At 44.0% G+C, this 259,349-nt stretch overlaps 2 protein-coding genes and 4 long non-coding RNA genes across 13 annotated transcripts; all 6 read left to right on the top strand.

The window, feature by feature from the left end:
• The first annotated feature begins 37,412 nt into the window (after positions 1-37,412).
• On the top strand, positions 37,413-49,334 carry LBH (LBH regulator of WNT signaling pathway). Its single transcript, XM_061350524.1, has 3 exons — positions 37,413-37,538; positions 38,258-38,360; positions 46,843-49,334. The coding sequence occupies exons 1-3, from the start codon at positions 37,513-37,515 to the stop codon at positions 47,044-47,046; spliced, it is 333 nt and encodes a 110-aa protein (XP_061206508.1). The 5' UTR covers positions 37,413-37,512; the 3' UTR covers positions 47,047-49,334.
• A 9,830-nt stretch (positions 49,335-59,164) lies between these two features.
• LOC133210809 (uncharacterized) lies at positions 59,165-69,516 on the top strand. 2 transcript variants are annotated; one of them, XR_009725029.1, is made up of 4 exons: positions 59,165-59,268; positions 60,380-60,568; positions 67,247-67,342; positions 68,788-69,516. It is a non-coding gene; the product is annotated as an uncharacterized LOC133210809 (long non-coding RNA). The 2 variants fall into 2 exon arrangements; XR_009725030.1 differs by lacking the exons at positions 59,165-59,268; positions 60,380-60,568 and adding an exon at positions 65,509-65,634.
• Positions 69,517-70,892: 1,376 nt separating this feature from the next.
• On the top strand, positions 70,893-85,670 carry LOC133210810 (uncharacterized). The gene is made up of 2 exons (XR_009725031.1): positions 70,893-71,175; positions 84,845-85,670. It is a non-coding gene; the product is annotated as an uncharacterized LOC133210810 (long non-coding RNA).
• A 1,852-nt stretch (positions 85,671-87,522) lies between these two features.
• LOC133210759 (uncharacterized) lies at positions 87,523-88,933 on the top strand. Its single transcript, XR_009725001.1, has 2 exons — positions 87,523-88,482; positions 88,838-88,933. It is a non-coding gene; the product is annotated as an uncharacterized LOC133210759 (long non-coding RNA).
• A 31,994-nt stretch (positions 88,934-120,927) lies between these two features.
• Positions 120,928-125,809, top strand: LOC133210758 (uncharacterized). Its single transcript, XR_009725000.1, has 3 exons — positions 120,928-121,346; positions 125,000-125,255; positions 125,700-125,809. It is a non-coding gene; the product is annotated as an uncharacterized LOC133210758 (long non-coding RNA).
• A 7,372-nt stretch (positions 125,810-133,181) lies between these two features.
• On the top strand, positions 133,182-251,448 carry LCLAT1 (lysocardiolipin acyltransferase 1). 7 transcript variants are annotated; one of them, XM_061350538.1, is made up of 8 exons: positions 133,183-133,338; positions 133,469-133,580; positions 143,075-143,183; positions 174,323-174,491; positions 177,390-177,588; positions 188,958-189,104; positions 197,766-197,882; positions 247,348-251,448. In XM_061350538.1, the coding sequence occupies exons 3-8, from the start codon at positions 143,155-143,157 to the stop codon at positions 247,854-247,856; spliced, it is 1,170 nt and encodes a 389-aa protein (XP_061206522.1). In that variant the 5' UTR covers positions 133,183-133,338; positions 133,469-133,580; positions 143,075-143,154; the 3' UTR covers positions 247,857-251,448. The 7 variants fall into 7 exon arrangements, with proteins under 7 accessions (XP_061206526.1, XP_061206522.1, XP_061206523.1 ...); XM_061350542.1 differs by lacking the exon at positions 188,958-189,104 and having other exon boundaries at positions 133,182-133,338; XM_061350539.1 differs by lacking the exon at positions 143,075-143,183 and having other exon boundaries at positions 133,184-133,338.
• The last annotated feature ends 7,901 nt before the right edge of the window (positions 251,449-259,349 follow it).

Genomic DNA, 259,349 nt, shown 5'->3' with positions numbered 1-259,349 from the left:
AAGTTTTTGCTTAAAGATCAATTGGAAATTGAGGAATTGAGTATTTGTATATCTGGAATTCTGTGATCTTTTTTCTTTGTGTACAGATGTTCAGGAGACGCCTTCTGGTACCAGCTGGTCAACTTCATAAGCTGTAGCTGAAGAACTGGGGTGAGAGTATCATATTGGTGTAATGGAGCCTGAGGGGCTTTTTCTAACTTGCTATGAAGACCTCTTTGTTTTGATAGAGTGGTAGCATGATGTTAAAGATTACTTTCCCAAAAGCCTATGATTTGAAAAACACTATTGAGGTGAGTTCATTAAAAGTCTATGAGACTTAAGCAAGTGCACTGCAGCTTTAAACCAGTAGACTTTGTATTGCACTTTAGCCCACATGCTGTTCCGTATCGCCTTGCTGGCTCCATGGGAGAGTTTAGCCTCATAAGTTTTGACTGCTCCTCCTTGAGATGCTTTGTGTGTGAATGCAGATAACTTATCTGTGGGGAGCAAGACGACTGGTTACGGTACAGCTAGCAGCAGAGAAGACATTGCTATTTGACATTAAATGTTATTTTGTGTTACTGCAGTAGCCTTGCATTCCTAAACAAGGCATAGCTGGCACAACAAAAAGTGCTGCTGCAGTGAACTTGTGCCTGGCGTGTGATGGTGAGCCTATGCTGTCAGAGGCAGAGAAGGTAGAAAGGAAATTTCAGTGCACGACAGACTCCCCTGTGTGTTTATGGAGACCTCAGAACTTGTGCTTTAGGCTGCAGCTTGGGCTAGCAGGGATGCTATAACTTTGGCCTGATGTTACCTGAATTAGAGTTTATATTTCCTGTGCTATGATCTCATCCTGTAGTTGCAGTGTAGGTGTGCTTTGGTTTTGAAGTAACTGAAGTATTTCAGGTTTGGACTGAGATACTTCATTAAAGCTGCTGACAGCCATTTCGGCAAAACACAGCTTTGAGAAGATGAAAAGATAGGATGGTGTGTTTATGGATTGAAAAAGTGTTTTACTTACTCTTTCTATGGATGTTCATAAGAACGTGTGAAATGGCATACGTATCTCGTGGCTCTGTTAGAAACAGTAGCCTTACACTTTGCTCGGGGGTGGCTATGGTTAACTGAGAGAGGCTTATTTGTATAGGGCAAGTTTGTCTCACCAGATTTCTGCCTGAGCTGTACGAAATAATGTCAGCAGATCATCAGTGGGTTAACAGGAAAGGAATCACAGAATCCCAAGGGTTGGAAGGGACCTCAAGCTGCAGTTCAGGACACAACCTTACACCTTGCCAGGTACAAGGAAGAGGTGGCTGGGGAAAAGCCTAGCTGTTGAATCAGCCTTATTTTAGAAGAGAAACCTGACCTATAGCATTGCAGTACCATTGTGCCAAAGCCTAAAGTAGTCTGTGGTGTTTCCTCCTTGGGCCTCTCTTCAGTTCTTTAGCAAAGCAATAGTAAATTAAAAGTCTGGTGGAGCTTGGTTTCCTGTGGATCTTGAGGGCTTTATGGAGTCCCTCGTGCCTCTGACAGGGATGAAATGTTTCAGACTTGCTAGTTTGTTTGGGGCATTGATAAGGGTCACTTTCCAATCTGGCCCTGTTTTAGCAGGATGTTAAAGAGCTAGGCAGTTTTGAGGCTCCTTACTTCATAAGCTGGAGTTAAAATTGCCCAATAGCTAGAAGGGTGGTAAGGAGGAGTATGACCTGATAGACAGTGTCACTGTGTAAGCCTTTGCCTCTTTCAGGAAATCTGAAATATTAATGGCCAAAGAAAATGAGCTTCTGCCTGATTCATCAACTACTATGTGGCAAAAACATTCAACACCTTCTGATGAGCCTAATTTAGATATCATGGAGACGTTCCTGGTCTCATAGTTACTTCCCTTACCACCTCTCTCTGGTGTAAGGATTTCTGGTACATGTAGGTAATTATAAGGGGAGAAATGTCATGGTTGCCTTCCAGCCTTTTGCTTGTTCACTAATAGGGTTGTTCTTACTTGAATGGATTTCTGTGATGCTAGTAATAACTGCTGCAGCCTAATGGCAGCCTGTCACTAGGTAAAGGACCTTCTAGCATGTTATTAGTGACATTATCACCTCTCTCATCTTCAAGTCTAGGCAGAAGTTGTTTGAGAATGATACTGAACTGAACATCCTGCTCTGGGTAGTGGCAATGTGAAGAAAGACCTCATTCACCCTGTTCACAGGACACTTGCATTCCATTGTCTCTTTCCATCTGGTGTTATTGTAGCTGTGACCTGCTTAAGTTTGCATTGCAGCTCCTCCTTTTAAAAAGGAGGTGACTGTGAAATAGCAGTCTGTGCCTCTTAAACGTGACATTTCTCTCTCAAGGACCTGAAATAGAGTTTGGTACAGGCTGCTCTGTGTACTGCTCAGTTGGAAAGGTTGTTATGTTCCTGTCTGATTTGTTACTGCAAAAATAAACCCAGGCACTTGTCTAAGAAATGGCCAGAATTGCTCTGTACTGGGAGGCTGGTTATGGAAGAAAAACCCAGATAAAAGAGGAAGACATTTGTGTGCTTTGGGAGGGATGGTTCAAGTCTTAACTAAACGAGACAAATTCACTCAGAAGCAGCAGAGGGGGGAGAAATTCAGTAAGCTTGCACCTTTTCTTTCTGACTTGTGTGGGTCCAGGGAAAGCGGGAATCCCTCGAGCATTGTAGGGGATCTAAGGTTCCCTGATGAACAGAGGAAGAGACTGAATGTAAGCACTTCTGTTTTCTTGACAAATCTCATCGCATGTCCTCACTATAGCACACAGATAATGGGAAATGCAGAACCAGAGCTAAGTGCCTGGTGTTTGGGTGAAGGCAGCTGGAAAGCAGTTGTCCTTCAAAGTAGGCTGGTTTTGGTTCTCATTATCTGAAGCATTTTACACTATCAGAAACTTGTATTTCTTACAGAAGTAAAACCAGAAGAACAATAGGCGGAGGAACAAAAAGCCATGGCATTAATATGCATTTCCTAAGTGTCTGAAGGGGTATGTAGGAGGGAGAAGGGGGTTCAGACCTCATGTTTATAGTCTTTGCCCATGAGAGATGTATCCTTGTCTAACATCAGGACCCAATGCCGTTTCCTTCTAAGGGCTGGGGATGTTTAGATAGGGGACTTTGCTTTGTGCTTCTGAAAGCATTCGATTTGACTGTTGTAAACATTTACAAGTATTTGAAGCAGTAGGTTTACTGAGTTACAACAGACTGTGTGCCATGGATTGAAAAAGTGGTGTTTGCAAGGCTTGTTTGCAGACTAACGGCAGAAGTTCCAAGAGATGCAGTCGTCAGTGAAATAGGGAGACCTCGTTCCTATCAGGGGAGCACAAAGCAGAATGGCTAGTTCATACAAGGGTGCTTAGCCAAAAAGTTGCCTTTGTCTGTCCTTATTGATGGAATATAGTAAACCCCTATGCTTGAAGGGTTTGAAGACTTATTCTAAGCATGACTACATGGTGAGTAAAGAGGGAAGAAGAGGGCGTTTGTTGCTTTTCAGGGGTAGATCTTTGCTCATGTGCACCATCAAAGTGGGATGCTGGCAGAGAGATGGTGAGAACTCCGGGGCATCCCACGGACGGGTGCAGAAACAGCCTCTGTTGCTATGCTGCTGCTGGGATTTGGCCAGCAGATCTTTCTCCCCATCCTGACCGTTTTTATTAGGTTGGTCTGGTCTGTTATATTTTAGTCCACGCAGTGCTCTCAATTAGAACAAGTTGCTTAGGTTTCCTTAGGGCAATCTTTGCTTTAGGGATTAAGGGAAAGTAAAACCTACCTTAGCTCCGTCAGCTCCCACAGATGTATGTGGTTAAAATGCAGGCATGCAAACAAAAATCCATAACTGCTATGGTGATTGCTGCACCTTCCTTACAGAATCAGCACAGTTCAGGGACTGGAGGAATTGCCTGCTTTTGGCAATAGTAGAGGGTGACTTCTAGTATCAGCATGATCCGTCATTGCAGCTCAGAAGGGACTGGTTGATTGTCTGTTCGTGTCTTCCTGCTGAAGAAGAATTAGCTTAGTGATGTACTCAATAAGCCCCTATTCTGAGGATGAAGTTTCTCAGCATGATTTCTTATTGTAGCTGAAAGGACATCAGTGAGAGACGATTTAGGTCACAAAAATAGAACACTTCAAAAATGCCAGATTTCTGATGGATTGGGCAGCACATGGTTATCGTGTCCCTGCATACGTGTAGCCTGGGGGTGAAAGTGGTATGTGATCACAAAAGTAGGGGGAGCACCATCATCACCCTTGCCTAAGGTATGCATTGTTATGCATTGAGCTTGTAGATACAACTTCTACCACTCCTCACTCTAGTTTGACATTCTATTATGTTTCCAAAGTTAATTTGGATATAAACTTTCTCTTGTGCATTTAGTGGCAAAAATTAAACATTAAGCATTTGTAGTTAGCTGTTTCATGACTGGAATTTGAACTGGGGATCCCATTGGGTGCAGTAACTGTTACTACTTAAGCTCCAAGGCCGACTGCTACTTAACCAGCAGTTGGAGGAAGCTTTTCATCAGAGAAGGCTGAGCAGATGTCAGACCCAGGCTTTAGGGGGTTTCACTTGATGTAAGGTCTTGGTGTTGGATAGGGAATGCTTTTTCAGCTTGTATGCTGGTTCTGATTAGGTTGGGAGGGTTTGAAGTTTTGGTTTGGTTTTGTTTATGGTGGTTTTTTCCCCTCCTGATGCCTGGAGTTGGCGGATTTCTTGCTTTATGCAGGACTTTGGAGGAAGAGATGGAAAGATGAAAATTACTCTGTATTTCCTATCCAGAAAACTGACTCTCACTTCCAGCTTCCTGAGTTGAGAAGTTTCCTGCTCCATGCATAATCCCTATAAAAGAGAGAAATGCCCTGTGATTTGTGTGCTACACTTCTGGGAAAGGGAGGAGGAGTTGGAGGTAGTTTACTGTCTTATCTTACCCTGCTTTGTGTGCTCTACCAAGCTACAGGTGAGCTCCAGGAAACTTTGGCTGCCTGTCAAAACAACCTGAGACAAGGAAAAACAACAGCATTAAACAGTCCAGTGCAGACTGAGGACAAAAAACTCCTGTGTTTGTATGAAACCAAAAACCAAACACAAAAGCGATCTCCCCCCATAAAGCTCCCTTAGCAATACTGGTATTTTTGCATCAAAAGGCTGAAGGAGAGGCTGGTTTGAAGTCTGCCACAGGGAGAGAAGGGAAGGCAAAGGCAGAGACAGACCCTTTGTGCCAGAGGTTTTGCAGTTACTTGCTGGTAGTGTTGATGCTTAGATATGGCTCCAGGTGCCTTGCGGAAGACGATATATAATCACTGGCTCCTTTACCTGCCTTCTCCTTTTCTGCCGCTTCCCTCCCTGTTCTCTGCAGCCCTTCTGTGCTTTGTTCCTCCTTCTGCAGTCTGTAGTTTTCCCTGTTGTCATCTCCCCACACTGCCATTTGTTTCTTTGTCTCTTTCCCACCCTGCTCCTTGCATTCCTGCTGAGCTTTTAGCCTGTGACCTTGTTCCTCCCAGCAGGGCATCAGAGGCTGCAGTTCTCTGGTGCCTCCTCACCCCTGCACTGTGACAGCAATGTTGGTGGCATGGCTATATGGTGAACCCGTGTAGGGAGACAAAAAGGCTGTTGCTGGTCTGATTCAGTGGGCTGTCATGCAAACAGCACATGCAGCCTTGCTTGCAGGCTGCTGGAGATGATGCAAAGAACAGTCAAGTCTTGCTTGCACTGCCACTACCTCTGAAATCAGTGTTTTTACCCCTGTCCTTTCTATGCTGCCAGGGGGGCATAAGGACCACAGACACAAGTGAGGTGACCTTACTGTTCCCAGCTCTTGTTCTGGTGCATAGATACTCAAGAGAGACAGGTATGGAGAAGGCTCTGCTCACCTCTTCTGCATGGGGTTGGTGCCCAGTGTGGATGAGGAGCACTAGCACATCCGCCTGCAGGCATGCAGGCAACCAGCATGCACTGCTGTGACATCCCCACCAAGTTTCAAGGCCCAGCTCCAAAGCATTGTGTCATAACATCTTTTAACAAGTAATTGGACGCTTTGTTTTCAAAGGGCAAAATTATATCCCCTTAAAATTATATCCCCTGAGCCTTGTTCTCAGAAATGCCTAACTGTTTCTAGATGAGCTGTTTAAAACCGTTATATCCTATCCTGAAGCAGACCTCCAGCATGGAAAACTTCAGCCCAACTGTTTAATGCTTGGTAAGTAAAATTATAACCAGCTGAGAAGAGTTGTATATGGGAAGTGCCAAGCAGCCTTAATGTAGGAGTCATGTTTTGCACAGACCAGAAAAGAAAGGAGAGCCCAGCTGCCAACAAGTGCATCAGTTTGGAGGGAGGAATGGAAAACTACATTTTTGCCTTTCCTTTATTGTGCTTGGATATCTCTTTTCAGGATGCGAACACACATCTGTTTGTTTTCTCGTCTTAAATGAGTAGTTGTATAAAATCTAGCAGAGGCATATGTTTTTGTCCATCTTCTAACACGGGAAAATTAGGTGTTTACAGTATTCTCTTAGAAATAGCTTAGTTCAGTGACCTTTTCCAGCACTGACTAGCTGCCAAGTAATCTGTTTGAAAGACTCTGGACCTGATTCTTCTCTTCTTTATGCTGTTTTTACTCTTGTCATTAAATGAGTTCCTTGGAGGAGGTAGTCATTCTCTACAGGCTTGGTCTGATTAGAAATAATATATATACTTATATATTTCTGTATGTATACAGAAATATGTATACATACATAGAAAGAAACTATATAGAATAGTAATGAAATCATAGTAACTGGTGGATTTTGATTTTACTTGACATTGTGCACATGTGCTGACACTGCTGGTCTCCTGAAGCATACTTGTAGGCACCTTTTCCCCAAAGAATACCTCTGCAGATGTCCTTTAGAGTTTCATGTGTCTTTCGTTGCTGTTAGCTGTATATCTTCCCATCTGTATCAGTTAGAGGACCAGACCAAAATCTTAGTTAGAAGAACACTAAACCATCTATTTTCTTTGTCTTTTTGTAGGCAGTACAAAACATGATCCTGATTTGAGGTGCGAGAGCTGGCAACTCTAACCACTCACAGCTTAGGCTTTATGCTATAGCACTAAGCACAAGCAGTGTCCTTCCCTACTATCAGTCTGGCTGCAGCTGGTGGGGTGCGATGGAGGTGATAAATTAATCTATAGAGGGGAAGCAAGCAGTGACAGGGATCCCTGCATAGAGATACTATTCTTTTCCTCCCTCTGCCTAAGAAACAATAGAAGAAGGGAATGCTGCAGCTGGGCACTGCAGTATGTATCCAGAGATGGTGGATTGCCTTGCATCCTCCCTTTGAGGCTTTTTTTATAAAAGGGTATTTTTGGGTTCCTCTTGTATCTGCTGTGGCCAGATCCCAGGGAGGAGTGAAGCCACTCTTATTTCTACTACACTCGTTGCTTCATTTGCATGTCTATGTGGGATAAATCCAGCTTCTCTAAGCACCAGTGTTCCACGTGTTAGCTCTATTTTAAAGACTTCCGTGGTTAAGAAAATGCTGTTGCAATCCCTTCCAACATCATCTGTGAGCTGACCCTTAAGGGGTGATCTAAATCCAGCTCAGTGTCTGGGGGTGTCTGCATCCCACTTCCCCTTCTTTAGCTTTACAGTGAGATGTATCATAAAATCACAGAATAGTTTGGGTTGGAAGGGACTGTCTAGGGTCATCCAGTCCAGCCCCCTGCAATAAGCAGGGACATCTTCCATTGCAATAATCAATATTTGTGTTGGAATAATGTAATGGCTGGGTATATACCACATACCGTCCGTTATCAGCCCTGTATTTTAATGAAGAGCTGTTTTCCGCCAGCACAAGGGACTGTGTGGACGTTTCAATATCTACAAATGCTGGCAAGTAAAACCTGAAGCAAAATTTGGCACCCTGTGAATTATTGATTACCTGTGAGCAAAAGAAGAATGGGGTGGGTTCTCATTAAATCACTGCAGCCCGGAGATGGGATCCCTTCCTTTGCCAGGTGTCCTCTGCCTAACTTTTAGCTAAGAGGGATGGGCACCCTGCGTTCCTGGGGAGAACCTTTCTCCAATGAGTATACTTGATCCTCAAGAGGAACGTATGTTCTGAAAAGCTTTTTCCCCAGAAATCCGCATTTTATTTTCCTGGTTGTCAAAGTTTCATAATGAAGATGAGTTGATTTGTCCTTGCAGAGTAATTCCAGAGAGCCTTCCCGTGGAGGGTGAAGTTGCAATTTGTAATTGAAGTATTATTCCAGCTCATCCTCATGTGGCTGAACTAGAGGTCTGTGGAGTTGTGGGTGGACGAGTGTTTGTGACTGATTTGAAGGATATGTAATATCTGACTATAATCTTTGAGGTGAAATTGGGGTAAAAATCAAGTTGCCCAAGGAAGTTGTGAATGCTCCATCCCTGGAGGTGTTCATGGCCAGGTTGGACTTGGAGCAGCCTGGTCTAGTGGAAGGTGTCCCTGCATGGGGTTGGAACTGGGTGATCTTTAAGGACCCTTTCAACCCAGTTCGATAAAAATACATTTGCATCAGTTCAAGTTCTCAGGCCAGATCCCAAGTTTGTATTTATTTCCTTCCAGGCTATAACTTATGTCAGGTTCTTCCCAAAGCTGTGCTTCAGCACTATTTATTGCAACATCAAACTTCGGGACAGACGTTGTTAATCTCATGTTGGTTAAAGAAGTATTTATAGGAAATCTAAACCAACTCTACTTCCCCAGGGTTCCACACTGAGGATGTCAGATTTGGGGCTTACCAAGGCAGCTGCCACCCTAAAATAGACCAGACGATTTCCTATTGTTCAGGTGACATAATAAGGCTGAGATGCAAATGCAGAAGGAAGCAGTAGCTGGAATGTTTTGACTCATTCTTTTTCTGCTGATGTCTTTTTTTTTGTTTAATAATATGTTTTATGGGGGAGAATAGGGGAAGATCAGGGCCCAGCTTCTGGTTGGGATGTACAGCCTGCAGAGAGGGTGAGCATTACTAAACGCCTACATCTGACAGGAACCGATTTAGACATTCCTCTCCCTCTCTGCAGAGGGCTGCACTGCAGTATTAAACATTGATGCTTGATAGATCCCCCTTCCCCCTTCCTCAAAGGAGGAGGAGGAACAAGCAGAAGTTAATAGCTGGTGGCCAAGACATTGGCTGTAGATTCAGAAGTACTGAACTGAAGTTCTCACCCCCAGATGCGTGGCTAGGTTCTGATATCTTTGGAGAGGGGAAGCAGCTATAAATATCATCCCAGACAGGAATTCTGCTGAGGACCACAGGAAAATGTCTCTGTCAAGCTTCACTGAAGCCAGCATGTCCTCACAGACTCAGTGAATCAGCGTTCACCAGAATCAGCTAATTTTTGTTGTTGAAAATCCTACTTTCATCAAGTGGAGGAGATGCAGAGGCCTGAGGTCTATGCTCAGTTTGGCCACCAGCCATGGTCTTCAACCCCCTTTTTCCTACAAGGTCATTTCCCTTTTTGTCCTTCAAGCCTCCCCAGCCCTGTGTGAGATAAGAGGGCTATGAAAGACCTAGAAGTTGTCAAATATTTTGTCAACTGAAGAAGCCATGGCAACATAAAGCTACAAAGCAGTTTCCATCACAAGACCAACTTGAGTCAGTTACTGCCTTTGAAACATCTGTGGTGTGGGCTAAAAGTAGCTTTTTCTAACCAGAATTGAAGTACATTGAAGGAGTCACAAAACATATCCCAAAATAGGAGGAGGAAAAAGGGAGTATCAAATGAGATGGGGAACAAGAGAGTGTAACAAGTTATGAAATGCCTCAACAGTTTCCCTGCTTCTGTTATTGTTCTTTTTCCAGCCAGATTGATGAGTTCACTGGATGAGTTCAATTCTGATGTAGTGATGAAGATTCTTAATACTATATACATTCCTGCAAGGAGTTACCTGCAGCTGGGGGGTTAATGCCACCACTTGCTTCTGTAGGAACTGGGAAGTTGTAGGAGTCTTACCTGGGGGCTTTATCCAGATGTGTACCAATTGCTATTTGCCTTTACCCTATGTTATGCCAACTTCTATCCTTCTTGTTCTAGAAATGCCTCTATCTAGAGACTGGAAACATGGGAATAACATCACCAGGTGATATTTCACATGAAAAGTGAATATATGTCCTGTAAGAGGAAAAAGATGCTTCTCTATGAGAGATTTGAGACATCTGAAATAGCTGAGATGTAGTGGGAGACACTTTGGACATGACTGTGATGTGACTATCAAAACAGGTGAGTTTAGGGGCTGCCTGAAGGCAGCATGCCCTTGGACACATTATAGCTTGGATCTAAACTGCACAAAGGGGTTTTATTAAAGAAACATGTTTCTGCAATGGTTTTCACCATTGCACACACTTTCATTGGCTCACTGTAATTAGGCAGAAGGTACTGAAGTGATTTATATGTCAGACCTAACAGACAATATTGTGATAGTACCACTATTTCAATGGATACTTTGATTCCTGAAAGCTTTGAATCAAAACCTTTATTTCAAGTGCAGGTGTACTTCATCACATTTCAGAAGGAATAGCTGGGTTTCATGGCTTGCTCCTGATGTTATGTTAAGTTAAAGCCAGGATTTGAAAGCCTGGAAAAGTACAGCTCAATACTCTTTTAATCAAGGGCCATCTAAGATAATGAGCAAGAAGAAAGGGAGAGTGTTAATGTCTCATGGGTGAGATGTGCAGGGGTGTCTGATATACTTGGTGCTTTTAAGGTATGCCAAAAAGTCTAATCCCAAGGCCAGGAAAGCAACCCAGCAAGCAGAGGAATTTGGATGATAAGAGAAAGTGTCACCACAAATTGATGGCTGCTGTAGCTGGGGTGTGCAGTAAGGGGAGTATAAAGCTCCCTTAAAGAGAAATAAAGGCTCTGCAGTGTTGTTAGATCATTGTCTGAGGGATGGACCAATGGGCAAAGCATGCTGGAGAAGGGGGACAGGTTTATGTGCAGCCTTGAAGGAGGATGGGGAATTGCTGTGGCTCCTGTAGACATGTGCAGTGCTGTGGCTGTGCCGGGCTCAGCCTGGCTGGCACCCCTGCAGCCACACTGCTGTTTCAGTGCTCAACATGGGGATTTGCATGGGTGCAGCCAGCACCTTCTGCTCACTGCACAGAGGCAAGTGAGAGGTGTGGGTACTCAGTGGCTCTGAGAATCGGGTTTTGCTGTTCTCAGACTTGGTGTTTGTAAAACCTTGCCAGTTTTGGTGCATTGTGCTGGTACAGGAGTATTTAGAGATGTTCCTGTGAAAAAGGTAATTTCTTCTTGGTTTTGTGGTATTTTATACTGAAGTCTCCTCCACGCCTTCCCTCCTCCACTTCCCCTGAAGTGTCATCATCTGTCTCCACAAGGAGTGTACCTGGCTGTGTGTCACCTCTCCATTCACTCCTGGGATGTTAACCTCTGCAGCCACGGATGAAAAGAGCTGATGAAAGGTCGAGGGGGGCCCCTGAATGAGAAGGTGTGTGAAAGTCAGTCACTAAGGTAAAGCAAACCTTGTCAAATCCCTTTCTTGCCAGGCAAAATAGGAACAGTCTCTGAGCATGGCTGGTAGGGGGTGCTTCATAGTGCTGTGCTGGCTGCACCATGGGGTGACTCCCCTCAGGGCTGGTGGCTCCAGCAGCAGGGATGAGTTTGCCCACAGTGGGAAGTCAGGGGTTTTGTTAGAAGGTATTTCTGCATGTGAGTATTGGATATGTGGTGCAGCAGCTGTGTCTCACAGCGTGAAGGCTGTACCACCCATCTCCTGATGGGCAAGTCTGAGGTGGAGGGACCGCTCCCCGGACCATCAGAGCTGATAGCTCTCTCTTCCTGTGTAATGGGCAGTTTCTCTGTGCAAAATGAACAACTTTTGCAGGACTGTGGAAGCAGGAATGCTAGGGTGAAGTAGGCCTCTTGATTCAACCTTTACCCTGCCTCCTGAAACAGTAATCACTGTGTAACCCTCATGATAAACTGGCTTCGGTGCTAAAGAAAGCAGAATCCAGGCTGGCCTTAGTAGTCCTGTAGACTTGTGTGTGTAACAGATGTGCACAGCTCGTGCCTTGTTATCTGGCTTTTGCACAGCATCTCCAAGAGAACACAAACCCTCTATCCACTGTGCAAGCAGAGTGTTCACATCAGTGGAGCCTGTTTATCTGCTGCTCACTCTTCTCTCCTGGAGCTAACACAAATAAATGGCTGCTCTTCTGACCTGACCTACATCTGTACTCCAGTTATTCTGTGAAGGGATGGAGGAGCCAGCAGCTTCCACTGTGTTTGAACAGTGTTACCTACTTCTCGAAACACCTGAGATATGATGCTCTGTAGCAGGGCTGCTGGTGTTTGAGACAAGGCTTGTGCCCACTGTTTTCAAGTACCTCTGAGGCTGTGCTCTGGAAATTGGGCATTTCACTGAGTTACATGTCTTGTGAGGGGATGGCTCATTTAACCATATGTTGAAGGAGCAGCAGCACTGCAGGGAAAGGCTGGGAAGACCTGAGCCGGGTGTTGTAGCCTAGAAGGTCAATGAAGGGTGGCACTAGACCAGACTGTTTTCTGAGGTTCCTGTTGGATGCTCATCTTGCTCTCCATCAGTATGCCAGCCTAGAAAATAATGCCCTCATGGAAGTCAGGGTTGTTTTACCACTACTTGTACCATTTATGTTGGCTAGAGAAACACAGTTATTATGAGAAGACAGACAATTTATTGTTGGTCTACTTAAAAGCTTTACCAGTGTGTTCAAAGAGTCCTTGTCAACGCACTTACAATGATGCTAACAATGATAAATGATATTATTTAGAATATTAGAGATAAAGGGAATAAAAGAGAAAAACCTTTAACATACAGTGTCAAATCTAATACATACAGAGCAGTTTATCTGCTGCAGCTCTCCCCAGGCTGTGCTCACCCCTCTGCTGCCTGGGCACCGGATTCAGAGGTGAGGCCATGGACCCACCAAGTCCTTCACACCTGAGCAGCACGATGCCAATGATGGAGCTTCTCTGTCTGCCTTGCCAGGATGGTGGTGCTGTGGTTTCTGCCTCCTCCTCCTCCGTTGGAGTCCACTGGGGCTGTTTCCGCTCCATCTTTAGGGCTCTCCTCACCGTGCTCCTCAGTCCTCGGTGCCCAGAGCCGGTACCCCCGCACTGACCCTCCAGGCAGAGCTGTGCACACCTCGCAGAGCTGCTCCTCACCCTCCTTGCTGCCCGTGAGCCCTGTTTGCCAGCCCCAAGGTCGTGCTCCTCCGTGTGCTCTCCATGGGGGAGTAGTTCACAGCACTGGAGCTGCTGCTATCGCCTGTGCTGGAGGTTTCAAGGCCCTGCTGCCCTCCCCTGCCTGTGCTTCTCCTCCCAGCTCAGGGGTCGGTTGCTGGCCCGCACAGCAGAAATACCCCCAAGCTGTGCTGCTGGGGCCTTTGGGCACCCCTTGGGTCAGGGAAAGCAAAGAGAGTGGATGGGTTACGGGACACTGGGGTCCTTAGGTTGTTGCTGTTACAGCCACAAAGCTCACGTGAAACTCCCCATGTGGCAAGTCCCAACCAAAGCAAGGTTCACAAACTTCTATATTAGGTTTTGCAGTATCAGTACACAGCCTGTGGCCTGTTTCTGGCAGTGGCCAGTACCTGTTTCTTGGGCTGTAGCCATACAGACCCCTTTCTGACAGTCCATGGACGTGAGCTGTCACACACGAGTCCAGCAAGGATGATGCAAACCCTCCTGTAGCTCAAGGCTCCTCACCAGGACCGAGCAATAGATCTTCTTGGAGGCGTTTGCTCTTTCCTATCTGGTCTTGCCTCGTGTGGGCTTGAGGTTGGCCTGTAGATGTTGGCTTTGGTGCATGGCTGCTACTTGGTTTAATTCACACTTTATAGCCAGGGTAATATGCACAATGAGCCAAACTCTTACAATACCCAGGATTACACTTCTAGACTGCAAAGCCTAGTTAATAATTTCAATAGGTGATTTGAGGCCTGCCGGGGAGAGATTTACACCAAGAATGATGGTTGGCATCTTTTACAGTGGTTGTAGTAAGAGCAACCTGCTCGCTCTAGTCACGTACTGCAAACCTTGCTTTGGTAGCTTGTTTTCCTGCCCAGGGGATCACAAACATTGGAAGGGTTACCTGCAACAACTGCTTGAAACTTAAACCCAAATGTTACAAGGGTTCGTTGAGTGCACAGTTAAAACGTTTCTAGTCATTTCAGTGTCACTTCTAAAAGAACAGTGTAATTAAAATCATACCTTTAAATTTGAAGTTATGTTACATGCACTTGCATTATCAGACAACTTAGTCACGCAGAGGTGATTTCTGGATGCTGGGTGTACACACAAACACAGCTGGACTGCACATAAGTGATTACAGACCCACTGGAAACCAAAGGGTACATTTCATATTCACATCTGGTTAAATTCTGTTCTGAACTGATTGGAAACTGAGCTCTCTTCGTATTCAATTTGCATGTGTAAGTGCTTCCTGCTTGCTGGTGTCCTTCCAGAGAGGCTGCTGAGAGCATCCACCTTGCTGAGCTGCCTGTTAATGCGGGCGTACACCTCTCATCTCAGAAATCCCCCTGCTGTAAGTTACTCAAATCACCTCATCTCGTCCTTTAAAAGATGATGCTGTTCATCAGACCAATGCATGATTACATATCACCTGTGTATGCAGTGTTTCAGTATCCCAGCACTAGGGACCTTTAGTTTTCTCTCTATCTCAGCATTATCAGTTTATACATAGACACTCTAAATTCTACTCAAACCCATGCTATGCAGATGTCCTAATAACTAACAGTATATATAGTGTCCTAATACACTAACAGTATGTATTTTTAAAATGTAACTTACCCTACTAGAAATTTTCACTCTTAATTTGTTGATCTTTGCTTCTCATAGTACCCAAAATACTATGTTTTGTAGATCCACAAAGCACAGTTTTCTGTGTTACATATACAGGCATTGCCCTGTACGCTGGTGATCTATTAATCAGGATCACTATTGATAAGAGGAGCTACGGCCAACCTCCTCAAGGGAAACAGGGTTTCTCTTGTTTGGAGATGGCCAGCCCTTTAAATTGGATCCATTTTTAACTTGTCACCAGTTTGTTTATACTTTCTCTCATTTGAACTTCAGCAACAGTGATTGAGCTAAAAGATGATTTTTTCCCCTGTTCAACTATGTGTATATGCTAATAAAGAAAAACAAAAGCAGGAAAGAAAATACTGAGCAACACGCAATTAATAATATCCATTATTTGCATTCACTACTTATTCTTCTGTGCTACCTATGGAAGACAAAAATAGCAGAGATTGTTGTTAATAGTTATCTTAGTTAACAAGGTAGATCATTTACACCCACAGCACTTTGTGATGATATTAAGGATCTTCTTTGCATATTTGTATATGATTTATTAGCTTATGTTCTTAAACAGCTGCTCACCGATCCTCCACCCTGTTTGTTTTCTGCTGGTTCCGTCTCTTCTCTGTAACAAAACTTCATATTTTATTGTAAAATCTATGACATTAGTGCATACTCTTTACCATTATAGGTATTTTTAATGCTTTTTTTATTTTAACTTCTGTTCACTCCAAGAAAAACCACTGGTGTTAACACATTAACTAGAATCATGTATTACAGGCTTGACTTTTTGCTTATAGAGTGAACTCTGTCCCAAGTCAATTAGAGTATTTGATCATTCATTATCCCCCCCAAACCTTTATACATACAGGCATTATCTTCTATTTTGCCAGCTTCTAACTTTCTTTCCTGCACATACTTCCACACACTTATGTGAAATGAAAACACACTGAATTTAATAATACTAATGCTAAGTGCAAACTGTTTCATTTCTGTTGGTATCTTTTGAATTTGTCCTGCTTGTACCTCTTGATTTAGCTGCTTTACCTTCGATAACAGGCAGGTATTATCTTTTAAATGGTGCTTTTTCTATATTTAAAGTCCAAGCCTTTATAGAAGACACAGAAAGAAGATGCTGCTCTTTTCTTCTTGTTCCACACTCAGGGTTTATACCGTGCTTGGCACTTCTATAAACCTCCCTTGCACAGTCCTTCGCATCTATAGCCCATTCCCAGCCCCGCTGCTGCACATCACTGCTCGCAAACGCTGCAGCCCAGTTGGTGTCGGAGCTTGGACTCACTCCAGTGTCTTATCAGTCCATAAGCCTTCTTCTTTATTCCTGAAACTGCCTCTGCTAAGTTGCCCTGGGCAGTGTCTCAACTCCTTGCAGCGAAGCAAGCACCAGGGTGGCTGCGGCAGAGCTAAAGCATCCTCTGCTCCCTGCAGCCCTGGCTGTTCCTGCTGGGAAAGTTGACTTCTCCCTCTTTGTTTCTCTTGTAAAAGTAAGCAAATAACACCCCCCCCTTAATACTTCCCTCCTCCTGCATCTTCCTCATGGCAGGAGGCATCTTAATTTGCACAGGCTGCAGCCTGTACCTGGTGCCCCAGCTTTATATGTACATTGGGTGATGCCTTGTGGGCTCTGCTCCCATTTCCCCAGTGCTCCCAGCATGAGAGCCTTCCCCAGTGGTCTGATCCTGGTCTGACCATGAGCTTGGGGAAGAGGGGATCCAACTGCCTCAGGCTGTGACGGGGAGAGCGGGGGCCCTGGGCCCGCTTCCCTCCCTTCTCCCCTTGATCTCCGCCAGGCGTTCCAGCAAAACCTTGGTAGGAGCGTTATCCCAGCGGGTCATATCCTCCCCGTGCTTCCGAAGCTGCCTCCATACATCCACCCGCACCGTGCTTAACTCCCTCCTGCCCATGGTATTTTGCACCCCATCTCGGGGCGCTGCGCTGTGGTACCACTGCCTCTTGCCCGGCCACCTTCCTTTCCTCCCTTTCTCCAGGTAGGGGATCTGGGGGCCCGCACCATTGGAGGCAGCAGCCTGCAGCACCTCCGAGTTCCTCTTCTCCCTGGCGTTCTCCCTTGCTCTGGTGCCCCTTCCTTCCCCAGAGCCCCTTTTGTCCTCCCTTGCCCAGGCACTCCCTGCCGACTGCTTGCTTCTTCCCTGTGCGCTCCCCGATTTGAAACAGTGCGGAGCCGGCTCAGCTGGGGTTGTTTCCCCCCTGATACCTCGGTCTGCCTGTGCCTGCACATTCCCTCTGCTTCTCCCCTCTGCTCCTTCACCTTCCCTTTTCACAGGTACGTGAGCACCAGTGAGTGAAAAAGGGTTTACTTTAAACCTTTGCGGCATCCCGAACTCTAGTGAATGTGTGCGCGCAGGCTTACACTCCTCTGTGGGGTGGATGCCGTCTGCATTAAACCATCTTTTTCCATCCCAGTGCTCAACAGCTCCTTCATAGGAAGACTTTGTCAGGGCTGTGCTTGTGCCTTGCCTCCCCTCTAACGCTGCCTTTAACGTCTCGATCTTCGCCTCACAGGCTCGGTGGTCTGTGCCCTTCTCTTTTAGGATCTGCATTTTCCTCACTAACAGACGGATTGCTACTTGCACTTCTGCGGCAGCTTTGGTGCTGGCAGCTAGTTTGTCCTTCAGTGCCTGATTTTCCTTCAAAACGGCCTTTTTTTGTTCACACACCTCTTGGTACTGGAGAATGCTTTGCACTTGTTCCGCAGCCACAACCCCTTCACGGGTTTTACTCTCCTCCAGTTTAAGTCGCTGAGCCTTTATTTCTGCTTTCAGTTTGTTATTCTCCTCCCTTAGGTTCTGAATCTCTGCCTGGGCTGCCTGGTTTTCCTCACCCAAACTCCTGGCCACTAACCACACAGCCCACGCTCCTGCACATTTTAAGGCTCTTCGGGAGAAGAGCTTAGACTTGGCCGTCTCTTTCAACTTGGCAAACTCAAGGTCTGCCTGCTGCATGCTTCTGAAAGAGTTCGCACCCCAGGGGTTTGGTCCCCACTGAAGAATCCAATTCGCCAGCTCTGACATGGTTTTGCTCCCCTAAAGGTATTACAGACTTTACAGAAAGGGCTGCTTCCAAGCTATAGCTCGAGCAGGCTGAGGGAAGATAGCAGAGGCTCACCCCAATTTGGGCTGCTCCTCAGTCATCCCCATACTGTAATTCTTCCCTCCAGAAGGTTTTCTCAAGCAGGAAATCCCCCAAGCACCAGGGATTTCTAACAGACAAAGCAGAGGGCTTTCATTCCCATGCGCAGGAATGCTTAGAGGGATCCCTTGAGCATTTCTCTCCCTAAGTAGGAAGCTGGATTTCTCTCTCCAAGATCTTCAACAAGTCTTTAAAGGGGTGCCTGCATTTCCTACCCCTACCCCCAGCCCCCCCGAAGTGAGTGCTATGCTTTAAGCAAGACTGGGGCTGTGGGAACACAGGGTATTCTTGTTGCTGATTGTCCCTAGCTGCCACAGGACGGCACCCAAAAAAGGCTCTTCTAGAAAGGCTGCTCACAACAATGCTGTAAGGGCTCCCAGGAGGGCTGCTGCTTTCTCCAGCAGTTGGACCCCCTCACAGCTTGTGCCTTACATGGGCTGGAGAAACACAGTGTGCCCAGGAGAAACTGTGGTTTGACTATGTGAGAGGTTTAATGATCTGATCCAAGGGTGCTAATCAATCCACTTACAAAGCTAGATGATATTAGTGAGAATATTAGAGAGAAAGGGGATAAAAGCAGTAATACAAATCCCTTACCAATATCAAACCACCCCTTCCCTTAGCCACTATGGCTTCCCCTGGGCTATGCTCACCCCTCCACTGCCTGGGAAGCGCTGCGGCCGCTGAGTCCTTCACCTCCGAACAGCACGATGCCAATGGTGGGCCCCTTCCATCTGCCTCGCCAGGATGGTGGTGAAGGGATTTCTGCCTCCTCCTCCTCCTCCTCCTCTGCTGAAGTGCGCTGGGGCTGTTTCCACTGCGTCTCCAATGTTCTCCTCACCGTGCTCCTCAGTCCTCGGTGCCCAGAGCTGATACCTCCACACCGACCCTCCAGGCAGAGCTGTGCACACCTCACAGAGCTGCTCCTCGCCCTCCTTGCTGCCCGTGAGCCCTGTTTGCCAGCCCCAAGGTCATGCTCCTCCGTGTGCTCTCCATGGGGGAGTAGTTCACAGCACTGGAGCTGCTGCTATCGCCTGTGCTGGAGGTTTCAAGGCCCTGCTGCCCTCCCCTGCCTGTGCTTCTCCTCCCAGCTCAGGGGTCGGTTGCTGTGCCCGCACAGCAGAAATACCCCCAAGCTGTGCTGCTGGGGCCTTTGGGCACCCCTTGGGCCAGGGAAAGCAAAGAGAGTGGATGGGTGCGGGACACTGGGGTCCTTAGCTGCTGTTACAGCCACAAAGCTCACGTGAAGCCCCCCATGTGGCAAGTCCCAACCAAAATGAGGCTGGTGAACCTCCACAGGCAGCCTCTGGCAGGGCCATGACTGTGTTTCTTGGGTTATAGGCATGCATTGTGTCACCATCATCATCCTCTTTTCCCTAAGAGCCCTGTGCTTTGCTACAAGAGAATAGAGGAGCAAAGGCCTTGTGCTTTGCCCCGACTAAAAAAGACCATGATTGATGCTCCTCAGCACCTTCACCAGGAGCTGCAAGCAGGAGAGCAGTGGGTCTCTGGGGTCCCAGTGGGATCGCAGGTGATGGCCCAACCTGCCCTAAGCCAAACAAATCCATCAGGCAGCACTGGCAGCAAGCACAATAGTCCTACAAAGAAAATACCCCAAATAACTGAAACAAGGAGAGGGACTTGCAGCTCTTCAATCATTAAAACACATGAACCCCTGCCCATAAACCCCACCGTTCCCACAGACCAATACTTTGAGAGACATCTGAAGCTTTGTAAACAAGCAGATGTAATAGGATTAAAGCAGCAGTGTGACAAGACAGCTGTTTTTTAGTTATTCCGGACTCCTTTCTAATTCCTGCTTCCTTGTGAATATTTGAAAGCCCTTCCAAATGTATTTCACAGGTTTCAATAACAACCCAGTGACTGGATTTGGCATTGTAGCAATTTGTAACTACCTCCTAAAATGGGGATCTGAATTAATCTTTCTACATCTCATTACTTTGGCTATCAGAGATCTTTTACAAGATAATCAGCTTTCAGTGGCTTTAATTTAATTTATTAATATCTTGCATTTATATTTCATAGATGCTGTTTTAATTATTGAACTGATACATCTCGGAAACATAATTCTTTTATAGAGCATCAAACTTTTGCTTTTAGGGCTCTAGAGCCCTTTTAAGATGTTTTAATGATAAATAATAAGTCTTTGTTTGTGTTTGCCTTTACAGTAAATATCAATTTATTTTTGCCTTAGGCTCTTGCAAGAGAAAATTAGATCTTATTTTGGAACATCCTATTCTGCAGATGAGGCTGCCTTTGTTCTTAAACCAAAACTTGTTTCAACTGCATAATGTGATAAAAGTACAAACAAAGGGAGGCAGAAGTAGTACGAGAAAGAATATGGAATAAACAGCAAATTTATACTTGACAGGTATATATGTCATAGGGTCACAGAGTGGTTTGGGTTGGAAGGGACCTTAGAGCTCATTCAGTCCCAACGCCCTGTCATGTGCAGGGACACCTTCCACTAGACCAGGTTGCTCCAAGCCCCTGTGTCCAACCTGGCCTTGAACACTGCCAGGGATGGGGCAGCCACAGCTCCTCTGGGCACCCTGTGCCAGTGCCTCAGCACCCTCACAGGGAAGAATTTCTTCCTAATGTCTAATCTAAACCTACCTTCTGTTAGTTCAAAGCCATTCCCCTTTTCCTGTCCCTACAGGCCCTTGTCAAAAGCCCCCCTTCAGATTTATTCTTGGCCCCTTTAGGCACTGGAAGCTGCTCTAAGGTCTCCTTGGAGCCTTCTCTTCTCTAGGCTGAACCAGCCCAGCTCTCTCAGTCTGTCTCCATACCAGAGGTGCTCCAGCCCTCAAAGCATCCCTGTGGCCTCCTCTGGATTCGCTCCAGCAGCTCAAAGTCCCTCTTGTGTTGTTGCCTGCAGAGCTGGATGCAGGGCTGCAGGGGGGGTCTCATCAGAGCAGAGCAGAGGGGGAGAATCCCCTCCCTTGACCTGCTGGTCTTGCTGCTGGGGATGCAGCCAGGACACGGTTGGTTTCTGGGCTGCAGGTGCACGCTGCCAGGTTATGGTGAGCTTCTCATTAACCAACACCCCCAATTGTGAATGATTTCAGTGGGCAGCATAGGTAGAGAAGCCCAGTGTCCTGTTGTGTTGTGTCCCATGGCTGAGCTCTCAAGTGATGCCACTCTGCTTGAAGCTTCCCTTGCAGCTGTGGCCACCCCACCAGGTACCTGCTCTTCCTGCACCCACACTGTTAGCTGGGCCTGGGGGGGTCTGGGGGTCCCCCCCATCCCCTTTGCTAGTTAACCTGCAGAAACACAGTATCTTGCAGACTTCCAGCCTTCTGTAAGCTTTGGGCAAAATGACCCAGGAGGTTCCCAAGTTGATGAGGACAGACCAAGCAGCAGACTGTGTGACTGACCCCAGAGCTTCCATCCTTCCTTCCTTCAGAAACCAGCCTAAAAATATGTTCCTCCCTAGAGCAGAATAGCAGCATCGAAACATCTGACAGTAAATGTGATGGTGGTAATTGATGCTTAATGAATAATCCAGGGTAGTTTTAATATTTTAGCTGCATCAAATACCTTCCATCCCCAGGAGCTAAAGCAATTTATGAAAGGTGTACTGCTGCCCTGCATGGTCTCTTTTTGCCATTAAATCCACCATGTCTTAGGGACCACTTACATGACCAGGCTGGCACTGAGCAGGTTGTGTAGCATGGAGCAGCTGTGTCCTGCTGCCCTGCTCTGGTACCCACTCAGAGTGTCATCTGTTTACTGCATTTACCTCTGGTTGGTGATGGGCCAGCACAGTTTTGGCTGCAGCCTGAGGTCACATAGAGCAAAGAACTTCCAGTTCTGTGGTGGGAATGAATCTCCACCACTATTAGGGGGCATCTTCCAGGTAAGAGGTGGGGTTTTGCTCTGACACAGAGTGAAAGCAGCTTAGGGTCTACAGAGGGGCTTGTGGTGCAACTCCCTGAGTGGCGAAACTCCCCTCTCCCACCTAAAACCTTGGAGATGAGGAGCCCCTGCACACCTCCCTCCCAGGCACAAAGCTCCTGCACCAGCACCTCGGTTTCACCTACACACTCGTGCATCCCTTATCCCTTTTAATACACTATGATGTGGATGCCCCATCCCTAGCAGCGTCCAAGGCCAGGTTGGATGGGGCTTGGAGCAGCCTGCTCTAGTGGAAGGTGTCCCTGCCTGTGGAAAGGGGTTGAAACTGGATGAGCTTTAAGGTCCCTTCCAACCCAAACCATTCTGCGATTCTATGCCTATGAGCAAACCCACCCAGCCGGTGCCCTCTGGATGAGGGACACCAGATTTTGGTGGAACAAACCCCATCAGCAGCCGCCGTGCCCGTGGGCTGGCTCCGCTCCCTCCCTGCTGTGGGTACAGAACGCAGCAGGAGGGCAAAGCCCGCAGGGGCTCCGAGGGTGCGAGAACACCGGGAACGATGTGAGCCGGGGCGGGTTGAACCCCTCCGGCCGGGGCAGAGAACGGCCGCGCTCCGCACGGCAGGCGGAGGAAAAGCAGCTCAATGACGCCCTCTGCTGTCAGGAAGCACCATGGCAGGGCTCTCAGCGCAGCCATCGGCGCGCACGGAACCGTAACTCCGTTGGAAAAACCTTTAAGCATAAAATAACTCCAGCAGTGCCCTGGGCAGCCTGTCCCAATGCCTGACTGCCCTTTCGGGGAAGAAATTGTTCCTAATATCCAGTTTAAACCTCCCCTGGTGCAGCTTGGGGTCGTTTCCTCTGGTCCTGTCACTTGTTACTGGGAGCAGAGACCAGCCCCTCCTGGTTCCATCCTCCTGTCAGGCAGTTGTAGAGAGCGGTAAGGTCCCCCCTGATCCTTTTCTTCTCCAGTCTAAACCCTCCCAGGTCCCTCAGCCGTTACCCATCACAGTTGTGCTCCAGGCCCTGCACCAGCTCCATTGCCCTTCTCTGGATCCGCTCTGCACCTCAATGTCTCTATCGCAGTGTGGGGTTCTTCCTCTACCTTAAGGGGGAAATCCAAAAAGACCCCCCTGGCAGGTCATTCCCTGCCTGCAAAGTGCAGCCAGATGGGGTGATTTTTCCAGTTAAAGCACAAAGAAGTCAATATCAGGGGAGAGGAGGAACAACTGCGAGCAACATCTGCTCATTTCACACATCACCTGAAGCCTCTGGCCCTTGGGTAAAGCCAGTTTGGGGTTTAGACACATGGTGCTGCTGCCCAGGCTGTGGGTGTAGTTTGAGGGCTCTTTTGTGCTGCCTGGGTGGGCGATGGCAGGTAAAAACTTGCTGGTAGGCCAGGGGCTGAGGGTGAGAAGAGTGAAATGGGGATTAAAGTCATAAAGGTAATTACTTAACCACGTACCTTCTTCCCCATTGCCAAAAGAAACAAGCTGCTGCTGTACAGAGTTGTGCTGCAACCACAGCTTCTGCCAAATCCCTTTGCTCTTGCAAATTGTGACTTCTTTGGACACGAGGCTTAGTTGCAAGACGCTGGGCTATGTCTGCTGAGGGTGGAGGGCAGGAGGGCATAAGGATGGGTTCCGGTTATATCATCATGTTGGTTTTGGCCAGCTCTACAGGGTGGCCTTTTGTATTTTAGGAACATTTCAACACTTTGAAATTACTTTAATAGTAAAAGAATGCTGCAAACTTTCCTCCTTTCCATCCCCACTGCAAATGCTCCAGGCTGGCTTTGCTCTTTCTTGTAAAGCCTACTGCCAACAAGGGCTCTTTTGGTAATGTGGATGCTCTTGGCAGTGCCCCTAAGCCATGATGAGAGTGCCATCCAACCACAACACAGAGAGCTTGGGCTTGGGCATGGGCATGAGTGAGCACCTCAGGGAGCCTGCGGGAGCCCCACTGAGCTTCTGGTGCTGCAGCCACTGCAGGTGAGGCTGGGATGCTTTTCCCTTCCCTGGGATGCTCCCGCCACATCTAACCCACAGTGCAAGGTTTTTCCTTGGTGGCTTCTCATTAAAACTGTACAAATAACGGATTCTTCCTCCTATTAATCACATCAGAAGGAAGGTCAGCTGGGTTCACTGCAGATCAATCTCAAGTGAACATCTCTGGTGCTTTCATTTTCGCAGCAGCATGAGCACTCTTCCCCAGTCTGAAGCCAGCCAGGAAGGTTTTGCTGGGCTCTGGTATAACCCTGATGACACTGTCTGCTGACCTAAGGTGGCATTTGCCAACATTCTTCTTTAATCCAATCTAACGTTTCTTTTTTAGTGGGTAAATCATTGGTCCCTCCATGCCCCCTAGCTCTCTTCCTACACTAGCCAGGGATGCTCGAGTGTCACCCAGGGTCAGCTCGTGACTTTGGCTTCATGTGCTCCTGCCCCAGACAGACAGAAAGGTAAATGGATGGTTTCTAGACAGCGAGGAGAGTTCTCTTCCAAAAATACACTAGGAAATACTCAGCTGCCATCCAGGGCTGGCTGTTATGGGAGAGAAGGAGCAAAGGGTCCAGAACATGAGCTGAGGTCTGGATCTGGCCTTGTATGCTTCTGCCACTGCAATGTGAGCCTTGCCATCCGGCCTGCCAAGAGACAGGGCAGTTAGTGTGCCTTGTGGATTAAGAAAGGAAAATAAAGGTCCCATTTGGTGCACTTCATTTAGGGATGGGGCGAGGGATCTCATTGCCTTTTGAAAGTCAGATGCATTGGAAATGGAAACATCTTCCTAACAGCCCGCTCTGCTCCTCTCCAATAACAGTATCACCTGCAGCCAGACAAGAGCTCTTCATCCCGGGACTCCTTCTTAAGGGATCTTAACATTCCTATTGATCTCCATGGAATTGCGTTTGAGTCACTTAACCTGCCGGAGCAAGGAGCTGGTCTTTGAGTTGCCACCTACCACTTGCGTGCTTGAGTGGGACTCATCAGGCCCCAGGACAGCACATTCTCAGCTGTACCAAAGGAGAGTACATCCTGTTTTGTCCTTGTAAGAGGTTGTTGTAAATGGTTTCATTTCAAGAGCGCTCAATTACATCTGGGAACTCTTGCAACAGGTTCGCTCCTAATTATGGCTTAGAGACTTTGCAGCAGTCAAAAGACAAATGGATGCCAAAGAAAGAAACAAACATCAGCAGGCATTTCCACGTTGTCCTCTTTGCTGCTTGTTAGCTGTGCCCTGTGCTGTACCAAGCACTTGTCACTTCCAGCACTGTCAGATTTCTTTTCCTAAGTTTCCATGTCTTCCAGTGAAGCAGCCGGGCACACTACCTGCCAAAGGCACCGTCCCCTTGCCTTTGGAGGTGAAACTGCCCTATGCCATTGCTGCCATGCAGCAGCTTTTGATCTTCTTCCAAGGCCTGCAGGAGACCAGTCCTCACTGATGACTTCTAGCTAAGCAAGATAATGAAACCCTGGGGACACCAGACTGGCAAATGCTTTTTAATGGGACCTGCTTGTCCTGAGTCCTGAGAGTGGCCTGGTTTCTTGGGGATTATAGTTGCCCTTATTTCAACTTTCCTCTCAGCTGATGTGGCCGCCGAGGTCAGGTCAGTCCTTGGGATGGATGGACTCTATACGTGCCCATCTGGATAGCAAAAACCACCTGGGTGCTCTCTGTGGGTGCTCCTTCCTCCCACAGCCTGGAGCTGCCTTTCTGCAATCCAAATAAAGACATTTGCTTTCCTTTTCTCATTTCCCTAGCTATAAAAATACACCTATGGATAGGATTACCATTAACAATGTCACTAAATCATGCCTTGGTCTTTGCTGCTTGGTTTGCACTGTAATATGTGCAAGTATAGGTCAAACAGGAGCCAGCACTCAGCAAACACAATCCTGGCCCTCTCCATCCTAAATGCTGACCCTCAAGGCAGTGTGGACGACTCTCCTGTTGAGGGGTCCCTGAGCCAACTCCTCTTTCCAGTTAAAGCAACAACAAACCGGCTGCTGGTTCCCTGCAAGCTGTAAGCGGTGGGGTTTGACCTTTGGGACCAGTCCCATGTCATGTCCTATCTCTGCAGCCTTGGTGCAGGTGCAAGGTTGGACTCAATAAGGGTTTGGTCTGGTTGCCCCCCTCCTTGTCTTCCAAGCCCCTGTGCCACCGCTCTCACGTGTCATGGCAGGAGCGGTGACAGCTCACATAATGCCGACCGGCAGGTGAGCACGGGAAATGCAGCGTGGGTCACGTCTCTGCAAGCCAGGCTCAGCCTAAGTCCCCCAAGATGCGTCACTTAAGGCTCTTAGGGCTAAATCTCTCCCTGCGTAAGTGCAGCCAGCAGCAGGGATGTGCTCAGCCCCCCATCGTGCCATGATGCACCCCTCTGGGCTGCCGCTGCTCTCTGCGTTTCTAACTCAGCTTGTCACATTGCTTGTTATGAGCTCGCCTTAAACACCACTTCACCTTCCAGGAGCACAGAGCAACTGGAAAGGTTTTCTCTTCCTGTACCTGCAAGCAAGGTGTGCAGGTGGGAAGTGAGGGCCTGTGACCATCCAGCAGCTCCCATATGGCTGTGATCTGGGGAGCTCTGCTTGTTAAAACCGGCTTTTGCGCAGCAGCAGGGTTTCACACTGCTCCCTATGCAGTTAGGCACCGCTGCCTTCCTCTTACAGGCACGGAAAGGGAGAAGGGGTGGGAACCTGGCTGCCTCCTTGGCAGATTGGGGTGCAGATTGTTCCCTGCCTTTGCTGAAGGGGGTCGGGTTGGCCCTTGGGTGGCGATCCCCACGGCACCTCTTTTGCACAAAGGACAGCATTACGCCGGCATCTCTCCCAGAGCTGTCCCCATGTGAACCCAGCCCCGTCCTAACTCCAGGGCTCTCATTTCTTGCCAGTCAGGTCTGAGCCACCCAGCCAGCCTGAGTTCACCTCTCCCTGTCTTTCCTTCTGCCTTCCTATCCCAGGATCCTGTCTCTGCTAAACTGGTCTCACCAGTCCCCATCTGGATTTCCTGCCTGTCTGAGGCAGATCATTGCACGTGTCCCAGGCAGGCTTATTTCTGCCTGAAGAGGCTACATGGCCAGTGCCTGGCCACTTCATTTCGGGGTGCACACAGTGAAGAGCTGGAGCACAAGAGGCCATTCACCTCTATGAAAAGGTTTCATCAAGATGTTCATTAATTCTCTGAGGAATTAAGTGATTAAAGGCGGCTTACAGAAGTTACAGCTGCAGGACACTGCAGAAATGCCCATGCCTGAGAGCAGCTGGGTGGATGTTATTGCAATCAGGACATTGTTTTAAGTTACTTGGAATGGGCTGGTCCCATGTGGACAGGAAGAAGCAAAGTGGGGATCTAACTCATGTCATTCACCACCTACAGGGGGGAGTGAGAACATGGAGCCCGACTCTACTTGGAGGCACATAGCAACAGGCACAAGTTGCAGCAAGGGGAGCTCTGGTTAGAGGAAAAGTGTTCACCATGGGGATGGTGATGCCCTGGAGCTGGTGTCTGGGGAGGTGGTGGGGTCTCTCCCCTGGGAAGCACTCATGGCAACCTGCTCCAGCTTTGCAGGTCAGCCCAGCTACAAGCAGGGGCCGGATGGGCCACCCTGGACCAATTCCCTTCTGCCCAAAGCTCCTGACTGTGACCATGTCAACCACCTCCACGAGATGTGTCTGAGGTTAACCTGAGGGTTTACTGCTGCACCACACCACTGAGGTTGGTACAGCACTTGTGCCAATGGGTCAGTGGTGGGGTTAACCCCTGGGACTCCATCCAAGAGCTCCCTAAGCCAGCCTCAGCACTGCAGGACCTCAGCCTCCACCACCTCCAGGGCAGACCTGGATTTATTCACCAGGGAAATCAGAGCAGTTTCAGGTGAGAAGCTGTGGTCCATCTCACAGGTAGGTTTGCCAGCCTGTGTCTGGCACGAACCTTGCGCTGCGGTAGAGGTTCATCTCCTCCTTGCCAGGGATGGGGAGATGGCAGCAGAGAATCTCTGTGCCTCAGGGACGCTGCAGTTTTGTTTCTGCTACACAGATGAATATGAGAGACTGCAAGGCAGGTGCTGGACCCAGCTGGTATAAAAATATACTCATCCATCCATCTCCACATAATAAACACATTAAAAAGGAACGAGGTGTGTCTCCAATGTCTCCAAGGCTTTACACGGGCCAAGCTGCACTCTCAGTTTTTTCCCTTTTTACAACAAATGGAATCGAAGCAGCGGGCTGCTTTCAGGGGAGAGAAAGGAGTGGGAGGCAGAATATCACATCCTATTTCCTCTTTTAAACACTTGGCAAGGGAGCGAACTTTCCATTCCCATCTGGCACAAGCAGACTAAACACAGGTTCCTTTCTGATAGCCATCTGCACTCTTCTGCTACCTTTTCCCATCAGTCTTCTGCAGGCAGAACGCAAACCCACACACTATTTAAAGATACTCGAATTTAGGGAGTGTAACCAAATGATCCCTTCTAGTTACCTTCTTTCCAAGTCTCTTGAGCGGCAAGCACCAAGCCAAACAATAACCCTGGTTAATCAACAGGCTTGGGACATGAAAGCAACTCCATTTCCTATTTGTGAATGCACAGATGTTGTTTATCTTGGATCTCCCCTTGTTAGTCCCCCGGGACTAAATCACAGGCCTTTAGGTGGAGCATGTGTGATTGCTTTTCTATTGAAGCTGCCCACAGCAGGGCTTGGCTAGCCTTCCCATCTCCCTAGTGATGGTCCAAGGGCTTCCTGCAAGACATGGGGTGAACCGTAGCACTCAGGAGCATCATCTCCAGACACACTCGCTGCTGCAGAGCTGGGTTATCTCCGCAAGGACCAGGCACACCCTCGGATGGTGAGGCTGATAGCTCTCAAGACATAGGCACCAGTGAGGCCGGGTCAACCCAAGCACTGATAAGGGAGAGCAGCTTTCTTTCAGGCATGGACATGGGTGCTTGCCTCCTCTGCAGCTCTGTGTTCATCCAGCCAGTCCCACCTTGCAAGCCCAGCACGATTTTGGCCAGGTCAGGGAAAACCTGCGAGGCGCTGGTTTTGGTGCAGTATCTGGTACTGCCATGAGAGCAAACATGCATGGTGAGGCTCCTGTCTCATCTCTTACTTCCAAGCACCGCAGCTGAGCCACAGGTTTTGGCCATGTCCATCATACCCCAGTGAATCTGTTGGATCCCTCTGTCAGCATGCTCAGTTCCTACATGTCCTGAAGGTGAGACCCTGTGGTCCATGCCAGGTGAGTAGAATGATTCCTCCTCCGTACACAAGATGAAGGTCCAGGGACATTTGCCACCTGATGCTGGCTCCAACCCCCTTGCTCAGCTCTGGCAGGGGTGGCTGCTAGCTCTCCTGCCTGCTTATATAGCCTTTCATTTAAAATGGAGAAGGCCATCCTCATCCTTCCCTATGCCTATCAAAATGCTATGGAGCCTGTCTAGCAGGGCCTGACCAGCAAACCCTCCCTCAGGGATGCTGTTCATCACGAGGGGTGTTGGCGATGCTCATGTGTGGGGTTCACAGAGCATTTTGAGAGGCTGCTTGTGGGATGAGTGCCACTGCTCATAGCATCGCTGTGACTGCGACTGCAACCTGCTTCCTCAGCTGTCGGGTGCTCTTTTTCTCTGGGAGGTGAAGGGAAGCTATGGTGATAGTTTTCGGTACTGTAGAAACACCCCGAGTGCAAGACAAAGCTGGTGGTGGCTGAGGCTGTGTTTGGAAAGACACCTTCCCACCCACACACCCTCTGTGCTGTCTGCCTTCTAAATGGGAGTCCCCTCCACGAAACTGGCACACAGGCTTCCTCTGTCACTGCAGATCACGGAGCAGCTCTGCCTGCAGCATGACTTGTCTCTGCTGCACACGGGGATGAATGAATAGCTGCGTGCATCCACCCAGGGCCGCATCAGAGATGCTGCAGGGCCGCGTGTTCCCGGCAGAGAGCGTGTCCTGCACACTCCGGTGAGTGCAGATGGCCTGGCACACCAGGAGGGGAAGAAGGAGGAGAAAGAGGCTGTGGAGCAAGAGCTGGGCAGCAGCCGCTTTCTCCACTCACCAGGGCTGCAGATGCAGCTTTAGTGTGCCTGACTGCAGTCCAGAATGACTCAAAGACTGGGCAGCATCAGCGTGTGCTGCTGCAGCTCTGGAGGCATTTCTTTTCCCCTTATATGCTTTTACAGGAGTTTCAGTGCCCAGGTCTCAGTGGCAGGTAGAGGGGCTGCCCCCAGCTACGGGCATAGGGTGTTCTGGTACCCTCAGCAGCTGGGAGCGGAACCCACAGATGGGCAAAGAGGGAGGGTTTTCCCCTGGTGCAATTGAAGTAGGGTTGGTAGAGGTAGAGATAGGGGTAGGTAACAGCGTGACTGAGCTGGCTGATGGCAATTATTCTGCAGTAGTGACTTAAGATAAAGGCTGTCTCTTCCCCTGCAGGCTGAGCACATGATGGAACTGCCAGAGGACAGCAGCACTGGGCTGCTTCCTGATGGGTAAAACTGCTGGGCTGGAAGAAAGTGAGGACTGTGTCCCACAAACACACCCGTAACTGAGCAGGATGTGATGAGCTGAGGCCAGGGTCCTCTCGCTGCTGCTTTGGGAATAGGAGGAGTAGTCATGAGGGAGGAACCATCCTGCTACATCGTTATTCTGGGCTGTGGGTCACAAAGCAGGGAGTGAGATGCCTCACCAGGAGCAGGAACTCTATTCCTGGTTTGGGACAGGTTGCGGGTTGGAAAAGGAGGGAAGAGCTGAGCTACTTTAGCTATTCATTCCTCGAGTCCCCAAAGAAGCAATTAATGCATCAATCCCTGTCTTAGCAAGCTCTCGGAGCAGAAGGAAAAAGGATAACTAGCCTCTGCTCTTAAGTAGGAAGCTGAGGATTTTATGGGATTACTTCTTGCTCCTTGACAGATGTAGGTCTTTTTAGATCAGAGTTAAGGTCGGTGCTGAGCATCATGGTTTGATTTAATAGGTACCAGCAAGAACCTTTCATCAAGACTGGGATGTGACAAGCTTATGACCATATGAGACCATGCTGGCTCTTGCACACACCTGCACCTTCCCCTTGATGGGGAAACTCCTGGGGGCTGCCCTGCACCAATCCATTCAGGCTGTCCCATGCCTTGTGGTGTGGATACTATGGTTTACTTGCACTCCCAGCAGCCAGAGCTAGAGCACTGCCTCAGCTATGCTGGGACAGATGTGCCTGACATTGATAACATTAGTCCTCTTCCCATATAAAAATAGTATTACTGGTGTAAAAGCTGCTTTGTGCTATTATAGCTGCAGCCACAGTGGAGAGCCGCATTGCATTGCGCCAGCAAAGCCAGACAAGTACAACAGCAGAGATGAGGTCCTACAGAGGCAATAAATTCCCTTGTGAGCTCCTGTGCTTTGGTGCCTTCCTGATGCTTGGATTTACACATTGCCACTCTCCCCCTTAGGCAGGGGACTGCGTTTCTCAGGCCCCCGCTGTCTCGCTGGTGCTAGCAAGTGAGCTGCCAGACAGTGGGGAGGGCTGGTCTTGCCTGCAGGGTCAGCTCTTCTCAGGGAACCACTCATCTGACCAACAGATTGAGAAAGGGAAATAAATACCAGCAGGACACCCTGTTAAAAACCAAAATAAGCCCATTAATAAATAAAACCACAGTGAAATGAAAAGGGGAAGTGCAGCGATTCAGTAAAGGGTCCTAATTTTTAAATGAAAATATCTTCCATACACTGATTCCAGCCACAATGCATTTCACTTCCCCTGACGGAATATAAATACTAACCCAGACACTCTTTATTCTCAGTGTGTCTTTTTGTATTGGCATGATCTGGAGCCATGCTGAGATGTCACACTTTCCTCTGCCTTCCTTGCAGGCGCTGGTCCTCAGTGCACCTCCAGAGCACACCGATGAAGATGCCTTCTCCTCCTCTGAACATGGGGCTCTGCTCCTCATGCACACAGTTTTGGGTTCCGCAGAGGGATGGAGATGACACCTCCTTCTGCAGGCACCTGAAGGAGGTGCTAGTGGGACACCTAAACCACGCGAGGCCCCATCAAACCATCATGGTTTGATGGTTTTGAGCCCAATTCTCTGCTGCTCAGTGGATTTTATTGCAAAATGGTTCTGAAACTAACAGCACAGAAAGCAAGGGTATGGACTGATTTATACCCCCTTCCTCAGCCCCGCTCCCTATCCTCTGTGATTTCTGTGCTGTGTCTGCACAGAAAGTCAGGGAAGAGCTTTGCAGGCATCGCCTTCCCCTTGTCCCCATGGTGGAGACCAGCCTCAAGTGACAGATGTGTCCAGGAGGTCTGTAGGTTATATGGGGGCATGTCCAGGACCTTGAAATACTGAGTAAAACACTGGCCGGGGTGGACATGGGGCTCAGGAGCTGTGCTGTCTTTAACAATGGAGAAGAAATGTAGGGAAAACCATCCTATTTTGGGTTTCTTGAGCTGGAGATTCAGCTGTGTCCTCCATCCTTTCCTCCCCTCCATCACCACCTCCTCAGCTCTCCCCTGGTTATCGACAGCAGCTGTCACTGCACCACTAAAGACCCCAGTTCTGCAAAGCCCTTAAGCACAAACTTAATTATGAGGACAAGCTTAAGGGCTTTGCTGGATGGAAACTTGCTGATCCACCCCAGGCCAGCCTAGGAGGGCTGCAGGCTCGGCCCCAACATCCCTTCTCCTTCCTGGGGGTCAGCGTAAAATAAAACCAGAGGTGACCTTGCAAAAAGCAGATTCAATTCCCCAGCCCACCTCCCAGCCATGTGTGTGGGGCAGGATGGCCGTGCATTGAGTCGGTTTTGATTCTCAAGCACCATCTGGAAGTCACAGAGAAATGCAATGCTGTGCGGAAAGTGGCTGGAAAGAATGACACCGTGAGAGCCTATTTTTTTTCCCTAGGAAATAAATAGACCATGGGCCACAAATGTGGAGAGGAGAGGGTTCATGCCAGGTCAGGTGCAGGTAGGGCCATGCAGGGACAGTCTGGAGTTTGTCTGGGCAGTAGACACTGCCTCTTAAGGAAGGTTTTGCTGGGCAGAGGCATATGGGACAGTCTCTGGTGATGCTACCTAGGTGGCAGGCTGTGGGTGGCAGTGGTTTCAACCTGTCTGGAGCATCCCTGGGCATGCAACCTATTTATAAGGGGGGGAGAAAAGCAAACTACTGCATATGCAGGTAGCAGGGATCAGGGAGAAGCGGAGCACCCCTGCCCTGTTGGCTGACATGGGGTCTTTAATGCCCTGGGTGTCAGCAAGCTGGATCTCGATGCCTGGCTCCGATATGGCTGTGGTGATGGCCTGGATTCAACTATTTCAAAGGGCACCGGCCGGTCAAGCCAAGCCCCAGATTTAAATTTGCTAAAATAGCTTTTTGCGAAACATGAGGATGGAGAGAAATGTTTCCATGGTTTTGTTTTTAAATTCCGAGTGGGAAGAGTTTATTTTTTCACTAGGAAACTTTCCCTGTAGGATTCGCGATGCTGGCCAGGAGACAAGAGCCAGCGAGCTCCGGTCCCGAATGGAGGGGACCTCAGGGGGTGACCCTGTGCCTGTCACGTCGCCTCATGCAGCCTCACTTACCCCCTTGGCGAAAGGGAGGTTGCAATGTGCACGGCTGTGGCGGTTTGGGATGCCAGTGCTGCTGGAGGGATGCTCAGGCCCATGGCTATCACCGTTAGCCCCTGTGCTACGACTGGGCAAGTAGTATGGCAATAGCTGCATGGTTGGAGGTAAATGCAATGAAAACTCTTACACTGCAAGCAGATTAGGGGAAAACCTGGGGAAATTACCCCCCAGTAGTTTTATTTCTCCTTGGCTCTGGTTATGCACAAGTGCCTTGTGTGGGGATAGCGGTGGTCTGCTCCTCACCAGCATGCTGCTCCTCCTAGATTGCTGCCAATCCGTAATGTACAAGTGAAAGGCTGTTATCACTGATTTGTTCCCTCTTGGTTTATGCTGTCCTAAAAGGAAAACTATTATAGAGATTTAGAAAATAAAAGCAAAATATGACAGAGATTTATAAGAATAACTGAAGAAAAAACCCTTCATAACGACTCATCTGGTTTCAATCATTTCAGTGCCCTGGAAATGAGTTTAACCCAGGTGAGATTTCAAGTGCTAAGGTTTCTGCCTGCAGGTTACCGTGTAGTCCCAAGTGTTCAATGCAAAAACAGGCAGCAGTGAAACAGGGCGCTGGTGAGCACTTGAGACAAGGAAAGAAGTGGAAATCAGGGCAGGCTGGGCTACATTTACTAGAACTGGCTGACAATAAAAGGGTAAAAAATGGCAATTTGCAGCGCTTGCATCTTGCTTCTGTCCCTGGAGCAGAGGAAGGGCACAGTGGTTCATTCTCATTTGCAATTAAATACATTGATCTGATCCCATTTTATTCTCTCCTCCTGTGCACTGTTTTATGGCTGTGGTACTACGGGTGGCAGGAAACTTCTCTTGCTTTGCATCCCGAGAAGAGTGAGAAACTGGCCTTTAGCATCTGGGATTTAATGAAAACTGACTGCAGTGGCTCAGCAGCTCAAGGGTTAATGGGGCTCCCCCACTTTCAGCCCAGACATTGCTATAAAGGCTTATCTATAATGGAAAGCTGGTTATTATTAAGGTAGGAACTGCAGATGGGGGTACAAAACTCCTCCTGCTCCACCTCTGTAGCCCCAGCTTTTCACGCCTGCCTGGGGCAAGCAAAGAAGGAGGCACAGCTACTACAGGACACCTCCCCTTCACGGAAAACATCTTCCCAGGCTTATAAAACACCCCCATTCGCTGGGATACCTGAATATCAGTGCTGGGATACCTGAATATCCCCACAAAGACTTCCCCCAAGGGAAGGGCCAAAGATGCAGCATTCCTGGTACACACCTCACCCAAGAAACATTACAGTTCAGGGAGGGGACGAGGCCACCCCTGCTCCAGCAAAGCACCTGAGCTGATGGAAATCACGGGAGGTGTGCCTTTGCTTTCAAAAGGACTATTAACACACTTATGGTTAATCACACACATAAACCTCACTGTGGCTTAAAGCCAAAGTGAGCAATAAAAGCTCACCGATCGCCAGGCCTCCCGATGGGAATTGTCCAGGGCTGGGGTTGATGTTCACACCAAGTCACCGGGAAGTAACCTGCACCCTCAACACATACATGAGCAGGGATTTCTGTTAGTTTCCCCCCTCCAAAAGCCTGTTACTGGGTAGAACCTCGGAACTACCCAGCAAGATGGCAAAGCAGGTGTGCAGAGGACATGGGTGAAGGGTTCATCTGAGCTGCTTTTTCTCACTGGTGGCTGTGGGAGGGTGAGCCCCGGTCCTATCCCTTTTGGGGTTCAGGTGTATCAAGAATTAGATGTTTAAAGGGATGTGCTTTCCAAGGAGGACAAAACCTTAAGCCTCAAGCACTGCCACGTGTAGAAGGGAATTTAGGGAGAACTCTGTGTGCAAGAAGAACTTAGGGGCACGTGGGTTTTTTGTTGGCTTTTATTTTGTATGGACAAGACCAGGAAATGTGTCTGTCTGAGGGAGATAGGCCTGTTTCTGATGAAACATCCCGGGGAATTAAGCTATGGCCCCATCTCACATCCCACGTTTCAGCTGGACACAGTGGGAGATGAGGGCACTTGGGGGCTGGGTATACATTTGAGACCTCATATTATAGATCAACATTATCTGAAACAGCACCCTTTCTCATAGCCCCAGAATGCTCTCCCAGATCTTGCACGTACCACCAGGCACCGACTTAGGCTGCTCAGCTTCAGAAGGAGACCTGAAAGTCAAGTCTTTGTGTTCTCTTAGGGCACAAGTTAGCAAAGCCAGTAAGCATGATGTGTGTGTCCCGGGGTACAAAGCAGCAGCCAGGCCAGATAAAGGCAGGGGAGCCATTTGGAGACTTGGTTGTCTTCTTACCCCTTTCCCCAGCTCCAAACCTCATTATCAGGATGCTCAATGAGACAAGGGGACGCACAGAGCCTACCCTGCTGCCTCCCTCCCATTAAGCTCATGGAAGGTTACTGGTGGCCCTTTACAGCGAGCTTGCCCGCACCCACCTGCATTTCCACACATCTACAGGGGCTAGGTCAGCTCTTTGTGATTCGTTTTAATCTGGCACAAAGCAGCAGCTTGATGTAAAACACCCACAAGCGCTCTCGTTATATAATATGAATCTGAGAAGATTAAATTATCTGGTCTGAGGAAACACATGCACGCATGTATGTACACAGCTATACACAGGCTGAGCGGAGCTGAGGGCAAAGCTTCCCTTCAGGAACATTGAACTTGCACTTGTAAGCACTTGAAGGGACAAATGATGTGTGTGTACACATGTGCATAGACACGTGTCTGAAGTGCTGCAGCAGCTCTATGCCCTGCCTTCACTGTGAGGCACTGGCACAGGGTGCCCGGAGAAGCTGTGGCTGCCCCATCCCTGGCAGTGTTCAAGGCCAGGTTGGACACAGGGGCTTGGAGCAACCTGGTCTGGTGGAAGGGGGTTTGGAACTGGATGAGTTTTAAGGTTCGTTCCAACACAAACCAGTCTGGGATTCTATGATCTGAAGATGATGCAAAAAGCATTTGTAGCTGTGTGCTTTGTTATCCGCTTCCCCGGCAAAGTCTGAGCAGCAGTGTGGAGCCACAGGTGGAGCAAAACCAGACACGACCTTAAACTTTACCCACCAGCACAGGGCAAGATGCTGCTCACTGGGAGGGGCAAACGGGGTTGAGCAGTCCCCCAAACCACCCAGCATCTCTCTCTCAGCAGACTTGGGGGGCCTGGTTCATCCTGTGGTCGAAGGCCCTGTCCTGCATAGCACAAGCTCCGTCAGTGACGGATGTGCACAGCCTGTGCTTCAGCTGGGTTTGGGGGTGCCCAGACCTTTTGCCCAAGGGGGCATATTTTACCTTCCAGCAGTTTAATGTCGGGAAGGGAAGGCAGGAAATGTGCTTCACCTACAGCTGCCCGTGGCACTTGTGCTTCTGTCTCCTTTTCCTGCACCTTCCAGTCATTGATTCACATTGTTTTGCAAAATACAGCTCTGTCTCGTGAAGCTTCCTGCTCTGCTTGTACTCAGGCTCGAGGGGCTGGCACAGGGGGTGTCCAGAGAGGAGCAGGGCTGCTGCTTCCCTGGGCCGGGAGCCTGTGCCGGAGCCGCTCGGCTTTGCCCCATGCCATCCCCTGCAGACAAAACCAGGCACGGGCGATGCTCGGGGCGATACTGGGGGCATCCCTCCCGGCACCCCACTGTGGTACCCTCCTCTCGGCACCGAGAGAGGCCGAGCCGAGCCGAGCCGAGCCGAGCCGAGCCGAGCCGAGCCGAGCCGAGCGCGCCACCGCCTCCCGCTCGCGAGGCACGTGCCCCTCACCCAACCCCCCTGTAGGCGGCGGGGCGCGCCGAAGTCATTCATGAAAATGTTGACGTCAGCGAGGGGGGCGGAGACTCAGGCCAGGCCCCGCCCCCCGGAGCCATTTAAGGCTGCGCGGCAGCAGTGCTAGGGCTCAGAGCGGCGGCGCGATCTGGTAGTAACGGGCACCGTTCGCAGCGATCGTCCCGCAGCGTCCGCCGGCACCGCGCTGATTGCGGGGTCGTCCTCCCGCACCCCCCACCCCTGAGGGCGCGGGGCAGCCTCCGCCGGGACTTCATGTCTGTGCTGTGTCCCCTGCCCTGGTGAGTGCAACACTTGGTTAACCGGTACCAAGCGCTTCCCGCACAGGGGGCTCGGGGGGGGGGGTCGCGGGCCGCTGCTGTGGGGCGAGGGGGCTAGAAGCGGAGCCCCTCCTTCCGGGGATGAGGTCCTGGAAAGTGTTTTGCTGGGAGAGGGGAAAAAGAGGTGTCAGAGCGGGATGAGCCGCACCGGAGGACCCGCGATCTGTGGGAATTCGCTTCACTTTCTCGAGCTGGGAGTGCCATTAAGGCTGGAAAAGCAGCGCTGGAATTGGCGCCCTGCGAGCCGCTGGTGTGGGAAGTCCCGGAGGTTGTAAAATAAGTCAGCGGGAGCTAAAACACAGGAGCTTGGAAAGAAAGGGGAGAAAGAGACCAACCTCCGCAGCGCTCGCACTTTATGGAGTGTTTTCTTACTTCCCCCCCTTAGGGGGCAGAGCTGGAGGAAGTGGAGAAGTGAAGCCCTGCTCTGGAAGCCTCCCGAGGGGTTCTCGGGGGTTTGTGCTTGGGGAGCAAGCCCGGGAGATGCTCCCGGGGCGGGGGGTAGCGCTGGTTTGCGAGGTGCTGAGATTTTGCACCCCTTTTTAAAGGGGACAGGAAAGAGGAGTCCAGAAAGAGGCTGCCGGCAGCCTCTGGTGCTTGCTTTTCTATCGCGATGCTGCTTAAATCTTGTGCGGTCCTCCTGGAGCCCTTCAGAGCATTTGAATGCTGCCTTTTGTTTCTAGCCCTGATTATCTGAGATCAGCTGAAATGACTGAAGTGATGATGAACACCCCAGCTATGGATGAGATTGGGCTAAGCCCCCGCAAGGACGGCCTGTCGTATCAGGTAAGTGCTTTGCCAGCTTCTTAGGCAGTAATCCCCTATGGAATTGCTTGGGCTGGACTGCAGACTTGGTCTAATGTACCTTTCCATAGCCTGACCTAATCGCAGGTCTTGCTGTAGTGAGAACTAGTCAACAGACTGGAATGCTTGCTTGGCAGGAGATGGTTGTCTAAAGTATCACTTGGTATCAGACCAGATTGGCAAAGGACTTGGTTGGTTCCAAAGGGGTTGAGCCCCCTCACGTTCGGTGTTTATGGGGGCTCGGTGGGAGACAGGGGGAATGGTTAAGGAAGGGTTTGCACCGCTCACTGGACCGAGAGGGCTCTTGAGGTATCTGCAGCATGGCATACAGATGACCTGCCTAGAGCAAGGGAGAGTTTTTATATGGCACTTAGAACTTTTTGTATCTGTTTCTTGGTTATCCAGACTCACGGTCCTATTTGAGACGGTAACACTCTTCTGTAAGACATGGTGAAGCCCAGAGACAGCCTAAACAAGCCTTGAAATGTCACTGGGGATAGCAGTGCCTGAAGGCATGAGCTGCATTCATTCTGAAAGTTCTGAACAATGTAATCAGCTATTAACCTCTAGATCAATGAGTGGGGTTAAGATGTGGTCTTAGAAACTAGCTTGAGCCTTAATCCTTTAGTTTCAATATCCTTTTCACTTCTTAGCTTGTAGTTAATCAAGGGGCAAGTTGTGCATCTTAGCCTACTAGGTCCATGTTTTCCTGTTCTTCCAGGAGACTTCTTGATGGGATTTAACACAGGCGATGTGTGCGTGCAGTTGGCTCGCATCTGGTCTGTGTGTTGGGTGACTCTTAACTGGCAGATCCCGATGCAGGGCTCTTCATTTGCAGATGTTACACAACCTGCACAGAGGCAGTTGCTCTAAGTGTGCATTCAAATGAGGCATGCTGTTGTAGCTCATTTTCCAGACGTAAATATGCAAGTATACAAGGCAGCAGCAATGCACCGAAGCATGAAATCAACTGAACTTAGGGGCCTCCGGCCAAAGCCATGGGGAGGAAGAGGGGCTGCGTTGTTTTTTTTGGTCAGAATTCTGGATCTGGGTAGTGGAAGTTGTTTGGTTTATACCTGTGCTGTGCCTCAGTGCTTGAGTTAGTGGAAAGCATATAGCCTTTCTTTCCTATAGAGGGACTGTACAGCAGTGAGAGTGTTTGTTAAACCTGAAGCAATCAAACTGGCCTGTATGGGATGCTCAGTTGTCTTTTACGGTCACCTTATGAAGAGGCTTAACTCATTCAGGTCAATGCTTCTATTTACCTATACAAATTTTCCAGTGAGAAGCAGGATGTAGGTGCCCTGCTTGTTCTAATGATTACTTCAGCTAGGTTTTTTCCCTGATGCTAATGACCTTGATAAGTCTACTTGGAACAATTGGGAAACAGGCTTGTTCAGTGTTGAGTAGATCATCTGAACATGAAGGTATGTGAGTCATAAATGCTGGCAACTCATACCTATGCAGGACTTTTGCATCCTGGATCTCTTCTCTACAGTGGTCGAGTCATAGATGGCTTCTTTCAAATGCCTGCAATAGCTGGGGACTGCCTGTCGGTGCTTCACCTTGATGTAAGCCAAACTGATGGCAGGAATGGGTGAGGTGTTGGAATGGATGATCCTGATGGAGTACTAGCAGCGTGTGGGCTGTGTACAAGGTCTGCTTCTAAATCAGATTAGTGTAAAGAGGATTGAGGAGCAGGCTCCTGCCTTCCTTCTCTGGCTGAGGATGTCACGGTGTAAATCAAGGTAAGTTGAAAGCATCCTCAAAGGGCTGAAAACTCAAAACAGCAAGGACAAATCTGATGTAAAGCACATCATGAGCTCTTTGTTCTATCTCAGGCTTCGGCACTTTGTGCTTCATCTCTCTCATGGAGAGAGTTTGGTACATGGAAAACTGTATGCTAGTCTGAGGGCTGTAGTGCAATAACTTAAAACCAGACAGGGCTGCTGCTGCTCCTACACTGGAGCTTGTTGTTCTAAGCTGCAACATCTTCCCCTGCTCATCTGCAGCTGGGCACTTGTGGTGTGAGTGTAGCAGCCTTTGGCTGACTATGAGAGGCAAACTTCCAGTTCTGAAGGTTTCTCATGTTCAAGTAGTAGAACTGGGATTTACTTTGCTGCAGAGATGACCTCAAGCCAAGGTTCAGAATACCCCTCTTCAGGCTGTGCAGAGCATGGACTGCCTGGGAGGTGGTCCATAAGATGCTAGCTGTGAGCTTGGGGGCTGCTTCTGCCACCGTGTGCAGACATGAAACTGTCTGGAGCAGAGGAAGTGGGCAGCAGCTTTGTGGGAACTGTAAAGCACATTAGTATCTGCTACAGACAGACTTGTCCTACCAGCAGTGTGGTTTTGCCTTTACTTGGAAGCAAACTGAGGAAACTAACTCATACCCTGAGTATAAACTTCAGCAATCTGATTCCTCTGTCTTGTGGAGTTCACTGAACTTCAGGGCTCCTGTCTGTCTCACTGATCATGGAGGGAACTTGGCTTGTCAGCTTCTTCCTTCTGCCTTCTCTACCTCCTTGCCTTTGCTCATGGTCTGGAGTGTCTGCCTAGAGATCAGCTGAAGCTGTGCACCTTGCCCCAGTGAAGCTTCCTGGCCTTCGCTGGGCTGTCCATCATTGCTTTTTAAGCACTGATGTGAAAAAGCTCAGACTGCAGGAGTCATGTGTGTAGGCTTAGTAATTTGTATGTTTCCACTTGCAAAACGCACTTTCTCAGCATAGAAATATCTTTTCCCAGTTAATATGCAAAGTGCTTGTAAGCTAATGTGCTAATTTGAAAATCTTTCTATGTAAAGCAGCTTTTATTACTGTATTTGTGCTGTAAAGCTGCTCCCTGAGCCCCCTGAAGATGGTTTAGCCTGAGCAGAAGTGAATGGTGAAATCAGGGCATTAATCTCGGAACAAGGTGGCATAGACAAAACAGAAGATGCAGCTTTAGAGATGATGTCATGCTGGGTCTTGTGCCTGCAGTGAAGAGCTATTTCTGGATCTTTAATAGATGTCCCATAATTCCCATGGGACTTGCTAAACAAAAAACTCCTTGAAATGCAACTGATGGTTCAAGATGCCCCTGCTACAAACAGATGTGCTTCACTGGCTTCCTGCCTGGCAGTCTCACCGAGCTGGGTCCTTTTCACTGCCAGTCGGAGCTAATCTGCTGTTTCCTATTTCCTAGCCCTTAGATATATACCTGTTCTCTGAAAAGCCTTCTCAGCACTCTGGCAGCTTGTCCTCTGCTGCCATAGCACAGCAGCACAAATGATGCTACAGAAACCAAGGCTGAATTAATCATTTCGTGGAGCTGTTAAGAGGTTGCCTTGCTTCTTGGAAGTGGAGCTCGGTCTGAGCACAACTGAAATCACTTTAATGCCCAAAGTGTTTTATTTTGAGCTAATGCTGTGTCCCGAGTTGAGTGTGCTACTTTGCTGCAGGCTGGCTTGCTGGTCCTGTGGGACCTTAGGTTCCCTTTTAGGACATCGGCCTGTGGAGGCTCAACTTGCCTCATGCCATCAGCTGGGGTTTGGTTGTCACGGGGAGCTTGAGCTCTTTAGGTCATGATCACATCATGCTGGTATCTGTCTAGGTTAATCACATCTACAGTTAGCTGTGAATCATGCCAGACTGAAACTAGGTAAATAGGCTTAATACTCTATCCGGTGTCTATGGTGAAAGCTCGGATTGTCTCTGGTGGGGAAGTAATAATTGGGGGTATGCAACACCTTCACCAGCACCTGTGAAGCACTGACTTTCCCAAGGAGCTGTGGTGCTTGATGCTGAGGGGTTCAAGCTGTATCTGCTATATCCCCCCCAACCTAAACTGTGGGACTGACACATTACAGATATAGGGGCTGATGGCAAAGGGTGGAAATTGAGCTTCCTCTAATAGCCTTGCTTGCTTGTAGGTGCTTCATGTCTGTGCAGCCTTGATTTGTGCAGGGGAAGTCCTGTCATAGAGCTGATGCTCACTGCTATGGAAGCTCTTGAGACTGGGCTGCAGAAAGATGGGGTTAGCAAGCGAGTTGAGGATAACTTGCTCATACAGCACATCCGGTGCATGTTACTAGACAAGATCAGTAGACTGAGTCAATGTGTGTTCCAGGGTCTGGGATGTTAAATGATGGCAGAAGCAGGATATGGGGTAAACAGAGCCAAAACTCATCATGTTTGCAGCCATGCTATGCAAAAAAAGTGTTCCACTGAAATGCAAACTGAAGACAGCAGCTCGTTACATCTCTGTGCATGTGTTTTCCTCCCTGCTTGATGCCTTGTTCCTCTGATGGAAAATTGCCGTGATGTATGAAGTTTCCCTGCCACTGTGTTCCAAGATAGGACAATCTGTGACTGGGGAGTTGTCATATTTCATAAACCTGAGTCTCAGGCTGCTGTGTGCATACTAGATGGAGCTCTCTTTCGAGTCATGGCTGCTGTGTGAGTAAATATAGGCATTAGCACTGTTAGAGCTGGAAAATTCCTCCAAAGAGGGCACTGAGAGATGATTTAAGTATTTCCTGAAGTGAGCTTGCCATGCTTCTCAATGGCAGTAAAGTTTTATTTTGAGAGCTGAAATGATGACCTGGGATTTGGAATATTGGCTTGATACTGCTGACGAGGCACAAAACTTAGCTTCTTTTTTACTGGGAGGGTGAGTGATATGTGTATATCAGGGCACATTCTGCACCTGAAGTGGTATGCCTCTCAGTATAGACTTCTCAGTCTTGGATAGTATTACCATAGTTGAAGCAAAGCTTTTTTTCCCCCCAAGACAGTAACTTAATTTGGAAAGATCTCTTTGCTTTAGTCTCCCTGCAATAGAATTGAAATAGTTTTCATCCCCATGGGAGGGGAGACAAGCATTTTAACTATGGGTGTTGGTATGGAGGACACATGTGGAAGTTGTTTTGAATTTACAAGTGTCAGCTGGATTATCATAGTGCTGAGCTAATCCTCTTAACTGTCTGACATCTCTCCTGCTTTTGGTGTTTCTCCATTCCCGTGAATGCTGAGAAGAGGGTATGAGCCTCCCCATGGGCAATGAAAACTTTCCATTCTTGTTGCCAAGGCTTCATTCAAGGATAGAGCTGGATCATCTGAAACAGAGGCAAACATGATCTAAAATCATTTCAAGCGTCTGTTTCAAGTTCTGCTTTTCACTGCGCTTTCCAGCTGCGAGGCAGGAGTTTGGTTGATTTGTAGGTGATCTGGATCAGTCCATGAGGAGAGTGGCTCCCAAGACACTATATGGAGTGGCCTTCGTTTGTGTTGAGTAGTGCAAGAAGGAACATATATGTCCTCTTTGGGCTCAAAAGGTGTTGAATGTATCTCTCCATGGGCTACAGAAGGGGGGCTCTGCAGAAGCAGTTACAGCCTCTCATGCTGCATCAGCATGGATGTGTAAGAGGTCTTTGAACTGCTGCTAAGTTTGGTTTTTGGTAGCCTTCACAACCAGTTGGGGGCTGTCACTTGTCTTCTACATCAAGTGACCAGGTCAGCTAGAGGTGGGCATCTGCTTCACTTGTGTGCAAGGTGTCTCCCTCTGATGAACAAGGTGAAGCTACCCCTTGCTGTTAGGCTCTTTGGGTTGTGGGGAGATGCAAAGTCTTCCTCCCACATGCGTGAGCTGGGTACTGTGAGCAGAAAGGCTCACAGTCAGGCTTTGCTAGGCAAGCTGTCCTGGCTGCTGTGCAGAAGGGTGCAGAGCTCACAGGTCAGAGCTGAGCTGCAGCATTCCCAGTGAGGACCTTGCTGCAAGCTTGAAAGCTGCTGTTTTTCCTTCCCATTGTGTAAATCTGGAGTGAGACCAGATTAGGCATATGGGGTCAGCAAATGCAGCATGCCACTGCTGGTGCGGAGCAGCAGAAAACTGATGCTTGCTTGTTTTAATAGTCTGTCAGTGCAGCTTATTTTGGGGTGAGTGGGGAAGCCGGTTTGGATTGACTCTTCCATGTGGCTTCCCCAGATGTGCAGCTCAGTCTTAATCTGAAACCCTGTTTTCTTTGGTCCCGATGCTTGGCCTGCCATGACACCCTGCTTGTCACATGTGAGGAAATCTGCCTTTGTTGTAGTTTTTCCATTGACCGTCCACACCCCTTGGAAGTGCGGTTGCAACATCTCCCTTCATGCTGCCTCGACGATTAAAAAGCATGACTTAGTGGAAAAAATCCTGACCTCCTTGGGTTCGGCCTGTCCTGCAGCTGTTTGAGATAAGATTGTGCTGGGGTTTTTTAGCGTTAAAAGAGCTGCACACCACGTTTTGTGGGCATTTGTTTGTAAGGAAGTGACTGCTACTTAGTTTCTGGAAAAAAAAAACCTGGCAGGCTATTTCCAAAGAAATTGCTCCAATTTGACCTAATGTGCTTAAAATGATAGCAGCCAAAGGTTAGCTTAATTATTATACTCCTATTTTTCTTGCACAGGAGGCTATTTTCATGACATTATCAGCTTATGTAACCTCCTGAACCACACTTCTTTTTTCCATTGCAACCTTCTAAACCGTGTAATGTCAAGGGTATTTTTTTTTCCTATCCTGAGTTTAGATAATGAGTTGATGCTTAAAAGCCACGAACTGAACTTCCAGTAATGCACCACATATCTGAAACTGCCTTTGTTTGGCCAAGCAGAAGCCACAAAGCTCGCAAGAAACAGTTGTGCTGGGGGGGGACTACTAGCAAGTAGCTTATCCTGCAATGCTCACGTTCATATGGCCACTCTCAAAGACCTCCCTTGCTCTTGTGCACCTGAAAAGCATATGGAAGGTGGATGATACAGTGAGAGCTGGGCTCCTGCACCACCCTGCCCAGGACCAAATGGATGTGTGTGAACAGCCCTAGTTGTGCAATTCCTTCAGTTAACCTTGTCTGACTGCATTAAGTAGTAACCCAATGGCTTTGTCATGTTGGTAACCTGGTTGTGCCAAAGCTTTGGATGCTAGGAAGAAGCTGGACAGTAGAACACTGAATATATTGACAAGGAGGTAATGGTGTTGTTAGCTGCTAGACTGGAGAGCAAGTTGGTGCAATGCTCCACTTTGGGGTTTGGGCCAGGGCTTACCAAGGTGGCGGGCACCTGCACGGTTGGTATGAGGAGAATGATGCTTCATGGTTAATGCTTAGGGTTCCTTGATGGGGAGCTTTTGTAACTGGAACCACAAAGATCAAAGCACATCAGGTCTTGCTGTCAAACTGAGGTACTTGCAAGCAGCATGCCTGAGGCTCGTAGTGCTGTTCCCTGCAAAGATGCTCTTACAGCTCACTTGAATTCAAGTACAGTGCTTGACTCCTCACCCCATCTGCAACCATGAGGGGAAAACACATTTTGTCATTATCTTGGGTGTTTAAAGACACCTATCATGCGAAATGGGCACTCTGATAAAATTGTTTAAAATAAAGAGGTGGTAATTGTTTAATATTCTGGTTACCAGCCACAGGGGTTCTGATGTGGCAATTGGTCCTTGTCATCTAAGAGTGCTCTTCTGGATGAGCTGGGGTTTGAAGCTGTTCCCCTAGTAGGGCATCCTTAAAGTACCAGCAACCTCTTCGGTTCACATTGTGATCTGAGTCATGCAAAGCGCCTGCTAACGCTGCAGTTGGCAGTTCTTCCCGTTCCCATGTCTTTGCCTCAGTTCAGAATCAAAGTGTGCATACTGTTGGCACTGCCAGCAAGTATGGGCTCTGGTGCTGCTGTACTGTATGAGCTTGTGCATCCATGTGGAATGGAATGGGTAAGGTACTGCTCTGTGCATCTTGGGGTGCTGGATATTCCTCATTCCTTGCACAAACAGTATAGTGCATAATTGCTGACTAGGCTGCAGGTACCTCCTGACTGAGGAAATATGGTTCAGTCTCCAACCCATACATAAAATGAGTGGCTTTCTGCTGAGTTTGCTGAAGTGTGGTAGCTGTAGCATGCAGAACACTACTAAAATTGCCTCTAAAATGTAGCTGAACTTCTTTCAGTCTGGTGCTGTGGCTCTGGAGAGGTACCAGATGCAGGCCCTTGCTGCAAGGGTATGGATTGCCGTAGGTGCTGGGATGCCATGTGCATCCCCTCTAGCAGCAGAACCTGGAGCACAAGCCTGTTCTGTGCAGCTTGACCAGCAGCAGGAAATGAGATCTCAGATTGTCTGATCGAGATAGCTCTGTGTGCAAACTCATGAGCATTAATGCAGAAGCAGTGGGTGAGGGTGAGGTGTGTTTGGATAAATATCCAAAAGGGCAGATGCCTATTTGCTGAGCGCTATCCAAGCAAGCATGTGCTTTGGAAGCCTCTTGGGTAGCGCTCGTTTCCAGTACTCAGAGATTAGAGAAGCTTATTTCCAAGTTCAAGAGTCTTTCCGTCACCCAGTGGTTTACTTTGTGCCCAGACCAGTCTGCCCTGGGGACCCCAGTGTCTTGAGTTGGGTTTTGGCTAAGACTGCTTGAAGGCAGCCCCTCTCACAGGCTGTTTCTTGGCTCTTTCAGATCTTCCCCGATCCCTCCGACTTTGACCGCTACTGTAAGCTGAAGGACCGCCTGCCCTCCATCGTGGTGGAGCCGACGGAGGGCGACGTGGAGAGCGGTGAGCTGAGATGGCCACCCGAAGAGTTCCTCGTGCAGGAGGAGGAGGAGGAAGAGGAGGAAGAAGAGAACTGTGAAGATGCAAAGAAGGACAACAAGGAGCAATAAATGGCACCAGAGGAAAGGCAAGGGACTGCACCCTTCTGAAGGAAGAGCCACGCTTCTTTTGAAAGTCTTTTTAAAGGAAAAGACAAGTTCAACTTTGCACCTGCGAGATCTTAGTTATTTTGTAATTCTCTGTATTGAGAACTGAAGCCCTCGGTGTCACCAGACCTCCTGAGGAAGGAAGGAAGTAACGCAGAGAAATGTTTGCTGTTCTCGAGATCATTATCTGTATTTTTCCGAGGTGGAGGCAGCAGTGAAATTCCAAGCACATGGCAGAGGGTGACCATGCGAGGGACCGCTGGAGGGGGGAGCTCGGGGAGGGGGAGGAAAGCCAGAGGCGGCGGCAGCGCTCGGTACGGAGCTGCCTCCAGCTACAAGCATGAGAACAGAGCTGTAATCCCTCAGATTTGCCTTTCTTACAGCTTCCATTTGTGTGTCAGGGGGTGGAAGGGTGTCCGTAGTGAGGAATGGCTGAAGGCTCTACTGTTGAGGGGCCTGTAGCTCTCCCCAGTTTGGCACCTCCCTAGGGTAACGTGAGCGTCCGTAGGAATAATTGGGTTTCTTGCTCTTGCTGTTGAGCCTATTTTCCAGCCACTTTTCCCAAAGCTGTTTTCTTCCCCTCTGCCTTTAGACTCTTCGTTGCTGATCAGCTGTATTTGCAGGGTAATATTAGGCTGCTGCTTGTCATCTCTACTGCGAGGCCCTAGTTTATCTTGCCGGTGGTTAGTGTGAGGTAATGCGCACTGGATGGAAAGATGCTTTTGTCTGCAGCAAGAGCTCACATAGGTTTGAACACCTCAGATTTTCCTCTCCTATTTGCTGAGGCTGCTTTGATCTCCTCTTGTACAGCTCCCAGAGCCAGAGAGTGGAGGTTAAGCCTCCTTACCTTGGTGTCCGCGAGGCTGTAGGGTTTTATGTCTCCAGCTTGCTGGTCAATGGCCTTGAGAGAGCTGGGGTGAGGGATCTCTTCCAGCTTTGCACTGCAGGACAAGCTGGTAGGGGTGTGCATAGTAGGGAGCGCTGCCAGACCTGAGGTAATCCAAAGATGAAACACTTCGATCTAGTGTGGATCACCAGTGGGAAAGGGGGGTTTGCAGAAGGGGTCTGTTGGGAGAGGATTAGCTTGGGTGTCCTGAGACAAGGTGTGGTTTTGCTTCATAGCAAGGGGAAAACATTCATGAGCTGCAGAGTGGCTTGCAGAGTCTGTGGTTGTGTCCTCTTCACCATATCCTGCTTCAAGGAAAAGTCATCTGTCTCTGTTTGGGGAGGAGGCCAGTCTGCTGCCAGACACAGTAACCTGCTGCTTGGCTGGAAAGAGATCTTGCAGCTTTGGGGACCAGCTTGGGAGCCAATTGGTCTTGGGCTAGGATGAGAACAGGTACCACCTAAACCAAATCTGGGGTCATGGAAGAGAAAAAGAAATGTCAAGGCCTTAACCAAACTTTCATAATAATCCCAGTGCCACCCTCCCCCTTTGCTTATAACTGGTTCCATTTTTAAAACCTATTTGGACATGTGTGTATTTGTATTTTTAATACCTCATGAGTAGTAAAACGCTGGTGGGGTTGGGAACTGCTTTTAACATATTGGCAGGATTGTTTTAGTCTTGTCTTGCTCGTGTTTAAACATAATGGCAATAATTTATCAGCTCTGCATAACTGTTTCGGACAGATAGGAGTTTGGAGAGGAGTTAGCACAAAGCAGGAGAAATTCAGTGTTCCTACACTGCGGCTGGTCTCCAGTCCAGCAACGCAGACCCGGTTATACATGCTCCCTGCCTGTCTTGGTGTACAGTTGATCACCAAACGGTCATGATGTGGTGATACCATTTTCTCTAGTGATGGATTCAGCTGTTGTACCTGTAACACTTGTTCTAGTCTTGCTGTCTTACTGGAATGAGCTTGTACACCTGCATACCAGCCAGTCATCTTACTTCTAAGTGTTACTCTCTATTGGTCTCTACTGTCTGTACCACCAAGTCAAAGCTGTATATCAAAGATATTACCGTATGGGCAGCAGTGAGATGGCAATCCTTGGACTTTAGACCTGCTGTCTGCCCTAAAGACCTGCGTATTTCTGTCTGCATCCTTTTTTTGGAAGTATTGTGTATATTTCTATTTGTCGTTGAACGTATCTAAAGAACAAAGCACTCCAGTAAATCTCCTGTTGTATGATATACATTCTATATTTCTGTAATTCTTTTTGAGCCTCAGGGAGAAGCTAGCATTTTTTTCAAACTACATTTTTGTCACTGTGACAGTTGTAAATAAAGTTTGAAAATGCTTTCCAAATATTCTGGCTCTGTTCTTGCTGCCAAAGCGGGTTTGGGATGGTCGACCTTCCAGGTGGTAGTGGCCAGTCCTTGTTTGAGGTCTGGGTGTACTGACTTGCAAGGCTAATGCAGATATCAGAATAGACTCATGTCTATCAGATGAGTCTGTTCTGTGAACTTGGAGATGTTTCATGGATGTGGCTGACCTCAGAGAATGCCTCATGGGATTATAAGCCTAAATCAACTTAGGGTGAGGTGCGGCATTTTTGCCTCTGTCTTCCTACATTGGCTTACTTATTGCTGGGTGAAAGGCTGCAGGAAAGTGGTACTCCATCCTGGATCTGGAAAATCTGTATTTATATCTATAACTATATCTGTAATCCATGTCTACCCCTTTACGTAACCTTTCAGAGCAGGAAGTTATGGAGAGCAGAGGTTATTCATACCTGCTCTTAGTACTAATGCAGTACTGTGCATGTTCCCTCTTTGTGCTGAGTAACAAGCATGGAGAGAAGCATTGCCACGCTGAGTGCTGTAAGGGTCTCAGCTGAGCTACCTGGGCTTGTTTGTTTTGGCCGGTTTGGGTCTACAGGTCAACTCTGCTTGAGTAGTTGGTTGCATCTTGCTACGCACAGATGGCTGTGTGCTTTGGCTCATAGTGCTGCCAGAGGAAGACCTGGAGGAAATGGCATTTTGGACTATGATTCTGAACTTGTTTGGTACCAAGGCAGTGTGCTGGATGTGGAAATCTGACCCTGTCAGGATTCAGTAACTCACATTGTGCACTTAATGGGATTAAATTTTCCACTGAAACCAGGCATTAAGAAGCAGATGCCCTGGAATGCCCCTATCTTTCAGATATGTGGAGAGAAGTTTCTGTGATTTAGCAAGTAACAGACTCTAATCTTACATATGCAGACAAGCTGGATTGAGGTTAGGGTGTTATATTTACATGAGACTGGTTTAAATGCACTAATGACCCTTGGATTTAATGCTTGATTTGAGAGAATGCTTAACATGAGCCTCACAGTTCAAAGACTGATAGTATAATGCTCAACTGTCATGGATGTTTTAGACTGTATTATAAATGCAATATTAAAGCTTGCCTCTCCTTCAACCTTTAGCTAAGATGCCTTGATTCTTCTCCTCCTTAGGTGTGTATTTACTTGTAGAAGCTGTTGCACCATTTCCCAGATGAAGCACCGGTCTGAAATGAGTGAAGATGTTCAGTCCTGCCCCAGGGAGTTTCTGATTAAAATACAGCACTGGTTATGGAAACTGCAAATGAATTGAACTTGTCTGCAATGTGCTTCGCAGGAACAGGTTTTACAGGCTCGTGTCAGAATGAAGCCACTTGCTGTTTCCTGATGCATCATGCTATTTTGGGGTTGGAGCAGAAAGGATGGCTTTGAGTAGGCTCACTGTGCCTGAGGGTCTTTGTTGGATGATCCTGGAGCAGTGCTGGCAGGAGAGTGATGGGGAAAGGGGCTCTTTCCTGGTCCCCTGCTCTAGCTGTTATGGCCAATGGACTGGCATCAGCAGATGAAAATGGGCTTGTCGCTGAATGGGTGTCCCTGAGTCATCCCAAGAACTTGCTGGGTGGCATAAGGACCTTTCTTTGTACATGGAACAATGATTCTTTTCCTGGCTCTTACTTAAACTTGAGGCGTTTGTCCTCCTCAAAGCTTTGCCCTCTATTTGCAACTGATGACACAGCAAGCTGTGCAGTGCTGCCCTGCTTAGTTCAGCCTGTGTTCAGTCTCTCAAATACTTCATTTATTGTTATTGGTGTGTATCCACTTGTGGTTGGCTTTGTCAATGTATAGTCACTTTAAGCATGCTGCAGATGAGCTGTTGGCATCTGGCTTTGCATGTGTTTGGGCACAGCTAGGCAGAAAGAGCCTTTGTCCATGAGCACAAAGATAATTCACCACCAGTGCTGTACATGGGGAGCAGCCACCCCCTGGGTACGTGTCCCCTTAGTGTAGGTCTGAGTCCTGGTCTGGTGAAACCACACTCCTCCTCATTGCAAGCAACAAAAGAACCAATGCTGCCTTCCAGGTGAGCTGTCTCCTTCCCATTTTAGCACCTGTAGGAAGCTCCCAGGAGCTGAGGACATGGAGTTTCATCCCTGTGATGTTGATCTGCTTTGAGATGCCCTTAAGCACAATCAAAATCAGAACACAATCCCCCAAATGCTAGCCTAGTCACCTGTAACAAACCAAGGGAGAGAGGAGCAACGGCCTGTAATACATTTGCTCTGAGCTCTCAAAGAGCAATCATGGGCCCAAACATGTCTGTGTACATAGCAATTGTTATCCCTAAATCCTTGCTTGAGAAGAAAAGCTCGGGGTGTTTCATGGTTCAAATGATGCCTTTCTGTGTATGTTTGGACAGAAAAGGAGCTGTTTTAGGAGAGCAGATGCCTGGACCTGAGAGCAACAATGCAGCATTTAGTTATGCACGTGTCCAAATTCCCCCCCCCCTCCAGTCAGTGGCATCCATGTAAATGTGTTTGTGCTTTCAGGACCACATTGCAAATTCATGCCTACCCATCTTGCTGCAAGGTCATCACTGCTGTGCTTCAGGGTCACCTGGTGAGAAGCTGGGATAGAGGGTGGATCAGGTTGGTACCTGCACAGGAGGGCTGCATACAAAAGCATGGGGTCTCCCTTGAACTGCAGCTCTGCCCAGGTCCTCCCAGATGCCATCAGCGCCGATAGAACAGCAGCTTTGGCTTTTCATTGCTCTGGTTAAAAAGGTGTCTCCTTCCTACAGCTACAGCTATCATTCACCTTTGAAAGGCAGTGCAAGCCCAGCTGGAGAGCAGCTCTGCTGGAGTTAAGCTCCAGCTGGCCTTAACAAAAATGAAACCTTGTGAGCATTGCTGCTAGGACAGGGAGGGAAGAGGTTTCAGGCCCAACACCTAGAAAGGAACCGGGTACAGAGAAACCTGCTTTACCAAGGGGATGCCCAGGACCATGTGTGCAGGTGGTGATGGGCAGAGCTGGAGAAAAGGAGAGCTATCGCCAAATGAGAAAGGGCCTAGGGGCAGAAGGGGGAGGAGGATGGGATGGGGTTGTAAGGTGTGATAGTGGGGGGCTGCCCTGCTGAAGGTCCATGGTTTCATGCCCAAAGGACAGCCAGGATGCACCCAGTCACCTCCACAGCTCCAAATGTTCACTTGGTGGAAGCTCACCCGGAGGAAGGGGGTGAGTGGGGCTCTGCTCTGTCATGCTGTGCCAATGGTCACAGCAGGAGCTGAAATCCTGGGGTAGGTGCTTGTCGTACCTTGTGCAGTTTGGGTGCCAGAACTGGAGACAGACCAGCTGGGGAAGGACTACAGAGCCTGAAAGTGTCTTCAAGTACAATGAGCTAGTGAAACACCATCAACAGAGATGTCTTGGGTAGGGCTGGAGCACATATAAATCCACTGATGAGGCTCTGGTACCATCCAGATATGGTCATCACTACCTGGGGATGGTGGGAAGCCCTTGAGTAGGCTCAAGGCAAAAGAAGTAAGTTTTTGTTGCTTTTTCCAATCAGACTTTATCCTGTTGATGAAGAGCTTTTCCCCCAACCCACATTATCAGCTCCAGGAGAGTTATTTTGTGCTTTTTCCACATCAAAACAAAAAACCCCAGCCCCGTACTTGGGTCAGAGACCTGTACCTCACCCACCAAAGACAGCAAAGGTAGGTCAATGAGAGGGGAAAGACAGCAGTGGCTGGTGGGCCAAGTGAGCGGAGCCCAGAGAGGTGAACCCCTGCCCATCACAACAGGCAGTGTTCACAACTGACACATAACAGAGTCAAACACTATTTTGAGAGCCTTGAGGGGTGGGAAGACTGAGCGGGGTGGGGAGCCGCAAAGGAAACATGCATTTGAGCACTGCCAGCGCCGTAACCACACAGGGTTACCGTAGCAGCGACCATCAGCTTCATCTGATAAAAATAAGCAAGGAAGTCAAGTGTATGTGAGGGAGAGGATGTCAGAAGCCAAGCATGAAAATGTCACAGCAGCTTGGCTTTTCTTTTCAGTGCTTCCTTCTTTATTGTGCCCTCAGCCAGCTCAGGAGACCAGGTATTTCCTGCTTTGTGACTCCTAGAGTGTGTCCTGCCACTAACTACCTCTCTCCCAATCTGTTCTGCCTTCATGGGCACACACACTGGCGTGCATGATGCCCTGCCGTACCTGCTGGGAGCCAACAGCTTTGCTGTGAGCTGCAGAGATGGAGCTCCCCTGGGGTTGCATCGGCTGATGCCTTTGGTTATGGCCTGCGATGGTGGGGATCAATGCAAGGGAAAACATGGGAATAAAATCCCAGCATGGTCACTGCCATGTAATAGCCCGCTCCCACTGTGCTCCATGAGGAGACAGCCCAGGACTGCAGCTGTCTCCAGGCGTGCTGGGGGAGGGAAGAAGGGTGGCTGTATTAGAGGGGTTTAAACTCTTCCTTACAGGTTCTCTGCATTCAGAAGCATGAGCCAGGCGGGTTGCAATCAGCTCCACAAATATTTGTCAAGCACAAGCCTTCCTGAGCAGTGTCTGACGACTCTTTTCCACTGTGGTTGCTGCCAGCACCGGGGCTGTCAAGGCTGCTTTGGATGCTGCTTGCAGGGGCGATGACCAGCCCCTGCTTCAGAGAGAGCTGCGGTGGGATTTCCCCAGGGTAAAACAGTGCCTGTTTGGTGGCTGGCATGGCAACACCTCTGGGTCCCACAGGGTGGAGGTTAGCTGGATGGAGTTGGGTGGCTTGCTTTACCCTCCACAGCCTTTTGACACTGAATGGGTGTGTTTCACCTGGTAATGATCCAGCTAATGGGATCTGGGATACCCTTGCAAAAGGGGGATGTAGAGGGAGCATTAGAGCAGGGTCTCATGCATGAACTTGCTCTGAGGATGGGACTGAGGGCTCATCAGTCCCCATGAGGCTCAGCTGATCCATACTGTCGTTATTATCCCCTGCACTGGAGAACAAAGGAAGTCTGTAACGCTCAGTCTCAAGAGTTGCCTATCCATGGGATGCAGAGCTGAGCTGAAATGGGATTTGCTGAAACCCACAGTGCTCAGGTGCCAGCTCCTGGCTGGATTTTCTGTGGGTGCCTGTGTGCAGCACACGGGAGATCCTGCAAGTGTTCATATAGGCAGGCAAGAGCCATGCTGTGTGCCACTGTGCACCCTGCCCATGCTCCCAGATGGAAATCTGTGCTGTTCTGGCCTATTCCAGAGCCTTTCTGAGCTGCTTGCTGCAGTGTGCTTCACAGACCCTATCCTGCCCATCTGCTCCTCTCCACGCAGCATCCTTCCTAGTTTTTCCCAGTGGGAGCCCTAGACACGTGGACAGTTAAATCTGTGTAACTATAATGTGATTGGCCACAGTTTGCATGAAGTATAATATTTAACCTCAGTGGATATTCAGTGCTTTATAGGGGCTTGCCATCAGTGACTTCTTGTACCTTTCTCTTCCAATAAGCCTAAGACATTTGTCTCCAGGGGAAGTTCCTGGTGTGATGAAGCAGCAGTCAGTTTAGAGGAAACCTGATCAGAAGGAATCTCCAGGGCCACTGCCATCAGGAAAGAGTTGATTTGGCTGAGTTTCACCCAGGGAGCCAGCAAAAAGTACCCAGTTGCAGACCCTGTGATCCCACCTCTCACTCTAGCACTGGGCTAGTCATACTAACCCTTATTGAGGCCTTTCGGTTCTTAAAAGGGGCTTATAAGAAAGATGAGGAGAGACGTTTTAGAAGTGTCTGTTGTGATAGAATGAGGGGTGATGGTTTTAAACTAAAAGAGGGGAGATTCAGGCTGGATGTGAGCAAGAAATATTTTACAGTGAATGTAGTAAAACACAGGCACAGGTTGCCCAGAGAGGTGGTGGATGCCCCATCCCTGGAGATATTCCAGGCCAGGCTGGATGTGATTGTGAGCAACCTGAACTGGTTGAAGATGTCTCTGCTCATTGCATGGGGGTTGGACTGGATGAGCTTTGAAGGACCCTTCCAACCCAAACTGTTCTGTGATTTGATGATTCTATGCAGAACTGCTTCCATTGTAATTAAAACTTGGGTGTCTACTCTGAGATAATTGTTAGGTCTCCTCCTGTACTCCACAGAAGGTAAACACCTCCAGATACTGATTCATTTTAACAGCCTATCTGGAAAGAATTACTTCTTGGAGATCCTCTGGCCCTCACTAACAAAGAGGTGTAGATAACCTTGTAGTTTGCATGCCCGACTCTCAGGCAGCTGAAGCTGGATGAGCTGAACCTCACCCCTAGTTTCTTCTGTGCTTTTGCCTTGTTAGGTTTCCCCCTTCATATGTCAATGGTTCTGTTTCTATAGCGTAAAAAGGTCTATACATCTATGACCAGCCATTCTGCATCCACCCCTTGGACTGAATTCACTGTAAACTTCTTGTTCCCCAATCACCACAAAAAGGCCTCCAAATCTGTTGGTTGCTGACATGAAGTGACACAACAGGGTGAAAAAATACCCAATGGGAAACGGGAAGAGTGAAGAAAACAAGGTAAGAATGTGCAGTGAAGACGATGAAGGTGGAAGGAGAGGTTGCAGGGGCAAAGCACATGCAGCTTGTGCTACCTGCATGTTGATTGTGCTGGCTTAACTTGAGGGAAGAGGGAAGGGAGGAAGGCAGAACTTCACAGCAAGGTCCAGTTCAGGGCCATGTTCAATCCCACTCGCAATTGCCCACCCCATGGACATCCCATGGACTTTGATCATGCTGAAGGTCACGCATGTGCTGGAGATGCTACCTGACATAGGCAAGAGCTCTCCTGAAGCGTGGCCACGTAGCACAGACCGCCCTATAGCCTGGAAAATGTGATTTAAATAACACTGTGTCTCTGTTGGCGGAAATCACTTTTAAGTGTAAGAAAAACAGTTTGTGAGCTCATTTTCTGACCTGTCTGAACTCAAAATCAGCTAGAGAGGTTCACAAGCCCTTGAACTTCATGAGGCTCATCCCACCTGACAGAGGAAAGCAGTTAGACCAAGAAGTCTGACTTAAATACACTGCCTGTCTTTTGTCTCCAGCTGTAGAGCCTGATCCTGTTTGCTCCCTCACTCCCATGTGTGTGCTTTCCCTCCCAGTGAAACCTCTGGCTGCAGGTGGGTCTTTCAGAGTAGCACTATCTCGCTGCATGCAGCAGATTTTCACTGCAACAAGTGGTAGACAAAGACAATCCAATAACCAGGAATCACCTGAATTATTCAGGAAAAATTGTCCTTTCCTCTCTAATTTTTAATATGTAGAGTTAAGTGTTTCTCTTGAGTATTTTTCTGTTCTCACACACGCCAGTCCAAGTACTATCAGTTATGGTTTACCCATGCAGGTTGGCTGGACTAGGGTCTTCCCAGGGATGTCAAAGGGACACTGATCTTTTAACCTCCTCTGCTGGGGTCTTACAACCAGTCTGTCCCACCAGGGAAGAAAACATGGAGACCACCAGTGTGCTACAGGAAACAGCAGCTTCCCCTCTCCCCTCAAGAAACACAGGCTCTCTAACACCCTTTGAAACGCTTCTTAGGCTGAATACCCATGAGCGGTGGTGAGTAGCAGATTGCCATTCGCCCTTCATCTGGCTGCAGATGCAGCAGTGTGTGGTGATGTACAGGTAGTAAAATGCTTTGTGAGCAGAGCAGATGAAAGCCACTGTGAAAACACAGTAGGAGAAGCACTGTTAGTGAGGCAAGGCCCTTAGTGACATGATTTAGTGGTGGACTTGGCAGTCCTGGTGTAATGGCTGGACTTGATCTTAAAAGACCTTTTCTAACCTCATTGATTCTGTGATCCGATGGTATTTTCACTTTGCATCTGTTGATCCTTCCTAGGTGTAACTAGAAAGAGAAATGAGAAAATGATACCTCTGAAGTTTTATTTCTTGTCTTGTCTGCTATTTACCATGCTATATAAAGACCCGGTCTGGAGCTATTTCAGTGTTCAAGTGCTTTAAACAAAGATGTGTGGAAGAGCTTGCAGGCTTAGGACCTATTTTCCTCACTTGTCTGCCTTAATTCCCCAGACAAAAGCAAGCCTTGGGAAATGAGTGCCAAAGCATTGCCTGTGACCAGAACGCGGTGAATGACAGGCGGGAGGACAGGTTAAGGACAGGAGCTGATAACAAGCTGACTTTGCTAATTACTGGTTTTAAAGTCCAAAGTCATTGGAAAAAATGACTAAAGTTACATTTTGCACATGGAGGACAAGAAGACAGGCACGCTGGAATGTCTGAGTCACTGCTCTGAGCGCTCCTCATTATACACAGATAGAGATTTCATTCGCTGCGTTAAATATTACAGATGTGCGGAGACGCTTGGTGGCTGTCATTATGCATGTTGTTTAGCAAAAGATTTGGGCTGGGTGAGATGACCCAGTGGGCTGCAGTTAGAGGGCTTTATTTATGTGTTTATTGTTATTATTACTATTATTTGCAGGTGATTTTATTTGTTGTACTAGAATTGGAGCAAAGTCTGAAACAAGCAAACTGAAATAGTACGTGATGGTTTTCTTCCAGCCCTGATGCATGCACAGCACATGCCACAGCATGGCTCACCCACGTTTCATTCATGCACGCTTCATGCGCTTCACTTGATGTGCCCTCTACCCTGTGTCTAGACAGTGCCTGGCTCGAAACCTTGTCACAGGCTTGGTCCCTTAGGAGATACTCTAACACAGATAGCAGTGCTGCTCTGTGTGTGTGTGCCACCCCACTGCTGGCAGCCTAAGTGGCACATAGACACCAACTGTTCGTCCAAGATTCCCAGACTTGCACAAGTCAGGGTATGGATGGACCCCAGTGATGCTGAGCCCTCAGTGAGGGGAAGCAAAACCAGGGAGGTCTGTCCAGTGTCCTGGTGTGTCTGAGTGGTGTGTTAGAGGCATGGCCACCTCTGCAAGAGGATGCTGCTCTGGTAGGTCCTGGACTGTACCTGGGTAGGTGCCTCAAGTGCTCAAAGGAGCCTCAGAAGCAGTAGATACCTATGCACAGGCTCCCATGTAGATACCTATGTAGATACCTATGTAGATATCTATGCACAGGCTCCCATGTAGATACCTATGCACAGGCTACCCATGCACAGCCTCCCATGGACACATGTGGGCTTCCTGTGCAGTTCCAGGGCAAAAAGCATGTATGTTTTTGCTATGAGCCAAGTTTCCCACAGGGCACGTGGACCAGGAGCTGGAGACCCAGCACTAGTCTGCACTGAGAGGTGTAAAGATGCCCTTTTGCCAAGTGACCTCCTGGGATGCTGGTCCCGAGGCTGTGGGCAGAGTTCAATACCAAAGGCAGTGCCAGCCCCCGTAATTGGGCGCACTGATAGTGCTTTTCCTGGATTACCTTTGCACCCATGTGACTAAGCTTTCCCAACAAAGCATACGAGCAATTAAGGAGCTGAAGCCTCATTAAACAAACAAGCCCACAAAAAGGCTTGTGACAGGTAGTGCTGGTGTCTCCAGCACAATTACCCGATAAATATAAGGCTTCGGAAAAATCCAGCTTGGAAAGGTAGGAGCTCAGTTGCATAATTCCTTTAATAAGCTGTTTTGTCATAAACCATATCATAAACAGGACTGGGGGCAGGAGGACAGGAAGGAGGAGGAGGAGGAGGATGGAAGACTCCTCATACCCTCCGCAGGCTGAGGAGGCTGTAGGTTGTTTGATGGGTGGTGACTAACATCGTTATCTATTTTTTCCTCTTTGAAGTGGTGATGTTTCATCTGTGGTTTGGCCTCTTTATCCTTTTGTTCAAAACATGCCTGTTTGCTTTCCCTTTGCACCCCAGGCCCCCAGGAAACAGCGGTGGAGACCGATGCCTCCTCAGCTCCTGGACAGAAGGCAACTGCTGACCAGAGCACCTAACTGTTGCAGAAAGTGGAAAAGACAGGCAATCAATCACTTGTGGGGTGCCCAAGCCCCATCAAATATTTTAGGTGAGCTGGTGTCCCAAGGTGCTGGGTTCATCCCCCTGGTTCTGGCTTTCCACTGCATCAGGGTTTTTGTTTCAGAGCATTCATATTTTCCATCCTATGGTGGGGATGGTGCCTGCTTATTAGTATGACTGTCACCCCAAGAGGGAGAGATGCACCAGTAGTACCAACCAGACACCAGGCATCAGTAGGGCACAAGCAAGAGGGATGGAGGTGCTTTGGCTGAGCTAGTGCTTTCCAACAAAGTCCTAGGGGAGGAGGGCACTGCCTGACAGTGATTGCGTGTGCACGGACATGCCTGTACGTGTAGGAGCATCTCAGCCTCTTGTGTTTGCACACACGTGTCTCCACACGTGTATGTGTGGATGCTCAGCTAGCTCCTTGTGAGACAAGGTTTTGCCCATGGTACACAGTGCTGGGAGGGTGTGTGGGCAAGTGTGGGGTCGCTGGGTCCTCCTGCTGCTCCCCAGGGTGTACCAGAGCAAGGCAGGCCTGGATTTTCTTGGGGGAAAAACCTCTTAACAGCTTGAATGACATAAGAAATGACCTGAAACAGAGATTAGCATGAAACAAAGTAATAGAAGCTTTCTGGTAATGGCGCCCTGGAGCCTGGGTTGTTTTATGGTGACAGGTCAGTGCCATGAGATGGGCAACAAGGGAAGGAAGGGGGCCCCCTCTTCCAGCTCCTGCCTCTTTTTTCCCCTTGGGAAGGTGTTGATTTTATATTTTCCATCTGAACACTTTTTTCGCAGCTGCCACCCCAAGCTCTAAGTGGGGGTCAAGGAGGGAGTTGGACTACGAGCCCAGATGCAAAGGTACAAATTCAGCCTCAGCAATACAGACAACACCGAAGGAACCGCAGCTCCTCCTGCTTCTGGAGGAATAATTAATCCCCAGAGGTGGCTGCTGGCTGCTGTTTTGGGGAACCAGTTCACAAGTGAGAGACTAGAGCATTAAGGAGCAGCTATTAGAGGCAGCTGGGAGAGCAGAAAGGGAGGAAGGCTTGAATTTAAATGAGCATTTGAAACTTGGGGCTGGAGCTGTGAGAGGGGAATGGAGGGGGGGGATCTAATCTTTAGGTAATAAGCACTGTCCCACCTCTGCCTTATGCCAGATGCCCGGCACCCCGCAGTAACAGTCTCCTTACCAGATGCAGAAGGGAAAAAAAACCCCAAAGAATAAAAAGAGAACAGGGAAATTCTTGAGATTCTTTCCAATGGAAAAAATGCCTCCACTTATCACTCAGTGTCAACAGCAGCAGACACCTGTGTTTAAACACCCAGCCACAGCGGCAAGCCAAAAGGTAACATAGAGCCTCAGCTTCCACCTCCCTGTGTGCCTGCAAGTGGGACAATGGACTCGGGCACTTCTCCATCAGCCTGCTGGGTCTGTGGCCAGCGTCTCAAAGCCATGTGAAGGCAAGCTCAGAGGTGGTAAAGCTGGCAGCATCCCGCGGTCAGGAAATGCCTGCAGCCTGGCTCTGCGCTCGGGCGTTATCATGTGTTCCTCAGTCAGACTGTCACCTACTTACCCTCCCCTTCTCCCTGTCCTCCCTCAAACTCTTGCTTCATCCTGTGCAGTGGTAGATGCTGGTGCTCGCTGTTTTCATAGCCTGTGAGGGGGGCTCTGAAAGGGGGATGAAGAACAACGTGGGGCGTAAGCATTGGGAAACTTATCACGCACTTCCCCCCATTCGGGGATGCAAGGAATCATGGGGATGTATGGAATCTACACTCTGGGGTGAAGCTATGCGCTGTTAGCGGCAGGGTTATTTGCTCTTGTTGGTGCTAATGCATGGCCCCTCGTGTCTGCACACCTGAGCCACGTGCTGCCCATCTTCACCTCCCAAGAACGCCAGCCATCTCACATACTTGCTGCATGGGGATTTCTTGGGCAACCCAACAAAGCTCCTGCTCTTCCCACTACCCCATCCATCAGTCTCATTGCCACCCTGCACCCATGAAGGTGAGGGCGTTAATAGACTTTCCCCCAATTCCTTTCCCGCTTCTTTCAAGTTCTTGTCTGTGAAAAATACAGAAGTTTTGGGGAAGAGGACCTCCAAGCGTTACAGCAGACTTGTGTTTCCCAGTCCTATGCAATGCTAAGGTGTTGGTAGGAAGGCACTACCATGTGACAGTCCAGTCAGGGGAACACCTACTTCCCATCCCTCAGTCCTCACCCATTTCCTGTGTGAGCTTGAGCAAGCTGCTTATCTTCTACATTAATTTCTTAATTAATGCTTAATTTCAGCTTGATTCCTCTATGTGAAGAACGTAAATAGTAGTTTAATGGGCAAAGCAAAATCTCTGTGCACAAGCAAAGCAAAACAGACAATTTATTTATCACTTCCCAGGATATGTTCAGCCATCTCCTGGACAGCAGGGCTCCGTCATGTCTAATGGTTACTTGGGAAGACACAGTGTCACTCCAAATGTCCCCCCCTTTTCCCTCTTCTTCCCCCAGCTGATAATGACACGATATGGTCTGGAATATCCCTTTGGTCAGTTGGGGTGAGCTGTATGCCTGTGTCCCCTCCCAAATCCTCATGCACCCCTTCTGCTCATGTGGGGTGGGGTGAGGAGCAGAAAAAGGCCTTGACTCTGTGCAAGCACTGCTCAGTAACTAAAGCATCCCTATGTTATCAGCACTGTTTTCAGCACAAATCCAAAACACAGCCTCCTTCCAGCTACTATGAAGAAAATGAACTCTATCCCAGACAAAACCAGCACACTTGATTAAGGTCTCTGCATCCCACAGCATCTGAGTCAGCAGGATGGAAACGTTGGCTCACGCCTGCCTCCAAAACCTGGTTCATCCTGAAAGGTGCTTGCTACCTGTTACAGCAATGCAGACGTTCCAGAGGGGAATGTATAAATGTGGTGGGTTGAAACATAATCTAGAAGGAGATGTCCTTTCCCAGCGCATGTTTTACTGTTTAAAGTGGGACTCCTGTGGTCCAGCCCCACCACGTAGACAGAGGAGTCTCTTTTGTTTCTTTTTGCTAATAGAGTTGCTAACAGCATTGCTGTACCATTTGGAGAAGTGATTTTTTTCTCACGTTAGACAATGTTTTTCCCTGTGATCAACCCACTAAGCAGCGTCCGCTAAGCGCTGCATAATTCAGCATCATTTGGTGCCTGTAATGCTACAATTACTCTTCAAGGCTCATTTGCTTCAAGGTCTTCAGGCTGTAAAGTTATGGGAGTGTGGTTAGTGGATTTTCAGGAATGTCTGCTCTCTGGCAGGGGCTGGAGAAGGAAGGAACCGAAAAGAAATGCATGCAAATTCAATGACATAGCAGGAACTTCAGAGGCATTTCAACACAGTGATACCCACAGGCAAAGAAATCATAATTGTTCAGGGGAAATAAGGCCTTGCCAATCCTATGATTTTATCAGGAGTCTCATAATTTCCAAAGTGTCCTTAAAAGCCCAGCTGCTGGAGTCATCCCATTGTCAGAGAGCCTCAGCTTCCTTTTAAATGAGAAGGAACATTTTCAGCCCTTTTCCCCTCCCTTTTTTTCCCCAGAGAAAACCTTGAGAAAGTAAAATACAGAATCATAGAATATGCTGAAGGTTCAGGAATGGAAAGGAAAGAGAACCCAGGTCGTATTAAAAAAGCAGCAGAAACCAACAAAAAAATGCATAATCAAATCCCTGCTCACTCAGGGGTTTGGTTTTCAAAAGAACTCAATACCAAACCCAAACCCATTGCCCTTTATATCTGGACATCTGATTTGCAGATGCTTGCACTTGGCTGTTCTAATATTGTGTGCTTGCCTTGCAAAGGCTCCAGCAGCCTTTGGTGACTCCGGGATGGGGCAGGAGGAGATGCTGAGGCTCAACCCTTACTCTTTCCATGTCCTTTCTCCCCATTTGCACCTGTGACTTGGAGTTCTGCAGCTCCTGGGGGCATTTTCAGCCCTAAAAGCTGACACAAATGCTTGCTGCTTTGTTACCGGTGTAGGTGTCTGGCACATGGGACGAGGGTGCATGGGATGGCTGATGGAGGCCATCAGCTTCACCAGTGCCAGTGAATCTGGCGAGGCTTGAGAAGAGCTGACCTCCATGGGGAGGCTTGGAGGTGCTTTTTGGAAGGTTGGCCATGCCTTGCCCTCTGTCATAGCTGTGTAGTTAAAACCATGATAAGCACAGGCGAAGGCTGAGGGATTGTATCTCCCTGGTGTTGTGTGAACGAGGTCAGGTGAGGGGATTGAAAGCCACTTGCAAAGGCATGGTTATACTTGCAGGGTATAGCTGGGCCCTTCATTATGTGAGTAATCTTCCTGAGCGGGCTCGTGCAGATACAAGCGATGAGTAAGTGCTGCAGGGTCATGTCTGCAAGAGGAGCGTAGGCTTGAGAGCCAGCCAAAGCCTGCACATGGACGTGGGGGAGAGGCACGGGAAGGAGAAAGGCAGGTGAGAGCAGGGCGAAAGGAGTCTGCCTTGACCAGAGTACATTGCCTGCCTTTCCTAGCAGGGCCCTTATAAAGATCAGGGGTGGGATGCCTGAACTGAGAGTGAAGAGACTGCCTTTTCTTAAGCAATGCACTTCTCCATTCAGAAAACAGCACTGGGCTTTTTAGTTAGAGGCTGTGAGCCTTTACAGCACCTTGCAGCAGTACTGTACGTGCCCTCATTCCTCAGAGAGGTCACCCGAGCAAGTCTGCAAGTAAATATAGCCAGGGATGGGAAAACTTCACGTCTATAGAAGTTTCACCCGGTACTGGATCAGCACACAACGTTTTCAGCTGTTATTTTGAGCATGTTCGGGCTGAACTGGGCCTCCTAACTCCTGCAGGCAAAAGCCAAGCTTTGTCACAGGGTTTGTTCTGCTTCCAGCAGGCTCGTGGCAGCACAAGCACAAGGCTCCTTTCCTCCAGCCTTCTGAAGTAGCCCTGTGGCTAACCAAGAAGCCTCCCCATGCATGGGAGCTGGTGACTCCTGGCGAGCTGTCAGGTGTCACAGAGGAGGTACATTTGTGGGGCTCTCTCCACAGCCTTCCTGTTGGCCCAAAATACAAATCCCAGACTTCCAGAATGGATGTCCCTCTTTTTGGAAACATGAAGAGTGTCCGTTCTGCAGGCCACTGATGGAGCTGGAGCTGTTGCGATGTGAGGAGCTGTTCAACATGCAAACAAGGTACTGCAGTCTGAGCCCTTTCCTGCAGTACCTCTGAGCCAGCAGCTCTGCAAACACCCAGCGCTGTGCGGGGAGGACGCCTGCGCCCTTCATGCAGCACTGAGCTGTGATCCCCTTTGCTCTTCATATTTCAGTGGAGCCTCTGTCTCACTGCCTGCATGGCTCTGCCAAAGGTTTGGGTTCATAACGCTGCCAAAAAGTCTTGCTGAAAGGGAAGAGTGCAAATATTTCTGTTTCTGAAAGGATGCATGTTACTGCTGACAAGGAGTGAACTCTTTCTTTCCATAGACAAAACCCCAAAGGCCTGTTCTGGCTCTAAACTTCAGCCTAAGGAAAACAGCAACAAATCAGGAAAGCAGAGTTTCCTGCAGAAATCCCAGTGTTTGTCTGTCCGGTAACTGAGTGCTAATTCCAGGAATAAACCAGCTGCTATCCTTGCACACAGGCCGCAGTCTTGGAATGTAAAGAGGAAATGAAATAGGGAAAGGCAAGCTTTGCAACAACAACAACAAAACTAAATGAAAACATCATGTATAAAACCATGCCGAAGGTAGAGAGCAACAGGGGTTCTCACTCAGTGAAGCATTACATGATTGCTCTATAGGTCAGCAAATACTGCGGGTGAAACTATGGATCCTCTGAAGTTGATTGCCAAAGTTTGGAGGCTGGATCTTTCTTACAGCGTGAGCTGTACACGTGTACCTTGTTTTGTCTAAAATGCTTAGCCTGTGTTCATGCTGTCTGTGGCAGAGATGGAGTCCCTGTCCGTGGAAAAGCAGAGCCTGAGGTGCAACCAGCACTAAGTCAAGGTGTTCCTGCAACTACAGAGAGACTTCAAAGCGTAGGAAAAAGTGATCATCAAGACAGTTTCAGTTACTGATTGTGTTAAAACAGAGAGACCTGCTTACGTGGGAACTTGCACAACCCCCATTACTTTGTCATCTTGATGCTTCATCATCTTTATTGAGTTCTTTCTTGGGCAGCCCTAGGAGATGCAGCTCTCTCCTGGCACAGGTGGAGAATATAATGAGAGCGATTTACTGACACCCCTTAGCCTGGCTGCTCTTGCCTATAAAAACCCTTTGTCTTCAGCTGTGGCTTAGAACTGATGGGAGACCTCCTTCTGGTTTGTCTATCTTCTATCTCTGCTTCTTCCTCCCATCAAGAGCAAAATGGCTTCCTCTGTTTAGTAGTGATGATGTGCAACCCTGAAGAGCAACATCTTGAGGTAACCCCAAATGGCTTTTAGTCATGCTGGGCTGCTTCTTGCTGCAGGCACCTGTGTACACAAGAGTTGCTTCTTAGCTTCTCTTTGCAATGTCTGCTTTACCCTCCCTTCCTGTACTCCACAGTTTTCTTCTGTGAGGCTCATCTTTTATTCTCTCTCCTCTGCCCTGCTGTTCATCCCTACTGATGTGCATGATGCCCATGGGTAGGGCAGGTGGAAGGTGTCTGTTGTCTCCACCTGGGGCACCTTTGGGCCCTGCTGGTATGCCCTCATTTTGCAGGAGGCTCCTCTCCTTACCCATGCGGAAGGCACCAGGCCTCTTTGTGGCATGACACTGACCTGTGTGCATCAGAAAGCAGAATGGCTCTGGAGAAGAGGCTACTTTGGACCAGCTGAGAAGCTGCCATCCCTCAAAAGGCTTAAAAGCTCCTGTTGTTGGATCTACAAGGGCTTTAGAGTGCACTTGCATCTTTTAGGTTGCTAGAGAAAAACAATCTTCCCCTGTCCTTTTTGCCTTTACTGCAGTTGGAAGATGCCTGTGGAGGGAGAAGCTGCTCTCCTAGCTGTGTGTGATGCTCCCATAGCAGGAGGTGGGAGATCACTGACTTCACAGTGTTTTTCGCTTTACCTCCCTGCAAAGTGCCACCGCTGGTGGGGAGCAGGGCTGGGGCAGCCTGCTGGGATGCTTTGCTCTCTCTTCCTCTCTCCTGGAAGCCTCCTGACTGTATGGGAACAATGGGATGACGTGACTAGAGCCCAGTAAATACTAATTCCCCTTTGAGGCTGTCGCACTGAACAGGAAGTGCAGACAGCCCCAGAATAGAAATTCAGTCCTTGCCCTGCTCCTCAGCAGAGATTGCTCCCAAATAATGCCTCCTGCCAGACCCCTTATCTCATGGCTGAGCCACTCTGCCCCTATGTTGTTCTCCAGGCCAAGTGCTTTGGTTGGACCATGCCCATAGGAAGGCCATATCCTACCTGGGGCAGGCAGAGAGGCGGTTTCTGGGGCATGCCTTGCCCTGGCAGAGCTGGGGCTGGCAAGTGATGTTTCCTACGAGGATGCAGATACATTGGGAGGGTGGCAGGAGCCTTGGGAAGCTGAATCAGGAGGTGACACTGGTTTTGAGGACAGGTCACAGAGGGGAGGCTGTGCTGCTCATGTTATCTCTGCTCTGCGGTGGGATGCTTGTTGCCAGAACTACAAGTGTCACATTGACCTGCCAGCAACCTACCCTCTCAAAACTCATTTTCCCTTTTGCATCGAACAGCAGGGTGCTAGCACATGAACTTGCAATTGCTGATGGGCTGCTGATCCTTCTGCAACATGTTTACTGGGACATCTCTTGAAATCAATAGACCATTAGGAAGTACCCTGTACGGAGTGAAGTGTTGATCCAAGTGAGGATGTACCCCGGGTGGAAGGTTTGGATGCGTCGGCTGAGTTGCTGCTAAAGCAAAGCATTCATGCCTGCTCCATTTAAACCACTCTGAGTACTCGGAGTAATCCCCTTGCTCCCTTTGCTTGTCCTTCATATTTAGTGTATTTGCAGTTCCTGTAAGTGTGCATGCTGCATTTCAACGAGGCTTCAGCCATCATGACCTTATCGTGCAGGCCAGCTCTGACGTGACAGCGCTGGATTTTGGATGTCAGAAGATTAACTGATGCTGAGCATGTGCTGGTCAGTGTTGCAGAGACAGCACTGTGCAGGTCGGTGATGCTGGGTGGGTGCAGAAGCGTGGTGGTGCAGCATGGCATTGCATGTGGTCTTGAGGACAGCCAAGCCTTTGCAGGGAAATCCTTTTGTCCCCCAAGCTTTGACTGTCTTCCTGTAAAATGAGGGTAATGGGTCTCTATCTGTTAGGCTGAGCGGTTTGGAGCAGGTACCATCACCTTGTCTTTGTGCAGTAACAAAGCCCCTTACACTGGGAGTGAAGTGTTACCTGCAGCACTGGCCTCTGGTGCAAAGGCACGAGCCACGCTGGAGCCAGAGCCAAATCTTTGGTGTTGAATTCAGTAGAAAGTGCTTATGCTGGGCTCACAAGAGACAGTTACAAGAACAGTGTCCCAGTGTCTGCAGATAAGTTCCTCCTCTGGGTGAAGAGGGATGTGATGATGCTTTCCTGGGGCACAGGTTGGCTTTCTAGCTCAGTGACCCATCAAACCACAAAGTTTCCTTGAAGACTGATGCATAGCTGGGCTCCAGGCATGCAGATGGACTATGGAGTCGTAGGCACATCCTCCTCTGCCACCCTGGCTACCTGATTGCACAGGAGATCTTGCCTCTACCCATCTTGAGTCTCTCCATCAGTGTCTGTATTGCTTTAGGGTTTGCCAGGTTAAAAGAGTTCAGAGGGCTGGGGGCAGGCAAACATCTTCCCTTTGTGCCACTGGTATGTTTTAGCACAGTTTTGGCTGGTATTTCCTAGAGTTAGCTCTGAGCAGCTAAATGGAAGCAAAAATGTGTAAGACCACATGGAGGAAGAATATTTGCTTTGGTAAGCCCCAGTCTGGCTTTTTGGATGGCTCCAGACAGCTCTTTAAAGACCTGTTTCTAGGGGCTTTATCTAAAAATGGGGACACCCTGATCTCAGCTGCAGAGGACATAGCTTTGCTACACTTCCCCAGCTATCTTCTGTCTCTTCTATTGCTGTTCTTTAACTTCGGCCTTGCCACCTCCTGACTGCTCTCCAAGAAGTGCAGTAGGTAACATGCTGCTTTCTTCTGCAAATCATGCTGGTACCTGCTGATGAAAACACTCGTACTACTGTACTGCTGGTAGGGGAAGTATTTTCTGCCTTGGCACTCAGGATCTACCAGGCTTCCTTTGCATATGTAGGTAGCCAGGAGGGTCACCAAGCTTGTGAAGTTTCAAAATGGGAGCAAGGTTTCCTAATGTTTCTGATACCCATCTCTAGTCATTATTTTAACCAAAGGAGAAGGGATTGAGCCTGTTACTTGTGTGAGACCTGAAGGTGCATCTAGTTTTCAGCAAGCAGTTTGTAGGAGAGTGGCCCCCTGGCAGTTAGGCTGGCGTAAAGGAACATGTTGCTGCATCCTCTCATGGCTGTGTCTGAAGTTTGCCAGTTACAACACAACTTACTCTCAGCTGTAATTGTATCCTCAATCACCCATATTTCAGTGCATATTTCCAGCTTCCACCATGTGGGAGGTTAAGTGTGAAATGCTGAGTGTCTTCTCCCGTTCACCCTCAAGGTGATGAGCAAGGAGCAGATCAGCTGAGGAGGAACAAAGGAACACGTAGAGACAAGGAGATGTGTTTTCACACTGTTTCTCAGCTGAGATTGGAGGAGAAAGAGCAGAGCCCGAGCTTTTGTGTAACGTGGTGATCTGTCAAGAGCAGTGGCAGCTGGGAACTGCATGGCTCAGGAGTCTGGGTAATGGGCTGTGCAAGTCCTTCACCTCTGGGTTCAGTGTTCATCCAGGCACTGGCCAGCAGTGAGGAAATAATGTTGCTGTGGAAATAAAGGGCTTGCTGCTGCTCCAACAAGCCCTGTTCCTGCTGTGGCTCCTAGCAAGTGCTATGGGAACCAAGAACTTGTTCTGGCAAGACTGTTGTTGCTCTGTTGAAAATTACCAGGACAAATGGCCCCAGTTAAAGCAGCTGACACTGGTGTGCACTTGTGACCTGGGCACACAGATGTCTTCTCATCTGTTTGGTGCCAGATGAGGAAATGTGTGTGCTCAAAAGAACTGATGGGCTGGATATCAAAAAGCAGTAACCAGATGAGTTGGCGAGGCAAGGAGTGAATGGAAGAGTGTTCACATGGGCAGATCAAACCTTGTTGGTTGTAGCTGGGAGTCTGGAGAATAATCCAAGATTCCAGCCAAGTCCTTGATGGTCCTTTGGTGGGGAAAAAAATCACTTTCATCATCAAACGTTGGTGGAAACCACACTCTTGTTACTGGTACCTTATCAAAATGTTGTGCGGGATCCTGGAGGAATTTGCCCCTAAGATGGACAACCTCCTAGCTGAAGGACCAGCTGGCTTGAAGTTCAGAAAAGGGGCGGTATAAAGACCATTTGCTATTCAGGAGAGCACCACGGAGTGCTGAGAAGGTGGCATATGCCTTTGGTGACTTTGCAAGCATCAATGGTGACAAGGCATAAACTTCCCTGAGCAAGGCTGCAGTTGGCTGGAGGTGATGAAAGTGCCAAAAGATTGGTCAAAGTGTGACTGCCTTAGTGGCTGTGGGTGAGGATTGGAATAATGGGCTTGACTTCAGAAGTGTGAGACAGACTCCTGCCTGAACGCTGGTTTGTATCAAGAGACACTGGAAAACAAATGTTCAAACAACCACTGATGGAAGAATCTACAGAAGGATGCTTTGTAGCCCTCACATGGGAGAGTAGTTAAGTGACTGCTTCACTGATGAGGCTGGCCTAAACAGATGCTTGCAGGAAAACTGAGGAAAAACTTTAGGAAAGAGGTTCAGGAAGAACACGTGATTGAAGATGAGCATAGATCCGAGTGTTTCTTTCACCTTAATCCATATTGGTGCAGTAGCCAGCCTGTGAGCAGTCTTTCTTTTCACTGGACTTTGAGCAACCTGGTCTAGTGGAAAGTGTCCATACCCATGGCAGAGGATTGGCACTGGATGATCTCTAAGATGCACTCCAACCCAAACTGTTCTACAATTCTGTGTTAGATATAGAGAGCTAATATGTGAAGGCAGAGGTAATATCCAGATTGGCAAATAAATTCCTATGCAGATCTTGAGAGACTGCAGCACTTTACCCTTCCTATGTGTTTTGGACACCTTGGCAAGGCAGTGACAAGGAACTTTAAGCATCGCCTGAATCTGGCATCAAGCTGAGTGTGTGACCCTACTCTAGCTGAACTTGCCTGCTTTTAGAATAGGTTGCCATGCTACAATGTGATGTGAAATTAAACTGGTGGTGCCTGGTTTGGGATCTGTGTGCTGTGTGTGAGACGGGCATGGATAAAACTTGGCATTCAGAAGCTCTCTGAAGTGGAAAGACAAGAGACGGCAAAGCACTAAACCCGTGCAAAGCATGGCTGCACCCTAGGTGGTGGTGGATGTTGGAGTGTGTGGATTGAGGGAGTGAAGGGCTGCAGCCTGAATGAGTTGATGGGGATGGTGGCTGCTGAGCAGGGCACACTGAAAGAGCTGTGATCTGTCTGAAAAGCCTTAAACACACAGGGAGTGAAGGATGAAGGGGGCTGACTGACCATTGGCTTCCATGTGCTGTTTTGTGGACTGAAATCCACAGGGGTCAGGAAAGGGGCTGGGGATGTTTGGTTTACCTTAACACCCTGTGCCAGCTCCTTCGAGCTTTCTGAGCCTATGCATCATGTTATTGCAGTGATCTTTCTCAGACTACTTTGAGCTCAGTATCGGCACAGTCTATTCATGCCTATACTGAAAATAGGATTACTTTCTACTTTCCACCTCAAGAGGCAAATTGGCATCCACAGAGCAGGATTTAAGCTGTTAAAGCATTCCTATTAATTAGTCTCCTTTCCAGCAAACTCCCTGGAAGTAGGAAAGGCAGAGAGGTAAGATGGCAAAGACTCTTATCTCTGGGGTGGGCTCTATCAGAGATATTGGGGTTTATTCTGCCTCTGAGATAAGTATGCTCACTGATGGCCTGGGGGGAGCAGGGAGTGGGGTTTAGCAAACAAAGCCCTGTGAAAAGGGAGAGCTAGAAATAGAAAGGCTGTGAATACAGAAGCCCCAGGCAGTGTCTTCCTTTGCCTGGAAGAAGCTTTCCTTATTACAAAAGCCACTGTCTGACTGGCTGCCTGATGGCCCCAAGCAGTCAGGGGAAAGCAAGGCTATCAGAGAGGCTTACTTTTTTTCCTGAGACACAGTAAAGGCCTATTCATAGAAGAAGCAGCAGGAGGGAAGGTGGGGAAGGGAGGAGGAGGGAAACAAAGGGAAGTCATACCCATAGCTTCTTTCACTTTGTGAAAACAGTCTTGGTGTTAACCCTTTAACAGTGCTTTGAGCATCATCAAGCCCTGAAGATCTGCTAATTAATCCACAGGCTTGTACAAGGGTGATAAGAAGATAGGAACTGAGTTCTGAAGGTTTTGGTGGGTTATCCATCACCACTCTACCCTTCCTTGCCCATCCTGGCAGAGAACAGTGTGGTTCTCAGCAGGAGCATCCCTGCAAAGGACAGGTCTGCTCGTATAGAATACTTCAAAGCTGTTCCAGGGAGACTGCAAGCTCTCCTACCTTTGCGTTTTACTTCAGTTGGGAAACTTACCTGCTGGTTTGAGCTTTCTGGTCTGGCCCAGGAATCTGAATGAAACTGGCTTTTAATTCAGTGAGAAACCATTCAAAACTTTGCACAGGGCCCAATCTGAGCTATGATTTGCTGAAGAAATGTTCTGCTTGTGATTGATCCTTCTGCTTAGAAGTGCTGGGATCAAGGAGAAAGTTCCTGGGACGTAACTTTGAATGGCTGAAAGGAGGTAAACCAGTTGGAAAGGAAAGCTGGGAAAGTTCAGCAATACGAGGCTACGAAGTCTCACATGCCTGTGTTGAGGGTGTTAACGTTACGTCCTGTCTGGAAAGAGTATAGCAAGTATTAAAGTGTTAAAGATCACAAGGCAGAGCCCCCTCTGGGCTCTTTAAGATGATGCTCAGTGTAGTTAAGTGTTGCTCACAGAAGATAATTTTCTGCTATCTTCCTGTGTCACTTCACGTCTCGTTTTGGGTTGTTTTTATGGAATATTTGGTATTTGTTTGGGAAAAAGCAATGGAAATTCATAGGAAATGTAAAAAAGCTGCTCTCAAACTAACTTCCAGGAATTCTCTTAAGAAAAGGTTCTGATTTTTTTTGCAGGTAGCAAAAAGTCAGTCTCACAGTCATAGCATGCTTGTGCTTATCTGTCAGTACCTTTCAGGTGAATTATGTCAAGACTTGAGATAAGGGACATCTGAAAGGCATAAGAACATGTACCATGCCTGTTGAAGTGCCATAGAGGTTGCTAACCTGGATTATTAGTACCTAAAGCATATTAGAAATGTGTATGGCTGCTAAATACAGTTAGAGCTTCTCAGGGTTCTGGGGTTGTTGAGGAAGGGTTAAGCAGAAACAATGGGATAAACTGGGAAAGGGGAAACATAAGCTGAATACCAGGAAGACATTTCTTCACGCTAAGGTCACTTGGGCTGCAAGAAGGGGAAGTGGCAGCTCACCCAGGCTGCCTTCTCCAGGCGTGCGGGGTATCTGTGGGGTTGGGGATGCAGAGGGAAGAGGGTTGGGGTTCTAAGGAGATGCAGGCTGCCTGGCTTGTGTTTTCTGCCTCTGGGTGCTTGGGAGCAGCTGAAAAGGGAAATGTCCTAATGCTTGTTCCCCCTGAGGGCTTTTACTGCAACCCAGCAGTAGGGTTGGGATCTGATATAAGAAAGAAGGAAAACCAGGGAGTGAGTAAGGAAAAGGAGTGGCCTTAAAGGAATCCATAGGAATTTTTCCTGAATAGATGACAGCCCTTGCCCAGAAGTATCTGCAAAGAGAGGTGTGAAAGGAACAGCTCTGGCCATGAATCAGGCTGATCTGGGATCCCTGTGGGGCAGAGCAGGATGGTAGGCTGAGCTTTATGCTCGGACTTGGCACTATCATGCCACTACTGCCTATGGCAGTTTCTCTGTAACATTTTCCTACAACCCCTGCCCTGGACAGGTCAGTCCATCTGATGAAATTGTGCCCCTCTGCAGCCTGATTTTGTGCTGTGGTGGAAGCAGTATGTGTTGGTGTATATTATAACTAGAGAGCCATAGGCTACAATGTGAGTATGCAGGCATAAGCTGTAGTGTGCAAATATGACTGAGTTGGAGCAACCCAACTGAAGTGGATCTAGTTATAAGGTACATAGAATGAGTGTAGTATTTTGGAAGAATTATTTTCTTCATTCCGTTTCTGCAGGTATTTAGCCCTTTGTGCTGAAGACAGTTGATGACATGTGAGAAAAAGACAACAAAGTTTCAATGAGACACTGGGATAGGCCTTAGCTTTTCTATATTGCACCTTGACACAAACAGTAACTTTGGGAAACTGATTTCACTCTTGCTATTAAAGTTGCTGCACACACCTAGCTTCCTTGCTGGAAATCTTCCTCCTCCTTGGAGGTATTCTGTCTCCTTTGGATTTCCTCTCCATGTTGTACTAATTCTGCTTGGGTGAGACAGAACTTGTTTTGCTTTTAACAGCAGAGGAAATACACCAAGCACTGTTAAAACTGGGATGCTATGGGCTTGCTCTGTAGCAGTGAGCTGGGTAGCTACATGATGCTTTGTGGGCTGCCTGGAGATGCTCAAGAAGAGTAAACATGGATAGGAAATACCTACCCAAACAGAACTAAGAGCAGAGACCTAAAGTGTAATTGTCAGGTGAGCAAGGGTGGAAAGGCCTCTGCGATGTTGCAGAACGTTTAAAGCTTTGGCTTACATTGCTGTGGAAGCCCTCAGTGGCATTTGTAGGGAGAGGGAGCCCTAGGAAAGGGGGTTGAATGTCTTCAGTGAGACTGGCCATCAGGGTGGAGAACTGTCATGGAACACAAAGGCCAGCTCCTAAACCTGATGGAAATGATCTCTGGGGCCCTGTGAGAGGGTTTTATTTTGCTTATCTCCCCTTTTTAAATTGGAGCAAAGTTGTTTCCTTCTCCTCAAACCACCAGACTGAAGCTCCAGTCTAGCTTGCACCCACAAAACTACACTGACTTCAGTGTGTGAGCTGAATTTAGCCTTTGGCCCTAAACTCCATCGTAATGGAGACACCCCACTTTAGGGTTTGGCAAGGCTGTGTGAATGCACACTCACAATACAGCCGTGGAAAGTGGGGAGGAGAAGCTGCTGCAACCTTGTGTTTTGGCTTTTCAAGTTCTGCTGATTCAAACACAGCTCAGTTTGGCTTTATTCTAGCAAAAGCATCTGTGCACCAGCATGGTAAATGATGGTGTGGGTTTTGGCCAGGCTCCATTATGCAATAGGAAACAAGACACTGTAGCTGAAAGCAAGAGTTCAGGTCTTCAGACACCCTGCTATAGACTCTTGCTCTGGGTGGAAGCAGCTCTGAGTTTCCTGCATGGTGTGGTGAAAGAGCCCAGCCAGAAGCAGTGCACTGGAAACTGTGGGGCAGAGGCAGTGCTCAGTGTTCTCTATGCTGGCATAAGACCTTCAACAGTTGTTGATCTTTGAGTAACTGGTTGAAGGAAATGGACTTCTTGCACTGCAAGAAGGATGAGCTTACATGTTTTCATGGAGAGCTAAGTCTGATTGGGAGGCTGGATTGGGCTGAAGTCTCCCTCTGCCACAGACTTTCAGTATGGCCACTTAATTTCTGGCCCTGCTGAATTCAGTGACAGAACTGGGACTTCAACAGGATGGGAATTCAGCTAAATAGGAAAGAAGAAACCCCCAGCCAAACAAAAAACCAAAAACCCAACCCACACCACCAAAACTGTGTATTTGATTCCTCGTAGGAAATGACTTCTGTTGCTGGACCCAATGTCTATACAAGCCGATGTCTCTGGCGCCAGACAGCAGTGGGAGATTGGTGATAAGGACATAAAGAACAAGGCACAGGTGGGACAATGGTTGCTAAATTTCTTTTTCATGTGATTGTCTTAGCAAATCCAGCATTTGACTCATTTAGTTCTCTCTGTCTCTTCTTGGTTATCTCTTCGCTCCTGCTGAAAACCATTTGACAAGCAGCAAGGCCAACATGGTGCTTCAAGCCTCCTCATGACCTCTGCCTGCCTTCCAGCGTGGTGAGCAGCGTTATCACAAGCTCCCTGGGCTTTGAATAGGATGCTTTTAGAACAAACCCTGGGAATATTTAAAGAGGCACACAGGAGGGTTCTTTTCCTCTGCATTGACATTCCTGTGTTATCAACCTCCAGAGCTTGTTGCTTGCGTAAAGAGAGCTGTGAACAGTCCAGGCATGTGATGTTCCTCTCCCTTAACTCTGTCTCTTATCAGCACACATGAGGCTGCTGTGTCTTGTGGAGAGCTTTTCCATTGCCATTAGCAGCTTGTTTCTGTTCCTAAAGCTGCTTTTTGTTTTACATAAATCCTGCCTGTTCCCTTCCCCAAGGTACTCATCCATCTCTAACTGCTGTTACCTCATTTTCTTCCAAATCCCTTTTGCCCTGCCTGCTGCAGCAAGCCCAGGGCAAGGCTATTCCCGCTTGTTCCAGGGACACTTGGGCAGTGTCCTTCTCCACCTAATAGTTTTGGAAAGTCTTCTCTGAGGCAGTGACATCAGTAAGTACATGCTTCGGAGGGTGGTGGTGCAGGGAGCAGTTCCCTGCAGACAAAAGCCAACCCCATGAATACAGCAACAGCATGGTGGTGGGTGAAACTAAAGCATACGCAATAAGCAGGTATAAAAACACAAGTAGATAGTTCTAGGGAATTATGTCTTTAACAGGACACAGGATCAAGCAATGAGTTCAAGGGTCGGACTGTGCCTTGCACATCAGTCGGAGCTCGCTTACCACCATGGGGACCACTGGGATATGTGGTACCGCTTGGAGAGCCTGACCCCTGAAGGAGTCCTTTGGAGAGGCTGATGGAGACAACCAGGCCATGAAACCTCAATAAAAACCTTTGGTATTTGTTTGAGAGACTAGAAAAGCTGAGAGAAAAGCAGAAGACAATTGTTTACACACACACACACAGACACAGACACACCAGGAAGAAAATGCTTTTCCAGAAATAGCTGCTTACTTTTTATTTATAGCCTTTTTCCCTTTCCTTTCTTCTGAGATGAAGCAGAACATTTGCAAAAGGGGCAAGGAGATCTGATGATGAATAACCATTTCTTGAGCAGACCAAAGCCGTCATTAGACCTGCCAGCAGGGATAGATGTCTGGGTCTAGTGGAGCACCAGAATTAGCAAGTATCATTTAACTGTCTGAAGTCTTTATCTAAGAGAGGACAATCTCCTGGAAGTTCAGTGTTTTGGGGTTTTTCCAAAGCATGTCAATGATAATGGGCTTGATTTATTCAGTCTAAAAAGTTTCACAGGACGTAACCAAAGGCTTAGATTGTGCCTGAGCTACAACCTACTCATTTTGGCTGCTGTTCCCAGCCCCTTGATCACCTCCCAGCCAACAAAGAATGTATAATGCTGACACTGGGGGAGGTAGGGTTATGAGGCCATCTGAATTTTACAGAGGGAGGAAGCGAGATATGCTGAGTTTTGCTGTTTGGCCATCTCACAAAGGGTTTTCCTTAGGCCTCTGTGGGTCTGTGCCGAAGGTGCTGACCCAAGATCACTCAGAAAATTTTGGACAGAGCAGAGAAGTGGCCATGCTGCATTGCCAGGTCATGCCTATGTGCTGCTCTGAGACCAGAGTATGGACCTGTGGAAGACTTGCTTCCTGGCAGGATGTCTTCCTTCCTCCCTCTTCATCTGGGGTCACAAGGCTATTGCTTTGCATAAGGGACTCTGTAGCAGGCAGGTAAGGGCTGCCCCAGATGCTAAATGTTGTCTGGTTTAGTGCTGCAGCACTTGTCTGTGGTTGCCTTAAGGTAATCCTGTATTCTGCTCCAGTGTTGCTATCACATCTCTTTGTGGTGGCAGTGCTTGTGGTGTCCTGAGTGCTGGACTGTGGTCTCAGAGGATGATGAAGGCAGAGGAGGAGGCTGGGTACGAAGGAGAAGCCTTGCTCTGTGCAGGGCATATAAAACCTTTGGCAGATGCCACCACCAGGAAGAGTATCATGGGGGGAAGGGCATGGCTGTTCTAATGAATCTTATATATGTGTTCTTTAGCTTTGTGTGCATTCATTTTTTAGCCTCATAGAGCGCAGAACTAAACTTTGAACAAAAATAGCTATCTACTTACATAACATTCTTGCTTGCAAAGCTCCACTGCTGAAGCTCTCTGGAGGCTCCTGGAGCAGAGAACTGTCAATCACATCAAAGCCATGACTCGGGTGCATACGCACATCTTGGTAACGTAAAGTCAAGATCTGCAGTGTTTACATAGGATGCTCTGTACAAGGCGTGTGATGGCAAACACAAAGCAGCATCTGAGCTCTGCTGCCACAAAGATGAGGTAGGGTGTTGGCAACAGTGGAGCGATGCACATGGGGCCAGGCTTCCCCTTTCTTCCCCCTCTCCATGGCTGTGCAGGGGGAAGGAAGGATGAAGGAAGGGTTTTCATTCTGTGGGTTGCTGGTTTTCATTTTGTTTAGGTCTGCCTGAACAGGAGACAGTCCAAATGCAGAGCCCTTGCTCTCTGTTGCCTTATGCTGGGAGCTGCTGGTCATCTGATACAGCCCAGTTTTAGTGTCCACTGCTGTGATTAATTGTCCTAGCCAAGCAGCTCCAGAGCTGAAGAGGTTTGGAGTCGCAGCTCTCTCCTTGACCCTCTGCTTAGGACAGAGGCATGCTCATGCTATGGGGAAAGTTGCCCGGTCAAGCCAGGGCTTCAATTATTCCAGTGATAAACACAGGAGTCTAGTGTCAAGGGTGTTCATTCTTTCCATTTGCACTTTAAACATGCGTGGTTAGAGATTACGAATGTGTCATCCTTTCTTCATCCTGTTTTCCCTTGGCAGCCATGCTGTACGTGGATGAGCCTGGGCAAGTAGTTGATACCAGTTTGCTTGCCAAAAGTAACATTACGTGGTGATAGCACATGTTGACTCCAAAGGACCGATTCTGCTGAACATGCTTGTTTTCCTCAGGCACCAAGGTGGAATGGGTTTCGGTTAAAAATAACCGACCTCCCCATGTTGAGCAGAAGAGTTTCTTCCTGGGAAGCCATTTTTAACCACAGATGGTCACCAGATGCGGTGGTTATCAAGGAGATGAAAGCTGGAAGCCCACCGTAGGGATGAGCTGAATTCTTTCCTCTTGCTATCAGACCTTCTCAAGTGGAACAATTTCTTGGTCATCCTCTGGTGTGAGGGGAAATGTCTGCTTCAGGGGGATTATGTGGGAACCATTGGGTCAGTAAGAGACGTGCGGTGGTGGGTGCACGTGTGCGTGCTTAGGAACAAACATTTACTGCGACGCTGATGGATTCTGAGAAAGCCAGGGCTGTCCGCTGTGTCTTGAAATAGCTCATGAAAACAGGCAGCCTTACACTGCTTCCGTGCTCCGTGATGGAGATGTGCAGCCCTGAAGCATAATTTGTTATGCAATTTATCAAAATAGCTGTCCTCTGGGGGCTTTAGTGCCTTAGTGAGAAGAGATGAGATAAAACTAGGGACTTGCTTTCTTTAGTGAGATAAATAGTAAATTGTTTTCTGAATGCCTTGGAGTGATTTTATTGGGAGTCTTGTTTGACCTCAGAATACAGTGGTGCATTTATAGAAAAGCTATTTTTATCTCAGCTATGTGGAGGGTGGTGCTAAAACATCCATATTGTTAGTGACCATGAAAAGAGTGTCTTCCAGTTCCCTGTCTTTCCAGCAACATTAGTTTTGGATGCTGTCGTCAATTAGGTCTCTCCTGTTTCTCAGGGGCATGCATACATGTCACACAAAAGGATGAACATATATGGTTTATGGTCATATGTGTCAGGGAGAAAGCCTAGTCTAGCAGATTGGGCAGTAGATAGATTTGCTTCCTACACTAGTTTTCTTCAGTCTGTCTGATGAGGTGAACTGCTTACCTGCAGACTCTGTGCTCTGAGACCAACACGTGGGGAGCCCTTCCTTGTGTCCCAGGTGTGCTGTGATGACAGGATCCAGAGATGCTAGCAGGCAGTTCTTATCCCTTATACAGCAAGGCTGAGCTACATTGCATGCAGGTACCAATAACTTGCTTCCCGCTTGCTTTGGACTTGGCCACCACCCTGTCATATCTCATGCTGGCAGTTTCTACCTCTGGCTACTCATTTACCTTTTAGTTTAGAGAAGTTCATGCAATTCTGAACATACAGTGAAAATTCGGTGTTTTCCCCCAGTGAAAATCCTGGCAAGCTTCTGCAGGAGCTCTAATACTCACAGAGCTGGGAAATATGAAATGTGTTGAGCCTGGTCTGTTTGCCAGGTTATGCTATGTCAAACCTCGGGGGGGTGGGAAGTGTTTTGCATATGCTCATGTGGGTTTTACAGAGAAATTCCCAGAAGATTTTATATGCTTTAAGCAAGCCCAAGCCAGGGTCTGAGTAAGACTTTGGCAGCTGGCGGGTCTGTGTCCAAATACTTGAGTTGGAGGCAAGAAGGCTTTCTTCCGGTGCTGTTAAGTGTTCGCCCTGTTAATGCACAAAGATCAAACAAAACATTCCTGAGCATATTAATAGACCCGTCCTGAGAGCAGAGCCGGAGTGTGGTACAGCAAAAAGGCAAGTGGAGGGGCGTCAGATGAAATCCTGAGCGCTCTTTCAGTGAGTGATCGTGATCCAGAACGGGAACTAAATGTGGGAGGGGGAAATAGTCTGCAGTCATGGAGTTGATGATTATGGGGTACTACCTACACAGGGAATTGAGGAGCACACTTCCGAGCGCTCCACTTCATAGCCTAGGCTAAAGAACTTGTCTGTCAGTGTGGGCTGCTACGAACAACAAGGCATGTGCATCCCCCTGAGATGTGTATGATCCATCCTCTTTAGGGTGGCTTTTGTATTTTAGCGGATATGGCAACTTGTCTGCATAGACAAGCACAGGTGCATGCATTTGTAAAATCTGGCCCTACCTCTGTGTGTGCAAGATTAGGGTGTCTGAGTAGGTTTGTACCTCCGCTGAGCTCAGTATATGTGTGCTGTACCCTCCTCCACTCTGTGTTGAATCTTCATGAAGACCTCTGTTTTGTCCAAGGCCTGCTGAAGTTGCTTAAATCCATTCTATAAGCTCCCTTGATACCTCATTGCCAGAGCAAACAAACCCCAGAGGCCTTTGGAAGCTCTTAGTGAGCACTGACTCCTGTACTTTTTTCTCTAATGATGCACAATTTGCTATTTCCAGGATCCAAGGAGGATTTGCTGTTGACTTTTACAGGACCAAGGTGTTGCTGCTGGTGTTTAACATCGCTGCTGTAGCTGTGCAACCTGCCATCTCTGCATAGACAGGCTGTAGGAATAAAGTGAAGCCATTTACCCCCAAGGCTTTTCCCCACCCTTTCAGCACTCTCTGTCCATACACAATAGTCTTTCCTAAGATGTGCAAAGTATTAAAAGAGGACAGATTTTCATGCAAAGGCAAGTCACGGCCTAATCTCATCCCTAGCACTTCACTGCAAACAGGAGAACAGAGCTAGCATGGAAATAGAATCCCCTTACCCTTGCCTTCCCTTCCTTACCCTCCCCTCAGTGCTTGCAGGAGGGGGGCTAGCCAAGGGCCAGGTACCATCACAAGTGGCACGTGATGCACAACCAGCAGCATCTTTATTTAAAAGCTCTGCATAGCCAAATGCTCTTTTCTCAGCAGTGGAAAGGCAGATACGTGCTGAGTCTTGTTTATATCCACAATGCCATGCACATGTTCCTAACTTTTTATAGAAACACTCTTGATTCTCTGGGTGTGGGTTCATTTTGCTGTTGGTTTTTTTATCTGTGGGGACTTATCCCACCAGTTGGTCTAATCAGCTCCCAAAATTGAGTGATCATGGGAAGCTGTGCAGTGAAAATAACTCGTGAGAACCAGGAGGAAAAATGCGCAGGACATCCAGGCTATTAATAAAAGTGAGTGTTGCAGAGCCCTGTACAAGACTGCTGCATCCAGAAGGCAGGAGCAGCCACCCAAACCGTTTTGCCTCTTCCAGGTCATGATGAAGTTGTGATGTTTTGGCATTCATTTTGCGCAACAGGAGATGGTACAAACCTGCTCCGGGGGCATGGCTACAGCACAGCCTCCCTGAAACACCACGGAACATCCCGTGGCACCTTTCCTATGGAAGCAAGCAGGCTCACGGGTGATTGTGGCCTGGCTACACCTGCAGTTGGCTTTGGACAATCTCAGCCTACCACATGTCTGGGTTTCTTCCATTCTTACCCATGACTCTATCCATGCTCCTTTAATCCAGTGCCAAGCTTCCTACTTCTTCATAAAGCACTTGCAGCATCTATTTCCAGTCTTTGCACTATGGGAGCAATAGCTAACCCCTCTGTAATGTTTTCCATTGCATATTTAACTTTGCATGCATGGTTTGTCATTGCCAGAGCTTTTATTTTCCATTCTGCAGCCTGAGAAATGCGTGCACGAGGCACATCTTTAGTGAAGGAGCCCTTTCAGAGTGATGCCTTCTCCACCAGCACATGAACAAACTGCTGTGCTTCCGACAGAGTGCTGCTATAAATACAGGAAGAGCTTGTTTTACTGTTATCCACATCTTCCAGTCAGATCCCAACCCCCTCAGTATTGTGCTGATGCCAAATCAGCAAATGCTCAGGGAAAAAGGATAGGCCACAGCTGTAAACCAGTGATGGCATCTTGTGTGTTGGCTTGTTTGGGGTTTTTTTTTAGTGTAAAAGACCGGAGTGGTGCAACACTGAAATTGCATTGTCTAAGATGATAAATGGAGCAGACAAATATAGCTGGGCATATGCTGAGTGTGGGTATAGGTTTTTAATTTCCCTTCTTCAAACCAAGATCTATAATAAGATGTTTCCTGACTTGCGTGTGAGTGTTTTTAATAGCTTTGTCTTTTTCTTGCTGGATACTTCTGGATGTGGCTGTACTGGCCAAGCCCTGCACAGTAGATGCAATGAATATTGTTTTCCAGCTCTGAGCTGAGAGTACAGTAGGTGCTGTAAGCTGTCCTTCGTGTCCACTCTGTCAATGGGTGAGCACATTAGCAGTCTTTCTTTGCAAACTGAAGCAGCATCAGCGATGGCAAAGGAAAGAGGTTTTGTTTGCAAGAGAACGCATGTTTCTCCTCAGCTGGATGGCAGCATCAGAGCAAGGGAAGGTGTGCTTTGATTCTGTTTGCCTCTGCCGTCATAACAGGCAGTGGGTTTGGTCCTTGATCTTCTCCCTCACTGAGCTAAACTTCTGGCTCCTGTATGGGCACCAGCAGATCCCATGGCCATGCAGCAAACAGGAGCTGATGGAGGATGAAGTGGCAGGAGGAGCTGGTAAACAGGTAACTTCACCCAGTGTCATGCACACGTACACCAGCAGCAGTTACTCCATGAACTTGCCTGAAACTGCTCTTCATGTTAGCTTTGCTGAGTCTGTACTGTGTCCTTCATCTCTTGAGATGAACTAATTCAGATCTATGTTCACCACCCCTGTCCCATGATACAAAGGCAGGATGCCCAGAGTCACGCTGTGCAGCAGCACAGAGCCCTGGCTGCTGCCGGCCAGGTTTCTTCACTGTTGTAAGAACCAGTAAGCTACCTATGGATAAGTAGGGCCTCAGGGCTAGAGTCAGTCTTGAGTGGTGACTGCTTCTTGCATTGGTCTTTAAAGTACCTGCCAGTGGAGGCAGATTATTAGAAGCCCTATGAAATGCGTGTACTCACTTAAAACCGCATCTTCAGACATCATTTGAATGATGAATCTCAGGTTTCACTTAAACAAAAGCCTTAGCATCTTTGTCCTAGGTGGTGCAGAAACCTGAAGGTGTATCCGAGGTACGTTCTTGGTTTAACCCACAAGATTTATTTGTAAAGCCAGTGTCATGGCTGGGAGAGGCCTGAATTGCAGCCGCCTTCAGACTGGAGCCAGTTCATATGTCTCAGGTAGGACATTTTGAAGCCTCTTGCATAATACTTGTACTTCGATTTTATATGAGTCAGCATTGTACTGGTATAAGAAAGGCAAACATCATACTAGGAATGTGGTCTACAAGAAAAGATCAAACTATGCATACATACTGACACTGAAAGAAGAGGAAACTGAGGGAAGGGCACGTCTCTAGGGCACGACAGGCCATCTGAGAGAGTGACACGTTTCTGCTGTCATGCTAAGACACTTGCATCCCACCTCTGTGGGATCAAGTACAGGCACATCCCTGACTGAAAAGGGACAGCGAAGCAGCAGTGGAGCATTCGCCCCTGCTCTGACAGACTTTAGTGGGGAAATGTTTTACTACTTCCATATCTCTGCTCCTCATTTCAGGAATGGGAACATCACCATCGTTCTGCCTTGTGCATGTTAGCAGACCAAGTAATCAGATGTTATAACTTCAGAGTCATGTCAGTCCTGATATGCAAGTTGATAGCTCCAAGTGGATGCAGAGTCAGGAGTCAGCAGTGGCTTTAGGAAAATCTGAGCATGAGTCTGGGTGAGGGACATCATCCTGATCAGCATCTTCTGCAGGCAGTAACGCATGTTCCCCCTAGACCTCTGAAACTGTTAACAGGGGGCAGGGGAGGAAAACAGCTCTGATGAGCTCTGATCCCAGCTCTGATGAGTTGAACCCTAACGGGCCCTCTTGGCAGGGGCTGTGTGCAGGGCGGTATGTCTGGAATCAGCTTTACAGAGGGGTTTTGTCTCCCTCTTCCCTCTGTATCCAGCTGGGCCGTGCTCAGCTGCTGGGACAGGGAAGAGCTGGGAACAACTGCAGGGGCAGCTGTGCTGATGAGGAGCACACCCCTTCTGCTTAGCTTTGGCTGGGGTTGCCCTGCTCCCCGTCCCATGGCTGTGCTGCCATCCAGGAGGCTCTCAGCTTTGCTGCTTGTTCTTTAGGACTGGCTGCAAACATGCCCGTAAGTGACTACACTGCTGCTAGAGAGGTGGCTCAGCAGTGGGCACTGGACAGGTTTTGCCCTCAGAGAAAGGACTTGCATAGAATCCCAGACTGGTTTGAGTTCGAAGGGACCTTAAATCCCATCCAGCTCCAACCCCTTGCCATGGGCAAGAACACCTTCCACTAGACCAGGTTGCTCCAAGCCCTGTCCAACCTGGCCTTGAACACTGCCAGGGATGGGGCAGCCACAGCTTCTCACCATAGTCATGGTTGTTGTGTTCCCTTTGTCCAACAGCAATTGCTTCCCAGGCTTTACCACACATCCATGCGTCCTTTTGCAGCAGCAAACCAGGGCTCAGGGGGTCGTGCATGTCTCCCAGGTCATGTAGTAACTCACAGGTGTCTCTGTCCACACAGTCTGCATTGGGCCCCTCTCTTTTCCTATGGATGCGGTGCAAACAAGAGCTGAGATTGCGTGACACTTGCTAAGTAATGCAGGGATACCTCTGTTTTGGGAGGGTGCTTAGGAAATTCTTCCCATTCAAACCAACCCGCAGCTGGCTGCTTTTCTCCTGTGCTGGCTTGTGCCGAGCAATCACTTCCCACTCTTCTTGATTCCAGCTTTGCAGATGTGCACAGACACTTCACACTGGCCTGAGATCAATCTGATGCAATGAGACCATTGGGCTGGTGAAAGTCTACACACAAGGCATCTTGCTTAAACCATAATTACCTTTGTGGTTACTTCCATTGCTGCCACAGCATTGTCCCTTTCAGGATGTCAATCACCACCTTCCCCCAGGGGACATTTATGTTTTCCAGGAGGTTGCAAAGCTTTGCTCACAGGCCATGGAAGCGCGACATAGCACGTAAACATCCATAAACCCTTCTGATGCTGACACCAAGCAAGATCAAAGCTTGCTGGTGACAGTTCAGCGTGGCACAAGGCAGGGTACTCTGCACAGTGCCTCACATGCCCAAAGGGAGATATGTTTTCCCTGTCCTTGGAGTAAGTGGTATTGATAGCAACATCCTTCTTCTCAAGCCATGATAAGGGAAGGTGTTAATTCACCACTGACACCAAGTGCTGAAGTGTTTTATCTGGAGTACCAGGCAGTAATACACTTTAGACAGAGAGATACTATATAAAATGGAGTGGTGACCCATGGAGGTCTGGATAGGTGTAATTAGCTCTGCTGTCACATAGGAATGAGCATGTTTGTACAGAATATGTCCAATTTCTAGCAACACCTGCTCATTTGCTTTAACCAGACTTCTCAAAGAGGGACTAATTAACACTTCCTTGGAAGCCCAGCAATGGCTTTACCTCTCAATCGGAATTCCTTCTGCTGGAAGGCAAATCAGTTACTATATCAGGAAAAGCTGATGGAAGCAGGAAACCATCTTCATGCCTAAAATCAATTAAAGGAGAAGGCAGAGCTCACTAGACCTGGGCTTCCTCTCTCATGCAAGGGGTGAGCGCTGTGTGGTGAGTTTCCTTCTCTGCATCCTTGAATGAAAATGGTGTTTTGGATCTGTATGATTTCTGAGGATGAGAGGCATGTGGTGCTTCTTCTCCAGGGTTTGAGCCCAGCAGCTCAGGGCAGTGCTTGTGTCACCCCAACAGTGGCACATGGTGGCTTGGGAATGAAGGGACTCCCCTTAGCATCGATGCTGGAGTCTTCTTCCGAGTGACCCTGTGCCAGTGGGGTGGACAAGGCTCCCTTTTTTCTTCAGCAGTTATAACCATGAGCAAGGCTTTATCTGACCATATTAGCACTAACTACAGTTCGGGAGCTGTATTAACGGATGCTACTGTTTGTAGAGCACCAGACTAGCCAACCCTTTCCTAAAGCAGAGGATTATGATGAAGTTCGTGAAGGCTCCCAGTATCCTGGGAGGCAGGTGAATGGTATTCAGATGCTGCAGGTGAGCATGTCAAGGCACGGGGCACATGTAACTAACCAGGACACTTCACCCAGCCCTTCATCCTGCTACTAACCACCAGCACTGCTGAAGCTTTATAGCTAAAGCAACCCCTTAGAAAACCTGCTTTCCTCTCCTGCGTGAAGGAGGGGAAACCTGGCTGTCCCACACCCTTGCCACATTGTGGGAGGTGTGGATGACCCTTCTTGTTCCATGACGCATTCTTGGGGGTGTTTCTGTTTTCTTTCAACACCCTTATCCATGAAATCAGTCTTCTCTTGACAGCTGCTGTAGGTGGCTTCTACAGCACTGCAGGCTTTACAAACAGATAGATGCATTTTGGGGCAGTGATTTGTGCTAAACCAACTCCCTTGAGTCTTCCTTGCCACACACAGAGCACAAGGTGAGGAGACATGGACAGTCCTACCTTCCCCTTGTTTGTGGCCCTGCAACCACACACTAAGTCTGTTAGCTTGGTTTTTGGCTATAAATGTATCTTCCAGGCCTCTATCCAAACTGGCTTTGACCATCTCAAAAGATGGAGACTGCTGTTTCCTTTGGTGTTTGACTCTCAAGTTTGCACTGTTCATGTCTTTCTTTCTTAGTTTGTCCAGCTTCAGCCTACACATTTTACTTTATGTTCTCCCTTTTTCTGATGATGGAGCCTTTTAGTGCCTGGACTTATGTGCTCATGCACTGTAACTGAATCCACTGTCTCAACAAGATAGATGGCTCTTCGGGTGCCTCCCTAGCAGTGATTTCTCTAGCTCTCAATCTGCTTTTGTGGCCTGGTTCTGTCCTCTTCTCAATTTTACTGTGCCTTTTGGCAACCATATGCACCAGGACACAGATGATATGTTCTAGTTCCAGGGTAAAAACTCTTCTGAATGCAGATGTAAGGATCTTCCCTAGAACTTCTTCCCTGACTTCCTCTCCTACTTGTACCACACTGAACTCTAAAACACTAAAAGAGGCAGAAAAGTGCATAATGCCAAAACTTGTTTAAAGAAACTATTTGGGTGGAGGGGATGTGCAGTGAAACATCTGGCAGTGCTGATTGCAGGCCAAGATGGAGAAGGAAAAGGACCGACAGCCTGGCAGCTCCTACATATCTGTGCTTGGTACATCCCTTGAGGGGAGAGGTGTGTGACCTTCCAGAGAACAGAGATCCCAATTCCCCAACTGACCTAGTTTATTTTCAAGCATCACTTAACATGCCTTGTAATATTTTATAGACTCCCTTCTGTAACTCAGCATCGAGCTAGTATTTAATGAAATGATCCCCAGTAGGGACCTTAGGAGAGCTAATTGTACATAATTGTACGTGCTCGTGGGGTGGGGTGGGGGGGAGCATCCACAAATGCTTTAAATAATGAATTTTTCTTCTCAGTATTTATCTCTTTTTAGCTTTGGTTGTGGTTGCAATTCTGCAGATAGTCATCAGTAGTGACACTGATGAAATCTATGGGGCTGATGCAAGCCACTGTCAGAATCAGGCCCATAGAAGTAATGTTTTAGTTTTCCTATGATCATTTTGCCAGCTGGGACCTTATTTTAATGGTATCTATGCAAAACAGTTCCTGAAGGAGACTTCTAAGGGAGGGGTTGGGGGAAATTCAAGGGTGTCCATTCATCAGTGGGTCTGGGAGTCTGGATATATTTACAGGCTTGAGGTCTCCCTATGGATCTCTGTCCACATCCACAGCAGCAGGAGGCTGGGCCTAAGGGTCAAGCAGCACTGGAAGGCCCCCCTTGAGAGGGGTTCCTTATTTGTTGTATTTTCCTTCTTTTCTTCTCAGCACAAAACTTGCAAAGTAAATATGACCCACAGAGTTTTGGTGACCACTTGAATGCTTTGTAAAAATGTGATGAAGCATCAGTGTATTTTTATATTGTTATATTATTATTTATATTCTTTATTATGTTATATGTCTGCTATCTCAGCAGACCTGTGTTAGAGCAGACCCCAGGAAGACTCACAAAAAATCACATGAAATTGCCTGTCATGACTTTGTACTGGGGACCTGAGAAGGAAATGGAGCAAATTTTACCCTCCAGGACCCAGAGGACAAAGAAACTTAAGGAACCCTGAGTACTGTTGATGGTATGGAGTGCAGGAGGACGTAGGAGCTCTGCTTCTTGCCCCACGGAGGCTTTTTAGCATGCCAATCACCATGGAATGAGGGCAACTTCCAGTAGAGGCTGATGAGTAGCCACTTTTCCTGCTACTGCTGAAGCCACTGGAAAAATCTGATTGATCCAGGATGTCACGTCAGAGCCTAATTCCCCTTTATGCAAGCACCCATATGCTTGTGTCCAGTGCTTAATAAAAGGTAAGCTCCAGTCAATGGGAAAATGTGCTTAAGAGCTTTATTCACTTTCTTAAGTGCTTTGCTGAGTCTGGCCCCATGCAATGTGTCAAGCACCTATTAGTCTCATCTTTTATTGCTGTAATATAGATAGCTCCTTGGAAATAACCCTTTCAACACAAAGGTGGGGTGTTTTTCTTTGAGGGGAAGCCACCCTGTGCATATGCAGTTACTAATAATGACAAGTGTTTGGGTATGTTTTGGCTTTCTGCTCTGAGGAAATCAAGGGAGGGAAACATGATGGTTTTGGAGCAGGTACAAAGCTTTCAGTCGCCTGGCTCGGGTGAAGCTGCAGAAAGCATTTCTCTTTGTGTTGCAGGGCCTGGCAGCCCAGCAAGATAATAAAAGATAAAGCAAACTGTAGGACAATGGAAAATGCTGAGCTCCCTGAGTAATTACAGTTGTGTAAGACGGTCGCATGTCTTGCAAGGCTTATTAATACAGTCACGTTTGCGTTATATAAGGGGTAATTACAATGCAGCCTGCTTACCATTGATTACACCCTTTGCCTGGTGTTCATAGCAGCGGGTACACAGCCAGGCTGCAAAGGTGGCTCAGGAGGCAGTGAATGCCAGTGAAAGGAGAGGCAGGATGGCCAAGGCTGTGGGACCACCACCATGATGTGGCTTTGGACAAACCCCAGACAAATCACCCTGGAGAATGTGTTGGCATGAGCAGGGGGGTGCCTTATCCTCCTGCTGTGCCACAGCCACCAAACTTTGCCTTTTGGGGTCTGGTGAATGTGGAGTTATCAGCAGCTCTCAGTCGAAAGTTAAATGGCCATAGATTACAGATTGGTGCTCCTGAAGAAGCTTTGCCAGGGTATCCCAAGGAAGCTGGGAGTTGAGGGATGTCTAACATAGAGGGAGGTCACTGCCTAAAGCCACTTAGCTCTAAGCAGACTGCACTGGCTTTGCCAGCCCTGCTCCATGTGGGAAAGAGTCTGAGCCTCGTGGGTACCACATGATGCTCTCAGGAGCATGGGGTCAGTGAAGAGCAGCTTCCTGAGGTGCAGAGCAGACCCATTGCGATTCCCAAAGTCTGGTTTTGTTAACAATGAGGTGCAAAAGATGGGAGTGGGCCTGGCTGTGGGTTTCTGGAAGCCCCACCTTGAAGATGAAGGGCAGTTTCACTTGTTTGATGCTGCGCATGAAAGTGCACACAGTGGGTCTGAAGTGATACGTTAAGTGTGTGGAGGTTGCAGCATGCATTTTCCACTAATTCCAACAGCAGGGAGAGTCAAAGTGCCTGGACCAAGGAGAAAGGAGTGTAAACTCCCTGATGTCAGCTCCCGTGAACCCCTGCTTTGCATTTTCTACTGCGTAAGGTACTTTTGGTGCTGAAGAGGGGCTCAAGTGGAACCACAGAAGCTTGGTCTCCACAGGATGCTCCACTTTTTGGAACACTGCGTTGTCTGCTCCTGGCAGGGCTTGCGAAGGAAACGCCTCAAACCCATGTATAAGGCTGTGATGGATGCTGTGAGCACACCATGTCCCCGTGTTCCTGATTATTTCTCTGTATTCCTGATTATTTCTCTGCATTCCTGACTATTTCCCTGGACTCCTGTCCTTTTTGAGAGGGTACTTCTCAGGCAGCGGCAAAGGCAGTGCTTCTGAGGGATCTGGAGATAAGAGTACACATGAGAATGAGCTGGACCTACTGTTTTCTCCATGGAAACACAATTGGCACTCGGCTCTTAGGCCCAGCAAATCCAATTACAGCTGTAGACAGAAATGTGTTTAAAAAAAACCCAAACAAGCCAAGCTGATGTAAATGAAATATTATGGTGTGCTTTAGAATTGTTGGGTTATTTCTTTGTTTTTTACAGTCCCAGCTACGTACCGTACCCCTGGAGGGGTGTGTGTGTCGAGTGATGCTTCCCCATGGTGCTGCTGCCCTCTGAAGCCATGGTACACTGCCCCTGCGGTGGCAAATGCTGGCTGGTCCTGGTGTTGATCTTTCCTAGGGCAGACAAATTACAGGGCTGGACAGGCAGCCAATGCTGAGCATCCAAAGAGTGATGTGTTTCTAGAAAGTCACTTTCCATGGGCCTGAATAACCAAAACCTGAGCTCCTGGAGGCTTGTAGCCTTCCTCCCTGCCACTCCTGCCCCAATAGCCCTCCAGTAGCTTGAGAAATCTCTTCCAAATACACACTGGTGTTTCTTGCAATGCAGGGCACCCCTTTTAAGGATGCTTTGAAGACTTAGTCTAGACTTTGCCTAGAAATGCGGGACCAGATGATCCTTGAAGTCCCTTCCAACCTATGATTCTATGAGTCTATACGTGGAGAAATGCTGTGAGGTGGGGAAGCCATAACCTGAGTTACAGACAGATGTCTGTCTCTAATAGCCACCATGAGTTTTCTGCCTGTGCTTGCATAATTCCCCATCCCCACAGGTAATGTGTTTGTTCTCCATTGGGCTGGGGATGAAAATCACTTCCTGCAGATAAAGTGCTTCAACTGGGTTCTGAACACAGCACTTTAACAAAGAACAGAACAAGCAAACTAAGATCCCTCAATCTCAGCCCTACCCTTGACGCAGCATCTTAGCCCACCCAGCCTCCTCCACGCAGGCCTGGGTAACACTGACAGCACCTCCTGCTCCCCAGGTAGGGGAGCCCTTCATGCTGCCTTTTATCATGTGCAGGTCATGGGGAGGAATCTGCCAGCAAAACCACTATTCATTTCTGCCATTTGATTGCTTTAACTGCATGTTCTGGTGGGTACAATTTAGCACCTTTTTAATTGGCATCTCATTTTCACTTTCTGCATTCCCTCCTGACTGGTTTGAGGTCTGTTTTCCTCGGTGAATCCCAGGGTGGCAAACCTGTGGAAGTCAGGAGATGTAGATGGCTTTTCCAATGCTGCTATTGACATTGCTTGAGTGGCTTTCAGATGCTTATCCAAAGTATGATTTGGTTCCCCTCCCTGTAAAGTGGAGGTTGTTGCTTAATCCCCTTTAAATCTGCTGTGAGAGCTTGGGGTAGAAGCCACTGGGCTCCAAGATGAGCAAGTTTCTATTCTTCAACTTTGTGACAGTTTTCTCTTAATTCTGTGCTTTGAAATACAGAGATGTATGGAAATGTTCAGGGTTTTTTTTTGGGGGGGAAGGTGGTTTTTAAAAGCTCTATAATTGTGGTATGGTGGAGAATGTAAAAATAAATCCTTCCCACAACATTTTAGCCTTGGACTGGGCTAAATCTTGGAGGAAGCGGTATTGCTGTTGGTTCTAATTGTCAGGCTTCAGCATTTCTCTGTTGTGGAAACCATGTATCAGGGTTAGATGCTGGGTCTCATCCCAGCTGTACTGTGTCCATCTTCCAGCAGCAAGCAAGTCTGGGTATCATTCCATGGCTACAGGGAGAGGCGCATCACCCTCTGCATCACCAATGCCCTCTGCAGACCCTGGCCAGATGGGCTCCATTTGGCTTCACCAGCACCAGCACCAGCACCCCCATTCTGGAGCAGCAAGATGTTCATTGCCATCCTGCCTGGTGGTGGATCCAGGCTGGAAGCAGACACCCTGGTGTGTGGCCACAGGAAGTTCTCCCCTTACACAGATGGCTCCATGCAGGTAGCTCTGCTTAATGGTATTAAACAGAGGGTGATAATGTTACCTTGGGGATCAGGTGGTGAGCTTTGTGTGGCATGACCTGCAGCAGCAGCCTCTCACGCCGCAGGGTGACATGGGGACCAAACAGGTAGGGGATGGATTTACTGGGGAAAGTGGCTAATGCCCCGGAATGGGTGGGCTGCTTGGATTAAAACCCACCTATTCCCAGCTGCAGCTCCTCTGCTTCGGGCCAAGGGCTCAATTTCATTTTGCGGCATTTTAACTATGGTTTTGTGTCCAGGTCTGAACACGCCAAAGCCTTTCATACCCCAGACCCCTCCATCTCCTCTTGCCCAGACCCATCATCAGCCCAACCTGCAAACTTGCCAATGCTATTCACTCCCCTCCATTCAGCTAGAGAAAGAAGATGCTATAAGGGGGAAGCTATATGTGCAAGTACATCCTATATATAAAAGCACATATATGAAGTGCTGCTGATCTCCATTGTGAGTGCAGCAAGTGTCTCAGTTGCATTAAAACAAGCTGCTCCCTTAACTTCTGGGAAGGCAACGTGGATTTTGGGCGGGTTTCTGTCGGAAGGGAGGGCTGCTGAACTCTTGATGACCTGGGGCTGGAAGCAGCCAGTCGCTGCTATTGAATCAGCATCGTGTAAGGATGGGCTGATTAATGAATGTCAAAGAGCCCGTCTGAATCGGAGGTTTCAGGCCTCTGCTTTTTCTCTTTTAATTGCATTTTCCAGAGTTCACAGGCCAGAGCGAGCGGGGAAATCTGTGATGGGTCAGAAACGGCTGTGGTTTGGAAAGAATTTCAAGCATCCTTCATGTGACCTCCTCCTCCTTGCGCACAATTGTTGCTTTTAAAAGAAGCAGCGATAATGGGAGACCAGGGCATCTGCCTTGCAGAACTCTTGTCCTCAGCCCTGCCATTTTCAGGTCCCTCCGTTGATGTGTGGTCAGTGCTGTGGGGAGATGTCCAAGGCAGTCAGGAACCCCTCACGCCCTTCCTTGCTAGAGCCAGAGCCTACAGCAGCATTTTACAGTAGCAGCTTCAGATTAGTCAGCCACAGCTCCTGTGCCATCGGCTGGATCCAAGTCAAAGCTTGCAAGGCCCTGGGAATGGATACAGCTTGTTTGAAGAGGATGGGGGAAAGCCCCCTGTGTTCCCTTGCTGACTCAGCGGGTCTTGTTAATCTTAAATAAGCCCATTAAGGCTGCAGAATAGGAATGCTTCTCAGCTGAGGGTTTGCTTGAGTAAAGGCTGTAAGATTTAGCTAAAGTGCCCCAAATCCCAACAGGCTGTTCCTTATCTAGAGGGGCAGCCATGCCCTCTCAGCAATTCCTGTAGGCAGGATGTGATTAAATTGAATCAAACCCAGCAGGCAACAAGCAGCAGCCTCAACTTGCCCAAAAGCCAGAGGATGGGGAGCAGCTCAGCTCTTCTTGTCACTAGGTAGGTTGTGACGCAGCTCCTGTGCCTCAGTTTTTCCAGCTTCCAAACCAGTGGTTGTCCTGAAGGGTGTGGGACAATGACTGCGTGGTAGCTATAGCACTGGGTTAAGTCAAGTGTGTGTATTGGGAGGGGACCACATGTTACCACCATGCATGGGGAGGCAAAGAGTTTGGCTTTTGAGCATCCCCGACATCCTGGTGGTGATCTCTCCATGTAGTGTTTTTAGGCTTCCTGATAAAAAGGTGAAGCAAGGCATCCTCACCTCCAGCTGACTGCCCTGTGCTTCCTGACACGAGCGCCATAGGAAGCTTGACCCAGCAGTTGTTATCCCTGCAAAACTCCAAAGCAAATTGCTTTCCTTGGACCTGAGATCCAGCACAGGGCTGGCTGAAGCTCATCTCTACCTGCAGTGCTCTAATTAATCCTAAGATGATATGTAGGGACCTATATCCTTACCTAGACATGATGCTCCAAAACAGGAGGGTGCTTGCAAGAGAGAGAGGGGTGGGGATTTTTCCCCCTCTCTCCTTTCTTTCAATTAATTTAATTATAAGAAGAAAAGCTCCCTTCAAAGAGCACCTCCTTGGGAATTTATAATCCTCCAACCACGTATTTTATGATCTCAACAAGAAGCTCATAAAACCAAATGTTTGGAGAGGGGGAGAAAAAGGGGGAGTAAAAAGCAGGGGGTATAAAAGAGGCACCAGCAAGTCTCAACTGAAAACATGGAGTGAGGTTTCCTAAGGCAAGGGACACTGTAGGAACAGCTTGGGAGGGAGGATGCTTTTATGGGATACCTTGTTCTCAGGCTCTTCTCCACACTGGTGGGTTGGGAATGGAAGGGCAGTGCACACTAAAAAACATGGAAATACTTAAAAGCTGTTATCCTACAGTCTCCAATTCCTTGTGGGGGTGTGTGTGAATTTTATAATTGTTTTTATTTTTATCATTATTTTTATTTTTATTGTTATTTTTATCGTTATTTATATCTTTATTCTATTTTTATTATTTTTATTTCTTATTTTTTCCTTTTGCCCTTGCCCTCCCCAAAGACTACACTGTACTTAAGGAGAGGTTTTTACATGATCTGGTTTAGCAGTCTCTGAGCAAAGTCCCCTCCTGTGCTGATGGAATGGAGCAGGCTTTGCTTTGCAGAGGACCTCTCAATGGCTCTGGTCTCCTGAGGGTACCCTGCTGCCTGTGTTCCAGGGAGCTTGAGTACCAAAGCTGTGTTTCTACTGTGAAATCAGGGCTCCTTTCAGACAGTCAAAGGCAGGGAGGAGCATCCATCCAATACTCTGCCATTTAGCCTAACCTGGCCAGTTTTCATGTGTTTGCCATATTTCTGTACTGGAGAAGAGTCCTGTTTGTGTCTCCATGAAAACAAATAAGCCGTGACCAAACCACCTCACAGATTCACCCTTTGGGGTTCTTCTTCTCTTTACAGCTTCTGAGTTGTTCCTACCTTTTCAGTGTCCTTTCCGAATCGCAAGCCTCAGCACCCAGTGCAATGGGTATGGGCTGGGTAAATCCAAGCCCAGCTTTCTCTCCTTAAGTCACATCGCCAGCATATTAGGAGCTCTTTTACCCCTTTTGCTACAGGGTTGTAAGGGGAGTTTGGAGTTGCTTGTCTGCTCTGATCAACCAAGGGAGGTCTAATGTGTGCCTAGGACCCTGGGTGCACAGGCAACTGCCTGCCTCAGGGCCAGCAGCAGGGAGAGCTGGCCTGCAAGCCATGGCAGTGGTACCCACTGCTCAGAGCTGCTCTTTTAAGGTCATGCTCAGATATTGCTCCTAAAGGGGCATTAAGGGCTCTCTGCTGACATAATAGCATGTCCTGCCTTTGCTTTTTCTTTCTTGCATTTTTAGTGTTCTCAAACTCCTCATGGGTTTAAGGATGTGTAAGAACAGCTCTTTCATGATTCGTGCTTTGGAAGTGTAACACTTCCCCTACGCTTGCTGAAATTTGCTCAGTGTTTTCCAAAACAAGAAGTTTACTCCCTGGCCAGGGTCCAGAAGGGAAGATTTAAGAAAAGTAAACACTTCTGAGTGTGTGTGTGGGGTTGGTTTTCATTTTGTGTTTGGTTTTGTGTCTTGAAGCTGTGAGGGTGGCTGCCCTTTTCCTCTGACTCCTTGTGATGCTGCAATGGGATGTCCTCATTTTCACTATGAGGGTGGTGAGGCGCTGGCACAGGGTGCCCAGAGAAGCTGTGGCTGCCCCATCCCTGGTAGTGTTCAAGGCCAGGTTGGACACAGGGGCTTGGAGCAACCTGGTCCAGTGGAAGGGGGTTGGAACTGGATGAGCTTTAAGGTGTTTTCCAACTCAAACCACTCTGGGATTTTGGTAGGCACAAGCTGATGTGGTTCTCTTTGGTTTTCTCCCTCCTGACTCAGAGGGGCTGTGACAGAACCCTGGGGGATGATAGCTTGTGCATGCTGAGATAGGTGAGCTCGAGAGCAGCGCGGAGGCTGGGCAGGACTATAGCAGATACTATCTGTGCTTTTGCATGCATGTATGCAGAGGTGCACAGGTACGGAGCCATGAAGATGCTCTTCCCTGCACTGCACTTTTATACGTACAGGAAGAAAGAAGCATACTTTTATAGGCTTTATCTGCTCCCTTGTCCATGTATGTTCTCAGAACTGTTAATTGCTGAGTGTAAGGTGATGCGAAACAGCTGTGTGAAACCATCCCTTTGCTGCTAGGCTCATTTCCCCCGCATCCTTCCACCCCTGCATTTTAGAAAGGAAAGGGATTTATTACAAAGCAGCACTGTGGAAAAAGCTTCCTTAGAGAAACACACTAGATGATCTGGGAAAGGCTTGAGTAATGGAGTGTTTTGTGGGCTAATAGAATAAAACTGCTTCACAAAAATATTATCACTGGGAACATGAGCTGAAAAGGGAATGATTCATGTGAAATACGGGATGTGCCTTTGTTGCGTATGAATCAGTGCTATATGCAAAGTGGGAGAGGGCTAGGGCAAGATGAGCACCCGAGACCTGCCCCTGAGCATGGAAAAGATAAAACACCTTTATTAAAGACCTCGGTATAAGGCAGTAAGGAGGGTGAGATAGACCTGGGAAAACCACAGGATGGAGATTCCCCAGAGCTAACACAAAAGCCGTGTTAGAAACCTGGGTGATAGAATTATGATTAAGAACAAGCAGGCAGGATTTCTTGTGATGCTCCATGCAAGCCAAAACCAATCTCTTCCTCCGTCTGCACCTAAGCTACCTCACCTAGGAGCATAAGAAAAGAAACTGCTGCTGAAAAGGAGCTTTGTGGCCTGAATTTGCAGTTTATTGAGAGTTACAGCTCCAGAGAGCACTCAGTGGAAGAGATTGGGAAGGAGGGAGTCTGGGGACCTAGTCATCTTTTCTTAAGGAGCAATTATTCCCATCCACTACTCAGTGTTTCACAGGCAGCAGGACTTGTGCTTCTAACTTACTATAAGGGCTTTTGAAATCCCCCCCTAATCTCTTCCCTGATGTTGCCACTGGCTGAAGTGATGAAGGAGAAGTAGGAGACTTGGCTTTTGTGATGTTTTTGCTTTCTTTGTCTCCTGCTGAAGACCTCATGGTAGCACCAAGGTTACTCAGTGGTGCATGCAAGCTGTGGGCCCCGGGGACTGACAGGGCCAAAAAGCTGCTCTCGCCATGGCTTTGAACACATGCCTGTATATTGTAGCTGGGCTGTTCCTGCCTCTGACAGTCCCCTGAGGTACCAGATTGCTGTGTTTGGAGCGGGACTTTCTGTCGTGTTATATTTAGGCTGTGGATTTGCATTGTTAACTTGCAGGTCTTCATGGGCAAGCAGCTTGCTTGTCACACCAAGCACTCACCTCCTGGGCTGTGGCAGCCTTTGAGAGTCTTTGTTGTGCGGTCAAGGATGCTGCCATAGGGGTAAAAACCTGTCTGAAACCTTCTGTATCACAAGCAGGGCTTGGACAGCCACATATCCAGCAGGTTACAGGTAACTCCTGTGGCTATGTACCCACAGCCATATATAACCCACTTGGAGGTCCCTGTGGTGCCTTGCCTCTTGGAGGTAGCACAAACACAATGGCATGAGGGATGAGGATGTTGGGCTCTCAGGGGGGGATCCCTGACTGCCAGGGCTACCCCTTCCCTGCACACTTGGACTGCTTTGCAGGGTCGCTTGCTAAAATAGAATGGTCTGGGTGACAAAATGGAAAAACTGGTCACCAGTGATTCACAGATAGATCCTAAAAATATATGGCTATTGTTCCTTTCCTGATGGCCCAGCTGGGATGAGTTGGTTTATAGAGGAAGCAAGAAGATAAACAAACAATTCCAGCATGCAATGGTGAAGGCTGCGGTCCAATTTTTTTCAGCTGCCTGAATTCAACTCCTAGATCCTCCTTTGCCATCAGGCTTCCCTCTGCATCTCCTTCTCTGAGCAAGGAAGCCAGAAAAGGCGGCTGAGGGTGTCCTTGTTGAGTGCTGTGCTGGGATACTGCATGTAGGTGCATGCTGGGGTGCTCGGGCCGTGATGCTTCTCCTCATCAGGTCACTGATTCAGCCATGGGTCATCAGGGCTGGGGAAATGATGCATTGCAACACTGGCACAGCCTCAGGAGCAGGAAGAAGTCCCACTGGTGGGTGTCATTGGTAGGGATGTGGTCCTTTTGCAACACCTGGAAGTCCACCAGTGCCTCTGGCAATGTCTGATGAGACATTGTGTGAAATGATCTTGATGACCCCAGCCTGGGTCTATGGCTCCCACCTTTTGTGCCAGTGGGAATACTCCCACCTGGCTGGAGCTGAGCCTCCCCTTTGCTCCCAGCTCTCAGTGTGGCTGTCACCTTGCTTAGCAGTTTAACCCTAGCTTGGTCTCTTTGAGCACAGGGAGGAAGCACAGCACTCATTAAGCTAAAAAACCAACTCAAAGCAGAGCATACTGCATGTGGCATGAACTTGTGGGTACCAGGATTCAAATAATTGCTTGTGAAGAAGGACCTTTTACTCCTTTTAGCAGCAGGTTGATCTGTAACAGCTCATTTCAGATTTGGTGGTAGGGGTTTTGGTGCTATCTTTGACCTACTGGCTCTGTTCTGTATGCTGGTCCCTCATATAATCACACATGCCTGCAGTGCTTCATGTTTCCTAAATCACAGCGAATGATGTAGTGCAGACCCTCACATGGCCTTGATTTGCTCCCCTGACATTATGCAAAACAAGAACAATATGGAGTGAGGCAGCACTGCTGCATTAATTGGTTCTGCAGCTGGTGTGAATCAAACTGGGTTTTGGGTGTCTGGAGTTACACCCTTATGCACCAGAGATGGCGTGAGCCCTCACGTGCAAGGGGTTCCTCTAAAACCTGTGTTGGTGTCAGACCTTGCACAAGGACCTGACCAGCAATAGGCTATTTTGCAAGCCTGGCTGATTTTAACAGAGCAGGAATGGGATGAACAGGAACAGCTCATCTGTGTCCAGGCTGCCCAAGTGCCACTTTGCTCTATTTCGGCTGCGTGACGGCTGAGAGACACTGGAGGGAATTAGGCAGCCTCAGCATCTCCATTCTTCGTGTTTTCTCTCTGATAGTCACTTGCCAGATGGGGAGATGAAACCCATGTTATAACCTTTTGATTTTGAGATGGGGAGAGAAATCTGTGCAACAACCTCAGACCCAAGCACGCACTTCTGCTCTGGGCACGCTTGAGCCCAAAGCTGGTTTCCTCTCAGTCTGAGCACCCCAAGCGCTGTGGGTTTGCCAGCCCAGAGCCCAGCTTTGCTGCTAAAGAAGCTGATTTTGAGCTTGGTGTAAACCAGTGAATTTAGGATGCAGGCTGCCTGGGGGGTTACCCATATGCCCCACTGTGTATCCCACTGGACAGGAGCACCGAGGATATGGCAGATTTGCCCTTAGCACTCAACAGCCTAAGGAAACCCCAAGCATATCCTTGCAAAGTATGGATGTTTGTGAGTCTGTAACACTGCTTTCATTTTGGCATGTGAAAAAGAGCCTGTTATTCTGAATTACTTTCAATAACAAGGTTTCCTGCTTCAGCAGGTTGGCAGTTTACATACCAGGGTGGGCTGGGCAGGAGGTGTCCAACCCTTTCAGCACAGAATGGGACTTCATCACACAGAGCACTGCTCTCCAGTGCATTTCAGCTCTTCCTAAAGACTGATGTGAGACCTTTCTAAGGGCATCTTGGGCACTACCACCTTCCCTGAAGCTTTGGACATCTAAAGGGGTTTATGCTGTCACCCAACTGCTGGTTGGATTGGTGTGATGTGCCCTGGGCATGCTGCTAGCTTGAGGCTAGCCTAGGGACGGAAACATCCCTCATGGTCCCTATCTGAGGTACTCAACTACCCCTCAGGACCTCCTGTGCTGGTCCACCCCTGCCAGGGTGGCACAAGATGGGCTCGAGGAGAGGCTCACGGGATGAGGGAAAGTAGGAGGGAAGCCAGCCTCCTGACATGGTGCCTGGATGTCTTGGATGGTGTTTGCACCTCAGGGAAGGATGCTGATGGGTCCAGGTCCCTCCAGCTCGTAGGGTACAAAGGTCCCTTTTCATTAAGCTCCCTTATAGTGGATTTGAGGTGAAACTGAGAGACATTTCTTCACCAAAATGCATGAGAAGCAGCTGCCCTCAGTCACTGTTTGATCCCAGCCTTTCTCATGTCTCTGATTTGTCTGCTTCTTTCACTGAGCACCTGGAAGTGGCTGACTAATGAAGATGTGCAGATGGGCATCAACTTCTGCATTATGCATCACAGGGCTAAAAATAGCCAAGGTTGCAGGTCCAGGCCTGGCTCTGCTGGAGAGATCTGCAGGGGAGAGACAAGCAGTGATTTGTCCCCTGGTGCCATGGCAACACGTCTCAAAACGTGAGCAGCAGGACCATGGTGGTGTGGCAATGCTCCACTGGTGGGTGGGATGACCTTGGAGAAGCGGGCAGCAGCAAGGTGGATCATCATTCCCATGGGATGCTCGCAGGATCCCCCTTCGCCAGCCTGCAGCCATCAGCTCCCCACTGGGAGTAAGGAAGAGGTTTGTGAAGGCTGGAATAAGATATCGACAATGTGCCTTATTGTGTTTGCATTTAGGTGGTAAAGATAATGATAATGAAGGAACTATCAGTGAAAGTGAGAGGGGAAAGAATACAGCAGAGAATGAGCCACTTCTGCTTTGTAGCTGCATCTTCAGAAGTGCCTGTACTTCTCCTTTTTGGGAGCATTTTCTGTTCTGCTCATTTTCAGGTTAGTGTTCTGCTGCTTGCTAGGCATGGTGCTCCAGGTGCTTGCTGGAGAACAGTTTAAGTAAGCTGCAGTTGCACTAGGAGATGGAGCTCACTGAAAGTGTTATAAAATGTTGCCCAAACCCAAGAGAGCAAAGGTCCATCCTTAGCACATCATGGCTCTGCTGTTTGTTGTGTTGTCATGTTGTCCCTGTGGACTGGTGGATAAAACTTCACTGTTTAATGGGAGGGAAAAGGTGATGGGAACTGAACTGAGATGAGCAATTCAGGTACATCTGTAAATATGTTTTCCTGCACAGGCCAAGGTGCAGGCAGTTAATATTGCTCACTCTTCCAAGTGAATTTAGATAATTAACTTTTGCTTGTAAGAAGTTGTTGTGTACATCTTGTTTTCCACTCTGTTCTCACCTGAAGGGAGAGGCTGAACATCCTGGGCCACATTTTCAGTGTGACATGACCTAACTCAGTTTTCCAGAGAACATGTGTGATTCTTTTCCACAAGCTTGAGGTTTTCCATATATCCAAATATATTAGATGAGCCTGATTTGAACTGAGCCCAGCATCAGGGCATCTTAGTCCTTTTTCAGACCTCACTGTGGGTACCTAAAACTAGACAACCCAAATTGTCAGCTCTGCCAAAGCACCTTCATATTTGCTCTAGGGTGATTAATGCACACGGGCTCTCACTGAGGTGGCTGTGGGTATTTGCTGTGCTTGTGTGAGTTAGAGAAGTGGTGGAGGAAGGTTGAAATGGAAAGGGGTACAGGAGAGGAACTGAAGCGTAGCCACGTTTTGCAGAAGTCTCTATCTCCGCTTGTGCTGTGCTCAGTGCTGTGACTCCTTGCTCTGCTCCATGGTGCTGGGTCCAAGTTGTAGGTAGGAAACTGACTTTCGAGGCTGGTGGGCTTCGTTCAGTTGGGTGAAAAGGCAGAAACTGTTCAGGAGAAATAGAATCCAGATTTGGGTTTAAATTTTATGTGTAGATTTTCAGATTTTATGAGTTTTGGGTAGGCTGCATTTTCTTTTAGGCAGCCCCATTTGTCTCTAAGGCTGAAGGAAAGTCCCTGCTTTGTTCTGTCAACCTCTTTCATGGGAGGGTTAAACACATGTGCTGCAGAGAGACAGCCCTGTCTCCAAGGGAGGGACATCCCCTTTGTCAGAGTGCACTCCGGGTGGGTGTCCTGCTTCCCTGTTGGGGACCGAGCAGGTAGGATGGAAGGGGAAGTGAAGTAAAAGCAATCCAATCAAATAGAGTAATGAAGTATAGTCACCAGCATTGCCCCTGGGACTAGGCATCCCCAAACTCCCATTCTGATGCTAGAGCAGGTTTAACAAGGTGTGTTAAACGCTGAGTTGCTCAAAATGAAAAGCCTGTGTCTCGGGTGTAATAAGTACTGCAAGAAAAAACATGCTGCAAGGATCAGACACGCAGGTTTCAGATGGGTCTTCAGCACATCTGTCTCTTGAGCTGCTGCTCGTGTTTCTGGATACAACCCTGGAGGAAAAACACTCATGGAGGTGCAGTTCCCCTCGGCTAGAGTAGATCATACTTGTTTTGTCCTGGGAAATGCTGGTATCCTTCATTCCATGACCAGAGGCAGCAGCCTGGTCCAGCTTTGCGTCTTTGACTGCGTATTTGAGTGACTGAAGCACGGCTCAGTGCTGGTGTTACCCTGGGGCAGCAATACAGCACCTCCTTGCCCTTTCTTATTCATGTTTTCCACTGCTGGATGGCCTCTTACAAAGCACAGCTCGATTCCCACAAAATCCAGGGTTCTTTCCCCATGATACCAGCCTCTTCCTTTTGATAACAAGGGCCCATTGAGATAGGAACTGTGTGTGAAATCATGCTCAGGGCCGCAGGCAGGGGAAGTGAGGAGCTGTGTTGCCCTAACAGAAACCTGCAGGAATAGTGATGGAGCTAATGGAGCACCTGTGGAAGTGTCCATTCACCAGCAGCTTCACAGGGATCATCCTTCACAGCAGCCTCAATGTGCAAGTATTTACCAGACATGGCTTTGGCTGCTTATTGAGCTAGTGGTGGCTGCAAATTGGGTCATGGCCTTGGGGTGTTTCCTCTGCAGAGACTCTGTGACCAGCCGTGCTTCACCCACGGGTGCTCCTCAACCATGGCAGAGCATTGGAGGACGACCTGAATGCTTTCCAAGCCCCAGGCATGGAGAGCCATGGGGCTGAATTCCAGCTCCAAGGCCAGCAGAAGAGCTGGGGTGCTCGTCACCCATCCTATGGAGACATGCCCTGCAGGAGGTGCTGCTCTAAAAACTGCTGTTCTTTGTAAAGCATTAATGTAGGCTTTCCTCCACCACTCTGGCAATACTAGGCCATTACTATAGTGAAATGTCCACCATCCAGTTCTCAGTATCAGGTGTTATTTCCAGTTGGGTTTCGAGAGATGGCCACCCTGCAGAAGGAGCAGGCAGGGCCCTATCACCAGTGGCTTGGTGCTGTGCTCAGCGATGGCAGGAGAAGGGCAGCTGCAGCAGCTATTAGAAGCAATCATCAGTCTTCAGCCAGCGTGGCTGTGAGACAAGGAAGTGATTAGGAAATGGGAACATGAGTGGTAAGTCATCTATCAAATGGACTTCTTAACCTAAATGTGCCAAAGAAGTTTCCACTGAAAGGAGAAAATGCATATATATTTATTTTAATTTGGGCTGATTTAAAAGTGGAGAAACAGACTAATTTGTAGTTTTTCAATGTAATGAATATTGCTTATCAAAGCTTCAGATACCATGTGCTCATTCATTCACCTGCGTCCAGCTTGAAAACAGGTAGCAGTAAAGAAGGGCAGATTGAGATGCTGGGATCACAAGGTGCTTTCTAAGACACTAACACTGCACCACTGTCTGCCTGCCTCTTGCTTTCTCTGCCTACACAGTCTCTTGCAGGCAGATGCAATTGCACTCCTGCACCCCAGACTGGGAGGACATGAGCCAGCTCAGACTGAAAGCCACAGAGCCATGGTTAGCTTGGTTCCCCTTCAGCTGCCTTGGGGTACTAAAAGAGCACACATGTGTCTGCCTGCAAGGACTGCAGATAAATCCTTGTGTTTCGGTGGCACAGATATGATACGGGACCTATAGTTCTGCTAGGGAAATGCACCCATCCCTGGGAGTATCTCTGATAGACAGGCACTGGTTAATCTTGCAGTCTTGCTAAGGTAAGATGTTGCTGCTTGAGATGGCCAGATCCACAGCAGATGACGCAGCTGAGCGCAGCGTGCATGTACGATGCTGTTGCAGCAGTGACTCAGTCCACTGATGTTAACTTAAAGCAGGAGGAGGTTGCCCTGTGAGGAGGATGTGATGGAGAGCAGTGGCTCAGGGTACCAGGTCTGTGTGCACATGTGTTTTTCCAGCAGCAGCTCTGCTTGGTGAAGAAATTACTGGCATCTGATTGCCCATCACTGACCTCCCCTAAATACCTTGATTCCTTTAGGCCTGCTCATGGTGTGGCTGTCTGCAAAGAATCCCAATAAATTTGAACCATGTTTGTGTGAATAGCCAAATTCATGGGGTTTTTTTGTGAGCAAGGATGTCTTTTGAGAGAAGTGGTTTAGGCAGCATTTCCACGATTAGCTCAGTGAGCAGACCTGAGCTGAGATGGTAAGAACCGCCAGTGGTGAGGTTGTGCTGAGCAGTCAGAGTTGGACTAGCTGCTGTTTGACTGCATGTACATTGCCCACAGCTTGGACCAGCATGACCCCCATCATCTCAATATGCAGTACAGATGGTACCTCTCTCCCCAGGATCTTATAGAAAGACTTTGGAGAGCAGTAGGTCGTTTTCCTCCTGTGGCCACACTGCCAGTGTCTCATTGTGATCTGATGAGTGGGGTTGGCCTTGTGCTCCCAGTTACAGCTGCCTGTGTGATCCCTTATGAAAGGGCTGTTGGTCCATTTATCAAGGCCAATCGATCTTTTTCCTAAAGAAAATGATAGGACATTTAAAACAACAGAATGAGCAGAAGAGAAAGCAGTGAACCACCTACTTCCAGGAGGCACAACCAGAGGTGTGATGAAGTTAATGACAGAGGTGTGCTGCTTTTCACACACACAGTGTCTGCTGTGTAAAACCAATCAAGACGACAGCCTCATGTTTGATTATATTTCCTCTCACTTTTAAATGTGAGAGTCTTTGTATATAGTGAGGTCTCTCAGTGCTGCATGTGATATTGAAGAGAAACTGAGTTTTGAGGTCTGGTGTGCTAGATCAGTAATTTCCCCCAGCCAAAAAGTGATAAATTAAGATCTTCATCTGGATCTGATGTTCTCAAATTCATTTCTGCTTGGAATCTAGGACTTTAGTTTGGCCATTATAGTCTCTTGTCCTGTCCAGAGAGGTCCGAAACAAACAGGCTGTTCTGAAATGAAGACCTCAGGTGTGAACATCCCTGAAGTTCAGGAGAGGATCACCTCTCAAGATGGGCCATCTTAAAAACCTTTCTATAATCAATCATTCCAGCCCAGTGCAACAGTTTATTATGAAACCAAGAAAGAGAATGAACCTTGAAGCTGGAAAGGCTGGAGCCGGTTCCTGTTGTACCCTTTGCAGATTCCTTCCCCAAGCAGCAAAAAATAACCCAGCTCTTCCACTCCCTCTGACAAACTCCAATCATTTTTATAAGCAAATACCAAAAGCAAATCAAAATATTTTGGATGTTAATTCACTTTGTGTTCCAGCCGTAAAGGAAATAAAGGGCTGGAGATCGACGTTGTTTTCATGGTCTCTTCTAAAATGGGAAAAGAAATCATGGCAACTTAGATGTGTTTAGATAAACTTTGCTTCTAGTTTTAGGTTTATGCGTGGCTACCACGTTACTTTATGGGTGTTCATTTCTGCCAGCATTAGAAGCCCTGTTACTGTTGGTCTTCTGCTGGATAAGGCCTTGACAAGACCAGAAAGACCTGACCTGTTTGCAAACCAAGGAAGCCTCTCAGGCTTTTCAGAGCCGAGGTCTACAGGGTGCTGCCATGGATTTGGGTGCTTCTTGGAGCTGGGTTTGGCATTTGAACTCCCTCATTGGCTGTATCTGTTCTTGAAGGCAGCCACCCCTCAGGGTGTCCCCAGACCACAGGGGTATGTTGTAGTGGCTGGTGTCCATACTGCTAAAGGCTCAGTCTCTCTGGAGCAGCCTGGCTGCACTCACACTGCATAGCTCTTGGCTTAGGTCTTTTCTGGGCTACAAGTTATGGTCTTGACACATCGTTAGTGTATTTCAGTGGGTTTCTTCTTTCTTTCTCCTCCCCCAACTCCCAAAATAAAAGCTTGAAGAACTTGTGTGTAGGCTGTTGTAACCAGACAGGATGGTGCTTTCATAACGTGATGCTAATGGTATGTGCTGCATGCTCTGGGTTATCGTGTGCAAGTACTCAGAAGAGGCTAGTGCGGAGGGTCCCAGAGGAGCACTGATGTACCATCCCAGGAGAATGGACCAAAACTGGTGATGCACCATCGCTGGGAACACTCAGTGTTAGGTTGGAGAGGGCTCTGGGCAACCTGATCTAGTTGAAGATGTCCCTGGTCATTGCAGGGGGGTTGGACTAGGTGAGCTTTAGAGCTTTAAAGTTCCCTTCCAACTCGAGCTATTCTACAATCCTATGAATATGTGGTATGGATGATCACAGACATAGGAAATGAGGATATCTGTCAGTGTAGACACACTTATTTACATTTTAAACCATAATTGTATTGGTAGGTTTCCAACAATGGGAAGGGGAAAATTGGATCTGTCTTTTAGATTCAGTGGCTGCCCTTGAAGAATTCAGCATGAGGAAAGGAGGAGGAAGTGACTTACTCCTCCTGAAGAGGCAGTGTGGTAAAATACAGTGTGAAGTTCAGCAGTGGTAAATATAGTTAAATCAATTGAGTTTAGTTCATATCCTGAGAGCCATAAACGTACACAGGTGAAATTTTATAAGCTTTTAAAAAGAACTTTATGAGCTTAGAGGGAGAAGCAGTATAATTTGAAACTAGCAATGGAAAAATAATGTAATATGGGTTGTGGCATACCTAGAAAAACCTGTTAACTTAACCTACAGAAGGACCATAAAGCATAAGCAACGAGAAGAGACCTAGGGATGTCTTTTATTCTTCTCCAGGACCTTGATCCAATCCCCTTTCAAAGCTGCAGTATCCACTGAAATTACTTGCTGGGCAGTCACAGAGTCTAAAGCACTCATGTGCCAGTGTCTCAAAAGGAGAAAGTGGGAAAGGTGCAAGTCTTTGGTAGGCTCCGCTAGGTCTCCATCAGGCATCCTCTGGCTTTTCTCCTGGGGACTAGAGGTTGCCCCTCTGCACACTTGATAAGAAGCAATGTTCCAAGACATTTAAAGATGCCTCATCTTGTCTAAGAAGTGTATGAGAAGGGTAGCCAGTAGCCTCACCTGAGACATTTGAATACTAAAAGATGTGGTCCCCAGAATCTCTCCTTGTATGAGTAAATTAAGTACCCTTAAAAGCAGAGGACTGATAGCAGCAGGGGAAGGCTGGGTTGTGTAGGCTCTCTCATGTAACTCTGGCATTTAAGAGACTAGGACAGATGTTCTCTTAACCACTGACCCCTCCGGGGTTCCTCCTGAGCTCTGCTAATACCTGGAGCTGTCAGTGATCCCTCCTGTTCTGTGCTCTGTTTTAGCAGAGGTTATTGGTTCCTCTGGGTCATGAGTCAGGCTGAGGAAGTTTTCTGGGAGGGGAGGTAACCTGTGACAGGCTGGTGGGCTGTGCCACCAGTTTCCCTTCGGCCAGACACCACGGTGAGATAGGGGCTGAGAGCCATTCCTGATAGTTGTCAACCTGCCTGATCGGTTTTAAGTAGCTGCATTTCCACAAGTTTAAATAACCCAGCATCATGGGTGAATGGGGTGCTATGTGAGTGAGTTACTTTGATTTGGTGAGGCTCTGCTTGCTCCTGACAGTGCATCCTGAGACCTCTTTTGAGTATGATAAGGCAGGCTGTACCCTAAAGACTTGCACATCAAAGGAGAAGTTTTGTGACTAACCAGCTAGGTCTGGTTCAGATTCAGACAGTCAGGAATGAATTTTCAGCAGCCAACTAGATCTAGAGCAGCAGGGCAAAAGCCCTTTGCTGATCTTCTCTCACAGGCAAGAATTTATGCTAGAATACAAATAGCCACTCAGCACTGCGTTTGAGACATGGTTTTCTGAAGCAAGGGCTTTATTCCAAACAAAACATTTCCCCCCCTGTTGCTAATCAGATCTGGCTTTGATAGAAAACTCATCACCAGAGTCCTCGTATGGTGCTAATAGCTAAGCTTTGCCTTCCTCAGTTGTGTTTGATATTATATATATATATATTTAAAGCTTTTCTTGTTAATGCACCAAGTATATGTAAGCAATTAACAGAAGATTGTGTTTGATTAAAGCTTACAAGAAGGTCTCCAGAGAAGTGAGTGTTCATTACTCAGTGAGTAGCCTTTTCAGCCCTGAATGGTGACCTTGGCAGAAGGTCTTGGAGACCACGGAATTAATTGAGGAAGTTTTAATAAAGGCTAGTGCATGGAAAAATATCCATCTGACTAGTGCATTGTTTGCTGGTGAGGGTAGATTTGGCAGATACCTATCCCGTTACAAATTTGGATACTGAGTTCATTGCCGAGCTGTTCTTTCAGGGTAGATTTGATGACACACTAGAAAAAGGCAGCTTTGGAAAATGTTCTTTGATATATTCTGAAGGATGTTTTGCAGTTTGACAGAAGCATAGGATTGCTTAAAGGGAGTCTGTTGTATTTAGCCAGATGCTTTCTTGGAACAGCATTTTTTCCATGGCATCATAGTTAAGGAAGTGGTTGTGAGGACATTCACTAACTCATGCAACCCGAGCAACTTTTCTTAATGGAAAAATAGCCTTATGTGTTGATTCTCTTTGTTATTGTTTCCTTCAAGTCATAGTTTGCTGTTTGTGAATGCTCTGATAACTCTATGCCCTTGAATTCATTAAGCCTGAAAAAGAGGGCCAAAGGGGAGATGTTCATGTGGTTGTAACTTCCTACACAGGCATGGCTGAGCTTCAGGAAGGACTTGGAGCTCCTTAGAACACTATGGAAGTAGTGTGGTATGTAGTATGTGGAAGTAGTATGATACACTATGGAAGTACAAAGGGCTGGCATACACAAAGAGTGTTTGTGTAGCGTCTTTCTGCAGTGATCACATCATGCACCAGCAGATGAAGTGATGTGCATTATCAGGTGTTAATTTTCCCCCAGTGACAATATGATCACTGCAAATAAAGACTGAAAGAACCCTTCACGCCCTAACTCCTCCTTTCTATACCAAGAGTATATTGAAAGGACTGCTGTATTATCTCTCCTTGTGAAGCCTTAATTAGGCTGTTACATCAGTATCTGTTCAGAGATCTTGGCCTCTGTAATTATAGGACTATGTTGTCTTGAAACATGTGGACCATGACTGTGGGGAACCCTGAGCAGTCCGAGAGAGGTTTTAATCCAGGCCTATTGAAGTCTTTGGGCTTCTTTGTACTGATGTGGATGGGTTTTAGACTGAGATCTCAAAACACAGCAGGTTTAGGTAAATTGGCATGAGTAACAAGTTGTTTCTCAAAAGCTCATTTTGTCGTCAACAGGGAAAATGCACTGCAGATGCTCAAGACACACAATTCAAACAATTCAAGAAGTTGGTTTTTTTCCTTTTGAACAGAGAAATACTTTTTCTCAAAATACTGAAGCTGTGAGGGTTCTTACCAACTTCAGGCAAAACTGTCTCCACTTCCCCATCTTTCTTCTGACTCAAGGCTACTTTTTACTTACTATTTAAAGTAAAAGGAGATGTGCTGCTAGCACAGCTCAGGAAGATTTGCTCCGAAGGGGGTAAAAGCCTGTAAATATGAGCTAGACTGCGGGTCAGCATGTAACTGGCAAGTAATCAGCCTGTTCTTTAGCTTAGGTTCAAAGTTATACTCTAGTTGGGCTCTTATGCTTGTTTTTGTTAACATTCTCATCAAGCAACCCTGATGGGCTAGAGAGGAGCCAAAATATCCTGGCTGAACACCTGCAGACCTTGGACCTGGAAGCAAAGAGGGCTTTGGCACCGGCTCTGTGTTGGTGTGATGGGTGAGATCACAGTCAGGTCTGTGTGGTTTTCAAGGGGGTTGGGTCTCAGCCTGGCACTGAACTTTGTCTTTTGGGAAAGGCCAGCTCTTCCCTGCTGTCCCATCACGTGCCGGGTGGTGGGATGAGCCAGGCGACGGGGACAAAGCATCACACAGCACAATGAGGAGTGTTAATATGAGTAATAGTTGCAGTATGTCATTGTGCTATTTTAAGGCTGCTTGCTGCATGCCAAAGAGTGCTCTGGGCAGGGTTTTCATTACAAAATCCTGCCAAAGCACTTCCTGAGGGGATCATGATAAATATAGATAGCAGAGAGCCAGTCTGAATCCATTGCAGCGAATAGCAGTGGTGCACATGCCTTAGGGTCCTCAAGGCCCATAAAGCAGAAGATACTTGAGTTGGCTGGTGTCCCTGAATAATTTGGCTGACTCCAGTGGGGGATTTTCAGGTAGCGTTTTGATATGGTATATAAGAAACACTGGGGAATCATCTCCCAGCTCTCCCTACCAGTGCTGTGGGGATCACTTTTATTTCTGGCCCTTGATTAGTCGTGGTGGAGCCTTGTCAGATGTTTTAGGCCAACCGCTTTTCTCTTTTGTTACACAGCTTCATTGCTGACCATCTGTATGACATTGCTCTTTGCATCATGTCATGGCAGAAAAATAAAGAACAAAGGGAAAATGTCTGGCTGTTTTTAAACTCTCCCTTTATAGCAGGATGATTCCCAGTTGCACATGTACATGAGCAGCACTGCCCCTTATTTTGCAAGCAGCTTTTTGTTCTCCTCGCTGTCCCTGAGGCTGCCAAAGGTGCCTAACCCAGCTGTTGCATCTGCAGTGTTGTCTAGGGATTACTGTTCATCTCCCAAAGCTGCCAGACCTTAATGTTCTATTCAAGTAATGCAAAGTAATGACTGTGTTGAAGCATCTGTATGTGGGGGTCTGAGCAGGTTCATCTCACCTGGACCAATTGGTCTAGTAGCCCTGATGCTGCTGCAGTGAGACTGCTGTAAACCAGTGACCCCATGTGTGCAGCAAAGGCTGTGATGGCTTTGGCCTCTCTGAGAACACTTCTGTAGCACAATGGCATGCCTCATGGGATCGACATGCGTTTCATGAAGGCTGAGTTTCACCACCAGTCCTGCAACACTCAGATGTGCCAAGAGGTGTTTTGTGTCTCAGTGGGGTAGTGGAGTTGAGGGGCAGAAGCATCCCCATGGTGTTGTGGGAGTGGAGATGTGACTATGCTAATTTTTGCTTGGAAACCTGTAGTCCCTTCTTCATGCTCTGTCTCTAGGGGCTGGTGTAACTTGTTTCCCCATGTTGTAGGTTGTGGGCTGTTGCCAGTGTGTGAGATTGACATTCTGTGAGCTTGTCCTGGGTTTCTGGTCCTGTTTGGCACCAGTGTACCCTTTGCTGAGCTCTCTCCTGAGGTCTTACACATTTGTTAGATTGAATGTTGATTTAGTTGAAACTTTCTCTTCTCTGTGTCTGTTGGAGTCTCCCATGGAATGCTCCTCCAAGAGATTCTTTTGAGTCCTCCTCCCATCCCGGCCTCATAAGTGACTTCATCTCCTCTCCCAACAGAAACCGAGAAGCTTACTCAACACATGAAGTCATGAGGAGCGGTAGGGAAAGCTAACAAAGAGGGCCCATTCCTCCTGCAAGCCAAAAGCCATTCCATTCAGGGACAGCAAAACAACCCTTCTGTAATAATTCCTTGCTGTATCTTCCCTTCTCACCTAATTTCCCTTAATGTCCTGGCTCTGAAGCCATCTGAGAGAGCTCCAGCACAGCCCCTGTGGGCTCCTTTCTGCCTTCTCCATTCCCCCATCCTGACCAGGCATGTTTCATCACCTCTGCACTGTGAGTGTGCACATGGAATGGAAACATAGCAGCAGGTTAAAACTTCCCATAGCTTCCAATGCGTGTGTTGTGTGTGCCATATGCTTCTCCAGAAAATACCTGTGTGCTTTGAAAATAATGCTGCCATTATGGCTCTGAATGCTTGAGGAGAAGTAAAATACTGGTCAGCTCACTGAGAGGACTGATAGCGCCTCAGCAGCAAATGAACCTTGGTGTCTGCATCTAATAGATCTCACAGCTCTGTGGGCTGTGGGAGGGAAGATATGAACTTCATAGTTATTTTCAGTTCTTTTTCTTTAAAGGGTAAAGTTCTAATCAATTCAAACCTCCCCACACTGGATAAGGGAGGGTTTGTACATGTGTGTATGTGGTTATTGATGTTTATTATTTATTTTCTTGCTCATGACAAGAATCTGTGATGAAAATCAAAGCCTATTCTCTTATCTCCTGTATAATTACTTCGGTAAACCAAACCTCAACTGTCTTGTTAAAGCGATGCTAATTTGCTCTTAAGTTTGTTATAGAGCAAGGCAGACAAGGTACCTACTAATCAGTCTGAACAAAAATGCAGAAAAGGGTGTTCTAGTCCTCTTTGCAGCATCTGCATTGCTTTCCTTGTAAAAGAATAACAAGTGACTTTGTAATAGGGAAAATGTCTACTCCAGCAGTTTTGTTCCTCTGCAGAAAACTCCCTGTACCTGCTGGGAGAGCTGGATCAGTTAACTGCTACCCACTCTATTTAATCACCTGTTTTTGTGAGTCCTGGGAGCTGGAAAACAGGAATAACAACATGTTTAGAGGTCTGATCCTTTCTCATGACCCACAAGGACTGTTTCCACCATTCATTCCAAAGGGAGAGTTGCAGGTAGCGGAAGTGGAAAAAGTTATGAGGTAAGATAGCTGTGAAGGTTTGATTTGGACATGTTCATCCAAGCTAAAAACAACGATTATTTCCACTTCCCACCCTCATTGTCCCAAACAGCAATCTAACGTACAGTTGCATGTGAAGACATGCTTTTGACATACTTCTCTGTAATACACAGAAGACGAGTCAGGTGTGAAGGGAAGATTTGGGTTTCCCACCTCTTTTCCACTCTAACCCCCTCCTGTTCCCTCAGCATCCTCTTCTCCAGTGTGTGCCTTGACTTCTCTGCATGGTGCTTAAAAGGAGCAATGAGGTATTCCAAGCCCCAGAGGTTGCCACCTCTTAGCCATAAATAAGACCAACCATGGCAGGGAGCATGCACCAGGTAGAACACTACCAGAATGACTCCGGGGACCTGTTATACTACTGTCATTCCTATTTCCCTTTCATTTTATCCCTTGGTTTCACCCAACCAGGCTGATGCAGGGGTGGACCAGGTCTCAGGCATAGAGAACTGGTTTTGGTGAGAAACCCTGACTGTCTCCACAGGACGCTGCTGACCTTCAGACTTGCGTAGTTGCTCAGCCTACGGCTGTCTGTGACTGAGAAAAAAAGGCTTCTTCAATAGAAAATACCAATTCTTGACCTCATCAGGACAAAATTCATATTTGGGAGGGGGGCAGGGAGAGGGGGTAGAATATAGCAGTAAGGAGCTGTAATTGGAAGCACAATCTTGAGCTGTGACCAAATGGGAATTGGAAAAACCTGGAAGTTCTGAATGAAAGTCATATTTTTCCCCTTATACAAAATTTAGTATTGCCCCTAGAGATGAGTGATCTGTTTTTACTTCATAAAGCTTACAGCAGCAGACCTCAGAGCTGCATTTTGGCTTGTAGAGCCTACATATTTCCTAGCATCACAGTTCTCACAGTGAATCCAAGCCTCCTGGCAGCATACGCACTTCTTAAGTGTCCTATGCTGGGCCCCCTGTAGCTCCCTCAAGACCCTTAGGGACCTGCAAGCAGTAGGTTGAACACCTCTGTCCTCCAGCTCTGAAGCAGCATCCCAATTGGAGGTTTCTTTTGTAACCTGTATAGACCACATGGAGCTTTGGGTTGTATTGGAGAAGGTGGTGCTTTGCCTCCGCCTTCACCTGTCTGGGATAGCATTATATTGCTTAAGAGCAGCGCGTAGAGAAGCACCAGCTGCTGTCATGGCTCAGCAACCTGAAAACTCCCTGGAGGCAGAGAGCTCCTCCCCAAATCATGTAAAAACTATGTTTGAAATGCCTTTTTTTTTTTTTTTTTAATTAAAAAATACCATTCTGATCTGCCTTTGCTGTGGCACAGATTCCCTGCAGGCTGAGCAGTTCCCATCCAACTGCAACACGTATTCAACAACAAGAACATCCCAGCAAAGCGCCTAGTAAATCTGTGGGTGTTGGAGTTGACTTGGTGCAGGCGAGCCTGGAGCTTGTCTGAGGGATCAGGGTCTATTTGCCAAATCGCTGTGACCTCCAGACAGTGACATTGGCTTGGTCACAGCCACTTGTTTCATTCCATCATACTGACACAGAGCCAAGCGCAGTTTTCTCCAAAGTCATGTAGCTACTGCGGACATCTAGTTTGGAATCCCATGTATGTCCAGTTTAACCAAGACCCTTCTGGTCTGAGAGTGCTGGTGACCAAAAGCAAGGCTGAGCTCCCATGGAAATCCCAGTGGTGACTTGCTATGGGTCCTTGGCTGAGTGATGTAGCTTCCGAGTGCTTTGGTTTTCCCAATTGTATAACTAAAGTGAAAACTTTGAGGTGTTGTCTGACAAAAAGCTGTAATAGTCTGGGGAACTTTGACTCCTTCTGCTCCACCAACACAGAATAACTCACTTCAATTAACTATGCTGCATCTCAAAGGTTAGTCAATATTTGTGTACCTACAGGATCATATTAAACACTGTATACATGCTATGGAGTGCTACCACTGTTCTTTTCTCACTTGGAATTCTTCTCTTTTTTTTCTCTTTCTCTCCATTTTTGTCTAGTATATAGAGAACATACAGGAAGGGCAGAAAAGTAGCAGCAGAGTGTGTGAATAATTCTAGGTCTTCATGTGTGGGGGTGATCCATGGGAAGTTCACATCAAGCACTGGTTCCCTAAACCTTGGAGAAATTCAGAGTTCAGGTCATGGCTTGACTCTTAGGACTGCAGAATCACCTAATAAGGAGACTAATTCAGGAACCACTGCTCTTCGAAACATTCTCTTTGCAAATTAACTTTCAGACCAAAGCCTGAAAGCGGCAGGTAACTTCTATGCCTTCCTCATCTCACTTCAGAAAATAGTTGTCAAAAGTCATACCATCAGCTAAACCCCAGAGGAATCTACAGCTCCTGCCCTGTTTGAAGGCTTCACATCTTTTGGACTCTCTAGGGCAACAGCCTGGCGACAGTCCATGTGCCTCACTACAGCAGTAGAAAGCGGTGAGTGCTTTGTTCAGCACAGTGGTGGTAAAGGTCGAAGTCAAAGCAGATCTGGCTTTGCCATTGTGGAAGCACCAGCCAGGGGTGAGTTTCCTCACAGGAGTGGGAGGGAATGGCTGCACAAATCAGTGTTAGATCCTGGATGGTGCTGGCAGTGCGGCTGGTGCAGTGTTCAGTTCCATGGGTACCATTGCTGTCTGCAGACTCCAAAGGATGGGCTTCCAGACAGATGGGTATCTTCCCAGTAAACAAACTTGCTAGCCCCCTTTAGGGACTAGGAGAAGGAAATGGCCCCAGACACATATCACAGTGTACACAATATTCAACAGAGGAGAGATTCTGCCAGAAGATTGCTCAGTTATACCAACTTGCACGCCTGAAGTGCCTGCACCTGTATCGAAGGACTCTGTAGTCAACCAGCAGCCTGTTTATCAGAAGCCCTGAGTACCCACTGTTGTTCTTGTCTTCAGTAAGATCTAAATGTTTCTAAAACAAAGTGAAGGAAGTCAGACTATGGGAATGATGAGCCGTGGTCAGCATGTAGGGATGCCACACACCCTGCTCATGCTACCAGCCAGAGCACAAGCCTCGAGTGACTGCAGCTCGCTGCCTGCAGAAGCAGACCTTTGGGATCTTGGTTCAGCATGCTCTCACTGTGTCCTGGCTGCATGCTTCAGCTGCAGACATGCATTGATTGTGGTGGCCAAAGGCTTCTGTCTTTCCTTAAGGGGTTTTGGTAGAGAAGTCTGTGATGTTTTTCCCAGTCACCATAGGTTTTCCTGGCACAGTCAACCTGCTTTGTCACCTTCTTGTATAGTCACGTGCATTGGCATTAAGTGCATTTTCAGAGTGTTTTTTCTACAAGCTGTGCTTTTCTCTTCCAGTGGTAGGGTGTCATAGTCCTTCACCCCTTTGCCATGAGCTCTGCCTTCTGCAGTCTGGTCCTTGCCTAATCAAGGGAGACAGCTTTCCTGTTGTTACTGTTGAAGCTGCAATAAATAGCATATCCATTTCTCCATTTATCTGCTTTTTGAAACCCAGCCTGTAATGCCAGCAATAATTACTCTATTTCTATATTTAGAGATCATCAGCACCTCATGAATATCAAATTGTACTGTTATTATCTCTGTACAATATGGGCCAGTCTCCTATCAGTGTAAACATTTATAACAGTGATTATCGGTAGGACTGCAAGAGATCCTAAAATAGACAAGGCTGAACAGAAGTCTGCCATTATTTGTTTACTGGGAAGGCAGGGCCAGAGCAGAAGAGTTGGCTGAAGGTCTGATAGCACAGAGCCCATCTACCACTGGTGTGGGAAGGCTGGTGCACAGGGATCTCTACCTGGTGGGACCACTGGGGCAAGTGTGGAGAGCCCTCTGAGCCCAAGCAGAGTCTTACATCCTTGGCATAGACATCCTGCCCCACAAGCACATTCCTTTGTATGCTTCCTTAGGGTTTGTTTTTAGTCTCTTCCCTTGTCTGTGAGAAGCTGATATTTAAAGCTCTAGTCTGACTGGTTTGGCAAATCATAGAAACTTAATTTCCAAATTATGGATTCAACTAATTTTACTGTCAGCATTAGCTGGCAAAGGGGAAATGGTTGATGTCCCTTCTGTGCCAGAGAACAGTGGCATCTGAAGGCGTTTGGCCATCCCTCACGGCAGTGCCTGCTGTTGGCTTGAAATGAAACTGTGCTCTGCTCTCAGGCAAATGGCAGGATGCACAGACAGGATGGCAGTGGAAGACTGCTGAGCACGGGAGAATGCCAATGGGTTTCTGCACTCATTTGAGGGTTTTTTTGCTTTGATGGATGTGCCGCATTGCACTGAAAAGGGCTAATCTAAACCTCTGTCAAACAGCTGAAGCTCAGTGAATCTGGCTGCCTCCTAAGGGACCTTCTCTACCTTCTGGATCTTCATCTGAGGAGGCTCCCAAGGGAAGGTCACTCCCCATCACCATCTTTCAGAGCTGTCAGGATGCTTCAGCAGCTCAGCCCTTGGCATGGCTTTCCAACCTGTCCCAATGTGGCCCCGGTCACATATACTGTTTTCCATCCAGATTGATACCTCCCCCCCACAAAGGGTTATTGTCATTAATAATGACAATGCTTAATCAAGTTACCTGTTTCTTTCCCTTACTTTTCCCTGGAACTACCGCTCTGGAGTGTTTACTTGGTAGCTCTGTTCCCACCTGGGCATGGCTAGGCAGAGCCACCTCCTGGCAGGATGCTAAGCACCCAGTACTTACCTTTGCACAGATATTTGCCCGCTATCAGCAGTCTGTCCCGGTCTGCAGGCTGGAAGGACAGGGTTACATCTTGGTACCTAACTTTTTCCACCCAAAAGGGTATATCTATGCTTCATAATAACTGTTTTGTGTATAAAGTGGGGGTGCCAAAGTACAGGTAGATGAAAATAGTGTCTGGTTCATTACTAGACCATACAACTCGGGGGTGGGCAGGTGAGCTGCTTGGAGACAGGGCTGATGGTTTTGAGGGACACCAGGAAAATCGTAAAGCCTCGTGAGCACAGTTGATGCTGTGAAATTGCAGGTCCTGTGTTCTACTCCAAGACACTGGCACATGAACACCCAAACCCACCCTTTAGTTTCCAGCTCAAAACATTTTAGTAACACCAAAATCAAGCCCCGGCATCATATTTTCTGCTTCAGATAGAAAAAAGCTAGTAAACAAAGCTGGCTTCTTATCAGCTCCTCATCCATGAAAGTACTGTAATACACCCACCCAACAGTTTCTGTCCAAGCTAATTTCTAGAATCAGCTCTCTTTTTCAGCGAAACCTCTGCCAGAAGAGGACATGACTAAGCAAGAGGAAGCTCAACTACAGAAAAATGTGAGTGAAACAGAAAATAATCACTGAGTAACCTAGTGCTTGTCTGTTCAGTGGGAAACAGATTCTAGATCATTCCCTGCAGCTTTGAGACTGCTGGCACAGCTGGACTGGAGAGGCAAACAATGCACAAACCAGGAGTTAAGGGCTCCAGGGCCTGTGCATGGCACCTAGCTCTCATCTCTTGCACAAGGGGATGTGTCTTTCCGACAACAGAGCTCTTGTACGCGTGTTTATGCTGTGAGAAAGCTGTCTATGTTTGGTTTGGAAAAGCTACGCTTGCTTAACAAAACCTGAATTTATCCCTGTAATCCTTCCCTGCATCTCCGTGGCCAGATTGGAGCAGCCTGTGGAAAAAATTCCTGTCTATTTTCAGAAATAGATAAAAGCATTCAGATTACAGAGTGCAAATCTCAGCTCAAAATGGCTGGAAAAATCCATTCAGCGCCACTGTCCCTGACCCCAGCGACCTCTCCAAGTAATGAATTTCAGTCGCCTCTGCCTCCTTCTCCTCCTGCTGCCGCTGCCGGAACTGGCCGCATCTGCAGAATGTCAGCCTGTGTCCCGCTGTTTATCCCATGGGGAGCTGGGAGGGAGGCGTTATGTAAAAGAGTGGAGTTTGTGGAAATCATTATTGATCTCGCTGCTCAAGACCATTGTGGGATGTTTTTAGGCTGGTGCTTATTCTGGCAGAGCACCGGTGCACCAAGGATGAAGGGCTTTTTGCCACAGGAAAGAAATGCCAGGAATTTGCCTCATTGCCCGCAGCCACCTCGGGGCTCTGCTCACTGCTATGCCAGGAGATGGGTACAGTGTCGTGCTCTCCACCGCTGGGAGATCCCAAAGCAAATGAGCCTTTAGCATCATTTATTAGCTCATGAAAGTGAAGATTCAATGGAGGAGATTACTGCTTATTTAGAGGGATTGTGTGTTTTAGGTAGCCCCTGAGGCTTGATGAATCCCTGCTCAAGGTGGATTAGATGCCCTGTTAGCAAGCAAAATATTAAACACAACTGCAGCAAGTTTACATATCACTCATATTTCACTTATGGATTACAGGGCTAGTCTTTGTAATTAATCCCAAGGAAGAAGGCATCCAGATGGACTGCAGCTTTTGAAAGATTAATGTTAAAGGGTTTTCTTTTTTTTCATTTAAAACTCTGTTTTTCTCTCTGTGATGTTCAGAGAAGACCTGAGATGCTGATAACTTTGTGCCCATCTCATCAAAGTATCTTAACAGCAATCCTGTGGTCCTCCCTTGGGGTTCACCCATCTGATGATCACTGCGCTTGTGTCTCCTTTGACAAAACTGGGCTGAATCCTGGGAGGTTCTGAGCAACCTCATTTAGACCTGAGGTGGTTCAGATGTCTTTCCTTCTGTTTCAGGATGATGAGCAGGATATGAAAATCTAAAGGAGTTCTGTGTGACAAAATGAGATGTTGGAGAGATTACGCGCTCTGATGATGAGTACATAGTTCAGGAAGATAACGCTTCTGGGTGTTGCTCTCAGCCCTGCTAACCAGCAAGGAATGAGCTCACTTCACTAGGAAACTTATAAATATACCTACTTTGCAACAGTGATGAGAGGCTTAATTTTCATGTATCTAGTGTGGATAGAGAGAAACACAGAACTGAGCACACTGCTAGTGAAATAAGTGAACAGGGACAGAGTACATGCCTAAACCATCTGAACATGAAAGTGAAGGAAAGGGGGATCTGTGTGTGTGTGTATATATATATATATATATATACACACATACACACATATATATATCTTGTATAATGAGTGTAAGTGCCAAAATACACTGGAAAACACAACACATGTATTATACTCTGCCTACTAGTCTAATGTTAAGATCAGAATTCGTTTCATCCCACTGCCTCATTTTTAAGGCCTAGAGAAATACTCATAGTAGCCAAAATAATCTGACTCTTGAGCTCATTTCAGTATTTTCCATGTTTTTCAACCAGCTGTCAGATGAAACCTTCAGCATTTGTAAATGATTGTTGAAACTTTAAAAAATGCTAGAATCTCACCATTTAAAACCATGCAAAAGTGCTCTATTATAAGCATTTTTCATCATCTTTAACAAAGCTTATATTGTTATTGAAAATAGTATACTTGAAGCAAAGGGTATAACTTCAGTACTTCAGATAATGGTGCACCAACAGGAATACCACAGGAAAGACCACTATTGCCTATAAAGGTTAATTAATTTAAATCCCCTTAAAGTAGTCATGAAGGGATACGTATTGATTCAAGGTTCCCAGATCTGCATATATGGAATACAGTCTGAATACATAAACCTAAACTGTATCTATATATGAAAATGAAGTTGTTCATTAGTAAATGGAACCAAATTGCAGGTTGCAACAAATTTACTTTAAACATCAGAAGATTTGGAGGTGTTCCCATTGTGATTGTGAGCCTGAGAACTGTAACAATGCATTCCTCAAGTAAAAACCTGACCTGTTCAGAGAAAATATGGAAACCCAGAAAAAGATTCAACTCTGATCTATTTGGAAGATAAAATAAGCCTGTGATATCCTGTTTGCTCGCCAGGGAGTCATACTTATCATTGAATTGCTACAGCTAGCCAGAATACAGGTAGTTATATATTCTGTATGATCCAAGTCTGTAAAATTGTTCTCATCTGTTGACTTCAGCAGAGATGAATGAAAGAAATTAATAGGACTGCTGTGATCCAGGTTCTTCCTGCAATGTGTAATGAGCCCAGGAATATCTGTGTACATCATTCCTGTCCATTCCAGGAGTTCCCAGGGCATTGTGCAAACCCTACGGCAGAGACATCACCATAACTACAGCTGCCAAGTCACCCCACCGTCTGGGGCCAACTGACGGTTGCTCAGCAGGGAACAGCTACATGGTACAGGTAACTTGTATCCATTTGGTTGGGGACCCTCTGGTAAAAGGGAGGGGGGGGAAACAGGAAAGAAGAAAAAAGAACAGAACTAAGATGGAACATTTCAGGATGGATGGGGAAGATGAGTCCTGTTCCTCACTGAAACTGTCCAGAGTCTCTTACCTCTGTCCACGTCACACGATGTGTTTGGACAGCTAGGTGAATGGCTGGATGTGTTATCCAAACACTGAGTAATGCTTGTCACCGCTCTGCTGTGACACTGACCAGTCAACACGGCTTCCCCTGGGCATCAGCCACATGTGATGGAGGCAGAGAAGAACGAATCTGCCTGAATAATGCCCACGGACAATTCATGTTGCTTCTTTGCTGCTGTCTGGACTGTCTTTTCCATGTAGTCTCCTTCTTCAGTCCTTACTCCTGCCTGTTGCTTCTTGCTCTGGAGTCAAGGCCATGAGTTGTTTTAATGGGCGATTTCACAACAGGAGAAAGCAGCTCCCTTTTCTTCTGGAAAAGGTAGGTTTAAAGGGCCTCCTCAAAAGGATTCTCTTAGGTTTTCTAATTACATTTCTAGGTTCAGGATGGGCAAAAAGTATAAATTAGGCAAAAGGCTGTAATATGCAAAACCTGGAAAACATCCAAACCTCCCACACTTAGCATTTTCCACATACACCTTCCCCCAAAACTCCACAGCTTCATCGCTAAGATTAATGCTTAGTTTCGAACTTAGTTGTATGTGGCAAAGAATCCAGCCTAAAGCTAACTGAATGAGTACCCAGCCCTTGGGTAATTCAGTAATCTCCAAACATGCCCAGTAAGGCGGAATGGAGGGGGAGAGCAATAGATTTTGTAATTGAAATGCTGTCTGTCTCCTAAGGTTGACTAAATGAGTTAAATTATCTAGGCCTTTCAAATTGAAGATTAGCATTTACATCTTCAGCCCCAAATTATTTATAAGCAGTTGCAGATGATGGCGCGCATGTAGAAATACCTCTCATGGTAAATACTGCCTTGGGCACAGACTAGTCAGCATGGAGCAGCAGCTTCCATATAGTTTGGAGTTACAGTACTGCAAAGAGCAGGTTGCAACAACCCAACAGACAGGAGAGGTGAGCTTCTTGCCTCTGAACTGGAAGGATGCAACCTCCCAGTCAAGTACAACTGATCAGATAGAACAGTTCTGGAAACCATATTTATTCCTTTTCATAGGAAAGCTAAGGACCCCTGTGCTCAGGACATACTGATGTGGACACCTGACTTGTATGACAGTGTCTTGAAGAACGCAGCATCACAGTTGCACAGGAAAGTGGTCTGTCCCTTGCATATCTGGGCTGCTTTAACAACATGCCATAAAGGTGTCTGGAGTAGTGCTTCTTTCTCAACCTCTGCCTGTAGGCTGTACCAGGAGGCAAGAGTGCGATAAGAGTAAGTGCAGTGCAAGAGGGTAGACCACACTCCAACACCAGTTTGTTGATAACTGGACATGGGTTGATGGCATTCTGTTGCTTAAAGTCCTGCCTTGCAGCTCCATACTACATGGCTGATTTATTCAAAGGGTAGTATGGAGCATCACTGGGTCTTTGGGTGATTGTGCAGGAAAGCTGAGGGCTCTTCTATCCATAGTACCAGTAGCAAAGTTGGGGTCCTCCATTGCTGCCTTGGCTAGGACTGGTCACTGATCATGACCCCAGGTGGGGTGCTGGAGGCACAGGGCTCTCCCTGTGGGACTCTTTTCACTAGAGGGAGGTGGACCCCTGCCAGCAGGTCTGAAAAGAGGGGTCTTTTGCTCATTATCTGCATGTATATTGCCATTGCTGGTTTTGCTTGTCTTTATGACTGTGCTCCCCCTTGCCTAATAAAGATCCAGGAATGCAAGTGAGTGGTGGAAATCCATCTCTTTAAGAGCTCTCGGGGAGGATATTTTAGTTTTCTCAGGTTTCTAAGTGGAGATTGGAATTTAGTCCTTTATCAAGAGGGGCCATGGGTACATTAAATCCAGACGTTTTCCTCTGCTGTTAACCACCTGGCAGAAAGGTTACACTAATTACATCAGATGTATTTTCTCAGATTTTCCTGCTTCTATTATGAGCATGAGGCTTATGTCAGAGGAACCAGTCTGACGGCTGAGAAATGCAACCTCTCTTATCCATGTCTCACTTCCCACATTAGCCAAGTGACAGATCCTCATGGAAGGCAAGGTCTGGAGATAGAAATAGGCTGGTCAAGGGAGATGAGCACAGAGCCCCAGGTCCGTATGCACAGGGCAATGAGTTGACAGGCACTGTGCCAGCAGTGTGCAAGACTATGTGGCTTGGATTTTGGCTTAGTAGGAGCAATGAAAGTAATTTTTATGCTGTGCAAATGGCTCTCCACCTTCCTCCTAATGCCCAGCAGACATTTTTAGGGGTTGCCATTGTGAGAATGATGGGAATGGTGAAGTAGATGTTGTCTTGGTGCGGAGTGGGAGGAAGAGAAATGAACAAGAGGTGGGAAAGGCCATGTTTATGATACTGAAGATGAGCCTTCATATCCCCCAACAAATCTGTGCCCCTCTATCAAATGCCACACTGTGGCTAGCCATCATCTCAAGCCCTGCAGTATGACTTATGGGAACTGGGGTATTTGGCCTTTTATGAGTTGTGTAGTATTCACTATTTTTTTGCTAAGGGTGCAGCAAATCTTGAACATGTTAAGCTGTGGGCCAGGCTTTGGTGGAAACTGACAGTGCTTGGATTTTCCTGGAAAACAGTGTTAATTCTTATCTCCATCCAAAACCAGATTGCCCAGAAGTGAGAGTGGCAAAGCCAGGTTTTGGTAGGAAAGAAAACCATTGTCATGCTTGAAAGAGAGAAGCACAGTAAAAGCTCACTATTGAAAAGGGAGAAAAGTAAAACATGATTTAACCTTGTTCTTTCAAGATGAGACTCTGGCATAAAACTGCATTGTGGGTTAAAACTTTTACATTTAAAGACAGGTCTTCAGACATGCTCCCACCAGATGCTTCGATAGATTGGAAATGAGCACCAGGGAAGAAATATGGTATTTTCTTTACATGATGCAACAAGATGTTGTATTTCCTGGCCACATGTAAAATGAATTTACAACGGAAACATGCCAGAAATGCCTGAGGGTAATGCTAGCCATAGCAGAACACTGAGTCTTTCTTTTTTTTTTTCTCCAGCTTTTAATAATGGGACTGAATGTCATTTTTTAAAACAACCCCAGGATGAGTGGCTGGAGAGGGAGATCAAGGGTCCATATTTCATAAGGCACATCAGGAAAAGGTTATTGTGTAAATCAGATCTCATATGCACATACGTCCTCTGCCACACATGCTAAGATAACTCTCGAGGTTATTTGTTGCAACAGACCCCTGTGGTGATGACAAATTGAAATTAATATTATTACTATGAATAATTGCATCGTTTTCTCTGATCCTCGTTATTCTTGTTCTCTGCTAATACATGCATGTCAGTGCTAATTGCTGGAGTGACTGTAAACATTTCACATGGTCTGCAGTGGGTAGGTTTAACATCCTCCAAGCAAAGGGGAGAAATACACTTCAACTCTTTTTTTGGCCTTGAAACTATGCAGCTGATATGCAAAATATTTAGGCACGGGGCTATCTGATCTCTGTTAAGGTCATTGTAACCTATAAAAACACTCCTACTGATTTCGTTAGGCTTGATGTTACACTGAAAGGACCAGAGCAGTCAGAGCTGCCTGTTAGTACAAAGAATGGAAAAGAGGGATAACCGATCTTGTAACGCATGTACAATAGTAAATTGACCTGCACCGAGTCCTGCATGTCTCAGAGGGCTGAATGCCAGTGCTGAGCAGTAGGTGATAAAAATCCATATGGCGAGAAGAGTGGATTCAGGTGCTGATTACGATAGTGCAAAACCTCCCTTTCAGCATAAGCAAAGCCTTGCACTTTATGCAGGGAACAGGAGAAAACATCATTGAGGAGTAAGTTGAGAAACCTGGAAGATCTTAATGCCATAGGGCTTTTTGCCTTAGTGTCAGCTTCTCCACACTGATGCACATATGCTTTCCTAACCACAATGCTATCCGAAGCCCCCATCTTGGTTAACATTTCATCATTCACACTCCGGGAATTATCGTTTCCTCTAGACATGCTGACAAAGCTCATTGTTTATTGCTCACAGCATGTCAGAACTGCTGGTTTTGCTTTGGACTGCAAGATGTTTGGAAAGCCACATGCTTTTTCTGAAGCCGGTTCCATCCCCTCCGTGCCAGCCTCAGCTGCTGTGTTTGCTTACGCCCAGAATGCCGGATCCTGTCCGCAATGAGATAGAGCAGAGGAGAATGTCAGCTCAAGACTGACCAAACAGCACTGGATTTCATGTAATCATGGCCAAATTCTTCCTGGCAGTCACTTGTACAGCCTTCCCGAACCAATGGGTAAGCCCATGGATAAGAGTGAGCCAGGGAGGGTGTTCTGGAGATGCTCATTATGCTGTTCCCCATACCCAAGGGAGATTACAGCTCTTCCTGGCAGCAGTATTGCCCATGGATGGATTATAACAGGGGAGGAGACCATGCACCACCCCTTCTGGAAAAGGAAGTGATCTTCAGCAATGGCTCTGTGATCTAGGTCTCCCTGTCCAGAAATGGGGGCAATATCCAGCTGCTCATTGACCTGTTACAACACTGCAGTCACGAGTGGTTGCTAAATGTTGCAGATGGAGAAATGCAGATCATTATTTATTAGGTACTGCATTTCATATGACAGGACAATACCCAGTCCTATGGATGGTTACATCTGGCTGCACAGTTAAGCCCTCATTTCAGTACAGGAGGAGCGAGAGCTGAGTTTTTGATGGAGGCTCCATTTCTGTCTTACAGGGAAAGTCCTGAACCACATAATCTGATCTCCCCAGCTAGAACTTCTCCTGGATGACCTGTCCTGCTCAAAGCAGTTCTGCAGGCAGGAGAGAAGATGCATGGTACAGGAGCTGCCTCAGGTTCCTGCACATGTACTGAAGCCACCTAAATGCAGGCAGGGAGGGCAAGTGGGCAGATGTATGTGATGAGTGGAGGCAGAGTGGCTGGAATGGACCAAGCTATAAGTCCAGCACAGCATCAGCCAGGGGTTGACCTCAGTACATGATGGTTTATGGCCAGAAGTGAGCGGGGCGATGGCAGCACTCCCTGTTACATGGGGCAGATGTGCTCAAAGGCACAGGGTACATCCTTCAACAGGATGTAGGTATCTCTGCATGCAGTGATTGCTCCCAAGGTTGGGTTGCTTCCCCCATGGTAACCCCAAAGAGACTATTCCAGGCCAGGAAGATGGGAAGGAAAGGTGGTGGGTTTGTTACCACTGGGAAATCAGAATGTGTTTCAAACAGTTTTTGGGAGGGCAGAAAATTCCTGAGGGTCACTGGCACTCATGACAAACAGCAGCTTGACCACGAGCCCATAGGCAGGTATGTGTTACTGGGAGTGCTGTCTTTCCTCGCTCCCCACCAGCACCTCACTCTGTCTCACTTTGCTGTGTTGGCCTGACAAGCTTCTGCAGATGTGACCTGTCTCTTGGAGCTTGTTGTCCCACATTTTATTTGCATCACACTGGGTCTGTCCAGGTGATTAAACAAAAGGCATCTTTTTTATTATTGTTGTTGTTTTTACTGTGCAATTGCTATGTCCTTTATTAGGGCTTTGCTTTTCCTGTGAGGAATAATCTCTGGAAACTTGGATAGGATCCTTTGGCTCACACTAGAAAAGGTAATAAAATCCTGGGAACCCAAAATGCTTCTCTGTTGTTTTCACCAAACATCTCTTCCCATCTTGAAAAATGTGCGTCTCTGTTCTCATTTGTTTCCTAATTTAAGGAAAATTTCTTCCTAACCTGCCAGCTTTTCTCCTGTCCAGCAGACCTGGGCATTTGAGCGGCTGTGACCACATGCTCAGAGGGCTCACAGGCCTTAATTCTCTTCCCCACCACACTTCTGATTCTCTTCACAGTTACAAGGAATCCACTTACTTTCTCATTGCTCTGGGTTCTTGGTCTGCCACCTTATCATATAATATTTAGTTACTTTTTCAAAGCATTTCAAATCTCCATAGGAATGCATTATAAAAGTGCATTAGTATTATTACTATTCTCCATTGTGTAACTTTGAGAAATAGCTTATGTAAGGCTGGCTCCTCTATCCCGTCACTCCAATCCCTATCCATTGTCCCAGTGCTGCTGCTTCCTCCTCCCATGACAGCAATAATTAAGCTCTGGTTTCCCAGTACCTCCTTAAGGCTCCGACCCAGACCTTGGGGAATAGTCATCCAGTCCTCTCTACATCAGTTCAGAGACTGGGAGCTTTGGATTCAAAGATCCTGCTGCTTCCCTCTGCACCTCTGTCAAACATGCCTGCATTAAAGTCCTACTCTGTTTTCAGAGGCTCCAGAGTTACTTGTATGATCTCAAAGCCCTTTTTTTCTGGCATCTCTAAAGTACCCCATCAACAACAAAATTGGGTATTTCCTTACAACTATGACTTGAGTTGTACTGGAGGACATTTGTAACCTTTTACCCCCATGCTATCCCAGATTTTCACAAACCAAGTATAGTAGGACTAGAAGAGCAGTCAGGCAGTAACCTAAGTAGAACGTATTCCAATAGTATGGTGGGAAGACTGAAGCTCCCGATGAGAATGGCATAGCTGAATGCTGATGTGCTACTGACTGTGACCTGCTTTCTCTGCCACAGCATTTTTCTTTTTAGTAGGCATTTTGGTTTTGGTCCTTTCATTTTCTGTCACGCCAAAGCACCTACTTTCAGTGAGATAAAAGCCTGTCAAAACAGTAGGTACTTGAACTAACAACACTGTGCAGGGGTTTTCTCTAAACAGGATGGTGACAAGAATTCAAAGGCCGCAAACTAGTCACACTCCTCCATGCTCTTTCTCATTTTTCTCTTCCTTCTTTCCTGAAGGATATTGGTCCACATCCTTATCATTTTATGTGAAACAGCTGCCAGGTTTCATGCCAGAGATGACTGCATTTCAGAGACAAGCAAATGTACTGCTGTACTGCTGCCAGTTACTGATCTCATGTACATTAGCTTTGGTTTTCCAAACGGCTCCATTGGACTTCAGTGATGCAGTTCCAGTCTGACCCCAGTGGAAAAGAGATCTGAGCCCATTCCGCTATTTTTTGGCACTCAAAATATGTAAAGTATGTCTTTTATAACAATGTACCCGTACACTTCTGCCATCCTGTTAAGTCCTGCCTCAAACAGGCATTCTCTCTCTCTCGTAGCCAATTATTTAGACAAGAACTGGTGACTAATAGGAGCAATTTGTAGGTAACATGCTGTTCTCAAGTGACCAACAGCAAATTGCTAATGACTGGCATTAGAATGACCATTCTCCAAAGAGGAGTAGTTGAAAGCCCAGTGTGCACAGCACTGATCACATTTAACAGCAAAACAACCCTCCCTCACACTGGCACCTGCCATTTTTCCTGGAGACTCCTTTTGCTGGTACATCTGCAAGGGCAATTTCACTGAAATGCAACAACCACGTATTTGTTTACCTGAACATGAGATGTGATTTAAAACACTTCAGTAATGTGACCTTCTAAACTTGATGGACAAAATATTAAAGCCCCAAATGCACTATAGGGAGCAATTCTGTGCTGCTCAGGAGGTGGATCATAAGGCTTAATAGATCGTTTCCATCTCTGAAATTTCTGAGTTGTGATGAATGGAATTTCTTAGTATTTGAAACAGGAGAGGGGCACGTTTAAAAAGACTGGAGAGGACTGCAGTGTAAAATCTTTGCACTATAAAAAAGGCAGCCTTGGCTTTTATTGCCCCTGTGGGAAGTCCCCTGTGAACCAAACAGCAACTAAATCAAATAAACATTTCTGAATTATATCCATCTTCTCTTTCACTTTGGAGAGTTAAAAACCCCCAGTAATTTATTGAATTGCCTTTCATAGTTATACCTGCAGATGCCTTTTGAATTTGATAGCAAAACCATTTAAACTCATAGTGTTTCCCAAATCAGCTAAATCCATTATATCACCTGTGCCAGTTACTACATTTGTAGGGCAGTAAACAGTGGCCTTTATTGTTTGCTGTTCATGGGGCTGTGCATAAGAATGAGCTTAGTCTGTCTCCAGAGATATACACCTACCTTACTGGCACCAGAAATATTATACCAGCTTAAATCAGTTCAAGCTTTCCATGCTGTCACTGCCTCTCTGTTTTGATATAATCTCTTCTGACTGCTGTGCTGGTACTCTTTGAGTCCAGGCCCCTTCTCTACTTCTGCTGTTTAAGAAAAGTAATTTAAAAAGTGCAGCTTAGGCATGTTATGAACAGTTAGCAAATTTCCACACCTAGGAAGGTATGTGGGCTCAGATATCTGCTTTTCTTTGCAAGCAGATGGAGAGGTGAAAATCCTTATGTGGGCTTGTCATATCCTTATCTCAAACTCTCCAGAAGAGAACGAAAGTGAAGGCGAGAAGGTGAATGATCCAGACATCAAGTAACTCAGCTCTTCTCACAGGCAGTGAAAGTTGCTTAGAAAACCCAGGAAAGAAGAAAAATCTAGGTAGATACAGAGCACTGCAGTTTCAGCAAAGGAGATACATGAGGTGTGTTAGGGCAGAGCATGGGATTAGGGCAGAGCCAGCCTAAAGAGTTTTAGGAGAAAACCCTGTAGAAGCTCTGATGAAGGTATGTGCACTGCTTTTGGGGGGTTGAGGTCTATGGGGAAAGCATCAACAGCTCCTACCTCTTGCATTTATTATGATCCCTCTCATCTTTCCCTTTATTTCACACAGTCCTCTTTTCACTCTTTCAGTAACATGTCTGGGTTAATTCTTCAACTGTTTACATGTCATAGGACCATTAGGAAATCATTCAACATGTTCTGATGTGATTGAGGAGGTGGAAGTAGCCATGTGAACAGCAGGCTCTTGGCAGACCCATAGTAGCTTATGGGTCACAATTTGAAAACCTTTTGATGCAAGCACAGCCCAGGCCATTTAGCAACAAGAGCTCCTAGAGAGTCTCCTCATTCAAGTGACTGAGGCTTTCGCTAGGAACAGGAGAACATGAGTTTTCTTTCTGCTGTTTTTTGGCAGCTCTAGGGAGGCGTGACTGGCTGCTTAAAGATATTTTCCATATTGCTTATCTTTTCTCTCCTTCTGAGTGCCACATGGTCTGTCATTTCTCTCAGCTCAGATATAGGCCCCAGGGGGACTTAGTCTATGAGTAAAACACAGAATTAAGCAACAGTGATTAAAACTAAAAAGTTTTAGGCATACTGCTGTAGTTAATGACATACTGGTTTCAAGTGCTTTCCCCTCCTCTCTGTCCCCCCCTCTGTTATGAGCTCCAAAATGCCACTTGTCATTCAGGTGAGCTATGCCAACAGAGGATGGATGGAAGGGTTCCACTGCACAGCATATCACTAAAAACATTTTGTAAAGCCTGCCCCAGCTGTAGCCAAGAAACCTCCCTTTTCCTGGTCCTACAAGATCTGTTAGTACAGCATGCCAGAGGAGCGAGAACTAAACTCGTGCCCCCACTGAGCAAACATTATTGTTTCTTTTGGCAGCTGGTACTCACTGGCCGACCCGCACCTCCTGCTTCTTGCTTTGTGGGGCTGTCTTCTGTGGTATGGGGAGGAGACAAAATTAACGCAGGAGGGACAGGGATGAGGGGTACAAGGAGCAAGTTTATTGGCAATCAGGCCTTGCTGTTTCCAGGTCTTCCCACAGGAATGGTTTTGTGGCTAAGTTAAATCTATATTGTTTCATTTTAAACATGTCCAAAGCTTGACTTCAGCTTGAAATGGCGTTACTGGTGTGGAGGTAAAGCCAGTACCTTGATGTTATTTCAACAAAACCTTCTGAAATGCACATACATTTCCAGTCAGCTGGATTCTTCCTTTTTTGCTGAATAGTGAACATTCTTTTCTTCCCCTCACTGTTGTCCTTGGCTGTAGGAATTGTACTTTCCACTTTCACAAAGACTGTAGGGGCATTATGAATGCCTGTATTTTTCTTGAGCGGACCTTTTGCTTTCTAACAAGACGGTTGCACTAACTCACCTCAAGCAAGTTCAGCACTAAGTGCTGTAAAGCACAAGGTGCTTATCTACTTTGCCTGTGTAGCTGCAGCTGACAGTGAAATTCTCCTTTGTATTTTCTAATAGCGTGCCATGGAGAATGGTTGAAAAGATGTCATGTTCTTCTTCAGTCGGCTGCATGTCGACGTGGTAGACAAAATGATTTCTCTACAAACAGTACAAAATTGCTTTGGGCTCCTCAAGGAAAACAAGAACACAATTACTCGTTGTTATCTGTCTTAGCAAATTGTTTTCTCCACAGTTACAAGTCAAATAGCTTAACTGGAAGCTTGCATAGCCAGGTATTGGTATTGCAAGGAGAGCTGGATAGCATTTCACATTTTCTACTCAAATGACAAACTTTGATTACTATCTCCTGTCAGCAGTCTCAGCAAGAAGGAAGTGTCATTATTCCCACTGACATTGATAGGGAGAGGGAAGTGATTTTTCCAGGGTCACCCTGGAAATGTCATAGGGTGGACTGCAGTCAGATTCAGGCCCATGTTTTGGTGCTCAGCGATACAGAATGCCAAAGCTCCTTACTTAGCTACAGAATTGTCAAGATTTTATGAACCCATTTTAACATGGATTTCTTCCAATCTGAGACAATTAGCCACATGCATTTTTCCCTTTATCAGTTTATAAGCTAATGAAAAGAACTGTGACTTCCCTGCATTGCAAATACCAGAAGCCACACGTAGACGACTGCAGTTTCCCCTCTCTCACCTTCCTATACAACAGCAGTAGAATAATGTGGGACAGCTTTCCATTTAACATTCCAGGGTTGTACCAGGAGGCCTGTATTGCAGATGCCATCACTGCAGATGCCCTGATTCAGTTCAGACTTTTGAAGTTGCCCAGGAGCTTGGCCACAAGTCAGTGACTGACAGCCCAAGACACGTGTTCCCCTCGGAGGCAGTCTGCCTGTGTTATTTCTTCCATCTAAAGGCTTAGCTACTTTGAATTCTGAGGTTTGCCTTCCTCTTCTCCTTGTTTTCTGTGAGGATTCATTTTACCTGGCTTTAACTGTCTGACCAGTAAGAGCACTGCCAAAGTCAGCCATTTCAGCTCCCCATGTGCTGAGCTGTCTTAGACATCCTCGCTGGGGGAACACCCTAGGTGGAGGAACCTCGCTAACCAAGTCTGACCAAATGCAGGTTTTATAGTTAGCACAAGCCAGGTAAGCTGAGTCACTGAGCGAACAGCCTCCTGACACAAGAGACAGTAGCTGTCTTCATTGCTTCAGCTAAGTGATTTTGAAGGCTTTAGGATGCTATTGGGACTTTTACCGAAGACCTTGTCCATACCAGTTTTGAGGTTGCACAAGGTCTTTGGACTCCATACAAGTCTCTTCCACTGCTTGAATTCAATCCCAGTATCTATTTGGGATTTCTCTTGCTGCAGCAGGGAACCAGTGCCTCTCATCTGCTTGCTGTGCCCCTCTGAGGAGAGTCTGGCTCCCATTCTCAATAACCTCCCCCCAATGGAAGACAACAGCTAAGTCCCTCCATAGCCTTTACTTCTCCAGTCTAAATGAACAAATTAGATCCCTCAAAAAGGGTTAACAATGGAGTGCCAAACACTTTTTTGATGACTTTTAGGGTGAGATTCCCCGAGTGCTAATTCCCTATTTTTAATTCCATTTATTTATTTATTTAAAATTTCAAGTATTGACAAAACTGATGAATGATTCTCAGCTCTGAGAATGTACTTATTGAGGCAATGAATTCTCCCTGGATGACGGTAGGCACTTCAGAAGAGCTGATGTTGTCCTCAGAACTAACTGCAGTAGAAAAGCGGGATCCCACCAGGGACAAATATCCCTAAACGGGTGTGGGATCAGGCTCTACCCTGGTGTTTGTGTTTCGCAGGACGTGTTCGTCTGTGCATGTTAAATGCTCGTGGGGTCAGAAGGAGCCTGAGCCGCTTTGGTGCTAATCCAGCAGGTCTGGGCAGCAGGGCATGGGCTCACCTTGCTTTTGCACATGCATAAAACTTTGCTTAAAACCTCCTGGCGTTTTCCTTCTTGGAACCCCAGGGCAGCGGCATGTTCCTGTGTGGGACAGGACCTGCTTCTGCTGCCCCCATGGCTCCTCCGAGCACCGGCGGCTGTTACCCACTGCGGGTGCGGGCATGGAAGGAGGAGGTGTACGGGTGTATGGGGTGGCTGCTGGCCCTTTAAGAGAGGCCGGGGCAAGGAGCGGTGCCATGGCAACGGCTTGACAGCCGTGACCGGAAGTGATTGGCGGGTTAGAGGTCGCCGGTGACAGCGGGAACATGGCGGCTGCCCTGGCGGCGCTGGGTGCTGGCGGCGGCGAGGCCGCTCTCCTCCGGGCGGCCGCTCCTTGAGCGGGGCGGGGTCCGAGCCGAGCGTCTTCCCGCCGCGGTGCTGCCCCGTGTGAGGTGAGAGCGGGCGGGCTCGGGCGCTCCGTGGCAGGCGGCAGGTTGCAGGCCGCTTCCATGGCGCTTCGCCGCTGGCCCGGCCTTGCCGGTTCGTTCTGGCCTCTCTCACCCGCCTCCCGTCTCTCCGCAGGCATGGTCGGCGCGCTGTAGCAGGGCTGGGAGCCGCGGCGATGCCAGAGGAGGAGCCGCGAGAGCAGAGCGCTTGAGCCGGCCTGAGGATACGTTCAGTGTGTGTGAAACGTGTATGTTACCGACAGCGGGGGTTTGGTGCTGCTCTTCAGTTGCACCTAGAGCAACGAACGGAGGCTTATGCTAATCTCATCTTTAGTATCGCTGCATTTGGGAAGAGTAGAGCCTCTTGTTCTGACTTGCACATACACCAAAGTCAGTTTTTGCCAACTGTAGCTGTGTAGTTTCGCGTGTTTGCTGTGTGTGTTGTCCCTTCTCCCATCCATGTTGTCGTCTAGACTGCTTCCTCAGCTCGGATTGCCCTCTGGCAAAGCTAAACTTTGACCCGAATGCTGTCTTGTGTAAGAAGCACGGGGTGAGTGTCAGAACAAGGCATGTAACTGGCACAACCAGGCTGTTCAGAGCATTACTCTGGCTGCAAAAAGCTGTAGACTGGAAAAGATGCTAGAATTAAAACTGTGTGTGCAGCTTCACAGTTGTGCTTATGTGAATTCATTGTGATACAGGACTTGCTTGTCACTAGATTCCTTTTTTAAGCTTTAGTTGTGCCAGTGGATGGAGTGGACTATGCTTGCATGACGGGTAGTCTGCTTTTTGGTTACTACAGCTTACCATATGTCACTCCATAGTAGCTTGTTTTGAAGACACCACCCACTCTCTGCTTTTGGACCTTTGGACTTTTTAGTAGTAGTTACCACAGCAGTATTTTAGTGTTTCTCAAGCACAAACTTATTTCACTGAAACACAGATTAACAGATGGTCACCACCAGCACCCCCCTTCTTACTTTACAAATGAGGAAACTAGAATTAAAAATAAAAGGAGAAAAGCCAAAGTATGTCTTAAATTGAACACAGAAATCTGAAACAAGTTGTTGGACTTTGTAAACAGATTTTATAGTATCATGTAATATTCTGAACATGAAGCTTTTGTGGCAGCTGTAATACCTGTCTCCTCTGCAAATCAAGGTGCAGTTTAACAGCATGAATAGTGTGGTCAGTGTGTGGGCTGTAGCTGAAGAGTGTGGTCTCCCTCCTTCACCATGGTTACACATGGTTATGGGTTACTGCTACTCTCTTTGTAGTGGATTAATGGTTGGATGATTTCAGGGACAGTTGATCTAACAGGTTTATGGGGATGGCTCTCTGTCAGATGGAAGTTATTCCAGTGAGTGCTCTGATATGAACTGAGAGCTGTTTCTTCTTCTGCACTAATGTAAACCAGCTGTGGCTTAAGTATAATGTGAAACTGTACCTTGAGAAACCAAAACTCATTATTGGCCATTCAGAAAATCAGGGCTACATAGAAAACTTCTGTAAAGTTTGGATTTTAAAAGGATTAAAAAAAAGCCAGCTATGTGTAAGGAGCGTGGTAAGAGTGAAGGAAGTATAAGCCTGCATCTTTCCAGATTGTTTTCTCCATTCACTTCATGCCACAGAGCTTCTGTGCTGAAAAATGGAAGTCTCCTAAAGTGTTATTTAGACTTCAGGGGCTGGTCCACCATGTGTACTCAGTGAGGCAGGAATTTTGAAAGGAAAATAATACTGTATTACAGTAGGATACCTTACTGTAAAAACCCAACTGAACTTGTATGGTGAAACCTTGATTCTGGTATGTTCCTCAGTCTTGATGAGTTTTGCTTTCTTGGAGTGTCCTCCCCTTCTCACAAAAACAATCTGGAAAGAAAATTGGAAGTGTAATGAGGTGTCATTTTCACATTCACCTGGGGTTTTAGCAGTGTAGGGCTACTTGATCCAGCAGATCTTTTCTGCAGCTGCTCAGGTGGCAGCCTGTCATGGTTCATCTGTTCCTGCAGTCTCTACTTCTTCAGCAGCTATTTTTAATAATGCCAGGCTAGATTCTTAATCACCTGAACGGTCTCAGGTGCAGATCCTCTCGTCCTTCTACTCACTTTGTATTTGATTCTATGCAGGACTTCTTACTGTAGAATTTCTGTCTCTTAATTTTTGTTTAGACAGTCTCATTTATGTCCTTTCTTACCTGTCACTTGTCCTTCCATGTGCTGTTGCCCAACATGCCCCTCATCTCTGCTTTGCTAAAACACACCTTTTCTCTGCTGCTTCTTCCAGCTTCTTGGAACATGCAGAGTCTTTGTGTCAGTTTATGCTTTTCTCATCCCAGGTCATCACTTTTGACCTATCTCTGTTTTGCTTTATCCTCCTTTCTTTCCTTATTTCATTCTCCTGTTTTCCACTTACTCTTGTTCAAGGCTGTCCTTTCCTTCTTCCATCAGGTTGTGATGCTGAAAACACACAAACAAGATCCCTCATGTTCTGTATGTGATATTGAGTTCCATGATCTGGTTTAACATTTTATTAGCTAGGGACTGAGGAGAACTGGCTTGTTTGTGCTGTGTGTGTGTTGTTTGGTCAGATAAGAGCTGGGAGGGGGAATCTAAGAGAGGGGAAAAACAGAACTTTAGGAGTTGACTTTTTGTAACAGGTTCCTGCAGAGTGTGGGCAAAGGCTTGCAGTTTGGTTTTATGTGACATTTGTTGATCTGAGTGAAAAGTAAATTGCTGCTGAAAGACAATTCTGCATTATCATAGAATCACACAGAATGGTTTGGGTTGAAAGGGACCTTAAAACTCACCCAGTTCCAACTCCCTGCCACAGGCAGGGATACCTTCCACTAGATCAGGTTGCTCCAGTCCCTGTCCAACCTGGCCTTGAACAGTGCCAGGGATGGGGCAGCCACAGCTTCTCTGGGCACCCTGCCTCAGGGCCTCAGCACCCTCACAGGGGAGAACTTCCTAATATCTAATCCGAATCTCCCCTCTGTCAGTTTAAAACCATTCCCCTGTGTCCTGTCCCTATCTGCTGTTGTCAAAAGCCCCTCTCCAGATCTCTTGTCAGCTTCTTTAGGCACTGGAAGATGCTGTAAGGTCTCCTCAGAGCTCTGTCTTCTCCAAGCTAAACAACCCGAACTCTCTTAGCCTCTTCACAGGAGAGGTGCTCCAGCCCTTGGAGCATCTCTGTGGCCCTTTCTCTGGACTTGTTCCAACAAGTCCATGTTCCTCTTGTGTTGAAGGCTCCAGAGCTGGGTGCAGTTATAAAGTCCATTGTTGCTGCTGCAGGACACAGTGAGATGTGAGAGAGTAGTGTTAGCAGACTTCTTGAAACACAGACAAAATGTCTCTTCTTTTTCTTAGTCTTTTTCTCTTAGCTGAAATAGTTTGCTTGTGAACTTGGTTTGCTGTAATAAACTTAATTTACTCAATTTGCTTGTGTTAGTGTTTTTTACATGCTTGGGCACTCGAAACTGGGGGAATCTTTATTCGTTGATACAAAACGAATTGCACACTGGGTTCACACTCTGTCATTTCATGAGTTTGAGAAAATTAATTTGCTGTTAATTTGACCACAGGTTTAGTTTGGGTTTCATTGTTTTATGGTTCTTTTTTTTTTTATTTGGCTGAAACAGAACTGATTTTTTTTTTTTCATCTTGCTCCTTTTAGACATGCCTTTCCAAGAATTTTCATCTGTGATAATAAAACTCCCATAACTCCTGAGGGTTTTTTCTTTGGGCATCCTTTGGTATGATACCTGCTATTTATGTTATTTTAGGTATCAAGGAGAAGGTATTGCTTTCCTGTCAGTGGTTCTGAAAGGTACTGCTTAATCTCAAGTGCCTTCTCATTGAATTTATGGTGTTTTTGTTGTATTCAAGGCATCCAGCATATCTTACGTTTGAAAGAAATCTGTATCTCTTTGTTTTGTTCTTCAAAGGTACCATGAATGAATAGACTGCATGATAAGTCTATACTAAGCAGTTATGTGGATCACACATTGCTTGTAGAAAGAGGATTAAAAATGCTGTGGTCATTTATGAGATTGCTGTTTGAATCACAGAAGTGTTACTCTAAACGGCAGTGTCCCCAGACATGCTCACAGTTCCTGGATGCTTTCATATGATAAGTTGTTTTGTACTCCCTCACCAAATCAATGAGAAGACAAACTGGTTGTAGTCACGAGAGTGATAAGATAACCAAACACCCACATTTTTATAGGAGAGCAAGAAATAAAACACAACTAAGCGATTCATTTCTCTTGCTAAATCAAAGAGAAGCAATAACAGGCAATGCAGGTGCTGGCCAGTACACTGGTCCTGACTTTTAGGCAGGAATTGAGTTCCTTTGATTTCCTGGAATCCTGTTAGTTGTATCAAAATGGTAATGGTTGTTATAGTTCAAGATTTAACTTACTATTCAAAGTTACTGGAATTTATTATGGTTTAATATAGAATGAACACACAGATCTAGGGTTATTGTGCAATCGTATGCATATATATGTATATAAAATTTTGTTTTAACTTTTGCACGGTCAGTATGATAATGATTACATCCAAATATAAATGTTAATTGTGAAGTAACAGGAAATATGCTTCCAATCTATTAGCAAGATCCTCTCTGCTGTTTGAAGGTACAAATGTCACTGTTTTGCTACATGTGAGATGTTGTGTGAAGTACCTCGTGTGACCACTGGTGCAGTTTTAACGGTGAGAAAAGTGCTGAGAATCCTCTGTTCAGATTGATCTCAGCTGTTGGAGAGTTGGAGGCAGTAGGTGACAGTTTCAAACCCTTTTTCTTTCCCCAAAGAAAATAATGTGTAAGTAATTAATTCCACATCACTTGGTAATTTTCCTCTTAGGTTTCATCACGGTTACTGTTATCTAGTGCTGATATTGATTCTTTAACATCGATTTCCCAAATCTTCACGCAAGCAACAGTCTGCAGCCTGCATTTGTTCAGATCAAGTATTAGTGTTATGTGTTTGAATTCAGAAGATAATTGCATATCTTGCAAATTAATGTCTGTTTCAGCTTGAAACATTTAGAAATCCATTTTAGTTTCTCGTAATTACAGTGTTTTAGTCAGACAGGCATCTAAACTTAGGACAGCACTTTGGCAGTGATCTGCTTGTTTTTCTAAAATGAGCACAGTTTCTGTGGTTAAATTTTCCTTTCATTTAAATATAGATTTTAATCGGCGTAGGCCAAACTTTTCCAACCATGTTTAAAATTAGCTTAAGCCATATTTTGGAAAGTATGTTCTCCTAATGTGATTTAACTTATATAGAAAAATGTATGCAGAAATGGATGTTTTCAAGCTGATTAATGATTTTAAATTTATTTTTTATTTGCAAAAAGGTTTATAGACTGACTCAAATATGACTTGATACTAGTAGTGTCTTTATAAGAAATACCACTGAGAGCGCTTCATGCTGTGCTTCTGAAATCTGAAAGGTAGCTGTTCAGAAAGAAACTATAAATTCCACTTATCAAGCAGCTAAGTTACATAAAACAAAGTAAAATGCTTGCTGTTCTTCCAGACTTTCATGCAAGTGTTGTTTTGGAGACTACTGATGTTTTCAATGGTCGCCTTGTACTTCTTTAGGCAGGGTATAGTTACCATTTTCAGTTGGTAAGTTGTCGTTATAAAGAGATGCATAGCTAGTGTTGAGCTTTGTGCAGATATTCAACATTGTACCTATTCTCAAAGAGAAGTGGGAACAAGTTTTGAGTTGAATCTTTCAGGTGGCTATTGCAGCTTCCTCAATTAGTGCTAAACATTTGGTAGTTTAAGTTTCTAGAAAAGTATTAAAAACCCCAAACAAACAAAAATCAAGCAAAAAGTGCCCTCTGAACTGTTACCGATTTTATATCTTAATTTTTACGCAAAGGCAGGGAAAAAAAGGTTTTTGCTATACCTAGAAAGTTTTGCAGTTGGCAGAAAGTTCAAAGATCATGAGAGTCAACCTGTCAGCAAGTTTCTCTTTGGGTAGACTGTTACGACTGATCACAGGTCAGTTGAGATGCTTCCACAAAGAACTGGGAGGACACATGTTGTAAGAGGGAGATGAGTTGTGTGGATTTCCATTCTATGGAATGCAGTGTGTTTTGACATGAGATGTGGCACACTGTTTCTGGATATGTAGAAAATGATGTAGAAAAGAAATACTGTCATGGGTTGGACATGAGAGTGTAAGAAATCTGACTTAGTTTTTCAGATGCTTTATTATTCAGATGCTAGGAAGACTAGGATCCTTCTAGGTTTTAATACTTAATCTTACAGTAATCATGTGTCTGCTCAGCTGATCAGTTCCCTTTTCTGTCAAGATCATGTTTGTTACTGTGATTTTAATGATCTGCCATAATGCAAAGAACACTGGTTTTGAGAAAGCTGATGCTCTGACAGTAGTAAGCAATAACAAATTCATCAGTGACTGGTAAATCTTACCTTTTTTCCAGTTGTTGCAGCTTGTGGTATTTTAACAAACTTAAATGGAACAAACACTTTTTAATTTCACTTAATGATTTTTCTTAACTAGGCTAATTCTTACCCAGAATTCATGTGGTACAGTGGGAATTTCTCAAGCGTTCGTCTCACTGATGAATGTTACGTGTGAATCAGTAGTTACGTGTTTTTCTGCTCATTGAAAAACAATTTTTAACTCTTCTGGTATGATAAAGCCAGTAGATAGTGATGACCACATGCTGATCTATCAAATCAACTTTATTCAAAGTGAACCAAACTGCTTACTGGCTTCCAGCTTTCAGGCTATGGTCAGAGCTTGGAGCTTGTCCCTGGTTCTGCTGAGTAAAGATTATGTATCAGCTGGAGTTGGGCGCCATGTGCTCTAGGGAGTCCTCACTTAGTCCTTTAACAAAGCCAAGGAAAACTACCGAAGACTTCTCAAAGAGCAAAAGAAGTAGAAGGAATACTTACCTGTTAAGTCTCTGTTGGGTTTGGAGTCTGTCTTTGTTTTTTTTTAATGCTCCACCTATGGAAAACCTCTTTCTCTTGAGTACATTTCATAGAGTGTGATGTGATACACTCCTGCCACAGTTACTGAGCCAGAGTTTGGTAAGGAGAGGCTAATCATATCCTTTCAGCCTCCTGATAGGCAATAGCTCTCTTCTGTTCTTCCCTCTTCAGTGTGAAAGCACCACTACATCTGTCAGCTGAACTAGTGAATTTCCTTGAAAAGAAAACAGTTTTAGCAATTTTTTTCAAGGTCTCTTGCCCAGGTCAGTAGATTTGTCCTTAGGACATGTAAAAATGATGCACTGCCAGTGCACTAATTTTGTGTAATTCATCATCAGATAGTGGGAACAATGTTGTGGGAATTGGCATGCATTTCACGGTTGGAAAGGGGATGTTTGGTTTGGTTTAATCTCTCTTAAATAATTGCAGACTGTTTAGGAAGATGGAATTTAATGTTCTGGGTACATTTGAGCTCTTTAAACTTTGAGGATAAACTGTTTTAGAACAGGATTGGTCTCACTGTGCTTTGTGCCGTCTCCATGAGATGGATAGATTTTGCACTAGAGTTTCCTTACAAAAATACTTGTGTGCCAGTCTGATTTATAACAAGTGTTTTGCAAACTCATCTATTTCTAACCACTGAATGTGACAAAGGGTGTGTCTCTCAAAATCATGGCTTTGGTCAGAGAAGTGTGTTCTGCTATTAAGAACATCGGGTTTAAGTTTTCACTTGAATACCAAGCTTTAAATAAAATCCTGACAGTTACCCGCTGTTTCCAGCGATTGCATGGGTCTACTGCTCGTTACAGAATGGATATTTCATTGTTTTATCATAAATGACTCTATCTTTAGATCCAAATTTCCAAAATTTGCTTAAACCAGTCATTTTTGTAAAAGCTTTCTTTGCAGAATGTTTTGGGGATTTTTACTTCTATTGTAGTAAAGATAGGCATTGTACTTACTGTATCTCAGCCCTATTCTGAAGAAAGAATCTTGGTCTCTTTCCTAAATATTGAGAAGCATTTAATTTTGCATCTCTGTTGGATACAGGGTTAGATGTTGAACAGTGTCAGGTCCACTAAGCAATAAAAAAAAATCCCACTTTAAGGCAATGCTTTAACTGAATAACACATCTTATTTAGGTCCTGACAGTGAGTAAAAGAGCTGTGTGTTTATCTTGTCTGCCACCTTAATAGCTCATGAATGACAAATGCCTGTGAAGATGTCCTGTGTTAAAAAGCTGTATCTTTGTGTGTTGCTATTGTAGTAGGTCATTGAAGGACCTTGAGAGATAACTGATCTGCAAAATTGAGACAAAGGCTCTGCAGTTATGGCAGTATGGAAATTAATTCTAGGCAAAGGCAAATAGGGCTTGAGTGGTCACAATAGGGATACTGCTGAAGTGATTGTTGATAACATGGGGATACGTATTATCTTCTGTTCAGAGGGAAGACAGCTAAGATTATGTTGTTATTGAAGTAATTTGCAGTAGACTAGTCTAGTGAAGAAGAATATGATACGATATGCAGAACGTGCATTAGAGTATCTTTGAAAATATACAAATAGCAATTATTTTTAATTAGAGAAAGAACCTTATGTAAAGTTTAGAGGATTCAGTAAGCTTTCACTGGGTCAGTCACATGTTAGCAAGATGCATTTTACATGTAGGCAGTGGCAAAAAGAAGTGGTGAACGTGGCCATTTTTTGTTCCTTTTAAACTTTATGTAAGGCACCCATAAAAATCTTCTAAGACTGATAACTGCACATTTTCCATAGCTTTAGCATGAGCACTGGGTGTGCAGAATTAAGCTTGCTTTCAGAACAAAAGCTACCATCATTGTAAGCAGTAAGCTAGAATGAGTTTGCGTATTAGAAAGAAAGATTCCATTTCCTGTCTCTGTCACCTCTCATTGTGTCTTGAAATGTAGAATTAGCTGAAAAAGGCATATTTACGACAGGCTTTTGTTGAAGTTTATATGCATGTCATTTATTCATAAACCTAAAATAAGCAAACCTTAACATTTAGGGAAACTGGTAGCTGTAGCTTTGGATTTCAGTGCAAAATATTCTCTATGTACAGTATTAACACAGGTGACAGTGTTTACTAGCAGCATCATAAAATGACATATTGGATAGGAAATACCCCAAAATGGAAAATAGTAGTGGCACAATGTTGTTGTATGTAGAGTTCCACAGGCTGCTGAATATTTTAGAATGGAAGTTTTCAGCAGTACTGAAAATGGTCAGACCTGGCAGAAGAGTAATATTTTAATGAATACTTATAGCATAACAAGAGGAAAGAGGAATTATCAGCAGGTATTTCTTCATCACTTAAAGACTGCTGTTACTGCTGTAGCTCCCCAGCCATTTAGCTAAGCGGTTTGCAGGTAGTATATATTACAGATTGTAGAGCAAATGCCTTTGTTTACCCTCAATATGCTGTAAAGTTCCCATTTCCGAGGGTTTTTGCATGTGGGGCCTTAGCTCTTCTGCGTGCAATGGGGGCAAGTCCTCCAGCTATTAAGAACTTGGGAGTTCGTATTCATATGGACGCGTACCCCCCCCCTCGCCCTCCCCCGTCCCGGAGAAGTTGCATCTCAGTGTCTGTCGTTCTTATGAAAAAGTCGATAAATAATTTTAATGTTTAGAGTGAAGTTATCAAGAACTTTGATTTCTGGTTTGGGAGCTATTTGGTACAGAACCATCAGTCTCTTGTTATTAATTATATGATTATTTTCTTGTTAACATCTCTTCCCCTAAGCTGAACCTTCCTGAGAGCTTTCGGTTTTCTACCAGGCATGTACTGAAGAGCTAGAACATAAAAGTGAAGTTCATATTGGGATGAGATCTGGAGAGAAGCAAAGTTGTGGGCAAGTATTTTTCCTTTTTCCAAACGTTAAGCTGCAGCCACATTGGTAATATTTCTACAAAAACATTACTGGGCTAATTTAAAGCAAAACTCTAGAACTGTTATAACCCACATGGCATGAAACATTCCTGCATTTTTTTTTTTCACTGGTGTATTAACTTCTTACACAGAAAGGAAATGAATTTTAGAAAGAATGTTATACATAAACCTTTTGAGACATTCTCTGTTAAGGAAATACCAGCTGTCAGGAAAGATGCAGCCAATATTGAGTTATATTAAAAACACTGTAAAGGAAATATTTCTTAAGGAAAAGTGGATTAATTAAAGCATTTTAACTATTTTTGCTCCGGAAGAAGGTTAAGGAAGTTCTACATAAGCCCCTTTTAAATGCAGCCATTATTAAAAGCCATGAATTTATTTTTCCAGAAGGAAGTTGACTTAGGTAAGTTGTTCCTTAATGTAGAATAAAGAAATATGCTGACTGAAATATAACTAGTAGGAGGGCAGGGGGAAAGAGAGAGAAGAAAGACTTGGGTGTTATTATACTTTATTACCTTCAAATTCTATAAGCTGGCTTACATTGGTTCTTCTTGATGGACAGAATTTATATCAAATGGAAATAGGTTACATTTTAGGATTTTCATAGTAACATCTTTATTTGAAAATGGGCTCTTTTATGGGCAATTATTAGCACTAGGAGGCATTATTTGGCTTCTGTAGAGGAGAATATTGAAGTGCACATAAAAAGGTACCTGGATCAGGCATGTGAAACATTAAATATGATAGCATTTACACTTTCTGTCATTCAGCCTAGCCTGCTGCCTTAAAGGAGTTGTACACTGAATACGCAGATTTATTGTAATAGTTTAAAACAGCAGCTTTCGGTTTAATTACCAGTTTGTTCTTTTCCCCATTAATTTGTTGATGCTCTCAGAGCTACCCTGAAACGTAGCAAATACAGAGAGTCTTATCTGTTACATTATAGACAATGCTCCAGCCTTTTTCTTTTTTAATTTATTTAGGTGAACAGAATGAAGGGGATGCTTAGATGTGATGCGACCTATTGAAATGTTGAGGTTTTGATTTTAGCATAAATAGTGTATACAGGAGTGCTAGGTCTTTGCCTGTTTTAAGACCCTACCTTTTCATTGTAATTATTTTCTGGAAATTCATGAAGATCAGAATGTTCTGGTTTGTTCCTTGAAAACATTAAAATTGCATTTCTTAAGTTTCATGATTGCTCGTAGAGATGAGCAGATGTTGTTTCCCCAAATTCTTCTCACACTTATCTTCAACTGCATTAAAATACCACCAGAAACCCAAGTACCAAATGATATATGGGCTAGATTTTTTAATGACACCCACATCTCCACATTTGAGCTGACAGTCTGTAATTTCATTAACACATTACCTCTTTTCCCCTTTAGAAAACTTGCTGTTCAGGATGGCTTCTATTTTAGGAATGCCTTAAGGATTTATGGGGTGGGGTCTGTAGAATGTGTTTTATTTTGCATATGCTTGATGTTGTACTGTGAATTGAATAAAGGGTTGAATAAGATGGTCATCTGAAGGTTTAAATGCCACTGAAGAACTGGATTTTTCTTTTTACTTGATAAGCAAGACATGTAATTAACAATAACTAATTTTGATCCTTGTATTGAATAGTAAGGTTTCTACCTGGGTGCTTATAAAGAATGCAGAGCTTTCACAGCTGCAACTGAAACTAATAGCAACTGTGAATTATGCTTCTGATGTACTGCACAGTGACAGATACTCTGAAAAACATTAGTCTGGAAACATTCCAGATTAGGCAGGCACAATTCATATACTTCGATATAATAACTGATAAATGACTGGCATATACTTTCAGGTAGTAGGATAATGTGTATAATATGGAGGAAAAAGCTAAAAATAAAGGGTTTTAATAGCTTAGGCTAATTTTAGCACTGTACTATGAGAAGGGGAAAAAGCAATACAAAGTAATTTCTCCCTGTTAGCCCTGCTGTCACAGCATGTGCATTGGGTGAGGCAGGGTTCCTGTTTGAAAAAACAAATAGCATGGCCAGGAAGGAACAGCCTTAATTCTTGTGTTTTGTAACTTCCATATGTTTGATTGTGCAGCCTCAGCATTCCAAATATTTTTTGAGTGTGCTATGAAGGTAACAATTCACTAACAGTGTTCTGGGTGGTGCTGACTGCCCTGATCTTTTAGCTGTGAACCTAGGAAACTGTAATCACACTGTGGATAACCCCTTACTAAAGGTGATGTTCTCCCTCATGTAAATTCCAGTGGTATAGTATCAGAACTCAGCTTTTCAGGCTAAAACTAGTTATTGTACATTAGCTTTACTGTAGAATGGTTAGGGATGGAAAGGACCTTAAGATCCTCTAGTTCCAGCCGCCTGCCATGGGCAGAACCCACAGAATCTCTTCATCAATATGCTTTGTCAATGTGCTTTACTGACAATCTGTTTAATCGTATGCAAACTGGTAGATATCGTAGATCAATGCAGACTCCAAAGAGATCTACACTGAGTTCCTGAATATAGCATCAAGACCACTAATCATGTCAGGGCTAGAAAAAAAATAATCCGAGTAACCCAGGTTATTTCTACAAAGCAGATTCTGCAGTTTGCCTGAATTATATAGATCCTACTTTATGCCTATCACATAAATCTTTCTTTTGTCCAGAATGAAGTAGTTCTTTGTGTATCACGTATGAATGATTGAGCATGTGATTACTGTTTCAAGAAGAAGGAAGAGGGAAAGAGCCTCTTTCTAATTTGTCAAGTCACATTCTGAAGTTTTATTTATAGTGAAAACTGTATTAGCCATCTAGGACCAGTCAGATGACTCTGCAATCAAGATAAGGGATGTTGATTGGAATGCCTTTCTTCTGGGAAATTAATACTGAACCACTATGCACTGATTGACTTTCACTGTCTAATTAGTGATAGGTTTGCCCAGTCTTTGTTGGCTTTCACAGTGAAGTTAAGCCTAAAAATGTACTTGAAGTTATTTGATCTAAATATATCTTCATCTTTTGTGATGCTTTGAATGAGACAAAGCCTATTTGATGAGCTGGCAGACATCTTTACAGGTGGATAACTTGCAGGGATGCATTTTGATGAGGCACAAAGGTTGGCGTTGTAGTTTTATCCCAGTTTATCTTATTTGATGGTCAGTTAAATCTTTTCTTCAGCTGTTGATTGGGGAAAAAAAAAAAAAAGATATTGCTACAAAGTATAATTCTGACCTGAATAATAGAAAGTGACTAAATTATATTATCAAAATATATAGCAACTTTACCAAAATTGCAGATTGTCTATGTTCTTTCATGGGTCGTCTTGCAGCTGAATTGAGCTGGTTCTTAACATATAGAAAACCCTACTTTTGGTGTAAAAGGGTCAGTTATGATATATATTAATGTGATTTTCTGTCTATATGCCTGCTATCTTTATCTGACAGTATAGAAGCTAGAGATGGAAAGTTATAAAGATAAATGATTTGACTACGTATTATGGGACAATTGTTAGATGAGTCCCATTAGCTGTGTTGTGTTGAATTGCAGCCAGCCATTTGGGAATACTTTAAATCCTTAGCATTCCTGAAAAACTGGAGGAGAATCCTCTTCTGATATTCCTTCTAAAAGTGTTTATTACTTATTTTTGTTGTAGTTTGGTGTAAGAATTTCAGTGAAGTATCAGGAAATGATTAAATTTTTCCTTAGTGACTGATGCAGTTAAACCTCATTTAAAGCTTCAAATCTGTTACCATTAAAAAGGGTTTATGATTATGCTGTTACAGGTTTTAGATCACTTTAAAATTTCTTATTTCCCTTAAAATACCTAAAATCCCACCAGTATAAGACATAAGCTATTTATCGATGTACCTTAATTTTATTGGTTGAATATAAAATCCTATAAGAGCAATCTTTGTGCAAAGCTAGTTTTGCAAGTTATGCTTTGTTCTATTCATTACACTTGTGCTGATGCATTTCCATTTCCAAACCTCATCAAAGTTTCCAGTTTATTGACATTCTGAGATGCAGAAAATGATTGGTCTGAGTGTCTTTGTGGTGTATGGCTTGAAGATAAGATGTGTCTGTAGCAGCTGCCAAACTGAAGCCTGAAGCAATGCCAGGACTTTTATGCCAGGAGTTTTATGCTGAGTTTTCTAGAATGGCTTTCTCTATTTCTTGCTCTGTCACCATTAATCTCATTCTTCTTTGCCACAATGGTACTTACTGAAAAAAAATCTGATGTCCTGAGAAATGCTTATCAAATAACTTCTGATTCTGTTTGTCTGTTATATACTTTTTGCATACTGCAGATTACTGTAGATTGCTCTGGAAAGCACTATGAAAAAGTCATGGCTTAATATAACTAAGTGAAAAAGATCTTTCAGTTGTTGCTCATGTCTTGTAGTGTACCTCGATGTTTGGTATTGCGTCCTCTTACCCAAATGTGGGAGGAAGGGAGAAGAGAGAGAAAGAAAAATATTGAAAGTTCATTGAACCTTTTTGTTGTGGAATATATTTACCTTTTCCCATATTAGTTTTACTATTTTGCTAGCCCATGTTATGGCGCGGAATACTGAGAGCTTATACACATTATAAAAAGCTTTGAAATTGGGAACAGTTTAACCTCTTTCCTTTTTCTAATTTATTTTTGGCAGTGATCGTTTTGAAATTGTCATCTTTGTCTTGATCTTCATATTCATACGGTCCTCACTGGTTTGAGATCACCCATAAGTGATTAACAGGCAAAGATAATTCTCCTTAAAATAAGAGGTACCTTCTGTATTCCTTTAGAGGTCTCATGAGCTTCAGGAGAGATAACTACTTACAGTACGTTGCAGAATGGGGGGTGTTAATTGGGAAAGAAGATTCCTTTCCTCTTTTGTGTCTTAGAAGGCATGTGAATTGTGAACTGAGGTAGTTTTAAGTGGCCGATAGAGCAATTTAAACATACTTTGCAACTAAGCCACCATAGAAAAATAACTTTCTTTCCTGAGGGAGGAAGGACAGAAGCACTTGTTATGTGCTCTGCAGTCTGCTTTGCTATAGGCTGTTTCTACTCTTGTGTAATGGTCTTATGCTAGAAGAAGGAAGAGACGCACTTTCAACACAGGAAAATGTGGTTGTTAAGCCATAAAAAAAGTAAGAGGTTTCAAGAGCATGCCTAGTATCGCAAACGGTGTCTTATTCTTGATTTTGCTTTCAGTTTGAGAGTGACAGTTTGAAGAAAATGATTAAAAAGGTGACTTTCCTTTAAGTGACGGAAATCTCGGTCATTTCTGTAATGAAAATGCTCCCACTTTGAAATACTTGTTTATTTTCACAAGTTTGAGTGGCTCTAAATTCAGCAACTTCAGAACGTGCCTGTAGGTTTGAATTGGCCTTCTTGACACACACTTTGTTGTTAAATAAAACATTTTTATTGGCACAAACATATTTGCCTCACCTATTTTCATTTGCTAGTTGTGGGAACGGTAACATTAAAGGCTGTTTAAAATACATGAATCAAGTTCTGGGGTCACTCCCCACCTGTTGTTTGTTTTGGTTTATACAAGAACAGTGAAAAGTAATCATGTTGGTGAAGTTCTGTCATGTAAGTTGTGGTTCTGTATCCTGCAAGGTGTAGATTTACACATCAACAGGTTTGGCTGGCTGCTTCAGGCAAAACTTGGGACTTCTGGGATGGTGAACAGCAAGTGTTGGCAAGAAAGGTCACTTCTTAACTTTAAAGTAACCTAGAGTACACTGTACTGCATTATGGAACAAAAGACTGTAAATACAGAAAATCTTTGATTAACTTCTCCCTTTCAAACTGTCTTGACCTTTATTGAGTTCCCCTATCTGACATTTTTAGAAGACTTTGAGTATTATTTCCTTTCATTATAAAGGGTTTATTTGCGTATTTGCTCCCACATATTTCGTTGTCATCTTCTTTGCCATGTGATTTTTCTTCAGCTACAATGGCATCTGCATTTCATATCAGCAGGGTTACTGGAGTAGGGTAGTGATGTAGGCCTTTTTTATATAAAATTCTACAAATGCTTTTATGTAAGTAGATGTTATCTTGGTAAGCAAAAGAAAAATAAATGAGTGAAAAGGGGAAAAAATAGCAAAGCTGAGAAGTACCTACAGAAGCATTTGAAAGACAGCATAATATATTCAAATTAGGAGTAAATCACATAGGATTCACATCACATATCTTTCTATTTTTGGTTTTAAAATTACTAGCTGCATTTTCTATTTAAAGGTAATATATTTAGACTTCATGCAAATGAATCATAGTATTGCACTGTTATTGTATAAAATAGTGATTGTTGGTTGTGCTTCTTATACTCTTAATCTTTTAGAGAGGGGGGGGAAAAAGCCCTTTGTGCTTTGGAAGTATCTCAGACATTTGATAGTCTGGGGTGGTGGTGAATATATTTTAAAATGCAGGCAACAGGAATACTTATTTTTGTTTTGTTGGACTAGACTTTTCCAGCTGGCATCTTATCTTTCCTTTGCTTCTGGTGTTAGCAACACAGGCTGTATGAGATTACAAATAATTATTTTACAAGGAGTCATTACAGACTTGATCTTTTTACATGACTGTTCATACTGGTTCTACTGTCTCAGCTGGTAGCTCCCAGCTGTTCCTTAAAGGTCATGCCAGCAGTGCCTATTAATACGGCTTTGTCTTTCCTTTCCCCAGTTCCTATCCTGCTGTTGCTGCAGCAGAATGGGAACTTTCTCCAACAGTTGAAGGGTGATTAAATCTTAGTGTTTGGCGCCTTGGACAGCTGGCTAGCTCAACAAGATCTTCCTGAGAGCATGTCAAGAACATCGCTTACTCCATAATAACTGTCTGAACAAATCCCAGATGCAAGAGCTAATTTTCTCCTGACTGCTTTCTTCCACTAATTCTGTGTTCCCTGAAGCCTTTAAGTTGTTCTACACAAAGTGATGTTTACAGCTAACAGTGCTTTCTAGTAAGAGTGCATAAAATGGAACTTTTCCTTAGAACAAGATAGAGAGTTTATACTTTTAAATTTTATTTTCAAGATTCCAGAAGAGGGTGGAGTGTGTTGATAAGAATCACTGGTCATTTGCCTTTAAGAAGGTTACAGGATCCAGGGATGCTGTAGGGGTGGAACTAGATGATCTTTGAGGTTCCTTCCAACCCAAACCATTCTGTGATTTTAATCAGCTTGCTTCTGATTAACTACCTGCTACTGGTAGTTGAGTGAAACTGAGGGTGGGATTTGTACCTTTGTTATTTGAATGGACAAGTTGTCTGGCTGCTGTCAATCCCTTTCCTTTGTGGGTTTGGATACTCAGAACAGCGAAGAAGGCTTTAAAGATTGCTGATAGAACAAAGGGATTAGGTCTGTTTATATAGAAGACAAGATCAGCCTGCTAATGAATGAGTAATGTTGAGAAGGATATAAGCCCATGTCTTTTATGGCTTAAGATAAATGTTAACAGAGACTAAGAATAAACTTGCCATCGCTGCCTCCTGCAGGCTCTCTTCCTGCACCTTCTTATGAAGGACACTGTTAGACAAGATGACTGGGTTGACTACAGCTGATTCAGTTTGGCAATTTCTATGGGTTTTCCACTGGTCATTTTGTTCTTCAACATCATACAAGATAACAGAATCTTTTAGGTCACGACACTGCAAATACTCATTCCGCATAAATGTTGTTCTGTTAAACACAAGTAGATCTGAGTTTATAGAATCCTTTCTTTCTTCAGCCTGGGCAATTTTCCAGTTTTCTGAGGGCAGGCAGCCCAGCAAGCACTCCTTCAGACAATTCCTCATCTTTCTCCTTTTTCCAGAATGAAAATCCAAAAATATCAGCAATGGGGGACAAAATAACAGAGGAAAAGTGGGTGTTGCCATTTCTTGCCAGTTTTTTTGTAAATATTCTTCTCCTTCCCTGTCCCAGAATAATAACAAAACTTCCCAAAGAATCCACAAAATAAACCAGACCATTTTTCAGCCTCTGATCTAATCCAGAGTAGGTGCCATAACAAAAATGCTAGAGAATAAGTACTGTAGAGGGTATACTTTTATCTGACTATTAAGGTTTTATTCCTCCTCTATTAAGGTTGCAAGAAATTCTAGGGCATGTGCTAGGTCCTTGATGCTCAGCTGTTATTCTTGTTTCTAGGGTATTGGTTGAGTTGTTGCAAATTGCTTGTGTTTTACTAGGTAGTGAGGAATCTTAACTGGGATTTGAGTGTGTGGATTCTGTAACTGAGGACAGACTGGGGTGAAACACTGCTATGGAGAACTTGAAAACTAGAGAATACATGCTCCAGGGAGAGTGATCCTAGGCTACAGGTTCTGTGATTCATACCTGCTTCTACCTCCTCCAGCTTCAGTGACATGATCGGAAGCAGTAAGTAGGGTGAAGGGGTGTGATAGGAAGTGAGATCCAGGAATCGGTGTGAAGCAAAACAGAGGTGGGATTTGAAACCAAGGCTTCACTGGCACAATTAGTTAATACAACTGAAGGGCCAAAGACCACTGCTGAGAAGCAGGATCAGAAACCAAGACCAAGCAAGAGGGACAGGAAGAAGGTTTTTAGAGCAATAATCAGGATGTTATCTGCAGCTACAGATCAGCTGTTTGGGTTTCTTCTGTACCAGATGTGTGTGACAAACACCGTGAGTTCACAAGGTCAGTTCATAGAATTGTAGAACGGTTTGGGTTGGAAAGGACCTTAAGATCATTCCAGCTCCAACCCCTCTGCCTTGGACCGGGACACCTTACGCTAGATCATGTCGCCCAAGGCCCCTTCCAGCCTGGCATTGAACACTGCCAGGGATGGAGCATTCACTGCTTCTTTGGGCAGCCTGTTCCAGTGCCTCACCACCCTCACAGTAAAGAACTTCTTCCTTATATCCAACCTGAACTTCCCCTGTTAAAGTTTGAACCCATTATCCATTGTCCTATCGCTACAGTCCCTGATGAAGAGTCCCTGTCCAGCATCCTTGTAGGCCCCCTTCAGATACTGAAAGGCTGCTGTGTCATTGAGAACCTCAGCCTTCTCCAAACTGAGGGTAGCCATTTCTCCTGTTTCCTTCCAGAGAGGGTCTGCATTATCCCTAGTCTGTCTTTTGTTACTTATAGAAGCCCTTCCTGTTACCTTTGACATCGCTGGCCAGACTCAATTCTAACTGGGCCTTAGCTTTCCTGACCTGATCCCTAGCTTCCTGGACAATGTTCCTGTATTCTTCCCAGGCTGCATATTCTCACTTCTACCTTCTATATTTTTCCTTCTAAGCTTCTTTTTTCCTTCTAGGTTTTCTCAGCAGCTCCTTATCCGTCCTCCTGGCATTCCTGCTCCATTTCCTTCTTGTTGGGATACAATGCTTCTGAGCTTGGAGCAGGTGATCCTTGAATATCAGCCAGCATTCTTGGGCCCCTTGAATTCTAAGGGTTTATACTATGGTACATAACTGAGGAAGTTCCTGGAGAGGCCAAAATCTGCTCTCTTGAAGTCCAGGGCAGTGAGCTTGCTGTGTGCCCTTCTCACTGCCCTGAGCATCTCGAACTTGACCGTCTCATGATCTCTGCAGCCAAGGCTGCCCTGGAGCGTCACATTCTCCACCAGCCCTTCCCTGTTGGTGAGCATGAGGTCAAGCATGGCACCTCTCCTTATTGGCTCCTCTATTACTTGCAGAAGGAAGTTGTCTTCCACACAGTCCAGGAGGGATTGCTTGTGCCAGGCCATACCGTCCCTCCAATAGATATCAGGCTGGTTGAAGTCCCCCATGCAAACAAGGGCCTGTGAGCGTGAGGCTGTTCCTATCTGTCTATGGAATGCTTCATCCACACAGTTCTGATCAAGCAGCCTGGAGCAAACCCCCACAGTAATGTCCCCCATTGCAGTTCTCCCTTTGACCCCAACCCACAAACTCTCACTTGGCCCATGAGTTCTTCAAATGTTGGTGGCTGGCTGCAGTTTGTCTGTCTTGAGTCACGTGTGCTGCTGTTTACTAAAGGTTGTTCTTAGTTTTCAAGTTGTTTCAACCTAAGTTGTTTCTTGGTTGAAATTCTTGGGGTTACAATGAATTCACTATTATGAGAGTTTAAAGGTAATTTCCCTCCCAAAGGTGTTTTTTGTCAAGTCATTGAACTTAATTGTATTCATACATATGATAGGAAAGAATAATTTCTTCATCACTGGATTTACCGAAGGAAGTTCTGCTGCCTTGGTTTATGCATTCAGACTCAATGAGATTGCTGCCTTTTGATGTGTCAGATCTACACGATCGATCTGCATAATTTAATGACTGTGTGAACTGTGCCTTGACAGACTCAGAGAGCTAACAGGTCATTCCTTGAAACCATTTCTACCCATGTGAGTTGTGGTGGGACTTGTGACCTCCTTACAATGTTTTTGAGGATCCTAGTTGTGAACATTCTCCAAAGGGCAAGTATCTATGAAGTATTTCCTCATCAGTGACTGTCAGACTGGAGTTCTCAAACCAGAGGGAACAGCCACCCAAACTCAGACATAGTCTGGAATCTGGGGACCATGTCTGTGTAAGAAAAGAGCTGCTCAGTTCTTGTGCTTCTGCTTCTATTTTGATTGCTAATAAAGTTTCTGTTGTGGGTTTGGTTTTTTTTTTTTTTAATAATAAATTTATTTATTTTGGAGAGTGCAAAAGATAGAAAATTTGATTCATAAGCTCCAGGCAATGTCTCATTGGAAGACTCTTGGAAAACCACACTTGTTCTAGAGACAAACACGATGTCATTTCAGTAGCAGAATCCCTTTGTGAGCCTCCTGGAAACAAATGTTTTGCATGAGGCTCAATTTTTCTTGTTCTGAATTCATTCAAACAAATTACCCTGTGGACTCTATTTGTGGTAAACTTTCCGTGAGAAAGCCTTTTCTTGAGCCTTGTTCAGAATCAAGACTGAATCTAAATGCTTTTTAGCATGTGAACAGGTAAATGTATCAAGCAGAGCACTGTGCCTCAGTCTTCTGAGAAGCTCAGATCAGTGTCCCTCAGTGCTTCCAGCTGGTGTCTCCATCTGTTCCCTGAACTATTGTGCTGTCCATAAAGAAGTACGTTGACCTGGAACAGCAAAGCAGCTTGCTTTTCTTTCTTTAATTAGGTGATGACTTAAGATATTCACAGGTGAAAGAAGATAATTTGCTTAAGTAAAGCCAACTGATAGTAGAACTTCTCTTCATCTATAGGGATCTTTTTTCCCCTTCTGCATCTGAACAATCCTAAGTGTTCGGTTTCTCTAGTCAGAAGCAAAGATAGAAGGCTGGCTCAGAGTGTCAGGGAGGGAACTAAGACAGATGACCTTGCTGAGACTTTGAAACATTTGCTTTCCAACTGATTGAGAGCATAGCCATGAGAAGAACGTGCTTGGGAATTTTCCACCTGCCTATTTGACGTCGGGCAAGAAAGAAACCATTCATTTCCTGACAGCACGTCTGAAAACTGGAAGTGGAATTGTTAGTGAATGTGCTTGGCTTTTTGGCAATCTGATTCATAGTTTTTGAATGCTTGTAGTTGCCAGTTCTTGATGCAATACATTTTTGTTTGATTCCATGAATAAAAAGATGCAACAGACAAGTCTTGAGGGCGTCAGAGCATACTGTGCTCTATTCTCTGTTTTGTTCTGCCTCGAATAGCAGGGTAAATTAAAGCATTTTGAGGCCTGTCCCCTTCCATCAAGCCTCCGGGAAAGAAAAAAGAAAGGGGGGGGGGCAGACTGAGCATGGAAAATTTGATGACATTGCTCCTGGGTTTCCTTTTCATGTGAAATTTCCCTGAAATTTTCCCCGTGACTCATTTCCTTCTTGATTCCTTTTTAAGTCCATAGTTGGGTCTTTTTTCCCCCTTCTTTTTCTTTTTTTAAGTTTTTTCATTTTTTCCTTTAAGACAAGCAGGTAGCTTTTTCCTGCCCAGTGTGAAGTGGACTTTGCAAAGGTATATATTCAATGTTGAAGTTATTCTCCTGTTTTCCGTAAGGGCAGATGCTCTCTTTTCTCTAAGTTCTCTTTATAGCCCATGGGCAAAGACAGGAAGCAAGGAATACACTTCTAAAGAAAACGGATGTTAGTCAGAGCTGTATTATGTTAGGGAAGAGGTGGTGGGAAGTAGGGTGTTTTATTTTAGCAGATGGCTATTGATGATTGCAAAAGTCTTGTATTGATGGAAAGCTAATGAGGGAATTAGTTATGGTTTCATAGCTTCTGACTTGCAGTTTTCAGTTCATGCTGATGTACACTTTTACTGCTAGATACAGACTTTCCTATAACTCGTTCTGTGAAATGCCACCTGCCGTCTTCTACAGTGGTAAAAGCAGCTCTTTTCTGGATCAAAAACTTACATGATTAATTCCTTTTTATTGGAGAACCAATAAATATTGTCCAGTGTGAGAGATGTAAAAGGCTGATGGAACATCACAGTCCTTGACCTACCTGGAGTCATTTCCACTCATAAAATAAGTTCTATGGAATCCATAAATACTTTATTTACTATGAATAAATTTGCTGTTACTAGTCTGACCAAACAATTGGATGTGCTTAAAGCTCTGCAATGTAGCTTTTCTTACAAGGGAAAGAAAATCAAGACTCCCTGGGTTTTCTAGTGCCTGTAAGATATGGCTTCTGTTGTAGAAATATCCACAAAGAATCTGTTCTTCTAGTGCAACTAAAGTTTAGCATAACAATTCAATGCATCTGAAGCATTGCAAACCCTGAAAGATCTTGGCAGCACTTCTTGGAATATCTTATTCCATAAACGTTTGTATGATCTGATCACCAAACTATCTGAATGCTCTTTGCAGTGAATTAAGGCCTGTCCTGTTTTCCCCTTCTTTCCCCACCCCCTTCTAGGGTTCAGATAAACCATATTATTAACAAGACCTGAGTCTTTTGAAAAAGCATGCAATCTCCCTAGTGAAACTAATGGAATCATTTAAATTCTAAATGATTAATTTGCTGGAAAATAAAGCTTAAATACTAGAAATAAAATCGCCTACAGAGGTTAATTCAGTTTTGATCTGCACATTGGCAGTATCTTTGGTTTACGTAAACACATACTACTTTTTACTAGCTGTTTCCTTTCTCCAAACTTATAAACAACCAAATGGAAAGCCTTGAATGAAGAATGTCACTTACTCTTTAGTTAGAAGCATACCTACCTGTCCTCCTCATATGCAGAGCAGTCCTCCTAATGTTGAAAATTCCATGATTAAACTCCTGTATCCTTTATGGAAAAAGGAGCTTGTTTTGTAGAGAACTTAAGCTGATTTATTAGCTATGCTCTTCCCCTATCACTAATAGCATCATTTTCAGTTGTATTACTACATACGAGCCAAGTTTGGGATCCTTGAAAAGAAGTCTGAAGAACAAGCTGAAAACTGAAATCCAAAATAAGATTGAAGTAAAATAATAATAATAGTAAAATAAAACTACCCCCACTCACCCTCCTACCTGAATATAAGTAGAGAAATTTTCCTTGCCTTAATGTGCATTATGTCAGAGGAACTTGCAAATGCGGAGAGAAAGTGGCAATTTCCTCGACTGTGGCAATTCTGGCTTAGTTCCTCTTTCTAAAATGAAGGGGGTTTTGACTCAGATGTACTTGGGAACTAGATGATCTTAAAGGTCCTTTCCAATCCTAACTATTCTATGGTTCTGTTGCAGCTCAGTTTTGATTTAGGTGTATTTATACATTTCCAACGTAAACTGTAAATTCTTAGCTTGTTTTGAAGTATCAGCACATGTAAATACTGATATTTGCTCTTCAGCTGGTTGTTCAACTGTATAGAAGCCCTAAGCAAAAACTTGCTGATGTGTTCAATTTTTACAATCCTGTTTCTGTGTTCTTGTCTCTGAATGTACAAATAGCCATAAGTAGTTGTTGGAAAGGCCAAATTCTTGTAAACTAGGTGCACACTGAGCAAGTCCCTGTGTAAACTAGGCAAACTAAATTTCCTAGCTTGGTTGCTGTTCACTCGTTTGAATCGGGAATAATTTGACTGGAAACAAATGTGGCTGTTCCTGAGTGGGGAGGGCAATTATCCATTGAATATAGTTGTCATGACAAAAGGAAGGAAATTTTTGGAAACAAGTGGCACTTAAAATGTTACCACTTTAATGATTGTATTAAATAGTCTGTTATTAAGGACTGGTATCCTATTGCTAATGCATTGCATATGTAAAGAGTGTGTCTGTGGAAGGAGGTTGAGGTACTCATGGCATTAGTAATAGTTATATCCTTGGGACTATTAGAGAGTAATAGATTAGCCTTGCAGCATACTGAGTAAGGAATCCTTGTGTCTGGTGTGTTAATCATCATAGATTACTTCTTTAAATTTATAACATCTTGTAAAAATCAAACCGTCTAAGGTGGTCTGGTGATGCTTGGCCAGTGTGCATCTGGCCTGGAATGGTCTTTGAATACATGTGATTATATGGAAAATAAGTTTGGTTGATCAAATTCAGTAGTGTTTGTAATGTGTTTTACTTAGCTGTTCATGATATATGGTTACCTTTGTCCAGGTTATCTAAATGAAAACTGAATTATCTTTATGGAAGCAAAATTATTAAATCAAAATATGGGTCAATGGCAGAATAGAGGGAGATGTTAGATATCTGCATGCTAGTATTTTAAAATAGGGCAACCTTCTGGAATGTTGTCCTGGACAAACTGTTGTTGGCTAAGTGAACTGAATTGAATAGCCTTCCATAAACATTTCATTACATGATCGAGTGCTATCATCTGGCTTTAAGTTTTGAGGAGGATAACCCCATAACAACTAAAATACAGTCTGACACAGCTTTCCTGAATATCTTCTGGTGGCATTGATGAGGCATATTCTTTTGTATGTGTAAGTCATCAGGACCAAACTGAAAGAAAACTGTGCTGCAGAAGCACTTCATCTTGCAAGGTTTCTCATTACTGAAGTTTGTTGTGGCTCTGCACGTGTTTAGTTACTTCCTGCAAGTAAAAAAGAAAAATGTCATTTTCCATCCTCACTTCTTATCCTTTTCATACATAAATGTTAGTGAGCCTCATAACCTGGGTCTTGAACTGATCTCTAAAACAGCTTGAAGGGGCTAAATTTCATTATTTGCTGAAACTCTGTGCAAAACTCTAAGCTGTGTGGATGCACAGCAGTACTTGTATGTTGTTGGAGGAAGACCTTTATTCATAACAGGAAACTCTTCAATCTACCTTGTTCCTTCCTTTTCTCAGAAGAAAAACATGAAAAAAAACCCTATCCTTATAGTAGCTTTTGGTGGGTTCTAAAGTCACAAAAAGGTGAGGAGAGTGAGGCATCCCAGAGGTTAAGTGTCTCTTCAGCTTTTCCTACTGTGATGGCAAATTTTACTCAGGAGTTCTAAAGTATTAACCCCCTGTAGGTCAAGCCTCCATGAAAATAAGCTGTGTGTGTATTTGCTGCTTCCTAGGAAGAGAAAGCAGGGTTTTCTTTTGTGAAGTTAGATTATAGGATCAGCCTACTGAATGGAGTGAAATGAGATGGGGAATGAGGGGGAATAATTCCGATGACCCAATTTAAGTTACTTATGTAAATGCCCAAAATGAAATGAAGGAAATCCTTCTTTGATGGATTGGTACTAGGCTTGGCAAACTCCAAATTGCATAAGGTAGTTTTGATCCGGGATTTAAAAAAGTCTGTACTACTTTGCAGCTATGAAGCAGAAGGCAGCTAATTTCTTTTCAATTTAATCTTTTCTCTCAAAGATTTGGGGGAAAAAAACCCAACCCCACAAAAACCTTAAAACAAAAACCAAAAACCTTACTGCAGAAACACAACAATGTTATTGTGATATTTATACAAAAGAGGTGAAAGCTGACTTAAAAGCAGTTCTTACAATCACTTCAATTCTTTTTGTCCTCAGTATCTGTTTGAGCTAAAACACTGGAAGAAACGTGCTCTTTTACATAAGCACGTCTCGCTCTGGAAACTCCTTGTGGGTTAATGTTTCATCACATAATGGCAGCTTATATGTGCTGCCAAGAGACCATTACTACTTCTTCTTGTGCTCAGGCTGTTCCAGGGAGATACCTTTAAGGTGAGAAAATGCATATTTAACAAATCCTGTCATCACTGCCTGTGCAGTGAGAGAGCTTTGTGTGAACTCTTACCCCATTCCACCAAGCATAATTGCTGATGTTTCTGTGGAGCAAGTTTCATTTAAAAAATTAAAATAAAAAGATGGAATAAAAGCAAATACTGGAATCAAGATGTCATTTACAGGGAGAGGCTTTAGAAATGGCTTATGTAAATAATGAAGATTATTTGAATGTGAATACTGTAGTCTGTCTAGAAAAAGTTTTGCTTTCTGCAAGGAAACCAATGGGCAGGTTCATCTGATATTGTTAGAAACTTAGAAAATGGGTTATTCTGTAGCAAAAACATGATACTTTGATTTTTTTTGTTTTAGCCCCTAGTGTTACGCTTTGAAAGCACCAACTACAGCTTTACCTCTACATCCGTTGCCTAATGGGAATATATCAAAGAGCAGCACGTGCTGGGGCTAGCGCAGGGCTACGCATGTGCTATTTGAGCAGCCATTGCTTCCAAACAGAATTACTGTGGATTATGTTATTTCAGCATACTCTTTGAAAAGACTGTTATTTGTCACAGGATTAAACTGATGGGTGAATTTATTTGTTGAACAAACAAATTAAAAGAGAACTTTGATTAAGTAGTATGGGTAGCACTATCTGTATTACAGAGTTAACTCTATGCATTGCCTATAAAACTTTTATTCCTAACTATTGATGTAGAGAGTTGTTTACATTTCTTAATACATTCAAATCCAGGGCAGAGGGAAAATGAAGACTTAAAGAATATTTTCACGGACATTTGTCTTAAGGATATTTTTTTCATGTGCTCATAAATATAGCAAAATTAGCAATCAGCTTTAATTGCTCAGCAATCCTCAACATCCCATAGCTCAATGATTGATTCCTCTTACCAGCGTTACTTTAATAATCTATCTGATACCAAAAGAAGAGATATTTTAAAAAACTGGTCGTGAAGGCTGCTTTTCTTACAGCAGTGGTTCAATAAAATGTTCAGCTGTGGCTGAATTGGGAAGGAAGCACACGTTGTAGCTTGTATCTAGGTTGGAAACAAACCTGTCGGTATAATAAATCTTGGCTGATGTTGAAAACTCGGGGCTCAGCAGGAATCCATGTGTCCTCAAATTTTCTCCTTGCTGTGCTTTTGAAAACTTTTTCCAGCCATGTTTACCCCTCCTTCAGTGAATGAGACGAGGGTTCTTGGGAAAGATGGGCAGTGGAAAACTCCAGCTGATACATGCCTGAGTCAGGACATTCGTCTTCTGGATGTAATTGGCTTCAAATTGTCTTTGTTAGAAGGCATGTTGTTTTGCCTTGCTTGGCTGTAATACAGGTTTCTAGTTCGACACAGTAAGTTCCTTTATTCCCACTGCTGCATTGTTTAGGCTCTTTCTGTCCCCTGTCTGGTTGTTAACCTGCAACAACAGCAGGAGCAGTGAAAATCATTGGTGTTAAGAAGAAAGTGCTGAGTGTTAGTCAGCTTTATGTAAGATTAAAAATGATATGTTTTATCCTTGAGAAATTATGGGCTTAATCTAGATTCTATGTGTTAATCCAAGTATATAACTGATGCTATATAAAAGTATTTTTCTCACAACACATTTGTAGATACCACAGTAGAAGTTGAAAACATTTATGTTCTATATAAGCCATGAAAACTGTATTATTAATCTTTAAATAAAACAGTATAATTCTCTGTGTATTTCTATAGAGAGCTTTTAAGACCATCTACATACTAAGAGCAACCCTCATGGGAAGACAATGCTCTTGTATAAATTCAGATCAAAGTACATATAAGAAATCATATTTGTGTTGAGTGGAAGCACTCCAAAGAGTGTCTGCATATGTTCCCCTGTCAAAATTAGGAGTTTTAAACTTAAAACCTTGCTTTTAACTTAACAATCACAGCTTAACTTTTCCAGAAGTGTCACTGTCTCAGTCATTGTTCAGCGTGGATGTGCTAAGGGGGGTATCAGAACTCTGAAGGGCAGGACCCTTGCCTTGCTTGCCACTGGGGCTCTCATTTTACTGCTGTTGTGGAGAATTGGGTTTAAGGGTCTGCTTAGGATGAGTTAAGGTGTACAGGAGTGTTTCTCAATTAGGTGCCTCCACCAGAGTAGAAATCCGTATGCTATTCATTCTGCCCATGAGCTTGGAAAGCAGCATCCCTACATGCCTTCTTGGTTTTATTCCTCTGGGAAAAATGGCAAGTTGACCCAACTGCCAATTAATTAATCCATAAGGTTTTAGTAAGAGAGCAATTTTACTGTCTCTTGCTTTGATGAAGGTCTTGTAACTATAATTTCTTTAAATAGTTCCCATGCTTTTGTTGGTATTTGTTTATGGTAGCATGAGTACCCTTAACAGACTTCAAGTAGTAACTCTGATCCTTGTGTTGCATTCTTTGCCATCACTACTTTTACTCTTGTTTATCAAGCTGTTTGCTTGATGCTCATGCTGGCAACAAAAATATTTCAGAGCTTAACATCTCAGTATAGGGTAAGATAGCTGCCTGTTCCATGCTCAGATGGAACAGACCTCAGAAAAATGTCTCTTAGCTCTCGGACATAAGAACATTTCATAGTCAATGCTGTTATTTTTAATGCTAGCGCTTCTGTATTCAGCTTTGTAGCTGTGCTTGTGATGTTTTCTCTTAACTTCAGCATGCCTTGCAGCCATGCCAGAAGCGGACTAATTTTTTTGAGGCTATATGGTTTTGGATGTAAGGATGTACTGTCCTTTGGTTATTTGGGAGTACTGAGAGTTTCAGCAGCGTATTCACTTGCATAAGACACAAGGAGAAACCTCAAACTGATGATAAGGGGAGGGAAGCAGAATGTCATCAGCATCTGGTTTTGACACACCCGTGATTTAAAATTTCCCCAATAAAAATACTGCTTCCACAGTGACCATTGCAATGAATTCATTAAAGGCATTTCAGGAGCTGTGATTGCATTTGGGAATTCTTCTGAACTAGAAAGATGTATGTGCTTTCTCATATATCCTTTATCCTTAGCCAGCTGTTCAGGTACTTCACTTATTAATGAATGTATTTTACAGGTTGAAGATAAGCTCTTCTAGCTTTTCTTTCTGTGATATGTTGGTATGCTAATCAGAAGCAGCACATGCTTTCCAGGAGTTTTGTGTTTTCGTATTATCTTTTCCTGAAAGTTCAGGGCACTTGGTAAAAGGGGAGACATATGCCAAGGTGTGTTCCCACTTGGAAATAACTGAGAGAATGCTGGATCTTCTTGGAAGCTAAATTCTTGTAGAAAGAGGTGAGAAAAAAGAAAGAAGACAAACCTTATAATGAATTGTTCATGAATTGATCGATCCTTAAATCTGTCTGGCTCTAAAGAAAATTCTAGATACAGCTGATATAAAACATGTTCCGTGACTACAGAAACAGCTATGAGAAGATTCCTGGTAGCATTTAGGTATTTCTCTACAGCCAAATCTGGATAATATATTCCTTTTTTGGATATGATTTATCTAGTGCAAAGATTGAGTCACTGCATTTCCTCTTAGATTCCTTGTTTTATTATTACTACTTTTAAAGGGAAGAAGGGAAACCAATAAATAACCTTCTCTAGACTACATCTGCTTTGCCAGCTTCTCCTTTATCATCCACATGATAGTGTTGGTGTAGGTCAGGGTATTCTTCTGGCTTCTCATCCCTGAGGTATGAGCAGTGTTGTTTCCTTACCTATCCAGGACCATTTTTGCTTCAACAATCAGAGTCTTTTAAAAGTTGTTCTGTCTTTTTGTTCCTTTCTCCAGCTCTACCGAGTTGGAGACTGGAGGTGGTCAGCTGCCCCAAATGTGCCTCTTTATCTATAGCTCTTGTGGGGTTTCCTTCTTTCCTCTCCCTTTTCTTTGCTTGACAGCTGTTGTTAAACTAGATCATTGCTCAGGTGTAAAATCTAGTAGTCCTTGAATAGCCATAATGGCTTATTTCCCTGACTAGGTCACTTGTTGTCCTGTAATTGTTTCATGGATATTTTATTCTTGGATTGCCTAGCATTCATGTGTCTGCCACAACATGTTTATCTAATGAATCGGCCACTGACAAATGTATTTGCAGCTGACTTAAAACTCATTCTTACTGTAATATTGACTTGGCCTCTGTGGTGGGAAATCCAACTCCTGTTAAACCACTTCTATTTCTTTTCTTATAAGCTCCTTTAAGTTCTGGCAAACTTTATGAGTGCTACTGTTTTACATAATACAAAGCTAAAAATCCCAAATCTTAGTTTTAGATGTTGCTTTTTTCCATTTGTCTTCTGGCAGCTTAGTAAAGTAAAGTATTGCATAAGCCCTGGCAGATAACTTCCCCAGTTGCTTCAGCATTGAATTACTTTATTTAGCTTCTTACACTGGTAATTTGTTATAAAGTGACCTTGCTACATGTTCATGCAAAACATCTTGTTATTCATTTGTCAGTAGCACTGGGTCCTTTGCATCTAAATGCAAAACACTCTACAAGTCAGAATCAAGTGTTTGTTCATGTCTTCTATGTGTTTGAGGGACCAAAGCTATTCAGCTTTAACAAGAAACATGAGTTGCTTTATTATACTATATTGGTAAAACATTTTCTGGCTTTGAGAACACTGAAGTTTAAAGAAAAATGTTGTTTGTTTAATAGAGTTGGATTCAGTAGCCCTGGAACCAGAAGCAACATATCTGCATCAGCCTGCTGCTGTGCATGGGCTGAGAATCCCTGCGGAGACACGGAGCTTTATTAGCTCAAGTACAGATCATCTAGCTCAGCTGTGTGTCTTCCCAGCAAAACTTGCTTCTGTGCACAGCACCACGCAGATGTGTGAAGGAGGTTTCTACACAGTGAAATGCAGTGCTCTGTTAGAAATGGCTTTGAAGACCTGGATTGACTTGAAGCCCCAGGACACCCCTTTGGAGTTCTGTCAGAAAATAAGCTGCTCTTTATAACTGGTGGAAAGAATGTATTGCGGAGCTGAAGATGGGGTTAAAGATACCGTTCTTAACACTGGTTTGTAATGTAATCTTATAAATATCCAGATCTGCTGTTGACTGATGCTGCTAGTGAACTATGCAATTGAAATTTGAAGACTGTTCTCTAGAAGGCTCTGAAAAGCACAGCAGAGCTTCATCTACTGTAAGGTCTTGAAGCAGAAATATTACTAGTTAGTAGTGGGACAGTAGTTTGGCAATAATGTGGGTTTTGGTTATATCACTTTAGGTGTTCCATCTCCACCAGAACATAGCAGACTGAGAGCAGGATTTCATGTCCAGAAATAGAACAAATGCCAATAAACTGTTTCTGCTGCTTCTAGTGGGGGTGAAACGTTTGTAAAGTCTCTGCAAGACTGCTGCATTTTCACTCCTTTGCTTGAAGCCTTCCAGGTAACACACCTGTTCTTGCTACTGTACTTACCTTGGAAAGCAACCAGCCTGTACGCATAACTCGTTAGAAAACGACAATTTTTGTGGCTTTCAAAGTTATTATAACCATGTGATACTTGCTGATGTGTAAGTACGCTTCAAAGTGCCATGTATTCCTGAGACAATGGCAGCCCTGCAAAATTTCAAGTCCTCTGAAGAATGGAATTTTGCAATTAAGTGGATAGAACTTTTTAAATGTTATTTGCAAACATTTTTTTTCCCTGTCATATTTGTCTTGGAAAAATACTGAAAAAGCCTGAGGCAGTTGCGCAGGCACAAAGGCTTGGCAGAGTTTCTGCAATTGATAATAGCAATTTATCATTATTAAAAAAAATCCCATACTGACATAAATTTGTCTGTAGGCACTGTTCACTGTCTCCCGTACAAGTACTGTTTAGCCAGAATAACGTGCATGGTAGGGAAATAAAGATAAGTCTCTCTAGTTTTTCTTCTCAGCCCTTTTTAGAGTAGATAAAATCCATAAGCTGATCTTGCAACTGATTCTAGGTGGAGACTCACTGGCTTCAGTGAGTTTGCTGTTAGGGTTTTTAGCATGGGGCCTGCTGATAGTTTCACAGCATGTAAAGTGCTACTAAGAAAAGGAGTAAAGTAGTTTAGCAGTCCTGTTGTTTTACAGGTGATGGCTGTCTTAATGTAAAGATATTTGAAAAGATAAAAAAGCAGCTTTGGTTCAAAAGAAAAACAATACCTAACCAACTGTGCCATATTACCCATTGAGATTCACGTTCATTTGCAGCATACATTATAACTAGAAAAGGAGGAATTATTTGGGGTTAATAAATTTGTTCTGGAAGAAGGAGTTATTTCGTAAAGGATGCTCACAAATACAAAGCTTTCACTGAAAGTTGAGTACCTTGCTTAAGGCCTCTAAAAATCTGCTTTTACATCCCTCCTTTTTATGTTCATATTTGGACTCTTCAGGATAATGTGAGTTAGCACAAGTGTTCTGTCATGATTACTATGCTAGGGATGGTCTGTGTTTTTTGTAGCTTGTTCAATAGGCTGAATTTTGTTCATGCACATCTCCTGTGTTTCTTTTGAGTTGTTAACCTGATGAGAAAATTCTCTCTTGATGGGGGTAGAAAAGCCATTAGAAGTTCCATGGATGTATCCTTACACAGAAGGGAAATGTGAGGTGCTGTAAGTAGGTTGAAAAAAGTCTTTATGTTGGACATAGTGAATGCGCAAAGGTTTTAGAACCTTGGAAATTCAACACCTTTTAAAATTGTGCATACAGGATCTGTTTGCAGTGCATATCAGTAACTTGAAGAGCTTTCACTGTTCTCAGGGAGTGATTTTGGTTCAATGCCAGCAGCAGAGATTTTCAGATACTCCGCTAAACACTCTACAACTTTTGCCTTTGAGTAACTGTTCTTCAGCACAGAGACCTTGATTTCTGTTCCTCAGCTGAGGATTTTCTTGTGAAGTAGGTACTTCTGACATTATAAATGCCACCCTTCACTGTCAAGAATAGCTGTGAACTAAAGTGTTGGGGTGCTCTTATGCAGGGGGAAGAAACAGTTTTATTGGTTTGCTTTTAATCTCTCCAATTACGAAGTGGAACGTTTTATCTGTTTTTTCATATTTTTTCACTTGGACTTGCCCTCTGTCAAAGTTGGTCAGCTATTTGATCTGTTGTAGACTTTTAAAACCAGAGGACTTAGATTTGCCAGCTATTGACCACAAGTAGCTTTTTTAGGTTAGACTGGGTCTAGAGCTGACCTGGCAGCTTTTACGTAATATACCTAATAAAACTCCAGAATTGACCACTGCTCCATGTTTGTTCAAGGTTATGGGTTTTTTTGTTTGTTTTATTTAAAGACAGGGGATGAGGGAGATGGGAGGAATACAATACCCACCAAACCTGCATTTGATGACTTTTTATACTGGTTACTGTTTAGTATAGGCTTGTGAGGCCAGAGTAACTTGCAGGGTAGTACAGAGTACAACTATATGTGTGGAAAGCCATGGAGAAGTAATTAGAAATTATTTGTGTCTGTGTAATATGCATAATAAAAAATGAGTTAGTTTTTGGTAGAAAAAGCTCTTGTGTTCTTCCTGCAGCAGCTCAAATTTGTCAATTAATCTATATTTCCTGAATATAGTAAAGAATAAAAGTGAGCTACTTTTCCATAAGTCATTCTCTTTTTTTCTCAGGAAGCAACTGTAGCTGTTGCTTGATACCCTCTTACAAATGATTTTAAATCCCTTAGCTCTTGCTCTCATTGGTCTAATTGTTGTCTGGAGCAACAGTGGAAAGAGCTCAGGTAAACAAGAGTTGAAAGAGCATTGGACAGATTTGATGTCTGTACCCTGAGTGAATTATCCGCTCACACTATCAGAGAGCTGTACTGCCAAGTACCTTAGCCAGGTCTTTTTGCATTTGGAAAGACACAATTACTTGGAAGAACAAATTAAATATTCTATTAAATTTTTTATTGAATTATAATAGTCAGATTAAGTCTTGGCAAATAAAAGAGTTAATAAATTGTAAGATGCAACAATAATCATATTACTGGTAATATTTACGGAAATTACACATTAAGTATGGTACTTTTTATTTTGTGCATGTGTAAGCTAATACCTGCTAGACTGTTACAGAGGGTGAGGGATGTGGTTTGTAATGGTAATTATCTTTTATTGCCCTATCCTATATTGTTTTGCGATACATGTTAAATCTCTTGCAGGTTTTTAAATGCAAGAACTGAATAAAAGGGAAGTAGTTTTAATGGTCAAGTGCACATTTCTTCATGTTTTTTCTGTGATAATGATGTGTGCTACGTTTGTGTGTTCCTTAAGATACTGAAGTGCCCAAGAGAAGGATCAGAAATAAAATATACCTCATAGATAAGCCTTTGGAGGCTGATGGAGCTTCTTGCCTGTGTAATGTGGGCTACTGATTAGAGTGGATATATGTGCAATTAATAATTCAGCTTCTTCCTGTCATTGCTTCCCATATAACCTCTGCTATTTGTGCAGCTTGTTATCTGAGGCATGAGTGAGAAGTTATGTGGTCAAAGAGGTGGGTTAAGTTGTAGATCTGGCAGTACAGTGGAGTTGGTCTACAAAAGCATGCTGTGAGCATTTTTCTTTTTACAGTGCAGTACTACATCAAACCTAGTGTTCTGTGCAAGAACTGGTAAAAATTTCCTTTGACATGCTATGATGAAAAAAAAAACCCATAAAATGCTCAAACAGAAAAGCCTGGTTGTTTGCTGGGCTTGAAACATTCTGCTGGGAACTTTGCCTGGCTAATGTATTGTCACTTGGCTGCTGGCTTGGTGGTTGCTGAGACCCCTGCGTTGTTTCCCTGGGAAGCTGGAAAGGATTGCCCAGTTGCCTGTGCTTCTGTCTTGGTGATTCTCTTTAGTAACCTTAGTCAACAGTGAACAAGTAAAGGTTGGGGTCATTATCCGATGGCTTGTTTAATGGTCACCTCTGGAGTTGGCAGTCTTTGTTCCCTACTTGCGAGCTACTTGAAGTACAGTTCAGTTCACCCTGATGAAAGTTTGTAAAAGTTGTTGTGGAAATTGTATCGTCTGACTTGGAAATCGTGTTTCAAAATGCAAAGTTGATCACGGGAGCTGGAATTTCCAGCTCGCCTCTTTCATTTGCCATACTTCGAGGAAATGCAGAGCTAAATGAAGTCAGTTTGCAGTTGACTGCTGGCTTTCTTCGCAGAGCTGTTAGAGAAGAGGCATCATTGGCTGTCTGTGTGAGTTTCTGCTTGATTTTAATTGAAGGTAACCTTTACCTTTTCCAGTGGTAATTGACTGAAAGAAGAATTAAACCCAGTGCCTAGTATTCCCTTTTCAGTTCTTGAAGACTAATGAACAGTTTTACGGCCTGTGGTGATTGAATGGAAACATACTGACCTGTAACAATACAATGTTGTTTTATTGGCACTAAAGAGCCTTTCCTTATTTTTTCAATAGCGTAATAAAACCTGATTTGCTCACTGCAAATCAGTGCTTAAAAATCTCTCCAGTTATCAAGCAGCTGGCTCTGTTTGTCCAGGTACTATTGCTTAATTCCATGCTGGGCATTAAATCTTCTTTTATGTTGAACCTGGAAGGCAAATTAACCTGTCTGTACAAGAACTTTGAATTAGCCAGGAACTGTTACGGGAACGTGAAGCGTGTGGTGAGTCTTGACTACCGTGAAACTTCTACACCTTTAATTTTAGAACTCGTTTTCTTTCTTACCAAGGAAACTTATCTTAGGGTGGTGAGGCACTGGAATGGGTTGCCCAAGGAAGTTGTGAATGCTCCATCCCTGGCGGTATTCAAGGCCAGGTTGGACAGAGCCTTGGGTGACATGGTTTAGTGTGAGGTGTCCCTGCCCATGGCAGGGGGTTGAAACTGGGTGATCTTAAGGTCCTTTCCAACTCTTACTATTCTATGATTCTATGATTTTTGCATCCTTTGCCTGTTTACAAGCCATAGAAACGGTTATGAAGAAAACCTAGTTTTGTCGGAGAGAACAGGCTGTTTAAAACTTTTTGAAATCATCATCCTCATAACAAGCTGTGGTTTGTCTGTCATTCCAGCTGTACCTGGAATAAAAGCATGTATAAGATAAGCAGAACAAGCCAAAATCCGATCACACAGTGGTGCCTCTGTTTTATGTTACTATGCAAACAAAATGTTTGCATTAGAATACTGAGATAATTTCAGTAAATATTCTAATAAAGGTTAAGTTTACAGGAATTCAGCCATTTTGGAAAGCAGTTTGTCCTGTTGTAGCCAAGAATTTTTAAAATGAACTGAAATGTGAAACAAAAATTGTATTTTACGAATTACTGTTTCTCGTTACCTGGAGACGGAGCATGTTTTCCTTCTGCTATGGCAACGAGAATATGTGAAGTACAGTACCCCAATAACTTGGAGTTCTGCCACTAAATAGATGAAGAACGACAAGCCTGGTATGAGGGTGCCGTCTTTCTCACAGTTCGCAGCTTTCAGTCTGAATCTTAAAAGAATTTCACTGTCTCTGACCCACACAGCAAATGGAAAGTAGCTTTAAGATGCATAAAGGCCGTATTACATGCTAAATCCAGTGCTGAGAGTGATTACTGCATTAGGAAGAGAGAGCTGTCAGCAGCAGGAAAGGAATACTTCTGCACCTTGAAAATGCTTGGGCTCTTTTAGTCAGACTTCCTGTTGAATCCTTTAGTTAATTTCTCGGGTGTCTCATCTCCGACATGAATCATCTCCCAGTTTCTTTGGTTTGAGATTTTTCACATTTGTTTTAGATCATTTTACAAGTCCTTATTAAGTACTCCTTTCCCTTTGAGATTATTTGCTTGTTTTTAAAATCATGTTTTGAAGCTGCTGTATTTTGCATTGATTTGTAGCTGTTACTTTTCTTGCTGAATGCATATGTTATATTTGGGATGGGTGACATATCTGTATATTTACTTTGATTCTAAGCTAGGTGTTTTAAGGGGCTGATAGATGCAAAAGGCTGCTAATAGAGTCCATTCCCTGTTGCCTTTGGTAGCAGGTGTCTGGGAATTCCTCAGGTGGCTGGCACTATAGTAAACTGCGTACAGTAAACAGCCCTTGTAGTGCCAACACAAGTTGACACCAGTGTGCAGAGCCTGGCCTGGCCTGGGAGGAGTGCTGAGCCTGCATGGCAGTTACACAGTCCTCAGCATTACAGCGTTCCTTCTCAGCAGGGTGTGTGGCTACTTGGAGCCAATAAGCCCAACTAAGCTTGTTGGATGGGGCTTGGAGCAACCTGCTGTAGTGGAAGGTGTCTCTTGACGGTGGCAGGGGGTTGGAATGGGATGAGCTTTAAGGTCCCTTCCAACCCAAACCATTCTAGGCTTCTGTGACTTTTGCCGACTACCCCAGTGCATGTGCTGGTGGTGGCCAACACCCAGCATCGTGTGGTGAATACCCATCCTTGACTGTTGACTAAAATGAGAGTGTATATATAAACGTTTCTAAGCTGACATGTATAGGTGACATGCATTTTAAATCATGTAACCTGTTGCCTGGGCTGTAACACCACCACGTGAAGCCACAACTGAAAACACATATGTTGAGTATGTTAACCATTTCACCTTGTTGCTAAAATGAGTTTGCTGAGCACTGTTTCCAGAAGGTCAGCTGGATCGTGGCTTCCTGCTGTAAGTTCTTCACTTTATCATAGGTTTCACATTTTGCAGTTTTGCTCAGATTTCTGAAGGGGGAGTTGTTTTTTCTGTTCTCATACCTATTTGCGTGTTCTGTGCTTTATTGTGGTGGAGGTGATTCAGAGACAAAGTCTATCCATTATTTTGGATAAATGCACACATATATGTGTAAAGCTATATTATATTTATTATATATAAACAATAAGCAAAATGTATGTATCACGCTTTTAAATGTGGCTGCAAGAAAGTTAAATGACATTGATTTAATACACATGGTATCTTTTATGTCTAGAAATTTAGCCCAATAGAATGCAGTATAATTTATATATGCATGTACTGTAATGTTAGAGAAAATAGTGCTGGGGTGCTGTTTGAAGAAGAGAGACCTCAGAACTTCCCTGGGTTTTTTTTTCATAGCTCAGATGCCTTCATCTTAAAAAGAGTTTATAATAGTCTTTCACATAAGAGAGAGAAAAGATGGGTTTTTTTCCTTGAATGTTTGGCTCTGTGCTATGACTTGAGGGAGGGACCAGTATAAACTGTGAAGAGCCCAGCCTGTGACTAAGTGGCCTACATTGCTTTCCTAGGAGTCCAGGAGGATGAAAGAGTGATGTCTTCCCTCATTAACTCTGTGGTTACCTGTGTCCAGTAGTCAAATATTTGGAGCTGGAGCATGCACCTCTGCATTGTCCAGCACCTGCTTGGAACCAGGGTGTCTGTCTGGCGAATGTCAGTGTCTGACCCCATGAGCAGTGGCTCTGAGCAGCCTCACAGAGGACCAGAGTTGCCTGCTGAAGCTAAATGAAGTCATGTTCTGTGCTTGCTAGGGTGTTTTACCTGTCTGAAAGCTGTCCCTAGGTGTTCCCAGATGTTTTGCTGTGGGATTTCCTCAAAAAAAAGCTTGAGTAGATCAAGCACATTGAATTTTAATCCTCCTGCTGCCTTTTGCAGTAGGTCTCAAATCTTGATTTGTCAGGAGGCCTTTTCTTCTAGGACTGCTGCAACTAATGCTTTTCTTTGCCCTTTCTGTATTTCCTGTCCTCTGTTTTATTTTCTTTCATCCTCTGCTACTTTTATTTTGGACTTTCCACGCACAGGTTTGCAGTAACAAACACAAGAAGGCAGTTGGATCATTGTTCCTTCAGTGCAAGGATCCCTTGATACGTCAAAATTGATTAGTGCGTGCGTATGTAGACAGCTGGTTATTTAGTTCCTGCTTTTTGGCAGGAAAGAGAGTGCTCTGTGCTCCAGGATGTGAATAATGTGTATTTGTTTGAATTCAGATTTCATTGTGGTAAAATATTTCTGATATAGGTATCAGCAGACATTTGTGTTTAGTGCTGCTTTATTTGTTGCTATGCTGCAGGAGTTGGGCTAAGCACAGCTCGCTGTGTCCATCTTAGGTTCACAGATTTGCATGGCCTCTTCTTTTGGCCTTCCTCCAAATGTGTACCGTTTAGAAAATTGTTTAAACCCAGAAGTATCCTAAAATAGAGCTACTTTCTTGTCAACATGAAATAGCAGAATAAAACTGGTGTGCTAGCAACACTAGTGTTGCCATTTCTCGACTTCTGAATGCTTTGCTGGGCAAACATTATTGCTATGGACGTTGCACAAAACATGTTTGAGATAAATCATGTATGTTACATTACACAAGGCTTAATGGATTACTTTTCCATTGCTCATTTTAAAATGAAAAACACCAGCTTCCTGTTTTGCTTGCCTTGAAGTCCTGTCCATCTGAGCTCTTACAGTTTCTAAAATAGCCTGGCAAAAAAGGCATTCAGTGAAGTGACTGAAAAGTGACTTCTACTTAACCTTTGGTCTTCTAAACAATTGGTTGAGTCCTAAATAGATGAAACCAGACTATTTTTAGGCCCTAATCTAGAGAATTGATATTTCCACATTTGCGTTGTCATAGCTGGTAGTAGTTGCTAAATTGTGAAAGCTTGTAGCTATTGCAAATGCTTGGAGGATTGCTGAGTGTTCCGCCATAATGCATTAAGAAGCTCTGTGCACTGTACATTTCAATTTATAATGAGGGAGTCTGGCTGGTAGCACTGAAATATTCCCAGTCTAGACTACTGTCTTAAAAAACAGAGGATATTGGCTTTTTGGTGGAGTACGATGGAAAATAACTGATAAGGGCAGTTCAAGTACAACAGACTTCAAAAGGCCTGAAATTCTCTAAGCCAGGGTGGGTCGGGAGGTGGGTCAGGAGGTTTCAGCCACTGCTTGCCTGTCTCACTGAGATGAAAAGGAGCTGGTGTTTGAAATGGTTGAGCAGTCTCGCAAGCTTTGAGTGGTTTCTGAAGGAGGTCACATGTAGACCGTTGTTAGGTGGGGAAGATGAGTTTCTGCGACACTGTGTTTTAGCAAGAAGAAACAAAATGGATAAAGAGAAGAAGCAAGGTTCCCTGTCTTTAGAAAATGCTAACGTTGATGCGTTGCCAGTTACAACAATAATGGCTGAAAAAGTTTAATATAACAAGTGTTCTTAGGTGTTTTTAGCAGGGCCTGTTCTGATAGGATGAGGAGTGATGGTTTTAAACTAAGGAGGGTAGATTAGAATCATAGAATCATAGAACAGTTAGGGTTGGAAAGGACCTTAAGATCATCAAGTTCCAACCCCCCTGCCATGGACACCTCGCTCTAAACCATATCACTCAAGGCCTTGTCCAACCTGGCCTTGAACACTGGATGGAGCATTCACAACCTACCTGGGCAAACCATTCCATAATATTAAGATAATTTTGGTTTTGTAATACCCTTACCAGCAATTACAACTGCATCTTCAGATGGGACACTTTGTGAGATGAAATCTAGTTTGTTTGTCTGTGGAAAAGTAGTTGCTGGCTCCACAAGACCTATGCTGGTGTTATGATTCAAGATGGATGTGTGGGAGAAATGTTTTACAATGAGGGTGGTAAAATCCTGGCACATGCAGCCCACAGGGGTGGTGGATGCACCATCCCTGGAGAGGTTCAAGGCCAGGCTGGATGTGGTTCTGGGCAATGTGATCTGGTTGAAGATCTCCCTGCTCATTGCAGGAGGTAGGACTAGGTAAGATTTGAAGGTCACTTCTATCCCAAACTATTCTGTTATTCTGTGAGTCTCTTCTATACCTCATTAATACCTCTGGATAACAAAAATGGCTTGCTCAAGAGTTTAGAGTGGAACTACGTTGTGTACTAAGTGGAGGAAATTGTGATGTAGCTGTTACTTTTATGAATCCCTTTAATACCCTGTTGCTCCTTACAAATCGCTGTGTTTATGAAGTCATTCTCTTACTGCTGCTTGTGAAGTAGAGCATCTTGATTGCGTTTACTGTCATCATGTGTTGTTAGCCATGGGAAAAAAAGGAGGAATATTGCCTTAAACTAGACTTATGGACTTGAAGAGTTATGTATTGACTTTCAGTTTATCTAACATAGTGCCAACTTTCTTTTTTCAGAGCCATGGTGTCATGGAGAGGGATATACTTTGTACTTACACTATTCTTGGGAAGTTTTTTTGGAAGTATATTCATGCTGGGTCCTTTTCTACCTTTGATGTTTATCTCACCAGCCTGGTATCGCTGGATCACCGATTCCATTGTGGCCACTTGGCTCACACTCCCAGTGGTAAGTTTCAGTTTGATGAGTCAAGTTCTGGGCAACTGTTTGTAATCCCACAATTTAGTTTGCTCACTTACACTTGTAATATTTCTTTTCTTTCCATGCTTTTGTTGAAACGGGCCTTAATACACTTACTAACTGTGGAGACTTAGGTTTTAGCTCAGTGATGGAGATTGTCCCCCTCTTCTTTAAGAGTTCTAATTTAAATGTAAGCTAATACTATGCCTTAATAGTACTCTTGAAAAGGCCTTGTCATGACATCTCCATCCAGTGTCAGTTAGATGCTGATCAGAGGGGTGTAGGTGAAGCACTAGGAAGCAGGATGACTTTTTAACATTACATACTTCCTAAATGAATAGTCTAACAAACTATTCCTTTCAAGTGTGCTTCAATTATCTAATTAGGAAAATTGCTCACTGCCTGGTACACTGTTGCTGATCTTCACTATTCTCTTACTTAATCCCTCTTAGAATTTAGTCCTTGCAGTTGAATTAGAGCAAATGATTTCAGCTGAAGAAGAACTGCCCCTAGAAATGATGTCTTCCTCACTTATAATACATCAACTTTATAGGTATAGGAGAAACATACCAATATATATTTCTGGAAATATATATTGGAAACCAAAAACAAAGTCCTTCCCTGAATTGTTCCTGAGGAAAGGCACTATGAATGGGATCTGTCTCTTCATCCATCCTCTGAAAACAAAGGGACTTTGTTCCTTTAGGCCTTTAAAGATTTGTTTAACTTTTTATGAAGTAAAATGCTATATTGGTGTTCAGAAATATGTATCTTATGCCATAAAGAAACTTTTGTCTTTATTACGTATCAAATAATTTACTTTCTCTGTTTCTGTCTTGTGTGGTTTAAAAGGGATGTGAGCTGTTTCCTGTTCTAAAACTTTTGTCCTTTTCATCATTACTAAATGCAATGAAATTAGGAGGGAAGAAATAATTGCCCATAAAGGGAATAGAGGGATTGTTAGTTCCTGTGATGATGAAATTTAGCTGACTACTGATGGTGTCATAGATTGACCCTTTCACTGTTTGTGTCTCAGTTCTTCTAAAATTGCAGATCGCCAAATCAGATACTAGTCTTCTATCTGATTAGCTGCCTGAGCTTTATAATTCTGGATCATTACAACTAGTTTGTGATAACATTTGTTGTCCAGAAGTTTGATTTCAGCCCACACTGGACCTGAAGCAAAATAATTTGAATACTTTTGTGAAAAAGATTGTTTTGTAAGGATCTTGGGAATTTAGGTTCAGGAAAGAGGTCTAAAAAAAGATTTTGCACCCAACCATTTTGAGGCTCAGACCTTGTCTGCATTAGTTTTCTGCCCTTATACTATTCCATTGTTAGTTAGGAGAAGTAGGTACTTGGGTTTGGTGTCTCCAGATAATAAACTAATGTTAGACCAATTGAACTCCAACAGGGAAACTCTGACCTTGACCTCTGTGGTATAAGAAAGAAACTTCCACTTTGCTCACTCCTCTGCCACATGTTATTTCTTTTCTAGCAGAGTTTGTAGGATGGGACAGTGAGGTGGGTCTTAACTGTTTCAATTTAGTTTGGCGTATCCTAGCACTAGGGTATGTAGAATGGGATATCTGTTCATTATTATGGTTAAGTAGATGTTAAATATGTAATGTGATTCTTATTAAACTATCAGAAAAAAAGCTGCTTCTTTCTTTCCTGAAAAGAAGATAACTGTTTACCATTTTGAGCTCTGCAACCTGTTCTGCTTTTGCAGTTGTCCGCAGTTACTCTTGACAGCAATACCTTTGCCAGAATTGTAGTGAGCTATGAATAGTATTAGTATTTGGCACATAGAATGCTTTTCATTCTGAGAGCTCAAGCCATTTGCAGTTGTGAGAATGTCATTCCCATTTTACAGGTGACTTAAACTGAGAAATGTGTGTTCTTTGAGGTTCTGTGGCCCAGAGGTGACAGAAATACGAACAGAATAGAAAGTTGTTTTACTTCCTGGTGCTCTGTTTAAATCCCCAGACTTTGTTTTTTTTCTTTAGTGTTTCTGGAGAAAGAATGAGGAGGAGAAGGTAAGGAGGTAATTTGAAGTTTTGTATGTTAAGGCCAAATGTTTATTCCTCTACGTGTCCAACCATGTTTGGGTGGTTTCTTTTCCTGCACTAACTAGGTTGGACAGTATCCTGCCAGTGGCCCTGGTCTTAGGGCTTCAAGTCCTACCTCTAGGTAGCATCTGTTGTCTCCACCTGTTTCTTGGGATTTTGTGCCTTTCCACTGTTTTTCCACTAGGCTTCAAAAGATTGCAAGGCACTAGCATTCAGCCAGTTGTGGGGTAGAGGCAGGTTTCTAGGTAGCAGTGTAGACCTGTACAGGCCTAGGTCTGCTGTAATGTACTGTGTCCAAGCTTGTTTGGGATTTCTCTCTCTCTGCTGCTGTTTGTGCCATTAGGTTCTAGCTATTTTTGCAGGTGGAAGTCAAGCACAAACCTGCTGACCATTTGGATCCAAGCAGAAAGCAAGGCAACTTCTGATGCCTTCCCAGCCCTGCCAGTATTGAGCAATAGATTATTTGTGCAACCAGTCCCTCCTTAGATTACCTACCAAGTTATAACTGATACCCTTACTTTTATCCTTATGTGATAGTATTCCAGTAAAACCAGGGAAAGGTAAGTTTAATGTTGGACATTGACTGGAAAAGAGTGCTGTTTAAGAAGCCCTATTTAATTATTGTTTTCTCTTCCATTAAACAGCTGACTGTTACTGTGGGAAAGCTGTCTGCTTTATTAGAAAACAGTCAGAAATTTGTTTACCAGTGATTATGCGAGTGAATAAGTGAAATAATTCAAATGAGTTTTTATTGCTGATGGGCTGATGCTTTTCTTCTGGGAGTACAGCCATAATATTGAGACATTATTTCTAGGCCTTGCTGGAAATGGTGTTTGGTGCCAAGGTGGTTGTCACTGGTGATGGATTTGTTCCTGGAGAAAGGAGTGTCATTATCATGAACCATCGCACACGAATGGACTGGATGTTCCTGTGGAACTGCCTGCTGCGATACAGCTACCTCAGACTTGAAAAGATATGTCTCAAATCCAGTCTCAAAAGCATTCCGGGATTTGGTAGGTTGCTAAACCCTTTCATTTGAAGGGAAAATGTGTTTAAATTTTGCCTAGCACTGTTCATACCCTGTTAAATAACCTAGGTTTAAATTCTGTTTCAGTACTTTAAAAGCAAATTGTGCACAATATGGGGCATATTGAACGATTAAACCATAGATCTCCCAGAGGACACCTGGACTTCATACTTAAGCATTTCTTTTTAAAGATACCACATGTGCTGCTGTTTGCTTATAGGTAAAAATATTTCTGCTTTATGTACTGAAAGCATTTGTCAAAAGTTTGAAGAAAGATTTTGAGTCTCTTCAAAGTCTTTTTCAACGCTGTGTTTTGATGCTGTTTCACCCCATGTTGCAAATGTGCTCATCAAGCCTCTTTCTTCATTATCAAATTGATACTATTGAGAAGATGTATAAAAACCGAAAAGCCCTGTAGGCAATTGCAAAGTTGGTGGTTCATTTTAATAACTGTAGTTTTAAATTGAACTTGGTTACGTAAAATATGCTGTACAGGATATGAAATAATCAGTATTTATAATGGTGTAGGCTGGAAATGGATCCGAGTTGCACATACTCAGAGAAATCGTTTCAGATAGGCCAAAAATTGATGTTCAAATGATTTCTGAATAAATAGGCAGACTTAGCTGAAATAAAAGCATCTCTCTGCCTTCTTTTTATCTCTTAGATTTATTTGCTGTTTTATACAGAACTAACTCGGGTAGGATATGCATCAACTTTATGATGTCAAAAGAGTAACTTTATTTATGGTTCCCTTTTGTCAGGCCATTTATCAGAACAGAGCATTTTGGCAGGATTCCATACTGAGGAGCTTTCATACTTCTGTGCTGTTACTGCACTCACTTGCTCAGCCTTTAGTCCTCTTAACTAAGAGCAACAACTAGGTAACATACTTTCCTTTCCCTAGCAGCCAAACATCAGGGTTAGTTTTACTTGACAAAAGACATCTCTTTTAAAATTACAGGTAATGAGAAAATGCATATTTAGAGAAATGTTTTAGCTGTATAATGCAGCAGAGATGTTTTGAAATCCTTTCTGGAATCTGCAGCACGTGCAACTTTTAAAGTAGTGATGGAAGATGCAATCAGGAGCATCGTCTGGAAGGTTCACAGGTTTATATCTCTTTAAAAGTAGCATATATTTTGTTTGTAAGAAAACATTTGTATGTATGCTTGTTAATACCTTTAATGAAACTGAAAGGTCAGCTCCAGGAGCTTGGATGCTATGTTATGCTTGACAAAATTTGTATCCTGAAAGGGTGTTAGGAGTTATTTAAAGGTTGATTTTATTATACTTTTTTTCCCTCTAATTCTCATTCCTTTGCATAAACTGAGCACATCGGCTAGACTTGATGAGTAGGCTCAGGCAGATGGAGCTGTAGCAGACAAGTGTTAGCAGACTACAATGCCACCTTTGTTCAGTCTGACAGAGTAGCTTAAGGTGCTAATGAAATTCTGGGCTCATGCTTCACTTTGTGGGCTGTGATTCTAGACATTTACTCCTGTTGTCTGTGCTATAGGATTACAATTTCTGGCAGCAGAGTAGGTGCCTGGATCTGTAGTGTTATAATCCACTGTTACTATGCCAAATCCCTAAGTACCCTCCACAATATATAGGCTTTGAGTACTTTGGTTGCAATGTTGTGAATTACAGCTTATTTTTTAGTAAACTGTTAGTGTTGTGCTATTAACCACAGGAAGGGAATTAAACTAAACAACATCCTTCACTCAAGCCATAATTTGATGCCTAAAATTGTGAATGATCAGCTTTCTCTTCTATCATAGTGTGTCTAAAAAGAGGCCTTAGAAATACGTGTCTGTCTTCAGTCAGGCTGTGTTTTGGGTGCCAGGTTCTTGCAAAAATAAAGTATTCCCTATAGCCACATAGTCAGGGGGTAGGTGGAGACTCTTAGATTAAATTAAGATTGCTGGAAGAAGATGACTCTATATGCAGTATGGTAGGGCAGTGATATAGTAGAGGATGGTGTCTAAAGAGGACAACCCTGAATCTCATAGGTAAGAGTAGAATTTCTTATCTCTGCTGTGCTATATGATAGACCTTTCATAGCTGTTTGTCAGGTTTAGTTTGGGGGTTTTTTAATTGTTTTGTGTTTCTTACATAAAAGTTTTGTTTGTTTTATGAGCTTGTAGAAGTGAGACGATAACTTGGAAATCAACTAGATACTTACTATAATTGATCTTGAAATGTTGCTTGTTTAAGGTGTAATATTTGTGGAAATTAAACCAGCTACTTTCATCATGTCTTCCAGTTGCATCTTTTCACGTGTTTACATGAACTAGTTGTACACAGTCAAAAGTATAGGATTATGGACATACTATTCACTAGGTGTAGCTTAATGGTAATTTTGCTTTGAGTTTGAGAAATATTTTAAAGAATATAGTGTGCTGCTCTCAGTCCCTTTTTTTTCTGATATTTCAAAGACTTTGTTTTCAGCAAGCATTTAATAATTCAAATTATATGTAAGTAAGGTTTATAATGCAGCCCTTTCGTTTCTCCAGTTCTGAAAACCTAGCTAGTATTAATCATAGCACCCTTGTTGTCATAAGTACTTTCTCATTTGGGATGTAAAAATAGGCCTATGAGAGATTATGCTCATCCAAGTGGTATATAAGATAAGTGAAGAGCAAAGCTTGGCAAGGAAATAGATCCGGAGTCCTTGTTGCCCCCTTTGTAGGTTAAAAAGTATAAGGGTATCAGATTTAATAAGCCTGTGTTACATGTAGGCAGTTATTTTCTAGTTAATGATAATTAAAATTGGAGGAGTCAGTATTTCAAGGAGTCTCACTGAGTCATTTATCTCATTCTTAAGTTATTAATTCTTTGTATTCCAGTGTATGAAAATACTTTAAATTGATTAAAGGTGAGCCTTAAAATAAGAAGTCCAAAGAAAAACAGATGGTCCTCTCTTCCTGGAACTGTGGCTTTGGCTTGATAAATTGTGTGCAGTAAAGTTTTCAAAAGGAGGTATTACGTTTCAGTAATCTCAATTTCAGATACATTCTTGCAGCGTTTCAGTACAACTTGCCAAAGTTGGTGTCTCAAGGGAGCGCCTCTCTGCTCATAGCTGTTGCTGCAGTTTCTCATCTGACATCATCAGAAACTACTGACACATTCTGCAGTGTCAGTTTTCAAGGAGAATTTCTAATGGCATTGACAGTTTCCTGAGTAGTCTGACAAGCCAGGATTTCTCTACCATACTTGTAATAGATACCTACAACTTGTACTCTCCTGTATTCTCAATTAAGAAGGAGTAGCACTGGAAGTGATGCAGATGATGATGCAGTTGTGTTCAGCATGTAGTATGGAATACATACTGTTCAAGCAGGTACCAAGGGACATACACAGTAGTGTCAGATGACCCGTTAATGACTAGAAGACAGTTGCATTCTTTCTATTTTTTTATTTTGCTTCTTAGTTTCATTTGTAAAAGTCTTGTGATATGAACCAGTGGAAATAGAGATCATAGAATCATAAAATGGTTTGGGTTGGAAGGGACCTTAGCAGTCATCCAGTTCCAGGCCCCTGCCATGGGCAGGGACACTTTCCACTAGACCAGGTTGCTGGTGTACTGCTGAGTAGTTAGAAGCAAAGATAACTGAGTAACTGTCCAGTTCCTCATATCTTAATTCAAGTTACTCTGTAGCTAACATTGCTCTAGATTACACTGCAAGGTGTAGGAATGTTTTAGTTGTTGTTTTTTGCTTGTCTGGTTGTAGTAGCTCTCAAAGGCTCAAGTTAGGTTTGTTCCTTGCTCAAAGTGCCAGAGAGGGAAAAAATGCAAAGGACTTGTGCTCTGTTTCAGCACTGGCCTTAACCTCCCCAATCTATTACTGCGTTTCAGTTGATCCATTATAGCTGTCCATGTGTGCGAGCTTCGCCTGAAGCAAACTCAAAGTAATTTGAGTCACCTTAGTTTTCAATGAAGCAAAACAAAACAACTCAAATGATCCTGCCTTGGCCACAGGCTAAGAGCATGCACACCGACAACTGTGATGGATCAGCTCCCCTGAAGTCAAATATTGGTGTTGCTAAGCCTAGAAAATTTTAGCATTTAACTCAATTGGAGTACCGTTAAAGCAGCACACTACAGGGAATCTGTGTGCGTTTATATTGGCATGGAAGTGTTTGTGCTGCTGCAGCTCCTTCCATAGGCAGGGGTATAAATACTTCAGCATAAAGCATCTTTGTTCAGGTTATAGCTGGATTTGCATTCAGATCTTTATCAATAGAGCAGATCAGTTTAAAAAAATCAAAATGGTAACCTACTGAACTTTCTAGTAGAGCTCATGCCTTGAGTGTCTTTGTTATGTTAAAATAGGCTAGAATGAGAGTTCTGAGGAGCTGTGACATTTTGTCTTCTAGCAATTCAATTATGAGCTGCCAGACTTTAATTACCTTAGAGTTGTTATCCTACGTGATCTTGAAGTGGAAGTTGAAAAGCATGCTCTTTAACGGAAAGAACAGTAATTGTTATGCTAGCAGTTGTTCACAGTGAAGACTCTCTTGAAGAAGGTTTAAGTGTGAGGAAAGGATTATTACTTGGAAGCAAAAATGCAGTTTAATTTGGTTGTAATTCTACGTGCATTTTTTTTATGAGTAAGAAAAGGCTCAGGTGCCTGTTTCCCAGCTTGGCTCTTCCAGAAAAGGCATAATAGGAATATTTTCAGAAGTGTACTACAGAAATTCTCCTGACTCTGTCTGGGAGGGGCAAAAAAGCCCCCAAACAACCAAACCCTCTCCCAACTTTCATTAAAACTTTCCTTATGTTTTCTGTATGATAAGGACTCCGTTTTCTCTCCACCCCCTTTGTCTCTCCAACATGCCCACCAGAAGAGTGATTTTGGATGCTATCCTTTCTCATTCTCCCCATATTATAACTGACAGGTTATAATATATATATATAACTGACAGTGGTTATTTTGTCCAAACTCACAGAAGAAATAACAGAAGAATTAAGGTGGCATGTTTTCCCAACTTACATTCCTTTGATGGTATCAGTGGGTTATGCAGCATCTGTACAGATAAGTGTATCAGGCTGAGTTAGTTTTGTGGTCCCCTCATAAGGAGATGGAGCATCTCAAGAGGATTCAGGGCTGCAGAAGAAATAACTTACAGTGAAGGTAACACATCCATGGCAGAGACTTGCTTTGTTTCACAGGGCTTGTACTTCCCTGTGAACTAACAGCCAGAGGTTGTTTCCTTTCTGTCTTTGGAGATTCTGGAATGACGTGGGACTTAACTTTAGGTATGCATTGAGCAAGAGAAATCTTTTTGTTTCTTTGTGATTCTTCATGTGCTGTTTCACTGTATTGGTGAATTTAAAAAATGCATCAGAAACAGCGACTTTCTTGTCATCCGGAGCTTCAAGCCCCTGCTTTAGTTTGCTTTAGTTTTTACTGATCTTGTAGTATTCTGATTGTCCATATCAGGCGACACCTTTCACTAGACCAGATTGCTTAAAGGCTTGTCCAACCTGGCCTTGAACAATTCCAGGGGTGGGGCAGCCACAGCTTCTCTGGGCACCCTGTGACAGTGCCTCAGCACCTCATAGTGAAGATTCATCCTAAAGGGAAAAGACAGACTGAATCACATGTTTTACTGTAAAACTGGGAGGGCTACTGTGAATCTGGATTTGTGGATTTTACCTCTTAGCTAGGTTTGTAATTTGCTCAAAGAATTCATTACCTCAGATGGTAGATGTTCAATTCATTATACTCCTACTAACGACATTATTGGAAATGAGCATGGTTTAAAAAAAGCATGCCAGGAGCACAGATTGTGCTTTATAAGAGTGTTTCAAGAAGCTTTTTTATTTTATTTTCCTAGTTTTTGCATTCAAATCATTACACCGAATTTAAGAAAATCTCTTAATTTTCATTATTAGACCTAAAACTATCTAGGAGAAAAAAGCCCCAAACATACCCCGCAGTTTAATGGCTGATCCGAATTTACAGAAACCTGCTCAGCAGACTATACTGATAAAAAACTTAACTGTAAGCCCTGGCTTCCTGTGTGATTTTCTGTGTGCTAACATCTTTCCAATACCTGTGGATCTTTGAAATAAGAAACATTAAGAATTGTGTGGTTATTGTCTTGTGGGTATTTTATGCAGTAAAACACTTTCCATAACAAATTGTTAATGGGCCCAATTATTTGTCTGTAGTGGGCTTCTGCACTTCCAAGTGATTTCCCTTATTAAGCCTAGATGTCTGGTTCCCTGTTGCCTCAAAAGCTGTGATCAGTACCAGACCACTGTTGAATACAGGCACACTGAATAATGCTTGAATTTTTGACCAAGATAATGCTATGAAAAAACAGTGAATGATGCAGTCGAAGAAAAGAGGGAGGATGAATGAAGTGAAAGGGGGATGAATAAAAGTGAAATCCCATAGTTAGGCCTTCTACTTTCCTACTTGTTTCTATTTGTTTGTTGTTGGGGGGATAGTATCGTTAGCTGCTTTGTTACATTGCTATTGGAAATACATAGATACCATTTTCTTGATGTGTCTTTGCTTTCAATACAGCATCTTACAGAGGCAGGGCTGTTTGGGGAACATCTAATTTTTGAGATGCTTATGGAAAGATACATAAAATTGTGATACAAAACCAACCGCTTTCTTTGCATAATACCATCCTTAGTATCTACTTCCCCCCAGGTCACCCCTGCAATGAAAACACACTTAAGGAATTTCACATTTAGTGTTATTTTCTCTTGAAGGAGGAAAACAGAAGTGCAGGGTCTTAGACGTTAAAAGCTGTATGCTTGCAGCTACCGTTTTTAGTGCAATGCTGCAAATTCTCAACCTGCATGAGCTATAATTTGCTTTATCCCCAAGGCTAGGAAGGAAATGCACCTGTACAGCACATTTCTCTTGTTCAGTAACAGGCTTTTTTGTGTGTGAGTGTGATTTTTTGCTGTGTTATGTCCTGACAGAATGTGTATCATTAACATGTTACTGGAGATTTGAAGCTGCTTTTTCAGCTCTGAAAAGTTGATTTAAGGGTCAGGGTGACTAGTTACCCAGTAAGTTTTTGCACTGCTGTTATGCAGTTTTGAGCAGGAGCTGTGCGGTGTGAGGCTTTCTGTATACTCTTCCAAGTGATGTTATTTATCCAAAATGTCAGCTCCTACAAGAAGATTGTTTTAGCAAAGAAATTGATTTGCATTATTATGATTTTTTTAGCTTCACTGTTTCTCTGCTGTGTTTTTGTAATCAATCATTTCTCAAGAACCTGTAAATCAAAAGGCAACTCTTTTTCCACCATCAAGTAAATGTTGCCTTTGCTAGGAAGAAGTCCTGTTGCCCAGGAGCTAGATGACCAAAAATGCTGTGAAAAATTGAAATATATAATTGCTTTTGTTGAACAATATGTTGACCTAAACTTAATAATGGGCTGCATGGGATGTTTCACTGCAGGCTGCATGTGAGAAGGTGCTTCCTTCTGCTTGCTTGTTCAGAAGTCTTGCTGATGAGCAAAACCTTTCATTTTGCCTGTTGCTTTACTGAATTCTCCGCATTTCCCTCTGCATTCCCATTTGGATCCCACATCTTGCCTCAGACTTGTTACATGTTGTTTTTCCAGCAGCACAATGCAGGCACGCTGTGGAATGGAAATCAAAGGAAGAGTTGCTTTTGTTTTGTTCAAAGGCATGCGTCTGCAAGCTTGTGCTGGGTTTCCTCTCCTGCTTGAATCTGGTGGGGTGGTGAGACATGTAAACAGCAAGCATTTTTCCCCATCAGTGCTTGATTCAGGGCTTTGGTTGAAGGTAGTAATTCAGCATTTTTATTGCCTTTCACTGGAGGCCTTGAAGCTTGAGCAAAATGTGGGAGATCCTTCCACTGTCATGGGTGGTAAAATAGTTTTGTCCAGTGTCCTGTGCTGGGCTAAGTGGGGAGGAAAACCTGGGCTCTTTACTATTAGTCATCAAGGTGTTAGATAATCTGTTCTTGTTTGAGCAGTCAGGACTGTTTTGTCTAATTAGATATACACTTAAAGACAGAATAGTTCTTCCAGAACACTGGATGTTATCTGTTGGAAAGGCGAGAAAATCAAACCTGTCTTTTATTTTTAAGAACTGGATGCCTCCCAGCTCCCTTCCCTTCTTTTCTTTCTTCCTCTTTCCTGACACACCGCTGTCATTACTGCCTCTGTTTAATATTTCATAGCATATATAGAACACCAGCACTTAGGACAGGAATGGGAAACTTCTGCACTATATCCTCTGCTTTAAGAAGTGCAGTCAGGTAAAATATGAGTCACCCTAGCAGCTTTCTTGGTAGCTAAAGATGTTTGTAGTTTGATGTTCACAGTGCTGTGAAAGAATGATTGCTAGAAAGAGTTTATATGCAAGTTTCTGTGTAATTTAAAGCTTTGTGCTGCATGAAGAAAGGTAGGGGAGAGGATGGGAAATGGCAGTGACGGTTTTTTTCCATGCTCCCTCAGTTATGGACCAAAATCAACTCTTCCTAAGGAGCTGCTGACCAAGGAAGTTATCAGCAGGCTTTTACTTTGCTTCTTGTTTCTCTTCTTTCTGCCTATGGATTCTGTTGCAGTGAGAACGCAAGGGCTGAGTAATTCAGGTGTGATGTGTGATGCCACGCAATAAAATGGTTTTGCACAATGCAGGTTTTGCATAAACTAATTTAGGTGTAGTGCCTAGGGTGCATGCAGAAGGTCTGGGCTGACAGGTAAGAATGACTGGAAAACACCAAAACCACAGCACAACTTTCCTAATCTTTATATATTTTTCTTTTCTGTTCCATTTCAGAGTTGTACATGGTACAGTACACAGCATCTCTGTTTCTGCTTAGAGGGCTTTGTTGCTTTCCTGTGTCTGAGAGTTTGGTTTCAGATGAGGTATCGTAGAATGGTTTGAGCTGGAAAGGACCTTAAAGCTCATCCAGTTCCAAACTCCTGCCACAGGCAGGGACACCTTCCACTAGAGCAGGTTGCTCCAAGCCCCTGTGTCCAACCTGGCCTTGAACACTGCCAGGGATGGGGCAGCCACAGCTTCTCTGGGGGTCCTGTGCCAATGTCTCACCCCATCTTCACAGTGAACTGTGGAATGTCTCAAGTTGTAAGGATCATCAAGTCCAGCTCCCTTTGCCTTGAAGGACTACCTAAAGCTAAACCGTATTACTAAGAGCATTGTCCATATGCTTTTTAAGCTCTGGGAAGCTTGGTGCCACCATCACTTTGCTAGAGAGCCTGCTCTAGGGACCAGCCACCCTTTCACCTTTTCCTAATGTCAAATCTGAACTTCTCCTGATGCAGCTTCATACAATCTCCATGTATCTTCTAGAGAAAACAAATACTTTGGTACCATTGAGTACTTCGGCACCAGTGTAGTGAAATTTATTGTAGCAGTAGGAGACGACTAAATGCCAGAAGAAAGCAGAGTTAAATTATGAAAGCTTTAAAATTGACTGGGTTTTTTTTTGCATGTGTTTTATTTAAACATGGATAGCCTCTATTAATAAAGCTATATTGATACTTCTTGACACTGCAGATGTAGGAATGTGCTATATGCATAAATGCACATAAAACGTTGTGGTCAAGGTTTAATTCTGTTTACAGAGGGGTTTTAGCAAGTACAGCATGGAAGATTTGCTGAGACTGCATTCTGGCCATTTCTTTTCTTAATTCATATAACCACTTCCAGTATGCAGTTATCTGGATATCATTAATTATCTCAATATCTGAGACTCATTAGGTCCAGATTGCAGAAGGCATGTTAGTTATACATGCTCCATCTGTTCTTTTGATGTAAAACCAAAAAGTATCTACCCCATGTTACGCATTACACATCTTTAATAGTACAGTTAAGGTTCCTAAACAATGCAGAAGAGATTCTGCAGCTTGAGTAATGCATTATCCAGGCTGATTTATGTAGTTGTTTTAAAAAATGGTGTGTTTAATAAGTAATGTCCTAGCATATTCTCCTTTTAAGATACTGACACAAACAAATAGAAAGGAATCCCTGCAAAGAGGAGCTGAAATAAAGTGCAAGAATAACATGCTGTAAGTCAGCAGCAAAGCAAAAACAGACTTTGAGGATCGTGGGGAGCAAGGAGGAGGATGGGAAGCTGTGATGTTTTCTCTTTGATGTGGAACATCCATCTGCAGGTTTTCTGATGAGATACACAAGCTAGCCAAGTACAGTGGTAAGGTAGTGTCATGCTCTGCTGAGCCCTGTTGAAGAAGGGAGCATAACGGGCAGGTGGTAGAACTGGAGCCCTGATTTTTCATCCTGCTTTCTGACCTATTGGACAGAACTTCTAATATTAGGTGATATACTGTATACTAAATTGTGCCCAAAAAGCCAAGAACGTTTATTGAAGACAATGGTCTGTGACCCCAGAGCTGCAGGCCCAGCAGCAGTTCCATTTATTTAACTGCCCTGCATTGCCAGTTTGTCAGGCTGTAGATCATCACAATTGTCTTATGTTTTAATACAAAAGAACAGATACACATCAACTCTTATATAAGCAAGTGCAAAGAACAACTTTGTATTTTCTTCTATTAGTAATGAAAATGGTAAGAAGGTGTATGTAATAAAGCCTTCAAAAACAATAGACGCTTTCTGCGCAATGCACATGGTTAACATGCACTACTAAGCATGACTGTCCATATAATGTAGCTTTCTGTTGTGGTGCAGTGCATTTCTGAGATGTTTGTCCATAGGGCAAAAACTGTGTTGCAGTGATGAAGGCTATTATAGTGAGGGACATGGTTTTAAATACTCCACCTCATAGAATCATAAAATCGTTTAGGTTGGAAAAGACCTTAAACATCATCAAGTCCAACCTTTAACCCAGCAGTGATAAGTCCACCCCTAAACCATGTCCCTTAGTGCCACATCTGCAGGTCTTTTAAATACCTCCAGGGACAGCGATTCCACCACTTCCATGGGAAGCCTGTTCCAATGCTTGACCACCCTTTCAGTGAAAAAATTTTCCCTAATACCTGGTCTAAACCCTTGAGATAATTTCCTCTCATCCTGTTGCTTATTACTTGGACAAAAGAATGACACCCACCTTGCTACAACCTTCTTTCCTGATAGCATTGACTCTGTTCTTGCTCTCTCGTAACTCGAGTTTTGCTAAACTGTAGTCATTCCAAATTTATTTAGACTGACTTATTTCGATTATGCAGCCTTTGCTTCCTATCCAGAACTCCTTTTCAAGGTAACTAAGTGCTCTTGATCAGAAGATGACAGGGGAGCAAATAAAATGTTGTGTGTAAGACAATTTATAGAATATTTTGGAATAAGAGATGCCATAGAAGTATCAGTGTGAAACGTTACTAAAGATGTGTATTTTTAAACCTTAGGCTGGGCGATGCAAGTTGCTGCCTTTATTTTCATTCAGAGGAAGTGGGAAGATGACAAGAGTCACTTTGAAAAAATGCTGGATTATTTCTGTGACATTCGTGAACCGCTGCAACTCCTCATCTTTCCAGAAGGAACTGATCTCACAGGTAGGGTGCGTTTACCTTCTCCTCCTGAGGTGCTCAACATGGAATTTCTTGTTTGTATATGGAAAGGGTAAAAGGAGTACAAGGCAGGAGCAAGACTGGGTTCTCATGGACAGTACAAATCATAGTAAATGATCATATGTGCTTATTCGTTTAAGAGGCACAGTTTCACTGAGAGGCTTTGCCAGTCTTCCTGACATAACTTATGTTTCACAGCATTGATGATTGAAATGGCTTTTGATTGTCAGTGCTGTATGTACCTTGCATTAGCAAAAGTAGGTCTCCACATCAGGAATAAATCATAGGCATGTTTTCCTTTCCTGTATTACTGTGACAAAAAGGGCAAAATCATTTCAGACCCATGGAAGAGGAGCACTAATCTAAGAGACTTCTTGCCTAATGTTTTGAGAAGAGAAAATTGAGATACTTGTTCCTTGGGCCATATAAGCAGTCTGTATCTGCCTGTGTAAGAAAAATATCTCCCTTGAACAAATATTGACATTATCATCAGAGTAAATCTAATGAGTTTAATCCAGTAGTATTAATTCTTAATAAAATAATATCTACCTTAATACAAATATCTTATGGCATCAGTAGCAAGCTGCTAAGCAGTGTTGAAGGCAACTCAATTGCCAATAAAAGATACAACACTGTATGAATATTCTCTGGCTGTTCATGCCTTCAGCATGATTTAATAAGCATCATCTTTAAATAGAAAATCAATTACAATTAAGCTCCTACCTTTTATCATATTTAAAAGAATTTTTACTATGCTTTCCATTGCAGATATTTTCAAATCATATTTTATCACAGTGCCAGATCAGTAAGTACTAGACACAGTACAAAAATAACAAACATATACTGCTTTTTTTCTTCCATGTTTCTGATATCCATAAAAATTATATGCATAGTATTCAGATGCTATCACACTGTAGGGAATTGTCATCACTTCATCAACCTTCCTAAAAGAGAATAAATTCATTGTATGTTATTGGGCTGCTTCACATGATACCTCTTGTTGAATTAGTTAGTTTGTATCTAAAATTAGGAAGAAGGATGGAAATTATCTCACTATAAATGATTTTCTTTTTCCTTTCAATCATGAAAAACTGTTCCCTCCTAGCTCTGAATTATGAGGTGAAATCTTTATCTTATTCATGGAGTCAGGAGACCTCTCCTTGGGTCACTCACACCCTCTTTTTGAGCAGGTGTTTCCATCTCAAGATGACTGAAGGAATTGGATTGTTTCTAGTTTATTCCATAAATGATGTAATCCCTCCTGATATTCCTCAGGGCCAACAGATTTTAAGGAACTGAGGAAGGTTCATACTGCAGCTTTAAAAAACAAGAGCTAGCTGTGGACTGAGACAACCACTTGTGCTTCAGAGTCCCAAAGGCAGTGGTGGGGATGCTTCCACCTGAATGTGGAATCGCTCAAGGAAACACAGGGTTTTCTCTCAGCTGTTGTAGCTGATTAGTATTCCTGTTCTGATTTCCTTCCTCATACGTGTGTAGCAAGTCCTCTTTAACTTTGCATTGTCAAATGGGTACCTGCACCAACTGTGCTGTTGTGAAGCCAGCACAGATCGGGGGGATCATTTCCCCCTGGGTTGTTGAGCAGCCCAGGGAGGAAGCAGTGCAATGGGAAGGAAGGAGTGATGGGCAGGGAAGAAAGGAAGATGATAGAGCACTACTTCCTTTGGCAGTGGTGCTGGCTTCTGACATGTCAAACTGTCTGGTGTTTAGCGCTCCTCACCATCAGTAATGAATGCCACCTTGAGATTATATCTGAGCATAAGATGTATAGAGACAGGTAAAACCCTGGGGCTTTTTCTGGGAAAGTAAATAGCTCTCCCCATCTAATTGTCTTCACAGGAAACATTAGCTCATATATTTTAACATATTATAGGAGACAGGGCAAAATCCCTTGCCAAGCTAATAGGTTTATGCCATATGAGAATGATAGAACATAATGTGTTTTATATAATGTTTTGAAAAAATGACTTTCAGCAAACTCTGGTATGTTATTGACACATTAAGACCTACTTCAGCCTCACGTCCCATCTTTTAGAATAAGAAGTAAACCACAGTTTTGTTCTGAATGATCACTCAGTATCCTAGGGGACATTCTGCAAACGTACAGGTAATGGCTCTTGTTTTCTGACCACATTTCAAACTGCTAATTACTTTTGAAGACAAAATTCTTCTGGTGCTTAAAGTGAGAAATAACGTTCTACATGTACTTCACTGAAAAGCAGAATTGCTGTGCAGCCCTGTGCTCCTATCATTGTTTTTATCCTCTAAGTGGCCATATGACAATGATATGTTGACTTCTCTTTATAAGCAATTGTAGAATGTTTTCAGGTATTTGAGAAGATGTCAAAGAAATGTAAAGTATGACTATTTTATACATGGGCTATGCCTGAATATAGGTTGGTGAAGTACTTTACCGTGGGAGATGCTATGTAAATAAACCTTAGAAATAGTAATGTCATGAACTGTAAGCGATGTATTTGCCGCTTGGATGTATAGGGTGTGAGGTAATAATTATATACTTATTTCTGATAGGTTGGTCATCTTTTCACTCTGGAGTACTTCAAGGTTAAAGCTAAGTGCGTCAAAGGTATTTTATTGTAATTGCTTAAAAAGAAGCCCTCAGCAGATAAATGTGTAGCCAGACTTTCTGAAGCTTTGAAGCAAACAGAACAGCCATAAGTCTAATGCTTCTGGAAAGCTGGAATACAACCCACCATTTTGCTTGTTCTCTTTTTTTCTTGGTGTTCCTTACAAGACTCTTTGTAGCAATTCCTCAGAAAGCAATAACAAAAAGTAGTCACTGTATTGCTCTGCACCTGTTAAAGCCTCATTTCCTCTGAATTCCTGTCTGCATCCCTGTACATGGTCTCTTCTTCACCCCGATTTCTCCTTTCTCCTTGTGTTTCCTTCTGTGTGACATTTCCTCTGCAAACCTCTTGCTGCTGTCTCTGCAAGAGGCATCATGTGATCTGGCTCATCCTCACCAACACTTGAGTTAACTGATGGCCTGCTGCATGCTGTGCTGAAAGCCCTGATGGAGCCTGCCCTGGCTCTTCCTGTTGTTAAGATCTCAGAGGCTGCCTTTACTCAGTTATTGGTTTTTCTAAATCTCCTGGAGGCTTAGTCATCTTTGAACCTCTTGTCTCTGTCAAACTTTGTTTGCAGGTGGCAATAGCTTCAAAAGTTAAGGGGAACAAACAGGTGGACAGAGTGTGATTGCACAGACCTTTTTTACTTGAGGAACAGCTAAAAAATAAGTCGGAAAGCTTGCTAGAGTCCAGATTTTGGCAGGAATTTTTGATGTCAATCACAGAAGGCAACTTTGTTGGATTCTTCTCTTTTCTAGTAAATGTGATGTACTTTGGTGATGCAAAAAGAGATTGGTCAAAAGCACTGGTAGACATTGGTGTACCATGTCATATTTTGAAAGTAGCACAAATAACAACAATTGCTTAATACCTTTTATGCTTTCTATGCAAACCTCTGATAGATAAATGAGGATTTTAAATTTTAATTATTTTTTTCTTTGAGATTTTTTTGAGTACTTGCTTATTCTTTCGTTATCTGGCACCAATATAATTTGAGAGTACCTGAAGTCATAGAAGTACGTGTATGCTTTTATCACAAGTTAAACTAAAGGAAAAGGTAGTACTTAATATTCAAATATCAGTGCGCTAGTACTGATATTTCAATATTAAATACTAACAAACAGAAATAAAAGTAGTGGATAATTGATCAGAAATAGTTGTATTAAAGTTGTCAGAATCAGCTTTCCAATAAGATGATGAGGGAAGTATAGGAGGATGAGGGAAGTTTATAGTTCTTTTGGGTGACATCTAGCAAAACACATCAGCCTGGACAATGCTGGATCTGTAAAAGCATGTGAGCGTGTTTGTTTGAGAAGGGCTAAGTCTGCATATGTATTCCATGGGGAGCACAGACTTAGTTTTGTTGGGTACAGGTCTTGGAGTTTTTGGACTGTTTGTCCTCACATGAAGTACTCGTACTCTTCAGGCTCATACGAATGCAGCTTTTTAGTGCATTATGGCTTTCATCAAAGTCCAATTCTAGAGATTTCTGTTTCAATTCAAAACTAGCTCACACATTGAAAATATAATTTGACTTAAAAAAACAAGGTATTTGTTCAGTTTATCCTCTTTTTTTTTCAGTAGCAAAAGCAATTCAACTTCTTAACAATCTGTAGCTCAAAATGAAGAAAATGTGTTGGCGTAATTTCTTCCCCAGTTCCTTGAAATGAAATTCTGAAGTTTAGTGCTTCCAGAAAGTGCCGACTCGCTGAGCTTTTCCAACCTACGTAATTTTGAGATAAATGGGGAAAAGTGTAATCAAATGAGGTACCAAAGGCAGCACCGAAGCAAAATAATTTAAGAGGTTATGGCCAGACCCCTTAAATTCTTGTTTGTTTGTGTAGTTTGACAATTGCTCTGCAGTAATGTCTAAAGACTCAAATAAATTGACTTCTTGTGCTTGTCACCACCTTAAGAACGTACCCCCTGTGAGGCTGCAGGTAGTCATTGAAGGAGACGGAGGGGGAGAGGCAAGTCAGTGCAAGACTGGGGAAGACAGAGCATGAAGCAGTTCTGGATCAGGAAAGGTCCCACATCACACTCTATTAATAAATTGGTTGCTTTGCATGACAATTGATTATTCTACTTACTTTTTTTTTTTTTTTTTATCATAGGAGCAGATAGAACCAAGCAGTTAAGATTAGAAATACACATAAAAGGAACCTGGGGGTAGGTTTACTTTGGCTTAAATACAGTATAAGTAAGAAAATACTTGTTTCTAGAAAGCAACACTTACTTGTATTTGTCAGAGAGGGTGAGCAAGAGTGGGCATTACACTTAGCCAAATGATGTGAGATGCAGTTTGGGATTGAGGAGACCCAAACCGAATTAATTTCCCGTCCTTGTTTCAAAAGCTGCTTTATGCAATTTGTGTGTACTGGAAGCAAAGAAGAGAACATATGTTTCCTCTTTTTTAAGAAGTGTTTTCACTATCAGCCTTACAAAGCCATCTTTCACTTTTTCTGTTCATTCACCTGAGGATGTGATAATCTGGATTGATTATGTAGCTGACAGTGTAGCCTGATCTGTTGGTTAAGGGATTTTAAAGAGGGTTTGTTGTGGGGATTCCCTCACGTTGGAGAGGATATAAAATAGGTTTCTAATTTCCTGGATCTCTAGGTGTCACATAATGGGGAACATCCCATTTTCTGCCTTATGTTGAATACAGTTCTAAGCAGGAGACTTGCTCTGAATGTTCCCTGTAAGGCTTAGGTACAAGTGTCTCTCACACAGGGACCCTAAACAGCCATAGGTCTGCACCAAGGGGCTCGCACTGGATAAGAGGGTAATCAGTGCATTTGTTCATAAACAATAGCAGAGTAAAAAACTGTTCAGTTGCTGACAGTAGCAGGAGGGGGAGGAAGGGCATTCTTACTTTGCAGTAGAGGGAAGGCACATCTTCGCTTTGCTTTCAGGATAACATCAAAACCCTTTGACCTTCCTGACTTGCAGTAAAAAATATTGTTTAATGCACAAAGACCTGTGGCTTGATAGTTGTTAGGAAGGGAAAACGGAGATGATGTTTCCAGATGACAGTGATCATTGTATTAGCTGGGAGTGTTACTCCAGTTCTAAAATCCCATTACACTAGAGTCATGCAAAAGGGGAAAGGAATAATCTCTGCTATATAAAACATAAAGTCCAGAGGCAAGACAGAGGTACAGATATCAGGAAATAGCTGAACAGTGTTGGCTGGTGTGCCAGTGTCCAGCTGTTCACATGTCTGTAGAAAGGCATTATAGTAAAGGGAAATTTGGAAGATGTTTTACAGATGTTTATAGTGAGTTCTTTCCAAGTGCAAGGAGGTGCATTAAGAGGAGGTTGGAAGATAATTACTTAAGGCAGTGGGCAGTGGAGGTCCCAAACCTTTTCTGCAACATCAGTTAGGTCTTGCTTGCTTGCAAGTGCAAGTAGGAGTGTTTTGCAAGCACTGAGGTATTCATTTTCATGTTCCCTCTGAAACAGAGTGCTAGTGAGGGTTTTTCTGAGTGCTCATTAAATTTGTGCAGTTCAAGATGTTCAAGACATTTAAGATTTAAACATTTTTTTTGACTGCTTAACTTTATGTAGATTTCCGTAGCACTTGTGTCTCAAAGCTTTGATTGACTTGATTTGCAGAATGTAAATGTGCCAAAGTGAAACCCAAACTTGGATATGCAGAAATTGAAGAAAAGAACTTCTGTCCTTTGGAAGAAACAATACGTTAGCTTAGAAACTTTGTGATTAATTAATTTAGAACATTTACTTGAATCACCACAGAATCTGGAAAAGAACACTTTTTATGGGAACACTTGGTGATCAACGTCATTTCTTAGAAAATGGAGAGTCTTTGTTGAGCTAATAGTGCAATGCAATTATGTCTAAGAGGTAGAATCTGCCTTTTCAGAGGAACATTTAATAATTACAAGATTGCGTTTGCCATTTCTGCCATTCCAAGTCTTGCTCAGAACTCACTTAGCAAATTTTGTTGTCGCAGAGGTAGGAATCCTAAAGGCAAGTTCCCTTCACTCATTCAGAACAGTCCATTTTCAGTATTGAATCGAATAGTAGTCGAGCAGACAAAAATAGATACTCCAGTCACGTGGTTAAAGACATAATGCATACATCCAAGGAAAGATACATTTATGTGGCCAAGTGTAATTTTAGTATTCCACACATTCTGTAATTTTAGCAATGCTTCTTGAAGATGTAATGTTTTCAAGTATTTGTACATTCTGGCTATTTGGCAAGAATTAAGTCTTTGGATTCTCTTTGCTGAATCACTTGCTTGGCTACCATGCAACAGTTTTCCTTTCCTCCAAATCAGGAAATGTGTGCACTGAATCTCAAGGGTTGTATGTATGAAAAGCAGTGCTTTTACACATGGAAACAGTAGGTCACAGGGAAAAAATACTCAATATACTGATATGCTATGGCATTTATTAGTAGGTAGATAGTACTTTAGGAGAGACATGCATTTTCTGATAGTCAAAGGGCTGATGTCATTTAGTAAAAAAAGAAAAATGCAGGAAAGTTGCATTACTGCTAAAAGGACATCTCACACTACTGTTGATTTGTCTGCTTGAGCTATTCTTCCTTTACAGGAAAAGCTACAATTATAAAGGAAAAGACTTGCCTATAAGTATCAATTCTGTTAAGCAGCAATATGTTTTCATTACTCTGCTTCCCATCTCTGTTAAGGTTAACTGTGGACTCTTAAAAAAAACTGCTTGAAAAAGAATAGATATAGTTTGAGCAATGATCTTGTTCCGTAGATCTGTTGCGGGGATTTTATCTTTTAAAACTGTAAAGCTATACAAATAGGAGTTGTTTAATAAGATAGTTGATCAAATTAAAGCTAAAAGAGGGGAAATTTAGATTATGTATTAGGAAGAAGTTCTTTACTATGAGAGTAGTGAGGCCCTGGCACAGGTTGCCCAGAGAAGCTGTGGCTGCCCCATCCCTGGCAGTGTTCAAGGCCGGGTTGGACAGGGCTTGGAGCAACCTGGTCTAGTGGAAGGTGTCCCTGCCTGTGGCAGGGGGTTGGAATTGGATGAGCTTTAAGGTCCCTTTCAACCAAAGGGTTCTATGGTTCTATGTTTCTATGCAACTGATGATGTCCATGTTGCCAAGGGAACACTGCATGTTCCATTGCCTTTGGCTCCATTGGTTGCGCAGCAGTACATGCAACGATGGAGAAAGTATAGCCACCACAGCCAATTTGTCTGCTGGCCGAGGCTGCTTGAAGAGTCTCCTGCACATAGCTGGAGAAGAAATTGCTTCCTCTCCACCTGTCTTCAGAAGATTTTGCTGTAGTGTGTCTTCCTTCCTTAGTGAGCTCTGTTACCAACTGCTTCTGAAAAGCCTTTGTTCAGTTTCCTCATGAGAGACTTCTTTGTGCCAGAGGTTCGAAACACATTTGTCATGGGGTTTAGCCACGATGCTTTCCAGATGCCTTGCATGTGTGGTGACACTGAGGCAGTTGGTGAGAACATTAAACCAGGGTACGTATGTGCAGTGCAGGTTGAGGAATAAAGCGTGTCAAGTTCAGAATGAAGATAGAGAATACTGTTACATTAACAGTTTTCCTCCATTTAACATTTTGTTTCTGAAATAAGTTTAATGTGGTTAAACATTGACCTCAAGGTATTTCTGTACATCATAGCAAATCTGTATTACTATATATTGTGCCTTTTGTGTTAAAAAAATAATTGAGCCAGTTAACACATTTTACTGTAAAACGAGTATTGAAGTGTACAGAGAACTTGTAACAGACTTCATAGATTTCAGAGTGCATTTGATAAATATAAAAGCTTTGCTGGTTATTTTCTAAAATGAAAGGAGAGGGTAAAAAAGCTTTTCTTGCAGTCCACATGGCTCTTCCTCATGCCATACTAGAGCCAAGAAAAGCGCACTCACTGTCTGCCTCCACCTGAAAAGCTGTTGCATATCCGTACTGTGTGAACTGCTGTCGTACTGTTCCTGTCGTATCATAATTACATGTAATTCTTGGTCTCCATGCACACTAATTGAAAGTGGTGTGTTTTATTCTGTCCTTCAGCCAATACCAAAGCTCGCAGTAACGAATTCGCTGAGAAGAACGGACTTCAAAAGTACGAGTACGTCTTACATCCGCGGACTACTGGCTTCACTTTTGTGGTTGAGCGTCTAAGGGAAGGTAATCCTGCTGTGTATTTATATGTTCTTTTTGTCTTTAAGTTAACAAATCTCACCCAAGCTGTAGAAGCTCACAAAAGTGCTTAAAGATCCCAAAGAAGTTCAACCAGTCTTTACTGAACACGCAGACATGTATAAGACTTCCTGCTCTGAAAAGCTTCTGGTTTTAAGTCTAAGAGCGGAGATGAGTTGTGATGTTAAATGGGCAAATGGAATGCACAGCAGCATGTGGATGCAGCAAGTGAGCTGCACAGTGCTGCCAGGTTTTTCAGGTAATGGTGACTTGGAGAATCTGTGTAAAATAGTTGTGCTCTTGGTAGGGAGGAGAGGAAGAGAATGTGTTATACTTGCTTTCTACTTGGAAATGGTCTTCTATCCCTGTATGAATCTGCAAGTAGAGGTCGAGTCCCTGTTACAGAGGATCAGAGTATAAAGATGTGATTTCTTGTTAGATCGCTGTGTCTGTGGGTCTTTTTGAGAATGGGCGTTTCAATGAGATTTGAGGCCATAATAGGGTAACCATTAAGTAATACTGATGTGGCAGTGATTCAAATACACATGAGTTGGAATATGTGCAGGATATATGAATGTATGGTTGAAGAAAATAAACATATACAGTAGATATGAAGTAACTTATTTATAAATTAGTTATTCAGAGAAAAACATTTCTAGATCTTTAACACATGCTGGTTATTCTGACTGCCAAAGGAAGAAGTTGGAGGTTGCTAAAAGGAATAAGGGCCTGTGGGTAGGTTTTCTCCCTTGCTGGAACCCTTGCTTTGATTTTAGGAGCAGAGCTGGCGTGCATTTTGCCTGATGCCTACTGAGCAGATACCCTAAAAATCACTGTAAATGCTTTGATAGTTTGTCCAGCTGGACAATGCTAGCTGGACCACATATCTATTTGACTCTATTTATTTAGGACATTCAGTGATGGATATCTTAGATTTTCATCTATCTTGAATGTTTATTACTCAATTTGCTGTAGTAAAGAATTGCTACATATGCAATTTCAAAAGCTTGTTTTACTTAAAACTTTATAGCACCAGGTTAACCTTGTGCATAATAATATTTCTAGCCTGGAATACATTTTCACTTGAAGGAATGTTTTCCACTCAAAATATTATCAACTTAAAAATAAAAAACCAAATCCTGTATTTGCTGCAGAAATGAGCTTTGTGCTTGTACAGTCATTTTCTAATTTGGTCAAAATGCTTTTCCATTTCTGTATAAGAGATCTATGCAAATTAGCCTATTGGGTTATAAAAAAGGAAAATATTTGAGGCTGATTCCAAAAACATTCCAAGATTTTTGGGGGTTTTGTTTTTTCTGTCTAGTCTTTCAAATGCTTTTGAGGCCTACTTTTCTTTAAGGCAGGCAAATCTGGTGAAAATATGAATATCCCTTTAGCACTGAATTTGCTACATGTTGGGAACCTTGATAGGCATTATAAGCTATATATATGATGACTGTGTGCTGTTATGTACTAAATTATGGGTGAGGAGGTGGTACCGCTAGCATTTTAAATGCTTAACTCTTAGTTATTAATTTAAGAGTATGTTTTCAATTGTTTGCAAGTGTGCCAAAACCAGACCATTTGTGTTGAAATGTTTTATTTTTATGGACAACCTAACTGTAGTTGCTTGACTTTAAAACACTTCAGTGCATTATATGCCTGCATATATATATATATACATATAATTACAATATAGATATCCAGGTAGGTTTTCAGATACAGATGGCCTAGGGTTATTGTGGAACTCTGCTTTATCTTATCGTTTATACTATTTATACTTTATTCCCAGTATTAGCAGTAATAAGAAAACCAGGTTTGTTAAGGGTATGGTGTTAACATGGGTCCCTGTTTATGGACTGTCCTAATGCTACAGTAGCATTGGCAGTAGCAATAAGCATAGAAATAGACTAGCTTCCTTTTTTTCTGCTCATTACTGGAAGCACAAAGCAGTGTGTGTGACTTTAACATGCAGGGAGGGAGTGGTGGAGATTTTAACATCATATTTACGTCTTTGAAAGTATTTTTGTGCATAGATGACAACCTTATTGCCCTATAGCTCTCCTGTGAATACATTTTGGCTTGTGGCTGTTTTTCATTCCTGAGGCTCAAGTGTCTTCAGGCCTGAGTACGTTATTTTACTCCAAAAATAGGTTGATGAAGAGAGGGGGAAAATGTCAGTAGAAGTTTAACTGCTTTTTGAATGCTGAAAAAACTAATTTAATTTGGCAAGAACCCTGATTAATATGCATCACAAGCTGTAGCATGAAAGAATTACCTGCTAATACATAAAAATAACTACTAATGACCCTTCTCAGTAGGATATAAAAAAAGAGGAAAAAATAACTTTCAGTAAAATGATGGGTTTTTTTATCTATAGGAGAATTTTTTGCTCTAGGAAGTACAGTCAGCACCCTGACAGCATAATCTGTCAGTTATCAGTCCTTTGCTTTCCATAGGTGTCAGAAATTTCTGAACAACGTGATGCCAGTGATCACCAGCACTCAAATTCCCCTGGCTGCCTTCTTGCTCTTATACAGTTGTTATTTCAACTATTTGATCTGTTTTACCTGTAGATGATGCTATGATGGTTTTTAAGTCATTGCTGCGATGATGAGAGCTAAGAAAAAAAGAGAACTGTAAAACCTCCACCAAAAAAGCAATAAAAATTATTTAGGCAATACATTTCCCTGGCTTTCCTTATTTTCTCATACCTTATTTTCCCCTACATTCTAGCTCTTCATGAGTAATAGCTCTTACCCTGAGAGCTGACTGTGCTAAACAGAAACCCAGGTAAAAGCTGACTGGTTTTGACTTTCATTATGCTCAGGTGCCAAGGCAGTGAAAATATTGTTTTACTTGTAAATGATCACATTACTGTTTTCTCATTCATATAAGCCTTAGAATCACCCAAGAGTAAAGACAGACTATGAACATGCTTCAGATGTATAATTAATAGTACACTCAGGAGAAGAAGCACTGCAGTTGTTGCTGGTTTTTAAGCAAGAGATTCAGGACTGATTTTTGGAGAAGTGTGTGCTTTGACCAAATAGCAATATTAAGTAGGATGGTTTAGTATAATGTCATTGTGTATGGTAAGAGAAAATACAGTATAGACATGAGAACACAAAGAGGAAAAGACTGTGTGGTAGCTGGATAAGGTCAGCTTGCTACCTGATACACAGTACAGAGTATTACCTGAAGATGTGGAAGTGAGTGAGAGAGGAACCAAAATTTCGGTAAGGATTAATGAAGATAGAAAAGTATAAAATACACTTAGGTTAAATATAGACTAATGAAATATATGCGTTTTTCACCCCTGCAAGAAGGTGATACTTCTTGGGAACTATTATTGAATTTCTAGTAAATTATGCAGTCTCTGCAATAGATAAATCAGGTTTCTGAGATTCTTCATTAATCTTTACTGATGCATGTTACTCAAAACACCACTAGTCTTTTCCCCCGGCATGCTTTGAAGTTTGCTTCTGCAAGCACTTTGGTCTTAGTCTATCAAAATACTTAAAATAGATGAGTTCAATTAATTTCACATTTTCTTAGTGCTGAAGCACATTTGATCACTTACTGGGGCAGCCAGAGGAATTGTGCTCTGGAAGAGCAAACCTTTGACCAGAGTGACCACTGCAATCCCAAGGACTATAATGTCTGGCTGGTTGGCTATTAGTGGAAAGCAAAGAGGAAAAAAACCAATAGTTAATTTGCTTCTTTCTAATTCTGCTTGCTTGATCAAGTATGTGTGAGCAACAGGAAATGAACTCTAGACACCAAAATGAAGATTGGTCATGGCTCCTTTTCTTCTTTTAACTCATCATCACATGCCTCTCTTTAACCATCTCCCAAAATCATATTTAATCCTTTTTTAAAGCTTGAAACTTTGAACAGATGCTAAGTATAGAGTAATTTTTGGCAGAACTTGGGTTAAGGCGAATCATCTCCTTTTACAAAATGTGGGGTTTTGATAATGACAAAAATGTGCAGGAATTTAAATAAGACTTTTATAGAAGTGTGCCTTTAACAATGCTAATTAAAAACATTGATGGCTCATGCTTCTAAAGATCTAGCTTGTGAGATCCTGCTATGAAAGGTCAGGAGGCTACTCATACATAAAATATAGGTTTTCAGGCCTGGTTGTATTCTATAAAGTTTCTTCTGGAGTGCCAAATGACATTGAAAGTTCAGATGGCTTGAATGTTCTGTTTCAAAGAGATGGAAAATAATGCTAGTTGATTTGATTCAATATTGTCTGGATTCATTGAATTACATATATTATCTTGGCATAATATCTGTAATTGTAGCCAAATAGTCTGTCGAGAGAAAATAGCTGTTTACAAATGTTTTCTTAAAATTGCTTCATGGCTTTTAAGTATTTTCTCTGGACTAAATAAACAGTAAGTGTTAAGACAAAGCAAAGGTTTTAAAGCATCATTAGAAGATTATTCATACTTTTGTAGTCAGTTATTTCTGCCAGTATTAAATTCTAACTGACCTCTTACTGACACTTCCTTCATATCCATCAGCAGTTTAATATCTGGATACATTGGACTGGGTGTTCCTTTTATGGGGTTTATATTTACTGGTTTTACAGCATGATGAAGACTCAGAATTATTTGCCTTATTATAGTATTTCGGCTTCAAATTTATTTCTGGCTCATAATTAGCCAACTGGAAAAAAATATAGCGGATAACAGCTGCCAACTACAGCATTCTAAAATAAAGATACAATTTTAACATGTTTGCCTTCGTTGCATATCCTTACTGATGGAAGGAAACTGTGATTCTCATCCTGCTTACATGATTGCTTCAAAATTGGTCCTTTTGCCCCAAAATAAATGTTTATATATGCACCTTCAGAAACCAGTCTGTATCTTCTGTTGTTTATACCCAAGCGTTACAGTTGTACAGCATTTCAGTATGAGAGTATCTCAATCTGATTTAATGCTAGGGAAGGAAAACTGTAGTTAGGTGTATTGTATCAATCTAGGATATCTCTTTATAACTATGTAAATATTTTAATCCCTTGATACTTACTGACTATTATGCTTTTCCAGGAGCTCTGATATCTATGTATATTTATGTATTTAACTTTTAATGCCATTGATTTGGGTTATGGTACAATGGGTTTATATGGCACTTTGGAGCTAATAATATGGGGATACAGTTTGTGATTTGCAGCTTAATATATATCTAAGTTAATAGGAGATGGCACTCAGCAGGTCTTGAAAGCTCACACATATGGTTTGGTTCACCTTCACTGGGGTGTGAAGTAGCCCAAGAGTTACACAGCAGGTCCTTGCAAGTGGTATCTGAATGTCCTCACTCTTCATGGAGAACATAGTGAGCTCCCATGTAAAGCCATAAATAGCTTATGGACCATCTTAAAGAGGTGATTCTGTTGACCCCTGCAACCACTGCATGAGTCAAGGTGCTCAAATTTGCCATATTTGTGTAAATGGCGTTTACAGTTGGGACTCTCGATTTAGTAATTCATTAATGAGGCCCTTCAACTTGAAGCAGCTCCCAGAGCTTTCTTTTTCTTCTGACTTGGAAAGAGGCAGGAGGCTGCTTTCATGAGTGGCTGGAATATCAGTGAGGAATGCTACCAAGATACTGCTAGAGACTTGTCTTTTGGTGTAAATGATGCTTCTACTCTTTGCACAGTTATGCCCAAAGCACCTACATCTTATAACACAGATGCCATTCATTCTTTCCAATGAAAATTGAAGTAATGCCCATTTCTAAGTGTGTTATATTTGGGTTTTCTTAAGGGAAAATTGATGCAGGTGTAAAATCCAGGTCTGTAATAGCTCTGTTCATTGACTGAAATGCTCACGCTGTGATGGTTGTATGAATAAATGGATGTACGTCTTAAACACACAGCTTTCTAATTTGATACACAAAGTTTCTTTCCTCTTCGGATTAATCATGGATGAGGCATGTCAGTCTAGATCACAGGAACGTTTGCTGAATTACCTTCAGAGGTTTTATGCTCTCAATCTGAGCATGTGAAACTTAAGCAGTTCTTAGGTTTGAGCATAATTTGTCTTCCACATAACAAAGGTACAGGGCATAGAAAGGCCCTGTACAGATGACAGTAAGGGTTATAGATCTGTTGTTTTAGTGCAAGCTGGCCTCCCTTTTGGTGACGGAACACATTTCTCACTCCCAGGATGATATGCTGGGCTGCTGCCCAAATTTCTGTGGGTTCTGGCGAGGCTGGAGCTTGTGCACTGACTGGCACTGCCATCTCTCAGAGCAGCTCTCTCCTGTTTGTACTGGTTGCTCGGTGCACGTGTAAACCAAAACCGGTCTGTTTTGGAAATAGGAAAATATAAGTGGCCCCACGAGCATTAACTTTAGGTCCCCAGTCAACTCATTTCACCCGCGCATCCTTCAGATTTGCAGAGATTAAGCAACAGCTCTAAACTATAATTCTTCAATGCAAGGAAATTCTTTCTTCCCATTTTTTTTCCTCTGCTGTGCATGTGTGCCTCCCAGAGTTATGTTACTAAGTAGACTGATACTCAGAAATTACGGAGCTGTTGTGAAAGAGCTTTGAGCAGGTTTTTTAGCTGAAAATGCAGTATTAGAGCTTCACTGGCTGCTGTTATAATTGAACTTGTGCTTTTATGAGAATTGGATTCTGTGCATCAAATAGCATAGCCTTTGATATAGAAATATTGGTATGTAAATTGAGGTTCGCGTGCCTTTTATGCCTTTTGTGTGTTGGTAGAAAATTCGTGACAAATCAGTAAATTTAAAATAACAACAAAGACCTTGTTCAAAACCACACTTTTATCTTTTGGCATGGCTGTGAAATCCAGCAATGCAGAAAATCCAGTGCAGGCTGTTGTGCTTTATTGTGAATGCTGACAGTTGTCTCTGTAATCTGGAACATGGGAAAGGGCAGCTCGACTTTTTCCAGAATCAAGTTAACTGTTGATGATTACCATATCTCACAAGCATCTGCCTCTGTTGGCTTTGACGTACTTCTCAGAATGAGCACCAGCTTTCTGTTAGCTCATTTCTGGCCTTTGGTACTCATTGAAGGTTTTGTTACTGTCTTCTTCCATCTCTTTACTGGAGCAGTATTCTGTACCACTTGCCCCACCGTAGTGGCAAACAGGCCAACGTTCTGCTCCTACAGGGAATGATTGGTTTTTTTCAAAGACGCTTCTCTCTCAGCCCCAATCCTTTCCTCATTCCATCCTCCACTGCTTTGGAGACAGGAACGCAGCCTCTCCCTGAAGGGTTTATGGTGGATCCGTGTAGTGTTTGCAGGATGACATGTTGTTGTTTGTGTCACCCGCGTATCTCTGGTGCTCATCAGAAATATTTCAGGTTTTATGTTTTTGAGCCTATCAAGGTCCATCTACTGAAATAATCTCCTTACGCTCTCTTATGTGTGACTCATAGTTTGTGACAAGCAGATATACCATGCGGTGGATTATTTTCCATTTACCTCCTTGCAGGTTATTAATAGTCGCTGTGGTAACCATATTAAAGAATTACTATTTGCCAGCAGTTACCCCACAGTGGTATTAGAGGTTTCCACTGTTTTCTCTTAACTCAGAATACACAGTATCTGTGGTAACCATGTGGTAATGTTTGGCAACTGCGGGCTCTTTTTTACTTGCTTCAACTGGAGCATGGAACAATGTTAGCTCATCAGTTCGCATACGTAGAAGTGAAGCTTGGCCACAGATGAGTTCAGGAAAAAATGATTGCTCAGTAAAAACTAGAATTTTCTTCAAAATGGAAAATATGCCCCTGCCTTTTTTTCTTTTTCTTTTTTTTTTTTTTTTTGTACTATTGAAAAGGTTTGTCTGGTTATGTACATGATTTGGCAGGGTGGACCAACAGCGTGTGTAAAAAGCTGTTATCTGCTGAGCTAGGCTTGGTCAGCATCTCTCTGGGTGTGCATTTGGAAAGGTTATTAATCTGATTGGAATATTTATTTGGTTTGTTTTTTCCTATCGTGTCACTCATGGCAGCACTGTAAGCAAAGCACAGGGTCTTGCAATGCCCTTGGTGCTCCCTTGAGCCTGCACAGGACACCAAACAATCAGTTTTGTGGGCTTATTCACTACATCCTTGTGTCAGGCTTGGTACTGTTGAAGTGTCCTGAACACTGCAGAAGTTGTGTAGAGACCTCATAGCAGCTTTCCAGTATCGGAAGGGGGGGCTGCAAGGAAGCTAGAGAGGGACTCTTCATCAGGGACTGATCAGGGACTGACTTCATCAGGACAAGGGGTAATGGGTTCCAACTTAAGTAGGAGAGATTTAGGTTAGATATAAGGAAGAAATTCTTCCCTGTGAGGGTGCTGAGGAGCTGGCACAGGGTGCCCAGAGAAGCTGCGACTGCCCCACCCCTGGCAGTGTTCAAGGCCAGGTTGGATGAGGCTTGGAGCTGGTTTAGTGGAAGGTGTCCCTGCCCATGGCAAGGGGGTGGAACTGGATGATCTTAAGGTCCTTTTCAATCCAAACCATTCTATGGCTATGAGTTGTCAAGGGAATTTAGGGTATTGTGTCAGAGTACTGAGCTTTGAGGTTGGTTTTGATTCGGAGAAAGACTTAAGACTGCCGTACAGACAATAGGTGAACCTCAGGTAAAGTTCAGGTTTGTCAGTTACTGCTTGTTCTTGTCAGCCAAGAGTCCATGATTTTGTACGTCGTGTTGGTTGGATTGGTAACATATTTAATTATTATTGAAGTTAATTCCTACAAGCAGGGGAATAGTACTGGTACCTGTTTATTTCACATGGCATTACCAGATGCTCTACACAGCATACCCACTTCTCGTCTCTGTTTAATAGTAAGGCAGATAATTGCTTTAAGCAGTCTTGAGTAGAGAGGAGCCTAAACATACTTTTACCAGGACAGAATACTGCTTTAGTTTCAGTTAGGAGATGATGTTTCCTGATGTGTTTTATTAGAAAAATAACATCATCTCCAGGCTGAACAGGCTAATCCCAAAGCAGAGCCCCATTGCAGAGGAGATTCTCAGTCCTATTTGATGGATTCCCCACTCTTCCACTTTTTGCAGATGCTAGCTGTTTTCATTTCCAGCTGCATTAAAGTTGCTGCAAATGTGTTTTGTGTTTTCCTGATACCACTTTTCTATGTGAGTAATTGCTGGCAGGGGAGAAGATCCGTGGAGTATCATTTCACTTACTGGAAATGTTGGAATCCTCAGGCTGTTCAGATACAGCCCCCAAATCTGTAAGTTAGTAATAAAGCTTTCAATCTTCTCTATTTGCAAAATTCATGGCTTATATATCATTAAACCTTAAGCAGATTGTTTCTTTCATTCCTTTCTGCTGTTGCAGCTTCAGCTCTTCTTCCCTTTGCCCTCCTCCCAGTCCCCTGCCATTATTTTCATTGCATACAAAAATCACTCCAGCATCATGGTTCTCCAGGCTGAGTTAGGTCCCTTACTTTGGCAACCATTTGCAAGGCTGTGCTCCAGAGATGTTGAGAGCAGTGCCACATTCATGAGTTCTGGATGTTGCTATGGGACTGGTACTGAAAAACTAAAAACGTAAGAGGGCAGAGAAGCTTGGGAAAAGTTGTAATAGAGTATGAATGCTTTCTAAAATAGATTTTTATCAAAACATAAACTTCAGCATAAATTCAACCCTTTACCTCATTCATCACCTTATATGTAATATGAAATATTGCTGCCTTTGGGAGTTATTTTGTCAACCTTTTCCTGAACTACAGGGCAAGAAATAAGGTCTTGGCTCTCAGTGTTCTCACTAAACACTAGTAGGTATAGGGAGGGTTTCCCTTTACTGCCTGTATACCGTGCCAGTTATTTGAATGCAGTATAATGTGAATTTACTGTTACAATGATGTATATTACAGATATAAATTTTGAATATATTTTCCCATAAATTATTTTTTCTTTGGAACTGGAGAACTGTTTTTAATACACGTTCAACATGGTAGTGTCTCTCCCTAATCATATTTCCTGCTGGTTAAAGCTAATAATATCTTACAATAAGCATCTCTGAAATGCATGACATCTATATTTAGACTTATGCAAAACCCTGGTTTTGTTTGCATTGGTAGTCATTGTTGACCTTGTAGTATAACAATAAAAGTGAGTGCTCTTGGTGATTATAAAACAGTTCCAGAAGCAGGGACCTGAGCAATCTTCTGGCTGCCTTGTTCCAATCACCAGTCCTTCACTGCGCTGCTCTGAAAGAGGCCAGCCTGTCCTGATGGTTTCTGACATTGCACAGACAGTAAGGACATCTATTAGGAGAAAAGCATAACATGCATGATAAATAAAAAGAGGAGAGGCATTTTTAAGAAAGCTTCCGAGACTTTGGAATTTGTGAGCAATGGCACGTTTGTGTTGCCTGGAAGTTGCTATGGGTACTGATGTTGAAAAGCCAAACACGCAGAGGGCAGACCTTAGAGACATTAAGTCCCATTCAAAATCCTGTAAGAATCAGTGTTTCTTAAATCTGCTTGGATGCTTTTGAAGAATCATCCCCCAAAAGGATTCTTTGCCTAAGTACTCTTCAGGTTCATCCTGTCCGCAGCACCGTTGTGATTTAACGCGTCCTCTTCTGCCTTCACTTAGCCAAAGAAGCGTTCCTTCCAAAAGACCTGAAAGCTCCCTGGCTTCCTCTGTCAGTCCTTTGCTTTGCTGCTCTTGTAGCATGGATCAGAGAATTAAATGAAACATATGCTCAGCATCTATGGCTGCTTCCTTCCTTCCCATTCTTCACATACTGTCTTGCTAGCACTGTGTCTTTTTGAGGCCGGTATTTTGGTTTTGTACATTAGAAACATCTCACTGGTATATTAGCACTACTGAAGCAGGTAGCAGTTAAGCTGCAGCTGTCTTGAATAGCATGTCCGCAGCATTGCAGATATTTAATAAACCTGTTAATAATACATTCCAAACCATACTGAGAGGCTGTGGCGATTCATCAGGATTTATGCTACCTGTGGTGCTGACAAACTCAGTCAGCGTTGCACACACAGACACACACATAAGCAGGCATTCAATGTTAAAATACATGCATAATTTCTGATTTATAACAGCAGTGTTGTACAATAGGAGAGAACATTTTCAAAGGATTCTTCTCCTCCTTGAAGGGATAAATTCTCTTGACTTCTAGTCTTGCGCCTTTCTGTATTCTGGCACATGTTATAATCAACCAGCAGCATATTCTTTTTCATGTCGTCTTGTTTGGACAGCAGTGGACAGCACAGAATTCATTAAAACCCAACAGCCAAATGCTGGTAGAATATAATGAGCCTATGACTCAGATGGTGGCGTTTTTCCTGTAAGGTATGATATATTGTGTACGTACAGAGCTGTGTATACGCAGAGGAGTTTTGGTGGCTGATATGTCTTTCTAAGCAAACTAGGATGAGGATTGTGTTCTAAAACATAAATACAGCTAAAGAAAACAAATCTTACTAGCCTTTGTGAGTTTAAGCAGTAAGGATGTATCCCCCATGATTTTTTACAAGCAGAATTACTTTGCCACTCCCTCTGAGCTGACCGAAAGCACTGTGTCCAGGCAAGGGCTGCTTTTTACCCAAACTGAAGAGACTGTGGTAATGAAGCCAACATGGGCTTCAGGTAGTCAAGACCATGAGCAAAAGGAGTTGTCAGTTTGCAAAATGTTCTCAGGCATCCCCAAGCCAGTGTAGCAATGTTGTTCAGAATGAGCGTCACTGGCTTCTTGCTAGAGGTCCATTGCCACCTCATAGCTGGTTGAGAAGAGGGACTCAACTGAGTAGTTACACATGACTTAGAAAACACAACATGATCCACTGTAGGGATACTCTGTCTTTATCTACAAAAACAGTCTCATAAGGCCCTGCATCTTTTCAAAGTATAACAGGAGAAAAATGTGGAACATTCAGACAGCATAACTAAAAGCTGAGAAATAGGAATGTCAAGAAGTGAGATTGAATGCAGCCCTCTTGTGGTGCATGCTTTAGAGCAAGGGAACAAATGTGTTTTGCTGGTCTGGTATTTCCTTTGCTTAGAATGACAAACTTTTAACACTGTATTTCTGCTCTTTCATTTCAAACAAAAGAAAGGTAGATTTAAAAAAGAAAAAAGTGAGAATGGGGAGCTTTTGCTTTTACTGGCAGGGCTTTGAGGCTGAACAAGAAGCTATGAAAAAATAAAACAAGCTCCATAACCTGTAACATTCTTTGGAAGAGCCTGAGAAGGGTGAACCTGAGGAAAACTGAGGAGTGTCTTCATAGAAAAAAAGGTGGAATTTGGGAGTCTCTATTTATAACTCCAGAAATATTGCCTTCGTTTTCCAAAATTCTATAGAAACTCTTACAGCTGTTATCTCAACATTGTTTGCTTAAAATATTTTGCTGTCCAGAAACACATTCCTAAAATATTTCCATTATTTTAGTAGAAAAGTATTGGAGGTAGCTGAAAGAAATGAGAGAAGCTTGGAAATGTATACTCTAACAGCCGGTTCTCAAATCCAAATCTTATAAATACAATAATGTGGTTTATGTCTATGAGTAATCCAGAGTAAACTTCAGGAAATGGTGGCCTATACTCTGACAGCAGATTCTCAAATTCAAATCTTATAAATACAAGAATGGCTTATGTCTGTGAGTAATCCAGAGTGCGCTTTAAGAGACGGTGGTATATCAGATGTGATATTTGGACATGCTGACGTAATTAGCATCTTCTAGCACTCAGATTTTGTTCACTTCACAGAGAAATGAAAAAGACACAACAAAAAACCCACCCACAAATGTTTTTTTAATTTTCAAGTGATGCATTTCTTCGCTACCTTTTGTTACTAAATTGTACTTTATAGAGCAGAAATGTCATGTTGCTGTTTCCTCCCTGGAATTCGCTGTGTATGTCTGGTGTGGACAAAAATCAAGAGTTATCTTGAAAAGCAGCGCCAGCAATCCCAGAAGTATGACACTTCACAAAAGTCTTTCTCTGAATAAAACAAAACACACTAAGAAACCAATTAGAAACAAATAAGAACATGAGCAATATGCAGGTCAGGCTTTTGTCACAGAATAAACAAAGCCTATTGAGAACTGCATGTAAAATATATTTTGTCTGCTGCTTAGCACACAGTGTAGCTAAAATGGAAAATTCTGTAGAGCCAGTATACTCTAAGCGATAGCACTAAGTGAATTGGCATTTGCAATTAGTTTTCCAGTGGTTTGGCGGCATTAATAATGCAGCAGAAGGACAGGATATCCTTCAGCTAAGTTGGTATGAAAAAAGCTTTTCATTAGCATTACAATGAACTCTGAGAACCAGGTATTCTTACTCACTGGAAAAAAGGTTTGGGGAAGAAATTTTATGTTTGAAAATGGTATGATTATTGTCAGAAACTGTAGTATAGTGTAGGGATAAAGTATCTTTCTCAGGCTGTTATTGTAATTCATAAGATGTTATTTTCAGCAGTGTTTATTATACAAAAGAATGTTCAGAACCAGATAAATACACTTGGGAGCCTTGTTAAGTAAGAATAAACCAAAGGAGTTACTTAAAGTTACAAGAGAAACAAAATGCTGACATAGATGAGATAAATTAATCTTCCTGTTGGTTTTCCATAGTAGTCTACTTTGGTCAAAAAAAAGAGCAGTCACTAATATGGTTGCCTATATGTGGGCAAATTTAGATGAAGATTGCAAATGTTCTATCAACCAAGGTAAAAAGAGATTGAAGAGGAGCTGATGTTTATCAGCAGAACCTTGGTAAGAGAGATTAATTAGAAGCCATCAGATGCAAGTTGATGCCAATGAGTGGACAGATGAGGAAGTAGCATGCCTTTTGATAATGCTTGTCACCACAGACCACAGGGCACTTTTGTTTGTCAGTATGATCAAATTAGCCCAGCCTTCAAAACAGAGTATGAAGCTCTGCTCAAATGGAGATAACCATCTGGCAGCCTACAGCAACTTCGGAATTTGCTGCCTTTGCCAGTGTACCCCATTCTGAATTCATAGAGTCACAGAATGGTTTGGGTTGGAAGGGACCTTAAAGATCATCTAGTTCCAACCCCCCTGCCATGTGCTATTTGATGCCCAGCTACATCTTTATCAGCCAGTAATATCTTTTAGGTGAATTGTAATTCATTCTGTTACACAATAGCACAAGAGCATCCAAGTTCTTAATGTTTTCCACATACTTGGTTAGAACACTATTAGGATTTTTTTGAAGGATCTCTTCCTATAGCTCCCTTCAGTAAGCACTCCAAATACACTTCCATGTAGTCGTTCATCACTCAGTTACTGTGATTCGATCCTCTGCATGTCCTGATGCCTGTGCCTGAGGCCTGAAGGAGTATTGGAAGTGGTCTTACCAATTCTCCAGAAAAGTTAATGTTTTAGTGTTCCTTCTCTCATGTCACTGTGTCCTTGTTTCTCTCTTCATCTGAGAGTGAAGAGAGGGAACTGCCAACTCTGAAGTTCAAGAGAATTGAGAAAAGCCTTCCCAATCTTGTCTTTTAGATGTTTCTTCTTCCAACGTTCTGTGCACTCACCGCCACAGTCTTGCTCCAGTGATGACTATGGTGCAAGTGGATTACTACACATTTCTGTATATAACACTCAGCATGTTCTCCTCGTGAAAGAGGCTGTAATTTGGATAGGTCTCTCTTCTGTCAAGCATGAAAAACAATGATTTGCTAGCTTCCTTCAACAAAGGCACTCCACATCAGGTACTTGTCAGAAGGACCCTTGCACAGCCTCTGTGAGACTTTTGCTCTACCTCCACCCAAGGCAGTCCTGGTTGTGCTGGTGCCTGGCAGTTGCCCTGTACAATAGCGTGTGAATCCAGTGATGAATCAGATTGATGGATCAGATTTCTTGCCATGTGGCGGACACTTGTAATAGTAACATTTCCTATTCAACTGAGATATATTTGGTTCCCTTTTTTATTGTTCAGTATATGTAATGCACCCTATATACGACATTTTGAGTGGAATTCAATTAGCAGCAATGCGAGTAAGGTTGGTTGAGTTCAGAAGGTTCCCCTTGTTTACCAACAGAGGCTAGAGGTTACACAGTGGAGGCAGCTTTGGGTTGCTGCTCTCTGTTTTATAAACAGTCGTGAATAATCAGGTTCTGGCTGCCAAGCTTGTGTTCTGGATGACAGCCGGCCAGCTGGTTGCTCTCAAAGGAATTGGCTTTGAGTGGGTTATATGCTTGAATGATCATATCTATCAGATTTGAAGGCAGATCCATGTTGAGTAAAGCTCCCAGAGGATGTGAGTACAACTCAGTGAAGGACAGGAAGGTCAGTGTCAGAACCTTGAATGGTGTGATGGGCAGATTGCAGACGCCTGGGATAAGGTGTCCGACTTCAGCTTTTCCATGAATTTTTGCCTGGACTTGAAAATAAATGGCTGTAGCACCAAATGTGGAAAGGAAGAACGATTAAGCCTCCACTAGCAAACAAGCAGCAGGTAGTCATCTTGTTAACCAAAGGTGAAATCTGGTCCAGAGTGTAAAGCACGAGACAACAGATGTGAGTGGAACTAATCCCAGAACTGCGAACTGCTTTAAGTATCTTAACAGGGAGGGAAATGACAAAATTGTTGTTATTAAACCTAGCTATTGCAATACTTCAGTATTGCTCAGTGTGCTGTGAGAATAGAATCATCTTACAGGTGGTTTTGAAAATAAAACAGTTCTGTCTTATTTCATCACAAGGCAGAAGCTGCTTTGCAAGGATTTCAGTGGCCTTTAGTGCAAGGTTAGGTTAAGATAACTTTTAAGTGTCAGTTTTGGCCTTCAGATCTCTGGCAGAATCCCTCACTTGTTGAATTTGGCAGAAAATCTCATACTGACTGTACTGGAAAGGTAGTTGGATGTGTTGTTGCACAAGACAAGAATTGTATAATGTTGGTATACAAGAATGTTTAAAATCCCTCATATTTCCAATAGGTATTGATATGTTTACTCTAAATCTCAGTGGGGCTTCCTCTGCTGTCTTGTATGTCAGTATGTTGAAATAGGTAGTGTGACTTTGAGAAAAAGTGAATGAAAGGAGGCAAAAGTTAGCATTTATCTGCCTAAATGCTCATTTAACTTGGTTAGGCTGCATGGCTGTGAAGTTTCTCTTTATTAACTGAAATGTGCATCCCCTTCAAGTGTAAAGCATCAGAAAAAGTAAGTATCAAAACACAGAAGAGGTGAAGATGAGTGGGAAATTGCTACTCATCTGTTGAATGGAAACTTGATGTTAAATAAGATCTTCTTAAGTTTCACTGTTTGAAACATAGTAAGAGTTCCAGGAACTAATTATCTGGCAATGGATGATGACATGGAAATATATTAAATATACATAGATAGCTAACCATGAATACTTGATGCATGCAAAAGAAGAGTCTAGTTAATTTTTATGTAAATTAAGCAACATTGAAAGTGGCAATATAATAAGCAAAAACACTGGTTTGCATTTGAATGGAACAAAGCGGCAAATTCATGCTTGAAACAGAGCCTTTCTTCTTAAATTGTCTTTTGCTGGGTAGATATTTAAATGTAAGCTTTATTCACAGTAAAAACGTGGTCTTCATAGGTATCAACTTGTCTAGAAACAATCAGACAAGTTAGCCTTTTAAAAGCTAATTCAATTCGTTGCTTCGTGTCACGTCTACATTATCTCTTTTAATGATTAAAGGGACTGGTGTTGAATCAGTGTGATAAGCAGGCACAGTTAATACCAAGATTGCATAAGGACTAGCTTGTTACCAAAACTTCATGGAAGTCATGAAAAGGGGTGCTCTCTACCAGGAAAATAGGAATGTTCACTGTGGACTGGCCTGGCAGAGGTGGGGATGGTCAAGTGCAGGCTTTGCTGCACCATGCTGCTTCCTTTGGGCCACAGCTCCAGCATGAAGTAGACTGGTATCTGAAAGACAGGAAACTCACCTGTGGTGACTGGGTTTAGAAGAAAAGCTGAGGAGGCTTGAGGAAAATGTTCAAAAAGAAGGTGCATTTATCTTCAGCATTCTGCTGTGTATTGCTTGGTAGATGGCAATGCTTGTCCTGACTCTTTATGCATGGTTTATTTGTGTTGCTTGTATTTCAGAATTATCCATGGATATAAAGGTCAAAAGTTGAGAGTGAGGGAGGAGGGGGAGATATTAAAGCAATTATTAAGTGTATTTTAATATGCGCTGGTAAACAAAACTCAAAAACTGTTGAAGAACAGATGCCTTTGGCGCGTTTCAGTGGTAAGCATATGGGCTATTCAATTTTGAAATACAAATCCCAAAGCATTTAGAACAGTGCCTGTCAAACAGTTTGTCATGACAGAGGGTTCAGCTCTGAGGGGCAAATTCAGTCCTATTCCTTCTTTCTAATCCACTGTTGAATTTGATTAGTTGAGCCACCACTCAGCTCCCTCTAAGACAGGAGTCCTTAATCTGCGGTAAATGCACTGCCAGAGGCACATGGGACACAAGCTTTTACCTGTTTATTATACAGTGCTATGCATTATGAAGGTTTGAATACCTTTGGAATGGCTGAGAATGTTAGGAATAATTAAAAATTAGAAGCATTAACTGAGCTCATACTATAATGCCTCAAATAAGAACATGCCCTTATTGCAAACAGCTTATATGCACAAAGTTTGTAGACGAGACTTGATCACTTGAGTTGCAAGTCAAAGTGACAAAATCCTTTTTTTTTTTTGCCTTAGCTTGTTTCCAAATCTACAACTTTCACACAGAGTTCAAGTCTAAAATGAATGAATAATTTCATTTTATAAATGTCTGAGAAATAAAATCAGAAAAGTCATAGTGAATTAGTTTTATAGTTGTTGATGAGCACTACTTTTATAAATGGAAAGCTCTAGGACTTGGTCATTGACATTACAGAAATTGAGTCTTCAGTCACAGGCCAGGTTTAGGCTTTGAATTTAGAAGTTGATGCAAACCTGACTACTTGAAGGCCTAGTGCATTCTCTGAGGCTGAAGCCAGATTTCTTTATCATGTTACAGCATCCAGTATCATTAAATGTTAAAGGACTGGTTTAATCCATTTGTCAGGAGAATGTTAATTTTATTTGGATGAAAACAACAATGACAGCAAAATTAGAGAAAAAAACATTATAATGCTTGGAAAATGTGACGCTCATAAGTCAGCAAACATCACAGAGCTGTTTGTGGGATCTTAGTTTGGCTTTCTTACGTGTATATACGAGATGATCTGGTCGTCAGCTAAATGCGTGCCATGCTCCCCACACACACATCCTCTGCCTCATTGAGCACTCACTGAAGGAGCAACTTCTAAATATTTTGGTTTTTCTTTTTCTGCAGTGTGTGGCCCCAGGGCTGATATGCTGCACTAGTCAAGCTCTTCTAAGCAGCTCTGCTCTTTGCTGCTTTCGTACTAGAGTGCTTCTTGATCTCGAAGGAATGCATTGTCACGATGCCTGTATTTCCCTCATGTATGTGGGAAGTTGAAGCTCAGGAAGACTAAGGTCAGGTCTACTGCCTGGTTTTAGACACTTATGGGCTTATTTTTCAGTCTTTGCATGCAGCTTACAGCTGGAGATGCTCAGAAGCGCTGTAAAACTGACCCTAGAAACTTCCAGCCAGCCAAACCAGAAGATGAGAAATTAGAGTCTGTTTATGAAGTAGGCAGGAATAGCACACAGTTCTCTTGGGTTTTACTGAGTATGAAGATTGGTTTGAGGCTCAGCTGCCTAACACTGAACTTGTCCTCTTTCCCCCTCCTTCACTCTGTTCCTTGCAGACCTTTCTGGTCTTGCAGCAAATGAAGCAAAACTCCTGCACTCTCTTGTTACACAGCCCTGATTCGCTGCAAGTTCAGGTCCTGGGGCAAAGTAATATATCGTCACAGAACTGAAGATAACATCCATTATATAGGCAGAGGCAACCTTAGATGTGGCATTTTCCTACATCAGAGTATTGAACTTTACAAACTAATGTTCTTTATGACTGATTCATTTTATGTTATTTTAAATGTTTTTAAACACTAAATCAACAGCTGATCATACAACAGATACTGCTGCCCCCCCCCCCCCCCCCGTGGGTTTCTGTTTTGGTTGCCAAATTCCCTTCCAGAGCTGTTAAATAGTTGTCCCATTTGCATTTGAATCAGATGGCTGCCTTCCCCATGCTGCATGGGTGGTCACACGAAGGAGCAGCTAGAGTACAGCACGGTCTTTTACTCCCATGAGCTGAAGGCCAGAAGTTGGGAATGCTCAATAAGGACAGATTCTTCTCACATTTCAGCTGTAAACTCTATAAAATGTTTGCTGAGCATGTGCAAAATTAAGATTCTTCAAAGGCTCAAAGTTGTTGGCCAAATTTGGGATGTTTTCTTGGAAGCTGGCAAAAGGCGTATTACGGACACAAATACCATCTCCTGCCAAACTTCAAGTCCCAGTTCCAAGGCTTGGGGATGTTAGTCCTTTCCAAAGAAGAAACCATCTGAGATTTATTTTTTTTCTTGGTGACTTTTTAAGTAACAAAAACATATTTTTTTTCTGTCTCCTCAGTCTTTGATAGAGCTGAATTGCTTCAGCTGAGATTGTGGTGCCCCTTGAAAAAAATACAAGAACCTGAGGCTGAGAGAGCCTGGAAATTTAAACCACTTCAGTCCAAGTGGTTTAAACTTGACGTTGTACATAGCAATTACAGTAGAGTCTTGTAATGAAAGGGCTAGGAAATTGTAATGTGGAGGTACTGAGCCTGCTTTATAGTAGAAGAAATTGGCTGTTGTCATCTGAGTTGTTTCATTCTAGCATAAAAGTCAGGAATTTTATTTTTAGACCAAATAACCCAATCTGGTCTGGACAACTTGTCCTCCTTTGATTTTTTACTTGATCAAGAGAATGTGTGATATGTTGGCATTGCATTGTGCAGACTCCATCCAACCATCTAAGGCTAGTTTGTTAGGCTATCATCTTGAAATATGAAACGTCTTTTCATGAAAAGAATGCAAAGAACTTTTGTTACTAATAATGTCTTACCCTTTATGGGTGAAGTTATTTTACTCCCTTTCAAGATGAATGCAGCTCTCACCAACTTCAGTGAGGATCTGCTGCTTTTCTGCCTGCCCTCTCTTGCAGGGCTGGATCCTTAGCTGCGGTGAATTAGTTTAGCTCTGTTGAAATACGTACAGCTTTGCTGCTGTGCATTCAGTCAAGTATTTGCCCTTCTTTTAACTAGAATGTTTGGGTTTGCACTTGGAAGTTCAGGTTTTCATATCCCAGATGAACTTTAGTATGAATAAACCAGGAAGTGGTTCTTAAGTTGCTTTTCTTCTCAGCAAGTTGCACAACTGGAAGGGATGGGGGAATTATTAGTCCACCCAAAAGCTTTGTAACCAGCCATGTAGTTTTATGTACATGTAAACCAGCAACTGCCACTGGGGAAAAATACAGGAAAAGGGTTGTTATTCAATGGGAGAATTCTTCTAATATGATTCACCATCTGGCCTGGAAATCACTGTGTCACAGCAGTGGTCGTGGGGGGGGAAGGAGCAAGCCTGCAATGCCAAAGCCAGAGAGCAGGGGATGTGGATGAAGCTGTTTGATTTTGATGGTAATGGACAATGCCAGCCTAAGTGCTGCAGCTTAACCTACTGCAGCAGGGCAGTCAAACCAGTTGGCAAAAGGAAATAATTGATTCTTACAGATACAAATAGGCACTTGACTCAGTTTGATACATCTGGAAAGACCACGGGGTGTTGAACGTCTGCCCTTTTGTGGGACGTGGGCATCTGATGCGTCCAGGCCTCCACAAAACCTCCTCCTTGCATCTGTGCATTCATTGGGCTGCAAAATAAATTGGTAAATCTGGCACGTTGGGCATTTTATGGGATACTGGTTTTTCTTTCCCCAGTTGACAGCATCTTTGGAAATTTAGTATTTGCTGTCTCGTATATGGGCAGAGGTTGCTGAGAATTTAATGGTTTATTTGTATTGATCAAGGAAAATAGCTGAATTTATTAGAAGTCAGCTTGAATATTAGGTGTCAGGCATTGCAATTTTTAAATTGCTTGCATCTTGTTGATACAGTTTAGTATAAACATGTAACCAGAACAGTTAAACATTTTCTTTTGTACAATATCTTTTAGGGTTGGTTTGTTTTTAAAGCTTAGCAAACACAATGTACTTGGTATAAAATTAACTCAGTAAAATACTGGTGATCTCCATTTCCAGATTAGTCTCTCTCTGAAAATGAATGTATTAGTAATACTAAATGAGTAAAGATATTTACCAGCACTTACAGGGCTTTATCACTTCTTGTTTTTTGTGTTATGTTTGCTCTTTCATGTACAAATATTAGGGATATTGCATGATATAGTTCCTGTTCTGCTTTTTAAACAAAAGGAGTCAGAACAAAAGAAACTAAACACTCCACTAAATGTGGCTGTTATCCCGTATTTAAAACTGCTTAACTTGAAATTAATAAGCCAGTGGTGGCTTGTGTGTTGTAATGACCATAATAAAGAAATGGCTCTGATAAAATCAGGACATGGTTTATGGCCTGCTGTACTTCATGCGAGACAGGATCATTCTGGGATGAATGATCTCCTCCTCACCCCAGACAAACAAAAACCCGTAGACAGAAACAAAATAACTTCTTGTACTTTAATGCAATTGTTTGGTAGCTTTACCAGCAGCTACAGTTTTAGCGATGTTTATGCAACAAATTGCATAATGGCAGTTTGACACAGGAACACTCTGAAATGAGCTATAAAAGCTGAACCTCTGGTTGCAGCCAACTTCAGAGACACAATGGAAGCCCACCTACCTCTGCTATAGAAACAAGCACCTTTCTTCTTGACCATCCCAGGAGTTTAAGTAAGCAGAAGTATTTACAGAAGATTGTTAAAATCTTTAAGATTGAGCTGTCTGCTCTAGTGGAAGGTGTCCCTGCCTAAGGCAAGGGGTTGGAACTGGATGAGCTTTAAGGTCCTTTCCAGCCCAAGCCATTCTGTGATTCTAGGCTAAGAAAGTTGGGGCTGTTCAGCCTGGAGAAGAGAAGGCTGCATAGAGACATCATAGCAGCCTTCCAGTATCTGAAGGGGGCCTATAGGGATGCTGGAGAGGGACTCTTCATTAGGGACTGTAGTGGTAGGACAAGGGGTAATGGGTTAAAACTTAAACAGGGGAAGTTTAGATTGGATATAAGGAGGAAGTTCTTTACTGTAAAGGTGGTGAGGCACTGGAATGGGTTGCCCAGGGAGGTTGTGAATGCTCCATCCCTGGCGGTGTTCAAGACAAGGTTGGACAGAGCCTTGGGTGACATGGTTTAATGTGAGGTTTCCCTGCCCATGGCAGGGGGATTGGAACTGGATGATCTTAAGGTCCTTTCCAACCCTAACTATTCTATGATTCTAAGATTTGAAGAGTAATTATTTGTCTCTGTAACACCAAATCTTTCACCTGTGGTGACTGTTCTGGAAATTTCAGAAATCAGTTCATTTTGTGCTGATCACTGCAGCTTCTCTGAGAGCATCTGATGAATTGAAACTCCTGCGGAAATATGCAGTCAGTTGTAATAAGTGAATATAGAAACAAATGTGGGTTTTGGAAGACAGCAGAAGACACGCTAACTCATCCTTGTAAAACACCGATAACCTTCTTGTCCTCTCAGTTGCCAGAAAAAGCACCACTTGTTTGGTTTTCTTTCGTGGCTGGAGCTTGAAATTCAAAGCCTAAGGCAGGGAAGGGTTTCCTTTAAAACAATGTCTTTAAAGGTCCCTTAATCCATCACATGTTTTGATACAGTTTCTTACATGAAGATTTGTTTGGGAACCTGACTTTATGCCAGTTTCAGTTCTGGTTAGCCTCCCATCCCTTGTTTTCTCTCTTGTTTTCCTGCAAAGGGAACATGTAAATGTTTGGTTGAGTTAAAGCTTCTATTTGGTGGTTTCTTGAGTTAGGTCTTGCTTCCCCTGCGCTCCCACTCCACCCAACTCGTTCTTCATGACTCACACTAATTTGTAGGTAGTAAAAGTATCGGGGTCCCTTTGCCACCACTGACTTTCTTCCAGGAGTGATGTAGAACAGTAATGGAGCCTATCTGTGAGGCCCTCTGCAAACTGTGGCTGGGTCTCCACCTCTTAGTAACTCAAGTAGTCTGGCTCATTTAGGGGGGATTGTTCTGGGGTTTCTTATATGACAGTAGTTCTTTCTCAGTTCCACTGTAGCTTTAAATGCTGAACCAAATAGCTTACAGTCAGAATGAAAAGAAAGGGCTATCATAAGGAATACTGTGGAGGGATGTGGTAGCACCAAGTCTCGCATGTTCCTTGTAAAGTCTTCAGGAAACAGCACTGTCTACTGAAACTGGTTGAGAGCTTATCCAGAGATCCAAGCAAAGGGTGGGATTTGAGAAGGCATTGCAGAGTAGTGGCAAGGGTCTTTAAAGGGAAATAACTAGTATCCAGACTCCTTCAGGAGCTGCTTCAGGGAGAGATGCAAAAACCAATGAAACTCTGGAATAACCAGCTCAAACAGCAGTGTGGAGTCTGCTCCCTAGGTCATGACTGGTTTGCTACAGAGGGAGACATAGATTTGTACATGTTACAAGCCTCTGGCTAGCAAAGTTTGCTTCTGTGAACAGTGTCAATGAGCTCGCGGGCAGGCAGATGGGAGGGACATACTCTGCAGCCCTACGGCATCATGTCCTGAGTATGTGGGAAAACGGCTCAGCTTTACAGTTGGGATTTTCAGTAGGATAGCTCTGAAATGTCTATGAGAGCCTGGCAAAATAAAGCTGTTCACAGTATTCTGATTCTTTAACTATGAAATGGTGGTTCTACCATCACTACTTACAACCCTGTAGCAAACGCGACATAATCTGCTTTTTTTGTATGTGTCTGGAGTTTTTACCCTATTCTTTTGCTGCCTTCACGGGGCTTCAGTATTCGTGTATTGTCTGTTCTTATTCAGTCTTAATTCCTTTGAGTTTAGGTTTTCTGGAGAGTTCCCATTATTGATGCATTGAAGAATATCATGGACAGAGGTTACCAAAAAAGGGTGTGACTTGGGAATGGAGTAAATTTAGCACATCCACATTTTATTAAATTTATGACTTACAAAATGCTCAATATTTCACAGAGTCGCCAACTGACCCTCATTTTGCTTCTGCTGATGGATGTCCTGGAGCTTTGCCAAATAGTTTTGGAATTATATCCTCCAGAAAATGTTATTGCCTGTTAAAAGCTTGAATGTGACCTTTTCTCCTTTCTCTTCTCTCTGACCTCTGTTTCTGGACGCATCCCATATTGAAATTCTTTTTCTTCTCTGTCCGTTTGGCAGGAGGATCCCACCTCCTGCACACTCTCTGTTGTGTTTTAATAAAGATAAAAATGGGCATTCTTGCATGCAGCACCATCTTCAGAGTGACGTTTGTCTTTCTGCATCATCTTTCTTTCTGCATCTGGACAAGCTGATGATACTTTTAGATATGGATATTTGTAACAAGCCTCAGCTCTTCAAAACCTGTTTAATTGTTAAAGGGTTTTTTTTAAGTCTTGTGAAGTGTTCCCTTTTTTAATGGTTTGGGCTTTTTTTCCATACAGCTGTTGATCTTTTGCACTGCACGTTTGCAGGGATGCATGTGTCTGCATCATATGATGCTGTCAGCTTTTTAGTAGCTTTTCCTGTTTATGAACTGGAGAATGTTTCAGATGGAGAAGACCAGCTGGAGTGAGAGCAGTGTCAGCATTCCCTATGGCAGTTTTGATCACGCTAAATTCTGTTAATAAAATTCAAGGTCTGTATATCAACATATTGGAAATGTTATATAAACATTTTCTAGGGAGGATGAAGGGTCTGTGAGATGTAACTTAAAAAGTCTTTTCTATTCCTTTAAATCTTTTCATTTCAGAACTCATACAAAGCCAAGGTTTTTGAAGCATCACCAGCAGATTTTTCGAAACAAAGATTTAGGAGTCATTTTTGGTAAATGTTAGAGGTAATACTTTTAATCATGAGCTAAGCCAGAGCTATCAAAATAACCTTTAGTGCTGGTTTTTAAAATGATAGCACTAAATATAGGTGGGGTTAAAGCAAGCTCTGCAGGTCGGTATATGCAGATGTAGTTTCCAAAATGGCTTTATATGAATGCACTCACCTGATCTGTGTCCTGTTACAGGAACCACATGTGCAGACTAAAAGGGACATTGGATCTGTATTCCTTGTTCAATAACCATGTGTTCAGGAAAACCAAATAATATATGTGAGGAGAGAATAACATGTTATATATTGTTCTGCTGTATAACATGGTGCTTCTCTTATTCACTTAACTGTCTCAGCAGCCACGTTTGGCCACTTCATGGCTTCCTCTGCTTGCACAGAATATGGTTTGTGGATTGCAAGAAATAAGGAGAAATGAAAGGTACAGTTGGCACAGGGAACATTAATAAGTATACACACAGGGGTTATAAACTGTTCAAGGGACTGGTGACTGTGCATATGAATAAACAGGTACAAGGGATTAAAGGAGGTTCTTTAAGTTTTAGATCCTAATCTAGCAATGTCATTTGTGGCCAAGGGACTGCACAAATACACAGGGCAAGCTGTGCACATCTGATTCCAGGACTGTTATTACATTAAGTTTCTGAAAATAAAGCAATTTATATGAAACCCAAACAGCATTCTTTATGTAATTCATCTTCTGCAGGCATCTTCTTTCTTTCAAACATGTCGAAACACAATATATTCTTATTAGTTACCCTGTCAACTATAAAAAAACAAGCTTGATTTTTGTTTTATTGTATTTTTCCTCCAAATTTATATTGTACATTTAATAGAATGCTCGCAGTAGTCACTTTCTGTCCAATATGAATATTTTTTTTTCTTTAAAACTACAGGAATAAAAAGCATCAACTTGCTTTTTTCAAGACATGTAGATGTAGCTACCTATAAATATGTATATATGTAGTTGTCCAGATCAGGAGTTGCTATTTCTTTATACTTAATTTTAATAACTCAATTTGCATTGATTTTCAGGCTAATTTAGTAGGTTTTGGTATATGGAAAAAGCACTTCCAGAATGCCAGAGTGAGTTATATTTGTCATTGCTTTTCTCTCTAAAGCAAAATCACCCATCTTTTTCTGTGGTAGCTGTGTTAGGGTCTTTTGCACACACAGGACATTCAGTGCTATAATGTGGCAAAGGAATTCAAGCTTTGATGTAACCAAATACAACCCGAGCATCTTTGTTTCAGAATGGCTGCATTTTTACATATATTTTTTCCAAATAGCCCCTTTCTTTTCTATTTTTGACTGGAATATAAGTTAGCTTTTGTGAAGCCTTGGTTGATTTCCTCTCTAAATGTGTGAGGTTAACATTTAATTGCAATTCTGCACGTGAAACAAGGAGTTGAATGTATCATTTAGTTGTGTGATTGTGTTTCCACTTAAGAAATGGAAAAGTACAAACTCAAGTTCTGTTTGAACAAGGCATCCTTAAACTGTTGATTACTTTAGTGAAGCAACAGAGAAAAAAGTGGATCTACCACACTCAGAAGCTTGATTTTCAGAAGCAGGAAGTGAATCACCGCAGAAACTATCTAAAAAACTGAACCAAGCTTTTCAGCCATCAGCCTTTATCATTTTTAAAGATAAATCATGTCCTCTATCCTAGTGAGAGCCTCCCTGGAACTCACTGGATTGTTTTGAGATTCATCCATAGAACTAAAAGTTGTTGTAAGGAATTGCATTCTGATAACCTTCTGCAGGTCCCAGCCAGGACCAATATGATTCATTTCTGCCGAATATAGTGAATACATGATAAACACACAGAAAGATGCAAATCCTTCCTAAACAAAAGGTTTTGAACAGAATTTTGCTCATTTTCCATGTGATGGGAGTATTCCCAAAAAGCAGCATGGAACATCTTTGAGCTTTAACACTTCAGAGATTAGGGTGCTGAGTGGGAGAGGAGGGATTGAGGTAATTCACGTGCAATGTTGCCAGTAACTGTGCCTGGCATACAGTTGAGTATAGTAAGCAGTTCTTGGCACTTTACATTTACATGGGTGAGTCACATCATTCCTAATAAAGAATCCTGTGTGTAATTTAGGATGGAAATTCTAGATCTGTTTCATAAAGGCAGGAAAGATAATTCAACAGGCTTAAGCATGCATGGGTTTTGTACACATTGTATATCGAGCAAATAGTCCTCTTCTCCTAAAAAGAAGTAAATTCCAAATATTAAGTGCACAAACTACAATCTTATTGGGAAAATGTGTTCACCATCATTTATAAATACTTCTTCATAACTGTAACAAAAGTCACAGAAGAGAATGCCTGTGTCTGGTTCAGGGTTGTCATTTTCATGCCCCTTTGACTGCGAACCTCTCTTCTTTTCTTTGGCTGAACCAGCTTCTTTGCAGGGTTGATTATTGAGTTTTATTAGTGAGTGGGTGCATGCCTCCCATGAACCCTAAGTGGGATTCAGAGCTACTGTTTCTGTCTCTGCAATTAATTGTTTGATCGAGCACTTGCCATTTGTAACGCAGTATATTGCCAGGAAGCAAGAGTGAGGGACTAGGCAAAGGGGGTTTGTCATAGATGCGGTATTTGATGTACAATGGGTTATTTTTAATTGTTTTGAAAAATGTGTTTACTCATTTTCAACAGTGTTTTCTGTAGCAGAAGTAATTACATTGCATTAAGCGTCAGCACCGTTCGAGCTGTCAGTTTACAAATGTAGGTATTAAGCATTCAGTAGAAATTCTGATTTTCAAACTGAAAGGCACTGAAAGCTTAAAATATGCTGTTTACTGAAGACAAGATCAGCTTAATATGTCATAGGAGTAGCTTCAAGCATCTTGCCCTGTAATAAGGAAGACACAATGTTTTGTCAATTAGGCATCAGTCACGATCATCATGAAAGAACACGGTGACGATGGGAGGCAGGAAGCATCTTGTAGAAATTGCTGTACTGAAACACAGTCCCCCAGTTTGGTTAAAAAAAGAAACAAGGACACCCCCCCCCCCCAACCCAAAACAATAAATTGAAGTCAGTTCTGGCTTTGTTCCGCTAATTGAGAAGAATGAAATCCTAAGGAGCTATTCCACTTGGTTGTCTTAAAGACGGACTCTGCAAAACTCAAATATTGAGGAGTTTAAGCACATCTGGAAGTGGTGGCATTGCCCAGTCTTTGTTCTGCTCTTCCCCTGAGGCACTGCATCCTTCCTTGGGTATCTCCTGTTCACAACAAAGGTGTGTTGTGTGTGTGAAGGTGTCGGAGCTGAGCACCGCCTCATGGCAGAGAGTGACATTTAGTATGTATTTCTTCCTTCCTCAGAGTTTTTAATTTCAGGAATCTACTGAAGCTGTTGCTGCTTTAGATAAATAAATGCATATAGATACTGGGGGAGAGATTAAAAAGTGCTAAACCCCACAGTTTTATCACACCTTTGTACAACATTGCTATTTTCTTCCCACCTAGCTTGGAGATGTTTGTGCTAAAACACAGGAGGCATGTACTTGTTGCGTAACCAAAACACTGTTGTGTTTTGTCAGTGGTGAAGACGTTCAGGTCTGAATGGTGGTGAGGTGTCCAGCTGGTGAGCAGAGGGCATTGCCTGCAGGAATGGAGCAAGTGGCTACACCTCTTGTGGGAGGGTGTGCTGCTCGCTTCTGTTGGAACTTGTAGCTTGAAGGTCCTCTTGGGTCCTCCACCATTTCAGAAAAGGAACAGCTGTGGTTCCATGCCTTTGTTTTTTCCATCCCTTGCTAGCCAGGAATTTGTGAACATCCTTCTCGGATGTGGATCTTGCTGAGGTTATTCATGTCTTTGTCACCTCCCAGGCTGAAATAGTGCAATTCATACTTGGAGCAAATGTTCATAAGCCTCCAGAGCATTTAGCTGATGTGTAGAAAGCAGTGGCATACTTCCTGAGTGAGTTTAATCAGCATGGGCTTGATTTTTCCAGATAGTTTTGAGGCCTTTTAACTCTGTAATGAATTTGCTGAAAGCTGCAGGTGTGTTGTATCTCTGAAAATTAGGTCTTGGGAACACACTGAGCTCATGTCTGTTACTCTCCTTTAGCTACCTAACTTGTTCCAGATGCTGTTCTAGGCAATAGCAGCTAATAGAGGAAAATGCTACTCTAGGCAACAGAATAATGAAGAAAAAATGTTCCAACCCTTGGCCCAGAATTCATATGAATTACAGGAGGACGCTGTGTTCTGTGTAATCTTGTTTTTGCATCTTACCAACACAACAGATGTGAGCTGCTGGTTGGGTTTTCTGCCATGGGAAGACAAGCCTGCACCCACATCTTGGATGGGTGGGGGAAACAGAGTGCTTATCCTCTTTGACGGGTGAAGGAAGAGGTTTCTACTAGGAAAATACACTGTGTGTATAGTATCCAGTCCAGCATGATGAGCTCTCTTGACTCCACACAGTGGGAATACATGTGTCCCACTGGTATCAATAGGCAAGGGTACAGATTCCCAGCAGTGAATGTGGAACATGGCTGTGTGGCAGGGTTAGCTTCTGCTGGCTTCAGCTTCTGTTGAAGGGACTCACTGCAGGATCAGGGGGAGGAAAGGGAGCATTCAGTGTGAGGCAGGAGACAGGAAGTTTGCTGCTTTCTGAAGTGCCTTATTACTGGACTCATTTTGCTATATCACCTGCATCCTCAGAATGAAAGTGGCTTAAAATCTCCTTTTGAAGAGAAAGGTGCTTGCTATCCCACCAAACATGCTACATTCCTCTTTTGCTAGCATACTTAACAATTGCATTCGTATCTAGATCTCTGTCCAGGACAGGTGTCTCAACAATTAAAGCAGAGCAAGCACCGGATCAGAAGGCTCCACATTCAAGGTAGTCCCAAAGGCTAGAGAGCAGTCCTGAGCTCAGATGTGTTTATTTGCCCATGAGAACACAGGTCATTCTGCTGATGATACAAGAGCATCTCAAATACATGTCTGCAAGCTGTTCCTCCTGCTTTGAGCAGTCACTTTCCCTGCATCTGAGTTCCCATGGGCAGGCCATGGTGCACATTTCATAAAGTCCTTCCGAGCAATCTCCCTGTGTCTCATACTTAGTAAGATCTCAAACAGAAAGAGGGTGCTGGCCTGCATCAAAAGGAGTGTGACCAGCAGGTCCAGGGAGGGAATTCTCCTCCTCTACTCCCCCTGCATCCAGCTATGGGGGCAACAACACAAGAGGAGCTGTTGGAGTGAATCCAGAGGAAGCCACAGGGATGCTTTGAGGGCTGGAGCACCTTTGGTATGGAGACAGACTGAGAGAGCTGGGCTTGTTCAGCCTGGAGAAGAGAAGGCTTTATAACAGTCTTCCAGTATCTAAAGGGGGGCTACAAGAAATCTGTAGAGGGCCTTTTACAAGGTTGTGTAATGACAGGACAAGGGGAATGGCTTTAAACTAACAGAGGGGAGATTTAGGTGAGACATTAGGAACAAGTTCTATACTATGAGAGTGGTGAGGTGCCGGCACAGGGTGCCCAGAGAAGCTGTGGCTGCCCCATCCCTGGCAGTGTCCAAGGCCTGCTTGAACAGGGCTTGGAGCAACCTGCTCTAGTGGAAGGTGTCCCTGCCCATGGCAGGGGGTTGGAACTGTATGAGCTTTAAGGTCCCTTCCAACCCAAACCGGTCTGGGATTCTGTGATGCTATAAATTTCCACCTCAACATTACTGAATTCTCAAATGTAATCCATGTGCAACAGTCCTTGTTCCAAGGGGACAGGGAAAAAAAAAAAAAAGGAATGCAAATATAGATCTTGTATACAGAGATGCATCTTGCCTGGAAAGCTGATGTCTATAAAAGGCTTACAACAGCCTGCTAAAGCAGTAAACATTAGTAGTCCCATCGTGCAGAGAAACAAGGGGTTTTCCATAGCAGTGGATTTTAAAAAGAGGAAAGAGCTGTTGATGGGCTTCCTTTCTTCTTGTTAGGAACCTAAAACTGCTTTTGTTATAAAGGGCAAAATAGAGAAGATCTAAAACAAATCCCCTCACTACTGTTCTTTATCTGTAGAACAGACTCAGGAGAAGAGCTGGGTGGGAGGGTCAGCCAGTTCTGTTTTCTCTATTTCTACAGCCCTGTTCCAGTCTCTAGCACTGATCAGTTATAACAGCAGCAGCAGATTGCATGTCAGGACACTTTATGAAGTGAGAAATTAGAACTGTTGAAGACTACTTCACAGATGTGTGAACCCAGCAGTGAAGTGAGAATTAGATGTAAATAGTATGTATAATGTTATGAACTGAGCCTGGCTTTGGGTTTGGTTTTTCTTTCTTTTTGGATATTGTAACAAGGGGTAGAAAGGGAAACAGTATTAAACTTACAGGTTTTCACAGAATTCTGAAGGTGTGACCCCAGCAGGATGGTTGTCTTGCTCTCTAGGTAGAAATATGGTGCTTAAAGCAAAACCAATATTGATTCATTCCTCTATTGAGAGATAATGAAGAATATTTATACATGTCTATTCACTATGTATTGTGAAGACAGAAAATGAAATACAGCTCTCTCAGGAGCATTTAGGAACATGGAATTTATGATGTGCTGCAGTTGCGTGTTTATTGTGTACCGTGTTTCATAATGTATGGTGGTCTCACATTTCCATCACTTTTTCTTAATGTATGACATGCTTCTGATGCCAAAACATCACACTGGGGGTTATCCACAGGCTACATTGGATTTATGATTTCCTACTTCACCTTTGTAAGCCAGAATGTTTTCTGTGTCTTGATAGATAAACGAGCACATCTTGCAGTAAAAATTTATATAGGAATTCCTGGAGCAACCAGTACAAAAGCTGTGGCATCCTATACATTTAATGATAAGACTTTGGCTCTGTATTTATGTTGAATTTTGAAAGGAAGATTGAAATCCCTTTTCTTAACATAAAATATTTAAAATCAAGCATTAATTATGCCTAGATTTGATAAGGCTACTTATCAGCCTAGACATGTTTGCACACAGCAGTATCTTCTCATTTAAATTCAATCACAGTCACAAAACAAGCCTGGCTTAGACTAGCTGAAGATATAAACTTCATTTTCATCTCATTAGGCCACCTGGAAGCAACAATCAGTGAGTAGTCCTGACGTCAATGGTCTTTCTACTTCATTAAAATGTTAATTTCATGGCTTTAATTCCCTTTGTAAAACGTGCTGCTGCAGGACACTATGCAGATTTATTCTGCAGCAGACAAATCTGCATGCCATATTCCTTTTTTAGTGCCTTAGGTTCTTTTGGATTTTTATTTTTAGCCATTCCTATTTTTATAAACTGCTGTGAAAATATGATCACCATAACAACCAAAAAGTAAATATTTTCTTAAAACAGCCCTTTGAGAATGTATACTTAAGAATCAGGAATTCAGGGCATCATGCATCCAGTGGTATTTTGCTCGGCTGTTCCCTTTTTCAGTATTCAGAAATGAGGCAGGTATTGTTACTGGCTAACATTTTCAGGCAGTAGATCACGAAGGGAAAGCATTCTGTAACAAATCAGAAGCAGCTACACAGATCAGCTGTAGCATCAGTATTTTTAGTTGAGGGCCTACTGATGTTAGGATGAAAGGATGGACTTTTCATCCATTTTAGAATCCTTCCTTGATAATATGTACTTCCTCAGCATTTAGTCATCTTCGTCTTGCTTTAGGGGATACATTTCTGGTTTTATAGCATACTTCAATGTTGTATTGTATGTCATAGGTAGAGTTCAACTATTGTTAATAGAAGTGTGTCTTCAGTACAGGAAAATGAGAAGGTTCATTAAATCTTTCCCCCTTTTACTGTATTCAGGTGGTTTTGAAGAGACTGAGTACTATATATTTTTTAAGTGCTATATAAACTCTAATTATGTTATAGTATGCCGGTGCTATCTATAGATAGATGTGATTTATGCTTCTATTGCAGATGGTAAAACCAGTGTGCAGGGTCTGGATTTCTCAGAACCCACTGCTGATGCAGCTGCCTGGTCAGGAGTACTGTGCTTAGCCGGGTGGCTCTGATGACACTCTTGGGTCTGAGCTGGTGACAAGACTCAACAACAGGTCTTCTTGCTCTACACTGACAGACACTGTTACTGTAGGCTCTGTACAGATTTCACTGAGCCCCCACTGGCAGGTGGTACCAAGGCCTTTTTGTGAAGGACCCTGGATAAGGTATGTAGTTTGCCTGATGTTAACCTGGCTGGAGGTGGCAGAGAGTGCTAAGTCCTGATCCATCAAATAAAGGAGTTATTTTCCTAAGCACCAGACACATCTGAAGTTTTATCTCTGGGAATCCTAGCCAGATGGCCTGTGCTAAGCAACTAAGAACAGGTAGTTAATTTGGCCTCACGCCCGTCCAGGGACTGCCAGGAGAGCAGTGTAGATGCTGTCTACTACTGTGTACATCTCTGCTAGTTCTCTGGAAGGTGTGCAGCTCAGGGAGCAAAATAGAAATGTGTCCTGTAATTGTAACTGAGAAGTAGCCAAAATAGCTTTAAAGATGTGAATACAGTAGACAGCCTTCAGGACCTCCATCAGTTTCCTGTTTCAGATTAGCCTAGATAATTTACCAATGAGTCTTAAACCATGTTGGTACTTATTTTGTCACTCTTAGTGTTAAGAGAGAAGTTTTTGAAAGTCAGTGAAGACAGATGGACTGTAGCCAATTCATTTCCATCTTGGGGCTGTTGCCTACAACATTATTTCATCACAGGCAGTGCCATAACTCAATGTACCAGTCAGTTTAAAATGCCAGCGTGTGCCAGGGGTTTACTCTATGGATAGAATTATTCATTCATGCCTGCTGTTGGTGAGAGTGGAGTGATACTATGACGACTTCTCAGATCACAGTTTGATCTAGAAAAATATTCCATTTTGTAACTTGAGATTTAGCTGTTATTGCAGCAGCATATTCACTCTCTTAACACTGTGTTTTGATTTGACATGCAATATATCTTAAAAACTCATCAAAGCGTTTGTCACTTTGGTGTGCAGTCCACTTAAACACGAGTTACTACAGGTGTTTGAACAGTTGTCTTCAGTTTGCCTAATGAATTCTGTTGTCAGCCTTGACATTTGCAAGGCCATTTCTAGGATAGAGCAACATAGTTAAAGCTGCTGTCGTCACTTAATGAACTTTGGACTGTAGGTTGACATGGCTTTGGGAGAATAAAAAGACATCTTTGTGTTTTGTATTTCTTTTGCCTCAGTCTCTAATTATGTGTAGTTCCAAAGATATTCATGTTATAATTGCCTATTGTTTAGTTTGTTTACTTGTTTTTAATGCTTTCAGAAGCAGGGCAGATGGAAGAGTCAGTGGGTGTTAGTTCGTGTCACCACTGCTTAGGCAGAAAACATACTGAGATGAGTGGTGGACTTTGGGTTTCAGCATTCGTCATGCCTTCCATGTTTCAAAAAGTAGAGCAAACCTGCTGAAGTCCTCCTTTGCTTGTGCTCGTCTACAGAAAGGTTTTTACCAGAGCAACCTCTTAGAGCTAAACTGGCTTTAACTCAGCCAAGCTAGACATGATTTTTCATCACCCCATCATTTATTTGTGAAAGACCATCTGGCAGTTCATCATTCTGCAGCTCTTGAGAGGCCTAACTTTCCCTGCACCTCAGATGAGAGATTATGCTCTTCAGGTAAACGTGAATGCTCTCACTGCCTTTGCTGACCTACCATGTGAATCAGTGGCAATGTCTTTGTTCCTGTTTGTAAGGACAGCCTTTTCCCTTCCCACTGGGATGGAAAATAGGAGACATCAAGTTGCTCCTGGCTGTTAAGGACGTTGTGCTGTACCATGGCAAAGCCTTCTTGTGGGCAGTTGAGAGTCCTCTACCAGCTCTGGGCCAGGTCCCTTCCTGACTCTTATTCCTCCAGAGCAGAGGTGCTGGTGCATTTACTGGTTGTCAGGAGGGCTCTTGTCCTTTCCATCCTGGTCAAAGCTCTCTTCAGCCATTTGTATCCATAGATCAAATACGTGTGAGAATAGCAATCTTCACCTGAAGTCTGTGAAGATGGTGTCTATCTTGTTCGTGGCCATTGAGACTAAGTATTGAGACTAGTGAGGCTGAACGTTGACTGGAATGAACCATGCTACTTGAGGGAAAATATCAGGGTACTACTGAGGAACATGGAGTTTTATGGGATGTGCTACTGATGTGCGTGTTTCCAGTCTCTGTTTGCTGTTCTGTACACCTTAAGATCTCCCAGTAGAGGAAGCTGTGTAGTCAGGACTACATGATGCCTTTTGTGCTTTGAGTGGTGAGCCTGGGGGGAGCAATGCACAGAGACATTGTTTAAGTGGTCTTGAGGGAAAAGTTTCTGACGTTTCTGAACTCAAATGTGTTAGATATATCAAAGTGTATTTATGGAAAACATAGCTCAAGAGGCTCTTCTGCTATGACAAGTAGTTTCTCCCCTTAATTAAGCATTGTCATCTCAATGCACTCTGTGAAACTTAGGGGGCTTCATTTTTCCTGAGTCAGAATATTTAAGGAAAACAATTGTGTGCTGCCAACAATGGGCTTTTTAACTTGCAGGCCGTTTGTTTCTGTAATTCCTCTGAAATAATGTGCATTGCTGAAGTTGGTTTTATTCATTGTGGTTTAGTTATGTACGTGTTCCTATTTGTGTCAAAAAGCAGTGTTAAAAATGTTTGTAATGACTGCTCCCAGAGCTGTCTAGCACACAGTGCCAACAGAGTTAAATGCGTTGCAGGAGTTCAGAGACAGCAATCTATAGCAGATAGTTTCATGAAACCAGTTTTGGGCTTCTGTTCAAAGAGGCCTGTACAACATGGATTTGCAACATTTTCTCATCTGTGACTTCAGCTGCCAGCATGGGGTTGCCTTCTGATCTGTATAAAAAGGTATCAGCCCACTGCAGCCCACATCTTTAACATAAAGGTGCAGTGCATGGATCATGAGCCTAAACCTGGTCATACTTGCCTTGAGCAGAGGGACACATTTGGCTCAGTGTTGGGCCATTGGGTACTGGGATGGTGTAAAAGGTCTCTGTCAACCTTGTTCTTGCAATACTGAGACGAGATCTGAAGATGACACTGGCCTCTATCTGACACTTTTGCTGTCATTGAGGTAGGAATTCGGTTTTTGCTTCTCAGGCTGGCAGGCTGACAGCATCACACGTGCAGAAGTACAGGATGGATGCTTAGAATTCAGCTTCCATCTGGGCACAGGAATGACTGTTCAGGCACTCTCAGCAGTCTTTGCTCATTTTCATTCGAAGGATTGACTTTAGTATAGTTTTTTCTAAGCATCCGTATGAAGAGCAGTTGTTGGAACAAAACTATAAGCAAATAATCTTATTTCTGGAGACAGATCTTTTTGCTGTTGTGCATTCAAAATTACTGTAATCTCATTTATCTACAAGGCCATGATGTTTTGTTTTCACAGATCCTATGGCATCCTTTTTTACATTGGATTGGACTGTCACAATAGCTTCTTATGATACAGCCATTCTCACGTCAGCAATTAAACATAAGTAAGCTGGAACTGAGGGCATTGATTGGTGATTCCAGCAGCCACCATCAGAGGAAGCTCATCTGCTCCTGGGCTTCCCCATGTCACCTGCAGGGTGGAGGAGCAGCTGCTCTCCATGCTTCATTTTTCCTAGTGCTTTACCAGGGAAGGCAAGAAATGCTGTTTGAATTGACACTGTAGAAGAGTGATGCAGGATGAATAGTGCATGTCTTTCACCATGGCTTGAGTGAACAAGGAGGGGTAGCAGCTAATCTGTTTGGTCTGCAGAACAGGTCTCCAGTCTCTGGTCTGGAGAACAGTCTTACAAGGAATGGCTGAAGGAGCGAGGGGGTTTAGTCTGTAGAAGGGGAGGCTCAGGGAGACCTTATTGCTCTCTATAACTGCCTGACAGGAGGTTGTAGTGACGTGGATGTTGGTCTCTGCTCGCAAGTAACAAGAACAAGAGGAAACAGCCTCAAGCTGCACTGGGGGAGGTTTAGATGGGATATTAGGAACAATTTCTTCCCTGAAAGGTCAGTCAGGCATTGGAACAGGCTGCCCAGGGCAGTGGTGGAATCACTGTCCCTGGAAGCATTTGGAAAAGTGTGTATATGAGGTCCTTGGTGACATGGTTTAATGGTGGCCTTGGCAGTGCTAGGGAATGGTTGGGCATGATATTAAAGGTCTTTTGTAACCTAGTTGATTCTATGATGCTATGATTTCACTACGGGAACCGGAGCCATCAGGAGGTGCAATCGGGAGGATGTTTGGTTTTACAATAATAAAGGCTTGAGCAGCTTTTGGGGTTTATTTAGGAGAAAAAAAATAGGAGACAGTAATGTGACACAGGTACCTGTAGGGTGATACCTTCTTAAAGAAATGCATCTCTCATGAGACCTCGTTTGGAGTATTGTGTACAGTTCTGGTGTCCTCAACATAAAAAGGACACGGAACTGTTGGAACAAGTCCAGAGGAGGGCCATGAGGATGATCAGGGGACTGGAGCACCTCCTGTATGAAGACAGGCTGAGAAAGTTGGGGCTGTTCAGCCTGGAGAAGAGAAGGCTGCGTGGAGACCTCAAAGCAGCCTTCCAGTATCTGAAGGGGGCGCATAGGGATGCTGGGGATGGACTCTTCATTAGGGACTGTAGTGGTAGGACAAGGGGTAATGGGTTCAAACTTAAACAGGGGAAGTTTAGATTGGATATAAGGAGGAAATTCTTTCCTGTTAGGGTGGTGAGGCACTGGAATGGGTTGCCCAGGGAGGTTGTGAATGCTCCATCCCTGGCAGTGTTCAAGGCCAGGTTGGACAGAGCCTTGGGTGGCATGGTTTAGTGTGAGGTGTCCGTGCCCATGGCAGGGTGGTTGGAACTTGATCTTAAGGTCCTTTCCAACCCTAACTATTCTATGGTTCTATGATCCTGATCAAGAGTGGTCAGTCGTTCCAGCATGCTGTGGACAGGAAGGGCTGGAGGGATTTGTGCTGGTTGCTCTCCCTGTCTGCTCTCCTTCCATAACGGCTGGGAGGGTGCATGTGTTACATGAGGTTTCTCTGTGAGGAGGATCCAAAGGCAGTCAGACCTTTCAGCTTTATGGCTCCTTTCCACCAGAGAAGCTCCACCAAGTAGCTGCAGTAGGGTTTGGGTCTGATCCCATGTCGTTAGGGAGGAAAGGAGCTATATAATCATTATCCTTTTTAGAAATCTTAACCACAGCCTGTGGAGGGATGGCAGTGCTTTATCTGACAAATATGTTACTGTCTTTCATCAGCTGATTATAATCTTCTTGGAAGTTCCAGTGTGGCTGTTTTTCCCCTTTTCTTTTTACTGTTGTGTTTTGTTTAACTTTCCCTAATGAGCCCAGTGAAAAGCAATTGTTCTAAATAAATCATGTGCGCTACAAAGCAGTATATCACAATTAGGCTTCCATTATACTTTAATTGGGCACTGCATTATTAAATTGATGTCTTTGGCTTCTTCCAGGTCTCAGACTAATCCTGAAACAAATTCCTCTTTGTGGATAAATATTAGTCAGTCGTAATTAAAGAGTATTCATTGGAGTTGCAGCTTTTCATTAAATCCCTTTCTGATTAAGACAACTCCCCCAAGTACTGGGCTGATTAAATTTAATAAGATTTGTCCACTTGTGTGTATCATGGTCTGGTGGAAACTGTTTTAGCACCAGGGGACTGGGAACAATAGGTTCATATCTCGGTGCAGGCCGTCACGGGTCTAAATGCCTGTTATGTGCAGTGCTGTATGCTCTTGTATCAAGGGGCTCAATGGATTGTGTGGTTGGTCAGTGGAGGAAACAAAACCCATGGGAATTGAATTAGTAGTATTAGAGTTGAATATCAAAGGGTTACATTACATCCAGAGGGTTACAGTAAAGAATGGAAGATTAAAGTGTGTTAGAGGCTGTTTTGTTGACTATTTCATGTCTAGGGCTTTGTTGTATAATTGAAACCCATGCGCTTTTCTGCCCCAAACTGATTTCACTCTGTGAGGTGTATAGATGAGCTTGTTTCTAGAGCTGGTTCGGGAACCAGATGTTCCTGACTAAAGTTCTTCTAACAGCAGAGTGTGAAATGCTATCAGAGCAAAGTCCTTTTCCTGGGTTTAAAATAAGGCGAAGCAAAAGCACGATGTGGCTTTCTAGTATATATATGCATCAGAAAGAAGTTTAAAGCTTTGTAATTTTCTGTGTGCTGAAACTATCCCTTCTTGTCAGGCTGCTGGTGCTGTTCTGCATTCCTCTTGCTTTGTACACAGAAATGAAAACAAACCACTGTGACCAAGAATGGCAATAGCACAAACCAGCAAGGCATGAAACGCGAGAGACCGGCTTGAGATGTCTGTGGAAGCACTCCTTCCAAATATTTGAGGTGGCTGCTAGCAGGTGTTTTTTCAACATCTAGTTCATGCTCTATTTTTGGTGCAGGGTACGTTTTCATCTAGTGTTTTGTTTTGGTATAGGCCGTGTTTGTAATAGCACATCTCTCAGAAGTCTGAATGCGTTTTCAGTTTCTTCTCATGTATCCCAAATACAATGGGTATATCATGTAGACCATCTTTCGTATTGAGAGGAATCCAAGTTGACCCCTAATTCCAGATTTCCTCCTCCTGGCGCTGCTGAAGGCTGCACTGACAATGAGTGATGCCTGGGACAGTTGGAAGAGGGCAGGGTTATAAAACAGTGTCAGGTCACTAAGCAGCTAAAGAGTACTCTCTAGCGGTTGACTTTGGGTAGTGATAAGAATAGCGAAGAGCACTGAATTAACGTAAGGTTACTCATCTGTAGCCATTAAGAAAAAGGAAGAAAAGTAGAGTAAGGTGAGGAAAGAAAGCTGAACTTTATGTCTGAATTGTAGAAGAGAATAGATATAATGCTCTAGAAGCCCAGTATAAATTGAGGAGGGCCCTGAGAAGGAAGACTTGGGGGTGTTTGTTAATGAGATTTCACCATTACCCAGCAGTGTGCACTTGCAGCCCAGAAACCAACCATCTCCTAGTCAGCATCAAAAGGAGCATGACCAGCAGGTCGAGGGAGGGGATTCTCCCCCTCTACTCTGCTCTGTACCTTACAGTCAAGCATCCAGCTCTGAGGACAGCAACACAAGAGGGACATGGGCCTTTTGGAGCAAGTCCGGAGAAAATTCCTATCCCAAATAATGGCAATTCCTAAACTATTTTTATATATATATATATATGAAAAGAGTATAAACAATGGTTGTGGATGAATCAGGGAAAATAAATAGCATGTAATAGGATGAGCAGGGAGATTGGGAAGGGTAATCCCTTTAATGATTGTTTTAATTGGGACCCTGAAAGCTAACATATGCTTTTGTGCCACAACATGGCAGTTCATACATACTGATACTCCAGAAATTCCAGGTTTTAAGCCAGCTGTATTGTTTACCTAGCAGTAATATCCTGCAACGTTGGGCATCATTGGTATGGCAGTTGTGTATGTAAACGGTGCCAGAGTATTTTGCTTTGCTATTAACTCAGCGAGGCCACTCAGAAATGACAGTGGAAAATGCCGAGGTAACAGCTGAATTCTGGCAGAAGTGGATTACCTCTAATGGGAATGTGTTTTCTTTTGCTGAGATTGATGCTTAATTCCATCTGTGCTGGAAAGAGATTGTTCATCCAGGCAGAGAGCAAAGAAATGTACAGTGGTGGATTACTTCTTTCTCAGATTCCCAGTGATTTCAAATGCCCAACAAGTAGCAGAAGAATTGGGTGGATAGTCTGTTACATTAAAGATAAGAATAAGCTCTGTGTGTTTGTGTGTGTATGATTTATTTTAAGGGTATTTGATGTCTTTATTTTGAATAATTGTCATCATACTTAGCCTTCCAGAAATACTTGCATGAAATAAATAAGCTGTTTCCTAAATTTATGTCCATTTGATTGTCTAGCAAGATACCATGACAAGGTAGTGTACATGTGATGCTTTTTAGAAGGATTTCTGTACTGCAGAAGGATTACTATACTGCAGTATAGTACATTATCTTCATTTCAAGCATAATTGTGATTCTTGTCTGTTGGTTGTTTGCCCGGAAATTCATGTTAGAGCTTCGTGGAGTTGGAGATTTGCATACCAATGCCTCTCACGTTATATGAAATATCATTTTTCTGTATGAAAAAGTGGTGGTATACTATAAGCCTAGAAACAACATGCTTTCTCCTTCCTAACATAGAACACACCTATGAAAACCAAATTCCATACGTGTATGTAGAGCAGACTTGTACAGAAGGTAGGAAGAGAACAGTTATGCAAGTGAAGGAATAAACATGGCATTTTTGTTATCTGGATTTGATAAATATAGTTTGGGAATGGTAGGGTGAAGAGTGGTGAGTCAGTTATGCCTGGTCATCCCTAGTGACTGAAAATAACTTGTTATTCCAACCCTTTTATCCCTGAGCTCCATCCTCTCCACATATTTTTGTATTTTATTTATAGCTCGACCAGCTTTTGCTTTGCAATCTGTAAAATAACCCTTCAGAGCCAGGGAGGGAAGACCAAAGGGCAGCAGCCCCCAGGCAGTCTTGCGGATGGAGGCACTGGGTTGACCTGTTCCCCGTTGCGATGGCTGCGTCTTCCCCTTCCGTCATCTGCTCAGAGATGTGTCTTAAATGGGTAAACTCATTTCCTGCAGTCATTAGTTGGTTTGTGTTGACAGCAGTACTCAGGAGCCATGTGCAGTGCTTCACATGAGCTGCCTGTGGCGCTGGTAGCATCTGGGTTGGAGGGCCCATGCTCAGGGATGTGGCAAGACAGAGTAAAACCTTAATGGAGGTTGTAAGCTGTTCCAAAATGCATGAAATCCATCCCCACAGCCCATACTTGTATTTATCCCATAAAGCATAGCTGTGCAAACAATGCCTGCAGTAATTATGAGCTAAATCTATTGTATTTTGCTTTGGCTCAACATGTGCTTAAGTATTTTTGTACAGTTTAATCCGTGAACTAAGAATCAGTTTAGCACTGAATATATCTTAATTTATAATATACATCTTGATCTGCTCTTAGCTTTCCCAACTTTCCCACAGCACTTCTGCTACCATAACTGAACTACACTGTGTCTCCCTTCTTGTATTAGCTCAGATTTGGTTTGGAGAGGAGGAAGGGAGCTGGCAGGTTTATTTGCTGAAGAAAAGGGGATCCCTTGTATTCAAATAGAAGAGGATAGATCTACTTCTGCCATCATAGTACCACTGGTTCATATCTTACCCAAGTGCCATCCTAGGACACTTGCTGTAGCTTGCTGGCTCTATTGCCTTCTAGGTATATGGCAAAGGGCTTTGTAATGCTTAATAACCAGGCTGAATATCAGCTCTCACAAAGAGGCTGTAGCTACAAGAAAGGATGTAGTCTTTGGAGGCATAAAAATGAAAACCAAGTGGGCACGTTAGCACTAGATGTCTGTGTATGGACTTAAAGAGGCCATTTTGGAAAACTCTACCTAGTTCCAGCACCCACACTTTGAAAAGTGTGATGGAATATTAGAAGAGATTCAGAGAGCTCAAAAGGGATTTGAGCTTCTAAAAACATGCTTCATTTTGACATTTCAGAAGCTCGGTAGGTTTACTTTGTTCAGGAGCAACTTCTGTGGCTAGCAGACCAAACAGACACTTACCCACGTGAGCAGGAACAGCTCTTTAGTTTAACCAAATTATATGGTCAGCAAGTAAAAGTATAAATGTAACGTACACATACACATACCTCCCTCCCATTAATTAAAGGAATTGCCAATCTCATGTTAAAAGCTTGAAAGCATTGTACATAAGCTCCTGTGGCCTGTGTTATTCAGGAGATCAGATTAGGTGATGATAACATTCCTGTCTAGTCGTAAAATAATTAAAGGAGGTGTTTGCAGAGATTTCAAAGTCAAGCAGATCCCCTCCCTAACAACTTCAGTTAGTGGTATTGTTTTACACATTAATGAGAGGTGGCATTAGGCTGTAGAACTATGTGATTTAAATGTATTTATCAAATGAGTTAAGTGCATGTAATGATTGCTGATAGCTATGAGGGCATCCTTATATCTCTTGATCTATGCACTAGCCAGGCTGGAGGTACCTTGTATATCCCAGTAGTCCTCTAACTCCTCTACAGGGTACCCAGAGCACATTTCCTTCCTGCTGGGGAGCAGGAAGCAGCCAGGGCTCCCCCTTCCCCAGGCTCCCACCCTCAAGGACAAGAGGTGCAACTTCCTTAACTCTTTGTGTTGGCAGGTGGAAGGTCTTCCTCTCTCCTTGTATCACAACACTGGTGAAATTCAGAGAGCTAGAGAAAGAATTGTATGCAAGATCGCTCTTGTCTGTTAATCAAGGCCAGCATTATCATTCTGTCTCTTTTTGTTTGCTTATTTGATGGCTACACTTACCCAAAAAAGATTTCCAATAACTACTGAGTTGAAAGTACTTTAGATTAACCCTGGTGGACACCGCTGCTTTAAAGAGGGCTGCCTGAAGTTCTACATCTTCACAAGGATGATACTTCCCCATAGGGGCTGTACATCTTTGAAGCTACTCCCTCCTGTTACAGTATCCTCAAAGAAAAATGACTCAAATCTCAGGGGCTAAGACAGTAATATTTCCCAGTAAGCAGTTTTAGATGGCTTTGTTTTAATGTCCAAAGATGTATCTTTGTTTCAAAGGTAATGTACAGTACTCAGATATAGTGAACCATAGCTAGTTTCTTCTACTTGTTTCCATCTCTGCCTTGATTATGTTGCTGATCAGTTTATTTACAGAAATGCCAGGCATCCTCCTGTAGAGTTTCCCAAGGACGTGTATATAAAGTTAAGGATATTAAGGGATGGGTCAGGGAGTTGCAGCCAGTGTATAAAACAATAGCCTGGAAATGTAGAGCTGTGTGATGAAGGAACCAGTTATATTATGGTGGGAAGTGAAATGAATGGGCCTCACACATTGGTTCCACTTTTCACAGAATAGGTTATTTAAAGGTGGTCATGATTATTTTGCTGTGAGAGCATCTCAGTCTACCTCTTCCCATTCTGGCTCAGCAGCTCAATGTGCTGTTCTGGGATGTACTGTGGTTAAGAATAGCATCTTCTCTGCTGGATCAGTGCGGGGGAAGAGACTATAATCCTTGTAAGATTTAAAGTAATGTCAATGATAGCTAAAGTAGGACAAATTACAGCTGCTGAGATCCTTGCTAGGAATGGAAATGGATAATGGCACTGTTAATGCCAAGGAGAATTGGCTGTCTATTCACCTTCCAGACTGCTGAGAGTCTGAGCAGTTCATTGCATGGATTTGCCTAGGGCCCATCCTCATTTTTGGCTCACTGGTGGCCATTTTGGCTTTAAAAGCTTCTGTTCTGAATCATCATTTTGGACCATAGTCACTGCTTATATAGATCCCCTTGTTTCTCAGAGAGCTTGCTTAGCATTGTGCAGTCCAGAGTATGAGCAAGAAAGTGTCCTTGTCATTGACGTGAACCAGAACTGAGGAATGAGCACTGCTCGAGCCCCTGAGCCATGCTCATAGCAGAGGGTAATAGGTCCATCCCCAACCAGCCCACTTACTCCTGATTATGTTGTGGGGCTGAGCATCACTTCTAGCAGTTTTCAACAACTGCAGCTCCCTTGCAAAGTTCTTGTTGTGAATGTGTTTAGAAGAAGCTGAAAATAGTTTAATCCTGCCTTTTACATTCATGCTGGGGTTTTTTTCCCCTAAAATACTGTGCTGACATGGTACTACTGAACACACGCAATTAAAAGTAATTTTCGGTTTATTTTGAACCTGTTAAGAGGCTGATGGTTGTGAGGTTTTTGTAATAGGTTGAGAGATAACATGTTTGTCAGCACACACGCAAAGGAGCACAGGGGTACAAGGGCAGGCAGGGCAACCCCAAAACCCAGATGGACAAACAGAACCTCTGTTCCAACTCAGTAAGGGCTGTAATGGGGAGCTGCAGACTGTGAGTCAATAGGAGAGGCTCCTCTCCATCACCTTACAGACTGAGGGGCCTTGCTGCTTGTGGGACTCATTAGAGGATGCCCAGGAGGAGTGTTTATGGATTGTACAAGATTTATTTATGGGATATTTAGGGAAGGAACCAAAAGTGGGAAAATGAGTGGTTCAGTGTGGTTTGGGAGGAGCAAGTTTGGGAAAATAGAGAAATAAGGAGTAAAAAGGGGTGGTCCCACGTAACTGGGGGTGGTCAGTAGACTTGCCTGGATATGCCTTGCACCTGATCAGCCCAGCCTGCCTTGTCTTCTCATTAAACCCTATTTTTAACTGTTTCCTGGGGTAAGGGAACTCTGTGGTTGTGCATGTGAGGGCTACCAGATGCTGCAGCTTCTAACATAGAATAAAAATCCCGATGCAACAGCTGGTGTAGTGAAAGAAAACGTCCTCATTTTAACATGTAAGTGTTTTTGAAAAGAAAGTATCTTTCCGTGATTTGGTCATGAGCCTGGTACATTCTTCCTGTGCCACCTCTGAGTGCAATGCCCAAAGCAACCAGCTGTGCATTGGAATTGCTTGAAGTAATGTCATGTATCAACAGAACTTGAAATAGAAATAACTTTGATTGGAGCACAGAAAGAAAAGGAAAAAGTGTTTAAAAAGAAAAGGAACACTGCTTTTGAGGCATTTTATCATCCCAAAATGGAGACCGCCTCTTGGATTAATCATCATCTGTATGTTATGCAGTTAATAGCTGCTTAACCACAGTTGCACATAAACTTTATCTTCACTCCCAAGCACTGTAGCAAGGTTTCCTTTCATGAAGTGCTTTTATAAAGCATAAGACAGAAGAGTGTTTAGCAGTATGAAGGATATATGGTTGTACTACTGCAGGAAGAAGTTCTTGAGACTGTGAAGCTACTGAAACTGGTGTGTCTCTGTCCTGAAGAGCTGGACTACCTCCCTGACATCTTAGCTTTAATGGCAGTTTCATAGCTTAACTAGATTTCATATGCATAACTGTGAACATTACTCAGTTTCTTCTGTCCTTCATCCCTTCCTCAATGAGATGTGGATAAAGACGATCCCTTAGATTTCACTAAAAACATAGCAATAACTGGTTTGTCCACCAACAGATTCTGTGACCTATGAACAAATACACTTGCTTACTTCATTTTTTACCCACTAGAGCAGAGTGATGTGGCTTCCTTTAGGGCAATTTCTTCTTACAATGTGCAGAAACAGGTTTTTAAAAGTAGATCTTTAAATTCAGGTGGGAAATCAGTGACTGCCTTGCATCTTCACTTTCCTTTGCTGGTTGACTGCCACCTTGCTATTGATCTGCTGTTAGGTATCTTCAGACTGCAGAGGCAAGAAGTTTAAGTTCAGAGGGAAATGGAGACAGTAAAGATGCTCTAGGCAAGGATGTAGGCTCAGAACTGCTTGATTAAATCTAGCCTAAGGGAATTTTGTCCCTGCTCACAAATGGTCTACCTTAATCTGCTACGATAACTTTTCTTCTTTTTTGCAGGTTTCCTTGTAGCACATTTAGCAGTGGTGCACGGATCCTGTCTGTATTGAAAGATGCCATTGATAGATCAGCAGAGACTCATAGAATCATAGAATGGTTTGGGTTGGAAGGGACCTTAAAGATCATTTAGTTCCAAGATCGTGCAGAACCCTTTTGTTCAAGTGTGTGGTGTGGTTCCTGCAGCTTTACTGCGCCTAACACTAGCAGGGCATGCTTCTTTCAGCAGCTGTAGAAAACTGATTGAAGCTGGCCCTCTCCACATGCTTGCCTTGCTGGGGCATTAAAGCTTCAGGCTGCCATTTGTGTGGAGTTTTTAAATATGTATGACCCAAACAAGGGGCCTGTTGAGAAAGGCTCTAATCCTCTTGCATATGAAATCTGGTATTCTGGTCTTCTCTCTTTCTGATGTTCTGTGCTTTCAGATATGCTAAATCTACCTTTGAAGTTTCTTTTCTTCTTATGTAAAATACACTTTCATAGGTGAACCTTGCAGCTGGGCATTAGGAGATAGTGGTTCAAGTTTGGACACACCGGTTCATGTAATCATCCTTTGCCTTGGTTTCTGCATTTGTAATCCAGAAAGGGTAATGTCCACCCTCCTCTGCGTGGCTTTTTAAGCTTTGTTCTGGGGGACTAATTTAGAAGCCACAGTGTAGTGTGGGCCTTCTGCAGTCTGGTGTGAAGCCCTGCTGGAAGGTGTCTGTCTGGGGATGCTACAGATCCATAAGTAACGAGCAGAGGCTTCCCCATTTCTGATCAGGAATTCACGGGAAGAGTTATATTTACCTGGTGAAGAGATCAGACCAGCTGTGTGTGTGTGTGTGCAGGGAAGCCTCCCAGTTCTGCCAGTGCCACTTGTACAGAGTCAGAAAATCTGTGTCTTAAGCAAATCTGATGACTTACTGCCTGTGGTCTGCATGCCAGTGGTCCTTATGAGTAATGCCTTGGTTCTTCAAGAACATTTGCAATGGCAGACTAACGGCCATTGCAAGACACAAATGACTGCATGGTGAGTGAGAAACCCACTTGGCCAAAACCTCATCTCATAGAAGACTTTTTTCATACAAGGCTCTCAGGAAGGCTGAACCTTTCTGGCCTCCCTCTTGCGCTGAAGTGCATAGGTTTTATGTGCCACTAGGACCTCAGGAGCTATAGACAGATTATAAGAGATGGATATATCTTAGAGGCATATGTAGCAGCCCTTCGCCTGGCTGGGCCAGGAATTAGGGGATGTCTGTCCTGTAGGATGACTGTAATTCCTTTTGAAGTATTTGGTGTAGGGGGAGGAAAAATGCAAGCAGTTCTCAAAATAAAAATGCTTTGTGCTAAGGTGCAGCAGGCTGGCTATCATTTCCTTCTGTAAGGACTGGGTTTCCAAGATATGTTCAGTTCTGGACTGAGGTCTGACAGGTTTTATCTGTGCGGAATACAGTGATTCTCTGCTTTGATAGAATGTGATCCCATCGCTGGACAAAAGCTGGAGTATTGAGTTTGCTCTGATAGACCTCTTAGGAGCCATACATAGCTCTTTAAAAACCCAAACAACCTGCTGCAAACCTGTCCAAGAGAGATTGCTATAAGACAGCAGAGTTATAAAATACTCTGAAAGGCTGAATAGGGTTTTTCCCCCTCTTGTGATATTTGGAGTTGAACTTTAGATACATCATTTTGAACATGGCCTTTTAAAGTAACTTTCTGTTCTGTCCCTGTCATCTTCAGAGCTGTAACAGAAAGACAAAATGCCAAGGGAGGGGAGCAAATGAAAAGCAGGAGCAGGGCAAAAGAGTAGGTGTTGATCATCTTTGCAAGAGGTGACATCAGCTATGAGAACTAAAGTCTTCAATCGCTGCAACTGGCGACAGCTTTTAGTCTCCAATTCTATTTTGCCCTGAGCCAGCCAGGCAAATAAAAACAGCAGCATAAATCACTGCTGGCAGAACTTCACAGTTATGCAACATCCAGTGCACCAGGCACCTATTTTTAGATCAGTTTTACACTAGCAGAATTTACTTTATGAAATCTAAAAAGAAAGTCTGGTCAGAGGCCGGGGGATAGCGAGGGCATTTAGAGAATGCAAAATGTAAAAACACCTACTACAGAGACGCACAAAGTGTAACAATCCTTAGCACAAAGATAGCAAACCCCACTTTGGCAATACTGATACCCTTTCAAGAGTGTTGGCTTGATCAGGTGTGGTAGTAAGGGTTAGGTTTTTAATAAAGAGGGGGTTTTTATCAGTGTTTGCTTGAATTTCTAATCCAGAATTGCTGTTTAAATGTTAACTATACTCACTTAAAGCTGGGCTTCTCTACTATTTATGCTGTACTTTTGTCTTTACCAGATCTGGGATGCAGTAAGCAGCAGCTCACCTCCTTACAGTAGCGACTGGGCATACTTAGAGCAATCATGTTAATTGGAGTTCTCTGCAAAGCTGGCTGAGCCACAGAGATATTCCTCATCCTTTATGAGATACCCTAGATTTAATGAGCTCCTGATACTTAGCTGGTGTATGTTTCACCTATGTTTTCTCAGTCTTCAATGGATTAGGATTGTGTATGCTGCTTGCTCCAGATCAAACTGAATCTTTTTCAGTGTTCACAGGAACATACACTAAATCATATTTCATTAGTTAAAAGCAGTTCCATCTTGCAGCACAGATATGACTAACTGAAGATCAGTCTCACATACTGTGCTCTTTATCCAAGAATGCATACGCATATTAGCATCTTCTCTCCTTTAAACTGGATTTTAAGCTCTTACTCACTGTTGTAATTCCAAGCTAGTTTGTACTGCGTACAGTTTTGTTCCCAAAGTTTCTTGCTCAGATTTGGAACAGATAATGATTGGGAAATGTTTGGCTTTTCAGAGATTTTAGCAGATACAACATACTCTGCATAGCTAATGTACCTTGGGGATTTCTGACACAATTTGGACAGTTTTCAGTCACGCCTTGAAGTGAATTAATGTTCTGACCATTGCATGATCTGTACTGATTGTTTTCTTTCCCCTCTGAACCTTTCTCTAGGTGACAATCTCGATGCCATCCATGACATAACTGTGGCATACCCCCAAAATATTCCTCAGACAGAGAAGCACCTTTTGAATGGAAACTTCCCAAAGGAGATTCACTTCCACGTCCAGAGATACCCCATAGAGACAGTCCCCATTTCTAAGGAGGAGCTGCAGCTTTGGTGCCGGAAACGTTGGGAAGAGAAAGAGGAGAGACTCCGACACTTCTATGAAGGCGGAAAATGCTTCAGTGCAACAGGGCAAAGCATTATTCCACCATGTAAATCTGAGCTCAGGGTCCTCGCGGTCAAGTGCATCTCACTCCTGTATTGGACGGTGTTCCCGCTGGGTATGCTTGCACTGCTGTACCTCTACAGCTTTGCACAATGGTATTTTGCAGCCATGATCATCTTTTTTGTTGTGCAGCAAAAGATATTTGGTGGGCTGGAACTAATTGAACTCGCTTGTCATCGATATTTTAAAAAGCAACAGAAAATTCATGACATGAAAGTAAAAACCAATTAGTTCTGGGGTAGAGAAAGAGGTAAAAATGGGTGGGTTTGAGATGTCCTGTGAATTTTATGCACAGGGAAGAATTTTTGCATGAGAATTGTCTTTTCCTATTGCCATTGTTAGACATTTGCACTTGATTCTGTGAAGAGAAAGAAAAATGTTAGTGACTGCTACACGTGAAAATGGTAGTTTTTATCTCTGAATGTAATTTCAACACTGCTCTTGCAAGCAGCTAGCAACTGCGTCCTGCTGTAATTAGCAAACAAATTGCTGGATTATTGAACAATCATAAGGACATTAATAAATGTGACATGCACTGAACTTTGATGTAGAAACCCAAGCTGTCCAGCTAAGAGAGACAGATGTATGATTTCTGTATGACCATGTTGTCATGAAGTAAGCACTGGGTTTGGAAATGATGTTTTGATGGTAGATGGAAGGAGGAGAGGTTGTTTCTTTTTTCTATTTCAAGTTTTCAGGCTTCTTATTTTAAAACAGTATTTTTGCATAAGCTTTTCCAAACACTACTGAACCTACCGCTATTCCACCACACTGGCTTGGTCACTAGAAGGATTTTTAAGCTTTGCAGTCTTGTGTTGTAGTACAGAAAACAGTGCTGGCTTTGCCTCCACTTAAGTCTCAACTGATTATTTCATAGACCTGTGCAGCTAAGTTTTGATTTCTCACTGTTCCATACTGTTTTCATCTCCCTGATAGCTGTGGGAGACTTGTTCTACTGTAGTACCCAGAGCTGTGGGATAGGGGAGCTGTTTTTTTGTTGGTTTATTGTTTTCTTTTCCTTGTAGAGGCAAAAATAAGCGTCTGTCTGTGAGTAGCTGGCAGATGTTTCTCCAAAAGTTCTCCTCGTAGACACTGTTTGATTGAAAACATTTTAGTTATTTTTCAGGCTAGGCAAGATACATTTTTTTTGAAGCATTTGTTTTGATTTTTACATTGCTTCCTTAGGCATTTCAAGAGTCCTTGTAGATGATCAGGAAGACTGCTTGTCCCATGTGTGTCAGCCAGACTGGTTGAAATGCATCTGATGCAATGGTTGTCTCTTTACAGACACAAGGGATGGGTTTCAGACTTAGCGTAGCACAGGGAACTTGAGCTGCACCTTCCTTTGCGGTATTGATTGTCTGATGCCATCAATGCTTTTCTTCCAACCTCCTTTGCAATCGCTGGGAACTTCTTTTGGGGTTCCCATTATAACACTTGCCCCTACTTTCATGACATTCAGAAAATCCAAAGGCTTAAACTCAGACAAGGCACTTCCAAGCATGTTCCTTGTCATATATAATAAGCATAATATTCATGCTCACATAATAAAAGACCTAAACATTGCCAGCACTTCAGGGGCACTTCAGGTTAGATTTGGATTTAAACCTCAAAACTGTTAGACCACTTAATCAACTGTATTGCTATAAAACCTTCCCGACTTACTCAGCATTTGTTGTTTATTGCATGAAGGCTTGGTTGAGCTAAACCGAGATGGCCTGGCTCCATCTGTTGGGTGACATTGCCATGAAATGTGAAAGCACAGAGACTGATGAATATCTCAAGCATTGGGTCAGCATGGGAGACACATCTGTTTTCTTCTAAATTACAACGCTAAGCATGTCTGTCTAATGTGTTTGTATCAAGGACCATTTCTTGAACCAATCACCAGCTTCTATTCAACCGTCCCTTGCAAGGTGACACGTATTTTTTAATCTCTGTTTCTAACAACATTGTTTATTATGGGGGAAGTACTTGAAGCCACCTGGGTTACTCTGGGTTTTTTAATCCCCTTTTTCAAGAAATCTAGGTTTATATTTAGGGTTATGTTTCTTAATGTTTTTTTCATATTGGTATTTGATGACTGACAACTGATATTTCATTGTCACAAGTGGAAGGATGCCCTTTCTGCACTATGAGGGCTTTTTAAAGCAGAATTCTGTGATATCAGAGGCATGGTTGCAGCTTAAATCTTCATAGCCTGGTTCTGCTTCGCCTAATACTCTGCTTTGATGCAGTTCCTAGCACATCAGGTAACTCGTTGCAAGGGAAAACCTAAAAACCTCATTTATGGTTAATGCAGGGGAGACCCAAAAGGCTTCTTCTAGTCTGTTCTGAGCCACAGCTGTGCTTTCATACCAGGAGTAACCATGGCCAGCCTACTCCAACAGCCTTAACACAGTCTTCAGGAATGACTTTGGAGAACAGGTTATACATGTTGGTGACATAAATACCAGCTACACTTACTTCAGTCAGTCAGAGAACTTTGTGGTACCACCAAACGTATCAGAAAAGTCAGTGTGAATCTTGGGCATGGAGCAGTGGGAGATTTTCATCTGTATGTGATTAGATGCAATCCATCATTGACTCTTACAAGGGGTTTTCTCCCAGCTGGAGCCAAACATACAGTGTGGTGAACATCCTGCAAATCTGTAATTCATCCTCTTCTCACTTGTATTTGGATTAAAGAGGAATGATCTTCTTGTCAGCTGCTAATATCACATCTGCAGTGCCTGACTCCATGATGTGGGGCAGCACATGGTAAGTGAAGACTCGTCCTCTCACAGGCAGGGGTTTTGGCTTTGTGGCTGACATAGATTTTCAGATTATGTGCATCAGTTTCCATCTTAATCAGAAATACAAGATGGGAAGAGAATGACTAAAACTGAAAAAGCTTTGTGGATATAGGAACTTCTTTGTTTACAAAGTGGTTAGGGAACTGGGGAAAATCTTTCCAGGAATGCTTTTTTCCCTCTTTGGTCAAAATGTAGCTCTTTGCTCAAAAGGTTCTTAATATACACATTTTTTTCTAGACTTTTTTGTTCTTACACTTTTTCCCTCTTCAAAGTATACTAAGATGGCACTTAGGGACATAGTTTATTGGTGGACTTGGCAGTGTTAGGTTTACAATTGGACTCAATGGTCTTAAAGGTCTTTTCCAGCCTAAATGATTCTATGATTCTATGCCAGGTAAATCATTCAGTGCTGTTGGGTTAAAGGTGCTAATACTCCAAGAATCACACACACCCCTCTTCCATGGGATGCAGTTGGCACCAACAGTCGTCTCACTCATTAGTTCACCTCCTCTCATAGTCCCAGCAGCAGCAGTGCTCAACAGCAACTGCCCTGTCTATGGGACTTACAGGTCTTCCTAGGTCTTGCTTACATCATTTGAGATCAGTGACGTGCTTTAAAGACACTACTCTTGTTTGCTCAATCAGATGTTTCCTCATCAGCATCAGGGGTTTCTTACTCTCTGCTCAGAAGGTTGAAATCCTGCCGTCTGTGTGTGTCATATGCGTAGTGGGATGTCAGACCAAGACATTTCTCTCTTGGTTTCAAAGCTAAAAGGCCCAAAGCTGGTCTGAAAGGTGTTGTCTTCATCATACAGGCATAGTTCCCGATTTTATGCGTTGCATCAATCTGTGTTAACAAAGATCTGTGTTTTTATAACTTGATTTTATATGTACACTCAGTGAAAGGAAACACCAGGATACTACAAACCTACAGAAAGCCTTAGTTTTCAGAGTTCACTGATTATATTAGAATGGTTTAACCATGTACCAGTTACTCTACAGCAACAATAAAGACCTGAAGCATCAAACGTTTAACTTTGCCATTTTCCTTGTACTGCATGACATATTCTGTATGGACTCATAAAGAACAAACTTTGTTTTCAATCATATGCTGTGTCTTGGGCAGACGGGTGTCTGTTTGGGTGTTCAACCTATGGTTTATGGCTATTGGGGCAGTGTGACTCCCTTCTCTCCATGGGAGGCTGGAAAGGGGCAGCTGGCTGTACTCTCTTTTCTACCCTCTTCATGTAATGGAGACCTTTGAGTGTGCAAGAGGTACATCTCACTTTGAACCTGCTTTACTGCTTAACCACTATTGTTAGTAAGCTGTGGCTGGAAAGAGTGTTAGGTAGTGCTGTGTAGGGAAGTCCTCCATTTTAGCTCTATCCTGTTAAAACCCATGTAATTACTGACACAAGAAATGAGCTGTTGCAAGTTGCACGTTCTTTAGTGTAACATCGGATCACAGGCTCCTTAATTTCTCTCTCCATTGAGGGTTGTGTTTCCAAGGAGCTCTTGTGCTCCCCATTACCTAACAGGAAATAGCCTTGCTGTGACTGCCACAGCCCTATAAAACACCTGCATCTCCAGCAGGCAGCGTGTGGCAGAAAGACAAGAAGAAACGGATATCCTGATAGCAGTTTTTACAGCTGGAGGTGGTAATCTGCAGTGCCTACATATCCTCTGAGCCTTCAAATCAGTTCCCACAAGTCCAAATGAGCCATGCTCTGTATTGAGCGGCCGTCACTTCCTCCTTGTTCCCTCAGAGCACAAACATGCAATGAAAACATAGATTTCTCTGTCTTACCTGCCATTATAGCAAATGATAGTAACGGAAGCCAAAGCTTTCACCCTCCAGCTGCCCCAGACACCTCCTTTGCTGTTCAATACAGCAGGGAAAAGGTTGTCTTAAATTCCTGAGGACTTCGAATCAGATTGCAGGCTGCCTCAACCAGAAGTTATTCCCTGGAGTGGGGAGCACAGTCTATGCTCATAACGTGCTTGAGTGACTCCCATCCTGGAGAGGGTTTGTGCTGAGGCACCGGGGAGGCAGAGCTCACCTCTGTCCTTACTGGGCCTCTCAGAAGCCCCAGCATCTTCAGCAGAAGCGGAGATGGGCTCTGAATTTTTAAGGGGATGTCTTTGGTTTATTCCAGTCTGGCCCCCGTGTGGTTCATTATCCCGTTTTGTGGAGTTATTTAAGTCACTGTTTTCTTTGCTGGTGGGATATGCAGGATGCTGACAGGAGCTGGAGCAAAAGACTGCCTGTGTTTTCTCAGATAGGCATTGCTGCTCTCGGGAGGAGAAGGGTGTTTGCTCCTTCTGAGATCCTTCATGCTGGGCTGCATGAGAGAGGCAGGCACAGGGGCTGGTGTGAGTGTGATGGTTTTGGTGGCCAGCACCCTCTTCCCTCAGTTTCTCTCTGCAGCTTGCTTGTCGGAGGAGGCAAGAGCCCCTTCACCTTCATCTGCAGGGAGCAGAGAAGCACCATCGGCCTTCCCAAAGGGAAGAGCTCCAGGAGCTTAGGCCTTAGCCTTGCTTCTGCATCCACAGGACAGCACCTAGCAGAGGAGGATAAGCTGCTGTAGAGTGCAAGAGCTTGAGAAGATGCTTCAGGAGGCAGCACTGGGCATTGCCTTCTGCAGAGCCATAACCTGTCATGAGCATCATCGAGGTTTTGCCCTATTGCACCTTGCACTATTTCATTGCCTGCCTTCGAGGCTTGCCCTGCTGCTTGAGCTGCTGGGTGCCTAGTGAGAGAGGAATGAATGTTGGTTGACATTGAACCCAAAGGGAAAGAGATTGTTAGGGATAATGGGATAGAAGTGCTGGGAAACATGTTTTCTCCTGCCAGTGCTGGGTACTGCTGGTTGGGCATGTGGTTGATCTGAGGCTGAAGGTTGATCTGAGGTCTGCAGGATGGGACTTGTTCATTTAGACATTTTGAGAGAAAATGGATAGGGTAAGAACATGTTCCATAGGATAGTTCACGGTGGGAGCCATGGACTGTCCCCGAAGGAGCCTCTTTATGTGTTCAAGGCCAGGTTGGACTTCTGCAGCAGGAAGTGTGGGGCATCCCTTTCCTTCCTAGCCACTGGTGAAGAGCAGTGATGGAGGCAGGAGTCCAGCTGGACGCATATGACCTCGGCTACCTTCCCTATTTCCACACCAAGATGAGCTGCCAGGAGCAGGGTAGCTTCCTCAGACCTCTGTACTCTATCATTTGGGCTCTTGCAGCTGTAAAAGGGCAAACCTGACCTTGTGGTCATTCAGTGCTCAAGTGTCACACAGCCAGTGGGCATCTCCAGCCTCCTCGCTGCAGATGCTGTGCTCCTCTAGAGATTCTGTCCCTCCTCACTGGGCAAAAGGAGGAGGCTTTTCCAGGAGCCCCTGAGAACGAGCACAAGGAGATGCTTTATGCAAGAGCACAGCAAGGTGTTCGGGTCTGCCTCCTCCCAACATGTGAAGGGTAAAGGGAGGCTCTCAGCTTTCCACTGCTAATGACAGCGAGAGCCACGTAAGTGAGAGAGAGCCTAATTAGGGCTTAATGAGAAAGGAGCCTGTGGTTTTATTATCCGTTGGACATGAGTACCGTGGATGAGCAAGAGAGGTTGCATTAGCTGCTTCCTGCTGCGTCCTTCCAGCGGGAAAGTCCTCAGCAGGCTTTCTGCATTATCTAAGGCTGAGAGGTAGAGGAGGGCACTGCAGACAAGGAGCAGTGGGGATTGGTGTCCTCTGCTGCAGGCTGCCACAGACCCCAGACCTGTGGCCTCACAGGTGGGCTGCAGAACCTGGGGCAAAGCCCTTGGGGTCTGATGCTGGGTCTGACACCACCCAGGGCATGTGTCACACTCCTCCTGCTTCCCAGACTGGGGACATCTCCTGGGGATGCGCTGCTCCTGGAGACACACACCACACTGTGCTACACTGCTTGAATCAGCTTCATCATTCCCAGCCATTGCATAAAAGCTATTCAAGTTATTACAGGACATGCTGGATGCTTGCACAGCAGGAACAAATATAGGTAAAACAGCCCCTGTCATAAATATCACTCAAGCTGTCTCAACAGCCCGCTTTGCCACCATGATGCAGCTCGCAGCCAGCCTGGCTGAGCGGTGCCAAACCAGTGGTGGGTGCATTTGATGTAAAGGGCTACTTTGTAAAGAATCCAGGCTTGTACTGCTTTATAATTAGCAGATCCCTGAACATTTCTAAGGTGAGAAACTCCTGACATGGGGAACACTTGCTTTCTCTGGGATCTCTGCATGGGGCTCTAGCTGCAAGTGCCACAGGGAACTAGAGACCAGTGGTTAAAAGTCACTGTGCAAGACCCCCATTTATGCCTGCATTTGTCAAGTGTATTAATAGTGTGCTTCATACTGTACTCTGAATGCTTTATTTAATGACTCCTCTCCATTTTGCCATTGCAGTCACATCTAGGTCCTAAAGTTATCAGGTGTTCATTTTGTAGGATCACAGTCCAACTTTACTGCTGTCGTGGTGTTTGATACTGAGATGACTTTATTACCAAGCGCATGGACTTTCAAAGCCTTCTGTATTGACACAGTGTGAAGTTAGGTGCTTTTGTTGCTCTATTAACCAAACCAGGTGCCTTTTCCACTAAAAAAAACATTGCACCCTACTTATAAAGCCATTCAGTTACCCTTAGTCTGCCAAATGCTTTGAACGCATAAAGTCCTTTAGTTACACCTAGTCTGCCAAATGCTCTGACGCATCCACTTAGGAAATTAGCCCAATTTTAGCTAGGTCTCTCCAAATCCTAGTCCTTCCATCCCGTCCCACTCTTCTACATCATTCCCAGCAGAGGGAAGGAGGAGAAAGGAGAACCTTACCCTGCACACTGGCAGTGATGGCAGAGCAGAGAGGTTGCTCTGAACCTGGAGTACTTCCAGGGCCACTGAGCCTCCCTGAGTCACTTGTGAAGTCAATATAGCAGGAAGTCATCACAAATAGAAGACACTGGCAACGAATCAGCAAGGCATCCATTCACACCCTTGGCAGGGGTGTTTCGGTTCCCAGTGCCCTGCGTGCCCACAGAGAGGACAAGCCGCTGCTTATTAGACAGGTTATGTGATTGAAGTGGTCTATATTTATCAGGAGTGCGTGGTGTACACACCTCAAGGGTCAGATGCCCCACAGTTTGGAGAACATTAGCTCCCCTAATGAATCAGCAGGGAGAAGGACCTAAAAATACATCTCAGCTGCAGAAGAGCACCATAAAGCTGCTAAAGGAGCCATGGTTAGGATACCCCAGTGTGCCTTTCCAGCTCTGGCTGGGTCATGATGCTGTGCTTCAATGCTCATCGCCTCTGAAAAGGAAGGACCCACACTGCCCTAAGCCTCCTTTCAAACTTCTGCTGTGGTGTTGGGTGTTGAACCAGTGCCTAAAGGAGAAAGACCCCTGTTCCATGCTATAACCACCATATTGTAAAGTCAGGAGGAGACTTTGTCACTCTCCTGCAAACTGAGACCTGAGAATAGCTCCTGCCAGGCATTGCCCATCCACAGGTGAATTAATCCCCCCCTAGAACAGGGGAAGGCTTGTCTCTGTCATGCTCGGTGACCAGTCTGCAGCTCCCAAGACCTGAGGTGCAAAATGTGGAGGGGCTTTCCTTTTTGGAGACCCTATTTAAATAGTTCTTATATTTACTGATGTCTGATCTCTGTAGTCCAGATGTCTTCAGAGCAAGAAGGAGGAGATGTGTGAGGAGATGTCCATAGGCAACCAATTCGGGTTGCAGCCTGACCCTCAGAGCAGGGCTGCTTCTAATTGAGTGCTTGGGAAGAGGGATAGACCATGCAGGATATTGGTGCAGCCCCTTGTCTGGAGCAAAACCACTCTGATCTGGCTGTAAGTGGCCAGGCATTCAAAAGTGTTTGGTCTTGATGTGTTGAGCTTGTGCTTGGTCAGGACTAGCTCCCAGCTGGTTTCTCCAGCCACTGAACTTGCTGTAGTGTCTCCCAACGGCAAGGCATGTTGTACTTAGGAGGAGAGTGTGCAGAGCACAGTAAAAGCAAAGAGAGAAACATTACATCAACCCCAGTGATGGGAGCGTGCTTGTAGGCAGGAATCACACCAGTGCTGCAGTGATGGGATAAAGCATGATCATTTGTGGGTGTTTTGGAGCCAGGAACCTGCTTTCTGGAACACACTAGAGCTGGGCCTGCAGCAACATTACAGCATGACAAGGATGCTCAGGAGTCCCTGCTGGAGCACACTTCACCGCTCCCAGTGTGAAAACTGAGGGGAACCAGGGATCAGCCCAGTTTGGTTCTTACCTCTGATACCTCAGGTGTCAGAGCGGTCTGTAGGTCCCTCATCACCCTCCTGTCCGTGCCCGGTGGGGAGAGTTAATAATAGATGTTGGATGCTGCAGGAAGACGCAGAGTTTAAATGAATTGCCCTTCCTTCTTGGTAATAAAAATGTTTCTCCCCTAAGAGCCCCTTGATTAATTGAGCCTGTGGCTGACAAATCAAGGACGGGAATGCATAAAATCCAATAGGAACGGATGAAAATAGCATTATGTACCCTCTGATGCAGTCACGCAACGAAGCGACTGCAGAAAAATAGGGCCTTGAGCTGGAGGAGCCTTCATTAAGATGTGGCAAAGGTATTATTAAGTAAAAGAACATTGATTTTATATGAAAGGTTTGGCCATCCATATTGAATATAATCTCAGTAATGTAATCTCAGTAGTTGCTATAAATGTCAGCCTCACTTGGCTACTTCTGCTTTGCTGGGGTTGGTGCTCTGAAATGAAAATGAAAACTTCATTCTCCATCACCCATTGTACTCCATTAGCAGCCTTATAGGCTGTGCCCATACCAGGAAAAATTAACATATGGCTTTCCTATAGGGAAAAAACACATGCCAGAAAGGCCTGTGGATATAAAACATATGTGATGGTAACGTAACAAGTAACTTACAAAGACAGAAGCAGCCAACACACAGGATAAATCAAAGCCAAACTCACTTTAAACTCCAGGCTTTCATGTGAAGCTTGAATACCAGGCCAAATTCTCCACTGCTATGAAGCCATGTAGCTCTGCTGGCTTCAGCTCCATGTCCTTGGAAGCTGAAACCCCTCTCCCAAATCCAATCTGATCTATTCTGCTAAATAATTTTGCTTTCTGGGTCCCACATGTCCACGTGCAGTGACCCCAATCCCTGCACAGGGCTGCTCTGTGTGTGTGTTGGTTGGAGAGAGGTGGCACTCAGGGATGCTCCCCATAGCTCATCAGAGAAGTGGATGCAGAAAAGCGTCACTGAACTGATGACCTTACAGCACCATCGAGGAGAGGGTGTCATTCAGCAAAATGCTGCATGACACCACTGGTCCCAGCTGGAAGCACTGGGCACATTCTGAAAGAGGCATCCCCCAGACCTCGGAGGAGTTGAGGATAACACCCTCTGGGGAAGCAGGAGAGGAGGAGGATCTCTGCTGGAGACGAAAAGCGAAGGCCCAGCAACAGGGTGCTCTTTGCTGCCTGCTGTGGAGATGTGCAGTCAGAAATCCAGCACTGCAAGCGTGAGTAGTGCTCACATCACCTGAGACACATGAAAGCTTGGACCACATCCTTGCCTGTATCTGTCTGACCCTGCGGCACCTATTCTGCTCCAGCCCTTTGCTCTCCCTACAAGCCCTGAGATGAGAGCAGCAGCCTTTGGACATCGATGGAAACAAGGCATGCCACCAGAAGAGAGGGACCATGGGGTCAGAAGTAGCTAGGAGCTTGGGAAGGAGCGAGGGAAGATTGGAGAGTTTCGATGTGGTTATTCCAGTGGGCACGGGAAGGCAGGTGTTTGGACAGTGGGTGGCTGAGCACACCGGTTGCATAGCTCTGCTAAAGGAGCACAGCGAAAGGCATCAAAACAAGTTATTTGTGAATCAGAAATGTCCAGACACAGCTGAGGGCATGGAGCCACTTGACTGTAATGGAGTAAATTTTCTCCTTCAAAGTGCAGCACACAAACCCATTTATAGCCATGCACCCGCAAAGCTGGTTTTCCTCCCCAGCTGTTGAAAGCCATTTCTGTGGCTCCAAGCCTTCCCCAGCTATCCCGCAGCTACCATTTCATTGCCTGCTTGAGCACTGGGGAGCTGATGAGCAGAGGAATAGGAATAGTCCCATACTAGAGGTGGGGCTGGCCAGGGGATGGGGAGAGGGAGCACTGTGAGCAGCCATGTGTGGCAAGGCTCACCCCATGTTCCTCCAATGTGAAGTCTGCTCCATGCATCACTTGCGGTGATGGTGCCACAGCAAGAAGCTGGATCTTTGCATGGCGAGTAGAAAAGCATAGGACCGCCTTTCCCTAGGATGCTGAGGACACCAAAAGCCACATATGGGTCCAAGAGCAGGTATATTGGCAGAAGAAAGCTCTTTGGAGGACTAGTTAATGCACAGAAAACATCTCCTCAGTGGCAGGTTGCTAGAGATGTGTAGGGTTTGTGAGCAAGAACCCTTGTGGGTTTGCCCTGATTTTATTCTCCTCCTAATAGCCCCCCTTTCAGGGCTACACAGAACTTTGATCTGACCAGCTTATCCTTGGCCTGATGTGGAAGCCTAATGATCTCCCTTAGGTCCACTATTTTTCCTTCTCTGTTGCCACTGTGAAACGAGAAACCGAATTGAATTGCCATAAAGTTCATCCAGGACTGTGCTGGGTAACGTCTTAATGTATCAGGATCTAAGTGGTAGGCTTGAAACAAGAGGGGCTTTTCCCCACATCTTTCCTCTGAAGAGTGGGAGCAGTATTGCCTTTCCATTGGAGAGGAGCAGGGGTACCACAACCATTTACTCCATGGAGTAAATGCCCCTGGACCAAATGTAGGCACAAACACCTGACACCCCTTGCAATCAGTCCCAGGGGGTGCCTGATGGAAATACAGACACAACCTCCATCTG

The sequence above is a fragment of the Neopsephotus bourkii genome, unplaced genomic scaffold, assembly GCF_033783945.1.
Source record: "Neopsephotus bourkii isolate Nb327-2 ecotype Australia unplaced genomic scaffold, CSIRO-AGI_Nbou_v1 NB_518, whole genome shotgun sequence".
Classification (NCBI taxonomy): domain Eukaryota; kingdom Metazoa; phylum Chordata; class Aves; order Psittaciformes; family Psittacidae; genus Neopsephotus; species Neopsephotus bourkii.
This window is presented reverse-complemented; position numbering and strand designations above follow the sequence as displayed.

Excerpts from the sequence above, each read along its gene's own strand:
- LBH (XM_061350524.1), top strand. The coding sequence starts at position 37,513 with ATGTCTGTGCTGTGTCCCCTGCCCTG. Across the intron at positions 37,539-38,257 it reads GTGCTGTGTCCCCTGCCCTG|CCCTGATTATCTGAGATCAG; the intron begins GTGAGTGCAACA and ends TTTTGTTTCTAG. Across the intron at positions 38,361-46,842 it reads AGGACGGCCTGTCGTATCAG|ATCTTCCCCGATCCCTCCGA; the intron begins GTAAGTGCTTTG and ends TGGCTCTTTCAG.
- LCLAT1 (XM_061350538.1), top strand. The coding sequence starts at position 143,155 with ATGAGATCTGGAGAGAAGCAAAGTTGTGG. Across the intron at positions 177,589-188,957 it reads CAAAAGCATTCCGGGATTTG|GCTGGGCGATGCAAGTTGCT; the intron begins GTAGGTTGCTAA and ends TTTAAACCTTAG. Across the intron at positions 197,883-247,347 it reads GGTTGAGCGTCTAAGGGAAG|GTGACAATCTCGATGCCATC; the intron begins GTAATCCTGCTG and ends ACCTTTCTCTAG.